This window comes from Acipenser ruthenus, chromosome 12, assembly GCF_902713425.1.
Source record: "Acipenser ruthenus chromosome 12, fAciRut3.2 maternal haplotype, whole genome shotgun sequence".
In the NCBI taxonomy this organism is placed as follows: domain Eukaryota; kingdom Metazoa; phylum Chordata; class Actinopteri; order Acipenseriformes; family Acipenseridae; genus Acipenser; species Acipenser ruthenus.
Window position 1 is genome coordinate 27233946 of NC_081200.1, and position 288358 is coordinate 27522303.

At 37.8% G+C, this 288358-nt stretch overlaps 5 protein-coding genes across 15 annotated transcripts; 1 reads left to right on the forward strand and 4 right to left on the reverse strand.

Moving 5' to 3' along the window:
* Positions 1-843: 843 nt before the first annotated feature.
* Positions 844-122326, reverse strand: LOC117417203 (carboxyl-terminal PDZ ligand of neuronal nitric oxide synthase protein-like). Of its 10 annotated transcripts, none has more exons than XM_034029186.3 (12): positions 121799-122326; positions 121382-121453; positions 73315-73407; positions 64270-64328; positions 50574-50682; positions 40907-41048; positions 40569-40726; positions 24097-24258; positions 15520-15685; positions 14479-14628; positions 3454-3778; positions 844-2857 (listed from the first exon to the last, which is right to left on the reverse strand). In XM_034029186.3, exons 1-12 carry the CDS (start codon positions 121901-121903, stop codon positions 2302-2304), a joined length of 2097 nt encoding a protein of 698 aa, XP_033885077.2. In that variant the 5' UTR covers positions 121904-122326; the 3' UTR covers positions 844-2301. The 10 variants fall into 10 exon arrangements, with proteins under 10 accessions (XP_033885077.2, XP_033885074.2, XP_033885075.2 ...); XM_034029183.3 differs by having other exon boundaries at positions 64270-64346; XM_034029184.3 differs by having other exon boundaries at positions 73300-73407.
* A 25843-nt stretch (positions 122327-148169) lies between these two features.
* On the forward strand, positions 148170-164429 carry LOC117416969 (regulator of G-protein signaling 4-like). The gene is given in 4 exon segments (XM_034028488.3): positions 148170-148303; positions 160902-160963; positions 162585-162751; positions 163102-164429. Coding segments are annotated over 4 exon segments (480 nt in total). The 5' UTR covers positions 148170-148259; the 3' UTR covers positions 163309-164429.
* A 14006-nt stretch (positions 164430-178435) lies between these two features.
* On the reverse strand, positions 178436-190612 carry LOC117417038 (regulator of G-protein signaling 5-like). The gene is made up of 5 exons (XM_034028708.3): positions 190467-190612; positions 187213-187326; positions 185807-185868; positions 182682-182848; positions 178436-182382 (listed from the first exon to the last, which is right to left on the reverse strand). The coding sequence occupies exons 1-5, from the start codon at positions 190508-190510 to the stop codon at positions 182224-182226; spliced, it is 546 nt and encodes a 181-aa protein (XP_033884599.1). The 5' UTR covers positions 190511-190612; the 3' UTR covers positions 178436-182223.
* Positions 190613-225997: 35385 nt separating this feature from the next.
* On the reverse strand, positions 225998-228478 carry LOC117417309 (regulator of G-protein signaling 5-like). The gene is made up of 5 exons (XM_034029359.3): positions 228367-228478; positions 227860-227952; positions 227470-227531; positions 226965-227131; positions 225998-226757 (listed from the first exon to the last, which is right to left on the reverse strand). Exons 1-5 carry the CDS (start codon positions 228414-228416, stop codon positions 226542-226544), a joined length of 588 nt encoding a protein of 195 aa, XP_033885250.2. The 5' UTR covers positions 228417-228478; the 3' UTR covers positions 225998-226541.
* An 18477-nt stretch (positions 228479-246955) lies between these two features.
* LOC117416864 (regulator of G-protein signaling 8-like) lies at positions 246956-265990 on the reverse strand. Of its 2 annotated transcripts, none has more exons than XM_034028307.2 (6): positions 265722-265859; positions 258249-258334; positions 250459-250569; positions 249852-249913; positions 248717-248883; positions 246956-248529 (listed from the first exon to the last, which is right to left on the reverse strand). In XM_034028307.2, the coding sequence occupies exons 3-6, from the start codon at positions 250557-250559 to the stop codon at positions 248335-248337; spliced, it is 525 nt and encodes a 174-aa protein (XP_033884198.1). In that variant the 5' UTR covers positions 250560-250569; positions 258249-258334; positions 265722-265859; the 3' UTR covers positions 246956-248334. The 2 variants fall into 2 exon arrangements, with proteins under 2 accessions (XP_033884198.1, XP_033884197.1); XM_034028306.2 differs by having other exon boundaries at positions 246957-248529; positions 265711-265990.
* Positions 265991-288358: the final 22368 nt, after the last annotated feature.

Sequence of the window (288358 nt, forward strand, 5' to 3'; positions counted from 1 at the left end):
CACCCAGGGTCATGCCTTTACTAGGTGAGCCCCTCAGGGATCCGAAATCCAATTAACTCTAATAACTTGAGCATCATACGCTGAACCATTGTTTTAGAATATCTATGTTACAACTGTTTGTTATCGCCGTGGCTGTGCACCATTGCAAACAGACGCCATCACCAATCAAGTCAATTAACTGTTGTTTTTAGTAAAAAAGTGAACTACATTTTACAGCATCGAAACATACAGACTATTTAAATAAATCATACACAATATTTCAAATTCTTCATCAACTTCAGTATAAAATACTAAACACCACAATTATAGATGTTATACTTCATTTCAAAGGAATTACACATTTAGACTTTTCTGTCTCTAATTAGCAACCTGTAAATGTATGAAATAATTCCTCAATTTATATATTTAAGAAATGTTTAAACTTGTCTTCCTTTAGCATTTTTGTTAAGCTTTTCTTTCATCCAGTATATTTTGGTCTGTAAGGAATAATAGGCTCCTGTTTCAAACATTTCAAAGTGGTTTAGACTTTGCACTTGAGCAAAAGCTTAGTAAGGCTGGACATTCACCTGTAATAGTGTTTTAAACAAAATCCACATTTCACTTGCTTGCAAAACATGCCTCTACCATTAACAGTGACCCTTAAAAAAAGTCTTGTAATGTTTGGTTTACATTCCAGTATTACATTCTCACATAAAACTATTTTTTAAACTCAGATAAAAAAAAAAAAACCAAAACAAACCAAATATATATATATATATATATATATATATATATATATATATATATATATATATATATATATATATATATATATATTCTAAACTTTATACATAAAAATGTGCTCTGAAAAATATTAATTTAAAACAGTGTTGTAGTGTTAACATATTTAAAATAGTATTTATTTCTAAAAACTAAATTTTCGTTTCTATATATATATATATAAAAACAATGTTGCCTGTATGCACTCTCCCTTCTTCATATGAAAGATGCAGTATCCATTTTTGGGGTTAACACACACATAACTGCTGCAAGATCAGTGTAATTGACAAAGTGATTGTATTGGATATACTGATACACATAGTGCAAAATCAATATAGCACACAGAGGAAACAAATATTTAGTGCTCTGTATGTAGTACAGTACATTTTGCATATACAAAATGATAGTGGTGTGTGGAATTTAAAAAGTTTTAGTTAAGCAAATATTAAAAGGATACAATAAACTGGCCCTCACTTATTTCAGTACACATTTGCTAGTGGAGACATCCTACTATATTACACCTTCAGAAGACCAGGACGTAATAGGTTTCACATGGAAAAGATCTAGTGGAAACATAGCCAAAATGAATTGTAGTAGTCTCAAAGAGAACCTTATAAAGGAATAAAACAGTGGTTAAAAACAGTGGTTAAACAGTAGTGAAAACTCTAATAGCAGCAGACTGATCTGTGGAGACCAGAGGAATCGTGGAATGATGGGGGCATCAGCCATCAGGACTTGCTACAGTCAGTCCACTGATTGCCACTAAACATGCACAAGATGACTTTCTGGTTGGCGACGTTGAAATGTAGTTGTTTGAAGAAGGATACTGCATACCACATGGCATCACTGACGTTTGCATTGTTTGATGATTGGACTGATGATTCCAGTCTCTACCCAACTATACTACACAGAAAACCTTACTCTGAGACTGCAATGAGATAATGCTCACTTTGGTTAACAGGAAAATAATTTGGTCCATCAGTTTCTTTTCTGGTGTTGTACTGGCATGATTTCCAACTTGTAAGACAAGCCTTCCCACAAAGCTGAATAGTGAGTGTTCAATGAATTAAAACACAACAACTTCGATTTTCTATCATTTACCAATTGAATGATATTTAAGGACTTTCTCAGTAATATCAAAATTCAACTACCTCAATATTTTATTCGTAAATGAATAATGGAAACTGCCATTTTGCACTTAAGTTGCCATAAAATTCAAAAGTATTCAAAATACAAACTTAAGTTTTCAAAACAGTTCTAAAGCATATTGGTTCATAAATCACCTTAATTAATCCATTTTTAAAAATTAATTGTTAGGGGGCAATTCACAAGAACTCTGGTAATTATGCCCATACTACATTACTAATATTTTTTGTAAAAAATAAAAAGACAATAGCAGTGACATTTAGTTGTAAAAGCTTGCATTATTAGGGCGTAAGACACAACTTTGTGAGAAGGCTAGATTACGTGAACAAAACTATTCAAAACACCACAATATTCATTAAAGTCAATTGATAATTGAATATTGTACCAGTGAGTGGTTTACTCAAATGACAGCAAGTCTGGATGATGCTCCTCATTGTCAACACTGGAGCACCTTTGCCTGGGCACACCAGAATCTTCTGAGTTGTTCAGAAGATCATCTTCACTGATGCTGAGCCGTAGGCCTGATTTACCATGACATGGTGTGGAGGCCATCCTTATCTCAGGGCCTCCAGGCTTCTGCTTAAGGTCCAGTGTATCTTTATGGATAAGGTCAGGAACTGAGAGGAGAAGCTGGGACTTGTCCTCCAGGTTTTCCTCTGCTTGGCCAGAGATATAGACCTTGGAGTTTTCCTCTTTCTTTTCCTCAAAGTTCAGTTTGCTTGTCAAAGATGTTGTTTCCTCCTCCTCCTCCTCCTCCTCCTCCTCTGGCTTGTCATTCTTAATTAGTGGGGTCTTGTCAGGGGATGCAGTATAGGTGTCGGATACCTCAGGGGTATTGACCACTGGGTCAGAGGAGATCATCATGTCTTGAGTGGTCCTCAATGCACGGGGCATGCGTTTCTTGCCTGGTGGTGGTGGGTCCAGCCTGGGAAATGTCTCAAGTAGTTTTTGGCTGTAAGAATGAAACGAATATTCTTACTGCAATTCGGTGACTAATTTAACCCCATGTAAGATGAATGCACTCCACTAACCTATTTAAAATTCAGCACTTGATTCTCATCAGATGCTGCAGTTTCAAAAAGTTTAATTTATGATATTACTTACACTAAAGCTTCTTGTCCTAAACCATACCGGACTATTAACAAGTGTCATAAAACATAAAGAGCAAAAGAAAAACATTTCCAAATACTAAATGGCAGGGCAATCATTTGTCTGGGTGGAACTCAGACCTGTTTCAGTTCTCTCCACATGAAAGATTCACAAAAGAAGGCAAGTGAAGGCAATTTAATCTGATATGGAAAACTGAGAAGGTATCAGATGGCTTCCGACTCAAACAAGGTGTGACAGGATAGAACTTCCTATAACATGACATTATGTAATAAACATTAAGCTATCAACAGTACTACTTGATCCTCTAACCAGAAAGAGAAGGTCACACTTTAATTCTGTATTATTCATAATATTACAAACCAGAGCAATTTGAAAGGACTGACAAAACCGTACTGAAAATGACTTTCCTTCAGAATCATCGTGATACATCTACTCTACCTGTTGCCACTGGTCCCTTGGCTGGTATTCTCTGTGCAGGACAGCATGGCTCCCGCGTTCTTGTTCACTTCAGTGACTCCGATATCTCCCAGGCTGATCTGGTCCTTCCTCCTCAGAAGGTCATTAACCTTTGCTCCCATGGCTTTCCCCAAGTTAAGAGCGTTTTTCAAGTGTTGATTGCTAGCGGACTTGGTGCCACTCGCTGTGGATTCATTAGGACTGACTGATGTAGAAGAGGTAGCCGCCATCCGCTTACTTAATGCAGAGACGTGCTGAAGCTTTGGCGTGTGGGCAGTATTGGAGTTCTCAAACATGCTTTGGTCAACTGCAAAATAAAAAAAAATGGCAGTAGGAGAAGAAGTAGTTTTATCAGTTAAAGCTAGTAATTTTTAAAATCCATTATATTATTTTTATAAATGGAATTTATGTAACAAAACAAGTAAATAATTAAAAGATGCACAGCACAAAAAAGTGGTACCAGTAATACAGTTAATAAAGCCAGTAAGAGGTAAAATAAAAATGGATTGGTTAGAAATGCTTTAAACAACAAAATGTAAATTCATGAGGGTAGATATTCATTTTACAAAATGAACACACCACTACTGAAACAGGGGATTGTACTACAATTAACTGTAGTACAAAATTAAAATTAAAAACAAAAAAGAGCATGCAGAAATAACACAGTACAACACAGCATATCACAACAAAAGGTGATGGCCAAGAGACTTTCAGAAGAATCCTTACCTCGCAAATAATATAGTTACTCGGCAAGCATTTTTATGAGAGAAAAAAAAACATATTTTTTTGAATAGGAGACAAGTTAATAACATACTGTAGTTTGTCTCGGTGTGGAAATAATTATTTAGATTAAATGAATAGAACACCACACTAAATATCAAAAACAATACTGGGTTAAATGACTATCTATTAGTTAGATAGTGAGAGACATTAGTTAGTGGAAGCTCTTCAATGGTCTCTTTGCAATCTATAAAGCCTTGAAGAAACTGCTATTGAAGAAACACAGGGGGCAGGGGACCCATGACACTGTAATTTGTCATCCAGGTGTCTGACCACAGCAAAAACATGGCACAGAAAAGACAATGAACCTGTACAAATCAATCTAATTATTCTAAACATTTATTTCCCACCCAATTACTTTTTTTTTTTTTAGGACACGAACACCTCTTTGCTGGAAAGCCATTTCTCTTGCCATCAGTGAAATTCACAAGTCATGGTTTTCTATTCATCCTTATTCACATGCTTCCATTCCTGATTTATAAGGGAAATAAATGAGGCAGCCATCCGGTTTGTTATTAGTCCACCTTGCACACTACATCATCTTCACTGAACAGTGCTGTAGCTCTCAAACAAGACACGCCGATTAATGTGAAATCAGCTGCAGGACCACAAACACATTATGCCCCCAATGAAATTTTCTGACTCACCACCCTCATTCTTGGTATGGCATATTCAAGACATATAAATAAGCAGCTAATGGGCTTATCTGACAGAAGCATTAGATTTCTTATGATAGGTGTGCTCTTGTTGCAAGTATTACAAAAATTAAAAATAAATTATGCAGCAGAAAGTCACACTTCAAAATATGGCGCTCATGACTTTCATGAGCCTTGATGATAAGGCTGCTCGGATGAAAAAAAAAAAAAAAAAACACCTACAAATAAGATGACTTGTTTGTTGAGGTTTGCATTTGGACTGAAGTAATCTTTAAACAATCTGGTTGTCAAATGGGTTCAACTAACAGCATTGGGATGAGATTGGCTCAAGGAGAACTGTCTAAAAAGGGAAGCAAGCAAAGCTTCACAACTAGTTGCTACATGATTGTACAGCACCCAGTGTTAGTTTTATTATATACCGAGCATAAAAAGAAACATCACTATTATAACACATTTATTTTCGAAAAAAAAAGGTATATAAATGATGGACATTGACGAAATGTTTTTGGTTTTTTTTTAATCATTCGATCATTCATCCTTGACCATGACACGCTTGAGTGACTATGACTGAAGCATATGCACTTAATCACCTAATTAGTGAGACAGTTGACTGGACACTGGATATGGAGTGATTTAAGTTGTTGAATTGCAAGCTTGAATAAAATCAATAAAGAAAATCACAGAAAAAAAACCAATATGCCACGTCTGTCAAGAGAGCAGCGCCTTCGTGCAATCGGCATGTTGGAAGCTGGACTAGGGCAGCGTACTGTGGCTCACCGTCTTGGGTGCTCACAGCCAGCAATTTCAAACCTGGCGAGACGGTATAACCAGACACACTCTGTCAATGACAGGCCACCAACTGGGAGACCAAGAGTCACAAGATCTGCCCAAGATCGACAGATCATTTTGCAGCATCTTTGTGATGTCAATTGTTAAATCAGCACAATAAAAATTCACTGCACCTGCTCTAAAACAGAGTTTGACATTTTTCGATCACATCTAGTGAATTGTATCCAAATATAAGTGATAAGTTTCTTTTGATGCTCAAATATAAGTGATACATTTCTTTTGAAACTAAAATATAAGTGATATGTTTCAGTATACTTATGACTCTTATGACCATAAAGAAACATACTTAAACACTTGAGCACAAAAGCACTGAACACATTGTCATTGTGATTATTTAACAAAATAAAATAAAATTGTAAAACCTTTTTTTTTTTTTTAGGTATACTTAGTTATGTCCTCTGCCTCCATTTTTTTGTAAAACTCCAGCAGTACTTTGCATATTATATTGCATTTTATATATATAGGTAGTGGACAAAAAAATGGAAAAAAGCCTGGGTAAATGAGGGGACACAAAGTATATTGAAAGCAAGGGCTTCCACACAGGTGTGGCTCATGTGTTAATTAAGCAAATAACATCCTAGCATGCTTAGGGTAATGTATAAAAATGCTGGACAGGCCTGGTTGCCTATAATTATGGCTAGCATGGCTGCAAGAGGAGACCTCAGTGACTTTGAAAGAGGGGTGATTTTTGGGGTGCGTTTAACAGGAGCTTCAGTGACAAAGACAGCTCAACTTACTGATGCTTCACAAGCAACGGTGTCTTAGGTGATGTCGGCATGGAACTCTGAGGGAAAGACATCAGCAAAGGGCAACAGTGGGCGGAGGCGCATACTCCAGGATCGTAATATCCGTGCATTAATTCGAAGTGCATGGCAAAACAGGCGAGCAACTGCAGATCAATTGACTGCAAATTTCAACCTGGGGCGTGAGCAGCCAGTTTCCTCAAAAACGGTCCGCCGAGAACTCCACAGAGCGGGATACCATAGTGGCCCAATGCCCTATTAAGTGACTTTACATTGGTGTTTCAAATTTTTTTTGTCCACTACCTATATATATATATATAGTAATACATTTATATAGTGATTGAGTGTTCAAAGTTACAGATGAACAACTCATACATGTAAAACTGTGTTGCTCTTGTGATACAATGCTTATACAGGGTGTTGAAGAGCAGGCAACGTACTGTGCTCATGGGGCAAGTGCCCAATACAAAATGATCACTCCTCTGGTAATGACCCAGTTTGAGCAGAGATAGGTTAGACACCTTTACAGTACCTCCTTCCTCCTTATACCCATTTCCACTGTCTCTCAGACATCACGACTCCCGAAAATGCAAATAACGATTGTGTTGGAGCGTGTTCGAGATGGATGAGGATGGGAGAGTATGATGACTAAAAGGCTACCAAGCTGTACAGCCCACGGGTGCAATTTCAGAGCGGTAATGATAGTTTATTTCCTCCTCTGTGGCTAGACATAACAAAGACTTGAAATGATCTATGCAATTATAAAGGAACTTCTGAAGAGGTCAGGACTATTTATAATGCAATGCTATTCAGGGTTTTATTGCATACCAATCATTTTCACTGCCAGCCTTTAAGACATACCCCTTCGTTGGGAGGAGTATACTTAAACCAAGCACTACAATGCTGAGATGCAGTTGAATACTTAATTACAAGGAGCAAGTTGGAATGGTGATGTGCTGTAAAACCAACCATTTGCACTGGCAAACTGAACAATGCAGACCAATGGAACAAACCATTCTGGTGTAATTTGAGTGAGGTGCTGGCCTTGTATGCCTAAAACCCTTTCCTCCCCATTGCTGGCACACCACCTTTCATTGAACTAACTTTATATGTATGTTGTTGCTTTGCACTTTCCCATACAATATCTTTTAATATAAAACGATCACAGAGTTACTCAGAAAATACAGTTACAGGCATGATTTATTATGTATACGTTTGGTGTGTGACACAGGAATTTCATCCACTTAGAATAAAAGACAGAAAAGGTCTGAAAAGTTTATAGGAAATCAGAAAAGAAAGTTTATTCAGCAAAAGCAAGGTTAGTGACGATACAGATTAAGTGCACTTACACTCCCAGAAGTGTTTTGGACAGAAAGTAATGAACAGAGTTAGTGACAGAAGAAATGTTGACTTATTTTTAGAATAGATGCTTCTTTTCCAGCAGCAGGATGCTTGTTATACAGGTCTCCTGTGTGGAGTGCATTGACAAAAGCTATTTATGTTCCAGAGCCCATAAGCTTTAATTAATACACAATATACAACTACTGTATGATGTTCCTTTTTTTCTTTAAAGGAATGTTTTTTTTTTCAAACTCCACCTTGTCATAGACACCAAACCTACATTTAACCTAGTTTCTGCTGTCATGCTATGCCTAAAAGTATCCTACAGATCACTAATGACTGAACTGTAATTAACCAAAAGACTAAGATACTAGCCATTACTGTAAAATAAATATGAAATAGTACTACATAAAAGTAAAGCAAGATAACCCAAGTTGTGCCCTTGCACCATGGACACAATGCAATAGTATGCATTGTAAAACAAAATGAAAATCTATTTGGAAGAAGAAATCAAGTCTAGCCAGTAGAAAAGGAAAAAAAAGTAACAATCCATTACTTTTGGGGGCTTTTTTCTTTTTGAACAATGAATAGAAACAGTTTAACAGATGGCACAGCAGCAACAACAAGCTGCTACAGCTTAATAATGCACCACAGAACTGCACCATAAGAGAAAGAGCTCTCGAAAAAGACTGAGTGCAAGGAAATGAGAGTTTTATGATTCAGAGTGGACAAAACCAAATTTGAGCTCCTCTCAGTTGCAGGCAAAGTTGCTGTCTGTTAAGGTGATAGATAAGTCAGCGACTGGATATTAACATCTGTAACTGCTTTACCACAGTCTCAGGTCATTCTTCGTATACAGTATAACTGTACAACTTTTTCAATACGAGTTTACACCAGAATGCAAATGTATACTGATAAAATGACATGGACAGCCTTCCTCAGCTATTAAATTATTTATAAAGAGCAAAGTAAAAAGGTCACTCCCAGCCCGACTCATGAGGTGAGGTGCAAGGTTAAATATAAATAAAATATAAGGGACAGAATGAATAAATGTTTAACAACCATGACTGGGGGGGTCAAATCCAATAGCCAATTAGCCATACTAAGATTGATTCTACAAATCAACAGAAGTCCATCACATATGTATCTCAGAACTGAACAATGCTGTTTAATATAATAGTAATGAAGATTTTAGATGCATTAAGTGCTCTGTGAAAGAAAAATAACTTTGCCCTGCTGTTTCAAAACTGCTTCATTTCTGTTCTCTACCTCCTAGGTCATATATTTTCTATGGATCAGCAAGCAGCTATTGATGTAATACAGTTGCAAACTCTGCAAAAAATAAATAAATAAATAAATAATAATTATAAGAGCTTCCAGCTGTACAGCAATCCTGACCTGCACATCACAGCTCTTCCTAACATTCCATGCCAAATGGCCTTGAGACCAGTAGATTTGTTGCATCTAGAGATGAGTTTAAGCAACATGGGAAGAACTCAAAATCTTTTCATGCAATAGGTCAGCAGTGTTCATCGCCTCCTCCCTCCCCACCACATAATTGCAGTCTCCTCAATCTTTTATTCAACACATATCCTCCCAATGGACTAGCTGTAATGTGTTGGCTGTGTCTTGTATTGCATGAAGTGTCTCCTTTATGTCTGTATAGAGGCAAGTTGGGTTCAATGTGTGCATTCAATATGCTGCCAGGTCTACTCTGTTCAACAAAGCAGCAAATGCTCCAGTCTCCACAATCTGGGTCAGTCAAAGGAATAGGGATGGCTGAAGACTTCAGGGGAGAATAGAGACCTTTAGAAGAAGCTTGTTCCACGCAACACCCAGTGTACTGCGGGACCACATGAAACAGCAAAGGTGTAGGACAGTATTTGAATAGAGCATTACTTTATCTTTATTTGCATACTGCAGATTATGTCCTTTGACAACAGACGCAGATCAAGATTTGGAAAGACCAAATGTATCTCAAGGGAGTTTAAAACTCAAAACAGTGTGTCCACTGTAATGTTACCATTCTAATTGCCACAATTAAAAGTAATCCATACAAAAAAAAAAAAAAAAACCCAGTTGCACTGTGATTAACACATAGCTCTACAGTATATCTATTGACAGCTAATGTCAATGAGTACTGGTCAGGTGTCGGTAAGGACAAATCATTAGAAAACCTTACACGTCAACAACTGTCTCCAGAACAGGTTCTTGACAAAGCTTTGATCAGATCAATTGCTTTGTATCTCTTTGTATTATACCAAACAAGTCTTCACAAGGTTAGCTCCTGTGTTATTCTTTAAAAGACATTAGATGATCAATAGGATTTTTTCTCCAAAGATACTTCATCCGGAACCCAGTCTGTGTCATTAAGAAAATCTTAAATTGGATTCAGTTGTGTGCAAGATTTAAAAAGGCACACAACTAAATGTGTAAAAATATTTGATTTTAACATCCTTTCATTCCTATTGATGTCAAAACTCTTCTATGAGAACAAGGCATCAACAACCTGACTTACAATATTGTTTGACGGCCTGGGCACTTGCTAATTATAGATTAATAAGGGATGTGCTCCATGAGATTTTAATGCATTTCAATAGGAGATAGACTAACAACTGGGCAAAAAGTGGTCTGATATGTGGCGGTTTTGTAATGTCCCACAAGGAGCTATATGAGACCACCAAACTCATTTCACTGAGCCAGATTCAAACCCTGACCTTCATCTGCGAACTGCATGCAAGTGTGTTACATCTACTAAAGCAATAGCATAAGCAATAGGAAATGATGACGCAATACATATGAAGAAGAATACATTGGGTGCCTAGAAGATTAGGAGTCCCTGCATTCTGCTGAACAGTCCAAGACAAAGATTCAATCTCAACAATTACACTGAAAGCCTTGTAACCACTTTGTGTTACATCAAATGGCAATACACGTTAATTCTCTACACATCACGATTCCTCAGCTTGGTAAAAACATCATGTTAGCAAACGAACATTACTTCATAAACCATTAAAAAAACAAACAAACAAAAACAACGTATTCTGGTTTTCACTTGAATGGCCAATGCATTTCTATAAAAAATTAACATCGGCAGCAGTTAGTCTATATGAATTTTTTTTTTTTTTCATGGCTTTTTTTAAAATTTTGGTTAAGAACCAGGTCATATAATCTCAGAAATAAAGGGCTGGCCTGCACATCAAACCGTCCATACTGAATATTACCATGAAACACTGGCAGCAGTGCAAGAACAGGATTTGATTTTAGATTTTAATTATGATTCAACATAAAATGCCTGAAGGGACCACATCAGTTTTAAAGTCTTGCAGAGATGGAAGCTCGCTTGCTTTTAATCAGCTGTTTCCAGCTGAAAACCCCCAGTATATCCACCCTGTTCTCATTATATGCACCATAAAACAGCAAACCACATTACAAGAATGAGAAATACTGGAGGAGGTTAACAAAGCATGACATAACTTGGGTTATCAACATAAATATAAGAAAAAGAAGAAAGAAACACAACCAAACATAATGGAATGGCACTCCCCCTTCTACATAATGCACAGTTGCATTTTCAAGTCTTATTCTTTAGCACTTGATTTACAATATTAACATTAAACCCAAGTGCAGTTCTATGTTACTGGGTTGCAAAAAGTACAGCCTGTTTTATTTGCCTCTGCTCTCTCTGGCTTGAACAATGACGACTTACTCAGAGGAATGTATTTACTACAGATAAAGAAAGTTCAGAACACGGATAGGAGCATGCTGTCACTAGCACCACAGAGGAAACACAATTCTTACTGTGATTGTGGGGAAGAAAAGGCTGCATTGCATTTTAAGTCTCCCTATTGATTAGGCTACAGTAGTGTTTACAACTTGTTACATCAGTACACTTTCACTGACAGACACATTTAAATAACATAAGCAATTGTAAAACCTTCACAGAACCACTTACATGTTGAAGTACAAGGAAATAATAAATATCAGAAGAGGTGAATTATAAATCCATGCACTTAACAACAATTTGGCACTAAAAATAGAAGTCTATGGGATTTCACCATGACAATACAATAAAAAAGTGCAGTTGGTATTTTTTACATTGTTAATATTTATAGCTTTTAATTCACATTGTTTTGTTAAGGATTTGGACACTGGGACATGGCTACAGGCATGTGGAAATCGAAAACACATTTTGCATGAGAGTTAATTTCTTTAAAGCATTTGGGAACATCAGTGGAGGTTTCACCCTACACGCCCAACATTACAAAAGCTGAATGTGTGATAGCATGTACCAGGCTGCTTTAGCTTATGCACTCTTGTTTTTTTGTTTTGTTTTGTTTAAAACAGGCAAAATAAGCACACTTCGACAGTGCTTGTTTTGAATTGTTTAACATATTAAATCTCAGAGGACTACACTGTAGAAGTCACATTGGAAAGCTGATTTGTAGGTTGTCTATGGTTGCCAAGGACTGCAGCGGCATTTGGACACTGTCGATCAGGCCCAAATGAGTAAATTTAGGAATCTTGTACATACAGTATTCAAACAATTGATTAGGATGTAAAAACCACAACAACATGAGAGCACCTTACATTGATTTACATATTTCAGAAGGAAACAACAACAACAATAATAATAATAATAATAATAATAATAATAATATCTATCTAAAAAGGTATATTTTTCGGTGATTTCATCAGTAATTTAAGGCAATGCCCAGTAGTTATGTGCAGTACCTCTGGCCCTGACCTTACACCCACATCTAGTCTAAACTATCTGAAATCAATGGCCACAATAAGAGCCTTTTAGTCTTGCAGGTTTCCCTCTATTCTAAGCCCTGTTCAGACTCTTCTAAAGACCCTCTCACTGTTACATCAACATTTTGAACCGTTTCATTTATACCAATTCATGGCCAGGAGCTATTGTTTATACTATTAATTTTAAATAATAATCCACTTGCTGAATTGCTTTACTCCAGTATTAAATGTCCTGACATTATTGCAAGAAGAGGAGCCCATTTAACAGTAAGAGTGACAACTAATTATATTACTGTTATAACTGTACCACCTCAGCAGCAGACGACTTCCTTGAAAATAATTATTGTACTTCACTATCCCCAGTGTATTCTGCAGAGTAGTCCACATTGCAATATTAGTTATACTTTAGACTGATGCATACAGACTCATTAACCTTCCAACATTCACATCGTAAATTCAATTGAAATCATTCCCTTACTTACTGAAGCATCCTGTTACAGCCTTCTTGCCTATTGTGGTGTTTTTATACCCCTAACACACATTGTTAAATAGCAATCACTCTCAGGCTAAAGTAGATTCAGAGCTAGAAAGGGACTCCTCATAAATAAACAAAGTATAGTGGTATTGACATACAACTCATTAGATCTAGCTTTCTCTGACATTTATTCCATACCCATTTCTATTTGGTTATAAGTTTAAATAGACAGTTTGTCCCTTTGTGGCTTATATTGAATGATCCAGTGCTCCACCTTGTGCTCAGCTAATCTGGATGTTATTAATGTGTGAGATGCGCAGGTCAATACCCTGCACAAGTTTAAATCTGCCAATGAGATTTAAAGTAACAAAAAAAATAAAACTTCCATTTTAACAGATTTTAACATATGAAAATTATTTCACAGGTACTGAGATTTCTCAGTATTGGCTGCTATGACTATATAAAATAAATAAATAAATAAATAAATAAATCAATTAATTAACTTCAACTTCTCTGCGTCAATACGATCAAGGCATTTTCACTTGTGTATCTGATGCATGGTATGTTACCTGTAAGCATTTGAACAGATCTTGTAGCACAACAACTTATGGCACTGTTATACAAACAACAATCTCTGATTTATCCCAAGATCATCAAGAGTCAAAGACTCTTATCACGGTGGTTCTTTGTCGACCATAGAACACCACTGAAATTGAGACAAATGTCATGTTCTTAAAAATCCCAGCGCTTGTAAACGAAACCTCAAATTAACCCCTAGAACAAACACAACTATAAATGTGGATTTTACACTGTGCTGGTGGAGTCACCATATGTTCCTGTGATTTAGTGCTTGAAACATGCATGCAAGACCACTGAAATATTTTCCACCCTAACATCTACACGCCTGGCTTACACACTGTGCAAGCGTAATGGCGTAGTCTTCTGGAAACAGGCGGTCCTAATTTTATTCCTGGAATGTGCACTGAAGCAAGAGCAGTAACATGGTGCAGGTGGTGATTGGGGTGACATTTCACGGTTTAAAACACAGAGGTTGTTTGAATGGCCAGCTGGACTATTGCTAAAGCTTAGACCAAAACATTTACACCAGGGATACAGATCTAGACTGCAATCTCATCGTCCAGGCAGTCTGGCGGGCTCTCTTTGTACAGCACATTGAAGAGCCGCAGTGAGCCGTCGTCATGACCCCAGCTGTCCAGCTCATCACTCTCGTCAGTGTTTGACGAGTACTCCGAGGCAATCCCCGACTCACGGAACTTGAGGAACTCCAGGCTGCCCAGGAACTCATCCCGGGAAGACACAGGAGGTTGCTGCTCAGGGCCCTTTCCTTGCTGTGGTGGGCCGGGGAGGAAGCGGAAGCACTCTAGTTTTACCAGGCAATTGTCCCTACCTAAGGGGCTGCCCAGCGGCATCGAGAGCTGTGTCCCGTCACTGAGCTGCGGCAGGGTGACATCCTCTGGCTTCGGGGTGGTTGGGTCGCACAGCACGGGCGGCACGTTTGCACGGAAGGTGATCTCTAATAAGCTGTCCTGAGAGCCCACTGGGGTGAAAGAATTGGAATACAAAGTTAAACAACAAAATGATCTGCAAAAACACTTATTAATTAAGGCCTTCACTATAACATTCGTTTTTACCTAGCTAGCGGTTTTCTTTTGAAACCTCTCCAATCACATGAAAATAATTTATTTTCCTCATCTTGGTTTGACAAAATGCGGGGTAGGATTTGTAGTTTTTAATGTGTGATTAACAGGGGGCAGTGGACACTAATAAAGTACATTCCCAGAGTACATTCTGATTGAGCTATGAGTGAAGATCTGTGTTTTTTTATGTTTTATACTGTCAGCTAAAAAAAAACATTTATTTTTTATAGTCAACATTTTTTTTTTTTTATAAAAATGTAGTCGTTGCCAATTATTTTTTATTATTTTTCTCCCAATTTGGAATGGACAATTATTTTTAGGCTCAGCTCACCGCTACCACCCCTGCGCTGACTCGGAAGGGCAAAGACGAACACACGCTGTCCTCCGAAGTGTGTGCCATCAGCCGACCACTTTTTTTCACACTGCGGACTCACCATGCAGCCACCCAAGAGCTACAACGTCGGAGGACAACGCAGCTCTCGGGCAGCTTACAGGCAAGCCCGCAGGCTGCAGTTATTATTATTATTGAGGTGTACTTGTCACTCGCTGTCTATTATTGTTTTCTGTAAAACATTGATATCCTGTCAGTTAAGAAAAGGCTTAAAGCAAAAGCTTGTTTTAACGTTGTCTTTATTATGCCGACTAGAGACCCGCGCTTACAACTGTATTGTCATATTTTCTACATTTTCTTTAAATTCTCAAATTAATAAATCGAAACCCGAACAGTAAAAATAGACTAATTGCATTGCAATACAGTTATGGATATCACGTCTGTTGGGGAATCCACTTACTTGAGTTATGTCCAGAGAATTTCAGCTCCAGCTCCTGCACCTGCTTCACCAGCAGTGAGATGTGCTGCAACATGTCCTTGTTTTGCAGCAGGAGCTGGTGGACCCGGGCCTGGGCCTCAATTCGGGCTGCCACCTCTGCAGACAGCTGGTCTTTCAGCAGGTGAACCTGAGCAGAGAGGGAGGGAAGTTAATATCTTCAGCACTCCAGTGAAGACAAATGCAAGATCCTCAGAGCACTGTCAATATTTCACTTTCAGTTGTAAGTTGTTATGTGAGATTCAACCACTTCTTCTGGTTATATTGCTTAATTAAGATTAGTCTGGTAAACGGACGTTTAATCAAATATTAGATAGGAAGGTAGCATGTGTTATGTATTGGAATATTGTTTTCTATAGGCCAATATTTGCATACTGGTATTGAAAATACACTGTTAGGCTCAGGTAATACTATTAAAATCCACCCGGGAACACCTTTCTTTTATTGAAATTTTAACCAGCTATGTGTTTAAGATCACATGACACTCATTGCCCAGGACTTGGGATATTGTTATTTGTGACTATCTTGTTATTACAGGGTACTGTTTAACCAGCTTATAGTTTAAATTATACTAATGGCTGACAAAACCAAACAAAAGGAAACCACAATGCCATTTGACACACATCCTTTATCTTAACAACTGGAAGTTGCATTATGGGATCATCCAAATCAGGTCTACAGGAGTGAAGAACTAGAGAAGGTCTAGGAATTGATTCTCTGCTTGCAGTTAAAACCAGAGTGGAAATCAGTTATGTTGCAAGTAAGCGAACACCCACACTAAGCATGTTTCTTGATGCTGATGTACACGTCATTAAATATCCCATGCTATTGAATTGTGATTACTGTTCTATTGCTACAGACCACCTAGAGTACAAGATGGGAGACACACTATAGATGAATGTGATCATTGCTTCAGGAAAGTAAAGAAAATGCATTTGTAAAAATGATTAGCAATCCAAAAATGCAGGCTCCAACAAATTGAAATAAAGAAGGAGTTTCCCCCTGAGGTTTAACTCCTATTGTGATTTATAATATGGAATTGGCATAACATGATAAGGTGTGATGCCAGACAAGTACATGTAACAGAACTAAATAGACAGGCTGTTAAAAAAAAAACAAAAAAAAAAAAACACTTCACCTATAGAGACAATTTAAAATAAATAAAAACAGCATTTTCCCTCCAACAGTAAATATGGTGATTTTGTTTCCTCAAACTCTTATTTAGTGACTAATTGACACTCCATTGGCACCTTACCAATTGAGATTCCAATTAGTTCTCATTAGCACCAAGCCATTTAGGATGAAGTGCCTGCTGAACTACAGTACATGTCTTGGTTAAAAGACTTCCATTGTAGGCAGGAAGCTGTGATCACTGGTAGAAAATGTTCCCCTTTTCTTTGCAACAACAGCCCTCCTGCTTGATCAATAGAGATTAACCTATGAGGTAGCTGCATTAAGGAAAATGTGGCAGGATTTTACTTAGAGATTGAATGAAACCCTAAAATAGACACTTAAGAAGGAGACAAATTGAACTCAAACCAAGCCATCTTGGTCTGAAATAAAACCTTTTTTTTAACATTCAATTATCAATGCTCAGTAAGAATTATGTTAATGCCAGACTATCCATTTTAAAGCACCTAGAAACTGATTTTGCACAGTCCATGCTGAATGCATTTGTTATTCCATTCAAAGTCTTCCTGCTTTCCAGATATGATTTCCATTACACGAGAGTAGATGTTAAAACTTCATGCTGATTTGAACTCGGCTCTCGCCAAGATAAGCACCAACTAAGACGTAGCTTTACAGTAAACTAATGTGATCCATATATGTCTCCCTCCATTTACGTTTCCTTCCATATGATGATGTAGATATCCTTCTGTCTGGTGTTAATGGCTGAAGTGTAATGCTGGCTCCAGGGATCAGCTTATTTTGCCTCCCTGGCGCATCAGCACACACAACGGCTGCGATGCTGGCTCCGGGGATCAACCAAAGTGCGGCCTCCCCAGCGCATCAGCATGACAACCGTCTGGATTGAGCTAAGTAGGGTACATCTCTGGGGTTTTCAAGTGGGCACCTTCCATCCTCAGTGTTTCGTCGACTAGCCCACGACACCTCAAGAGGGCTCGACGGTGATTCTGGCGTCCCAGCATCACCCCCCTCCGTCCCCCACTCAACTCAGCCCAGCTTACTTACCTGTCCCCAGCCAGAATCTTTCCGTCTCAACCACAGCCAGTTGCTGCTCCTCTCTGCTGCTTCAGATAAGTTCTTCACTGTGCGACGCAACTCTTGGCCACTGAATCCGACGTCTCTGAGAAACCGGGTTGTAGAGTGTGCCACAAATCCTCGACAACCCACTTCCACTGGGTAAACCCGAACTCTCCATCCTCGCTGTTCCGCTTCAGTGGCTAGTTGAGCATACCGCAGTTTCTTCCTCTCATACGCCTCATCTACAGCATCCTCCCAAGGCACTGTTAACTCTACCAGGTGAACAAGGCGTGCTGATCCAGACCACAAGACAATATCTGGTCGAAGGTTAGTGGTGGCAATCTCAGGTGGAAAAATAAGCCGTTGACCAACATCTGCCAGCATATTCCAGTCTCTAGCAGCTTCCAGTTGTCCTGGGCGAGGATTGGTTTTAACACCTTTTCTTGGTGGTTGCTCTCCTGGGCGGAGGAATGTTGTCTTTTGTGTGTAATGTTTTGGTGGAACAGGTGGCAACTTATTGGTCATGTTACGCTTGTCTTCCAATGCTAAGGCCAAACATCGCAGCACCTGGTCATGGCGCCAAGTAAACCGTCCTTGGCTAAGAGCCACCTTACATCCTGTCAAAATGTGCCTTAATGTTGCAGGTGATGAACACAAAGGACATGAGGGATCCTCTCCTACCCAGAGGTTTAGGTTCTGTGGTGATGGGAGAACATCATATGTTGACCTGATGAGGAAACTGATCCTGCTCTGTTCCATTGACCATAGGTCTTGCCAGCCAATCTTGCGTTGTTCCACACTCTCCCATCTCATCCATTCTCCCTGTTTGGCCTGGGAAATGGCCTTTATACACCTCATCCTCTCCTCCTGCTTTTGCACCTCTTTGACTACCAGCTTCCTCCTTTGAGCTGGGGCCGCCTTGTGCCATGTAGGAGGAGTTGAACTGAAACCAAGACCCCCTCTTCCATGCTGAACTTGCCCCATGATATCACCAATTCGAAGGGCAGCCTTTGCATCTTCCACAGCTTTCTTTGCCGCCCACTTTCTTCCAGTTTTCAACACAGGTGCTGCCTCCCTTACGCATTTATCGCGTGACTCTACTAATGTCATTTCCAGTCTGACCTTGGCGCACTTAAACTCCTCGGTTAGAGCAGAGACTGGTAGCTGCAGTATTCCTTTACCATAAAGTCCCACTCTGCTGAGGCAGCGTGGAACTCCCAACCATTTCCTGATGTATGAACTGATTAAAGCTTCCAGCTTCTCTACTGTTGTCAACGAAACCTCGTACACAGTCAGTGGCCACAGCAACCTCGGCAGTAGACCAAACTGAAAGCACCAGAGTTTTAGTTTACCTGGTAGAGCGCAGCTGTCTATGCTCTTCAACCCTTCCACTGCTTGTTGTCTAACTTCTCCCACACGAACTGTGTCCTTTAGATCCCCGTCGTACCATCTCCCAAGACTCTTCACTGGCTTCTCAGACACTTTTGGTATTGCCTCACCATTAATGAAGAATGTTTTATCTACTACTTTGCCTTTAATTATAGAGATGCTCCTTGATTTAGTGGGCTTGAATTGCATTCGTGCCCATTCAATGTTATTGGTTAATTTGCCCAATAATCGATTAGTGCAGGCTACTGTTGTAGTCATGGTTGTCATGTCATCCATGTATGCTCGAATTGGTGGTAGTCGCATTCCAGAAGCCAAGCGCTCTCCTCCTACTACCCATTTTGATGCCCTAATGATTACTTCCATTGCCATGGTAAAAGCCAGTGGAGAAATGGTGCATCCTGCCATTATTCCAACCTCTAGGCATTGCCATGTAGTGCTGAATTCTGAAGTTGAAAAACTGAATTGCAAATCTCCAAAATAGGCTTTCACTAAATTTGTTATTGTCATCGGTACACTGAAAAAATCAAATGCTGCCCAAAGTAGTTCATGTGGCACTGAACCATATGCATTAGCCAAATCCAGGAATGTCACATGGAGCTCCTTCCTCTCCTTTTTAGCTGATTGAATTTGTTGCCAGATCACATTGATGTGTTCTAAGCAACCTGGGAAACCTGGAATGCCCGCTTTTTGTATTGAAGTGTCAATGAAGCAGTTCTTTAATAGGTAAGCTGACAATCTCTGAGCAATAATGCTGAAGAAAATCTTGCCTTCTACGTTTAATAGGGAAATGGGACGAAACTGACTGATGCTTGTAGAATCTTTTTCTTTAGGTATAAAGACTCCACCTGCTCGGCGCCATGCTCTTGGTACAACCTGTTTTTCCCATGCCACTTTCATCAATTTCCACAGAATTCGTAGAACTCCTGAAGCACTCTTGTACACTCTGTACGGAACTCCATTAGGCCCTGGAGATGATGAAGCCCTTGCTTTTTTCACAGCTTGCTCTATTTCTTTCCACTTAGGTGCACAGTCCTCCATTTGGTATTCTGGTGGATTGATAGGTGGGATGTCTGACGGGACTGACATAGGCTCCTGCCTTTTTGAATCTGTATGTGTTTCCTCCAAATATCTCTCCAGCTCAACCTTAGATGCTTTTAGTGTGCCATTCTTCTCACTGGTGAATAACTTCTTTACAAATTTGAATGGGTCTTTATAAAAGTTCGCTCTCGCACGCTCCTTCTTTTTGTAGCGTTTCCGTAGGCGCTCAGCTCTGCGCAATGTTGCAAGCTTATCTTTTATGACCCTTTGTAAGAGATTGAGTCCCTCCTTCTGACTTTGTTCTTCTCTTCTCCATTGGTTCCTCAGCTGTCTCCTTTCTCTAACTAAGCGTTCAATCTCCTGCTGCCGTCTAGACTTTCCAGGAATAGTTTGTACTTTTTCCTTCCTTTTTTCAACTCCAAACCTCTCACTTCCATATGCGTAGATGATGTCCCCAAATTTATCCAGCTTGTTTTCAACTGTTCCACTTAATCTTTCCAATGCAACGCAGAGATCTGTGTTTACTGTGTCCCATGCAGTTTTCTCACAAGCTCTTGGCCATTTAACTCCAGGCTTGTGCCCGTTGAGGTTCTTTTCTCTCTTATGCTGGTTTGTCTGACCGGGTTCACAAGGATCATTAGGTTCATCACTAACTGTGTCCATGCAAGTCCTCCTCACATCTATGACAGGGGTGCTGATATCCTGCGAACTGTGGTTTGCTTCCTGTCGCTGGATTTCATTCGACTGACTTGACTGACTTCGTAAGAAGTACTGATCAATGCGAGGCCCTTGCCCCTTCTCCCTCAAGCATTTCATTCTCCCTTGATGAATCTTCAAACCCCTGACCGTTGTCGCCTTGCTCCAGCCGCAGACACAAACCTGGAGTTCCATGTCTTTGTTAACTGCAGATCTTGAACTAGTCTTTTGTGAAGTACTCTCCATACTCATATCCGTTTCCGTTCCTAAGTCGTTAACCGTGTTGTCCAACGTTGAGTCATCTTCCGCCCCCGCTTTCGCAGACTCTAGGGGTATTTTTCTCTTTAATTTCTTAGAAGCCTTGGGCGGGTGTCTCCAGCATCCTGTAAACACAGAGCTGGATACTGCCGACAAGGGTAGCTAACCCTTACCAGCCCTAATGGGGTCTCTTCCCTCCTGTCAGCTGTCTCTCCAGGCTGTCACAAGGTCTTTCCCTTGTTGCCAGCTGCACTATTCAAAAAGAGATCCATATCTCACTGATTGCCAATGACTGACATAACCGAAGCCTGTTTTAATGGAAACATACAGAGAAAGATAAGTAACCTTTCAGTGAAAAATGAGGGTGCCTGTTTATCTCTCAGGACTTGTAGGTGCATATAGTTATACAGTGCTGTATATACCCTTGGATGGAAACCATAATAAGCTTTGCAACCACAATTTTATTGTATTGAAATTGCAGTTTGTCTACATAGCGTGAGGGTTTAAGCAGCATATAACTGTATGTCTGATGGAGTAACCCCCGCCCCACCCTCGTATTTTTGTTTCTCTCCAATCTCTCCCGTTCTCTCAACACTGAACACCCCACCCCGAGTGAGAAATTTGTGCTGCTTTTAAGCAACTGTGCCAGGACTTGATTGCTAATCATTCAATCTGGCCCCAGCACAGTCTGCATGTGAAGTGACTGTGACTTCCCCGTGCCCACATACCAATATACATTTTAACTCACCTGTGCTACATAACCCACACTATACACAATAACCCAAAATACACCCAGGGGCAGGGCTTACCCCGTCATAAAGTCCATAGCACAATAAAGATGATCAACAACAATGACATTTAACTAAGCAAAAAAACAAAAACACTAGTTCATAACACAGCTGTTCAACACAGTGAACACAACCTAAGCCTTTACAGAGTCTATAAATTCCAGGGAACAGAAATGAAACAATACAAATACCCTCAATTTCTCTCATTCTTTTGTAATGCTTATTTAGGCCTATTGGGCACCAAGTTCAGGACCCTGAGTCCACTACTTCTCCACTTAGCAGCATAACAAATTAATGACTTTCAGCTTCTTCCTTTTTCTTTGCTAACAAATCTGGGAAATTCAAAATCAAGTTAATAGTTACAACTGAGCAGTTCTTCTGCCCTCACAAGACAATCTTTGCTTAATGTAGATAAAGAAGTTATCTAATTTATATTCCAATACAACACTGACCCAATTTCATTATAAAGTTGGTGATTAAGGAAGATTTTAATATAAGATGTTGTAAACTCTTAGAATGTAGACTTTGAAAATAGATGTCAGGCATGTGTTTTGAACCAGTGGCCATTATAACAGTCTCCTGCTCACTACTCTGTGACAAGTAAGACAGCATATACAATAATAATACACTCAGTCAATACCATGTGGCCGGGCAGTCTCCTGTGATCAGTGGGGCCATCATTTACTTCCGCTGGAACAAGCTGACACAGACTTAACTGTGCCTTACATTATCATTTTGGGCAAATAAATGAACTCTCACTGAATGAACGTGTGTTTGTCTGAAGAACGTAGTAAAGCACATAGTACTGGCACACGCAGGAAGAATTTAAATCACGGCATCAAGGTCATACAATGTTTAATGGTCATTGTACTAGCCTTCAATGTGATTTTACATCGTGTGTGGACATTTTTTAATAACCCACACCTTCAGGGTACCTAAAATCCCCAACAATTTTAAACACTAAACAAACTACAGTTACATTTATAGTTGGAATTTTTAAAATGTATTTTCTGTATGAAACCATTAGCATTTTACTGGAATTGGTCCTCAGCTACCATTTAACAGTATACCCTGAATAAATGAAATTACTCATTACAATATGCAAAGTTATTCTCAGCTGGGACCTATTGAAACATGAACACTATTCTTTCTCTACATAAATGCGTCCCCCAAATTAAATAACATTGTTAAATTATCCATTTAAAAAAACAACCCTTTAAGCATCTTGAATTTAGGAAGCTCCACTCATTAACCAAGGACTGAAATCTAAGCAGGCAGTGTGCTTGACCCCATTGTGAAGACACCTATATCTCACCTCCACAGACTGTTACTCTGCTGTCCTAAAACAGTTTGTATTAACAACACTCTAATCTTCACTAATGTGCTGTTTAAATGGTCAAAACCACCTAAGTCTGCGGCACACAAGGGTACGTTCAGTTCACCTAAAATCAGCAATGCTGAAGATACTGAAGGCAAAGCCTTTGATTTTGAGACACTAGAAAAGGGAGTGATGGAAACGACTCGAGGGTCTAAAAAAAGCAAACCTGTCACTATGAATCAAGAAACTCTGGGATGGCTTAAACATAGTTCATTTTCCAGGAAATAGGATTTCAGTTATTACATTACTGTTTCAATTTGTTTGAATTTTTTCCCCTGCAGAAAATCAGGTGCCAGTACTGATGGGGCCAAAAGTGGAATGATTTGGTAGACAGCAATATTTATTTTTCTACCCTGCATTTGCATTGAGTCCCAGGGCAAGACATGCTTGATAAGTTATGCAAATACAGCAACTTCTTAAGCCTTTCAAACTACCACCAGCTGAGGCAATGTAACAATCTACTTTGATTACCATGATATTACTGCCTCTGGAGATCTTATCATGAGCATGAACTACTAACTCATTACAACTGTAGTTAGGTTCAGAAGAATTGTAAGCCTGGAACTGACTGAACTAAATGGTAAAGTCCATACTCTTACTGGGATTCTACCATGTATTATAAGAACATAAGAAAGTTTACAAACGAGAGGCGGCCATTCAGCCCATCTTGCTCGTTTGGTTGTTAGTAGCTTATTGATCCCAGCATCTCATCAAGCAGCTTCTTGAAGGATCCCAGGGTGTCAGCTTCAACAACATTACTGGGGAGTTGGTTACTGGCTTCATGCTTACCTGCGCCACGGACACTTGTGTCTGCTGTTGCTGCTGCTGCAGTTGTTGCTGGAGGAGCTGAATTTGGTGGTGCACCGAGAGGGGAGTTCCTGCAGGAAGTTGGTTTGACGATGGGGGCAGCAACATCTTGGGAGTTGCCAGCAGAATGTTCTCTTCTGAGATCTGAACATGTAGAACAAGATACATTGTTTTCCATTAACATTCAGCACTGCTTGTCAGATACGCCTGCAGAGAAATTTTTGTTAATTAGCAATGAGACTGGACTGAGCAGCTGTGCGCGGCCCAAAGACTCTTTCAGCAAGAATGAAAGTATCAGACAGATTACTTACTTTGGCCTTGGGAAGGACAATTAACTTGGAACCCCAGGATTTATGCATTTGTGGGCTATAGTGAATTAACTACATTGTGTGAGGAAGTTCGACAATTTTTCACGAGTAAAGACAGAAGTCTACATAAAATGTTTATATGTTTATTTACATACAATATATGTGAGAAGAAAACATGCCAATTCCTTTCTACTTAACATGAGGGAAATAAGAACTAAACAAAAAAGTCAATTTAAACAGAAAAAGGACACTTATTATTTAAACTGCAAAAGCAGGGGGCTCCCGAGTGGCGCATCCGGTAAAGGCGCTCCGCGTGGAGTGCAGGATGCACTCTATAGCCTGGACGTCGCCGGTTCGAGTCCAGGCTATTCCACAGCTGACCATGGACGGGAGCTCCCAGGGAGCACAACTGGCCGAGCGTCGCCCGGGGGCAGGGAGGGTTAGGTTGGCCAGGATGTCCTCGGCTCAGTGCGCACCAGTGACCCCTGTAGTCTGGCCGGGCGCCTGCAGGCTTGCCTGTAAGCTGCCCGAGAGCTGCGTTGTCCTCCGAAGCTGTAGCTCTTGGGTGGCTGCATGGTGAGTCCGCAGTGTGAACAAAAGCGGTCGGCTGACGGCACACGCTTCGGAGGACAGTGTGTGTTCGTCTTCGCCCTCCCAAGTCAGCACAGGGGTGGTAGCGGTGAGCTGAGCCTAAAAAATAATTGGCCATTCCAAATTTGGAGAAAATGATAAAAATAATTGGGAACGACTAAATTATATATATATAAAAAAAAAAACTGCAAAAGCAGAAGCTTTAGAACGACCGAGTTCCCACATCTCGCCCAATGACACACATGTAAAGCTGGACACTTGAAGGGCAGGTGGACTCAAAAGTCTGCAGTGTTAGCAAGGTTGCACAGCCAGTGAGGGGGATCCCTCTAATGTAGACTTTGGGTATGTTTGAACGACAGCTCATAATGACACTGCTTGTGCTATCCCTGCTCTGGGAATGAATATCATCACAATAAAAAAAAAAGTCTACAGAGAAAACTGGGATATATTATTTTCACTCTCAAGTTTAGCTCTTAAATTTGTGGCCAGAGACTGCTAGACAGATTGAGCCCTAAAGTTCAGAGATCAATAATAAACCTGCAATAAAAATTCATGGGTCGCTTGACAGTGGCAAATTAGTAATAGTGCTCCCATGGTGTGGGGCATTTATTTCCCTCGTCCAAGATAAAAAATATGGTAATATACAGAGCCCTGAACTGAACATCCAATACATCTTATTAAAGTAAATATATTGGATTTGTTTATTTTTTATTTACCAGAGGTTAAGTGTGATGTGCAATAATTTACCTGTTTTTATTCAGCTCTGTATATTCATGTGTGTACAGACATCAGGACCATCTCTTCCAGGCTATTGAAGTTCAATATATAACACAAATAAGAATACTAATAATAGTAATGTCTTTAATCTTAATCTTATTAGTGTTTACTAATACAATCTCCACTTCATTTCAGTGACTTGGAACTTCTGTAATAGGAAATTGTGTAAAATAAGCATATAAGTATAGAAGCAAGAAACATGTACTCCAAAGAAGGGAAAATATCAGATCAAGAATAAATATCAAAGGATAGCACCCAATACATATTCAATTTCCTTCTGAAAATGCTTAAGAATTTTTACTTAATCATTTAAATCAAATTAATAGTTACTTACAGGCTAGTATTCAGTTTACTGCTTCAGTCAAAATGTACGCTACTGACTATTTATTAATTTAAGCTGTACCGCCTAACATTAATAATTTAATGAGAATAGTTACCAATTCTGCCATTTCTCACTACATAAGTAAAGTATTTGCAGGTTTTTAACTGGTTGTTTTTTATGGATATATATTTTGTACACAAATAACTATGTATTTAAATGCTGTATCATCCTGTTTGGGGGCACTCTGGCAATTTATAAACAGTGGGCATCACCAGATTAAAAAACAAAACAATAATGACAGCAACTGAATAATAGTTAAAACCTTAGATTTACAAAGGATTAATTAACTTTCCTACATGATTTAGTTTCAGAAATGCAGAATTAATATAATCCTTCACAGCATGCATAACTGGCCTTGTTAACATTTGTTACAGCCTATTTAGTTAATAGGTGTGCAGGTCATTGTTTACGTCTTTGAAATCGCTTGTTTCACAGGATTTTTAAATGAATCCGCTTTCCAGGAACTATAAAATCGCAGGATTCCGCAGCATGAACTGGCGATCTGCCACAACAGAAGCATCAACTGGGGCATTCTAATCTCTTTGGGATTGGTTTGTTTGAACAGCATAACGTAGGCCACACCATAGTCATCTAAATTGACAGCTACAAAGATGAAAAAACCAAGAGGTTAAGCAGGAACAGATCTAAGCCTCTACACACCACTGTGAGCCATTCCAGGTTTTAATGAGAGCTTGATCTTTCCTGCTGTACTTAATGAAGCTCATTATTATTAAAATCACAATAAAATCTGGAATGGCTTAAACTGCTATACCATTTAAGTTCTATTCCTTCTGGCTTACTTCACAACAACATGAATATTATAAAAGGAGTTACTGTACATAGTTATAATTAACTTCTTGTGTATTTCAGTGTCTCCCAGTAGTCATGGGCATATACCAGCTTTAATAGGTTTATACTAATATTTTCTCAACAAGACCGACACCCCACTGCCTACTCCTCCTATCCAGAAGAGGTTAATCTGGCTGCACTCCAGTTGGCCTTCAGCTAGCCTCATTCACTCATCTCAGACCTTTTTTCTTAACAGGAGCTAACCTTGGGTAAATTATGATATAGTACAGTGATATGAAAGTTCCCACAGAATCCCGATCTATACTTTGCTGGTAAATTTATCTAAACAAAACTTAGGAGTTGAACCTCACAATGTAGCTGTTGCCAGAAAAAAAATGATGCAGATGGAATTTAAAAATAAATAAAAAAATAGTGCTGTGAAGGATTTTTAAATTGTAGAAAAAGAACAATGATCCTATACAGTTCATGGAAAAATGACTCAATTGTATAGTAGGATACTGAATCATGTTTTGCACCATTGTTCTTGTAATGAACCAAACTTTCACTTAAAACTGTGGCTTTCCACAAACACATTTTAAACAGAGGACACCTGTGCAGTATTAAAGAGTTTCCGATTCTTGTGCTATTCTCCCAACTCTTGTAGTAACTCTTGAAGTGTCATTTAAGAAAAAACAAATAATCTTTTCACACATTGCTTCATTTGTCCATAATACTATTCTTACATAATTCCTTTAAGATACCTTTTAATTTTTATATATGGGGATAATTACTAGAATGTTACAGCTTTAAGGTTATTTTAACAACAAGGTGACTAAACAGACAATATTTTTATATTAATAAATTATGCAGAGGACAAAGAATACATGTATTCATCGTCTCACAATCTCTGTGGTTTTCAAGGACATAAAAATATACTGACTTAAATTTTATGACAGTATTAGACGCTACTGGGTGCTCATTTGATATCTAATTAAAAAATAATCATTTAGACAGTGGCGAAGCCTCATCAACAAAAAATATATGTGGCAATGTGTTTCGTCATCCTTCAGATACATTTTCCTGCCAGTTTATTTTCAGATTAAATGGAAACAAACTTGATTAAACCCTTGGTCTGATACCTTTATGTGTGTGTCTATGTGTTCCAGAAATCAAGAGATGTTGATTTACTTATAGTGCAGGAACCCTCTACTGTACATAAACACCACCTGTTTTACCCTGACCATCTTTCACAGCACAAAACAGAAACGTTTTCATGTAAAAAGGCCACCTGTTAGGGGCTCATTATAAACCTGATCTCAGAATAGGCTGCTCTTTGATGGCTCATTGTTTTTGCATTCCTCTGGTACCACCAGCTTTGAGTACAAATCATTGCTCATCCATTATACAGGATGTTCAGAAAAATAAGATGCTCTCATTGAATTTTATCTTGTAAAAATTAATATATATTTTATTTTTTTAAACCTTCCTCACTGCAAGACAAAAATAAAATGCAGCTGTTTCCCCAATAATAATAAAAAAATGATGAAATGATGAAAAAATGATGCCCGATTAATAGATGCAATTACAATGATAAAAACACCTTTCAGAATTAGCCTTCTGAATCATTGTGCAATCATGAAAATTGATAAAGAACACCTTAGATAATCTGGTTAGACATTCTGAATGCCATTAGTCTGAAGTATGCAGAGGGTAGGTATTGAGCACTGAATTATAATGTGGCCTATTAAGTGCCTAAATCACACAGCTTGTAATTTAATTTCCTCCTGGAATATTTATCACAAAATGAATTTCTTCCTGGAATACTCGTCACACAAGGACTGGACTGCAGGGTATTTATTTAATCGATCAAAATGCTAAACTCTACCAGAACCACACACAGCTGTGGTCAAGTGGAGGAGGGATGTTAATCCCATTCCAAGAACAGCCAAGTAAGTGGTTCACCAATTTGCAATGTGGGATTAGTGGGCTGTTTGATGGCTCTGCAGTACAAGCCCAGATATGCAAGATCTAAGAGCCAAAAAGCACTCTGTACTACAACACGACTTGCATTTTATTGTAATGTGTTATCCCTTTGGTTTTACACTGAACTGTATTACACACAACATATATCTTACATATATAGGCTGTGTGGTCCAGTGGTTAAAGAAAAGGGCTTGTAACCAGGAGGTCCCCGGTTCAAATCCCCCCTCATCCACTGACTCATTGTGTGACCCTGACCAAGTCACTTAACCTCCTTGTGCTCCGTCTTTCGAGGGAGACGTTGTTGTAAGTGACTGTGCAGCCGATGCCTAGTTCACACACCCTAGTCTCTGTAAGTCGCCTTGGATAAAGGCGTCTGCTAAATAAACAAATAATAATAATAATAAGATGGGAGGGTGGCTACGATGCTCAAATGTTTAAAAGAAGCTAATGGGATGTATAATTAAAAGCAAACAACCTAGCTTCTCATTATCTCATGTGCCACATGTATGACAACGTTTTAACACTGAATTCACATAGCCCACCCCAATTCATAAATAAATCATAGAGAAACCCCTTCAGTGATAATTTTGTGCATGCTATATATTTAACTACACAGTTGTGTGGAATCCCTTGAACTGTGATGTGAAAACATCCCTTTTGCTTATGCCAGGGAAAAGACCTTAACAAACGAGACTGGCAGTAGCAGCGTTATTTTGTATGTGCTCCTGATATTTTTTTTTTTACTGGTGAGTTATTACAGCAAAATGAGTTGTTAAAGCAACAGGAGGTTATCAATCCATTCCAACAGACTTCACATTTAATATTCAGAAAGCAAATCCTGTGATCTGCAGCTTAATGGTGTTTTAATTTCCCTGTGCTTGGTGGGCATTTAGTCTTTCACCTGTTATGAGTTTGGGGAAGATTAACATAGTTTAATATTATGTCTGAGGAACTGTATGAATATAAATATGAAAATGAATATTAAGTAGAGGCTGTTTAAGACCTGATGCCTCTCTATCACATATCAGATGTAACTGTCATCTCTAATGGAAATACAAAAATGTATTTTACTTTTTATTGAAGAGCCACATTGTTTTTTATTCCAACCAAAGCAGCTTCCCAGGATACTAAATTCCTGGCCTAGACATATTCGGAAGACTTTTGTATACGACATGACCTTTATTTAGCAGCAATTTCCTTTTTGGGATTGCTGTCGTTTGTAGAGTGCCTTGAGGTGTGAAAGAATGAAATCTGATCTAAAGCTCGCAATGTACCATAGTGTAATAACTGTATTAAAGCTATCCGATCTACCTGTAGGGTACCATGGTCAAATAAGCAATTTAAAGGTTTTAAAATAATTTATTTAAAGAACACAGCAAATAACCTAGGTGAAGGGGGCTGTCTGTTTCCATTTCACAACATGCTTTGTAAGTAGATGAGAGTTCCTACTTATACTCTAGAGCAGGGGTGTCAAACTCAGGTCTGGAGGGCTGCAGTGTCCTGGCATTCCACCCAAGCTCTCAACTATTTAACTGGTCTAATTATTTGATTAATGGGACAAATGTAACTTTTCTCTCCAGGCCTAAATAAGTTTCATAGGTAGTGTACCTTGAATCGAGTGTATTTTTTAAATCACCAACTGTAAAAAGACCTCAAACATATAAAATATGTCCAATTGAACAAATAATTTGATCAATTATGTTAATTGACATCTTAAGATGGAATGAAAACCAAAAGACCCTATGGCCCTTAGCATTGCAACCTAATCTCTCAGACGCTCAATTTCTGCTGGGTATTTCAATAATTTCATACCCAAAAGGCAGCAAAATTGAGTAGTCACAGTACATAACCATGCAAAAAGAATAACACCAATCATTTCTTAATCTGACCGTTGCTCTGGAGTAGAAGGAACCAAAGAAATGGAGAAATTCACCTGTCAGCAATGATCAAGGCAGTTTTAAATTGATATTAACGATATCAAATGGTGCTTGGATTATAATTCTGCTTTTAACTTTTCGGAAAACCAAAATACCGTAATAAATTACTCGCCTTCTAAAATAACTTATTTGTCTGTCTCTGCCAACTTTTTTTTTTTTCACCTCCACGGGATTCTTTCCTTCTCACTAAGCATTTCAGCTGGCATCGTTTGTAGAGAGCCGATCTATGCGTGTTTATATATTTAGTACCCTTTTAACTTCCTTGGCAGCATTAATGTGGGCAATTTATCAGTCTACAGAGGCATTCAACACACTGACAATTTATAGTAGACAATGGCTAGACTGATCACATGCTTGGTCCATCTGTCTACTGCTACTCGTATTACTAAGGCTAAAATACATATTTTTTTTTCTATTAGACACATTGCCAAGTTCACATTACAACAGGCTCTAAATCCTTAAAGTAGCTGTCCTGGGAAACCATTTATTTTGGTTATAAAGTAGAAATACACCATTATAACCTTGAGGTATGGTTACTCCAAATATATAATTCAAGCACTTAAAGATCAATTTTGATTTGGTACCACATATTTACAGCATAGTAAGCATAGAAAAGCCAACTTAAATAATTGCACATTTTTAAATTGTATTTACAGAGCAGTGCATTAATAAACCCCAGCAATTTTACCAAGGACAGTTCTTTTAAAAGACCTAATATTTAACCTTCACTGAAGTATGCATAGCTGGAAAATAAGCTTGTTTCAATTAACCATAAAATAAAATTGCTAACCCCTCTAAGTTATTACTATATTCCAGTGACACAATGTTTAAAATAGCTCCCCTTATTTTTTTATAATGTTTACTCAATATTTCATTGTCAGGACCCTGTATAGCAAGGACATGGCTTTCAATTTTGTCTTGGCATGGCAGTCATTTGTTGTACACACTGGCAAATCACTTCAGTTTTGTGTTTGGCTACAAGCTAATACTGTTCCACAGTAAATTATAAGCAATCGTATGATATCATATTTACTGTTATTTCAAAAGACACAGATTTTTCAGGCAAGCTAAAGAATATCCCTAAGCTGGCTGTAACGCGGTGATGGTCCGAGCTTACCCCCACCCACAATCACATTATCCTCACAGGAACACAGAGGTTTTTAGAACTTGGTAGTGTTCACAGGTATAAATATTTCTTTTGACATTTAATGTCGTGTCTCCCAAGGAAGACACAGCATTAAATAAGCCCAGCCTCGCCTACTCTTAACAGGATCAATTATTCAACAAATAGTTACACATGGAATGCTTTTATACAAAATAAACTCTATTATTTAACATTCATTCCATTTACAATAAACATTCATATATTTTACGTTGAAAACATGTTTCTTCTCCTTCACACTCTTTTGTTTAACCTGCATGAATATCATCTCTGTCAAATACACTTTCTCAACAGCATGTACAATACACAATAAGCCATGGCTAATACCAGTAGAATAACAAAACACAATTATAAAGACAATAACATGCATTTAAATATTACAGTGAGGGTCTCACCCTCACACTGGCATTCAGCAATGAGACCAGTTGTCGTCAAGTGTTTGAACTCCACTAAAAGAAAAAAAAACAACAAAAAAGCTAGCACTGTGGAGAACTCATATATGAGGTCACAAACAAAGCAGTCCTATTAAACTGAATTGTCCTACAAGCTTTTTGGCAACTTTGCTATGATGGAATTTCAATGTCCACTTTGTTCCCATTTTCCTTGCGTAAATACTTTGAATTCAGATTTCCATGCATGTTTAATAAAGCAAAATGATGCAAAACATTTTTCATGTGTGAACAATGTTCATAGAATGTTAAGAAGATACTGTAGTAGAACAGAAAAACAACTTGCCAAAAAGTGTTTAAAATCTCTCTCAAAAAAGTAACCTGTAAATCAATTATAGGTGCTACATTAAACCAATTCAGAAAGTACAGTCTAGTCTAGGTCAGAAATGCAGCTCCATCTGGAATTCAAAATGTGGCTTATTATTTCTAAAGTCCATTACTTGTGAGAAAAGCTCTTTCTAAGGTAATTACCTGGGTCACTGGGGTCCTCACTTGTATTAAAGGAATGACCTTTTGAATTTGGATGCTCACCTGGTGTCAGGGCGAATAATAATACCAGATAACTAATACCTGTGGGGTACAGGTAACAATAGTGAAATGCAGTTCATTTCTAAATTGCAGCCATACTTCACATATGAAGAACTTCAGAACAACAAAATGAAGACTGAGCTATCCCTTAAAAATATTAATAATAATGCATCTAGCTTCTATGGAAAGGGAGAGCAGTCAAATCAGAAGTCTGAACTTCTACAGTAATCTTGCGGCATGTTCACATGGTACAGTATTGACTTCCCATGCCTCTAACACAGATAGACAGCAATACATAGCTGCTGTAGGTAGGGGAGGATTTGGTATCTGAGAGCAGTTTGTCTGTTTATTTTTCATTTTCCAATAAATTTTGTTATTCTGGAGATACCTTATCAATTCTAAAAGTCACATAAAAAACTTGGGGCTCCCGAGTGGCGCATCCAGTAAAGGTGCTCCGTGTGGAGTGCAGGATGTGCCCTATAGTCTGGACATCGCAAGTCCAGGCTATTCCTTTGCCGACCGAGGACAGGAGCTTCCAGGGGGCGGCGCTCAATTGGCCGAGCGCCGTCCCGGGGGGAGGGAGGGTTAGGTTGGCCAGGGTGTCCTAGGCTCACCGCCCACCAGCGACCCCTGTAGTCTGGCCAGGCGCCTGCGGGCTTGCCTGTAAGCTGCCAGAGAGCTGCGTTGCCCTCCGACGCTGTAGCTCTTGGGTGGCTGCATGGTGATCCCGCAGTGTGAAAAAAAGCGGTCGGCTGACGGCACACGCTTCGGAGGACAGCGTGTGTTCATTTTCGCCCTCCCGAGTCAGCGCAGGGGTGGTAGCGGTGAGCTGAGCCTAAAAATAATTGTCCATTCCAAATTGGGAGAAAATAATAAAAATAAAATTGGCAATGACTAAATTTAAAAAAAAAAAAAAAAAACTTTGCAATTTATTGAACCACACAGCTGGGGTATCTTGGGTTGGCGCTCCTGTCATCAGTGCACATAGAGACAAGTCTGTGTTTTTTAAGGACACATTTTTGGAGGACAGCAAGAGAGACAGCTGGTTCTAAGGCATGCTGTCGCATAATGGAATAAAATACTTTGGGCCTTCTGCACAATTGAATTAAATACATTCCCAAGAAACTGTCAATGCCATGCAGGCATAAGAATGAATGTAAAGAAGACTGACATGATAACATATTTCTTGGAAATTGATTTAGAAAAGTAAAAGGTGATGCTCCGTGCAATGCACTCTGTGCCAGCTCAAATCAAAGCACGCTGCACTGATGATAGAATCCATTATTGTTTAAGTAACTCGGCACAATCGTTTGAAACAGATTTGAAACATTATACTAATAGGCAAGAGAAGAGGGAAACAACAGTGTTTTAAATGTTAGATCTTCAACAGGTCATACTTGTGGAAAAGAATAAAGGGCAGTTCTGTGATGACTCTGGCCAAAGTCTTTAATGTTTGTAATGCCATATTCTGTGCTTCGCTGAAATATCTTGGTAATAAATGCTTTTCTTTTGCAAGGTTGATATTTACACATGAAAGAAGTTTATCTTACTCAAACAAGTCTAAGATGGTGGAAGTACCTGCACATTAATGTATGTTTAATTCAACTCATGTGGCTTTCTTATTTCTTTCTTTAAGCATGTACAGTCATGGTTTGGTATAGAACTTCCCAGCTTAATGAGAAACATGTGTTACTTAGACATGCAATTTATTATAATACCTTTAGCTTATAATAGTGGGTAGCCTCAAAAGGGTATTTGGGGGAGTTTAGGAAAAAACCCAGGTTATAGATATACTGGCAAAGAATCTAACACTCTTCCAACATAATCAACTTTCAAATTCAAATGTGTTTCCATGCAATTATTTAGTTAAATACTTAATTAGTTAATTTTCTACCAGTGAAAAAGGAAAGCTTAGACATGAATTTAAAAATGGAAGAACATCACGGACATAAGAGAGTAATTGCCTTTTTGCCTTTTAATCTACAGACTGACACCAGCGTTACTTTTTAAAAATGTACATGCTCATCGTGAAAGGACAATTCTTGAATTTCCAAGCAAAAATTTGGCCTTTAGGGTTTGCTTGTAACATAATTTACATTTACCCAATATATCAAGAATACCTTTGTTCCATTGCCTGTCACCTCAAAAGTCTTATCTAAATTACAAAAGGCATGCCAGGATAACTATGTATCTGTTCTTAGAAGAACAGTTTGACAAGGAATGTAATTAAATTATGAATGGAATTTTCAGAAAATCCATGAACTAGCTTGTTGTACAAAATGTGGCAGCATGTTTCAGAAAGCCATCAAGAGACTAAATTAAAGAGATTCCAGTAAATTTGAATTAAAAGTCAGACTTTAAAAGTGAGATAGTTTGAGACATGAAGCCCTAACACTTAATTCTGCCATTCGGATACTAGCAGAAAAAAATAAATCTTAAAACCTTTGAATTTTTTTCAACAGCAATTGAGAAATATCAGTAAGTCAGAGCCAGTATCCTGAGTACCACTGCCTTAAAAAGGGTCTGTTTTGACACATATTCCATCAGAGTGGAGAAAAACGAAAACACTCATGCAATATTTTTCAACTAGGGGTGTGCTGATTCTTGTAGAGTCATTTCCTTTTTGTCAGCAGGTATCAAATAGATAAAAACCTATTTATTAATGTTGATTTGAAAACAAGAAAAGCGTCCCTTCATTTATCTTTGCAAAGGAGTACCAATCATAAGCAATTATCTTCTACAAGTCAATTTTCTCCCATCCGGGGTGCTGACATTTTTACTGCTGTACTGAGGCTGTAAAATGACAATGAAAATATGTTGCAAATTTCAAATTACTTAAAGGTAATTACAGTACTCTGACAATAAGAGTATTGCCATTTTTAACCCCTGTTTTAAATCATAATTATACTTGAGTAGTTCTGCTGGGTGAGAGTGTGAGGCATATGGTCTGTAATTTTTGTAACACTCTTGCAAGAAGATAACATGGGTAGTAGAAACTTAAATAAGGGCATTTAACAATTGTGCCCAGCAGAATCACGTTCTAAACCAGGGCTTCTCAAACTTGGTCCTGGGGACCCCCTGTGTCTGCTGGTTTTCATTCCAACTAGACCCTTAATTGAACTGAGCATTTGCTTAATTAGATCCTTTTTACTTGTTTTCAGCTCTTAAACAGTTGCATAGTTCAAGTTACTTATAAAATGTTATAGCTAACTTGAAATATGGAACTGTTTAAGAGCTGAAAACAAGTAAAAAGGTCTAATTCAAATGATCAGTTCAATTAAGGGTCTAGTTAAGTAATTGACAGCTCAGTTGGTATGAAAACGAGCAGACACAGGGGGTCCCCAGGACTGAGTTTGAGAAGCCCTGTCTAAACAAAAGCATGACAAGGCTACAAAAGCTGCGGCTACAAAATCTAAACTTTGTACTAGAATCCATTTTCTTCAGGTTTTGGAAATCTATCTGATCATTTTTCAAGGCGCTATATTTAAAAAAAACAAAAAAAAAACACATTTGGACAAACCATATATAAACAGAGACTGGAACAAAGCTGTGACCTGTTTTCACAAAGCACTTCTAGCAGCAGTCTGCTAAATCCAGTTTAAAACAAATTAAAAAAAAAACACATTGAAAAGAAAAAGAAAAACATTTATCTTTTAATTATACAAACTTGCCGAGCTGATTCTACAAAACTATCCTGTTCTGTCTTGAAATATACTTTCGTGAAACAGATAGATAACGCGGTAAATGGTTTGTGAAACTGGCCCCAGGCTTTTTAGTTTTGTTTTATTTGTTTAACCTGGAAAAACTCTGTTGAGATCGAAGACTTCATTTAAAATGGTGTCAGAATATTGATGTTGGTACAAAGATGCTAACCTAAGGGATATCAAAATGGAGATCAAAAAGAACGGGGCACAAAAATCCTAAGATGTTTCATAGACAACATCAGTGTAATCAATTAAAGGTTTTATAGTTTGTGCTACTTTTGTTCAGGTGAAAATACGGTGGTATAGCTTGATGATTCACCAAAAATATTTTCATATGAAATTTGTCTGACCCAAATTTAGTATAGCAAATAAAGTTTAAAAAAACAAAAACAAAACAAGAATAGTGTTTGCTGTCAGCAGCAATACAGTAACCACAATAGCAACTAGTCTCCAGTTTGAATGACGAAAAAAAGTAAGTCAAACTGGATGCAGTCTGATTACTTTCAGCAATGTTATTTCAGCATATCACAGTAACAACACAGTGCACAAGTTACTGAACAAATAGCATGATCAGCATTAACATGTAGACAGATATTTTTCATTATTATTTTTCTTTCTTCACTAATACATTTTAGGACCTAATGGTAGCTTAAATATTGGAACTTGCACAAATACATGAACCTGCACTCAAATCCTATTTAAAAAATAAAAAAAAGATGCCAGTACTTTTATTTATTTAAATGTTTTACAAACTGTTCACAAACCATGTTCGCTTTTGTGTATGAGATACCTAAACTGAACAGCTCCATATAAGTAGAAGGTTTTTTTTTATGTGTTGAGTTATTACTTACGCTATGGGAAATACCAAAGACGTGACACAGTCCACTGCTGGGATAATGAAGCCTGAAGGCTACCAGAGCACACATGGAATTCTAAGCAAACCGCATGGAATATTAAGGAAAACCTTTGTATTCATTAGCAACAAAAACTAGTGCGGCATAAAAACATTTAATTTTTTTTTAACGTTTCCATTTTCTAATAGCAGTATGACCCTTATAAGAGGGCTTTACCATCTGGTAAGTCCCTTCTCGTTATTGCTTAATTAATGCATAATTCTGTTAGTTTAAAATGATTAGTTCACCATTTTCTCAATATATGAGAATGCCATAGTGAGGAATGCATTGATTATTATTTTAGATTTTGATTTCTAATCACTACATAATCTACCCTAATGATGTGACTACTAAAAATATTTCGCATTTTCCCAGTACAGTTGCAGCATTTCAAATTCTCATTCCCTTTTGTGGCTTTTACAGAATTGGAATGAAATAACAAACAACAGATGTCTCATGAAATCGCTGGTCACAGAGGGCACCCTCTACAGAATATAGAATAGCAGCTCATAACAAATGCCCATGCGCTGATACATCAGCACTGGATAAGCTCCACCCCCCCTATAGTAAATCCTGTCCTCCCTCACTGCTAACTAATCTACACAACAGAATCAGAGATGGGAGCTTCTGCTTTTTGATTATCAGATGGCATTTACACACATATAGGTCGTTTGGTCAGCATGTGGATATTTTTACAGCTGTGTATTTTATGTCTATATGACAAAATTGTTGTATGGGTGTCGTGTCCAAGGCATAGTCACCATGAAGCCAATTGTCCAGGTATAAATAGTTATTTCTGGCTAATAAGCCGTTAAGGACAAATATCAGGAGAATACAGCCCGTCAGTGGTGGTTAAAACAAAGTCGCACTTCAAGCCCTGACTGACCAATGATCTATTAAGCAGGTTACAATAGCCTCTTGGGATCTTGAACAGGTTGCAGACTGCACGTCTGCAGTATTTATCCAACAGAGCTTCATTAACAGTTTAGCTGTTTGATGCTTTATAAAAAGCGAGCACAGAGCCTTTAAAACAAGAGATCTAGATTTCAGTCAGTTCTTTCGAAAAAATCTCTCTTATTGTCCAAGCCACAGTTTTACTGAAATACTTCAATAAGGAATGCATCATGCATACTGTGCCATGATAAAACACAGCTTCTATTTAAAAGACATGGCACATTACCAACTGCAGAAATAGAAACACTACTGAACTTATTTGTTTTATAGAAAAAATGTACCGTACATATAATCTTTAAATAATCTTGAACCCAACGGCCCTTAAACTCGGGTCATTCCATTTATGAATTGAGCAGGAATTATTTCCTTCAGTTTTCTGTGAACCCTCAGATATTTCCTTTTTTGTACTTGTTGATGTGAATGCAATCCTATGTTGTAGCTTCAAATAACATTTACATGTCATCTGATATAAGCACTGAATCCCTCACCCCAAATGGACTAACAACATTGCTTCACATTTACCAAAACTGACATAATGACACGTACAGAAATGCCTGTTTTCTCTTTTAGAGGATTATCAGGTGGCTTTTGTTTTGCCTCCAGCATAATCTGCTGTGCTGTAATGAAGCAAACACACTATGTAAATAAGCCTGTGAAAATCTTAACTGTAACAATCTTCAAATGCAGAACATAACATTAACAGTTGGATTCTTGATTTATTCATCAAGGACCATTTTTACTTACAAAATGCATACACTTGGAAGTTCCTTGTCTAATGATTGCAACATGTAATGTGATGTTTTTCAGTTTTAATTGTAAATGTATCCTCATGTATGTATTTATTTATGAAAAGCCCCTGAAACTCAATGAAATCAGTGGCGTGCACAAAACATGGCAACAAATTACGCTTGTGACACTACTCCTGCTAAATAAGACAAAAAAATATCAGTTAAAGTCTGATAAACATGCAAATGGTAATAGGATAAATATGCTTCTCACAAAACAAAAGTGTGATTGGGGGTATCACATGTTAAAAATCCATCAAGTGACAAAACCAGATCACCCCTTTCTTTGTTTCCTGTTATCTCTGGGTTTTGTCCCAACAGTCAGTTCCTGAACTCAAGGTGTTAGACCTCATTACCCGCATTCCCTGTGGGAACTTCCAATTACCTAACAGGAAGACAGCAGCCAAGTTCAAGTGTCAGAATCCTATATTGCTCGCAGTGCTGGAATCCCAGTGGACAGCTGACCTGTCAACTCTCATCTTACTGATATATGAAGCATGAACGGGGGCAATAATAATGAAGGCTTTGACGTTACGTTTTCAAAACTGCTTCAGATCTTCTCCTTTTAAAATATCAATAGCTGCTTTATTTTCAAGGAGAAACTCACTGTCATTATGATCTCACTCTCTCAGTGTGTGGGTCTCTAATGCTCAAAAGCAAAGTGTGACTGCTGCCAAAAAGCCTGGAGCATGGTGTCCTTATTTAAGGACGTACGCACGCACACACGCACAGGAGCACAGTGTTCCATCTTGGCCGATTCACTTCTAAAAATAGGAAAGATTTAGGACTGCTTTCATAAAAGCACCATCTCGCCTGTCCATAGAAACCTTCATCTAATTCTTTAATGTAAGTGGAAACAGTCTGTTTTGATCCAATGCTGCAAGGAGATTCTATTAAATAAGAAGCGCAGGGGAAAAGTGAATCTCAGTGTTCTGCTTAGATTAGGAAAGTTATTACTTAATTCATGGGCAGTACACTAGACAGGATACTTTCTTAATGAACTTCTACTTTTCAAGGACTGCAAGAGTAAATGCCCAATGGGTGATCATTAAAATACACATTTCATGGAGGCTAAAATAATGGATTCAATCAAACATTAATTAGGTTACAAGTCAAACAATTAGAAAACTCCTCCAAATTCTTCAAATTACCACCTGTGTCCTCCGCTAATCTTAGATTGATATCTGTCAGTACCAGATGAACCCCCATTACCTTCTTCTCGTTACAGGTATCTTGTTCAGTCTTGGCAGTGTCCAGGTCAGTTACCCCGCGGGTGAACTCATCGACGGTGCTGTCAGGTAAGGGCACTTCCTCTGCATCAATGTCGGTCTCCTCTGCAACAGGCTTCTCCGCTCCTGTCAGCTGGCGAGCTGAAGGAGACATTATGTTACAATAGAAAAAGCAAAATATTACATGAGAGTAACAGCAGCAAGATGCCCTAAGGGGAGGGCAATATTCTTAAATTAATAGAGTCCTGCCTGTACCTATAGCACAGCCTTTCCCAAGGTTTCTATCTACATGAATAAAGACATGACTGTGCCTGTCAATACCTGGAACCCCTGAGTCATCGCTGTTCTTTTCACTGTCCCCATCTTCCTGCCCGTCGGCGTTCTGCTGCGTGTGCTGCAGACTGAGTTTGTGGCAGACCTCAAATGCCTGCCCCACAGTTCTCACAATCCGCATGGCTTGACTCTATGGAGAGAACAAAAAATACATGAGCCTTAACAAGTGCTGGATCTCTACCCTCAACTAGTACCTAATTAGCAGAGGTAATATGATCTATTTTATTATTATTATTATTATTATTTATTTCTTAGCAGACGCCCTTATCCAGGGCGACTTACAATTGTTACAAGATATCACATTATACATTATTTCACATTATACAGATATCACATTATTTTTACATACAATTACCCATTTATACAGTTGGGTTTTTACTGGAGCAATCTAGGTAAAGTACCTTGCTCAAGGGTACAACAGCAGTGTCCCCCACTGGGGATTGAACCCACAACCCTCCACAACCCTCCCTAACCCGCCCTAACCACTACTCCACACTGCTGAAGCACCATGGATGTTTATGATTGAGTAAGCGTTCTCCTGTAGAAGAGGAACCTCATACACGGGCTGCCAAGTGACTTATTATACAATATACGCAAAATGAAGCTTTCTCACTTTCTAACTGTTTCTTCACATACAGTAGCACACAGAGAAACAATATATGGTTATCTTTTTATGTTCTTCTTGATTGCTTTTACCACCTTTCGAATTTTAGAATTTACAGAATTGACAGCTTACAGCTGAAATACACTGCAGTTAAAGGAAGTCTCTTCTCTAACCTCTAAGCATCAACCGACCTCTTGGCCCTCACTACGGTTAACCTTTCCTCAGTTAAATATCACACTTCTAAATTGCTAACATTTGTTCTCACAAAAACCCTTAAAGCTTCACCTTCCTGTCGCTTTACAGTGTCATTAATTTGCACTTGTGGCTATGCTTCTCATGTCATTACTAAACAATTTGACACGATTCATTAATTCATATAAAAGAGCATAATCACAAACAGTTGCTAATCAATTTCAGGTGAAGCGGCATGCCATTATTATTATTATTATTTATTTCTTAGCAGACGCCCTTATCCAGGGCGACTTACAATTGTTACAAGATATCACATTATACATTATTTCACATTATACAGATATCGCATCATTTATACAGTTGGGTTTTTACTGGAGCAATCTAGGTAAAGTACCTTGCTCAAGGGTACAACAGCAGTGTCCCCCACTGGGGATTGAACCCACAACCCTCCGGTCAAGAGTCCAGAGTCCAGAGCCCTAACCACTACTCCACACTGCTGCCCATGATTTAGTCTTTTCAAATAACAAAGACAGAATAACTAAAACAGAGGTTAGAGAATCATTGGCAAACTCACATCACAACATGATCTCATTTGAAGTGCTAGTTAAAACCTTAAAAGTAACAACAAAAGCTAAGGTTTAGAATTTTAAAAAGGTAAACTATGAAGGAATGAAACAGACTAACACAAGTAGATTGGAGTAAAATAGAGAAAATATCCATAGAAAAAGGATGGCTATTTTTAAAAAATGTAGTACTACAGGCGCAAAACAATTACATCCCAAAAGTAGACAAATCAAAATCTAAAACAAAATGGCCAAAATGGTTTAATAGATCAATTAAAAAAATATTCCGCGAAAAAAGGCACTTTACAGAGCATTTAAAAGGGACCAAGAACAAAGTACACAGAAAGAGTACTTGGAACTGCAAATGCAAGTCAAAAAGTAAGGCCAAGAGAGAGATCGAAATGAGCATTGCCAAGGGGACTAAAACCAATTCCAAAAAGTTATAACAGCAAAAGAACATTCAAGGAGGAGGTAAAATGTCTAAGAGATACAAATGGCAAAATCATAGATGAAGAGAAAAAAATAGCAAATATATTAAATAATTACTTTTCACAAGTTTTTACGAAGGAGGATACGGACAACATGCACCACGTCGACCTGTTCCTATCCAGTTTTAAATAACTTTAGCATAACACAGGCAGAAGTGTTAAAGGGACTAGGAGCTCTTAAAATAAACCAATCCCCTGGGCCAGATGACATCCTCCCAATAATACTCAAAGAAATTAAAGAATCTATTTACAAACCGCTAACCAAGATCATGCAAGTGTCTCTTTAGACAGGGGTTGTACCGACAGACTGGAAAATTGCAAACATAATACCAATCCACAATAAGGGAGACAAAACCGAACCAGGTAACTACAGACCAATAAGCCTGACTTCTGTTATATGTAAACTTATGGAAACTATAATAAGATCCAAAATGGAAAATTACCTATATGATAACAGTATCCTGGGAGACAGTCAGCATGGTTTTAGGAAAGGGAGACCGTGTCTAACTAACCTGCTTGATTTTTTTGAGGATGCAACATCGACAATGGATAATTGCAAAGCACATGACACAGGTTTATTTAGATTTCCAGGAAGCGTTTGACAAAGTCCAGCATAAAAGATTAATTCTCAAACTAAACGCAGTAGGGATTCAAGGAAATGCATGCACATGGATTAGGGAGTGTAGAAAACAGAAAGTATTGATAACAGGAGAAACCTCAAAATGGAGCGAGGTAACTAGTGAAGTACCACAGGGATCAGTATTAGGCACTCTGCTATTCCTAATCTACATTAATGACTTAGATTCTGGTATAGTAAGCAAGCTTGTTAAATTTGCAGATGACACAAAAATAGGAGGAGTGGCAAACACTGTTGCAGCAGCAAAGGTCATTCAAAATTAGACAGCATTCAGAACTGGGCAGACACATGGCAAATGACATTTAATATAGAAAAGTGTAAGGTACTGCATGCAGGCAATACAAATGTATATTATAAATACCATATGGGTGATACTAAAATTGAAGAAGGAATCTATGAAAAAGACCTAGGAGTTTATGTTGACTCAGAAATGTCTTCATCTAGACAGTGTGGAGAATCTATAATAAAGGCCAACAAGATGCTCGGATATATTGTGAAAAGTGTTGAATTCAAATCAAGGGAAGTAATGTTAAAACTGTACAATGCATTAGTAAGACCTCATCTAGAATATTGTGTTCAGTTCTGGTCACCTTGCTACAAAAAGGATATTGCTGCTCTACAAAGAGTGCAAACAAGAGCGACCAGAATTAGCTTGGGTTTAAAAGGCATGTCATATGCAAACAGACTAAAAAAAATTAAATTTATTCAGTCTTGAACAAAGACGACTTTCGGCACTCTGATTCAAGCATTCAAAATTCTAAAAGGTATTGACAGTGTCGACCCAAGGGGCTTTTTTGACCTGAAAAAAGAAACAAGGACCAGGGGTCACAAATGGAGATTAGATAAAGGGGCATTCAGAACAGAAAATAGAAGCCACTTTTTTTACACAGAGAATTTTGTGAGTCTGGAACCAACTCCCCAGTAATGTTGTTGAAGCTGACACCCTGGGATCCTTCAAGAACCTCCTTGATGAGATTCTGGGATCAACAAGCTACTAACGACCAAACGAGCAAGATGGGCTGAATGGCCTCCTCTCATTTGTAAACTTTCTTATGTTCTTTCTTATGTGCGGCCTATAACGCCTAGCAACTGATACAGGAAGACGATGACTGAAAATCGATGTGACTCCAGAAAGGCGCCAATCAATATGCATAATAACCCAACCACTAAATGCAGGTAAGTAAGCTATAGTGTGGTCACTTTATTTTCAACAAAGTGTTTCCCTTTAATCAAATAATTTTTTTACAAAACCGTATAATGCAGACCAAAAACACTCTACCCACAAACAGCGCTTGCTTTACAACATAGTGTACATACATAGTAATGGGGGTTAAATATATTTTAAAAGCAAAAAAATTATTCTCTACATTTGGCAGTCTAAAATGATTATATTCATACGTGCTGAGCATTGGTTCAAGATTTCTAAAAAAAAAAAAAAAAAAAAATCTAATCTCCTGGAGACCAGAGTTAGTCACACTCAGGAGCAGTGCTGGCAGCGATGCAAGCCCACTGCAGCAGGCAGCTACTCGAAGCACATACTTGGAAATGCTGCTGCTGATAGCTTCTCTTTTGAACAGCTGCATGAAGCTTTTCTAATGATATTTCTATTCCCCTTGGTTTTAAATTGTTAGAAAGCGCCTCTATGGAACCTTAGGTACAACTGTTGTCAATGTACCGAAACAGGTTGCACTGTCCATTGTTTTTTTTCTCCTTTACAATAATATGCTAACTAATTACAGAATATAACATGAGATGGGTTGAGAATGTGGTGTGTTGGTGAAGTGGAGGGGGGACTAGTTCTCGACCTACTTGTCACTGATAACCCATAATATGGTAGATATTGCTTCCATTGTACTGCTGACTTACTAGGTTTTTCAAAACGTATTTGGAAAGGTCATTATTTCATAACCAGGAAGGTGCATACCACTCTGCTGGCCTTCGGAAAACAGAATCCATATTCAGAGATAGAAAAAAAAATAACTATGAAGGATTCTTTTCTATATGTAATTACACCAAACAATGCTTAAAAACTGGTCAATAATAAAAAGTGATGCCTTCCATGTGGAGTGAAGTAACAAGCTATCTAATTGCAGGGAGAAATTTCCTCCTGTGAGCTGGTGAGGAAAAGCATTTGCATCTAGATTACCTTGTCCTGTTCATACGTCCAAAATGTCACAATCAATATAAACAGTGAAAGCCTCTCCTTCTTTCCTCTTTTTTATTGATGGGAACAAATCCAGAATTACATTTCAAATTGTATATTGTGCAATTACGACTTCCCTTTGGTCTTTCTCTATAATCAGCAGATTTGGAGCTTGGAATGCATGTATTTTATTTATGTATTTTTTTTGACAGGGACAACATACAATTAACATTTATGACATGTCATAAGTATCACACCAAGATTTAGCTATGAGCTAATTTTCATTGGCAGTCCTTGGGCAGGAAGAAAAGAAATAAGCAAACACAAAAACGGAAAAAGAAAATAACACAAATAAAGTTACGTTTACAGAAGGGAGCAATTTGCAATTGCCATATTACATAACTTTACATAAAATTACATAAAATTACATAACTAAGTCATCTATTCAAACATAATGCAGTTATTCCCTCTAAACAAATACATAGTTATAATAATGAAAAGAAAACAGCTAAAATTAATAGTACAATAATTACCCTCCCACCCGATTTTAATAATCACAGTACAACAACTGCCCCAATCTACTAATATACCACAGTTAATAACATACTAAAGTGCCAATCCAATATAATAGTATATTTACAGTTAGTGATCACAAACTCTGTGTGTGTGTGTGTGTATATATATATATATATATATATATATATATATATATATATATATACACACACATACATACACATACATACATGTACACACACTGCTGTGCAAAAGTCTTAGACATGTTGCATTTTTCTACTCTGATGCATTATGAGCATTAACAATTTACTCAAAACCTCCACTAGTGTTTTCTACTATTATAACAACCTTGACTTGCATAAAGAAGGAAAAACATTGAATGAAATACAGGTAGTGGACAAGGAAATGGAAACACCTGGGTAAATGAGGGACACCAAGTATATTGAAAGCAAGGGCTTCCACACAGGTGTAGCTCATGTGTTAATTAAGCAAATAACATCCCAGCATGCTTAGGGTCACGTATAAAAATGCTGGACAGGCCTGGTTGCCTATAATTATAGCTAGCATGGCTGCAAGAGGAGACCTCAGTGACTTTGAAAGAGGGGTGATTGTTGGGGCGCATTTGGCAGGAGCTTCAGTGACCAAGACAGCTCAACTTGTTGATGTTTCACGAGCAATGGTGTCTAAGGTGATTTTGGCATGGAACTCCGAGGGAAAGACATCAGCAAAGGGCAACAGTGGGCGGAAGCGCATACTCCAGGATCGTTATATCCGTGCATTAATTCGAAGTGCAAGGCAAAACAGGCAAGCAACTGCAGATCATTTGACTGCAAATTTCAACCTGGGGCGTGAGCAGCCAGTTTCCTCAAAAACGGTCTGCTGAGAACTCCACAGAGCGGGATACCATAGACCCAAAAAGGATGAGCAATACTTGAAGATAATATCCTTAAGGAATACAAAGACGACAAGTGTTGAATTGACAACAGAACTGGCAGAAGGCACAGGTGTCGTTGTCCATCAAATCAACAGTACGAAGGTCACTCTTGAAATCAGGACTTAAAGGATGTGTTGCAGTAAGAATACCTCTGTTAAGAAAGGGGAACAAGACTAAAAGGCTAACATATGCACAAGAACACAGCAATTGGACTGCACAAAGGTGCTTTGGACTGTTGATGGATGGACAACGACGCCTGTGCCTTCTGCCAGTTCTGTTGTCAATTCAACGCCTGTCTTCTTTCTATTACTTAAGGATATCATCATTCCTTAAGGATATCATCTTCAAGTATTGCTCATCAGCTTTTTGGATCTTCCAGTCCTGGGTTTGTCAATTAAAGATGATGTTTCTCTGTACTCGTTGATTATGCTACGGATACCACACCTTGAAAATCGAGTGATGTGAGCTATTTCACTCAATGTTTTTCTTTCTTTATGCAAGTCAAGGTTGTTATAATAGTAGAAAACACTAGTGGAGGTTTTGGGTGAATTGTTGATGCTCATAATACATCAGAGTAGAAAAATGCAACATGTCTAAGACTTTTTCACAGCAGTGTAAAGCAAATGAATTATAAACATTTAAAATACACAACTAACTAACTAATAAAATAACACAGAAACACCCTAGAAGTAAGTGAGAAGCACACAATTGCTTCAATTCAGAGCTTTGTTTTTAAAGTAACTGATAACACTATGTAACACAATTTTTGTTCCTGGGTAGTAAGTGTTATTTCCTAATTGCGTATGCATCAAAAGTATAGAAAATGGCTATTATTCCTCACAAACTTTGCTTTTGGTGACCAGGAGTGATATTTTGAAATGTACCTATTTCCAGTGAGAAAACGGGCGAATGTGTCTTTTCATTCACATAAAGTCAGAAAAAAACAACATATGAATCCAAATTAACATGTATTTATACTAAAGTAATACAAAAATGACTACAAAAGATTTAGAAGTGAGTAGTTTTTCGAGATTTATGATTATACTGTAAATCACTTTCACGAATCAGCCCCCAAATGTAGTCTCCCATCATGTTCTCGTTATACTGTCCTTCATTGACAGCTCATCCAGGAGCCTCAAAGCCGTGCTGCTCCATAATGGTAACAAGTACCCGTCTCTTCCCCTGGCTCACTCGGTGCACCTCAAAGAGGATTACAACAGCATCAAGACCTTGCTGGACGCCTTGAAGTATGATGAGTACGGCTGGGACCCCCGGAAGGTGCTGATGCCACCACTGCACATCAAATTGGGCCTTATGAAACAATTTGTCAGAGCTCTAGATAAGGAGTCGGCAGCCTTCAAGTACCTTCAAGACTTCTTCCCTAAGCTGTCTGAGGCAAAGGTCAAAGCCGGTGTCTTCGTCGGACCACAGATAAAGAAGATCCTGGAGTACAATGAATTCCCCAAGAAGCTCACTAGTAAGGAGAAAGCGGCTTGGAACAGCTTTGTCGCAGTGGTTCGGGGCTTCCTGGGCAATCACAAGACCGAAAACTATGTGGAGCTGGTTGAGACTCTGGTGAAGAACTACGGCACAATGGGCTGTAGGATGTCCCTCAAAGTCCATATCCTTGATGCTCATCTTGATAAATTCAAGGAGAACATGGGAGCGTACTCGGAGGAGCAAGGCGAGTGCTTCCACCAGGATATACTGGACTTTGAACGCCGCTACCAAGGACAGTATAACGAGAACATGATGGGAGACTACATTTGGGGGCTGATTCGTGAAAGTGATTTACAGTATAATCGTAAATCTCGAAAAACTACTCACTTCTAAATCTTTGGTAGTCATTTTTGTATTACTTTAGTATAAATACATGTTAATTTGGATTCATATGTTGTTTTTTTCTGACTTTATGTGAACGAAAAGACACAAATCTGCCCGTTTTCTCATTGGAAATAGGTCAATTTCAAAATATCACTGTCCTGGTCACAAAAGCAAAGTTTGTGGGGAATAATAGCCATTTTCTATACTTTTGAGGCATAAGCAATTAGGAAATAACACTTATTACCCAGGAACAAAAAAAAAAAAAAAAATTTTACACGGTGTAATTACCCAGTACAATGTATTTACAGCTGCAATATATAGTTATTGAAATTAAAACTTCGGGGAACTGTGTAAATCGCCACTGTATACAGATAAAATCAGTGAACAAGCCTAAACAAAAGTCAATATTTGGCATTATGAAAGTTACTGATCCAGGCCCCAAATAATAACCAAACACAACTGATCACAACATATCAGCATTAAGAAAAAAATTGATAATTTGACCGTTTTTTAATCAATATTTTATCTTTAATACAACAAAGTCCCTTTAACATGAAATTTAATTAAATCTTGCTGATGGAACGCTAATTGGTCTTACTTTCATTTCAGGCTGGACTGTACCGATAGAATTGAGTAATGCAGGAAATAGCAAACGGTATCTGGCAGATGGTGTCTTTTTTTCTCCGCTTCCAACCCCCTATCTGATGCTCGGATTCAAATTAGCATTCAGGAAATTCATAAAAGCTGGCTTCCACACTAACTAATTAACTCTCCTAGGTGCTGGTGCCATTCAATACATCGGGTGATAAGGAAGACACCAATTATTAATAATCATTTATTATTCTTCCCATAATCCTCATTTTTCCCCCCACAGTTCTCTATGAGAAAATGTAAAGGACACCCACTATTTAATCCTATCCTCATTACAAACCACTTTCGACATTTCCAGGGTGAACCCACAACCATGGCCTTTGAAAAGACAAATACATCAATGTAGTAAACACTTCTTGGAAAGCGGTTCTATCTGCTGTGCTTAACTTAAATGATTATGGTTACGAAAGAACCACAATTCACTAAAGAAGTGTTTCAAGGAAGATATTTTTCTGGTTTGCTCCATACTTTTCTGATGGTTGGAATCATAGGTGAGCATAATCTGGTGATTTATACAAAACATGAAGACATGGGACAAGTTGAAAAATGTTCTATCCAAATGTCCTGCTACTATCATAACGTTCTACTGCATCTTAATGTCCCGTTACTATCATAACCAAGAATGCGACAAGGATGGTGAGATTTCCTTTATCACTCTAACTGCAAAGACAGCTTTTGACTCAGGAATCAAAACGTCTCTATATGACACACAGTTAACACTAATAAAGGCAGTTAAAACTTGCTCTAGATAGCCCCTCTGAAAATGTGGGGCTTTATCTAAGGAAATCTGCACTGTCATATGTGTCCGTCAGCTTCACTGATGCTTGGGCAACAAGATATGGCTCGTTCTACCCCAGGAAAACAACTTCATGCTGAGTTGTGCTTTACAGCCTGAAGCTCATCATCTATCCATGGGACCAGATCCATTATCAGACCAGACCAGACCCACTGTGTAACTTAATAAACAGCCTGGTGGTAGAAATCAACAAAAAATATTTCAGCTGGGAAAAGTAGCACCACGGAAAAGATGCACTACCACTTACAACCACTAAAGGGTACTAAATAGCAGGCAATACATTTTTAAAAAAGTCAACAAAAAATACCTTTTTCTTGGACTTGAAGACATTACACCGGAACACGTTGCTTGCACCATCCCTGCCAATGTAGCTAAAAATCTTCAGGTCCTGGGAATCGTGGGATACATAGAATATCCTATAACAGGAAATAATTAAAGTTACTTTGTAGAAAAGGGGAAAAAACATGGATGCACGTAGCCAACATTGAACCAACTAATTCAAAACACTGACAAAATAATGGTCTGTCCCTGAAATTAAGCACTGATCTACAGCACTATATGAATTGCATCAATGACATGTATTCTCTTATGTACAAAAGATGCATCTCCCTGTTGCATGATGGTTTCAGTCACAATTATATATAGTATATACATACTTAGTACTGCATAGGCATAACTGGTCATATTAGTTGTCCCTGAATCTGCATTTACAATTGCAACTGGGTATTGAGCAATATATTTCAGAATTGAAAGAAATCCTAAATACAGATAAAATAATTCTGAACAAATGCTCGATGGGCATCTTGAGAATACATACTCCATAAGGAATCGCTGAACTGGCACACAGGTCATTTCACTGTATACTCAATCTGGTTAACAAAGACATCTGGTTAACAATATCCACATTTCTGCAGAAGCAAACAGTCTAGGATCAGAAGATTTTAATTTAAAAGCAAAAGCTGCTTATCAAACTCCAAACACTTGTAGATTTAACTGAAGGACTCAAGTCCAAGACCTCAAATGATACTTCTTTCCATAGGACTTCATTTTTCCCTTTTACCTGGCAGGAATCAGGTTTCCAATCCATGACGTGAAGCCTTGCTTTTCAACTAGACCATCTGTTCCTGAGAGTATCATCTTGCACACAAAATATTACTTGATGTATGGTACCAGATTGCTAAACTCAGGCACATTACTTTGGTTTAGAAGATAAAGCAACAGAAACTGAAATAGTAAAGCATTTTCTGCAGTCTCCAATATCACTTTGCTGACATGCTGTATACCTGCACTCTCTTCTGCTAATAGACACATCATTAATCTTATCAGTACTCCTCCCACGAAGCCTTGGTACAGCATAATTATACTTTCATAACATCTTTTAATGGAATGTTTCAAAACTCATTGCTTTTGGTGACCCTAAAATCAAATTTGCATACTGCAGTTAATGTCTAGTCTAAATGTAATAGGCCCATTTGTAACGCAATGAAAACACTGCAATCCTACTGACACCAATCTAAATTGCCTTAGGTTCAATGACATGCAATCTTTATTACAGTCACTTCATACAAACACTGAATGACATGTATTTCATAGTAATGAATAGTTAATTATAGTCAAATAAAAGGAATACTGTAGGTATGGAAATGTTACAGCATGGATGGTATTTGAGATAGACAAAAAATAACCATACCAAAAATAACATAAGTAAAAGAAGAACTTTAAAAAGCACGCCTAAATAGTGCAACTTTAGTTCTAATTTGTCAAATTGTAAACTCTTCTAGATAGACCAGAAGACCCCCAATTTGACTGCTCAATGAATGTCCTTGAAGGTCCTATTTTTCTTAATGTTGTACTATTGTGCTGCAAATGATGACACATTGCCTGCCACTGGCTTAATCATTGCAAATCAAATGCTTTTTTTTTTACTGCAAATAAATTCTGCATAAAAGGCATTACTTCCAAGTCTATTTGCAATAAAGCTTTTCCCCAACAAACATATTGCAGACACAGCAACAATAATGTATGTCATTTTACCTCATGAATTTAAAACATGCCAGCTCTGTGGTGTTAATCTGTGTATCACCTATAACAGCTGATGAAACATCTTGTAGAGAAATGTCTTTTTGAATATCTTTATAACCTGATAATAAATGTATAGTCCTTAAAAAATGACACACTTGCATTTGCTTCATATTTCTTTGCATTTTGCTTTGTTGAAAAAAGGAAATGTAAATTACAGGGAAGAAGAAAATGTGAATAATTGGCCAACATCATGAGAGGGCTGCTCTGCTGCACCTTTAAATAATTGAAGTGAAGAAAGTGTAGAAGAACTGAAAAGAAAATATTAACCGACTGCTATGAAATTACAAACCAGGAGAGTGCAGTACATTACTGAAAGACTACCCTCACACTCCCTATGAAACTGACCTTTTGAAAAGGTACCAATCTGTAATCTGTTGGCTTGTGTTTATTCATCGAAGACTAATTTATGCTGCCAGCCACCCTCATACATTCCTTTTAGACACCAGTGGCGAGAGTAGCAAGAAAAGGCATTCATTTAATGGGTATTCAACTCAGACAGGCCAAAGGGCTCAATTTAATAATGCAATCTGTGCAATCAATTTAATAATGCAATCTGTTGTAGCCTGTCATGGATGCCCTTAGTCTTTCAGTCCCGTCATTGAACACTAATCCAACATGAAGAATCCAAACCGCAAATAACCTGCGGCTATTAAAATATTGACAATCGTTCTTGTTTTCTATTTGCCAGACTGGCCTCATGCCGTTTGTGGTCTATTAATTCAATATAGGGTTTTCATTTTGGCAGCCTTGCTAGCAACCAGAAGATTTCATGTTCTTCATACACAGCGGCCATTTTAAATCATCTGTTGATTACACTAAATAACCCCTGCCTAACTTACTGGAGGAAATAGAAAGGGAGGATATTCATGGATTGGGGGAAAAAAAGCATACTCTCCATTTTCTAGAAAATGTAATATTTGTTACATTAGAGAAGTCTTCAATATCACATTACTGGCAAGCCCAAGACTTTCAATTTGTATTCCTGAGTACAGTATAGTATATTTACATTGAATCACAAGTCATGCCGATTTATGGGACAGAAATAGCTCAGTTTAACACTGAAAGCTATAAACGGCTTCCGGATTTCACTGTTATCATCAATTCTATCCTGAGCAGCATAACTTCTGGGGCTTGGGCCAATGCTTAGTGTGGAGTGCAGTGGATATATACTATGCTACTAAAACAATGGACCCACCACTGAGACAAGGCAAAAAGCCACATTGCCATGCTCTTCCCCAATGTGCTGAAAAAACTTACAGCTAGATAATTCACTTTCCACAGGACTGAAAGGGTATATGTCCTAAATTGCTGCACCCTCCTAACTGATCCCATCCATTTCCCCTGCTGACAAACATCACATATACAGTACTGCTGCATTTGTAATTAAGCTGGAGAGACAATGTAGTATTTCCACACACACACCGTTGAGGAATAAGTAGGCTAATCAATTATCGCTTTCCTCAAAGCCCCATGCAGTCCCTGGATGTTAAATGCATATTAGTGTAATGATTTGGAGGAATACCTTTTATATTGGTAAAATACAGTTATACATTTCATAGTATTCCTGAATTGGAATTAAGTAGTCACTACAACTTCTTTCAAAATGTTTGCCTCTACCGTATGCTTATAGAAGGCATTATTTAGGGCTCCTGATTTTCTATGCTAGGGAATGTCAAATTCAGTTTTTTAAAATGACCAAATCCGTTTTTTCAATTTTTACCAATTTATTAAGAATTAACAACGTAATTTGAACATAAACAATATTTTTACATTAAAAATCTATTGAATTAATTTTTTTATTTAAGTTCCTGAGATACTGTAGTTTTCAGGAAAAATCTTTTTAGTAACAATGTACTGTAGGTCAGTCAATATACAATATACAGAGTAGTCGAAAACGAGGGGCACTATTACAAAATATACAATTTTCATAAAATTACAAATTAAATACAATGTTCAGGACACTTCTCTCCTATCGTAGTTTCATCTGCAACAATGCAGACTGGTTTATGCTGTACTTGCTGTAAAACTGCTTGCATGTGTTTCTCATATACCCTGGACAGATAGAGTTGCCTTAGGGCTCTTCACCTAGTTTTTTTAATTTAAGGGGGCCAGATTGGAAAAAAGTTAGAATTAGGCAGACCATATTTTACTCTTCACATTTTTAAGCAATAATAAATATTACTTAACTTAATGTTCATATATTGAACATTAAGAACAAGACACATTTTACCATATGAATAGTACTTTAATAATAGAACAGTGTGAGAATTTAACAGAGTATCATTACAAACGTTTAAAAATGTTTGTGACATATTAAAAGAATAACTGTTAAGAAGTAATCAGCGCTTCCACTTTTGAGCTTCTAACTACTGTGACTTGTGGATACGAATTTCCAAAAGCTCCTTGTTTGGTTTCAAAATGCCTTTTCATATTGTATTCCTTGACTACTGACACACATTCATTGCACAATAAACACACTGGCTTTGCGTTCAGTACAGTTGGTAAAATAAATACGTATTTACTGGTCCACTCACAAATTGTCACAATTTTCTGTTCTTACTACAGTAACTAGAGTAGAGAGAGCCATGTTACAGCAACACGAGTAAAAAAAAACAACAACTAACAATCACGTAGTATTATTAAGGAGTTAATTATAAATTATAAATAATAAGTTATAAAACTAAAGGTTTCACCTCAACCACCGTGTCGTTTCCTTGTGTTAAGTGTGTGACGGAGTAACGGATTTGCGATAATAACTAAATAAATGAATACATAAATTCAATTATTATTTTTTTTTAAATAGTTTTTTTTTCTGGTACTTTCCACTTTTCTGTATATACAACTCCAAAATGATTCCACAGAATAGAACTCAAAAATAATTCCTATAGAAAGTAACCAGAATTAGCAGCAATATTTGTGAATCCTAAACTTATGAAACAAGTAATTCCCAAGATACAGGATAAATGAAAACTGGACAGAAAGCAGAAACTCTCACTAAGGAATTTAGTGATAAGGGTCGAGACAGAAGAAAATGTGTACTACTTTTGTTCAGCATGGTATCTTTTAAGCTATTTGACCTATTCACCTCAAAACTGGAAGACTCACCTAACACATACAGTACATACCGTAACACTTTCAGATAAATGAGCCCACTGTACTTTTACATGAATCAAGACTCTCAAATTCCCCATCTTTTTTATTATTCTACATTACAGTAGATGCATTGATTCATGGTCACAATATATCTGGGTGCTATATGAAAGTTGTGCAGTTTACTGGGGTTATAGCATTCTAGAGCGTGTCCCGTAAGTCACGAATCATAGGCATAATTAGTAATATTAGTTGTTTCTCGATTTCATTTAGATGTGAAATGTCTTTAAACAAAGAGGAACAGATGATAATGCCTATGACACTCTGTACATAGCACACTGTGGTGTTTTTGATGGGGTAGTAAACAAGATGTCTGGGTTATACAATGGATTATAAACAAGGTGTGCAGGCTTATTTTTATAGTACTTTGAGGGGACTAGACAGGCTTTCATTGCCAGGTGCTATGATGCAGACAGGCATGGAATCAAAACTAGCTTGCTTGTGTGGGGCAAGTAAGAAATAACCCACTCTAGGGTGTGCGGTAAAACAATTCTTCAACCACCCAGGAAGTGCGGAAAGAAGTGTCTTATTTCGCTTATAAAATGGCTACATTTTTTTTTTTTTTTAAATAATTACACAAACTAGTTTTTTAAGGAAAACATTAGAAATGTATTATTAATCATTCCACTGAAAAAAATACATATATTTTGTAATTTTTAATTTGCCATAAACATTACATTGAACATTCCCATGTAAAGTAATATTTTCGAGATAAAATGGCATTTGGGAATTGAAAGCCTGTCTTCCCAAATCTTAGGGAGGATTCACAGAACAGCTAAACACTGCACTGGCATTTTTAAGTTTTAATTTTTTTTGGGTAGGAAATGATCCTACTCAGGAAGCTGACAGCAATAATTTCAGAGGCTGTTTTCACATCGATGGCCGGTAACCGGCATAATTTCCCTAGATTGTAAACCAACATTAGATGATATGTGGACTAAACGACTTCTGTGTCAGTTTGCGCAGTGCCGCAGTCCTTCCCGTCCGCGGCGAGCACAACAGAATTCTATGCCGAACCCGACCTTGTTTAAAAGCCCAACGGTTGGGAGATTTTAAATTTTATTTTAAATATGTTTATGAGGGTAGTGGTGAGATGCATCTGTTGGGTCTAATTTAAACATTGCATACTCACTATTCAGTTTTATAAGGCAATATTTAGTTTAATAAGTAGATGCCACTGCTGCATATATATTACATGCCAAGTGAAACCTGCGTGGTGATTTTTCAGATGTTTTTTTAATAATGTTACTGCTACTGCTTACCTCAGAGATTTCTTTGTTCTGTTCTGACTAAATACCACAGTATATTTGCCATTTTCTCTGTAATTCTTAGTGACAAAGATGAAAAAAAAAAACATTGGGTGATTTAAATGCTGTTTCAGTTGTATGTTGACATTTTTACCTACAGAAACACTGTTTAGATAAGTGTTAATATTAAGGTGTAGTCTATGATGTCATAGCTGTGCAGTAAGACAATTCTTACCACACTGTCATGTGATCTTGTTAAGCCAATCACAGCATTTAATTTATCCAAGCCATTTTATAAACTCCTTTCATGCATCCTCTCTAAAGAAAGTTGCTGTGCAACCCATTCACTGATTTACAGTCCAACCAACGACTCCATTGTACATGGAGATGACCCCTTTTAAATTGCAGTTCCAAAAGCATATGCAATCGTTCTGGAGTAATTCCAGTAATTTAATAGAGGGGTTAATGTTTTATGCCATCAGAGTTGTCAGTAAACTCCCCACAGTCATATAGGAAAATCCTTCCCCAGAGCTACACTTTGTTTTAGCTGATCCTCAGCTGTTACGCAATCTGTACCAGCAATCAGGCAAAACCAGAATACCCCATAGTCGGAAATCATCTGCTAAACCAGCACCCACTGTAGCTCATTACTTGAAGCCAGCATAAGGCCATTTATGGGAGCCTGTGGAGCACCGTGGTCTTCACTCTGTATGTGACCAGAGTGAATTCTAGAACACCAAGTTTTATATGAAAAAAGTTACATTAACAACATTTCAGCAATAAAATGGTTACAGGTATGTGAAATATCCATAAAGAAATAACTGATATCAACGGCTAAGGATTAAGGATCTCTGTTGATTGAGATTTTAGTTCAGCTGTTGGTGTAATCTCTTATCTTGAATCCCACAGTGTTCTCTTGTTTTCGGAGAGAAAAAAGACCTGCCTATTTCTATTTGAGGAAATGATACTCAAGAGCACACAAATAGGTCACAGGTATACTGCTTAAAAATAATTACTTTCCTAGTTCCTGAAACATTGGATATGTGAGGTGGCTCTTCTCTATTTCAAGCCAGCTTCTGCATCAGCATTTTTCTTGTTTAAATGTGTGGTCCCATTCTGTTGATGAAAATGCTTGCGGAATATGATCAGCAGTGTCAATACCTCAGCAAGGTCATTCCCTAGCTTGTTTCGAGATGCAGGTTTAAAACAGTTAGATGCGGTCGGTAAGTAGAAACTATATTTGATTGTGGCTTTCTTCTGTTGAGATTTCTGAGAGGTGGCAGATTTGATGAAAGTGAACACACAACGCAAAACTGCTTGCAAAATATTTCACTAGTGAAGTGGAAGCAGTCCACTTTTTTCAACCAGCTGCAAAGGGACAATAATAACACTTGTCCACAACAGAAGATTGATTGATAGAGATTGATGTCACCATGGAGTGCACCTACTCCCTAAATCGGGACAGACTAGCACCCTCTATTGGCATGAAATGGTATATAAACCACAAGGAGAGCCAGCTAATGATAAAGCATAACTGTACCTGGAGTGCATTTAAATGGATAATACAGTACCTGTGAAGAAAGCAATATATTTGTTTGAGGTACAGCCTTAATGGGCCAAGTTTTATTAGCTTTTTATTATTTTTTGTATACATCACTGCTGTAGATGAATTCAGTGAATAATAATAATAATGTAAAAAAATATATATATATGAAATAATAATGTAAAAACAGCCAATACTTGGTAGCTCTGCTCAAAGGTACTTTCCTGGAGGTTCAATTAACCAGGCCACAGTATAGACTCTCCCAGTAAACATGCTTGATCCTTACTGGGACTTCAAAGCGATTGTAGACATAGTTACTGAAATCAAAATCAGACCATGAGGAGGAACGGCTCCCTCAAGCAACACTGTGATCAGCTTATCATTAGTTGCTAAACTACAGTCAGTACCAAAAGAGGAACATATCCAAGTTGGCAGGGAGAATTTGCACAGGTACATCCCCTACTGCTAATGTTTTTATGGCAAGCAGATAGCTAAAACCACTATTGGATTAAGCATTTTTTGGGGGGGCTGTGAAAATGTCTTGGAGTTTTGTTGTTGATATTATTGTTTTCACTTTGACTCAGGTGAAGACCATTCATGCCACAACACTCGAAGTTCACATACTCTGATAAAAGCAATAGCTCTAATACCTAAAACAGGTTGGAAAAGCTGTTACCTGCATTGGGAGCCACTGGTCTTTGGGAAAACTGATGTCCTGTCAACTTGTGGACATTGAAGATCCCTGATAGCATTTCAAATGATGGCCTACATCTGGAGACCCCACCCTTACCCCTGTACATTAGTCTACTTATAAACTATTACAAAAACACAAACAAAATATCAAATGTTGCTCCTACCCTTGAAAGATAACATTTTATCCAAGCTGTTTGTGTTATTGTGATTATAATGTGTATCTTTTACCATAATTATTTTGTTGTGTCAAAATGCATTTAAAATCCCAGCTGTGGTGGGAAAAGCACACCCACATATTTAGAGCAAAGAAGCCCTTCATTGTGAGCTTCCTCTTGAGGTCATTGTGAGGGAGTCACATTCCTACACATGTTGCCTTGTTATCATTGCATCAAAGAATGTGTGAAAATGTTCTTCATCACTTGTGTACAGCACTACGCTTTCTCTTGCAGTTGCGCTTGAAAGTTCCATTCCTAAAACCGGAATTCCTGTATAAAATCTGATTTATTGGACGTATCTTAAATATATTAGACGGGCCAAGGGAAGTGAGGTAGTTGCAAAACGACTACCAAACTTAAAATGCATTGGTGTGCAGAGGCGTTCCAAAGGAAACTAATTCACCAATGTAACTAGGTGTTACAGACCCTTGTAAATTAACTTTAACAGAGGAAGAAAACAGTATAACCTACTTGGAACAGCTTCTGATATCCCAATACACAATAATAATAACAATAACAATAATAATAATTAGATACTAATGCGATTTCTGTTTAACGAAGGAACAATATATGTTAAAACTTTTTGGTGGCCAGCAGGAGTCAGGTGCAAGCTGCAAGCTGTGCTGTGCAAAGGCAGTATTTGTAACTTTGTGTCTTCTGTATTATCCAATAATAAAATGTTTTCCCCTTTGATCTGTAGTAAAATTGTGGCATTGATTCCCTACACAATTCTAAATTCCATAAACATAACAGGATATTATGTGTCATAACAAAAACACACACAGACACAACAAACTATCATGTATAGGTAGACATTCATTATAAAATACGAACAGAACTGTGACCAAAATTGACTCATCTCCTAATTTTATAGTTATTTTAATCTCCATATTAAAGGCAGTGTATCATTCCGACACAAGTCTTTTCAACCAACACAGGCAATTCTGATAAGAAGTTACTGTAGCCGACTCTCTCCTTAAATTGGTGCAATTTGCCATTCCTGTGATGTTTTAACAGCATTAGGGAAATATTAAGAACAGTAATATCAAGCTGCAGCAATGAGACCAGGGGTTAAAATCTGAATTTCCAAAATTGGGACTGCCTTCAGAATAGCCAAAGCTAATCTGAAGAAATGTTTCACAGTGAGGAACATTGTTCTAACAGTGTAACAAAGACCATGCCACTTTGTCAGCATGGGATGATTGGTGCCACAGAGAATGAGTGTAAAAACCTGTCATGATCTCTGCCAAACCGCTTGAAAGCTTATGGTATCTAAAAGACCAGCATTATAGGCCCCTTCCCCCAAAAGACCCTCTTAAGGTCACAGTTAGGGAGGTATTTCTCCAACTCAAGCAACCTTTAATTGATAACCTACACCACTGCTCAGAGTATCTTCATCCAGGTTTCCTGGAAATGGGGAGACATACAGTACATGGCAAGTTAACAATAACCTGTTATTTATCATAATTGCTTGTTCACACTTCCAGAAAACCATTCTTGTTGTATATTAACTTGCAAAATGGTCTTTGACTCAGGTTACATGGTACATTTACCTCATGGTACTGTATAAAAGCAGAATACATTTCAATATATATATATTTTGCAGTTCAGGCACTAGAATAATCATATATTCCTCTCCTACAGGTGGCTGGCTGTTTGCCTAAACTGATAGTGAATTAAAAACTGTTGGTGTCCTTTAGCACAATTCATTTCTAAGCTCCTTTACAGTTTTACAAATGAATAAAACAATATAAGACAAACCTTCTGACAACTTTGTAAACTAACTTGTGAAGGTGACTTCTGCACTTTGCTGTCAGTAGTACATTTTTGAGTGGCAGTCTCTTATTGTTAGTGTGGGTTGTGCTGACGGAAGGGTTAGGCCCAGAATAAGTGATAAAGAGGTCATGCAAGCACTATTTTGTTGACCAGAACATTTTCCTAAAAAATGTACTGTATGTCCTTGAAGATAAAATGTATTTTGTTTTTATTTATGTTGAACACTAAAGAAATAATATAAAATATAGACGAAAGAAATAATATAACATATCAAATTTGTTAGAGCCTTGGGGAAATCTTCTATAAAAGATTAAAGAGAAACTATAAGAAGATTGATGTATTTGCCAGCTAGCTTGACTGGCAACATGACCTTCATTCACAATGCAGACAAAGAACATGGTCAGACAGCTCATACCAATGCTCCAATAAAGGTAGTCAATAATATAGAGACCGATGGCTACTGTAAGTTAATCAAATGATAATTGTACATTTAACAACAATTAGACAGTAGTGACGACCTAATAATTACATGTTTAGCAAATCAGTGTGCAGCTTCATAGAATATTTTTCTTTTGTGCTTTTTTATTTATTTTTTTAGTGGAGGAGGCCTGTTGTCATTTTTGCTGTATAAGTGCAATCTGTCATCTCGCAGCCAAATTAAATGTGATTGTGTAACCTTCCAATACATGATAAAGCCCTCTTTAGCTCCTTTCACACTGGCGCTTCTACTCGGGTCCCGACCTGGGTTCTGGCTACCCGTACAGTATAAAACCATGTACCCATTCACCTGGGTTGGCAGCGACCCACCTCAGGATGTGGGTCGACATGCTTTGACCCGGGTTGAGCGAAACAAAATGCATGACGGCCGATCGTAAGCGGACTTTCGCAAGGAACGTTTCTGTTTGTTCTGTTTAGCCGTATTTCTGTAGATGGAGACGCATCATAAACCAGATTGCAGCAGGGATGAAGAAACATTTGCTCTTATCAACATTTGGGCCGATGATTCAATCCAGAGAAGCTCGGATGGAAGCGTCCATAACAAGCTGGTCACCCCTGCTTCTTCAAAAAGCAGTGTGGAATCGCGTAGCTGAGCTGCATGACACTGGATCACAAACTGGGTAGGGTCCGAGTCGAGTAGCACATGCCAATGTGAAAGGGGCTTTTGATTCCAAACTAATTTGTTGTAGAGCTTCATTGAAATTTTACATTGATCGGCCATGCAGCGATTTGTCAGTGAAAGGGCTGATTTTGTCAATACTTGCCTGACAAACTAATTCAATCACAGCTCCAAAGGGAAATATACTGTAGAGCATGGGTGTGTTAATATACACATTGTTAAGATTGGCATTCCAGTAAATCTGTACTTGTCTTGTTTTTAGGCCCTTAACTAAGACTCTCCTATTCGTGTTCCAAATGTCAAGAGATTTACAGACTATTCTTACCGAATAAGATTTATAGCATATATCCACATATTGGTAGCAACATACATTGCTGTCATCCAAACACCACTGCACCCACTTTAGGAAAATCTCTGATTCACTTTGTAAATTGTACAACTCTGTGCCAGCTAGGAATCTGTTTAGAATCCTGACAAGTCATTAAGGACAAGGCCATAACTAGATTGCATAGAAGTTGCTGCTCCTTGCCTTTTCCCAAACCTGCTAAAACTCTCTGACAAAGACAGTTTGTTTACTAACTTTCTCAGCTATGGTGAGCTAGAAATGGGAAAGAAAGTCAGATTGCAGCTGAATTACCCGTTTCCATTCATAACTGTATTATTATTAAAGATAATTTTCCTTCGGACTTTCTGCACTTCTCCATTCAACACTGAAACCCTCTTTACTAGATCATTGTGTTCAGTATTCAGTTCACTTTGTGGGGACAGGGTTTGGAGTACTGTATTACCATTCTATTTGTCACAAGATCAAACTGAGCTGAGTAGTAATAACCTGCATGTTAACACACCATGTTATCTTTCATAGGACTTAACCAAGTCCCCATGGCAATGTGGTATTCAGTTACCGACCAGGCAACCAAGCAGACAACACACATCCACAGTACTTATTACAAGTTTTAATAAGCTGACAACTGACTTTGTGATCTCCCTTCATCTCAAGTGTCAAAACCACAGTTTTTTGTAGCTTTTTCCAATGGGATGTTTTACCTTTAGGTTTCAACCCAAGAGAAACAAATACATATGGCTGTTGTTGTCTGCGTGAAAAACAACAAAAGACAGCTCTTTATACGACCAAAAACAAAAGAAAAGGGTTATAAAAAGGGATAGTAGATAATTTATTTTTAAATTATCCATGCATACTGTGGAACAAGCAATACAATCTAATTTACCATCACACTGAAACTTCACTAAAGGTGACCAAAATAATTCCATAGCCATTTCAGCTGAGGCGTGTAATAAAGCCCTACAGTATGCAAACACATGTTTATATTTTTGGACAGCTCTGGGATGTGCTTTCCACAGGGATGCACTCCTAAATTAGAAGCCATTACTCATTAGTAAAGCTACAACCAGAGGGATCTTTTTTCTGCATCACAATCCACCAGGTTCAGTAAAATGCCTTTTTCTAAAGCTGCTGTTTCTTTTAAAGAAAATACGGCACAGAAACACAGTCATAGCAGAGTTCGTCAAATATCACCATAATCCTTGCAGCAGCATGCTGGACAAACAGTAAGACAGTTCAGATCAAGAGGTTATCTTGATTTCGAGTTTCAGCAGATGCACCTAAACGAAAAGCTTCTACAAGACCAACAGAATTGTGCCCAACCTTCAAAATGAGGGAGGTGTTCAAACAAACTCTCTGTGAGCCACAATGCCAATAAAGAAGGATTCACTCAATTTACTTTCAAGACATATTCTCAACAGTGACATGCAGTATCTTAAATAATCCATATGGAAAACGCAAACAATCTCAATACAGTGTTTTATTTCCAACAGACAGGGAATGATATTTACAGGGGTGGAACGGACTGTGGCTACTTTGTCCCAAACCTTTTAATCACTGCTGTGCTATTGACAGATATCACCGTTTTAAAACTACCTGCTTTTTCTACCTGCACGTAAACAAAACATCCATCTGGCCTTGTTTTCAATGACGTTTAAAACTGTCAAGATGGTAAGTACTATCTACATAAACACTGACCTGTGTAAACAGTGAGTATCATCCGGGAACTTATTACACATGCACTATTAAATTTGACATCCACAGCCAGCAACCAGCCTCAAGGCAGCATGTCAACCCATCAACCCATCAACACATTCATTTGTAGCCAAGCACTTACCTGTAGATGGGGTCCTGCATCACCATCATCTTGCTCTCATCCCAGGTCCATTCTTTTTTCTGTGAAAACATAGGAAGCTACAAGGCTTAGACCACTGTACCTGACCCGATAACCATAAAACAAGTTAAAAAAACACAAACTTGAAAAACACAAAAACACTAACTAAATAGTTGCCTCTACTGTAATATTTGAGCTTCTGGTAAAGGTGAATATTTTATTAAGTAGCGTATTTTGATACCTATGTAAACAGCAAATGTACCCTCAGTAACAATAAATGGATTTGGTCAAAAAACCTTTTCACATATTGTCCTATATCCTTCTATATATTCTAGAACTCTTATGGGTCTGCATAAAATCAATTCCCTGCCATAATTGAATTCCTTTATTAAATCTTACCTGTTAAGATGGAAGTGTCAGAATTCAGAACACCTTCGACTGACAGATTACAAATGTCATCTTATGGTAGATCAATAGCACATTGTTTTGAATAATTCACATTTTTATTGATTTCAGTGTATGTGTTTTGTATTAGGCTGTATGAATCACATTTATTTGGAACGGCAAAGCGATCAATGGATGTAAAAAATAAAAAATAAATAAAAATAAATAAACACCACATAACAGCTGAGCAAATATATTATAGTGCATTCTTGAATTGTGCTTAAATTGCACGCAATCCAGTTGATTAATTAATTTATAATTTTAGACCCATTATATATTATATTAATAGTATTTCCTTCATCCCCCCCTTGATACTTGCTTGCCAAAATACCACTCTGTGAGCAAGATAGACGTTTAAATCTCCAGTACACAGACCCACCCCAGTACTTGAAGCTAGTGCTGTAAATCAAACCCTGACGTTGACATCGATTATCGCGCAAATTCCAACGACGATTGTTAATAATTTTGAGTTAAAATGTCTTCCGAAACATGTGCCGTCAGCCGTCTGCTTCTTTTCATTCTGCAGGCCCGCCATGCAGTCACCTCAGAGCTACAGCGTTGGAGGACAACACAGCTCTGGGCAGCATACAGGCATGCCCACAGATGCTCTGCCAGTCTACAGGGGTTGCTGGTACAAGGTGAGCCGAGTACATCCTGGACGACCTAAGCCCTCCCCACCAGGGCGGCGCTCGGCCAATTGTGTGCCGCCCCCTGGGAACTCCTGTCCATGGGTCGGCACTGGAATAGCCTGGACTCGAACCGGCGACCTCCAGGCTATAGGGCGCATCCTGCACTCCACACGGAGTACCTTTACCGGATGCGCCACTCGGGAGCCCCACGAGTTAAAATGTTTAAAAAAAGAAAAAACTTCCTTCACAGTAACAGTTTAAAGGAACAATAAGTCCTCTTTTTTTATAGAGCATGGTATAAAAAACCAATTCAAACAAATCCCGATGTTTTAAGACACATTTGATAAATATATTAGCATTTAAATATAGCACTCTCCAATTTTCATATTCCTGCCGTCACCTTTGCCTTGTTTTGTGTAAAATCTGTCAAATTTCCAGCGTAAACATAATGGTAAATTAAGAAATAAAAAAATTTAAAAAAATCAACCCCACTGTCCAAAGAAGAAAAAAAAAAAAAAGGTTTGAAAACTACATTAACATTATGGCCTATTCACATGGAAATAATTCGATCTCTCATTTTTTTTTTTTAATTTGCTGTTGGTTACAATTTATGAATTATGTGCTGCGGCTGCAGAGATGCGTTTCACTTTTTGCGTTCATATATGACTTTGCATAACCACTTAGATCTACATTATCTTCAGTGAATACAACGATATAGGGCAGCAGTGTGGAGTAGTGGTTAGAGTTCTGGACTCTTGACCGGAGGGTTGTTGGTTCAGTCCCAGGTGGGGGACACCGCTGCTGTACCCTTGAGCAAGTTACTTTACCTAGATTGCTCCAGTAAAAACCCAACTGTATAAATGGGTAATTGTATGTAAAAATAATGTGATATCTTGTAACAATTGTAAGTCGCCCTGGATAAGGGTGTCTGCTAATAAATAAATAATAATAATAATAATAATAAATAATATCGTCATTATTCCAAATAGTACATTAGTGGTAGCCTACCCTTTCCTGCAATGGAACTTTCGACAGCGACAATGTCTGTTGATAATTTTATTTTGTGTCTCCATACCTGAATATGTATAATAATATCTCTTAAAAGATAAGCTTGCAACATTGCGCAGAGCCGAGCGCCTACGGAAACGCTACAAAAAGAAGGAGCGTGCGAGAGCTAACTTTTATAAAGACCCATTCAAATTTGTAAAGAAGTTGTTCACTAGTGAGAAGAATGGCACACTAAAAGCATCTAAAGTTGAGCTGGAGAGATATTTGGAGGAAACACATACAGATTCAAAAAGGCAAGAGCCTATGTAAATTCCGTCAGACATCCCACCTATCAATCTACCAGAATACCAAATGGAGGACTGTGCACCTAAGTGGAAAGAAGTAGAGCAAGCTGTGAAAAAAGCAAGGGCTTCATCATCTCCGGGGCCAAATGGAGTTCCGTACAGAGTGTACAAGAGTGCTCAGGAGTTCTACGAATTCTGTGGAAATTGATGAAAGTGGCATGGGAAAAACAGGTTGTACCAAGAGCATGGCGCAGAGCAGGTGGAGTCTTTATACCTAAAGAAAAAGATTCTACAAGCATCAGTCAGTTTCGTCCTATTTCGCTATTAAACGTAGAAGGCAAGATTTTCTTCAGCATTATTGCTCAGAGATTGTCAACTTACCTATTAAAGAAACGCTTCATTGACACTTCAATACAAAAAGTGGGCATTCCAGGTTTCCCAGGATGCTTAGAACACATCAATGTGATCTGGCAACAAATTCAATCAGCTAAAAAGGAGAGGAAGGAGCTCCATGTGACATTCCTGGATTTGGCTAATGCATATGGTTCAGTGCCACATGAACTACTTTGGGCAGCATTTGATTTTTTCAGTGTACCGATGACAAAAACAAATTTAGTGAAAGCCTAGATTTGCAATTTAGTTTTTTAACTTCAGAATTCAGCACTACATGGCAATGCCTAGAGGTTGGAATAATGGCAGGATGCACCATTTCTCCACTGGCTTTTACCATGGCAATGGAAGTAATCATTAGGGCATTAAAATGGGTAGTAGGAGGAGAGCGCTTGGCTTCTGGAATGCGTCTACCACCAATTCGAGTATACATGGATGACATGACAACCATGACTACAACAGTAGCCTGCACTAATCGGTTATTGGGCAAATTAACCAATAACATTGAATGGGAACGAATGCAATTCAAGCCCACTAAATCAAGGAGCATCTCTATAATTAAAGGCAAAGTAGTAGATAAAACATTCTTCATTAATGGTGAGGCAATACCAACAGTGTCTGAGAAGCCAGTGAAGAGTCTTGGGAGATGGTACGACAGGGATCTAAAGGACACAGTTCGTGTGGGAGAAGTTAGACAACAAGCAGTGGGAGGGTTGAAGAGCATAGACAGCTGCGCTCTACCAGGTAAACTAAAACTCTGGTGCTTTCAGTTTGGTCTACTGCTGAGGTTGCTGTGGCCACTGACTGTGTACGAGGTTTCATTGACAACAGTAGAGAAGCTGGAAGCTTTAAATCAGTTCACACATCAGGAAATGGTTGGGAGTTCCACGCTGCCTCAGCAGAGTGGGACTTTATGGTAAAAGAATACTGAAGCTACCAGTCTCTGCCCTCACCGAGGAGTTTAAGTGCACCAAGGTCAGACTGGAAATGACATTAGTAGAGTCACGCGACAAATGCCTAAGGGAGGCAGCACCTGTGTTGAAAACTGGAAGAAAGTGGGCGGCAAAGAAAACTGTAGAAGATGCAAAGGCTGCCCTTCGAATTGGTGATATCATGGGGCAAGTTCAGCATGGAAGAGGGGGTCTTGGTCTCAGTTCAGCTCCTCCTACATGGCACAAGGCAGCCCCAGCTCAAAGGAGGAAGCTGGTAGTCAACGAGGTGCAAAAGCAGGAGCAGAGGATGAGGTGTATAAAGGCCATTTCCCAGGCCAAGCAGGGAGAATGGATGAGATGGGAGACTGTGGAACAATGCAAGATTGGCTGGCAAGACCTATGGTCAATGGAACAAAGCAGGATCAGTTTCCTCATCAGGTCAACATATGATGTTCTCCCATCACCACAGAACCTAAACCTCTGGGTAGGAGAGGATCCCTCATGTCCTTTGTGTTCATCACCTGCAACATTAAGGCACATTTTGACAGGACGTAAGGTGGCTCTTATTATCATTATTTATTTCTTAGCAGACACCCTTATCCAGGGCGACTTACAATCGTAAGCAAAAACATTTCAAGCGTTACAATACAAGTAATACAAGGACAGTTTACTTGGCGCCATGACCAGGTGCTGCGATGTTTGGCCTTAGCATTGGAAGACAAGCGTAACATGACCAATAAGTTGCCACCTGTTCCACCAAAACATTACACACAAAAGACAACATTCCTCCGCCCAGGAGAGCAACCACCAAGAAAAGGTGTTAAAACCAATCCTCGCCCAGGACAACTGGAAGCTGCTAGAGACTGGAAAATGCTGGCAGATGTTGGTCAATGGCTTATTTTTCCACCTGAGATTGCCACCACTAACCTTCGACCAGATATTGTCTTGTGGTCTGGATCAGCACGCCTGTAGATGAGGCGTATGAGAGGAAGAAACTGCGGTATGCTCAACTAGCCACTGAAGCAGAACAGCGAGGTTGTTGTTTTTTTTACGTCGGAGGCAGAGGACGTTACTGTACATTCCACCCACTCTTTTGCTAGTTTCATTCCTCCAGTCTTTTCCGGACCAAAACCCTACCTTTTTGCATGTTGTACAGCCCAGCTTTGAATTTTGCAGGACAAGCCAGGGGTTATACGTTTGCTTTTTCTTGAACTGAGCCTCCGTCCAAACTGCACCTGCTCCGGGCACTTCGTTGGTCGATGCACTGTCCTCCCTAGTGATGTGTAGATCGCGAACGAATCGTTCTTTTTGAACGACTCACTAAGGTGAACGATGGGAATCGGAACAGAGTCCCTATTGAATCGGTTCCTTTGATTCACCCCATGAACAAGCTGCTTGGCGCACAGGAGTCGAGTTACCAGCCTATCAAAAGTCATGAAATGATTCCTTACCTCTCGAGTCTGGCTGATTTGTTCATTGTAACAAGTAAACCAGGTTGTCTCTCAACTCACTGAGTGTTATGAAACTGAAAACCGTAAGTGCCATGTTGGATCCAAATTCACGCTTACTTAGTGCATGATAAGAACTCTGTGTGAGCCAAAATGGCGTCAATTACATCCTCCAGACCATAGCTATATATCTATGATCCAGACGGTGTGTACTTTCTAGAGTGCTGCTTCACGCTGTCAGAAACTCAGATTACAAGTTTGTGCACCATAATTTTATTTTTTATTTTTCTTACAGTTCTTCTTAGTTTACCATGTACGTAACCTTGTGTAAGTCTGCCAAACAAATAAATAATAAAATGACTCACTACTAGTTGTAGCCTATGTGTCTTTGTTATTTTTTATACACATACAAAATTAGTCATATCTATAGTTAACTATTTTGCACAAATTATGATTAATACTTCTAAGTCATCTTGAGTAAAGTCAGCCAAATTACTAAATAATATTAATAATAATAATAATATGAGCTATACACCTCATTTCCAAAATAAATAAATACAAACATCTACTGGTATTGTAACGTTATTGTACCCAAGGCTTAATTATATAATTTGTGATTACATATTTGACCTTGAGAAATGAATGCATTTTATACATGACAATTTACAACTAAGGTTAAATATTTTATAATTCAATAATGACGGCGATTCACCTTAGTCCACAAGGTGACACGTAGTATCAGCTACGATACAACAACCTTTTACGAGGATATTGCACATTCTAATGGATGACGTTCTTAAACGTCTATTATATTTTACACGCACATTAAATATACATTTTCTAAATGTTATTTTACTGTGTTAAATACTAAAAAATACTAAATATATACATGTTTAAACTTCATTTATTTAAAATGTACATGTTGCGGTTATGGGTGTGCTTCAACGTGTGATTGATCACATGACTAATCCCAAAGGTTTACTGGATAGAAGAGGAATTGGGCAAACAGCGTTTTGCTATGTGCTGAATAAATACCACGGATTAGTTCCACAAATACCACTCGTTCGAGCCTCTCTTTTTTTTTTTGTAAAAAACAATGGATGACTCCAAATGTATAGAAAAAAAACACGTAAGAAATGCAATTGACTTTTTTAAAGATTAAATTAAATTAGATTGATACTGATGGCTAAACAATGCTAATGGTTCAAACTGTTATGTTATCTCCAGTATTCTAAATATATATTATTATTTTTTTATCAAACTATATTTAATTTAATGTTTATGAACCCAGTCAACCAAATATAGATTCTCCCTAGCTTTTGTGATGTGCGGTTCAAATAAACCTACGTAAACAATCTTAATGCTGTCTACATTGATTGGTTTTGTGTCATTGAATCAGTGAATCAAATGAACGAAATGAATCGATTCACCAAACTGAACTGAATCAAATGAATCGAGTCACTAAAAATAATCGAACTGCCCATCACTAGTCCTCCCCGACCCCATCCCCCTCTCCTGCCGAGTCTGACTCACTAGTGGCCTGCTAGCTAGTGGAGGATGTGCCGGTGGTGATGCTGAACTGGCGGGATTAGCAGAGCAGACAGCTAAGGCATCGCCATCAGGAGCAGTTTCCCCCTCATTTTTGATTTGGCTTTCCTTTCCCACGACACGGTTCAAATTCAGTGGCGACGACTAGGCTACGTGACGTGATTACGTAGGGACCTCTCACTAGCTGACCACCACTGTTTCAAGATCAGTTACTTACCTCGCCGGCCCGCCCCATAACCCCTATGTACAAATAAGAGAGCAGGTCTGAAATCGGTGTGGCAGGATAGCATGCGCTTTTACGGGGGGCGGGAGAAATAATGAGGAGGCAGAAGCAACTTTAACTCTGACCGCTTTTATTAGAATGTTTACAGTGCAAACAGTGGAAAAAATAATAAATCATGCCGCGAGAGGTACCGGATCCGGGCAAATTAGGTGCCGGAACGAAAAAAGTCAAATCTGAGAGGTGCCGGATCCTGTTCCGGCAAGATCCGGCTCAAATTAAGCACTGATGAAGATTGTACTCAAGAACTAAAATGCACAGGACATCTTTAAATGGTATAAAATTGGATTTTTGACAACTCTGTATCATATTGATTGAATTATATATAATTTATAAATGTTGTAGAAATAGTTCACCAAGTATTGTCATATTTTTATTACTGATCAGTGATCATGCATTTTAAATACTATATAATATGCTTTGGCTATGGTCCATTGAATAATACGAATGCAGACAATACCATAAAATGTACAAAACATTTTAAAGTGTGATCAGTAAACAATACACTGGGTTAGTTACAACTTCAATATAGTTCCTTTCTGAACAACAATATGAAATAGTTTCTCGCAAGCAGATTTAAAAAACTTTTTAAAAGACCATTTCAAACTATGACTTTTTTTTTTTAAATAATAAGTGGAAAGCTTACTTTAATTAAAAGCTGTAAAAGGCAGTGCTGGTAAAAAAAAAAAAAAAAAAGAAAAAAATATTCTAAAAGGCCATGGGTATCTGGAGTTTAATTAAACTTGTTAAAAATTCCTGCACAGGAATGTTTAATAAAACTAGAACCCCCATTGCCCTTTCAGCTACACCTGACTTGAATTCCTGGATAGTGCTTCAGGCAAAACCAAGGCACAAGCTGAAAAATTGATATATAGTTTCAGTTTCTGTTACAATATTCATCCATAACAAATATAAAATCGGAGTCGTACCTAAAACTAAAACATAAAAAAATATTTATGTCTGTGTATTTTAGCCTACCCAAGTTACCCAGTAGCAGTGGCATATTTGCCTTCTCCAGACTAAAGCATAGCAAAGCACTGACTGGTTGAATTAGAGGATATTCTGTGTTACTGTAACCCTGAAGTTATCGGCTGAGAAATTAAAATTTTAATTGAATAAAGAGAGAACATATGCGTCTCCACCATTTCAATCTCCAAGCTTGGATCAAGAAGGTACCGTAAAAACAGTATTATAATATCCTGGTTATAGAATGCAGATTCACAGAGAGACATATAAATCTGGCTCTAGGACTGCATCCATTTGCATTACCATCTTCACATTTTAAATTGAATATTGATAGGTATGAAAGTTTACTTTTGTTGTGCTTATCTTTTTTGTGCACGTTTCACATTTTCTCAGATGTAATGTTTGAACATTAAAATATACCTCCCTTGCATCCAAACACCCCAGTTTTCTTTCTTAAAATTTGCAGTAAGCAAAAAAGGTCTGAAGAAACGGTGTTTTTCTCAGAGCAGAGCGCGTTCTGTCCAGACCAGAGTGACGAGTGCCGATCTGCAAGAATGCATCCATTTTGAAAATACAAAAATACTAGGACTGATATAACAGTCTGTTATATAACAGTCATTTAGTCTGAGGTTGTTTATATGTAAGTCGCCCTGGATAAGGGCGTCTGCTAAGAAATAAATAATAATAATAATAATAATAATTAGTGCTCACACATTCACACCTACTCCTCTTACTTTTTGGATAGAGTCTCCTAAGCCTCCCACCCTGAAGACACACTTCTTTTCAATCTCCCCCAACCCAGGAACAATAATAGAGAAGAGGAACGTGTCAGCTTCAATAAAGGCAGAGGCGCAAACATGTTCCCCACCGGATATTGGAAATGAAGCCAATGAGAGTTGGAGGTCACATTCCCTGACTACCTGCGATTATCCCAGAACAAGATACCTCCCTGTCAATTGCTTTCTGCAGCGTATAACAATAGATTGGATAATATGAAATCCGAGCTTGGAGGAAGATTGAATGACCTGGCTGGCTAGCATACTACCTGCTGCAAATTCCACCTTTATAATAATAAGTAACATAGGAGAAGAAAAAATAAATCACCTTTGTGAGACTCACCTTCTTCTTTTTCCTCAGAACGACTTTGACCCCGTCCACAGATACCACTATGTTGACTTTTTTCTTCTTGATGTTCTTGGATTTAAATTCATACTAAAAAGAAAAATGAAAGAGAACTTTAACAAAGATACAAACCACTGATGACTAGCATCAACATTACAATGTTTTGTGAAAGTAGTGTTCATGAAAAGAGAGCATGACTCCCCAGAGAGCTCTTTCAATACACCTCAATATTGGATTAACCTACTGCTCCACATCGGCCAACATAAAACATAATCAAGCAAAATGATTTCCGGAACTTGTTGACCCATGGTAAGGAGTAGTGAATATTTCAGGATATTTCAAGATGATAGCGGTGAACTCTACATTAAAACAACCTGGACATATTTCATAACATACTGAATTGAAGTGATTATACAGTATACCTCTTTTCTATTTTATAAAATATTTTTTAAGGAAGTATTGGAAGTAACAAGGATTATACCCAAACCCACAGGCCCAGATTAATGGGTTCCTGTTTTTTTGGGTCAGATTATTTTGCCCCCCAAGAAATGGGCTACACAGACAATTTGTCTCAACACAAGACAATCTAAATCCACAGCCACAACAGATGCATTCATCTGGACAGCAGGGAAAAAAATAATGCAGAATTCCAGCAATGTGGTGTTTTTTTCGCATTGGAAGAGTGCCTAGGCAAACTACAAAAGGGGTGTGTTAACTGATAAGAATGCTGCTTGACTGCCTGCCTGACCAGCATGCAGAATATTCAATTCCTCTCCCTCAACAGCTTCCTGTAGCACAGCGAAGGATAACTAACGAAGCAAGACACAAAATGGTATGTTCATTTTAACATGAACATTTAACAGATTACCTGCTTAAACCTCTAGTACAAACAGTCATTTACCATGTAAACTACACTATACTAGGAGCAGACTTCACTTTAAAATTGTCTTATATATTTTTTTGGGCTGCCAGTTAAATCGCAGTTAACCTCTGCGATTAACGCGTACATTTTTTTAATGCACGTGAATCACACTCCTCCGTCTTGTCCCTCTTGGCATACCATAATTCATTTCCTGCTGCACCATTTTAATACACTTGAGTGCATGCCAGGATTGAATGAGTGAGATCATCGTTTGAATATAAAATTAGACACAGATCCGCATTATATAGCAAAGCACTCAAGCTGAAGGACTTGTGAATGGGAAGTTTATTTTTAAAAAAACTTTCTGACTGTTCATTGGATAGAAAGAAGGTTACTTCTATCTACTGTCAAAGTGAGTTCCAGTATCACAGAAGTGCATCTAGTCTGCTGTACCACCTGTGTGCTGCTAAACATGATCTCACTTCTCAAAATACACTTTCTAGTAGTTCTTCTGGTACAGATAACAACGATTACAACAAATGAAGCCCGCCAGTTTCAACAGAGTATTCTTTTAGAAATTCAAGATCGCTGCAAACCCATTAAATCAAGCTAAGAACGATACTATAACCAGTGCTGTTGCAAAGTTGATAGCTACCGACTGCAGACCCATTAACATTGTAGCTTTGTTTTATTTCAATAACTACATTTTTTAAAATTATATTTTTACAATTATGGAGGATATAACCATTACTCTGTGAATGTTTTGTTTTACTTAGGCAATTTCAAATTATTAATAAAAAAAATCATTTAAAATGTATTATTATTTAAAATGGCAATGAAAAACATCAGTTTATGAGTAAAGTAAACGGATCATTGTAAATGCTGCAAGGCGAGTAATAAACTGACTCCATTGTGATTTAGCAGTGAGTTCAAACAATTTAACAACAAATGCTGGATTGTAAATAAATATAAAACTATAAAAAGAGGGACCAATAAATAGGATCCAGAATCAAGTAATAGGAAAATAGGGGTCTATGATGGGTTGTTTTTTGGATAATAATAATAATAATAATAATAATAATAATAATAATAATAGCATATGTAATAAAACAAACAAATGGGATGAATGCAGTATGTGTATCAATTAAATATGCGACTAAAACCAAGATTAACTGAGATCATTTTTTTAAATCTCAAGATTCACCTTGATTAATCGCTTGACAGCCCTAATTTTTATTTTACATTTGTCTGTATTCCAAATTTTCCCCATACAGTATTCCATAACAGTGATTTACAGTGTATTTATGCATAAAACAGGGCAGTGTGGCTAAAATACTATGGCAATTGGATCTTTGTCTCATTTTGAACCTCTTTTGTTCAATGACATTTAGATGTGCTTAGAGGAAGTGGAAATTATAAAATAAAGAGCACAATTTGTTGATTTTGTATCTAAAGAAAACATTGAGCACTCAAAGAGGTCTGTCCTATAGCTTCAGACAGATCTCAAAATATAAAAATATTAAATCTTTGATGTTATCAAATCCTAAAATGCAAAGACTACCTACAAAACTACAGCATATTGCTCACACAATATGTTTTACAAAGCTCTCTCCTCAACCATTTCCAGATTCAGAGCCCTGGAACGACACTGCCAAAGGAAGCCATAAAAATGATAGCAGTGTCAAATAATATACACGGCACAGAGTACGTTTTTATATTCCCTGTAAATCATTCAGTTAAAAGGTTTGTTTTTCTGTGTCAATATCATTGCAGCTCATCCGAGATGAGCCACAGTGACCTTACCATGTGCTTGTAGTGCCTCATATTAAATCAAGACTCGACTACTGTACTCTCTTCTGACAGGTAATCACTTAGTGTTGGGGACAGCATCACATCCTGTGTAGGACCAGTTCACTTGCACCTATGAATCTGCTCTCTCTAGCACTGATAATTGGCACCTCAGACTTTCTTTATCGCCGTTTCAATTTACAGCATGCAACGCTCCTATGTTAAGTGTAGGGGGTCTGTGGTGGATCGTCGCCGCCACCATTATTTGTTATTGTTTTATAATCAAAAACACAAAACCTCGTGAGGATGCGTGACTGATCAGCTACTGATTAACTAGCTGACAGTCACACATCCTTATTAAACTTGTGCAGACTATGGCCGAGGGGTAATAAGATAATTAACCCCTCGGCCAGAATATAAAAGCCTGCAGCTGTCTTTGTTCAGTGGAGAGGGTGCAGAGATGGAGAACGAGAGCAGAGACAGGGGGTAATAAGATAACGATTGCTGAGCGTGCTGGTTTAAACACCAGCATGAGACTTATTTGTTATTTGTTTATTAGTTTGGCCAATGCACCTTTTGTTTTGTGTATTTTGTGTTTGTTTAAATCTTTTGTTTGTTTTATAATTTAATAAAATAACTGAACGCTGTAGCGTTTAAGTTTCACCCCGCTGTTTCTCGTCTGTTCACAGGATCTCTTACTGTATATGTCATCTCGTTGCGAACTGGACAGCAAAGCAGGATGCTCAAACTGTGAGAAAATACATGAGTTACACAATAACACATTACATAATAATGAGACATCATAAACACAACATACACTTATTATATAGCAAAATCTGAAGATCGTAATCAGGCATTGCTATTGAAACATTTTGATTTGTAGTTATTGTTATTTATTTTTAATTGCAGACAGCACTACAAGTGGCCAAATGGTTCTTTTTTTATTATTTAATGTGCTGGTAAAATAAACCTGTCCCCTAGTAAAGTACACTAGTGGAAAAAAAAAATATTGGTCCAGAAATATTGGTTGAACTATGCACTTATGTGAACAATTTTGTTGGACAAAATAATGCAACATTGTGAAAAAGTTTCACCACTTTAAAAGGCTGAATTTACAACTTTACTGCTTGTGGCACGACTGTAAGCCTGCTGAATACTACACCCAGTTGAACGATGCCATCTATTTATTTTACAAAGCAATTTAAGCTCAAGAGCATTTTTTTTTAAGCAGTTAAAAAAAACATTGAATATGTACATGTAAACACTTTTTAAACGAAAAGTAAAAAAACAAACAAAAAAAACACTATTCTGCTGTTTACAAAACTGCTTTAGTTTAAACCGGCCTTCATTTGTCCCTTATTTTAGACTGCGTCAAGCCTTTTTCAGGTTAAACAAATCGTTGGGTTACCTACCGTAACCCTGGTTCCCTGAAAGAGAAGACGACCACCAATGACATTACGTATGGGATATGCCTGCCCATTGGGTAGGCATCGCTGAGCTCTCTATACCAGAGCTGCCGATAGGCCCCTTCCTCGGTCCCGCCCACCGAGGGAATAAAACTGTCATCCTGAGGAAGCCATTTCTCTTTTTCCATCGAACCTGTGAGGACGACCGATGCGTTTTGATGGTCGTCTTCTCTTTCAGGGAACCAGCGATACGGTAGGTAACCTAACTTTCCCTTTCAATTTGAAGATGACCACCAAAGACATTACACATGGGATAATGTATACCAGAGCCGCCACGAGGAAGAAGGAACGGCAGTATATGAGGGACGAACAAGCACTGTCTAACCCAGAGGTTAGCGGTGTGAACTTACACCCTCAAGGACCCTTGTGCCTAATGAAGGCAGGGCAGGGTCTACCAGATTAAGGCGGTAGAACCTGGAGAAAGTATGCACCGTAGCCCAGCTAGCCGCAGTACAAATATCAGACATCGAGGCCCCTCTGAAGAGGGCCTAAGATGTAGCCAACCCTCTAGTGGAGTGTGCGGCTACCCTACCAGGTGGGGGCAAGCCAGCACCATTATACGCAGTCGAGACTGTATCCACAATCCAATGTGACAGACGCTGCTTAGAGAGGGGCCGTGTCCCGTGACCGATGAAGAGCTTGCCAGACTGATGCAGAGCTCTTGTCCTATGCACATATCATCTCAATGCCCGCACTGGGCAGAGGAAATTTAATCTTGCATCCTGCATTGAAGCAAAGGATGGCATCCATGCACTTTGAAAACGTGCGGGGGGTTATGTACAGGCCTAATCACAGCACGGAAAACTCAAAGACGCTCCCCTGAAAGGCGAAGCGGAGATACATCCTGTGCGCTGGACGAAAAGGAACGTGGAATCTGCATTCTTTCGGTCCAGTGTGATAAACAATTTGTCCGGCCGGACAGCCTGGCGAGTACGGTGGACGCCAGTGTCTCGTTCTTTACCTGCCGAGACGCCTTGCGTTCTCGGTGAGAGCGCAGCAGCAATTCCTCAACCGCTGGTCCAAAGGAATGGTCAGGGGAGATAGGGGCTGCTTCTGAAGGAAGGAGCCACCTTCCCATGAGGCCGCAATAGAAATCGCATCATGGTCCTCCTCAGCAATGCTGACATCCGGTTCTGTAACATCTGGGGCAACCACCGGTGCAGGCGGGGCCAGCTCCAGGGCCGACGTTAGCGGCTGAGATGGGGCCAGATGAAGGGCTTGAGCCTGCTGCCCGGCCTGGGGCTCCCAACGCCGCATATGGCTCAGCCGTGCTAGCAGGGGGCGCTGTGCAGGACATGCAAGTGTGGAATTTAGCCATGCTTGATGTCTGCACAGCCCCAAGGGCATTGTTTAACACCGGAGGGTGTAGACCTGTGTGTTGAAGCACTCAGGCACCAAAGGTGCAGAAGCACCGAGGACACAGAGTGAGGTAGAATACAGTACTGGTGCACCGAAGGATCAGGGTACCGAGTGCAGGTGTTATTGACATGCTGTGGCGCTAAGCACAGAGGGCGCCAAAGCACTGAGAGGCGCCTAGCCTTAACCGCGTGTAGTCAACACAACCCGGGGTAGCGCATAGCATATACCGGGGTGGATACACAGGCTCGATTGGCTGTGGTAGGCAATAAGGAGAGCAGTACAGGGGAGCACACGGTACAGCACGGCGATTACCTGGTTCTGGACCACGTGCAGTCACACAACGTGGCAGCGCGTAGCGTATGCCAGAGTGGAGCACAGGCTCAAAGAGCTGCGGCGTGTTAGGCAGGAATAAAAGTGTACTGCTATTTTTTTATTTTATTTTTTGCAAAGTCAGTAATAGGTAAACATAGAGGCTTACACACAGCAATTCAGCTATGGGAGAAACACATTCACCACGTCAGGCGGGTGACAAAGCACACCAAGTAGTTGGGCTAAAACAAGCCGGCTGATTCAACTCAACTGTGGGGCACAGCAGAGCTGGGTCCCGGTGGAAGAATCATTATTATTTTTTATTTATAACTGCAAGGCAGTGAAGAAACAAATACACACACACACACACACACACACACACAGCAAGCTGTGTGGGTAAAAGTAACAGTCACCAGGGCAACGCGGGTAACAGATTTTGTTTTGTTTTTACCAGCCCACCGAGTAGGTGGGCTGAAACAAGTCGGCATATGCAAGTCAATAGTGGGGCGCAGCTGAGTTGGGTCCCGGTGGAGGAATCACGCTTGTAATTTTTTTTTTTTTTTTTTTCAACTGCAAGGCTATGAAATGAAACCACACATACAAGCACACAACAGCAAAGCTGTGAGGGTAATACAACAGACACCATGGCAACGTGGGTGAACTGGAATTATTAAGCACACCAAGAGGGTGGGCTGAGATAATCCAGCGGAGTCAACTCCACAGCGGAGCGCAGCGTCTTTTTTTTTTTTTTAAACTGCAATAGCAGAGGAAAACACAAAACAGTGAGCGCTGCAAGGTTAGAAAGCAGACTGCAATCGCAAAGCGATGTAGGCTGTTGAAAAGAAAAATAGTAAACACAGCGCAGTTGTGCAGCGTTTATAGCTGAATTCACAGAAGCAGGGTTTCTGATTCCAGGGAAGTGGCAAGCCAGCTTTCAGCAATGAAATTGCAGGTGAACCCCAGAAAACTATTTCACAGTCTCGATCACAGCAACTGGACAGGGGTGTCTAGCCTGGACTATATGCAGTCACACTACTGGGGCAGCGCGTACAGCGGAATGGAGTGGGAGAAAAGACATTGGTATGAACGTTCAGTTAACAACGAATTAGGAAAGCGAGTCAAAGGTTAACTGCACAACTTTGTTGTTTTAATTGACCATGATTATTTCAGTGGCGCTACAATGAGGGAAACAACAATGCTTACATTTACGTTTGCTTGGCTTGGGAAGTTGGCAGGTGGCGATATAACGGGTACAAATAGCACTGTTGTTATATTGGTGACATTTGTTCAGAGAAAATAGCTGGCGGTATGCAAGGGTGGTGTTATAAAATGGGGTGGTATAATGCGGGACAACTGTAGTTGACAGTGAAATTCTACTGTCAGAGGTATTATTGTAGCCAATTATTTTTATTATTTTCTCCCAATTTAGAATGGCCAATTATTTTTTAAGCTCAGCTCACTGCTACCACCCCTGCGCTGACTCAGGAGGGCGAAGACAAACACACAGTGTCCTCCGAAGCGTGTGCCGTCAGCCGACCGCTTTTTTTCACACTGCGGACTCACCATGTAGCCACCCAAGAGCTACAGCGTCGGAGGACAATGCAGCTCTCGGGCAGCTTACATGCAAGTCCGCAGGCACCCGGCCAGACTATAGGGGTCGCTGGTGCACTGTGAGCTGAGGACACCCTGGCCGACCTAACCCTCCCTCCCCCCGGGCGACGCTCGGCCAATTGTGCGCCGCCCCCTGGGAGCTCCCGTCCACGGTCGGCTGTGGAATAGCCTGGACTCGAACTCGCGACGTCCAGACTATAGAGCGCATCCTGCACTCCACGTGGAGCGCCTTTACTGGATGAGACACTCGGAAGCCCCCCGCAGTGGTATCATTGATCCGCCACATATGTGCAGTGTAATGAATGACATTGCAATGCCACGTTGTTGTGTATTTTGGCTTTTTTTATTTCTTTTTTTATGAAGCTTTTTTTTCTTCTTCTTGTAGGAGTATAGCTTGTCCTTTTATGACGAGGTCAATGTGCAATACCAAACCTTTAGATTTGTTGTGTGATGAAAGTAACAACGCCAACTGTGTATGCTTTGCTGTCCTGCAAAATCAACTACAGTGGACCTGTTTACACAGTATTTGCTGCTGTCAAATCAGCCGCCTACAACTACAGTACAATAAGAACAGCAGGGGCCAAGAGAATTGGCTTGTGAAGCATGTCAGGTTTTTTTTTTTTTTGTTTGATAATGTTTCCTATTTAAAGCAATTAGAAGGAGCACTGTATCACAGTGGAATAGTTGTGTGCCTTTGTTTTATTTAGGTATTCAATTCAGGACACTAGATTTCAGTTTACAAAAGCTTCCTCATTTTGAAAACTCAATGTTGACAGATATGCTACTGTTGACTTGCTGTGAATGGATGGAGCAACGTCAACATTTGCACTGACCGTTAAAAGTACAACCAGGAACGTTACTTGTTTTGAACTATTTACAGGTTATTGAATAAACCAAGTAACTTGAACAAAGCAATCTCTTCTAGGACACTGTTTGTACACTTCGTGAACCCGTCCGGTTCCTGGTCCGGAGAGTAAACTTATACTTTAGCGGCTTACAATTTTTAAGCTGTCTGCTATAATACACATACGTATTTGCCTTTTATTCTTTATTTCGGATATTCAAATACATGAAAATGTTCGCCCCTGTGTATTCGAATAGCAAACTATTCAAAATTCCCACCCCATACTTTGAAATACGTAGTATCTTGTCTCCAGAAATGCTGACGAAAGAACAACTGTTCTTGACACTATAAACAAACAAACGCTTTTAATATGTTGTACATGGAGAAAAAGGACCTGGTTTATTACCATTGCCACCCAAGTGAAAAATGTATCTAAGATGTTTACCTTATTACACAATGTAGACTCTGCTGGACAAAAATAATATAACAAATGTCAAGAACGGGCCTCAGGACCTTTGGGATTCATTTTATAGAATATCTGTTGGGAGCAAACATGGGAGAAACATGATGAACCCTAACAGAAATTGCAAATCAGACTCTCACTTATTTTTCTTCTGTTTTTCCCCACTGTGTTTTGTTTTGACTTTTTGCCATGTACATGTTTGTATTTTCTGCACTAGGGATACCATTGCTGGGACCCTAGTGGCGGCCACTAACCACTGCAACTGCCTGCAATCCCTTGTTTATTAATGAAACCTGGATACCTGAGCAGCGTCAATCTTAAACCCTCTGTGTGTCTCAGCGGATACACACACAGTAACAGTACACCCCTGTTGCACCTTATTTTGATAAATGGTGAGCTTGTCGCTTTACAGTATTCTTCATTAATTATTAATCAGACAAGATATTTAAAAAGTGTAACATTTGGATACTGTCCAATATAAGCAAACTGTATGGAGTTTTCCATGTGTGCTAACCAGGATCTTAAAAAACAAACAAAAAAAGACCTGTGTCACACCTTTGTTAGACTGAACAAACTAAGGATTTCAAACCCCCATTCTGTACACCATATTGTACAAACACTCACGAGAAAAGAAAATAAATCAACTTTTATTTAAATGAATTTGCCAAGAGGAAAAACAAGTAGTAAGCAATTCAAAATGAGTCCCATACCAGATGCAGACACACACACACACACACACACACAATTACCACACACAGTGTGATCGTTTTTGTTATTTAAATTGTATTAGATACGAGATGCACAGACTTGGATATTTTCCGCTTACTTGATGTGAGCAGGACCAGCCCGGACTGTTCGGAGGAACAAGCAGAACAATCTCCAGGGAAACAAGGAGGAATGATTAATCAGTCTCAGAAATAAGCCATTTATGTAACCACACATTGCATAAGAAACATTTTTAAATTGAATTTGCAGGTATATTAACCATCACAACCAATCTAAAAATCTGATCATTGTATTTGCAAAAAAAATGATTTTGTTGTTATCTTTCACATCAAAACCTGAACAGCAGCCTATCTAGAGGACCAGTTTAACTACAGTATGTGTCATACCTGTAGCATTCACAATAAAACCATGGGGAACACGGTATCATCACTTTGTGAGAAACGGGAAGTAAACTGCTGGCCAAGGATAGAAGAGGATGTGTGCAACATTTGAATCTTATGCTGTGGTTGCACCTTTAAACCAATCCCAATTTGAAAAAAATATATATTATTTTGTCTTGCCATGCCTTATCTGTGAAATGTCATTATTAAAAGAGTATCCAGGAAAACATTTAATTGATTTAAAATGAGAAAAGTAAATGGAATTGTATTATTTTAGTCTATTGTATGGCTATTGGTGGCCCTTTTTTAAAATCAATCAATCAATCAATCAATCAATCAATCAATCAATCTCTCAGGCTCAACAGAAAACTTTTAAAATTTCAAAACTGTTTCAAAGAAATCTCACGAATTAACCAAAAATGTCCAGGAACCTCACTGTAGTACTATACTAAACAAACAGTCAGTTCCACATTGAAGTGCTCAGTGCACTAAACCATCTTAGGATATTATTAGTCTGTGGCCATGGCTGCTGGAGACTCCAGTGTTTCCATAGCAACACAGCCTGCCGATTACATTATGCTACCACCTCTTTATCCATCGAGGCTCCAGAACCTAAGCACAAGGATTAGAAGAAGAACGTGTTTTATGACACACAGCCCCACCTTCGGTCAAAACAGAACACATCCAATATCAACTAAATAAGATAAATTTCATAAAACTGAAGAAAGAAGCATTTCAAATTAGTTTCTATGTGTTACGAGAAAATAAATCCCTTTAATATTAAGGGTTGACTGACTAGTTGGTGTTTGACAATGACAAGCCAGGGCTAAAAATGATGCATACTCAGATTTCTTCAAAATATTTCACATACAATACTATTGATTTTGCCAAGACTTATAAATGTATACAACAGACAAACCCTTTCTGAATTAATTTTTATTTTGGTGCTTTTTGTTTTGTTTAAAGGACTGTCTAATCTGAATGTAAAATGTAATCCAATGTTGTCACAACAAAGGCACTATAGATGTTGCATCATCACTGTACATAGTCTGTGACACATATTAGTTCAACCACAAGTAACTTTCCTGTATGCACACATAATAAACCTTGATTTGAGAGTCAAGTGATTCAACTGATTGCTTGACTAAGCTGAAGCATTACACAGAACAATTTATTGCACCCTGTTTGTCAAATGATACAACCTCCCTCTGAATTTCTGCAGAACAGTTTTGTTTGGGGCTGGTAGATGAATCGGTGTGCTTTTGGTTTTTTCAAATGCTATTCATAATGCTTAATATATCCTTGAGAAACCCCCAAGGAAATGTGCTTCATCTACTCTTTCGTTCCTTTGAATAGCTTTCCCATGGTGCGTATGCAGATGAAGCACGTACTGTTTGACTTTACATCACTGCTGCTTTATGTCCAAGCACACATTAACTATGCAAATACACACACTGAAATGTGACTGTAAAAGGACACATTACTGTACACTGGCATTCTGATGAGGCAGGAGGTAGACAGAGAACCTTCACTGATACACAGGGCCACCTGAAGCAGCTCAGCAAACAGCAGAAAAGCAGATTCAATACCTCTTTCGAAATAGCTTGTCACTCACTGACCATCATTGTTTTAAACTAAAACAGTGCACTTACAATATACACAATTGTGTTTTCATCATAGTGTTGCGAACCGCGATTCCCGCAGGCAGGGGTTTCTCACAGGCGGAGGTGGGACTCGAACCCAGGTCCTCCCGCCCTGAAGCATAGCGCCGATACCGCTGTACAAGAGAGCCAGCCTATGTTCCCTCCAAGACAGTGGTTCCCTTTCAATTCGAAGACAACCACCAACGACATTATGTATGGGATATGCCTGCCCATTGGGTAGGTAATTGCTGAGCTCTCTATACCAGAGCTCACTCGGTCCCGCCCACCGAGGGATTAAAACCGTCATCCTGAGGAAGCCATTCCTCTTTTTCCTTCTCAAGACGGTACGGTAAGACCTCTGTGTTGAACTGAGCGGGTTGATAGAAAAGAGCTTCTCGAGTCGATTGTATATGCCTTGCATTCATGCTGAAAGCTGGCTCGCCGCTTTACTGGAATCAACGACTCTGAATAAGACAGAGCCTTTCGTCTTTCTGTCTTTCAGTGGCCTTGCTTGTGTGGTAGGCCACTCTTTGTTATCTGTCTGTCGTGTGTGAGCAACTGCCTGTGTAGTCACCCTCGCGAGTGGTTATCTATTTCCTTCTTGAGAGTGCACAGTTCCTCCACGGGGGTAGGCCTTGCCCCATCCCTGCTGTCGAGTGACTCCTCCAGCCATGCCCTCCTCCATGGGGCTGGGCCTTGCTGCATCCCCGCCGGCTGCATAGGCCCACCCACCTCGATGAACAGTGTGCTCTCCCTTATCTATTTCTACCGCGGTTTTCGCTGTCCACTTCCGACTCGCCCGCCGCGGCTTCGGCCCTTGTGTCTCCCTGGTGTATGCTATGCGCTGACCAGGTGTGTGACCATGCGGTTAGGGTAGGCACAGTTGCATAGCTGCCCCCCGGTGCTTCAGTACCACAGCGCACGCATAGCCCTTGGTACTTCGGTATCTCGGTGCACACAGCACACGGTGCCCAGAGCTACAGCGTCAGTGCACAGACACAGCGCCACATGGTACACGCTGCACATAGTGCTCAGTACGCACGTGCCCACTGCTACAGCGTTAGTGCACGCGCGCATGGTGCTGCACGGTACTCGGTGCGCATGGTGCTTGGTACGCATTGTGCCAACTGCTACAACTACTGCACGGGCATACAGTGCCACTCGCACTATTTAATCAGTGCTTGAGAGCTCGTTACAGCCAGTGCAAGCAGTGTTCGCTGCATTGCAGATGCAGATCACCGAAAGCCGGGGTTCCACCCCTGTACGGCCTGCAAGGCAGAGATCCCGCAGGAGGATAAGCATACCCTCTGTGTGCAGTGCTTGGGCGTCCAACATGCCACCTTGGCCCTCGAGAGAATTGAAAGGGAACGTTAGGTTACTTCATGTAACCCTGGTTCCCTGAAAGAGAAGAAGACCACTAACCGCGAGGTCACATCGGTCGCCCTCACGGGTTTGATGGAAAAAGAGAATGAAAGACGGTTTTAATCCCTCGGTGGGCGGGATCAAGTTCGTCATCCCAGGAAGAGGCCTATCGGCAGCTCTGGTATAGAGATTATCAGCAATTACCTACCTATGTGCAATCTTAAACTGCTGTTGTAAAACCGAGAACTACCCATTACAATCAGGTTTGTTATTATTTATTTATTTCTTAGCAGACACCCTTATCCAGGGTGACTTACAATTGTAACAAGATATCACATTATTTTTACATACAATTACCCATTTATACAGTTGGGGTTTTACTGGAGCAATCTAGGTAAAGTACCCTGCTCAAGGGTACAGCAGCAGTGTCCCCCACCTGGGATTGAACCCACGACCCTCCGGTCAAGAGTCCAGAGCCCTAACCACTGCTGCCCATTGTTGCATCTGTGGTTAGTCTATGAAGCTGATGACTGCAATGAACTCAGCATGTTTATATTTGTAACATTTTGCAAGTGTTGTGTATGGAATTGGTGACCGTACCTTTAATTGTGTACAGTTGTAATACGGGAAATAGCATGCTGCAGCTCCCATGCTCAGTGTTAGTGAAATCCTGATCTGACAGCACGTAACACTTATGATTATGATTTACATACTGTTTATTCTTCAGTAAAAACAAGTTTAAATTGCATTGTTCGTTCTGCTGTGGTTATGATATTAAATACACCACAGCAAACACACTTTCATATATTTTCATTAGCACAATCTGAGCTCTAAATTTAGTAAAGGGTTTTTTTTTGTTTTGTTTTTTTGTTTACTGTAATCAAGTAAGCTGCAGTACACAGTACACTTCCTAATTACAGTCCCAAGTATTTCTGTATGTTCTGCTTTCACATTTTCTAAATGGTCAGTCTGAGAAATAAACTTTGTTTTCCCTGCAACAGCTGACCCTGCTTGGTTTTCCTTGATAACGTCCCATTCAAATTGACTGATTCTAATCAGATCAGGTGCTGCTTTAGTACATACTGTTTTACATAATGGTAACGGTGCTCTTAAATTACTGTGCCTGCTTCTTTGGCTGAAGAGGTATTATCGGGTCATCATCTAACTGTGGAATATTGTGCAATTACATTGTGCTTAAACTCCTGATGGTAAACAATGTAACTAAATATATTTTATCTGGGATGCAAGATGCAACAGATGAACAAAATCCAATCGTGTTGACTAAAAACTTTCTGCTGGTGTTAATATACCTGTAGCAGGGCAATAGAAAGCCATGTACGTTTATTTATTTTTAGAATGGGTTACCCCTCCACCTCTGTGCAATTTATTCTTTCGTATTTGTTTTGTTGTATTATTATTATTATTATTATTATTATTATTATTATTATTATTATTATTATTAAAAATGTAATTGCTTATTATTCAAAACGTAATTGGCACAGTAGCCAATAACCTTTGGTGTATGATTTAGACAGAAGACAGCAATTTAAAATAAGGAATAATGCAAATATGGAGAGATTTTCTTCTGCGCTGCAAGCATTCATTTGCTGAGTGCAGCCGTCTCATTGAGGTTTGGCATTTGTTATTTTACATGGCGTGGTCCTGGCCCGGACAGGGACCTTGTTTATTATCAAGTATAACACATTTGTTAATAGTTGTTATCTCTCAGTCTCCTGCTTTACCGTCAAAAAATATTAAGAGTCATCACAAGCTATTATTATTATTATTATTATTATTATTATTATTATTATCATCATTATTATATTTTTCTATAGCGCCTGGGGCGTTTCTTTACAATATTTTCATGAAGCCCCATCGTCTACTGAGACCCATCACTATTGAGTAACATCACTAACATCTTCAAATACTTCAGATGCAATCATGGAGAAGCCACTAACATACAACCTTATATCATTAACATAACTAAATTGCAACATTCCAGCAACATCGTTAAAAGGTTGTGTCAGTGGGTATTAAGTAACAGTTTTACTTTATAACACAATGCCACTGTATTGTGCACCCCCAAAGTATAAAGCAAAAGTAAACAAGGATGTGCAAAACATTAGAAAATGAACAAGCAGAAGAACGAATCTGAATTGAAAAACTGAATTGCATCTACCACTGTTAATAATAAAAACAATAAAATCCACTAAAAAGACCACTTCCAGTGTAATGTGCATTGTATTATTCATAACTCGCCATTTAAAAAAGACCTGGCGATTATTGGAAGTTTTACAGTGACAAACAAAAAAACATAACAATACAAGAAAAGTAAAGGCAAATAAAAAAAAACACCACACTACAAACAGAAGTTAAACAATTGGAAAGGCAAGTTTAAAAAAGTATGTTTTGTGATGGCTTTTAAAAAAAGTCTCAGATTTCCTGATCCCTTTTGGAAGAGCATGGAAAATGTGAGGTGACTTTTCATTGGATCATTTAGTACACCTATTTTCTTTAAATTGATTGGCTCTTATTTAAAATTTCTAAAGAGCTGATTGGCCCAAATGTGTACGTGTAGTAAAAATAGTATGTGTAGTTAACAAAATAGAACGTGAAGTGTATCGCAGTACTACGCGTAGTAATTTATTTTAAACATGTACTAACACCACATGTTTTTGACCCAGATGACTTTCCATATGTACCAGTAAAGGTATGCGTACCACAGGTTGAAAACCACTGCTCTAAGACTTTTCATTTAGTTAGCCACTGTGGCTAAAGACTTGACATTTTTTAGCCACAATGGAAAAACTTAAGCCACTTAACAGTTCTATAAACAAGTTATAAACATACTGTTTCAGCAAGGCAAAAAGACATGCATTTTATTTGAAAACACATAGATATTTAAATGACAGACCCTACCGTTTACAATACACATCAATATTATATTTAAATTGCACTATAACTCTGATTCCCATTTAATAAATACCAAACTTAGTCCCACGTGAAAAAAACGTCATTACAGATTAAATTCTGAATAGGTTTGCAGAGATAATATTCATGTACTGCATAATCATTTACATTTTTGACTGATGCGGTTCTCTTTCCACTACAGAATGTTAAAGCAAAAATTTGCCAATAGACAGTGCTAGTTACACAAGATTGTATTAATGTGATTAATAATATTAGTAGGATTGTACAGCCACTACTGTTTTTAAAAAAACGTTTTTTTTTTTTTACCGTGTTCTTTCTCCTGGGACTACTGACAGTAATATTGCACCGATTCTGATATTAAAACTCAATAAATCATAGTGAGAAATAATATAATGATAATTTTATTATTTTATTAAATTGTTCCTCTTTCAAATCCACTCTGTTACTATTTCCAAAATATATTTCAGCATGTTTTGAAGAGATAGCAAACAATGAAAAAAAAAAATTTTAGCTGTGATCTTTTGAAGCTGCATTTTTCTGGCTTGCCGTCTGTGAAAAGGTATGTTTGAAACTATGACTGCTTCACCTCCCTGTGACTAGTATCACGGTCATATTTTAGTTTTTTTTGTACATGGGTGACTGGTATTCCTTGGGCTACATCTTTCGGAACATGACTCTGTTAATTTGTCTGTACAATTTTTTTTTATAAAATGTTTTTCCGTTTGGAAGCCATGTATTTTTTTTTACAAGCAGTGCCGTAACTGACTGTTTCTAATTACAGCCTCTGTCCTCCCGCCAAACACAACGTTTGTGGCATGCATATGTTAGGTGATCTAGCTAAAGGGCTTTCATTGGGCAAAATGAAATCAAACTAAAACACTCTGTATTGATTCATCTACCAGCACACGTTGAATGTGCTGGCAGTCTTACACAAGTACATTTTTCAAAGCCTTCACCACCGTGGCGAACTTGGGGAAAACGTTTAGCTTGTGGCGACATGGCGAGTGGCTAGTGGGAACGTAGCGACCTACAAGCCCTGACCCCTGACCCCTAACCCCGTGCACGCTACACTATCCCCTGCTAGCCTCAAGTCTGCCTTCGGACTTGCTCACCAGGTTACAGGCTTCCAAGCGCATTCCGGGGCACCTGTGTCCACTTCCGACACCAATGTAACGTTGAGCGAAAATAAGGAACCGATCACATTCGCAAAACATTTGATTTTATTCACAAGGTCAGCACACCACAACACAGCAAGCTGCCCCCTTTATACCCAAAAACCCAGCGAAAACATGTAACATTTAGACATAACCAGACATACAATGTAGACATAACAAGACACGTAATTGGACCCCACAAATCGAACGAGGGACAAACACAACACGATTGGACAACATTAACAAGCACACTGGGGCCACGACTCGATCACGCTTCCCTCCCCCACCCCACAGGTCCAGAACTTGTACTAAAAATGGTGTTTGACAGAAAAAAGGCATCCGTTCAGATAAAGCTGAACACAGTGTCTTATTGTAAAGAACCAAAGCTGTGCTGTTGTGCAATGCATTTTCTGGTACCCTTTTTTATTGTATACTTTTCTAGTGCCAAAACAGAGTTGCTACAACAGTCGGTCATGTCAAGATCCTTCAAGAAGCTGCTTGATGAGATTCTGGGATCAATAAGCTACTAACAACCAAACGAGCAAGAAGGGCTGAATGGCCTCTTCTCGTTTGTAAACTTTCTTATGTTCTTAAGGTTCTAAACCTCTCCAAAGAAGATTTTGACTTCCTGTGTCTAATAACGTGAGCATTATGCACTGCTGTGCCGATTGCACAGTCCTTTAGGTGAGGAGTAAAATGGACGTAGATTAGGAATGTGTGATTGCAATGACCTGAAAGGCAATGGTTCGTGTTCCTGTCCAATTTTTCTTTCTTTTCATCCCTGCAGGGGTATGTGGTTCCTTTGAGAACAAGCATACACACTCAAAGAGCGACTCTCCATAAATATATTCACAAAGACATCAAATAGATATATTTCCATAGTTGGTAATGGTTGCCAGGGAACTTTTTTTTTTCTCTTAAACAAGTTTTCATCTGACAGCTTTACAGAAAGTAAAAAAACCTTTTCAACAGAGGTGGGTTTGGAAATAGACGGTCTCAATTGTCAAAGTAAATTCTGTAACTGGCAGCATTAAGCATTTAGATTGTATTACTATCACCGATCTATTAAGCCAACCAGGTTCTGAAATAGATAATTATTAGCACCAGAACTGAGTATATTAAAAATGTTAATCTAAATTAAAATAATCTTCGTAGACATGAATTTCTTTCCATTTTGGACTATAGATGGTTTTCAGATGTATTACGGTTTTTATCACCTCTAGCAAGAAACGCCTTCCACGCAATTCCTTTAAAAGTGCCTTAACTTGGGATAATCGAATTAAAGATTTCCCTGACACATGGGAACCCTCCAATAAATGAGCAGTTTCATTTTTTTTACATCCAATAAAGCAAGGCAAGTGTTGCAATAAAATGTAAATCCGATAAACTTTTCAAATCAGTGTCACCATTAAATTGATGTGCTGTTCTACTTATATTTCATGCACCATAATGTATTAACCAGTCAGGTGCTGAGATCCACAACTTGAACGTGTTTTTTTAAACTCTGGACCAATAAGGCGAAGATAATAATTTAAATATAACATTCTGACACTGTCCTATGCTGTCCGTTCATATTGGCAGTGGATACTGGATCCAGGTTGTCACAGGCTTACCTTATATGCTGGGTGAATACTGTACTGTCAGTGTGACTTTCTGATTTTGGAAGATCCCCAGATTTAAGTGACAGATATCCAAACAAAAGGAATCTATAGTCAGCCTGTTCTGCCACCATGGTTCTCTGCACTGCTGCTACTGGAACACAATCTGAATCCTTCATGACCAGTAAGTCAAGTTCTTTCAATTGCAGTATGTCCCCTGGCTTTTATTGGTGATAAATATCACAGGAGAGTCTGACATGGAAGCTGCTAACCTGTCTAATAGGGCTGGATTTTACAATGTGGCTGCACGGTGTTTAATTATTTAATTAATCTTTATTTAATTATCATCCCCCCACTGGGGATAAAGTGGGGTCAAATCGAAGTACGACAAGCATATTTTTACACGTGCGTACATTGGAAGAACAAAACAAAAATAAACTTTTTCATGACACTGACAGCTCTAATATTAGATTTACAGCTCTGGTAGGGGATGCCTGTCATTGAGATACTTTTTCAATGTCTCTTGTTTGGTGCGTGGACCATTATTACATAACTAAACAAAATTGCAAAAAGTCTGCACTGAAAACATCTTTGTTTTTATTTAAATTAAATAAAACACAAACATGTTTCGGTCCTACTGCCTGTCCTCAACGTGTATAGTGTTTTAAAATGCCTTTATAGTGGTTGGCCTAGTGGAATTCAAGCAGTTTGATCACAGGTGTATTGTAAATTGTCACAATTTTTTGTATCAACGGTTTCAGTGGTGCAAATGCATGTTTATGGTAATTTTATATAACATGGATTACATTCTCCCTTATAAAAACAAAACAAAAACGTGTTTACAAGCAAATAAACTAGTATGCAAAGAATTTTACTCCGCCTTGGGTTCAGTCCATTATGTCTTTCTAGATGCTGTTGTCTTTCAGGCATCACTGCCAACAGTTCTTCCCAAGGGACAGAGGCATTCCTGTGCATCAGGCCTTGCAGAAACGTCAAGGATGACATGTTTAATATCACACAGGAGTAGCTCTGGAGGTACAGTACCTAATTAATGACTGGCTCAACCAGTCTAATGTAACCCAGGAAAATCCATTGAGATACTCTCATCTGACTGTGTGCATGTAATTCTTTTCAGACCTGTAAAAAGCATCATTCTTTTCCATAAAAAAAAGTGTTTGGTTTAGTGATTCATGAATACAAAATTCAAATAAAAACTTAAAAAAAACAGTAATTCTGAACCAAAGGAAACCATGAAAAGGAGGCTCAATGTACAGCATTCCCTGTGCACAACACAGCTCTGCCCTGACCAAGGATATGGGGCTTGTATCCAATTCTACCAATTACTCACAAGCACTTAATATATCAAAAATAATGCACACACACACACAGTATATAAAAACCCTTTTCATCTTTTCTTCTCATAATTTTCTTGAAAAAGCCATTCATCAAAAGTCAAGTTCAATCGAAGCCTGAATCTCAAGACGAATTGAGTCTCCTACTCCTAACAGTGGAACAATTGACTGAACAATATACTCTGGTGACAGCGGGAAAGAGAAATTTGAAGCAAGTATGCCAGCAAACATCTCGTAAACCAGGACAACTTATGTACATTTTTATGTAAACTGCATTACTGAATATGTTATCAGAGAACCCAGCAAAATTAACCACATTGACAATGGTGCCTTGAGGCACCACACAAGACAAGTTTTTAACATAATCCACGGAGAGGCAGTGGTAAACAAACCTAATTTAATTCATTACTCTGTATTTATTCCTCCATAGCAGTGTTCTGCTTTTAGGACTAGCAGACTCCTCAAGCTTTTACACCCATTTATTAATTTGAATGGTACTGCAGTATACTGTTTCAGACAAACACATTCTTCTGATGGACCTGTCTATAGAATAACTCACACCACCAACAACAAAACAGTTAGGCATTGAAGACTTATAATTAATAAACCCTATTCTATAAAACACTCACATTCATGTTTATACAATTCTGTTTAGGAAAATAATTTAGTATACAAAATAAGATGTGACAACAAAGTCTTTAACAATTCTACAGGTAAATTACTCCAAAACAATATTTGGAGAACATGGTTCCTCTGGGATTGCTGCTTTGATGTTAGGAAAGAGTTTTAAAAAAGCTGGGGGTTAGGTAAAAGCAGAAAGATAAAACTGTTTTTACAGAGCCTGATGTAAATATTTATTCCAGGTGGATTTCTACATTTGAAACATTTCTGTCAAAAAAAAAAAGTTTTAGAAAGAGAAAAACAAACAAACAAAAAAAAACCCACATCTCTCAATACAGCTTTGCTCTGACCTGAAAACCAGCTGCTCCTTTCAGCTCTGGGACAGCGTACTGAGCGTCAATGCATTGTTCTCAGAGAAAATCCACAGAAATCAGGTGCTGACAATCATGTGAGGGTCTCTAATGTTGATCGAGCTAAACTACCATCCAAAGTGAAGAAACAGCTGCTTGGATTTGTGATGATTGTTGCTTTTCTTAGACTCTGTGGAGAACAGCAATCCACACAAATCCATGCAGCTGCTTCTTCACTTGTTTCACTTGGAGTGTTAAATTTGTTAAAATTAGCCCAGTCAACACCAATGACCCTCACCTGTGGAGCGCTCAATCCAAATAATCAAATTACAGGTTTGTGCAGATCTGTAGGACACACGCAGCATTGAGATTCAAATCTATTTTTTGCAGATTAAAAATAGTTGCCAGATATAATTTGTGTTTCATATTCCTTACCAGCATTATGTTCCGATTACTGTCTTTGATCTTACACTCTTGTGTGTATCTGCTCTTATTTTACATATAATTCTTTATCTGTCTAGACTGAGTCTGTGAAATAGCTGCAATTCAGTTTCCATGGCAGTTAAATTCTCACTGTGTACTTGATCATTTCACTGTCATGTTTACTATTACCGAGATGCAGGGGGAGCAGTGAAACAGTTAAGTCATGCATTTCACACACTGATAATGCAAAGGGTTATATTTATATTTTATAGTGCCATATCCACCTCAACCAGTTTAAGACTTCAGCAGGTTCCATCGAGATTGCTTTGATGCCAACTGTCTTGTTGCTATCAGTTGTTTAGACAAAGAAAAAAAAAAAAAAAAACACAGCAACATTATATTGAGAAACACCAATATTAATTCCATAGACTGTCAGGTTTCCCTTTCAGTTCTGGGACTCAAGTGATATAGAGACAAATCGAATCCTCCCCTCCAGCATGACACACCTGTCAGGTTAATGGTTTAGCCTCGTAATTGACTTGATAAAATGCTCAGCTTCACTGGAAACTAACAGATACAACAGAAGGAGAATTGATACTTAAGCCAGCCACAGAACTTGCTCTGTCTAACATCTACTTTGCAAGCAGAGTTCAGAGGATTAGTGTTCTACATGTAAATCCTCTTTTATTCAATATGGTCTGCGCTTTATGAACTGAAAGTTCCTATGGAGATGTACATCATGGAAATAGAAAAGCACATTTACCACTATGTGCTTGATTTTGATTGAGTTCTACAACACATTACGAAGTATGACACGATGCAAGGGCTGCTTCTCACTACAGTAATATTATTATAGGTTTATTTTACGGTACATTTGTTAAATGTTATTCATAAGCAAGCTGTAACTGTAGACAAATGGATGTACACGTCACATGTGATTACCAGGAATATTTCCAGGTCCCTGAACTATATTTTTTACTTTGGCGTTGCCCTGTATGTAAACAGTATAATGCACATATTGCCCTATGAAGTAAAGAAATAAATAAAAAAATCCTGCCACACCAATACGCAATAAATAAAATAGAATTCGTTTTCTCAGATTATCTATCTATCTATCTATCTATCTATGCGAGCAATAAACTTAAAAAGGTTCCATTCAGGGTTTTTTTTTTGTCAATTTCTGATTTTAAAAAAAAGTGCAGATGAACAAGCATATTATTAAATAAAAATACATAATCTAACCTCTACATAAAACAGTACTAGTCACAGCTTCATGGAACAAGGAAATCGGTTTACAAACTAAACTGCCCTTATAGAGCTTTTTGGATGTCAAGAACACAGTACAGTACTAACTTTATAGGAGTTCTGAGAGAAGTATTCTGCAATAAGCACTTGTATTGAACCACAGCTTCATGAACAAACAAGATATGAGGTTTTATTTTGCAGCAGGTTCCATCGAGATTGGTCTCAAGATGACAATATAAGGTAGTGAGTTGAACATTAAAACACAATTAACATAAATTATGGTATATATTGAAATTCTTTCAGAAAAGAATCCTCTCCAATAGACAATTAAATTCAATACTGAGACGTCCCCATCCAATATTTTACATAAATTGCTCTCTAAAAGTCAGTCATGCATTTTTATATAATTTATATATATATATATATATATATATATATATATATATATATATATATATATATATATAGAGAGAGAGAGAGAGAGAGAGAGAGAGATAAATATAAATATAAATATAAATATAATGCCAAGATTGAATGCGTGTAGTCATCATTTGCATATAAAATTAATCACAGAACCGCATTATGTAGCAAAGCACTCAAACTGAAGGACTTGTGAATGGGAAGTTTATTTAAAAAAAAAAAAAACTTTCTGATGGTTCATTGGATAGAACAGGGTTACTTATACCTGTAATCAGAGTGAGTTCCAGTATTACAGAAGTGCATCTAGTCTGCTGCACCACCTGTGTTCTGCTAAACATGATCTCACTTCTCAAAATACACGTTCTAGTAGTTCTTCTGGTACAGGCAACAACAATACAACAAATGAAACCCGTCAGTTTCGACAGAGTACTCTTTTATAAATACAGGGTCACTGCAAACCCATGAAATCAAGCTAAGTATGACACTATAACCAGTCTTTGAATGGTCTTTTCTATTGAAGTTACTTGCAACTGTTTACACACAAATCTTATTTTTGGTACCCACATTTCTCCAACCATTTTTAGTCAAAACATTCTGTCCAACTATAACTTCCAAAAACCACTACAGAATTTGGCACTTAACTGGAGACAGTATGGATACAAGATTGAGGTTAAGAAGCCGACTACACCAAACAACTCCAAAACATGACTATTTCCAGGTACTGTACAGTTGTAGTGTGAATAATACAGTTACTTGAAAACTAACCTTATAAATTCCATTAAAAAAAAAAAACTTTTAATGAATCTGATGCTGACATCTCAGCATCTTGAACGACTTTTCATTAACATTATTCCATTACCGGCAGTCGCATTGTTACTACATTCGGAATTGTTGCCCCAGGGAACAATTTAAAATGTACACTTGCTTAAACTGCAGCATGTGACGGTGTAACCAAGCTATCTTATCTCTACAGTGAGTTAAAAACATTTACAAGGTAAATCACTACAGGCACCCCTGTCTTAGAGTAGGAGGCTTTGAATCAATCTGGCAACTCTATCTGATAAATTAGCAAATTATCAAGTAGCTATTGAGCTCCATGGCTATTTCCCTTCAGCAATAACCTCCATCCCTCAACATAATGCCAAGCCGGATCACAGTCGATTAAAGTGTAAAGCAGATGGCTGCATATACAGCTACCTGCATGCAAAGTCTGTCACAATTTGGTAATTCACAGAAACCGTCTGTGCATGTTTTCAGTAAAGTGACTGGCACGAATAACTAACTTATTACTGACACCTGAATACATGGGCTGTACGGTAATTGCTGGGCTCCAGGAAAGAGCTGTTTAACAAATGTCACTGAAGAGGGACTTAAAAAAAATTAAAAAGGACTGCAGCTAAAAAAAGTTAGCACTGTATATTAATATTTAAATGTCTTTGAGGAAATTGGATAGAACTTTGGAATGCCTTGAGATGCCAGACAAGCAGATTCTGAAGAACCGCAGGGCCCCAAAGTCCAAACAATATCCAGGAATGTTTTAGTAGATGTCAAGCTTTAAATATTCAATGTGGAGCCATTGGGAAGACATGGCAGGCTGTGTGGGTGGTAAAAGGACAGGATCTTCTGCAAATGTTAACTCTGATACTCCTCAACAGACAAATGCATTGAAACACACAACTTCATATCACACACACAAACACAGGGGCACACCATCACAACTGAAGACATGGGGAACAGACAAGAACACACAAAACAGCATCACAATAGTGTGGAGAATGATCCCGACCATTCTGCAGAGACTTGAAAATCCACCTGACCGATAAAAGATTTTGAATGGAGACGGCAACAATATACAGCACTAACGGGCTACTTATTCTAGGAAATTATTTTAAATACCTCAGCTGACTTGTCTTGACACAATTCTGGGAGCTTTACTGTACAGACAGCGAAGTTTATTTTTGAACCTAAATCTCAGGGAGCAAATCTCCAATAAGAAGTATGAAAATCAAAACACTCAAAACTGTTATTGTTCAAGGAGACTACAATAATTTTGCATTTAAATGTTGTCCTTTTTTTGTTATCAAACCTAGTGAATGTATAATGACTTCAGTAAAGGACAAATATTGATCAAAACTCATAGATTAATACTATAATGGTAGCATTACACTTTCATCAAAATATAAAACAATGCAATTCAATGGGATGTCCATTTAATTGGGATGATTTATTCTGCATTATTGCAGTTGTAATTAACAAGATGGTTATTTTTCAGCTTGCCCACAAGTGACTAAGAGGGCCTTTTCCTTTTCCTCCTCAACAGCATGTTGTGTTATTTCAATGTGTGTTTATGTAGGGACAGCTGACACAGTATAGTGACTTAACAAGAGGTTACCATAGCAACTCTCGCTGTCCTATTGTTAACTCCTTGAAGTGTTCTTTCAAAGTCTTTAAATCTATACAATTTCAGTTGCTTCATCAAGAAAAAGCATTTTATGAACAGCCATGTGCACATTTGAAACACTATTTAAAAGCTGGTATGTTTTTCATAGCTTCACATACAATGCTTATTTTATCAAGACAAATCTCAATATAAAACGTCTCAAAATGACTTGAATGGAATTTACTTGTTTTAACATGTCCAGGAAATGAGAAATAAAATAATAATAATAATAATAATAATAATAATAATAATAATAATAATTAAATGTACAGTTCTAATAGAAACTATTTAGATGCACAACAAGATTATTTTTTGTATAAAAGGGGCATTAGCATCCCCCAAGAAGCGGTTATTATTTTATTATTATTTGTTTATTTAGCAGACGCCTTTATCCAAGGCGACTTACAGAGACTAGGGTGTGTGAACTATGCATCAGCTGCAGAGTCACTTACAATTACATCTCACCCAAAAGACGGAGCACAAGGAGGTTAAGTGACTTGCTCAGGGTCACACAATGAGTCAGTGGCAGAGGTGGGATTTGAACTGGGGACCTCCTGCTTACAAGCCCTTTTCTTTAACCACTGGACCACACACTGGTCCTGTTAGTTGCGTGCGATATGGAGTAAGACAGAGCACGGTTTATTTAATTATTGGTATACTGTGATCAGGCAATATCATAAGACCAATGGTTAATAACAGCTTGATTAGGATTTGAATATTTCTGCTGTGTCACTAAACTTACATTTCTAATAAAGAAATTATAATCTGTTCTTATTCACCACAGATATTTGTTCTGCAAAGAACAGGCATTAACCATTGAGGCCAGAGTTTTACTTTCTGTAGCAACAACTCAATAAGCAATTTGCATGTTGAAAGCTGGCTTACGACACATCCACAGTAGTCTTTAAACATTTTTTTCCCCACTTTTCCTGCATAACTTCCTATTTGCTACCTGTTGCTTAGCAACCACAAAATCAATTCCAATTTCTAAAGTTAAAAAATGTCACATCTTGCTCACAACTGCCTAGTTGCGGTCAATTGATTGGCTATTTTGGTTTCTGGAATCGGCAGATAATGGAAAGACTATGGGGGGGAGAGAGGCCTAACAATGGCAGTAAAATAAAAAGGCATACTTTATTTGCTGAGGCACAAGGCTGTATTCTGCAAATACAGAAAAAAGAATGGATGACTACTTGAGGGTGCTTTAGAGCTCAGCATAGGAACAATTAAAGGCACCTGTGCTAGGCTCAACTAATCATCTTATTATCTAAAACACAAAGAGGACATGTTCATGAAGACTATTAATAGGGATGACAAGTAAGTGACAATTGTAATCCTAGCACCAGATTTAATAAAGAAAACAAAACAAATCTAAAAATAAGTTTGCCACACAAATGACGAACGCTAGTCCACTACAAGGAACGTCCCGCTACAGGAACCTACTACACTATACAAACCCTCAAGAAAGTAACCTCAAGGTCCCAAACAAGAAGGATGCACTTAAATCCATTGTCAGCTGGTTTATGTAATTAGCTGTACAGCTGCCCTGTTGACTAATCAACTGCACTGAAGCTTGTGAATATGTTGCCATGTCATTACCATCATTATGATAACAGAAAGACTAAAGTGATGGATGTCCATAATTCCCACAGTAAAATGTGACCTGCATTACAGCTGAAGATATCTTTATGAAATACTGGGTTGATCCAAAGGCTGTTAATTAAAAGCATTAGGAGTACTCTATGAAGAGGTGCCAGCTGGAATGAATTAACACAAGACTTCACGGTTCCAACCAGAAAGAATATCACTTTTTGGTGGTTTTGAGAAACATCTTGCATGTTTTTGTGCCTAAACCAAAGAGATACTCACGCCAGTATCCATGGCAGTGTTTTAAAAATACATGAACTTTAGCACTGCTTATTTTTGGAGGACACAAAAATCAGATTCCATTCTGTGGAAACACGCAGGCAATCTTTAAGTTCCTTAGGAAACATATAACATTTAAAGCAGTGCCTTGCACTTTATTCTATAGCCAGTGTTCAGCTATGTGCCAGTGTTCAGCTATGTGCCAGTGTTCAGCTATGTGTTTGATGCTGACACAGAGGCACCCCTGATTGGAAACAGGTAGTAAAGAAATAATTAGTTAAGCCCATGATAAGGCTTTTAAACAGGAGCTTGGTGACTGACAAGTAAGCCCTTAAAAGGATTCCAGGAAATTACCAGGGATAAGCCATCATGAAAATGCAACGAATGGTGACTGAAGCCTAACACCATCAAATCAAACCAAATGAATAAAAAGCAAATTTTATTATTTACAATTTTACACAAAAAACCCACATAATCCCTCACTCTCTTTTGTGGCGTAAACAACCGAAATCCCTTTGAGGCTCAATATTGGCTCTTTGGAAATAATGCTCAGGATCAAAATCATTATGTGCTGTGACTGCGCTGAGATAAGGTTAAAGAGTTTCCTATTTTTCAATTTCATCAGGTGTTGTTCGATAAACTTTGCTATAAAAAAATTTAGAAAAGAGTTTTCATTTCTAATAATATTGATCTTATCACTTTGATCCTAGCAAAAATAGCATTAAGGATTGCAATTTGAACGGTAGTATGTGAAGACTGTAGGCTATATTCAGGATGAACATGACATTCCCACGGTTTGTGGAACAATATTTGTACTGTATACTGTGCATAATAGTCACTTGAATATTTCTATGCAGTCTACAGACAAACTTGGTTATATTGACCACTCAAATGGGACATGTACAGTATAAGCAGTCTTTATAGACAGGTGATTTAACATGGGGGGTATTGTAGTCCCAGGACGCCACCTCTCCTGGGCAGATAAACACTGCATTCAAGGGCAATTTAGTTTTTGTATACTGAGAATATTTTTGCACTGCATATAAAACAATATTTTGGTCAGTTTATAAAAACAAAACTATCACACAATACTGCCCAGACTGACACTGCTGAACCTTAAGCTCTAAATGCACCTTCCCCGTGCCTTTATACTCTTAATATGTTTCAGACACTACACTAATTCCCCATCAAAAAGGTTAAAATGCCAGCCTTTCACTTAACCGTACAAAGAATTGTGGGTGCAGTGACATGCATTCCACTGAATCAAAAGCTTCTAAAGGGGGGTAGAATTCCATTTATTATCACACACGGAGGCATCTAGTGAGTAATGGGACAGCAGAGTATTGGGAAGGCACTATATTACTGTTGCACAGTAACCACTTAAGGGGTACAATTCTAGTGTTTTCAGACATAACCTTTTTGCCTTTTCATTTATTTTAACCATACAAAAATTGTGCAGCGTTTATACATTGTGGTGCAAGCCCACTAAAACACTACATTGGTTCCGGAAAACCATTTCACTTCTTATTTACAGTCATGGTTTGGCCATAGCTGTACATTTCTTCTGGTCACTAAACAAGTCCTTGATTCCCGATCAATAAATAGGTATTTATATCCTCCCAGACAGGGTTCAGATTATGTATCAAGCAGCTGTGAAGTTCAACCAGGACTAGTTAAACAGGCCCTTGAGTTTACGGGTTGCCTATTAATCCTTTTCCTGACTCTACTGTACTTGCAGACATAGCTAAACAAAACTTCTTGGAGCATAAGAAAAACAGATCGTAACCCAGACAAATGGCTTAGCGCTTTCAGCAGCTAAATTGGTTTCACTTCTGCAGTTCAAAGGCTTTAATCCCATTTCATTCTATGTTCTACTTGACTTTTACATGCAAGGCTTAAATGTGCCCTTTGGGACAGCTGGCTGAGAGAAGTAAATCCACATTAATTCCGCTGAATCTTCTCCTGGCAAAACTATCTGGAAAGAGATGTTTTTTTATGACAATATGATATCCCCATTGATCAGTTACAGCCAGAACTACTGTACAAGGAATAGCCAAATAGCTGTAAAACAACAATACATTGTAATGCTTGGCACCACAAGAACTTGAGCTCAAAACGGTAGTAAAGGTTTGTGTGTAAAATGTGGTTAAATAGCTGTTTAGGAATAAGAAGTGGTACTCTTACTCAGCACAAAGTGTAAGAGATAAACATGGTATTACTGCTGGATCCAGCAGACCATGCAACAGTATAACCAAGAACCACATAGAATAGTTATTAGGAACAGTCATGAACAGGTCACTCCTGCTCAAGTGGACCAAAGAGGGATTGCTCGACCCCTTTTGCCATGGAACAGTGTTAATTGATTCTTTTTATTTATTTTTTGCTGGAAAGCCCTTGAAACAAGGGACTCTTTTACCACCATCTCACAACCTGGGGAATTAAACAGCTCTTCTTTTAACTGGCCACAACACCTACAGTATGGTTATTGTATCATCAACCACAAATGGAGGAAATACCTCCACAAAGGCTCTAATATAACAAAACGGGAATTTTCAACTTTTCAATTTCCATAAATAATTAGAAATGAAGCTTAGGTATGGATTTGTGGTTCAGTAATAAATTTATGGTTTCAGTAATTTGCGTCAGTTTGACTTTTGAGGGTCAATGCTTGATATCTCTAAGCTATGTTTATGTTTTGAAAAATTAAATAGCACAGCTGCAACTGATAGTCCTAGATTGCACAGCAGCTATGTAAAGCAGCAATGCAAACTGCTATGCTACAGTATTCAGCCAAACTGACCCCTGACGTTAATCCTTTGATTTAAAAGCTTGTACATTCTGTTCATTATGGGCAGCATCTCCCTTAATCATCGTTTTGATTGCAACCCAGTAGCTCATTTGAAATGGTAATACAGAATTACTATATTTACATTGTTCCATTTATTGAAATCCATGGAAGATTTAATCTGTGTAATTGCATTCGAGTTTCAGGGTCATGGAAAACAATCGCAAGACTTTAAAGGGGCAATAGGATTACAAATAGCCCTAATGGGACTGTTGTTGATGTTGCTCTATAATTTTCTTAAGTCATTTATAACCAAGGGAAATGGAATTGCTTTGGTGCACTAAAACCAAGCATCCAAAACATGCTCAGATAAATTGAGAGTAATTAAAATGCATTATCTTTAAGAAGATGAATATTTAACAAGATACACACATTTTGAAAATGACTTTGCATACTGGCCACTGTATCCCTGTGGCAATGTGCTCCGCCCCTGTGTGCATGCGTGTGTTAATGTTGGTGTATAGAGATTGGTACATGGGATATAAACGGGTCTGTGTTTCACGTGTGATTTAAATTGTATAATTGTATTTAGGCACGAGGATGGCACAAATCACTTCACGTGCATTTAAAGTATGTAATATGTGAGCACGAGGTTGCACGTAATTAATTCACGTGCTGGGATTCAAGTGAATAATTAATTAGTAATTGAATCCCAGCACAACAGTATATATAGACACATTTTCATTCACTCGGGGTTGTGTGTTCAGGGCGAAGGAACGGGAGTGAGGAGATAAAGTAAAAAAATAAGCGAATTGCTACGTGGTATGTGTTTGTTTAGTGTTCGTCCCTGTGTGTCAGTGTCTGTTCGTTTTGTTTATCTGTTTATTTTGACGTAAGTGCCATGTCCTGTTTTGTGTTCAAACCTTTTATTTTCTGTTCTGTCAATTAATTATTAAATGCTGAGCACGATCACGCGCTCAGCTTCACCAAAACCCCAAGTCTCTGTGTATTACTTCCTGTTTCTGGTCTGATGCCACCCACTCCGGCCGTCTTTGTGACAATCCCAAAAAGAGCAGAGAGTCAAATGCACAGTTCAATAAACATGCACAATAGTCTTGGCATAAAACATATTACACAAATGAGATTACCCATAGCTCCTCAAAACCAGTCACTGAAGAGATGGCTTAAAATTATAACTAACCATGCCCATGTCAGATCACAGAGTCTGGTCTAGACACTTGTATCGTGCACAGTTTACAGCTTAGCAAATCCGGCTACTGACAGGAATTCTGTTCTTGTTTTTATCTCGTTGGTTAAAAAAAAATCCATGAAGGTTTTGTCAGGATGTAAAAGGCACCAGATAAGAAAGTTCAGATGACATTTAGACACTTTTAACAAATGCAAAAATGAAACAAATAAATAAACAAACAGCATTTGATAGAAATGTGATAGAAATCCATTATAGGACAGCTTCTCCACTCAGAACTTTATTATGCAATGAAATGCATCTAGTTCCCTTAAATGCTGGAGTGTTTTAGGGGCGGAGGAAATGAAGCATGCCCCGTGGATAATGTGTTATGCAAACACAGAAATCCCAGAGTTTAGTCTGTGAAATTCTGGTCAGCTACTCTTGGGCTGTTTTCTCTTCATCCACATTGCTGAGCAGAATGACAGAAAATAAATGTCTAACTTTGCTGTACTGTGAAAACTGTGACTGACTGATACAAAAAGGTGGCTATCAAGGTATCGTTAAAGTTTGCTGGCTTCTACACAACCTGTTTTTAACCACCTGAAATACAGCTATGGCCAAAGATCTGAGATATAATTAAAAAAAAAAAAAAACACTACAGTATATGAACTTTTATTTAACATCATGTAAATCAAAGAAACTACAAAATGATATCGTAAAAGTCTTCCGGAAGCCATAATAGTAGTACAGTATTTCATGTTAGATTTCGAAATGTCAAATTTTTCAGTTGTTGTCATTTTTTCGTTAAGTATATGGAAAACTACAATGTGGTATGTCATTCAATATGTTAACGGAACATTATTTGCATGTTTCATTCGACTTTATGAAGCAAAATGAGTTAATTCTATAGGGTAATGCAAAACCTTTGGCCATAGCTGTACCCTTTGAAAAACTTTTCCAGGAATTCCAGGTTTATAAAATACACTTATTATCTGCAGTAAATCATTTATCATGTTAATTTATAAACTCCAATTACGAGACCCACTTAAGATATTAAGTGTCAGTGTAATAAATGAGTACATGTAGCTTCCGGGCACCGGCATATTAACACTAGAAGAAAACAGATACGAGCAGACATAACAGCAAGATACAATAACTGGTTTGCATGAAACAAAGTCAGAAGCTTATCAGTAGCAGCACTAAGTACATTCAAAACAAACAAAGCACGGACGATTCATTTCACAGTTTCCAAAGGCAGTTGACAAAACATGACCTGTTCCTCCAAGGCCAAGTTTTGATTGTGATAGATTTAAAAATAGGTGTTAGAGATATAATAATGAAGATGAGTCAAGTGTAATGGATTGTTCAAAAAGCCTCTATTCAAATCACTGGATGTGGTGCTTGCAAATTTTTCCATACGTGACAGAACAAAACATAATTATCATACTTGCCTGCTAATTATCGTTTAGTGGCAGACAGTTTTATTCTTAACACACAAAGTAAACAGCTAAAGAGCATTAAAACACAAGTAGATAAATGGCTGGGATTTAAATTCAGATTTCATGGTCAAATCGGCGATGGTCCAGGTGGCCACATATCTAAAACCTCAGACAGGCTACACTTATGGCCACATATGTGCATACTTCAGTAAGCAATGTAGGAGTACTGTGCCACTGAAGGCATTACCATTAGTGTATTACAGGTTCAACAGCAGTTTTGATGAACAATTAAGCAACAGCATCCAATACAACAAGCTTAAAGCCTCATAACAAATAATACAATTATGCAAACAGGCTCGCTTCATCTCAGTTATACTAGATACAGTTCCTCTATCCATTGAGCTGCATGTCTCCTTCTCTATGGAGCAGTAGTTACATTTGCAGACAAAAAGGTGAAGTATTAGCCCAGTAAATGAAACTCCAGCCAAGCAGGAAGCACACTGCCAGAACACAGGATGAAGGCATTAATCACTGGGGGGGGTGGGGGGGGGGGGGGAGGAGGGGGGGGGTGGTGGTGGTATAAACTATAGGTATAAAGTCCCTTATGTACACATCATTTCCATTAGCAGAATATTAATGCATTACCTTTAACAAATTAATCTTTAGAAAGCTATCCACAACTGTACTAAAACTGGTAAACAATGTCTATGTAGATTAACTTTTCTTTCCATTAGTGCCCGATGAATCTTGCATCACTTTTCACCAATAAAACCAATCCAGACTGCTATTGTCCTTCATGTTGAATCGTGCAGTCTAATTATCCTCATTTCATTTTGGTATTCCTTTGCCTGCCTTTTCCTGAAGCCAATTCACAATCTTATCAAAACCTCGATCACAAACATTTACTGCCATACACTGCTTAGTGCAGTTACTCAAATGAAAAGCTATTAGTGTTTATGGGACCAGAGCACCAGACCAAAAATCAGAAAAAAAGACATGTATAGGAACAGTGTCAGAAATCCAACAGAAATTGATATAACCCATCTTCAGAGCGCCTCACGATTCCAATGTTAGACTGAAGGTTACAGGTACGTACATTCTCAGTAGTGCCTGTATTGCTTTTTGCTTTGGTCAACAGAATTGTATGTGTGTACATTCCATCACATCAGGCTATTAAATAATTTTATACACTCAGGAAAACACCCTTTGATCTGTGCACATTTGAAGCAATCAATACTGCAAGAGTTCTATCATTAGTAAATACTATCTAGGCATATATATATATTTTTTTCATACAGTTACATTTTTATTTGGCTTTTCAAACAAAACATGACAAAGGCATAGGGTCTGGAAAAGTTACTCTGAACCCCAGCAATTGAAAGAATCCTCTTTCCTCCCACTGTAAAGATCCAGGTTTAAGAGACAATCTGCTTACAAGCATTGGTAATACTATTCAATTTCTCCAGAGAGTGGTCATAAGAACTGAACTAGAAATGTGTGACTGTGTACAAAAAAAAACAAATAGCATACTGCCCTTTATATTTATTTTAAATTCGGTACAAAGGGTACAGTTCATTTAAACTATGTTCTCACAGCAAGGGGAAAGAAATATATACTAAGTAGGAAGAAACATATATAACAGTGGCGGGAGGTGAAAGGTTATTGTGTATTGTCTGTTAAAGCAGGCTTTTTCATTATGCAGTATCAATCAGCTGCCTGATTCTGTGAAATGCGGTACTCACTCTTCCTACTGCAAGTCTGCCGTCCACAGTGGCTCGAAGACACTGGGAAAATGAACCCTGTAATGCCCAAGCATTTCTGAAATGAGAAAAGCCACTTTATTTATGTAACTAGATTCCATTTCTTATGCAAAACACATTTTATTTTTCCTGTCTGGCGACACAATGTACTGCATATGAAAAATTCTAGTTTGTGAGGCTGGATTTTAAAAATAATAATAATAGAGACAATGTATCATATGTGATACAGAAATGGGTATTACAGGGTTCATTTATTTAAATTTAACATCTCAATGACGAGAACTCCAAAAGCTCCCCCCCCAATCAAACAAAAAAGTAATATTTAAATAAACAATTGAGCTAGATGAATAATGCAAGATATAGTCAAAGTGCATTGTATCCATCCCAACTTTGTTTGTTTCCTTAATTAGAAATTCTTAGAGCAAGTCTAAGGAGTTTTAATTATTATTATTTTATTTGTTTATTTAGCAGACGCCTTTATCCAAGACGACTTACAGAGACTAGGGTGTGTGAACTATGCATCAGCTGCAGAGTAACTTACAATTACGTCTCACCCGAAAGACGGAGCACAAGGAGGTTAAGTGTCTTGCTCAGGGTCACACTGAGTCAGTGGCTGAGGTGGGATTTGAACTGGGGACCTCCTGGTTACAAGCCCTTTTCTTTAACCACTGGACCACACAGCTTTGTAACTGGATTTCTTCCTTTGATCTGGTAAATCATGTATCAAGTGAATTTGGTGATCTTGGCTTTGAGAACTGTAATGAAATCACCACACTAGTTTATTTTTGTTCACATAAAGATCTGGGTTGCCACGACAACAACCTGATTTGACACAAAACTGTCAATTGGCTGCGATTCTTCACTGACACTGAAGAAAAAAAAAAAAAAAAAAAAAGTTGACAGAAAAAATGTGATTGATTGGAAGTATTGTTCTGCACAGATAGAAAAAAAGCTAATTTTAAGCAGCACTTGTTTTGAGACTGAAGAATGATAAAAATCTGAGAAGGGTTCTGGTACCGTTACATTGGTCAGGTTCCTGAGATATTAAATATACATGTGTGAGGGGCGACGACGACTCTACAATAAGATCTTGAAATTACACTGTGTTTTTGAACCTGCAAAAACAAAAGTCAATAAGAGCAGCTGTTTTTTTTATTATTATTATTGCTTTTTATTATTTGATTATCATCTATTACAGGTGGTACAAACAAAGCAGATTACAGTAACACTTAAAAGATACTGTTCAGTTATAAATAAATACTAAAAAGAAACCCAGTGATACATGTTTTGACATGATGTCTTTAGTGTTAGTTACAGTTACAAAACACTTCTTGTTGAAAGTTTCTTTTTAGTATGTCCATACAATACAGCTTGAGACTGAGTATTTAAAGTAATGGATTTTCTTTTTGTGGTAGTGTCGACAGACATGAGGAAAAGGAGATCTAGAAGCATTGCTAAGGCTTCTCAATACGAGATAGCTGTTTGCCACAGTACTCATATACGGTTGATCCTGGGTGTTGGGTGTGTTGTTTATAAGCCTCATGTGCACTTGCTGAAAGATGGGTCATGGCTGTGAAAATATTATCAGGGTTTGCTGTTTATTCTCGACAGCTGTGGTGGATTACATCGACTCCTCTGAATGTGCACAATCAAATGTCCTTTATTTATTTATTTATTTATTTTCATTTTTGTCACCAGTGAGTGAACATGAAAAAAAAGAATGTATTCCTTGAACATAGCCTTGGTTAATGCATAGTATTCCAAGCACAAACATACCCACGCTACAATGTGCTGGTCTATTTCTTCTACACTTTCTGTCTAAATCAATTTTCTTTCCAAACGTGGATGTCACTTAGCTTTACTGAGTTTAAATAAATCCAAAATAGCACAGCACTGTACATGTTGGGTGTAAAATAAAACATACATTTTTAATCGAGTATTTTGAAGCGATGAATATGTTGGTTGTAAAAACAACGTATAATTGAGGTGTGGGGGTGACAGAATGACATCAGCAATAAGAGGAGTCCAACATTCTCAAAGCCTGAGCTTCAATATGAATTTGAGAGCACTTCAAATTCTACACTCAAGTATCTTCCTACACATTCATGAGTATTAAAAAGCATCAATAGCTTCAAACAGAAAACCTATGAACTAGAAATGCTTCCAAACCTCTCAGAGCTCCAGCAGGCTTCAACCCTTTTATCTGTAAACTGAAAATGCTTTTTGACATTCAGAGAATATAATTTGCAGATTAAATCTGTGGCTCCACATCCATCTCAACCACAATGTCTAGTTATATTACAGTCACTTCTCTGTGTAGCACAGTAGGGTGGAGAAGTTCTTTATTGATATACTTTCCACACACTATGATGCCTCTCCTTTACCCCGACCATTTCAATAATATGTTGACCTGTTCAACAATTAAAACGTGTAACTTTTTTTATTTTCAAAAAACAAATATTAAATCTGACACAATCAGCCATGCCGTTATGTAGTCTTATTAAGGCCTATTGAAATATGATTATAGAAAACTGGGAGGACCCTTTGTCTGCCCCTAGTAAAAAACAAACTCTTCACAAATGAGCTTCAGTGTTATTTCTAATGTTAGATTTTCTACTGTATGAATGTCACCCTGTGTGAATACAGAACTCAGGTTTGTGGGGGATGAAGACATTCCCTGGAACACAACTTCCAAGATTCACACAGAGAAGGACATTAGAAAAACAAGCAGCGCTTTGAGTTCACTGCTGCTAACCGAGGTGATAGTTCAACAGATTTCAATTTTTTTAGAATCTTACGCAGCAATCAAGTTAATGGCTTTGTGATTAGATCCTGCCCTTGAGACTTGATATAGGGATTAAGTAGTGCTGCTATCTGACGACTGTCTTTCAGAAATTATCATTTTCTCAATATGCTTCTTGGAATTCAGGTTTCAAAAGAAAAGAGCAATAGGTATAAAATAGATCACCTATGAAGGGGTGTGCTTTTTTGTTGTTATTCAAAAAAGGCTTGTGGGTTATAGAGCCTGACACCAGTATAAAAATGCAATTGTGAACAGGGCTAAGCACAGGGTTAGAAATTAACTTTTTAAGGCAGTAGTGAGGGTTTGCTACCTGCCTGGAAAGCAGGTAGAAAAATGGCCTTATTCAGTTGCGGTTTATTCGACTAATAGTTATATATAAAAATTCAAAAAAATACTACCTACTGTTTTAAATAGATTGAATATCCCACACTATCACAAAGTAGGCCTATATTTAAATCAGAAAGTATTTATTGAAACCACCTTGTGCTCAACTAAGTAATGGAACTAATGCAATTCCTTGTTGAAATGTATTTTGTTTTATCCTTAAGTTCTACAAGAATGCAACCATAGCTGTCATTTAAGCATTTGATATGCCATCAGTACGGTTAACCAGGTTATGTTTCATCGGTGTAAATTAAGTGGTACAAAATGATCCTCTTGACTGAGATTTCAGTAACTAACAAATCACACACACTATAAAAGACAGCGATTTAAAAAAATAATTTAAAAAATAGTAACGTATGTCACATTATCGTTGAATCCTGCATTGTATGACCTTGTAAATTATAAGGTTACAATCACAACCAAGGTGTTTTGAAAATGAAAGCTAATTCCAGCATTGTACCGCTACATTTAAAAGATTCATGCAACGTGTTACACTAACTGGTTTGTTCATAAATATGTCAGCTCGCACCCTGCCTTTTCACTGCAATTTTAAATGCTGTACAATTTTGAAGAAATTCAAAATAGAATAAGGGATATCAACCAAGAAAAAAAAAAAAACATTGGGTTCATTATTAAACTGTGACATTAGTTAGCTATAAGTTATAGTTTGTATAACATTGTTTGTTAAAGCACACGTTTCACTAGTTAAAACAGGAGAAGTACGCAAGGCAGTCATAAAAGAAAACAGATAAATTAATGCACCTCAAGATTGTATTTCGTCTATTATTCGTACTGATAAAACAAGGAAGCCGTTACTTGAATGAAGGTAACGTTATAGCTAGCTATTTGCTCCTGTTTTTTTGTTTTTTTGTAGTCAGAATTTGTTAAAGTAATAATTATTTATCTACCTATTATGTGTTCATTTTTAGCGTGGGGAAAACCAGGGTTACCATTACAACAAAACCGGAGCAGCCATTCTCCATGACAGGATTACATTAGCATTTTATAGACACTGAATAAACATAATATCCTGTTAGGTCATTGCTGGTTATCTTACAAAATCGTAATGTTTTTAAGTGTTATTTAATTTTACTTTTGGTCTATAAAATAAACTTCACACCTTGAAATTGTATCCACATTGTTCTAGTACTGTATGTGTACTCCACTTTGCAAACAATACGATGTGCATTGTGGGCCTCGCACGTATCTACATGGGGCGGTAAAAACCTGAGTCATCTACAAATAGGGAAGCTCTATTAGCAATGGTTTCGTGCTTTATGAAAGACACTAATAATGTACGTATTATTAAAAAAATAAAAAAATAAAAATAATATCTGTATTATGTCTTCACTCTCAATTATATAAACTGCAGCGTAAGGTATCAGAAAAATGCTACTGCATAAAAATACTAGTACCAAGTTTGGGGTAGCAAAATGCTACCAAATATACATTAACTTCAAGCCTTGCTAAACATATAAAATTACAAAAACTACAGGAAAACAAAATAGAAAATTCAAGAGTACAAAAGATTGAGGCCTAGATTTAACTTCTGCTACAATGCAAAGTTATGGAATACAAATTCATGTTTCAAAAATAGAAAAAGTCCTTTAGCAGAGGGCTGACAAATACGGTATGACACACAGGTGATCTGTACTTTAGTCACTGTACTTATTCAAATCTGTTTTTAACAAGTCATGCAGAACGCTGTGTTTGTATGACAGCAAGGAATGCTGCTCTCCTAGGACTTAACATACATCTTGAAACATGCGAGACCGATTCAGGACTGTTTCAGTCTAGGTTGAAACATCAGCATGAAAAAAGAATCATGGATTTTACTGTCTTCAATCATGCTGTTTAAAATGATAAAATGAAATGAATACCAATCTTGGAGTTGGAAGACACATCTGCAATTACCGTTAAAAACAGGTGTGCCCAACAGGAAGGGTAATTTGAACTGCTAGCAGTAACTGGAACGTTGCTTTTTGACTGAAACACACATTGTGTCTGTCCATCCATCCGTCTCTGCCTGTCCCACTGAAAATGGCGAACAGTATAGCTGGCTTCATTTTGCACAAATCTTGACAACTTTCAGCATACACTCATAGCCTCACATGTATATTTTAAATTGATTTGGCTATAATCCAATACATGTATACAAATATTATAAACCAGTACATGTACTCTCTCACATTCTTTTTTTTGCGATTATGAGGACCCACGGGTTACAAGTAAGTGGCCACAAGTAACTTTATTTACTGTGGACAGCAACTGCACGTGTTAAATTACAAAAAGGAATGGGTGAAAGCCGGACTGAACCAAAACTTAAACAATAATGCAAAACATCTTGAAAACTATACCACACAATTACTCTGTCTCTATAACCAGTTTTTATACATTGTAATGCTTCCGGACCAAGTCAAAACTGCCCAGACAGGACAGAAATAATGTGAATCTGAGTTTCTTCAGGGGACCTTTTTTGTGCATCATATAAAGAAAGTGGGGTTTTGGATGCAGGGGAGATTGAAAATGATTTTAATGTTCAAATGGCAAGTAAGAGACTAAACATTACATCTGAGAAAAGGAGAAAAGTGCACAAAACAAAGATAAGCAAAGCAAAAGTAAGTTTTCATATCAATCAATATTTCCTTTATCAATTAGTAATTATTACTAATCAAAAATCAACCTTGATATATCCCCAAATGTGACATATGTAATATACCATCAATTCAGATCTGTATACTACAGAAACATTATAGTATGTGTTTTCTCCTGCTCAAATATTGTGCCTCCTAGAATCACCGATAATTAAACAGACTGTTGATGTTTGTTCCTGAATAGCGAACCAGGTACTGAGATGTCTGAGCAGCACCTCATCAGGTTAGGGAACTGCAGCTCTCCATAGAGTGGCAATAATGATTCATGGGAGCTTTTCATATGAAAGCCATCTGGAGGATTAGTCATTAATCAATCACTGCAGAGCAGGCAAACAGCAGGGCCTTATAATTAAACATGAAAACAAAATAAATTAAATGCCCAGAACACCCTCTTACTCAATACATTTTAAATTAAGTCATGAGCATTATTTCATTAGGATTACCACAAAACAAAATGCATTTAAAAATTAAGAAGAAGAAACAAAATTGTGTCAGTTGCAAGATTCATTCATTGGCTTATGTCAATGTGGTCCAGAAAGCCATTAAAGTTACCAGGGGAGGGAAAACACAAGTAGGGATGCAAGTCGGTTATAATTGGTTCGGTTTTTTATCTTTCAGCTGACATCCAATCTTTTTTCGTTAAAACAGAAACTTTACAACTGAAAAACCAAACTTTTGCTTCAGCCCATATTCCAGTTTCACAATGGTTTGAGACCTCAACTAACAATTTATATTCTTTCAATATTGTTTTGGCCAGATTAGCATAATTATATTTAAAAAAAAAAAAAAAGTATTAGGTCTACACAATAATTTAACAGATGTGGCAGACTTAATATCGATGTTTATTTTAGAAAGAATGTACCATTTTTTTTTTTAGATCTTTATTTTTCAATGCAAGCACAGAATGGGTGAAATCAACCTTTAAGCTTTATAAAAAAAAAAAAAAAACTTTTTATGCCATTGAGAAATAAGCTATACCTTGTAAAGATAAAGATCCTACACAAGTTTTAAAATGGTCTCAAATAAACCGTAGAAAACACAGCATATTAAAGTATATTACACAAACAGCTTACGATTTACGAGTAAAAAGCTTACATTTACGAGTAAAAATAATATGCACAGAACAAAACATTAGATAGTTGAACAGAACTAACTTATTATTTAGTCTAAATTCAAGAGGTTATCATATAATTGACTTGGTATGTATGTATGTATGTATGTATGTATGTATGTATGTGTGTGTATGTGTGCGTGTATATTGGAAGTTGGCTCTTTCGTCAGTATTGTTCGGTTTGGAATTTTATGAAAATGCCGGTTTTGGTTTAGTAAAGTCATAACCGTTGCATCTCTACTCCCAAGCTACAGGTTTGGACATGGATTTGCTTTGAGAGATAGCTAATCAATTATCACCCAATAATGAATATACAGAGTAAGAAAAGGGTGTTTGCTAATCTGTTTCCAGCAATGTCACTGCCTTTTCCCCCCGTGTGACACACAAATTAACAGTACAAAAAAAACCATATGATCCTTCAACAAACCAAACAGAAATGTTTACCTGTCAGGAATGCTTACTTACCTTTAAAAGTATTACATGAAAAGGCCACCGATTTTAATACAAACCCACCCCAAAATCCAAACACAGGTTGACTAGCGTATGCTATTTTAGTGTCACTTTCATGTACATTAGCTCTATCAATTTCTTGAACATGAGCAGTTAGTCAAATTACACATAGCCCTTTACTTGGCTTCCTATTCTTCACAGTAAATATAAGGAAGGCGTAATGCTTTCATTTAAATTCTGTTTTAACTAACGTTTCTTACGATCAAGAATGAAATGTTAAATCACATGTTGTTTTACAATATGTATGCACTTGCTTTTGTGGTTTATTATTTGAGAGGGTTTGCAGTAAACATCAAGATCTGTTGCAGCTTCTTCTAAAACGATACATGTACCACAGAACAGCAACCTAGTACAGAAAAATGTATTTTCTAACTCTTCAGACTACAGGTTAATACTTGTCACTGCGTTCATCAGTATTTAAAGGTTATACCATTATTATTATTTATTTCTTAGCAGACGCCCTTATCCAGGGCGACTTACAATTGTTACAAGATATCACATTATTTTACATACAATTACCCATTTATACAGTTGGGTTTTTACTGGAGCAATCTAGGTAAAGTACCTTGCTCAAGGGTACAGCAGCAGTGTCCCCTAGCTGGGGATTGAACCCACAACCCTCCGGTCAAGAGTCCAGAACCCTAACCACTACTCCACACTGCTGCCCATGAAACTAAGCACAATAAAAAATACTGTAATTTTTTTTTTTTTTTTTTTTTAAATATATTATATATATATATATACACAACATGATATGTACAACATATCGAAACGTTGGGCAGCTGGCTCTTTGAGCTAAAATATATATATATATATATATATATATATCATTCTTTAAAGCATTTTTTTGTTTTTCCATTTGAAGGAAACAGCCCGTGGGAGATAATATTTGAATTTGTATAAGTGTTCAGATGGATTCAGATTACTTTGATCATTGTTTTTTGAGAAATAATGAGCCATTTAAGGTGAATTTAACCGCATGCAAGACATTCTGGAAATACAAAGTAACTCAGACTTCCACAACATCAATACCCTTTTATGTCCTTGCTTCTTGGTATTTGCAACAATTGAATGTTGATGTATTTAAATTCCACATCAAAGAGCTGCCTGCAAAAAAATCATGCACTGCTTAACAGAGCTTTCCCAAGTGAATTATTCGGAATTCGGACATTCTGACCTCCACAGTATTAAGGGGGCCCCAGCATAAAGCAACAGCAGTCTAGAGAAGCTTTTCTCGCTTTTATCACAAAGTTAAAACCGACAGGCTGCACACCATAACAGCAAACAGAAAACTTCCACATCAACCTGAAATGAAGATTTCAGAAGCAGCCTGCCAAGAATATTACTGACGACTGTTACTTCAAGGGAAGCTGGTGAAATTATATATATATATATATATATATATATATATATATATATATATATATATATATAGCGAACCTCAGTTTCCGAAAGCTTATGTCTTCATGTTTTAGACTGCATCAAACCAGCTCTGACCCCTACCCCCGTGCACGCTACATATATTAGGGCTGTCACGCGAAAAATGTATCGCAATTAATCTTTTAATTGATACAATTATTGCATCCATCTTATTTAAGTTTGTTTTATTTATTATATTTTTTTTTATCGCTTTATATGTATTTACAATCCAGCATTGTTGTTAAATTGTTTTAACTAACTGCTAAATCACAATGGAGTCAGTTATTACTCACCTTCATGCATTTACAATTATCAGTTTCCTTTACTCAAACTGATGTTTTTCATTGCCATTGAAATAATAATAATAATAATAATAATAATAATAATACATTTTATTAATAACTTGAAATTGGACAACCAAAAGTTACGTACATTCTTCAGACTAAGTAGCCTTTTTAAGTACTAGAAACATTGAAATATTATTATTATTATTATTATTATTATTATTATTATTATTATTATTATTATTATTATTATTAATTAATAATAAACATCTCTGTTTGAATACAGTTATTAATGTTAAATGCGCTTCATGCTGCGGGATTCTTTGCAATGTCTATTGACCACATTCCGCTGCTGTTGTTTTAAAACATGGCATCCAAGCAAAGCAGCATTGTGTGGAACGTCTTCATCAAAGCAGGAGAAAACGGAAATTGAAAACTCTGCCAAGGAAATATTTCATTCAAAGGAGGAAGCACTAGCACACTTATTTAATACAAAACAAAATAGGTAAACGTTTCGTAAATGTGTGAGTAATGTTTTTCTCATACTGATTTCATTTTGTACTTTGCATCTTATGCATTTTGGAGTGTGTATGCTTTTTCTTTGTATTTTAAATAAAGGCTGCTTATTTTATCTTTTTGGTAAGAAACTATATCTGCACAATAAAGATAACGCATTCCATATTGGAAGCCCCACGGTTATTATTATTAATGGATCACAGAGTTATCACTGACATAAACCAACAGGATGTTACGTTGTTTTCTTTCTGATTTAGTTCCTGAGAATAGTCACCGCAGTTATTATTATTGAGGTGTACTTGCCGCTGTGTGTTATTGTTTTCTGTAAAACATTGCTATCCTATCAGTTAAGAAAAGGCTTAATGCAAAGCTTGTTTAACGTTGTCGTTATTATGCTGGTGGGAGACCCACTTACAACTGCATTGTCACATTTTCCACATTTTCTTTAAAGTCTCAAATTAATAAATCGATATACAGTAGTAAAAAGAGACCCTGGTCGGGTTGGGTAATTTAAAATCCGACGGTTACCCAGGTTTTCGGGTACCCGTGCCAACCTCATATTATATATTTTCTTTATGGTACTCAGTTCAATAGCATTCAACATTCAATAATTTTAAGACAAATGGAAGTATTTTTGGAGAAAGTTTACTGTACATATACTTGAACACTTGTTACAGTAGTGCTTTAGATTACAGAGGACAATAGCCACGTAATTACACTGTAATTGGTACTTTGGTTCTTGCTCTGACACAGTAACTACTATGTAATTACATGGAAACATCTTGTTGTCTAATGTTCCATGGTAGCACCATGGCATAGGCCAATTCAATGTAATCACGCCAGTAGTTACCATGTAAGAGTAGGAAACATTGGTATTTATCCATTTATTGCCATGTTATTACATGGTTAGGTATTTCCCATAATCTAAAATACTACATAAAACATGGAATAAAAAGAACATATCCCATAGATTTACCTCCACTTAGCTTACAATGGAGCAGAGCCAAATAAATGACTGCTGATAAAACACAGCAAATCTAAAATGCATGCTACAGGCTGATAATTTAGAATAATAATAATAAAAAAACTATTAATTTACTTACTGTGAATAAGAGCCTCTATTATATGATTTAAAATCAATTCCTCTTGTAATACAGTCACAAAGTAATGTGCATAAGTCCGTAGAACAACAATTTCATCCATTCCAGGTTTTACAGTGAATAGGTAACAAGCTCAGGCACGTCTAATAAAGCTCACATTAAAGTCTGTAATGGATCAAATCGCTACACAGTACGTTTTGTTTGGTTACAAGGAGGTCAGGTCAAGTAAGTATGTTTTGTGAATCAGATTGATGGATATCCCAACAGGACATTCCACAATATGGATATTATTATTATTATTATTATTATTATTATTATTATTATTATTATTATTATTATTATTATTATTATAGGGTTTTTACTGGAGCAATCTAGGTAAAGTACCTTGCTCAAGGGTACAGCAGCAGTGTCCCCCCCACCAGGGATTGAACCCACGACCCTCCGGTCAAGAGTCCAGAGGCCTAACCACTACTCCACACTGCTGTATATACATTTACTAGATGTTCTTCCACCCAGAGATCCGAGACAAACTAGAAAGCAGTGTCCTGTGATATCAATGAGGTCTACCTAGAGCAAATCGGAAACGTGTCTTTGAAAAAATGAATATTTGTTGAAGCAGGAATCATTTTCTCCACCTTGATTATTCTATTTCCCACCCCCAAGGAAGCACATGCTGAAAACATGATATATATATATATGGATACAACGATCTCAGTGCTGACTGACACTGAACTTTCTCCAGTGTCAAGTATGTTAATCTCTCAGTGAAAACAAAGACCATGGTTGACTAATTCAAAGATAACGCTAATTAAAAAGTTACCTATTGTAATACGAATCATGCATGACGAATGCAATCATTGCCTGTCAGTCACCTTCACACAAACTGCAACCAGGCAACGGGCGTGAAGAACAATCTACGCTGGATAGTTTTTTCACGAGAAAGGACATGTAATTACTGTATTCAGCATGTAAGTGTACATTCTTTCTTTCTTCATTTCTTTACTGTTTTCTTTTAAACATACCTGTAGCAGGGAATTGCCCTGCACAGGGGGAAATTAGTGTTGGTGTAATTTATATGTGGAAACCGGTTTGTTTTAAGTGCTTTTTGGAGTTGTTGTGTTTGATTAAATGATTGTTTACAGACGGGCACTCGATTGAGACTTGCTGCCTGCCTGTCTTGTATGTGCCCTCTGTGTGTTACCATCGTTGGTATTGTCACATTCACTTTCTGTTTTGTGTTTAATAAATCCTGCGGGCCAGGGGGGTTCGTTATAGTGGTTAGCCTGTAAAATTAATATATATATATATATATATATATATATATATTATATATATATATATATATATATATATATATATATATATATATATATATATATATATATATATATATATATTTTACTGCATTTAATCCTGTACTTTAGAGTACTGTAATCTGTCAAGTGTTATTTAATATTTTGTCATACTTGTACATGCTAGAACCAAAGTCATTGTATTTTATCTTGCTCTTAATTGTATTAATAGTTGTACTGTGATTCTTGAAATGTATTTAAGATAGTAAGTCGCCCTGGATAAGGGTGTCTGCTAAGAAATAAATAAATTTATATATATATATATATATATATATATATATATATATATATATATATATATATATACTAATTTAAACCATTTCAGCCTATCAGAGGGTTGTGTATGATATGTTTAAAATACTACTAATGATGATGATGATGATGATGATGATGATAATAATAATAATAATAATAATAATAATAATAATAATAATAATAATAATAATAATAATAATAATAACTTGTAAGCTACTTGTAAAGTAGCTTTCTACTTTCACCTGGAGAAGAGATATTTAAAGTCTTGAAAGCTTCTGATTAATTATTGTTTAGTTAGTCCAATAAAAGGTATCACATCTTCTCTTTGTCTATTGGAATAATTTAAAATACATTACAGAGCCGTTTTAGGCATCCACGGTTTGTTTGGGAGTCGTAATTGCAAGTTACCTGTACAAAGGGTCTGTGGTTAGTCAAATCACACTGATATGCAATGTGAATCTTAAATTATACATTGGAATTGTCACATTTCATTTATACAAATATTAACTTTTACAAAACCAGTGTTACAGTGACTAACATGTATAGGCTATATGTGTTAGAACGGAAACAATTATTTAAATATTGTACTGAATAGTACAGTGTTAATTCCAGCTAAAACACTAGTACTGATCTGACCAATATCTGGTGACAGCAGGGTCAGAGTACAGTTCTGACCCCCCATACCCATGTAGTCCAACACTTTGTTTAGAATAAGACAACTGCATTTACTTTATGTTCCACGCATGATTTCTCAAACAACTCCTACTAACTTGTCAAAGAATACACAATAAAGTGGCTATTTCAGCTTCCTCAGGTATGCTACATTTTACTGAATTACGGTATTTAAGGAGAAAAAACAGTGCGTATTATTCTGACGATTGGATAAACAATTCAAGTATTTACGCAAGGCCAATAAATAAACATTAAGTATTATGGAGGCCTCAAATTAAACGCAAGCACATGCTATATCTCTAAATAATAATAAATAAATAAATAAACCAGAAACGGTTTCTGTTGTGCCGTCACGCGAAGAATGTACAGTAGCGTTTATTGAACTGTCCACCACGGAGTTAGAAAGGTGACTGTGTAAATCAAGTAGTAACCGCAGCCAGCCCATGTCCCTTCCAATCCAGAATTCCAGTCAAACACAGAAATACTACTTCCTTGCGCCGCCACCTTATGTTCTATTTCCCTCAGAATACAAATACAGAAAGCACTCAGTCATGACCTGTTTCTGCGATTAAAGTCTTAGAATCGACTGTGCTGTACAGCTATTAATATTGTAATTACCCGTATTCTTCTCATAGCAGCAACTATTTCCACCCTGCTGTTTGGTCGGGGCACATCCAGACTGCCAATGTACTATAAAAAAAAAGAAAGAAAAAAAGAAAAGATTAAACTCAGATAAGTTCCTCGTAGTAGTGAAATGCAGAATAATATTTCTAAGCATCAGCTACTGTGGTACTGAACAAATCTGAGATATATGCACACAGTACTGGCGCAACCTGATGTTACCCCCGTTTTCAGGACACAAGTTTATGCTACGTTTAACTAAAACTATTGAAACTCCAAACAAAAGTTACCGAAACTGTACCATAAAAAGCGGAAGGCAATGTTATAAAACAGCAGGGGAACGAAAGGTCTCTGCAAGAACGGTGAACATTTAGAGTTTTATTACTAGGTTTTTGTAATTTAAACGAAATATACCTTGGCTTCGAAATTGACCCCATGTTGGAATGCCTCTTCGTTGTGTAAAGGAATCCTTAAATCGTGACCATCGTCCACTAAATTGTATTTGGTTTTAGCTGGCATGGTTTCTGTAAGGTGCTCCAGAGTCTTTAAATATCAAAACCCCGAAGCGTGTCCAGATTAAAGCAACAGGATAAAATGATCCTGACAGAACTTTTTAACTCCAGCGGTCCATTGCAGTGTCTCCCGTTGAAAGGTCACAGTAGTAGTATCCTGTCCAATAGGTACCTTTGTAACTTTGTAGCAATTGTAAAACACACAAGATGACTTGCGTTCACAGTTGAATAAAACAGTTATCTTGTTTCAGTAAACAATGTTCCTTCAGTATATTGCTAAGCAAGGTCCTGGTGATTATAATTCCTTTGAAACAGAATATGTGAGATGATTTTCCAGCGTACAAATCGCTTGCCTGTGTTTCTCCACTTTACAGCAGCGCCATGTCTGGTTTACACACACTCGCCGACGGATAATTCGGGAAGAGATGCCGATTGGTCGGATGTGGGAATTCCACCTGTTTCCATTGGCCATAAGTTACATCATGGATTTGTGGGCGGGGAAACTGACTCCTTTTCCTCATTCATTTTAACCTGACCATCAACAGACACGGTGTATGGCACCTAGTGCTACCAGAGCCACTGGAAATGTGGAAAGCAATGTTAGCTCTTCCCAAGTTCATCAAGAGGAAAGATATAGCTATTGTCAGTGGTTTAATTGAGTTATTAACCTAAGAAGAGCTGCACTTGTGTTGAGCCATCGTCAGTCATTTTTTATCCCATTGGAAATAATAAAAAGGGGTATTATTTAACAAAATGGTTGCCTGCATTAACTTATTATCTTTCCGCTCACTAACTTTTCACATTTAAATGGTTTATAATCTACCAATAAGAGACTGATAATAGAGCAGGTATTTGTTGGTATTATTTTGTGAGCCTGTTTCCAACAACTTTTGGCAACCAGAATTCTTCTAGATTTTTGATGTCATCATACAACTTCAAAACAAATATAGCCAGGGAAAGGGCACATAGCTACTGTGCATCAGTGCTTGCCCACAATTGTCAAAAGTACATTCCCAGGAATTTCACACCACTGCTTCCCTGAGCAATCTCAGAATAATGTAATCTGTTTATACATTTATTTATGTATACAAATTATAAATACATTATATGGTCAAGATATACACCCCTCCTGACTTTCGCTAATATTAACCACTGAAATCTCAGCTGTAAGTAAACTCTCTGAGTAGCTCAATCAATATACAGCCTTTGTTTGTATTTTCTAAGATCGTAGCATTGAATCCTGATGATAGAAAGTATGTTTTTGCATGAAGTGCATATACAGTGAAGTGAGGGGTAACCATAAAAAATATAAGAATCTGCCTTTAATATGGCCCAGTTTTTCCTTCTCAAATGGCATTTTACACACACATACACCCATATTTAGAGTTTAAGAATTGTGCAAGCAGCTTGAATTGTACACCTCGGGTTGCTTGAGCACAGCATCATCCATATTTATTCGGATGATTAATAAAAAAACAACAACTTGGCAAACAAGTGAGACAGTCTCTTCAGGGGCTCTTTGTTCCTGCTCAGGTCATGGTTGAGCAGCACTCACTACATCAACTAAGTGGTCTGAGGTAGACAAACATTTTAACAATGAATAACAGTTGCTTATTCCCAGGCTCCCAATTTTCTGTAATAATAATATGCAGTGAAACTTCAATACAAATCAATAAGAACAGTTTGAGTAAAATACCTTGGTTAGATTCTAACCAGGATTTAAATCATTTTAAATAGATCATCAATCAATTGCTTATGGACTAATGTTGGTTATAATACCACAAAAGCATGGAGGAGTGAAATCAGTAATGATTTGGAATGTAATTGTCACTAGCAGCATATTTAATTGGTTTGGTTTTCAAATGATTGTTTTTATGATTATCCCATCATTGTAATATATATATATATATATATATATATATATATATATATATATATATATATATATATATTGGTTAAACTTCTCAATTGGTGCTGTATTTGTATATGAAAATTAGCCATAGATTGTTCAGTGTGAAAATATGTCATTTTACTCCTTTCCATAAAAGCAGATATGGGAATTAGACATGAAAAACAATTATTATTATTTATTTCTTAGCTGACGCCCTTATCCAGGGCGACTTACAATTGTTACAAGATATCACATTATTTTTATATACAATTACACATTTATACAGTTGGGTTTTTACTGGAGCAATCTAGGTAAAGTACCTTGCTCAAGGGTACAGCAGCAGTGTCTCCCACCGGGGATTGAACCCACGACCCTCCGGGCCACAGTCCAGAGCCCTAATCACTACTCCACACTGCTGCCCCAATCATATTAATTATAAGATAAACATGATTTTGTTTAGTTTGTAAGCCTATTCTGTAAACATTTTTGGTGATGTGGCCTTTTCTCAGAAACTAGAGATTTCCAAGAGGGAGAATCCCTGTTTCCTTTTTGAACTGGACAGTATTTCTTCTGAAGACAACACTGCCCTCTCGTGGTCATAGGTATAATGCTTAGCTTCTGTGGTATACTGTAGACCCCTAATACTTATTAATATCCATGGACTGATGAATATCTAACCTTGTACTTCTCAGCAATCTAACCTTGTACTTCCCTGTGAGTGATCAGTCAAAGTTACTTGGGCAGAACTGTGCTAAAATGGACATGCTTGTTTGACTACCGCTGAGAAACACGGTCGTTCTTACACTAAGACAAAGTTTTTTTTATCACTTGTAACATTTGTAACTTACAAGAACGGAGCTCTCAGTGCTGAAAACAATATAGTAAACATAGACAGCAGTACTGTAAGCAGTGATCTATATACAACAATATATATTCCACCTTTTAAACCAATTAATATGAGAATGTAGTACAGTATGAGTATGAGTGACAGATCTTGACAGCTACAGTAACAGGACATATGCGGATTAACTCCCAGCAAACTCTTACACATTTAGTTTGCCTTAAGGGTTTGTACATTGATGAGGTGTCAGTCAAATCAGAAATTATGGTCATATTACAGGAGGAATATGAAGATCTGTGAACGTGTGCACGAGTACAGTCATTTGTTTCCGATATCTCAGGTATCACTAGGATGGCAGTTTCACTGGTGAAATGTTTTAAGAAATCAAAGGCTACACTACCGGTATACACTGTTCTACAGGTACCAGCTACAAGTCTATGAGAATGATCCGTTATTCTGCGAGTACAAACTGTTGCTTTTATTGCATAAAGCAGGGGTGCACAAGTGCGAAGGTTCGGTCTTCCGGGTGTTATAGGTATCATTAAATAATTACCTGACAAAGGGGTATTTATTAATACCACACTTCCATTCTGTCGTTCCATGGATTGCTTATTCCAATACATTGCAATTTGTTTTGTATTACCGGCATGGTACTTCCTTGATGTGAGCTGACCAGCTCACCTTCCCTTTGAATGATATTCTTGTGCTTCCTTATCTCAGAAAACTAATGCTGTGAACTTTCAACTCTGATGGCTCCATCTGCTTACATACTAAGGGTCAAAGGTCATTCTTCCTACCCTTGTTACATCTTCCATAAATAGCCAACAGTTTGGTCTTGTAATGCATTATTTTTATAGCAGTTTCTGTAACCCAATTAAGCACATTTGAAAGGCTCATGTGCAATACAGTATTTGACACGTATTCCTTCCCAGCCAGTTCATTGAGCACTGGTCATACTGCATTTGCCTTGAAATACTCTTAACACATACCCCTGGGACTTGTTCTACAGATCTTGGAGATTGAAGTCAGCATAGCTATTCAGTGTGCTAAAGAAGCTGACTCCATTAATTAACAGGTAACACCTGCTTACCAACCCCAAACTTACTGTAATAACAAGGGATTTACATGGTAAAGCTATCCTTATGAAAAACAACTGCATTTTTATTTCACAAGCAGAGAAAAATACTTTGTAGAATGCAACGTATTCTACTGTAGTGCAGATCGTGTGGTTTAATAGGACTCTGCAATGATGCAGAACCCCTTTCCAACTGGCGTAGACTGTCTGAGTCTGATCTATGCTTGTTACAGTAATTTCCTTTGGTTTCCAGCCCTCTTGCTGTGTTTTTATTTCCATGGGCATCGGAGCAAAGAGGTTTCAATCAAAAACCCAACATGACTTCCATGTTGCTTTTTATTCTATTTAATTATTTCATTTTAGGCTACACTAGGTTTAGTTTTTTTTGTTTTTTTAAACTAGTTTTGCTTCTAATGGGAATGTTTCACACTAACTCTGTGGTGCTGTGCTTTTGATGCTGTAATTGAATTCAAGAACAGATCTCTGAGTTATCGCTTCCCCCTTTCAGATTAGTATGCTAGCGACTCTATATTTACATATTCAGAAAAGGATACTGGGGATATGTAATTATTGTAGACACGGAACAAAGACTAGATTTGTACTTTGTCTACATTGTTGTTTTTCTGTTACCAGTGATAATATTCTCTGCTAAGCAAAGAAAAAACAAAACAAACAAAAAAAACTATGTAGTTAGGTGTATAATACTGTATTATTAGCCAGACCATGCCCCTAACTTCTTTGCACAGGTCAAAGCCAAAATAGCCCTACAAAACATTTATTGAAGCAGCCTATCATATCATTGTTATCGTTTTTCTTTTTTTTTCCATTTTAATTAGCAATAACCTTTTCTTTTCTCGTTTTCCAACCATCCCCTAGGTGTCACTTGTGCATCACACTGGTGATTGTATGTACCCTATTCACAAATGTATTGGTCATTTAAAGATTTTTATGCAAGTTACATTACCAGCATGTTTTACAGACCTTTGTATGTGTTTCACCACCAGGTGGCAGGCAAGTGCCACCAAATGTGATTTTTGTTTCTCTGAGCTGAAGATTTGGGTTTGTAATTATTATAAAAATGCAGCATAAATGTTCCAGGACTTAATTAAACTAAAGTGAATCCAAATGAGCTATTAATGGAATATCTGCAGGCAGCACTAAAATGTTATATTCCCTTTTGCTGAAGAGACCAAAATTGCTTCTTTCTCTTTGCACGCCACGTTTAGAATGGAACGGAGCTGTTTCCATTGTGTACTTTTACAATTCTAAGACAATTCAAAGACAGTGTATCAAACACAACATGTACATGTGTACTACAGGAGTCCTAGGCCCCTATATTGAAGCAACGCGCAATCCCAGCGCACAATTTGTGCTTCACACAAAAATTGAAATTTTCAAACACGGCACAAAGCAGTTGGGCGAAATTGGAATATAGCTGTTTTTGTTCAATTCGCAAATGTGTTTGTGCCTCGCAAAACCACCTGCACATTCATTATCAATATAGCACAAATGCACAATAGAGCTTATAGAGAATGCGCAGAATTGGAATACAATACGGCAACCGTTAACATTACCCCACCAAGCTGCTATTATAGGTGTACAGTGCATCATTATTTCTCATACTCTCCACATGAATGTAACCTGCACATGAATGCAGAATCAAACCTCAACACACATCGTTAGCAATGGCACCCCGAACAGCATCATGTACATACAGAAAGAAGCTACTAAATGGAGAAATTAAACAATAACTTACTGCATGCATTCAAAATATAACTTAAATAAACTGAAATATTCATATATTGTAACAACTTGCTAGGATAAGTGTCAACAAGGAGTCTCCCCCTCCCCTCCCCTCCCCTCCCCTCCCCTCCCCTGCCAGTGACGACCTGCAAGTGTTGTCCATCCATAATTAAATACTCTACTGCAGTGGTTCTCAACCCTGGTCCTGGGGACCCACTGTCCTGCTGGTTTTTGTTCCAGCCAAGCTCTCAATTACTTAATTGAACTATAATTTGCCAAACCAGTTTTTTTAATTATTTTAAACAGTTGGAGGTTCCAAGTTAAATATAAAGTTATATAAGGAACTTGAATTCTCCAACTTTTTGTAAGCTAAACAAAAGTAAAATTAAGCTAATTATTAGTTCAATTAAGGTTTCAATTAAGTAATTGAGAGCTCGGTTGGAACAAAAACCAGCAGGATAGTGGGTCCCCAGAACCAGGGTTGAGAACCACTTCTCTCCTGCACCTACTACTTGCTCGTATCCAACGTTGCTCTTACAACCAGGGCTGGGGTCAATTCCGAATGTGTTGGTAAACTCCAATTCAAGAATTGGAATTGGAATTGGAATTGAAAAAATCTTCAGGATACAGAATTAGAATTTGAATTGGAATGAAAGGAAATTGAATTTAAATCCATGAAATTCCATGAGATTCCACTCATTTTAAAAAGGTCGAATGGCACATTTATTTTATACATCACTATAAACAATACTGATTGCAACAGCATTAATATATACTTTCAAATACTGTATCTCAAGCATGGCTCAAAGCTTTCAAAACTTTTTTGCATTTTTGTAATGAGATGTTTAAGAGCTACAGTAGTCCTTAATTATTTGTTTTTCTTTACTCATCCATTATTTAATCCTTTAGTTCTTCACTCCTATGTTGTTATATGCCACTCATTTTTAAAATGGGTGGCATGTAACAACATCAGAAATTGATGTGGTAAACTTACTTTCTAATCACCCTATATATTGATGTAGAATGATTTATCAAGTTTTCTTAATCTGCAAGGTCAAAGAAAAGATAATCACCCTCACTTGCCAATGGTCTATAGATCGGTGGATATTGTTAGAAAAAGACTTAAGGCTGCAGAACAATGATAAGCAATATCTACATAATCTAATGGAGGAAGTAATGTGTGTTTGTGCTGGCTGCCAGGTTGAACAAATCAATTGAGATTGACCTTTTTTAATGGTCATATCTAAACCAGCACTTTAACTTAATCTGACGGGTTGAGTATATACAACAGAAGCAGTTTCTTTCGTTTTCATTGACACTACTGCAATCTTATTTAAAAAAATGGTTTTAAGAAGTGGCATAGTATGCTTTTAGTTTTAATGTATTATTTTCAGATAAAAAAAATAAAAATCCAACAAGAATTCTTTCTTAAGGCTTTGCCCATAAGATGTGAGCAGTTCTGGTAAGCATAATGACTCTCTTTATTGCAGAAAGGGGTACATTTTATATTCACGTTTGATAAAAAAGGAAAGGGGATTGGTCTCTGCACTAGTAGTCCAATAGATTATTTTGTAACATTGCATTGATTCTGAATTGTGCACCTCATCCAGCATCGTACCTTCGATATGATTGGTGTCAGGTTCACACAGTAGTATTATAAAAAGTGGTTCACATGGTAGGATTTATCTCAATGCTTCTTGCCGAACAGATTTATAGCAAATAAATCAAACTTGGTTTTGGGCCAATAAAGGGATGAAAGAGTCAAGAATCAACTAACATTTTGGGTGCTAATTATAGCTTGCAATAAAACTTGCAATAAAGATCATGTTAGTTATACAATTCAAATATTGCAGTTACATTTTTATTTCGGTAAGGAATTTTTCATCAGTGTACCAAATGTGTTCCCTTTATATTCTTAGGCAATGACAGCCAGAATAATAGCTAAAAAGTTGCCGCAATACTGTGCTGTTTTTTCACTTACTAAATAAAAAGGGTGTGTAAAAGTAAAATATAGAGAACCATACGATAATGGAATTGTGTCCTTTTACTTGCAAATAATTCAGTATTAACTTGTTTTGTCGCGACTGTCACATACAAAGCTTATGTGCTATTTGTCAGATTTATTTTTACTTAGTTTCCCCCACAGAGCAATCCTATTGATCTGGAAAAGCTTCTGCAGTTTGCTAACACTATTATTTGCAATAGCTGCACATAGCAGGTTGAAGGCTTAATTCAGGTCCTACCTCATTCTGCCAAACCAAACCAAGCTATGCCTTATAAACACATATTCCAGGCCTGGGGCTCTTTCCATATCATTTCACTACCCAAAAATGACCTACTGTACAATATAAACCTCATGGGTCTTCTCAACCAATCAGGTTTCTAAAAGGAATTGAGAATCTTGAAACATGCTATAAATTGTGACAGAAATTTCCAGCATCCTAAGCAGCCTTAAAAATAATATCTTCGTACCCCAAAATGCGTTCTAATGGCATTAATATCCTCTGGCACTTACCTGTAGATAACTGACCTTGTCACCGCAGTCAACAATCTAGCAGGTAATGGCCTTTGTCCGTTTTTCACTTGACAAATGCACTCTATGAGTGCTCATAATTCACTTTTGCTAAGCAAGACTTAATGTTTTATTCTAGCAAACTGTGGCTCTGGGGCTGTTCTTTTGAACCATAAGCCTTGTTAGCCTGGTTGCACTCTCGCCCTGAGAGCCTGTTTCCTTAGATAAAAGCATGGAATCCAGTAACTTGACGACATCTGGTCTGATAACTATCTGTACCAGTGTGCTGTAGTGCACGTAGCAACTGGCATTTGTTTTACCTTTAATTCAGTTTGTATCATGACCTAGGAGAGTAATCTACTTTTACATCCTTATTTCCTTCCTTGTTTTTTTCACATTACTGTTGCTTTGCCATGACCACCCAGATGAACAAGGTTCAGTCTCAACTATAGGAGGCTGTGTGGTCCAGTGGTTAAAGAAAGGGGCTTGTAACCAGGAGGTCCCCGGTTCAAATCCCACCTCAACCACTGACTCATTGTGTGACCCTGAGCAAGTCACTTAACCTCCTTGTGCTCTGTCTTTCAGGTGAGACGTAATTGTAAGTGACTCTGCAGCTGATGTATAGTTCACACACCCTAGTCTCTGTAAGTCACCTTGGAGAAAGGCATCTGCTAAATAAACAAATAATAATAATAACTGGTTAGGGAACACAATGTGTGTATACAGTGCCTATAAAAAGTCTACACCCCCTTTCAAAATGTTCACCTTTTGTTGCCTTATAGCCTGGAATTAAAATGCATTAAAATAGTTTTTTTTCATTTATCTACACATCCTACCCCACAACTTCCAAGTGAAAAAAATATTCTAGAAATTTGTAGAAAATTAATTAAAAATAAAAACTGAAATAGCTTGGTTGGATAAGTGTCCACCCCCCTTGTAATAGCAATCCTAAATTAGCTCAGGTGTAACCAATCGCCTTCAAAATCACACACCAAGTTAAGTGGCCTCCACCTGTGTTGAATTGTAGTGATTCACACGATTTCAGGATAAATTCAACAGTTCCGGTAGGTTCCCTCTGCTGGGTAGTGCATTTCAAAGCAAAGACTCAACCATGAGCACTAAGGTGCTTTCAGAAGAACTCCGGGACAAAGTTGTTGAAAGGCACAGATCAAGGGATGGGTATAAAAAAATATCAAAGGCCTTGAATATACCTTCAAGACAATTATTAAGAAGTGGAAGGTGTATGGCACCACCAAGACCCTGCCTAGATCAGGCCGTCCCTCCAAACTGGATGACCGAGCAAGAAGGAGACTGATCAGAGAGGCTACCAAGAGGCCAATGGCAAATTTGCAAGAGCTACAGGCTTTTATGGCCAAGACTGGTCAAAGTGTGCATGTAACAATATCCAATATCCTCGAGCTATAAATCATAAATGTGTCTGTCCTTTAAAATCACTCAGTGCTTAGGGTTTTCTTTATAACACTTTATTATATGTAGATTCTCAAAAGGGATTTTTAATTGTTTTAAGATGTGTCGATTAGGAGCACAAGTTAGCTTTAATCGATTGCTGCTTTTGTTAATTTAATAATCTGCTTGAGAGAAGGTGAGTGGTCTCTGAGGTCTTGAAACCACACAATCTGAAAGGCCTAGCAACTCTAGTGGTTGTTCCTGTAATGGGAAGTATTCTTGTGGTGGAGTTGTGTGTGTACACATGTGCTGTTTATTTTTTTATAATGATGCAGTCGGCTCCAAGCTGACACCACATGTCTTGTTCAACCGGAAGTCAAACAGAATAGGAAATCACACAGAATAGGAAATCACACTCCTCAGTTGAGTCATTTAACTGAGGGAAATGAAGGGTAATGAAATGCATGTGCTGTGCACGTCTTAACAACAGATTGCCTAAAGATAGTCACAGAATTAGGCTGACATTAAAAAAATTAATGCACAAAAATGGATGCACACACCAACGCATGACATATATAATGTATACAAAACTAATCTTTTAAAATGTATTGCACTTTAGAATCATGTAGTTAATGCAATTTTCCCCTCTGTGCTCAAATTAAAAAGAGAATTGTTACTGAATCTCTAGTAATATGATCTAGTAATAGGAAAACTGAATTTAACTAAGCTTAGTCATTTGTTCCAACAATTTATTCCACTTACTGTGTATATGAGTCACAGTTTTTCTTTGTACTGCTAATGCATAATTTATATCTTAGGCAGTGGAAGTTATTATATGTTATGCTCATGTCCTATATAGTTCAGCAGTTGAGAGAAATCATATGGAGTTTTAAATCGCTGCATTGCCATTTTGTCTAATTAAGAGAAAATACCATTAGATAATGAGATACTTTGTGACAGGGTTAACACATTATCTTGAACAAATGAGATACATACATTTATAATATTATTAGAAGATAAAATGTATTCATATAAGGTAAATAACCTTACACGCATTTTGATGTTTTTCTGTACCTTACATCTTTCAAACAGACGAAGAGGCTTGTGCATGGAATCTCCTTCTGTTTTAATGAGCCCTGTATCCCGTTCCTGCAAGATCATCCTGACGATTATTTCCATCTGGCTCTGTGTGTTTTGGGAAATACATTTTTATTTGACGAGTTTCAGTTAAAATCAATTTGTGAAACTGTATTAATCTGTTTGATTCATGAATCTGACTACTTACTGTCCATGCCTCATTGTAGGAACATTACAAATGGTATGCTACCTTTAAGTGTCATGGCACCCAGGATGATAGTATTTACTGACCAGACTTGGAGAAAAAAAAGGATATGAATATGCTTCTAAGGATGGGCTGTATTTGACTTTTGATTTCCATGATTAATTCATACCAATGTTTAATACATGCATAGACTGTGCAATCTTGCCCTTTAAGTATCTTATAGTCTGTTTATAATGAAAAAGATCTCCATTCTGCTAACAGCTGATGTGGCTATTTCTCTGCAGACAGAATAAATGATTTTTGCAGGAAGAGAAACCGGAGTTAGTTCAACAGTTCAAATGCAAGATACATTTACAGTTGTTAACGTTATAAAAAATTATTCATCTGAGTTGTACTATTTCTAAATGATATACATTTTTATATTTTGCATTTCTATATTTTTATAGCCCTCCGCTATCATACCCAGGATATATGCTTTAATAAATATTTTGCTTCGGGACCATGATGTACTGATATTGCTTTTTAATATTAGTGAAAACTGAAGTTATTGTGAACAAACTGAAGATTTTGAAAACCAAAAGCAAGCTGTGCGTAATTGGAACCCACAAAGGTACAGCACAAGTCTGTTTGGGTAAACAGCTAGACAGTTGAATGTACTGTCCATTTTCTATATCCCTAACCTAAGAATTGGTAATTCAGCTAATCCCTCCATCTTCTTTCAAGTGACTGCATTTGTTTAGACTGCCTGAGATCAGAAACCTTGAAAAAGGTTTAACTCTAAAAATAAGATATGAGCTGAATGGATCTGAATCAAATCGTTTGTGTATTTCCCCAGGTATCTGGGTTCACGTCCTGAACTCACCTGATTCCAGACCATCCATCTACAATCTCACTCTCTAGTACTATTAGAAAGCCCATCTATATCACAGAGTGACTTAGGGGGTGATTTGATCCAAGTCCTTTATTTTCCAGAGAGCTTCAGAGTATTACAGGTGCTGTGTGCTTTCAGTTATTTTGTATGAATGATGTTGCAAATACCTGGGTACAGGTGGCAAGGAGCTGATTTCAAAGCGTTGGATGTTTGCAATCATCTATCACGCTCAATTGCATTGTCTATAAAGTCTATTTCATCTCAAAATGGTTATGTTCATATTGAAATCTCTTAATACTTTCACTGCTTCATTTGTGCTAAGGTAATATTTGTATGATTATTATCCTTGCAGCTTCAATTGGCGATCTTTCATTTTTGGATTCAACAAATGCCATGTGTGATTGCTTGACCAGTCACTAGCCTTATGAAGAGGGTTTGTTTTGAAAGAAGATTCTGTGAGTTGAGATATAAATGTGCAATGTGTTCAGAAACACCAGCTCTCTCTGGCAACACCAGCGTTCTGCCTGCCAGCCTTTCAGGTCCCTGGCAGATTCCTCAATGCTTTAAAATATGCCCATATTTTATCTGAGACTTATTCTGGACGGGTATACAGTAGGTTTATCAAATCAGCCATTTATTTGCAGGTAGATTTGAACAGGCAACAAATAAACTTACCTACTTTTGGGATTTAAACAAATTGAACTGCTTTCTGGTAAAAAAAAAAAAAACCTAAATAAATGTATATCAAAATTGGTATTTTAAATTGATTGTCATTGAGGAACATTGCAACATTAATGCATTAAATGCTTTTTGGAATAGAAGTACACAAATACCCTAATGTGGTTTGTGTTTAAAGTGCTATAAGCTGATGTTTGTGTGATTTACTGAAGGGATTAGCCATTTCTGACCCAACGGGACTTGTTCCTTCACAAACACTGACCCATGTGGTTTATTGAGCTTCTCCTGCTATTGCGTTTATAATCTAATTCCTAGAAGTCCCCGGATCTGGACATCTCCTCGTTAGATGGCTTGCTGGCTGGGACTCTGTGGAATACATTACTAACATAATGCAATTAGCCAGAAGCCAGGTTTTAAGTACATGATATAGCTCTCTGCTGGACACGCATTTTAAGCTATAACAGACAACAACCATGACTTTACGAGTTTACAAGCAGCCGCTGCAAGCTATTCATTTTTCAGTGCATTGAGGCATATGTTAGTTCATGAGGGACATGGTGGTAGCTGGCGGCTCTAGCAATTACCATATATATATATATATATATATATATATATATATATATATATATATATATATATATAAGCTTGCGAAGGGAAAGGAATAGGGAAAATAAAGTTTCTGAGGTAACATGTTTACCACTATTACACTATACTTGATGTTCTTAGGATTCTTAGAACACAGACAGACAAGCAAATCAATCAATACAATGTTACATAACAACTGTATGGAGAATGGAATACGCATTCCCATATTAAAACTAATGGATATTAGTTTTATAAAGCAATGACAATAACAAGAGTAACTAAGCAACTTTATGTTAAAAGCGCTTACAAATCAACCAGTGGTCATCAATAACAGGAATTAATACAACATTTATTTACCAATGTACTTTTAAAATGCTAATACTGTGGCTTTATCGTGTTTTTCCATGGTTAACCATGTTTTTTTCGCCCATGCTTTACCAATCATTTTCCATGCTTATCTGTGCTGTACAATGCTTTCAGTAGGAATTTAGTATGATTTCCTACACTTTGCTATGCTTTTACCGCTGTTCACTGGGAATATAAGGGAATACACATATGGTATATAGAAATAGTTAAAATAGTTACTGTTTGTAACTTTTGATACTTGTTATTCTTCCAAAAACTGCCATCTCCTTTGTGATAAAATTGAAAGGGAGATGGCGTTCATGACGTGATTTCTGTAACGTGTCACCTGTAATGGAACAGGGTCCAGACAGTCTGTCTGCTGTTGGGAATTCACTAATGCTAACATTACTTTGTGAAAGCAGGGACAATAATTTCCTGCATTTAAAAAGAAATGTATGTGGTGGTAGGAGACTTTCCTAACAAAGTATATTGAGACATGAACGCTATTTACAGTACACTTGTTTGTCACTTGTAAGCACTGTAACCTACTGCTTTTCAATGTGTAAGTATATCAAATAAATTATCAAGAATATTATACAATACAATAACCCTACAATTTCTAATTTACAAAAATGTTTTTGACACTTATTTGAACTGGTTTCTAGTATTATGGTAACTCCTTATGGCAGCCTGGCCTGACCTTCAGTAATGCATGATTATTAAGTAACCGACTGCAGTAATTGCAAAGGATTTTAACATTTTTTGAGAATTAAGGGAAGTAAATTCCTGAGAATTTCCTTTTGACAGTCGTGGGGAAACGCTGATGTAGCTCTTTGCCCTTTCCCTGGTTGGCATATGTGGCAGGGCAGTAGCCCTGCCCCTGTAAGTGATGTTTGTGGGGGAATGTGAGGTTGGCAGATATGGGATTAAATCTATCCCTGCCAGCAATCACAGGTGTGGCCATTCCCCAATTAGGTAATTTGTGGTAATTGGGGAGTGGCCACATTTTATATAGAAATCCTTTGCCTGGGGGAGGGAATTTGGACTTGTGATTAGGAGTCTGTTAAGTGAAGGCGAATGCCCAGCCTGGCAACAGTTTTTGTGTGCATTTCTGGGTTTTGTTTAATCTTTTATATTGGCCCTTGTGTCTGTTTTTGTTCTGTGTTTTGTTTTTGTTTTGTTTGTTTTTTGTTTAATAAAGTGTGCAACAGCGCTTCACTGCAGCTTCTGTCTCTGAGTCTAATTCCTGCCGGTAACATCTTGGGCCGGGACCGCTATCCTGTCACAGCATGCTTTTTTTTTTTATATACAGACTTTCAGTGGCCTTTGCATTATTTTTTTTGGAACTTGTGCGATAAGCATTTCTTAACACGAGATTTGCAGCTGGATTACAGTAGATAATAAAGTGTCTTTCTGTCTAAGATGGCTATTCTTTCATTTGTCCTTAGAATTTGACCCATTTTGACCCATGGAACAATGTTAATCATACCAAACTGACATGATCATTAGTTCATCAGTTTGTTAGAAATATGGTTGCTAGTGTTCATATTTGCATTTTGTACTATGTTGTGTGTTGCAGATTTACTTAACATCCCATACCTCAAAAAAGTAAAGAACAAAATTAAGCAGGATATTTCTTAATTCTGATTGAACTCATATGCTGTAGCTTTTACAAAATATAATGATCATTCAGACAATGCTGCAAAAAATGTGTAATTAATGACAAAAAATGTGGTAATGTCATTCGGAAAAAAATAACATGCAGCACAAACTTGGGCATCTTTCAATTATTAGGTATGCAAGCATCATGCAGAAACATGTAGGGGCAAGCTTCTTTAAATTATTAGCGTTTCATTTGTACCTTTTGTTTTATAGAATACCTCTGGCAAAATGGCTGAGTTGTTATCATTGCCTGTTATCACAGGCAAATCTCACTGCTAACAGACATGCCAGTTTTACAAATATTATGTTTGAAGAAAGCTACACATAAGAAGCTTATTCTCTGTAACATACTGTATCATATATCTTTGCATCTGGTACTTATACTGTCAATCTAAAATAGATACAATATTTAATGTATAAATAATAAGGCCCACTGTATTACTTCAGACATTGGTTTATCACTGTTAAGCTACAACTATGGTTTCTTACACTTTCAAAAAGTTTTCACAAAACATTGGCTAGTTTGAATGATCAACAGCTGCAACATGTAGTGTTTTGACTAACATTTAAGTTTCTTATATTATTTCTGAATTCAGCGCTACTGAGCATGTAATATGCATTATGGATGATACAATATGTAATATTAATGTTTCACTATTACACTACAATCCATTAGGTAATGGCTGTATCACAATTCAGAGATTTACCATTAATTGTTAAAACCCTATTAGCAGGTTTTACCTCTGAACTAACAACTTGAATCAAGTAACACTGTTCTGGAAAGTTGGCTAAACAATGTGGCTTCAGCGTTTCCCATTTGACATGCAGTAGCATTTAAAGAGTGCAAGATTGTTTATTTATCTAGCACTGTGTAAAAATCAAGGCAGTTCCCATTTTAACAGTTATTTCCTAGAATTGTACAGTTAGGAGGGTTATGCTTAACGCAAAAATGTAATCACTGAAATAACAGTGCTGTTTTAAATGAGACTGTAATGTCTAATCAAAATCCCTTTTGGTGATAGCTACTAGAATTCTGATTAAAAGCCAGACACATAATTACGAACAATGGCTACATTTACAACGGAAATAGAGGTAGCACGCTATGACTGTAGTGCTATTTTTCTTGAAAAAAAACCCCACTTGACCCTGTCCTGTTTTATTATGACATGGGTAGACAGAGCGCAGATAGACAGATAACTGAGGCTACAGCAATTACAGACACCCCCCCCCCCCGCTTCTTATGCCCCATTGATGGAGGCAGTATAATTGTTTTTGAGCTTTTGTTTCGGCCCAAAATATTTTGAGTAGTTAACTTAAAGCATTGTATACACTGTTAAGCAGTCTGGGGTTGTAACCAACCCGTACATGTTGTGTGAAGAGCTTGAGAATGTGGTATCTAACACTCCCTATGGGCGTTTGTAAACAAACTAAACTTTAGTTGGGAGACCGTGGGTGGAGTTAAGCTTATAAACTTTTTATCTTGAGTCAGGTGCGTGTGTCTGGATTTCCGAAGCTTTGCACGCTGCTCTTAGGGAGAAAACGTGCATGTTTGGTTTAGATTACTAGAAGGGGATTGGTTATGTTAAAGTGAACCTGAGTTCACTTGAATGATAATACTGGTGACAAGTTTATTGAAGAGTGGTTTGCTTTGCTGTGTTTTTCTTTCCTTTTTTTGTGAAACACTTGTATCTGGGTTGAATTTACTTTTTATTATTATTACATGTGTGTGTTTGTAGTATGACATGTACTTGGCTTAGAGCATACTAATTGGGTTGTAGTTTAATATGTAATGGTTTTGTAGTGTAATACTTGTTTCACCACTATTCTGATTCCATGAGTTGTGGCCAATTAGAACTTATCAGTGCTGAACTCTGTATTTAACTACCTTGTTGCTGCTAATTGTAACTCCCCATCCTGAATTATCATGAATTACTATTTTTGCCCATTCTTTGCAAAATTGCTCAAGCTCCGTCAAGTTGGATGGGGACCTTTGGTGAACAGCAATTTTCAACTCTTTCCACATATTCTCAATTGGATTGAGGTCCGGGCTTTGACTGGGCCACTCCAGGACATTGACCTTTTTGTTTTTAAGCCACTCCAGTGTGGCTTTGGCTCTATGTTTGGGGTCATTGTCCTGCTGGAAGATGAATCTTCTCCCAAGTCCCAGGTCTCTTGCAGACTTCAGAAGGTTTTTCTCCAGGATTTCTCTGTACTTTGCTGCATCCATTTTGCCCTCTATCTTCATGAGCTTTCCAGGCCCTGAAGCAGAGAAGCATCACCATAGCATGATGCTGCCACCACCATGCTTCACGGTAGGGATGGTGTTCTCAGGATGATGTGCGGTGTTAAACTTGCGCCAAACATAGTGCTTAGCGTTGAGGCCAAAAAGCTAAATTTTGGCATCATCAGACCATAGAATCTTCTTCCACTTGGTCTCAGAGTCCCTGTGGCAATGTGCCCCGCCCCTGTGAGCATATTATGTGTTGTATGTTGCGTGTGTGTGTAAATGTTGGTGTATAGTCATTGGTACACGGGATATAAACCGGTCTGTGTTTCACATGTATTTAAAAAGTGTAGATTTGTATTTAGGCACGAGGAGGGCACAAATCACTTCACGTGCTGGTTAAATGTAATATGTGAGCACGGGGTTGCACAGAATTAATTCACGTGCTGGGATTCAAGTGAATAATTAATTAGTAATTGAATCCCAGCACAACAGTATATATAGATGCACATTTCTGTCACTCGAGGTTGGGTGTTCGTGGTGTCATCGTGGGATGAACAGCGCCTCCAAGCGTCAGACCAGGAGAGGGGGTTTTGTGTTTAAAAAAAACAAAAAAAAACCCACAGGACTGTTTTCAAAAGAAAAAACAAACAAAAAAAAAAGTGAAAATGGAAGGCTGGAGAGACGGCTGCCGGGACCTGGAGGACCTCCTCGGGGGCCTCGAGGACCAAGGCTGGTGCATGGCCTGTGGAGTCTACGGACACACGGTGGCGATCTGCCCCTTCCAAGATGAGGAGGAGGAGGAACCGGCCCAGGAGAGGAAGGTGGGGAGGAGGAGTAAGAAGAGAAGGGGGAAAGGAAAGCTGCAGCAGCAACAGCAACCACAACACCAGCCGGAGGAACAGCAGCCCGGGTGTTACTGCTGCGCTGAGCCTGGGCATTCCAGCACCAACTGCCCCTGGTACCCCCTCGGACAGCTACCCCAACTATGCCCCATCTGCAGAGGTGAGCACTTCGTGGCCCACTGCCCTGTCCATCAGGAGAGGGAGGAGCAGGGGTCGCCTCAGTCTCCACCAGCAGGGGGGGGGTAGACTGCTGCTCCCACCACCCCAACCACAACTGCAACAGCGGCCAGAGGAGCCAGAGAACCTGTTCCCCTGGTGCACCTGGTGCGGAGAGGTGGATCACCGCTGGAGGGACTGCTCCGAGGTGCCACCGAGCTGGTGCGGGCGGTGTGAGGAAGGGGGACACGACTGGTTGGGATGCCCCTATGCCAGCTCGCCAGTACCCGAGCGGGAGGAGCCTGAGCGTCCACAGCCCGAGCGGGAGGAGCCTGAGCGTCCACAGCCCGAGCGGGAGGAGCCTGAGCGTCCACAGCCCGAGCGGGAGGAGCCTGAGCGTCCACAGCCCGAGTGGGAGGAGCCAGAACGTCCTACGCCTGAGTGGGAGGAGCCCGAACGTCCTACGCCTGAGTGGGGGGAGCCCGAACGTCCACAGCCCAAAAGGGAGGAGTCGGTGCGTCCACAGCCCAAAAGGGAGGAGTCGGTGCGTCCACAGCCCGAAGAGAGGGAAGTCGGGGCTTCCACAGCCCCAGGACCCAAGCTGCCAGCAGAGGGAGAATGCCTGCTGGTTCCACCTCCACCAGCAGAGGGAGAATGCCTGCTGGTTTCCCCGTCAAAGGCGGAGCCGCACCAGTTCCCTGCAAGAGAGGCAGAGCAGCACCAGTCCCCTGGAAAAGGGGGAGACTACACGCTGCTCCCACCTCCATCGGCAGGAGACTACACGCTGCTCCCACCTTCACCGGCAGGAGCAGAGCAGCCGGAGCTGCCTCTGCCTCCGCCACCTACACCGGCAGGAGCAGAGCAGTCGGAGCTGCCTCTGCCTCCGCCACCTCCACCGGCAGGAACAGAGCAGCAGGAGCTGCCTCTGCCTCCGCCACCTCCACCGGAAGGAGCAGAGGAGCAGGAGCTGCCTCTGCCTCCGCCACTGCCAGAAGCAGAGCAGCAGGAGCTGTCTCTGCTTTCCGTACCTCCACCACGGGGAGTACGGTGGCCGGAGCCCCAGAAAGGGGAGCTGTCGGCCACGAAGAAGGGGGAGGAGGTCTGGAGACCACCAACCCCAGCAGCAGTTTCGCTGCCGGAGATCGTGGGGGAGGTCCGGAGACCTGCTCCCACTGCAGCAGTTTCGCTGCCGGAGATCGTGGGGGAGGTCCGGAGACCTACTCCCACTGCAGCAGTTTCACAGCCGGAGATCGTGGGGGAGGTCCGGAGACCTGCTCCCACTGCAGCTTCTTCGCTGCCGGCAGTGCTGTGGCCGGAGCCCCGGAAGAGGGAGCTGCCGGCTACGAAGAAGAGGGGAGGTCAAGAGACCATTCCTCAAGCAGCCTTTCCGCTGCCAGGACTGCCCCGGCTGAAGGAGTCAGTCTGGGAGCTGTAATATGTGAGCACGGGGTGAGCACGGGGTTGCACAGAATTAATTCACGTGCTGGGATTTAAGTGAATAATTAATTAGCAATTGAATCCCAGCACAACAGTATATATAGATGCACATTTCTGTCACTCGAGGTTGGGTGTTCGAGAGTGGAGAACGGGTGTGGAGAAGGAGAAACTAGAAAGTGAAAGAAAGTGAAAGAAAGCGTAAATATAAGTGTTTGTTCTCACCGTGTTTGTTTGTCTCCGTGCACCGTTTGTTAAGTGTTAGTTCGTTTTGTCTGTCTATTTATTTTGGCTTAAAGTGCCGTGTCCTGTTTTGTTTCAAACCTTTTATTTTCTGTTCTGGTATTAAATGCTGAGCGCGATCACGCGCCCAGCTTCACCAAACCCCAAATCTCTGTCTGTTTATTTCCTGCTGCTGGTCTGACGCCACCCACTCCGGCCGTCTTTGTGACAGTCCCCCACATCCTTCTGGCAAACTCTAGCCGAGATTTGATGTGAGTTTTTTTCAACAATGGCTTTCTTTTTGCCACTCTCCCATAAAGGCCAGTTTTGTGAAGCACCCGGGCTATTGTTGCTGTATGCACAGTGTCTCCCAGATCAGCCGTGGAAGACTGTAACTCCTTTAGAGTTGCCATAGGCCACTTGGTGGCCTCCCTGACCAATGCCCCTGGATACTCTGTTTTTGAGGATGGCCTGTTCTAGACAGATTCACAGTTGTGCCATATTCTCTCCATTTCTTAATAATGGATTTTACTGTGCTCCGGGGGATATTCAATGCCTTGGAAATGTTCTTATATCCTACCCCTGATTGGTGCTTTTGAAGAACCTTATTCCGGATTTGCTTTGAATGTTCCTTCGTCTTCATGATTTAGTTTTAGTTAGGAAATGTACTAACCAACTGTGGGACCTCCCAGAGACAGGTATATTTAACCTGAAATCATGTGAAACACCTTAATTGCACACAGGTGGACTCCATTCAACTAATTATGCGACTTCTAAAGACAATTGGTTGCACCAGAGCTTATTTAGGTGTGTCATAGCAAAGGGGGTGAATACTTATGCAATCAGTTATTTTCTATTTTATATTTGTAATTAATTTAGAACAATTTGTAGATTTTATTTTTCACTTTGACATTATGGACTTTTTTTGTGTTGATCAGTGGCAAAAACTCCTAATTAAATCCATTTTGATTCCATGTTGTAACACAATAAAATGTGGAAAAGTCCAAGGGGGTGAATACTTTTGAGAGCCACTGTATATGAGTTTTAATACTTACTATTTAGCCAGGGGATATTAAGTTGTTATTGATAACAGTTTTGTATGTGGCTGAAAAACTCCTGTACTACGTGTAACAGGTTTTGCAATAGTGGAAAGTAATATAATTTTTTTAAGTTCAATGAACTTCAATCTTGACTTCTTGTCAGGTAAAGTTTGATACTTCAGTGTTTTAGTAAATCAAGTATGTCTGACTGGCAGGTATTATTTTGAATGAGGTGATAAGAGTGTTGGATTAAAATACATACAGATTCCACATATGAAGGCCAAGTAAAACATCAAATAATTAATCAAAATGGTCAACCACATGTGAAATACAAAGTGTACCTCTTTCATGAGGACCTCAATAGAACTTTTAACACAATGGAGAATGAAATAATCAATGATGACATATACAAGACACTGCTTTAATACACATGTTAAATTCCATCTTAGTTTTGTAGCTTAACAGCATTGTGACATCTTTTTAATTATTTGGAAACACCTTTGGAAACACTATGCTTACGCATTTGTACCATAATTTGTTATAATATTGCCATGAGTGACTAATTAGTTGGGGTTGTGCACATTATGTCTTGCTTTTGTATTTATTACATTCATTTGGTTTCATTTGCATTTGTTATGTTTCACACTTTATTTTTGATCATTACCCAAATGGAGGCACTTTTGTTACTTATTTTGTATTTTTGTGTTATGTATTTATTTGTTATGTGTGTATTAGTATTTGTACAACAGCACTGGTGAATAAAAGGAGAAATGAGTCCCATTCCCCAATTCCAAATGCAGCCAGTTTGCACCAATTAACAATCATTGACAGTCCATTTTAAGAATGGAACGCCAAGTACAAGAAGGGGAGCGCGTGATTCCAGGGGGAACTGAACAGACAGACCTGGATGGTAAACAACAAGAATCGTTTGGAACTGTAAAGGGAATACAGAAAATTAAAGACACGGCAGCCCGATGGAAGGAAGGACCGGTCAGAAACTGACAGCAAAGCTAAATATTTATCCTAGAATTCTACTGTTGAAGAGGTGCTTTTTGGATTATAAAAGGACTTAATATTACACCGAGGACCAATTGACAAATGCTTCAGAAGTAAAGACGGTTGGCAAAAACATTTAGATTACCATTATTAATGGTGGTTTATGACAAGGTGTTGTATTGCTTCCTTGCAAGGTACCCCATCCAGGACCGACACCCTGGAAGAGCAAACAGGCACCAGCCAAGGGACACACTGCCAGCTCCCGATACACACCCGAAACGCAAGGTCCTACCCTACCTAAGTTAAGTACCAGTGGCTGGATCGGAAGACCAAGCCAGAGTAGGGAGGGCCAAGATCGGTGTGTACCTGAATGACCAGGGACATAGAGGGAGTTTGTTCTTCCATTGCAGGATCCTGTGTTGTGGTGCTGGAGAGGTGGGGACCGAGCCTGAAGGGAGCTAAATACAGCCTTGCACCGGGACAATCCGACTTGGATTAAGTACAGGACCTACAAACTGAGTTTTCTAGGCCTTTTAAGGCCCAGATGAATATACTAGAACTGTTTCACCAAACTGCTGCTTATATTGTTTGGGACTGTGTTGTGATAATATATCGTGTGGAGTGGAATAATTGTAGTCTAATAGCCCCCTGAAGTCACAAGTAGCCTGTTAAAATATTTTATGGAAGGTTTTAGTGGTTTTACTTGGTGCACAGTTTTAGGTGTTTTTAGAATAGGTTTTGTATGGAGATAATGTGCAAGGTGATTGAAAGGGGGGAGTTCGCAAATTGTCTGATTAAATAAGTTGTATTTGATTGTCTAAATTTCCTGTAATAAAGACATCATTATTTTACTTACCTGTTTGTGTGGTTCCTGTACACTCATTGGGAAATCCAGAACAACCTGTGGGCAAAGGATTATAAAGATAATTATAAAAACTTATACTTTCCTGGAATGAACAGTATATAATAGAGGAAACCCTGACTATTAAAATAAAGTGCACCAATAAAAAGAACAAGAGGGGATATCAACCTGGCATAACACATATGTTAAACACATACTATTCATCTACATCTCATACAGTCAGAGAAAACAGTCACCAAAGTAAGGTAAACATGTCCTTCTTTTTTTTCTCCCGTTTTTTTGCAGATTTTCTGAAGACCCCAGGGAGTTTTATCCACACATATGTATATATTACAGGACATTGTTTAATGCCAATTAACTTGTTTTGTCAACATGGAAATATACTAGGGAACACACTTATTGTGACATCTATATCATTTATATTAAATGATTTATTTCTGTTTTAAAATGGAACATTTGTGTGCATCTAGGCTAGGCTACTATTTACATTTACCCTATCCAAACGGCAATACATAGCCTCAATATAGGTTGAACAATTTTGCTAATCCCATAATGTGTGTGCGTTATTATCCATTAACTGAAAAAAGAACATGACCCAATTGTTTATAATAACTTGGCTTGTGTTTTTCAGGCACCATAAAAGTGGATTGAACTTGCATCAAAAACACAAGCCAAGTTAGTAGAAACAATTGGGGCAAGCTTGACCCCCATCAGTTTTACAGTTGTGCCTATTTGCTTTGTGCTGGGCAAGGTTGCCCCAATGGTTTCTTGAAACTTGGCTCGTGCTTTTGATATCTCCACTTTAAATGGCTGGGCACTTTTGATAACTTGGTGTTTTTTCACATTTCCAATGTGTTTCAGATGTCTTTAGAAACACGTCTGTGCAAATGTTTTTTTCATCATGTTTTTTTTCCCGTTGACTTGCATCAGTGGAACTGTCAGCCTGGTTGTAGGAAAAATTTTTTTTTTCTCATTTTCTCCCCAATTTGGAAATCCCAATTATTTCATTTCAACCCGGCTCACCGCTGCCACCCCCACGCTGACTTGGGAGAGACGAAGATGGACACACGCGTCTTCTGAAATGTGTGCCATCAGCCGCCTGTTTCTTTTCACTCTGCAGGCCTGCCATGCAGCCACCTCAGAACTACAGCGTCAGAGGACCACGCAGCTCCGGGCAACGTATAGGCAGGCCTGCAGGCACCTGGCCAGTCTACAGGGCTCGCTGGTGCGTGGTTGAGCTGAGGACACCCTGGCCGACCTAAGCCCTCCACACCTGGGCGGCGCTAGGCCAATTGTGTGCTACCCTCTAGGAACTCCCATCCACGGTCGACAGTGGAATAGCCTGGATTCAAACCGGCAACCTCCAGGCTATATGGAGCATCCTGCACTCCAGGCGGAGTGCCTTTACCAGATGCGCCACTCGGGAGCCCCCTAGCTGATGAGTTTAAAAGACAATTGGGATAAGCTTTACTTAACCCTTGATGAACAACCACATTTGACTAGTCTACTATACATAAACAGGGAGGGAGGTTGAATAAAGGTCCAAGCTATGGTTGATCTGGGATATTCTCCTTATTCTATCTGGAGTAGTGGTAGTGAATGTCTGCATACCTTATTCCAGCCCAACTACTGGGCATAGGATTTAGGTCAGGTGACACCTGCACACTCCAATGACTTTACTGAAGTTTTGTTCACTTCCACAGATCCTTTCTTGGATCAGAAAATAGGGGACGTCGCTGCACTGTTAATAAGATAAAGCCAGCTTTAGAGGGTTTTCTAAGAATTATAACCAAGTACCTTGCTTTCATGGGCGTATATGAATTAAATGTATATGAATATATTTAATATAATAGATTTAAAACTGCCACACATTTAAATATATCAGTTTTTTATTAATTGTGTCTTTCATGTGAGTTTATTATGCCTTCTTTAAAAAAAATAAAAAATAAATATAACAGCTTTACTTAGAAAATAATGACGACAAACTTCTTTTAATATTTGTTGTCATTCATTAACCATTAAGTCATTCATTAACCACAATTATTGAAGCATGTAAAAAGAAATCAGTTAACCTTTATGCAAACACAAGGAACCATCTGTCTATGGACACATATGCACATTACATTGTAAAAAAATCAGCTGGCCTAATGTATCTTTCATTTTGAAGACATGTGCCCACATCATGTTTTGATCATAAATTATACTGATAGATGTTAATTGAGGATATTACAAAATAATAGGTTATTTGTATCATATGTCTTAGAAGTGTAGCACTGTACACTGTTAAAAGTTGTTGTTTTGTAATATTAACATTTACAAGCAGAAAAGTATGTGGCTCCCAAATAAGATTACTTCTAATCAATATATTTATTTACTGGATAACAAGCCAAAATATTTTTATTCACTTTTGGTGACCAAGGGTAAAGTAGTAATGTATGCCAATTTGCCACAAATAAAAAGGTCCCCAGGGGTTACTTTTAAATGATGGAAATTAAATATGGGGGCTACAGATTTCATATGGTGTTGCATATGAATTATATATGATTCTTGCCAACCTGAATCCATGTCTTCTGAGGTGGAAACGTGGTCAAGGTAGCGAAATTAAAAAGGAGCCTTTTACAATTACAAGCTCTGCATCATGTATTTTAGGATTGAGACTTTTTTTTAAACTATATGAACATAGTTTAGATATTTTATTTAATCTCATGTAAAACTACAAAATTATATCGCCTTAATAGTAGTACAGTATTTCATGTTAGATTTTGAAATGTCACATTTTTCGTTAAGTATATGGATAATTACAAAGCGGTCAATGTGTTAACATAACATTATTCAGCAGGTTTCACTCAACTTTATGAAACAAAATGTGCTAATTCTATAGGGTGGTGCAAAACTGCTGGCCACAGCTGTACTGCAGGTTGTTTCTCCCAAGTTAATTTATAATATAGACATGTTTTATTTCCTTTAAGAAAATATGCCGATTCTTCCATTGACCAAAGCTTAGACAAATACCTACCACATTGTACTCCAGCTGGTGTACATACAGTACAGTACACGTGTCTGACATGACTCGTTGAGTACGTACCTAAACTGCGCCAGTTAAACTGTATGTGACTGCAAGTACGCAGGGTGCCAAATGGAATATCAATTCAAACCTGCACTCATGGCTTGTGCGTACGGAACAGTTTTATGTGTGTTCAAGTCTAAATAATGCAGAAGTACAGTTATGTGCTATGCAATGACAGCTTTGGAAGCTTTTGTTTGATTTTAAATACAACCCCCCAAAAGTAATAATATGTTGGATAGATAATTCAAAATATGATTCTATTTAAACAAGAGAAAAATAGTAAAATGTAGTTTTCTGTAGTGATAGAAACATTTTTGTAATCAAAGTACTATAAACAGCCCTTCTTGGGCAGTGACAGGTTATAATTTCAGTGACATGTTTTCTCATACAGTATCTGCATTACTCTCCATTCCTCTACTCTCTGCTGTCAGCAGAGCTGTTTTTTAACTGCATACCGATACACATGATTGGCTAGCCAGCTGGCCCCAGCTCAGAGACTACGGGCTATAAGAACAAAGCTGACTGAGTGGGGAAAGACAGACACAGCAACAAAACAGTGATAGACTGGGCTCACCAACTATCATTTTACATTTACTTTTGAGAATTATAATAACCTAACAACAAAATGTGCAAGGGACTTGCTGCATTGCCTGCAACATGCTTGAGAAGGTATGGTTTTTGTTTTTCTCTATTTTTAAAGTTAATGACACTGATGGTTTGTACTTTGCATATTTCAGTAACCAGTACTTAATTATTAGATTAGTTGTGTATTTATGCTAATCGGTATACAGCATGCATGATTGACTATACATCCCTAAAACCTCTTTGTCCATTTGTATGTTTTATTAGATAAATGTGCAATACTTCTATTTTGTAAATTGAAAATGAACAACTTAAATGGGACCTGCCTAGACCAAATATAAATATATATTTTACAAATGCACATAGCAAACATTTAACATATTATGTGCAGTCTATTTAAGTGCTGAAAAGAAACCCAAAACAAAACTATACCCCACAGTGCTGTTCTGTCTGTATGTTTTTAATATTAATGAGAACATGTGTTGAATTGTTCTATTTTAAAAAGCAGCTACATCATGTTTTGTGGAAAGTGTGAAGCAAACTTATGAATTATTAAACAGTAATCTCATATGTATTTGCAACATTTTTTTAAATGTTTTATTTATTTAATACAATGATAGAAACAATTTCACATCTTCGGGAGTTGATATGCAAAAGATAATTCTTTCATACATATTCAAACCCTTGGCTTAAACTACAGCCGATGCTAGTCCTTTCTACCAGAACACTCATATAGAGAGGTACCAAGCCTTTAAAACCCTTAAACACAAAACAATTCCAATGGAAGAGCCAACAGTTCATAAGTGAGTCAGCCTAGTTTTATGCACATATGACAATGATGTGTCAAAGGGGAACACTATAGAACATATCTGCAGCATGAATTATACAGTACATCTAATTTATGTAGGAACTGCTTACAAGCAAAATACAATTGCCATAATCTAAAACAAGGAAATACAATTGCCATAATCTAAAACAAGGAAATATTAGCAGTCACATTAACCTACTAGAAAGGGAAAAAGCCATCCTGTTCCTAAAAAGAAAACCTAATTTAGGTCCTATCTTTCCAACCAATGATGCTCATCAATCCATATACCTGGATACTTTCTCTAGTAACTCACCATGTAATGTAACAATAACCCAAGACAGATTTCCAATCTCTCCTGTTAGAACAGAACAACATTGTTTTTGACTTCAATACATTCAGTAATAATCTGTCCTGAAACAGTCTGTGCTGTAAAATATAAAATCCATCCTGCAAATCTCTCTGTACAGTGTCCTACCATATACACAATGGTGGTATCAGCATATAAGTGTATACTAGTATAATCCAAATCAAGTCCCAGGTCATTTATATAGAGGGTAAAAAGGATCAGTCAAAGGACAGAACCCTGAGGTACCCCCTTACATAGAGGTTCAAAAGTGGTAATACTCCTAACAGCTCTTATTGCACGTGTTCAGTCTTTTAGGTAGTACTTGAACCGATCCACAGCCCTTCTAAGCAACATATTTTGTTACACAGAATTGTATGATCTATAGCATGTCTTTTGATAGATGAAGTAATAAAGCACCAACACATTTACCAGAATCCAAAGCAAGTGTTACACCATTAATCATCTTCAGAATTGCAGGGAAATCCAGATTGATGATCTGCTCAGGTGTTATTCTGTTCTAAGAAACTCTTTAGTTGTTTATTTACTAAACTCAAAAATACTTTTTGCAATAACTGGAAATACGTCAGATATGAGATCTAGTGTCATTTTAATAAATAGTATATATAGAGAGTAATAGATGGGTGAGTTACAGGAAAATAATTTCATCTAGGGTTTCTGTGACGTCATAAATTATGAGACTGAAGGTCAAGTCATTTACAAACTGTCACAGAAACCCGAGATGGAACTGTTTTCCTGTAACTCACTGAACAGGCCCATCTATTATTTTTTATAATACATGGATACCCTTGTGATGCTAATATTAAAGAAGATGAGGTTCAGCAGTACAGTTGTTTTTTTTTAAAACGTAGTGTTTCAGTGCTCTACAGAAGTTCTATGTCGTTATCTGTTTCTCCAGTTTCTCTGAGATACGAATGTACCAGCTTTACATCTTTTTTTTAACGTATTCTCATTTTGTTGCTCATTAATGAGCACTTCTGTACTGTGGGTGTTGTCAAGTGATTGAACACGAGACATTTTGTGTTTGAATTGAAAGTGATGGTCTCGAGGAGTCGAATGGGTCAAAGTTCAAGTATATTTTCCTCTGGAGGAATTATCACTTTTTGATGTCACTACTGTGGTATTATGCCTTTTTTTTAGAATGGCTCAGGATGCAAATATAGCCTTCATCTACATATATATATATATATATATATATATATATATATATATATATATATATATATATATACAGTGCCTTGCGAAAGTATTCGGCCCCCTTGAACTTTGCGACCTTTTGCCACATTTCAGGCTTCAAACATAAAGATATGAAACTGTAATTTTTTGTGAAGAATCAACAACAAGTGGGACACAATCATGAAGTGGAACGAAATTTATTGGATATTTCAAACTTTTTTAACAAATAAAAAACTGAAAAATTGGGCGTGCAAAATTATTCAGCCCCTTTACTTTCAGTGCAGCAAACTCTCTCCAGAAGTTCAGTGAGGATCTCTGAATGATCCAATGTTGACCTAAATGACTAATGATGATAAATAGAATCCACCTGTGTGTAATCAAGTCTCCGTATAAATGCACCTGCACTGTGATAGTCTCAGAGGTCCGTTTAAAGCACAGAGAGCATCATGAAGAACAAGGAACACACCAGGCAGGTCCGAGATACTGTTGTGGAGAAGTTTAAAGCCGGATTTGGATACAAAAAGATTTCCCAAGCTTTAAACATCCCAAGGAGCACTGTGCAAGCGATAATATTGAAATGGAAGGAGTATCAGACCACTGCAAATCTACCAAGACCTGGCCGTCCCTCTAAACTTTCAGCTCATACAAGGAGAAGACTGATCAGAGATGCAGCCAAGAGGCCCATGATCACTCTGGATGAACTGCAGAGATCTACAGCTGATGTGGGAGACTCTGTCCATAGGACAACAATCAGTCGTATACTGCACAAATCTGGCCTTTATGGAAGAGTGGCAAGAAGAAAGCCATTTCTTAAAGATATCCATAAAAAGTGTCGTTTACAGTTTGCCACAAGCCACCTGGGAGACACACCAAACATGTGGAAGAAGGTGCTCTGGTCAGATGAAACCAAAATCGAACTTTTTGGCAACAATGCAAAACGTTATGTTTGGCGTAAAAGCAACACAGCTCATCACCCTGAACACACCATCCCCACTGTCAAACATGGTGGTGGCAGCATCATGGTTTGGGCCTGCTTTTCTTCAGCAGGGATAGGGAAGATGGTTAAAATTGATGGGAAGATGGATGGAGCCAAATACAGGACCATTCTGGAAGAAAACCTGATGGAGTCTGCAAAAGACCTGAGACTGGGACGGAGATTTGTCTTCCAACAAGACAATGATTCAAAACATAAAGCAAAATCTACAATGGAATGGTTCACAAATAAACATATCCAGGTGTTAGAATGGCCAAGTCAAAGTCCAGACCTGAATCCAATCGAGAATCTGTGGAAAGAACTGAAAACTGCTGTTCACAAATGCTCTCCATCCAACCTCACTGAGCTTGAGCTGTTTTGCAAGGAGGAATGGGCAAAAATTTCAGTCTCTCGATGTGCAAAACTGATAGAGACATACCCCAAGCGACTTACAGCTGTAATCGCAGCAAAAGGTGGCGCTACAAAGTATTAACTTAAGGGGGCTGAATAATTTTGCACGCCCAATTTTTCAGTTTTTTATTTGTTAAAAAAGTTTGAAATATCCAATAAATTTCGTTCCACTTCATGATTGTGTCCCACTTGTTGTTGATTCTTCACAAAAAATTACAGTTTCATATCTTTATGTTTGAAGCCTGAAATGTGGCAAAAGGTCGCAAAGTTCAAGGGGGCCGAATACTTTCGCAAGGCACTGTATACAGTACTGTGCAAAAGTTTTAGGCAGGTGTGAAAAAATGCTGTAAAGTAAGAATGCTTTCAACAATAGACATGTTAATAGTTTATATTTATCAATTAACAAAATGCAAAGTGAGTGAACAGAAGAAAAATCTACATCAAATCAATATTTGGTGTGACCACCCTTTGCCTTCAAAACAGCATTAATTCTTCTAGGTACACTTGCACACAGTTTTTGAAGGAACTCGGCAGGTAGGTTGGCCCAAACATCTTGGAGAACTAACCACAGTTCTTCTGTGGATTTAGGCAGCCTCAGTTGCTTCTCTCTCTTCATGTAATCCCAGACAGACTCGATGATGTTGAGATCAGGGCTCTGTGGGAGCCATACTATCACTTCCAGGACTCCTTGTTCTTCTTTACGCTGAAGATAGTTCTTAATGACTTTCGCTGTATGTTTGGGGTCGTTGTCATGCTGCAGAATAAATTTGGGGCCAATCAGATGCCTCCCTGATGGTATTGCATGATGGATAAGTATCTGCCTGTACTTCTCAGCATTGAGGAGACCATTAATTCTGACCAAATCCCCAACTCCATTTGCAGAAATGCAGCCCCAAACTTGCATGGAACCTCCACCATGCTTCACTGTTGCCTGCAGACACTCATTTGTGTACCGCTCTCCAGCCCTTCGGCGAACAAACTGCCTTCTGCTACAGCCAAATATTTCACATTTTGACTCATCAGTCCAGAGCACCTGCTGCCATTTTTCTGCACCACAGTTCCTGTGTTTTCGTGCATAGTTGAGTCGCTTGGCCTTGTTTCCATGTCGGAGGTATGGCTTTTTGGCCGCAAGTCTTCCATGAAGGCCACTTCTGACCAGACTTCTCCGGACAGTAGATGGGTGTACCAGGGTCCCACTGTTTTCTGCCAATTCTGAGCTGATGGCACTGCTGGACATCTTCCGATTGCGAAGGGAAGTAAGCATGATGTGTCTTTCATCTGCTACAGTAAATTTCCTTGGCCGACCACTGCGTCTATGGTCCTCAACATTGCCCGTTTCTTTGTGCTTCTTCAAAACAGCTTGGACAGCACATCTGGAAACCCCTGTCTGCCTTGAAATTTCTGCCTGGGAGAGACCTTGCTGATGCAGTATAACTACCTTGTGTCTTGTTGCTGTGCTCAGTCTTGCCATGGTGTATGACTTTTGACAGTAAACTGTCTTCAGCAACCTCACCTTGTTAGCTGAGTTTGGCTGTTCCTCACCCAGTTTTATTCCTCCTACACAGCTGTTTCTGTTTCAGTTAATGATTGTGTTTCAACCTACATATTGAATTGATGATCATTAGCACCTGTTTGGTATAATTGATTAGTCATACACCTGACTATATGCCTACAAAATCCCTGACTTTGTGCAAGTGTACCTAGAAGAATTGATGCTGTTTTGAAGGCAAAGGGTGGTCACACCAAATATGGATTTGATTTAGATTTTTCTTCTGTTCACTCACTTTGCATTTAGTTAATTGATAAATATAATTTATTAACATGTCTATTTTTGAAAGCATTCTTACTTTACAGCATTTTTTCACAGTACTCTATATATATATATATATATATATATATATATATATATATATATATACTCGATCACGCTTCCCCTAGTGCAAAAGATATGAAACACTGTCTTGGCATCTTTTTACAAAAGCCAGAATCGGTATGTGATCCAAATGGAAACAGCAAGAAGGAAAAAGCAGCTGGTGCAAAGAAGTGAGTGCTTAAATAAAGACTGGAAGCTACAGTATATCTATTACAATGTTGTTGCCCGTTCATAATAGATAGAGGTAACAGATTCACATTTTGTAACAGTAATACGCCTGATGTGATGCTGTATATTTAACCCAGTGTGTTTTTATAGGATTGGTTTATACAACACCTGTAACAATTTAATGTTTGCCCCTTCTTGTAAGAATATATGCCCTTTAAGTTGTGGTTAATGGGCAAACCATAGAGAGAAAATAACTAACTTCAGACTCCCCATACAGTAGCCTATAGATGATTTAAGAACCATTTAAGGCACATAGAGCCTCATTCACTAAACAGCAGTAATGTGTTTTGCATGCAGTAAGCCCCTTTACTGTGTGCTTTGTACACCTGCTGTATTCACTAACCAGTGGCAGGCAAACTAGCCTGTGGAAAAAAAAAGTGTGTTAAAAGTACTGTGATCGAGTCATTTAAATATAATGAATAATGTTAATGAATGGAAATGGATTGTAGCAATCCGGGGTAAACAAAAGGGAAGCAGATGACCGCTGCAAGAGCTCATTCAGGTTTTATTGAGCACTACATATAAGCACACCACAACACAGCCCACAGCAGCGTGCAAGCTGCCCCTTTATAACCCCAAACCCTGCGCAAACATGTTACATTTAGACATAACCAGACACATTATTGGACAACATTCACAAGCACACTGGGACCATGACTCGATCACGCTCCCCCCCGCCCCACTGGTGCACTCGTTCACATGCACAGGCACTCAGGACATTGACAAAACACACACCAGCGACACAAAACCATATAACACATAACACAAATAGTCCAGATCGCTACAGTATTCAAATTACATCGACAAAATACCGCAAGGGAGGTATTTGATATGCAAACCATATTCACTTAAGGGCGCAAATTTTACTAGGTGCCTCAGCGTGTGTTAAAAGTACCGTTTATTGAAACCAGGCGGTGTCACAGAACCAGCAGAAGACGAGAGCGAGAAGAATAGTCATGGAGACAGTATTTCGGACCAGGCAGTTACTAGGACTGTGTGAGGAGGAGGTAATAACTAGATACAGATTGAGCACAAATCATACAAGCCTTATATATAGGGCACTGGAAAATTCATGATATTACAAATTTCACAGAAATCGCGTATTTGACTGCCTTCTTTGAAAAAATATGCATTTTATTTTTCTTACAGTATTTTACATTACTGTACTCTTCACCTCCCCTGTTCATTTCATACTTTTATCAGGTAGAAGCATCGCTACCCGTACACGGTCTGGCGTCAATGTCGAGCATTTGGTTACCAAGGCAATGGGGTGAAACAAATACGGGCTTCATGATTGGTGAATTCCTCATACTGTGTATCATCGAGTCAGAAGCAGGAAGTTTAAAATGGTTGTTTAGCTAGTGTTGATTTATTAGCTTGCAGTGTATGATTAACATTAAAAATACAGACATCTGACAAATCAAGAAAAGCAAAATTAATTTCAACAGAAGGTCACATTCAGAGCTACGAAAAGGACTTTGCATGCAGATGGTGGGATTCTGTTTTGCTCAACTTGTAAGTGTCTTTGAATCATCTAAGAAAAGGTACAACTGACAAGCATCTTGACAGCGCAGCACACAAAAACAAGAAATTCAAACTTGAAGTTCAGGCTAAACAATTATCGAACAAGCAGGTCACAATCACAGGATTGTTTAAAAAGAGCACAGAAAGTGGAGAAACTTGTAACGTCAACACTTTTGAATTAGTGGAAGGCTTTGTGCAGCGAACATACTGATACAACAGCTGGTTAATGAAATATTAAAAAACTTTGTATTAAGAAAAATCCCAAATTGTGGAGCTGTGCCTAACAATGACACACACAGACCACAGTATATCTCCCTACAGCTCTCGAAGAATATTTAAATTGAAAAACTAGCCACTGATGATGATCAAGACAACTGTGTTTTGTACATTATTTTCATCCCACAGAGCTTTACAACTGCTAATTCAAAGAAACTTACTGCTTACTTAGTAGATACACTGCATCTTGACTCACACAATAGAAGTAGGTTAGACTATCATTAATAATGGCATTGTGAAGAATGGCATTGATTTCAATTGTGTGTCTGCCTTTGTAATAATAGACAATGTACAGAGGGAGAAACACTAGCTGTTTACGTCTGTGCTTAGTCGTATACAACCTTTCTTTTAATTAATATTTTTTTATCGCTCCAGTGGCATATATGATGTTATATTATTTACTAATAATTAACAGCATCTGTGTGGGACAGGCTGGCTGGGCAGTGACGTCAGACAGAAGCAGTAACTGAAAATACTGACACCACGCACTGCAGTTTGAAAATAATATTAAGACGCGGCGGTGCCGTTTATTTAAATACAAAAATAAATCAAATATTTTTAACACAAAAACACTTGCTCACAGAGCAAAATAAAAATGTTAAAAAAAAAAATCACGAACACAAAATAAACTGCTCAGACTGGGTAATCGCCTTCACTGAACCTACGGTAAGTTTTAGCACTTTGATTCTCCACTCGCTCTCTCTAGGATGGGTAAAGTACTAGGCACCTGGCGATTTTTCCTGTATGGCGAACACTGCTCAGAGCGCTCTGTGATTCATGAACTTGGCAGTTTTCAACAATTAAATACAAAACAGTGAAGCACCATCTTTCTGTATTTTGTAGAAATATAAATACTCCGGTAAACATAAATAACATTCATAATACTCATAGTTTGAAGGTTTGTGTTTTATTTCCCTTTAAAAACTGCCATTTCTGAAAAAAAAAACACTGTCTCAAGCATATTCAAACTGGTAGAAAATGAATAAAAATATTAAATTAAAATCTAAAACACACATTTAAGTATAGTATAGTAACTGAAGAAGACATAACATGTGCAATGTAATTTATTTTTGCTTGTAGTACTTTCTCGTAGTGATCTCAAAACAACGCATCATGGCCAAACCTGTTTTTCTGACAGTGCAAAATAGGCGTTTCGAATGGGTCCGCGGCACCGAGTTTTATTTTTCAACACTTTTTTATCGGTTGATGAGTTCTTGTCGATTTTGATTCATGTTTGTGTAATAAATTAAAAATAGACAGCCTAAGCTTTCTGCCAGTGTAGACCCTAAAACGTACGTCATACAGAAGGGCGTTTTTTCCGTTTTATTTCCTTTACGCGATGATTTCGTAACCTAAACCAATCAGGGCTGAGCTGAGACTTAAACTATTGATTTTTGAATGTGTCTATAATAAAAAAGTCATTTAAATCAAGAGCCAATCATGGTCGACATTTTAGATATTAGGGCGTTAACATTGTACGCACTTGGTGACAAACTTGTAATTTTTGAACAGTTGGATGTGATGCAGCAGTGATGCGCCGCAGAGAGAGTTTTGAGTCAGACACCAGCATTCTAACAGCGAATAGTATGCGGGAGCAGTAGATCAGTAGTTATTGTACAGAATTAGGAATAGAGTTTATTAAATTTATTAAAGTTATTACATTCTAAAAATGTAAATGATAAATTAGATGTACAGCGGCTCCAGCAATGCTGAACATGAACTAGGTAATTTAAAATACGCTAGTACAGTAGTTGGTATAATAGGTAAACAGTTAAAAACTATAGATTAATGGGGGTATGACACAGATCTGACATATGCTTGTGTGTGCCTGTCATTAGACTGCCATTTGAGCTCATATCTCCTGTGTATGTTGAATATTTTTAGGCTTGGTAGTTTTATTATAGTAGTTTTAACAAAACTTCAGCAAATGGTCAATTGCATATTAATTAAATACTTATTTAATTTATTTAACCATTGTTTTAAACTACTCAACTGCAACAAATAGCATGATACCAAATTATATATTATGCTTTAAATATATCAACTTTATATAAATTACAAAATTGCAATTGTGTAACAATTTACAAAAGTTTAAATTAGATTAATATATTAATAAATTAAAAAAGCTAAACAATTTATTTATATACAAATAATCACATTACCTGCCTTTTCAGTGGCAAATGCACTCTTTACAAATTCTTAACATGCAAAACATTGTTATGGTGACTTTTGACAAAAGTCTATACTATAACACATATTGCAAAACTGGAATAATTTCTTAACAGACAAATAAAAACGCTTTTAAACATGCTATAATATTTTATGTTTCGATACATTATAAACAAAACCCTTGCATTTAAAAATGACCCCTATACATTTTTTGCAGTAAAGATTTACTGCACGCCTTCTGGGCAGTCCTGACAGATGGGAGAGATGCGTTTTTAGGGGCAGGCTGTTGCATTAAAAGAAAAACTAACTTTCAATTTAAAAACACAACCAAGCTTTGAGTAAACTTTTTTCTTTAAAGTTTTTTTTTTTTTTAAATTTAGTGGAAAGCTAAAGTCAGTAGAGTGCAACACTTAAATCCAAGATGGCCGCCGAGGAAAAAAGCGTAGCAGGATTTGGTCCTTAAAAAAGCATTTCTACACGTTTTAAATCATTTTTTATATATTTTAATTTTAGATATGTTTAAGTTAAGTAAAAACTGTTAATAATAACCTATTTTTTGTTGTTGAAATCTTATATATAATTTAAAAAAAAAAAAAAAAAAAAAAAAAAACGTACCCATCCTACTCTCTCTCGTTCCTCCTCTGTATTCCCACACCGAGTGCAGCGAGCTGCAGGCTTTTATGCAGGTGACCACCTCCCGATTTAGCAACAAATTAATCACTTAATTAATTCGGGAGATGGCCACCTTCTGCACGAGGTTATTAATTATTCCTGGCAGAGGACGAGTAGTAATCTCCCCTCTGCCAGAACACGTTTTAAATAAACAAAACAAAACCGCACACCGCCTCCCCGTCATAAATAATAAATACATAATAAATAAATACAAAAACAATACCGACGGCGCTTCGCTGTCATATAAACACAATAATAAATAAATCATAATAAACAAATGCAAAATAACACAGGGGCGGAGGGGGGAACCCTGTTCTAAAAGTAAAATAAACAATTTTTTTTGTCATTTTTTGTCATTTCAGGTTCGCAGTTAATGTTTCTCCCATGTTTAATATTTTGGGATTAAAGGCAGCAAAATAGGCTATATAAATTACACGACCATTGTAATTAATTTGTCAACATAAGTTTTAAGGTTTTACAAAACTCGAAAATGTTTCTGAATATGTCATTCAAGATTTTTTTTTTAAAAATCTATTTTGTCTGCTTGTTACTTTTTTTGCAGCCAACACAGACCATTTTAAACGACTCTTGTTTCCAACAAAAGCTTATTACATTTTTTAAAAATTGTTTCAACAAACGAATGTACATAGAGAGAGGTGCAGTCATAAATACAAGCAATCAAATGACATCTAATGTTAAAAAGTTATGTTTTGCCAAACACATTTTCAAATGTAAATAGTTAACTTTTAATTGACTGAGCGAGTGCTTTGCTGACTCTTGATTAACATTACAAAATAAATCAGAGGGAGATCAAGTTGAACAAACAAATATGTATTTGATTTGCAGAGTTAAACATAAACTTTCCATTAACAAACACTTTCTCTGCTTTGACTGTCTCGCAGGACGCTGTGGTTTGGAACAAGACCCCCGCCCTCCTCCTACGGAGCGCATTTATTTTGTCCTTAATGTTTCATTGAAGTTAATGTTCTCACTGATTCAGCACCAAAAAGCCTTTCATAATTCCCCACCACTTATTCTGCTAATGCATTTAGCTTTTGGTCATGCGTTAATTAAGAAAATAACATCCCAGCATGCTTAGGGTCATGTATAAAAATGCTGGACAGGCCTGGTTGCCTACAATTATGACTAGCATGGCTGCAAGAGGAGACCTCAGTGACTTTGAAAGAGGGGTCATTGTTGGGGCGCGTTTGGATGTGTTTAAGCTACTGACTGTCTCTGTCGAACCGAATACTGTTTTGTTGTTACCCGTATTTTTATTCATTTAACTGATTTGTTTTTAAGCTACTGACTGTCTCTGTTGAACCGAATACTGTTTTGTTTTTACCCATATTTTTATTTTCATCAGCAGACGCGCTCTGGATGCAAGTACAGTGCTGACACTCCTGCAATTATATTAAGCGAGGTTTCATGTAAATGTATAAAGAAAAAAGGCAGTGAATATTTTAGCACTTCTGTAAAAAGACCTTGTACGGAATTAAAATGAATGGACATAAAATAGTCATTTTTTTGTAACAATTTAATTGGTTTAAAAACAAACAAATTGGTCGTTCTAAATCAAATAAATATTCAGTATAACTGCAACAATTAGAATATATGTTTTGAAAACATCAAGGTATAAATGCAACAATTGGAATATACGTTTTGAAAACATCACAATTTCACCTGCAAAGCATTGTCATTGATGCAGCAAAAATGCTGAAATATGTTATGTAGGTAATGTTTTTGTTTCAGAGCCTAGTCAAAACGTTGCCATGATAACATTTCTGCTGCGAGATCAGGTTGATATATATATATATATATATATATATATATATATATATATATATATATATATATATACACACACACACATACACACACACTTCCGTGCAATGTGACAACTTACAAATGAATAATTTACCTCGCTTTATTTGTGCATATAATTGCGGTAATTCTGGTCATTTACCGCTGGTTAGTGAATGAGGCCCATAGTGTATAATGTCCAGAAATGTTTGTCCAGTTGAAGTTATGGTTCAATGTAAGATCATTGGAAACTACACCTAATTAAGGATAATTCTGCAGTCATATATCATTTTGGAAATCATTCATTCCACACAAAACTATCAAACTAATTGTTGTGATTATACGCATCTATGTTTGTTGCATAACATTTAGAAAACCTATAATGTTTTTTAATATATATCTCTATAGGATCAGTGCTGAAGAAGTCCAGAGATGGGGTGAATCCTTAGAAAACCTGATAAAAAATGAGGGTAAGTATTTTGAATTGGACTGAATAGATGTAATAGGTTACCCTGCATTAAAAAAACAACTAAGCAGTGGCCCCTATCCGCTAGTTTTAGAACACATTTCATGTAGCCTAAATAATGTACAGTAGGTGTATGCCACATATGTAGAATTCGGTTTTATTTTAAGAATTAAGAACAATTAAGATTTATTTATATGCTTTGTGATGGGAATTTTCCAATATAAAAGCCATGTATGTAGAATCTCATACAGTAGTCCTCACATTCATTGTATAAATATGTGGTATGACTTTGGTAGAGAAATGTTTGTCACTATTTACATAGTCATTGATAGGTGAAATAGTAGCCGTATCAGTCCAGAGATGATAAGACAAAGGAGAGGTGATACTTTTTATTGTACTAACTAAACAAGAATAGGTATCACCTCTCTTTTTCGTTCACTATTTACACAAACTCAAATAATACATCTCATCCATTAGAAAACCTGTGTTGTGTTATACACTGTTATTCATACATGACACTTTCTGTCACTTAATCAGCTGCTTTTCCCAGAATGACCATTGTGCAAATATTATAAAGTGTCAATAAGGAGGCTGTGTGGTCCAGTGGTTAAAGAAAAGGGCTCGTAACCAGGAGGTAAACGGTTCAAATCCCACCTCAGCCACTGACTCATTGTGTGACCCTGAGCAAGTCACTTAACCTCCTTGTGCTTCATCTTTCGGTTAATCAGTCTCTGTAAGCCGCCTTGGATAAAGGTGTCTGCTAAATAAACAAATAATAATAATCAATATACATAGGTGTAATTGTACTATTCAAATGACTATGGTCCTGTGTAAAGAGATAAGCACCAACTTTGCAGTAGGATGACTTATAACCTTGTAGTAAATGAGTTTACAATTTGAATATACTGTGAAATGGGAGTAATACATAGATGCTGGCAAATAGAATCTTGCTTTATAGAGTCCTTGTCCTCCCAAAGTTTGCACTGGGAAATTACTGTCTTACTATCATTTTTTTGATAGTAAGACAGTAATTGCCCCCCCTCATACAAATGGTGCACAATATAACTACATCCCAAGACCAGTTTGGCAAATGACACACATAACCTTTTCGATTTCAGAGTGATCTGGATTATTTGCAATCCATTGCTATAGAGGATCTCTAGAACTTGTGACCTGAGTTCCGGTGGACCTGTTGGCTAATTCTCAATACAGAGAGAGGTTCTCATGATCTTAATGTGTAGTACGTGTCCACAGTCTGTCCTGGGTGGCCCTAGAACTAGCTATTTGCTTATACTGGCAGCTTTTCAAATAGAAGCATGTGGGGTTATGTTATGAAGGATCACTGACCTCCTGAGAATCATTCACATGGTAGCCTTTCCATTGCAGTGCTCCCTTGATCTATTGACTTTGAATCCCTTAGATACATGGAGAGGTCTTCATGCATTCCTTTTACATTCAAAGGCTTTCGTGGTTTTTGGATTGAAGATAATGCAATTTTACATTACTTATGCTATCATTCAAAATGAGACTTTGCAAACATACATAACCTTTGCAGTTTTTCTTCTGCAATGTTAATTTGGTTTGATATGATAACTTAACATTGATCTTTTTTTTTTTTTTTTTAGATGGCCTGACAGCTTTTATCACTTTCCTGATGTCTGAATTCAGTGAGGAGAATATAGAGTTCTGGGTGGCCTGTGAGGACTATAAGAAAATTAATTTGCCAGCCAAACTGACCCCCATGGCAAAGAATATTTATGAACAATATGTTGCAGTTCAGTCTTGAAAAGAAGTAAGTGTGTGTGTGTGTGTGTGTGTGTGTGTGTGTGTGTGTGTGTGTGTGTGTGTGTGTGTGTGTGTGTGTGTGTGTGTGTGCTCTAATAGCAATAGTGGAACTTAGAGTTAAACAAATTAACAACCTAGTTCCACTTGTTTTTAAGAGATTGGACCAAAAAAGATCTAAGACAAAATGAACTAAGAAAACAATTATATTGCTTTCTATTGCTATTTAAGTTTTTTTTCCCCATTAGATTAATAAAAACCTTTTTTACTTAAGTAACATACTTAAAATAATACATGTTGTAGGACTTCTACTTTTATTTTTTATTTCCACTAAAATGTTTAATGTTTTTGCATATAAAGGTCAACCTTGATTCTTCAACGAGAGAGGAGACCAGCAGAAACCTTTTCGAACCCACAACTGCGTGCTTTGATGAGACTCAAAGGAGGATCTTTCTGTTGATGGAAAAGGATTCATACCGAAGGTTCTTAAAATCTAAGATCTACCAGGACATTGGTACAGCAGACTACCAGCAGCAGTTTTGGGATCCAGAAGAGAGGAAAGAATAAGGTCACTGAATTCGACCAGCAATTTCCCCAGTGTGCATAAATCCTTTCTCTAAAAGAGCTTCAGTGTACATTGCGTTGCTACACAGCCAAACACAGTCATCACCCAGCCACTTCACAAATGTAAAATGTTGTGCATATACCAGCCGGTGTACTGATAAAACTCATTTGTCAAAGCTTACTTTTTTTATTTTATTTATTATTTTAGATAATGTCTTGTATTGCTGTCGAGAGGCTTATTACCTGCTGTGATGTACTGTGTATGTCATCTATGTATAACTCTGAAGACAAGTACTTTAATGCAACCTGTTTCTGTCATGTACAGTATATATGTTATACGGAACTTGTGTATCAAATTACCTGTTTGTGCTGCACTCATATTTGTCTGAGCATGTATACAATATTAAATGATCTAGTATTTATCCTGTTTGCTGTACAGTGGTTAACATGTGCTATAAGAATTTGTATGTGTTATTTATCACTAACTTTTATCTTATCATATTGGATTCTGTTTTTATTGCTTATGTATTTTTATATTTTGATAAAGTTTTATGTTGAAGTAAATTAGTGTTATTTATGCCTTTTTAAAAGTGCTTTTAAAAATAAGCATTTGCCATTACAAATTATGGACCTTTCAAAAATCCCCTAGGGTATAGTTTTAACATGCACATATAAGTTAAAGCTATATTAGGTTGAACAATATTACTTGTAAAATCTGAATCTGAGAATTTCATAAATGGGTTAACTCCAACCTGGTTGAGACATTCAATTGAATTAGCTTAAGCTGAGCCCTTGAGAGGTGACAGAGTCTACAGCTGAAAACTGCCATTGTACGATTTTGTGCAAAATGGGAAGCATAACTGCAGTCATTACCTGAATTACCATTACCTGTTTGTTATCCTGATAGAGATTTGATGCTACTTTACTCTACTGTGTTTAATAAGCCCTCTATGATGAATTGTAAGTGCTATTGTGCTTAAATGTTAGTCCATGAATGAACCTTTCCAAATGTTCAAATTGCTAGAGCTTGACTTATTCTGACTGTACATAGGGCTTAACTGAATTGCAATCTGGCATGAAATAAAACTATGTGTTTCTAACAGTCTCAGCTAATACCTTTCTTTATTGTGACAATGTCCGCTGTTGATAATACGACTACTTCTACTAGTGTATATCATATGCAGTACAAATACAATCTGTATACTTTCTTTCCAGTGTGTATTGAATACGTTTTGACAGGAGTATATTGTGTTAGATACATATGAAATGGTGCAGCTCTGGTTAATGCTACACTAGTTTTGCAATCACTCCTGGAGCGTCACCTTATTTCTCTGCTAGTGCATCTTTGCCCTGAACTGAACACCTGCTGTAGTTGTCCTGGTCCTCTAAAGCAACACTTTGAGCCCAGGCATCATGAGCCCAGATAATTTCCCTAGATACAGTAAGTAACCATGTGGCAATGTGCCCCGCCCCTGTGTGCAATTGTGTGTTATGTGTTGTATGTTGCGTGCGTGTGTTAATGTTGGTGTATAGTCATTGGTACATGGGATATAAACGGGTCTGTGTTTCACGTGTATTTAAAAATGTAGATTTGTATTAGGCACGAGGAGGGCACAAATCACTTCACGTGCTGGTAAAATGTAATGTGTGGTCACGGGAGTACACTTAACTAATTCACGTGCTGGGATTCAAGTGCGTAATTAATTAGTAATTGAATCCCAGCACAACAGTATATATAGATGCACATTTCTGTCACTCGGGGTTGGGTGTTCGAGAGTGGAGAACGGGTGAGGAGATGGAGGAAAGTTTAAGAAGGAAAGGAAATTAAACTAAAATAACCCTTTATTTTACTCACCGTGTTTGTTTGTCTCCGTGCACCGTTTGTCTGTGTAGTCCGTTTTGTTTGTCTATTTATTTTGGCGTGAAGTGCCGTGTCCTGTTTTGTGCTTGTGTTTTTGTGTTTAAAACCTTTTATTTTCTGTTCTGTTTATTAAATGCTGAGCGCGATCACGCGCTCAGCTTAACCAAAACTCCAAGTCTCTGTGTCTCTGGTCTGACGCCACCCACTCCGGCCGTCTTTGTGACAAACCATTATAACCAATTCTGAGAGCTGAAGCATCCATATTTAATATCCCTTCAGAATCATTCACTGGAAATGGTTCAGATCGCAACAGGACCAAACCGTACTTACTTGAAACTTTTAACATACAAAAAAGCAATTAATAAACTGATATACTCTCTAGCTGAATTTAAGTTAGATCCCTCAGCAATAAATACCTTAGACATACCTAACTTTGTTTTCAAAAGTAAGTCACTTTACAATTAGTTTAACTTCTAAAAAGTACTACTTTTCATTTTCATTTCTGACTTTGACAACTGAAATATTTATGAAATTTGAATAATAAACCATGTATAGCAGATTCCTTCAGTGGTAGCCATAGCCAGCTCGTCACCAGTTGCGATACTGTTGCAGTCCGATAATGTAAAAATGTTGCAAGCTTTGCAATCCCGTTTTTTCTGACTACAAATTGAATCAGCTGCACTTTGTTAGTTCTGTCACCAGGTGGCAAAAGAGAGAAGGAAATGCATTAAACAAAACAGCAGGGGGCGATGAGGACAATCTTGCATTTTGTCAGAGTGTAGCTAAACTGCACATGGTCTGGATATCAATTGATTGTTTACACTCATTCAGACGGGAGGAGTTACAGTTATTAAGTAAGATCAATATTGCAGGCTGTATAAAAAAATGTGTACAAATACCGCACAAAACACTCACCCTTTTTTTAAGCGTACAGGAGATGACCAGTCCAGCAAGAATCTGAAATGATCTGCAGCATCATTATTATAATATTAATGTAAATATCTATTTATACTGCCGGTACAGTACTTGTAAGCTTCCAACTATAATGACTCAGTACTCTGTATCAAACTAATATATAGTCCTGTTGAAAAATTAAAATCTGACTGTGCAACTGGATAAATATTTGTTTTACCTACTGCTGTTAAAACAGTAGGTTTCTAAGTATGGAATGTTTTGAATTGCAAAATGTTATTTGGACAACTGTTTTGATAAGACAATTCTTGATTTTAATCACGTATGGTTTTGTTTTGTTTTCTATTCCTTAGTGAGTGTCAAAAAGAGGCCACAGAACATATTGTTTCATATACAGTATAAATACATGTGACCTATGGAGGGAGTGGGTGCAGGAACTTCATGTTATTTTTATTTTGAAAACAGTGGCGGTGTTTACAAGCAAGTTTTAATCGCACTACTATAGTGCATTCATGACGTGTCACGCGCAAATGACTCATGATTGTGCTCGTTCCAAAAGTGCACGGCAAAAAAAGTGTGTGACTTAAGTGTCATTACACTTTGGTAAAGCACGGTAAAGTGCGCGCTACTTGGCCTAATTAGTCCCATAGCAACAAACTCCACAGTCGTGCAAAATACTTAACGATAGACTTTCATGAAATAACACGATGCCTCCTCCACTTCCCCTATGTAAAAGAACGCTCTTCTCTGGGATACGGTCTTTCTGTCCTCCTCTGTAGCGTAAGATTTTCCTTATCCCAGTCTTACTAATACAAATCAGTTAAATATCCATCCATCCATTATTATCAATCCGCTTCTCCTGATGAGGGTCGCGGCTAAATTATATATAAATGACATATAGAGATGTTGATTTATACCATTATTTATTCATTTCAGCGTATTATGAACGATGCATGAAAACTACTAGATCGTTATGACCAGCATTATTATCATAATAATAATACTATGAATAATGTAGCTTTTTTCCCGCAGGATGTTTCAAGCTTCCACCCCTTCTGACAGCACGCAACACCAGATTGACCAATTGTGATTTGTTTCACAGTCTCTGTTTTACATGTGAATCCTAAGAATAATTTCTGGAAAATAATAACATACCGCACATACCCACACTTAGCCTCAGCCATGCGCAAAAGGGCTTTATCTCCCCAACCACAGTAGCTAGAGCGTCCAAACCAACTTTAATGTGAAGAAGACCCATTGTGAATTGTTTCACAAGCTATCCTTTACATGTGAATCAAACAAATAAATTGTGAAAAACAATAACATACCGCATATACGCACACAGCCTACCTGACACGCGTAAAATGACTTTACCTCCTCAAACACAGCAGCTACAGCCCTCAAACCAGCTTTCATTTAAAGGATGCCAAATGTGAATTGTTTCGCAGTCTGTGTTTTACCTGTGAAGCCTAAGAATAATTTATGAATGCAATAACATATCGCATATACACACCACTGTCCCAGCGTCAATTAAAAGTGCTTGATATCCCCAACCACAACAGCTAGCATTTTCAAAACAACTTTAATTTAAAGAAGACCCGTTTTGAATTGCTTCACAGCTTCTGTTTTATATGTGAATCCTAATAATAATTTGTTCACCAGTGAGAAGAATGGCACACTAAAAGCATCTAAGTTTGAGCTGGAGAGATATTTGGAGGAAACACATACAGATTCAAAAAGGCAGGAGCCTATGTGAATTCCGTCAGACATCCCACCTATCAATCCACCAGAATACCAAATGGAGCACTGTGCACCTAAGTGGAAAGAAGTAGAGCAAGCTGTGAAAAAAGCAAGAGCTTCATCATCTCCAGGGCCAAATGGAGTTCCGTACAGAGTGTACAAGAGTGCTTCAGGAGTTCTACGAATTCTGTGGAAATTGAAGTGGCATGGGAAAAACAGGTGGTACCAAGAGCATGGCGCCGAGCAGGTGGAGTCTTTATACCTAAAGAAAAAGATTCTACAAGCATCAGTCAGTTTCGTCCTATTTCCCTATTAAACGTAGAAGGCAAGATTTTCTTCAGCATTATTGCTCAGAGATTGTCAACTTACCTATTAAAGAACTGCTTCATTGACACTTCAATACAAAAAGTGGGCATTCCAGGTTTCCCAGGATGCTTAGAACACATCAATGTGATCTGGCAACAAATTCAATCAGCTAAAAAGGAGAGGAAGGAGCTCCATGTGACATTCCTGGATTTGGCTAATGCATATGGTTCAGTGCCACATGAACTACTTTGTGCAGCATTTGATTTTTTCAGTGTACCGATGACAATAACAAATTTAGTGAAAGCCTACTTTGGAGATTTGCAGTTTAGTTTTTCAACTTCAGAATTCAGCACTACATGACAATGCCTAGAGGTTGGAATAATGGCAGGATGCACCATTTCTCCACTGGCTTTTACCATGGCAATGGAAGTAATCATTAGGGCATCAAAATGGGTAGTAGGAGGAGAGCACTTGGCTTCTGGAATGCGACTACCACCAATTCGAGCATACATGGATGACATGACAACCATGACTACAACAGTAGCCTGCACTAATCGGTTATTGGACAAATTAACCAATAACATCGAATGGGCACGAATGCAATTCAAGCCCACTAAATCAAGGAGCATCTCTATAATTAAAGGTAAAGTAACAGATAAAACATTCTTCATTAATGGTGAGGCAATACCAACAGTGTCTGAGAAGCCAGTGAAGAGTCTTGGGAGATGGTACGACGGGGATCTAAAGGACACAGTTCGTGTGGGAGAAGTTAGACAACAAGCAGTGGAAGGGTTGAAGAGCATAGACAGCAGCGCTCTACCAGGCAAACTAAAACTCTGGTGCTTTCAGTTTGGTCTACTGCCGAGGTTGCTGTGGCCACTGACTGTGTATGAGGTTTCTTTGACAACAGTAGAGAAGCTGGAAGCTTTAATCAGTTCATACATCAGGAAATGGTTGGGAGTTCCATGCTGCCTCAGCAGAGTGGAACTTTATGGTAAAGGAATTCTGCAGCTTCCAGTCTCCGCTCTAACCGAGGAGTTTAAGTGCACCAAGGTCAGACTGGAAATGACATTAGTAGAGTCACGCGACAAATGCATAAGGGAGGCAGCACCTGTGTTGAAAATTGGAAGAAAGTGGGCGGCAAAGAAAGCTGTGGAAGATGCAAAGGCTGCCCTTCGAATTGGTGATATCATGGGGCAAGTTCAGCATGGAAGAGGGGGTCTTGGTCTCAGTTCAGTTCCTCCTACATGGCACAAGGCAGCCCCAGCTCAAAGGAGGAAGCTGGTAGTCAACGAGGTGCAAAAGCAGGAGGAGAGGATGAGGTGTATAAAGGCCATTTCCCAGGCCAAGCAGGGAGAATGGATGAGATGGGAGAGTGTGGAACAACGCAAGATTGGCTGGCAAGACCTATGGTCAATGGAACAAAGCAGGATCAGTTTCCTCATCAGGTCAACATATGATGTTCTCCCATCACCACAGAACCTAAACCTCTGGGTACGAGAGGATCCCTCATGTCCTTTGTGTTCATCACCTGCAACATTAAGGCACATTTTGACAGGATGTAAGGTGGCTCTTAGCCAAGGACGGTTTACTTGGCGCCATGACCAGGTGCTGCGATGTTTGGCCTTAGCATTGGAAGACAAGCGTAACATGACCAATAAGTTGCCACCTGTTCCACCAAAACATTACACACAAAAGACAACATTCCTCCGCCCAGGAGAGCAACCACCAAGAAAAGGTGTTAAAACCAGTCCTTGCCCAGGACAACTGGAAGCTGCTAGAGACTGGAAAATGCTGGCAGATGTTGGTCAACGGCTTATTTTTCCACCTGAGATTGCCACCACTAACCTTCGACCAGATATTGTCTTGTGGTCTGGATCAGCACGCCTTGTTCACCTGGTAGAGTTAACAGTGCCATGGGAGGATGCTGTAGATGAGGCGTATGAGAGGAAGAAACTGCGGTATGCTCAACTAGCCACTGAAGCGGAACAGCGAGGATGGAGAGTCCGGGTTTACCCAGTTGAAGTGGGTTGTCGAGGATTTGTGGCACACTCTACAACCCGGTTTCTCAGAGACGTCGGATTCAGTGGCCAAGAGTTGCGTCGCACGGTGAAGAACTTATCTGAAGCAGCAGAGAGGAGCAGCAACTGGCTGTGGTTGAGAAGGAAAGATTCTGGCTGGGGATCTCAAGCACAATAGAAAGAAAGAAACGCTGATGTACAGGTAAGTAAGCTGGGCTGAGTTGAGTGGGGGATGGAGGGGGGTGATGCTGGGACGCCAGAATCACCGTCGAGCCCTCTTGAGGTGTCGTGGGCTAGTCGACGAAACACTGAGGATGGAAGGTGCCCACTTGAAGACCCCAGAGATGTACCCTACTTAGCTCAATCCAGACGGTTGTCATGCTGATGCGCTGGGGAGGCCACACTGTGGTTGATCCCCGGAGCCAGCATTGCAGCCGTTGTGTGTGCTGATGCGCCAGGGAGGCAAAATAAGCTGATCCCTGGAGCCAGCATTACACTTCAGCCATTAACACCAGAGAGAGAGATATCTACATCATTATATGGAAGGAAGCGCAAATGGATGGAGACACATATGGATCACATTAGTTCACTGTAAAGCTACGTCTTAGTTGGTGCTTATCTTGGTGAGAGCCGAGTTCAAATCAGCATGAAGTTTTAACATCTACTCTCGTGTAATGGAAATCATGTGAAAAAACAAATGGTTGGGGATATCAAGCCATTTTACGCATGTTGGGCTAAGTGTGTGCGCATATGCGATATGTTTTGTTTTTCACATATTATTCTTAGGATTCACATGTAAAACAAAAGCTGTGAAGCAATTCACAACTGTTCTTTAAATTAAAGTTGGTTTGAACGTTGTAGCTGCTGATCCATGAACATCGTCTGATGCGCCTGGAGTACAGAAGGATGTACCGTCTGATTGCACGCACCGCTGCCAGGCAGGATCGGTAATACAGCCACCTTTTGGAAAGTCTGGACCACGCTGATCAACAGCACCAAGATGTGGTTGCGTTGCACTCCGAATTTCTGCGCACAATACGATTCCTTTCCTGCAAACCCATTGCATGGGACTGAAGGAGTTCTTCCCATACAAGACTTAATCTAGCCAGTGTTTGTCTGCGTCTTCTCCATCCATCAATTTTTGTCGCAAGTACGTTGTAAGTAGGCCTATGATTTTATATACCCTTATAACTAATTAGCAAATACACACACATTATGTATTTATTATATTTACAGTGTTTGTGTAAGTTTCCACATTTTCTGCATAAATGTTTTTGTACACATGCTACTTCTACCATTTCTAGAACAACTAATTCTCAACAATAATAGTAATAACTATTATTATTTTCTTCTTCTTGGCAGCATGGACCGTTTTAAATGCAAGACTTTTGCATTCTAGACAGATGGGGGGTAACCTTCTCTTCATCTCTGCCTAGCGTGTAAAGCCTCATGTAAACCCCTGTGCATTATTTGAACGATATCCTTTATAGCGCAGCATCTCTTTTCAGCGCGTTTGTTGATATTTCAAGAAACCCTCCCATTATTTTATTATTAATGAGGTCGTTTGCATTTGGACGACTAAATTCTCTCTCTAAAATAAACTCTCATGTAAACGTGGAAGCAGAACTGTCATGACCAAAAAAGCGCGAGAGATCTGTTGTCACATGTTTCAGTTTTTGCTTGTAAACTGCCCCACTGATGTTGAATGTGCATTTCCTTTTCAGAATGTTAAATCAGCAATGTACGATAGCAAATCATATGTAATAAAGGACACAGAACCTGGAAGGTTTTCCATTGAGCACAGCTGCAAATATGTTGTGCAACAAGGGAAGCGTAACTGCTGTCATTACCTGAATTACCGTTACCTCCTCATGAGGTCTGTTTGTGTGACTGACTTCACAGGAATACTGCAAGCAAAGTTAGCTGTGCTTGTTTACGTAACCTTTCCACATAGGAGGGGAAACATGACCAAAACCTGGTTTTACTTTCTTGAATTTTTCATATTGTTTTTTCTTGTGGCTTGGTTGGTGTGGCAGACTGGACAAGTGATGCCAATGAGGGGGGAAGTGGTCTTTGGGCAACTAAAACTGTTGAAAGAGATAAGGTCAGTACAGTCAGCAATATGAATCTATTAAATATTAACATGTGAAACACTTCTTAGCACTCTCAGAGTGAAACAAGAGCAGTACATATATACCACTGTTATGCGACTGTATGCAGTTCAAAGCATATTGTTTATTTTATTTTTTTAAACACGTCATTCCAACCCTGACTCCTTATCCCTTTTACGTTGCATGCTATTTCATTGTTTAATGTACTTGAATGTTGTATATAAACAAAGGGGTACTGCCCCTCCAAAGAATCCCTCCAGTACTGCATTTTAGGATACATGACCCTTCATGACATAAAAAAAAAACAAAACAACAACAGATATTAATTAGTGCTGATCAGGGCTTCATGTTAGCCTGTCAACCACAACTAGTGTATACTAATGATGTAACCTCCTCTAATATGCAATGCTAAACCCTTGCATGGGAATACATCAGTGTTGGTGCCCATTCCTTGGAATGCTTATTATTCCCGCTGGTCTCAGCACATGCTGAATGGTGTTTGCAGGCTGTTCTAGAAATCTGCTTTCAAATCTGGAGTGTGTCCTTGGCAGTGTCCACCACTTAAAAACGCTATTTATTTTTTCATACAAACAAACTGTCATCATTGCATAGTTTTTCCCGAGGATGAGAGTCACAATCACCTCAGATATATTAAGAAGAACTAGTTTATTTAATTCTTCACATCAACCACTAGTATTCTACTACAGTATTCAGGTGATGTGTAGAGCAGATTTTATATTTGTTATAATGACTTCACGTTTGTCTTGAGTTTCACACTATCAACATTTCCAATAGTTACCTTCTAGTATAATAATTCAATAGGCCTAACTCAACGAGGAATAAATCCATATATGTCCGTCAGTTAATTAAACTTGTTGTGGAAACTATAATCCTGCATATATTTAAGTTGAACACTTTTGTCTACAACATCCATATGAAAAAAACACTTTATGTCTTTTGATATATATTTGAAAGCAGAAAGACCTATTACATTATGTGTTAAGCTTTTACATTAAGACAAGCAGGCGTGCAGTTACACAACACAATCAGTATTTCTTATCCATTCTGCAGAAAACCAAACACCGGGAGAATGGTCAAGAATTAAATTGCATTTTCCAAAGGTCTTTCTCATTCATGTTTGTCAGGTGTTACTTGTCAATTGAGTGATTTAAAGAATATGTGGGGAAGTTGGAAAGTATGTGCATTTGTAAAGGGTAGTGTTGTATGATTGTGGCAAAGTGGTTAACAGTGTGCAGGTGCAGGAGTGATGCGGTGATCAATAACAGACAGACAACGATAATCCAGGTGCAATGGTCTTTTATTTATAATCCAAAGTCTGATGATAAACGGTAAATAATAATGAATGGTAGTACCCAAGGCTGTGTACTACGCAGTTTAACCCAGGGGTTCAGTCCCGAAACAATAAACACAGTCTTTAATACACCCACGATATACAAACACAGTCACCAGTCCAAAGTGAGTGCTGTAGTGCTCATGGTGCAAATACAATTTATCGTGAAACAAGTGCAGTGTTGTCTGGGGTTTGTTGTGGCCTGTGGCGACAGCTCCGGATTGTGTTAGCCGTCTAAATAACAAACAAGTATAATTAGACACGACAAAACACACAAAACACTCACAATAGACAATACGGTTCTCCTTCCAGTTAGCGTTAACCATAACAAAGGAACAGATCACCTCGCTACGTCACGTTATATACCGTCAATCATGTCCCCTTGGTTAACGATTGCAATTGGTCCTCCAATCCGCGGCTGCCACATTGTTTCCCTTCCGGGTCAATGATTTAGTGTACTGTAGCTCCGCCCCCTTTCTAGATGGCCAACTTCCGCCTAACCCTGGGAATTAATTGTCTGACCATTCAGTCCATGGCACTCTGTTACCTTTACACAGTGTTCTCACAGGTCGGAAGGGAGATTTATCACCAAAAATCATTCTCCCTCTGTCACATCGATGACATTACAGTTTATGTCCCCTTTCATGAGTTTAGATGAGGTTAAAAAGCTCTATAGCCACGAATGCAGACACGCCCAGCTCTTTTGTATAGTGGTTAAGATGCTCGCTTGCGGTGTGAGGGGTTGCTGGTTCGCGTCCTGCCCTGATATAATTATTTTGTTATTCAGTAAAGCTATACTTTTACTTACTGACAGGGAAGTAAGGAAGCAGGTGCTAACCAAAGCTGCTTGGGACCTGATACAAACCCCTGGGACTACTGCACACGCAAATTAAGGATAATTCAAATACAGAAAATACAGAATGGCCACATGCTCATGAATGGGATCTCTTTCAGGGTTTAGTATCCATGGCTCTCAGAAGGCCAGCAGGGATTTAAATTGCACAGATGAATTTGAGCATTTTTAACAGTTCACATTATCATGATTTTTTTGCATTATACATTTAAACAAAATAACATGTATGTGGGTGTGACAGGGCAAAGGCCCTGCACACTGAGGAAATATGTTTTGTGGCTGGCAGCCATCTTGGCTCCGGTGCAGAGGAACAGCCTGGGGCTAAGATAGCCGCCTTTGCATAGCAAACATGGTTTAAATGGTTTGGTAATGATTAATTGTTTAATTGTTTAATGTTTAATTAGTTTATTGAAAGGTGTACTTGTTTCATGGAAAAGTGTGGAATGTGGCCAGGGATCCATAGGTAGTGTACCCGGCAGGATCCAGGATGGTCTGCACCCTTGAAATAGTAAAGTCAGACTCAAGAAACTGCAGTTCAGCGTTTTGGCACACTTTTATTATTTACAAATAAAACAAAACAAACACGGTATCGAACAAAAGATTTAAGCAAAATATATCATTGAACAAAACGCTTTGAAACACTAGAAATGACACCCAATCTTCAGCTATCTCTATGTTATCTTACTCTCACTCTCTCTGTTCAAGATTAGCAATCGCCTTCACTGAACCACACCACCCAAAACAAACATTTCCTTTGGCTTTTTATTGCGTGTGGCCAGGGGTTGATTGACAATCAATCACCCCCTGGCCACATTCCGCACAGAGCTGCAGGCTGTGCCTAAATATACAATTGTCATTATTATTATTATTATTATTATTATTATTATTATTATTATTATTATTATATAGTACAGTATTGAAAAACTATTATTTTATTATTTCTTCCGTCTGCAGTGAGTTGCAAAAAGACACTATAGGCTATCACTATAGAGCAGCTCTTGTTGACTTGCAGAATATACTGCTGGAGGTGCAGGAGAGCTCGGAGAGATGTAGAATAAAATTTATTGCTGGAACAGATGAGCATCAGTTCATAGAAGAAGTTCCTCATTAAAAGCTAAAGTAATGATGCTGCAAAACGTTTTTATTCATTTTGCTAAAACGTGTTTATTGCAAGCAATCATTTTTGGAAACCACTGGCATCTGAATGGAATTGAATATGGTCCTAGTGAAGTGGAACAGAAGGAGCCTGGCTAGTATCTGAACCATTTATTCAGATTTAGGTTTTCTGTATGAGTTGGTGTAAATGCTCATTTGCAACATGGCCATGGCACATTAATATAATATTAACTGCAAAAAGAACATGTTTTCATACATTGAACTCCCTCTATAGCTTTCATGCATTTTGACTGCCCACTTGATGTAATGTCCCAGTGGTATCTGCTTGATCTACCAATATACGTAATACAGGGGCACTGGAGCCAGGGGGTTGCTAGTGACACACAGCGTAAGTTTTTCTTTCGAAAGATTTGAAAATGTACAATCTAGTGTTAACGTTAAATTGTGCATATTGGGAAAATACTTATTTTGGTTGCTGGCTCTTCTCTGGGGGAAACATTCACCTCCTCAATGTTGTTTAGAACTACAGTATCAATACGTGTAAGTTCTTTGTTTTGTTTTGTTTTTATCAATAAGTGTAATATTATACTATGGCTTCATTTTGTAATCTGGTTATTTATTTAACAGTTTTACTTTGTGAGATGTTTGTTCGAAATAAAAGTGCATTCTCAAAATAATATTTTCATTTATTCCTGAAAACCAGTGCTAACCCCCTGCTACTCCCGCACCCCCGGACCATGCCCCCCCTCCCTTTTTTAGATAGGCTCCGGTTTTGAAAACATTTACAGTGTTAAGCACTAAATACCATATTTCAGGAAAAGCATTTATTTAAAAAAAAAGTAAGCTGAAGCCAGCTGGTCATAAATCATTTTCAGGGCCAAATGCCAATTGGCAAACAATTGCTGCCTTTTAATTATGGTTTTGTCAGTTTACTTGCCAACTCCAGAAATACCTATACTGAGAAGAATGATTGCTACCTAAACCCTATATAGAGGGCGATTGACTCCAAGAAAGCTGTGATATGGGTACAATTTTTTTTTTCTTCATATATTAGTTATATATCAAGGTATTAGTGGTGGAATTGGATTCTGTTGCAACAGACAATTAATGATCTTAAATATTTATAAGTGATTTTATTTCCTTAGTGTATATCAATCTTTTTTTTCGATATATTCACGGTTTAGCACTTTCAACTGTGAGCAACAGAACAAAAGGCTTTCTGAATGGCACAATTACCCTGGAATGGACTGCCTCACAAGAGGAACACTGTTATGAACAACAATACACAGTAGTAATGCAGTGTGAATCAGAGGTTACAATCAACCCTGTATTTAAGAACACTTGAAGGGAAAGACTGTCTTTCTATACTTTCTATATATTTTTTCTTGAACAACAGCAAATTGTAAATTATTGAAAAGACACCCTGTAGCCTAAATCAATGACATATGGATTACTTTTAAAAGCATCTGCTCTACAGTTGACATTTTTAGCATATTAACTTTATCTAATACTGGTTTTATTTAAATGTCAGTCAATATTTCCTGTGAGTAATTATACAGTAATGGCAATGTATTAGAGACCATTGTTTAAAACCATCATATATATATATATGTTACATGTTCACAGGTCTTGAGTGGTCACAACCAGTTGGGATCAACTGGATAACTTGGATCCAAGGAATGTTTTATTTTTTTATGCTATGGTAATTGCCAGATGCTACAAAGTCACACTGACCTGTTCTATTATTCTGTTGTACGGTGTATAGACCTTTAATGCATGACTGTGGTCTGCTTTGCCTGTAAGGAATAGGTCTAACATCTGAAATATTCAAAGGATGAGGGATTAACAGGGAATCATTTGTTGATGGGCAGCAGGATGTGTCCTGAGTTAAATATTGTGACCTATTTTGCATTCCTTGTTTAATTTTGTTAAAATGCTTGCTTGATGACAAAAGAAAATGCAAAGATATTGAAGCGTAATACTACATTTCAACACGATAGTGGCTAAAACATTGCGTCTATATTACTCAGTGGTGCTGTATAAATGTCTCATCTAAAAAGGATTCATCTAAAAGTGAATAATTAGGTAATTAAAGGCTATTGCGGACGTGAGGTCTAGAAATTACACGTTTTAGTGCTCAGACTTTTTTTTCTCAGGCAATTCTATGTCATCATGTTTTCCTAGTCTACCTGTCAGTAAACCCAATTGCGCACCTATTTGGGCATATTCTGTTACATCACAGATTGCATACCTGGAGAGCCTGCCACCCATTACCACCAATTAGAACACGAATTATAATACACATTTTAACATGTAATGTTAACACATGTTAAAAGGCTGTTTATTCCTTTTCAAAGAGATACATGTATTTTGTGTGATGAAATTGGTTAGCACATCATGTGTCTCTTTAAATGGCACAGTGTGAACATAAACATAAGCCTTGAACATGAAAGACATTCTGCATAATGTTTACTTTAATGTTATGCTAAGCTAGGACACTTTCAAGGGGGACATGTAAATATAATAAAGTAACCCATAATTCATTTTCTAGCAATATGGTTTTCTCTATATCAATATTTCAAACAACTTGGATGTTTTTGGTTTAATGTCGAATAGCTTCCATATCTTCTTTGGCATAAATGATATGAAAGTCTAAGAAAAAGGGAACAGACCACTCTGTGTCCAGCAGTGGGGATCGTGCTTGCTTCCCCGAAATTAGTATAAAAGAAAATGAGTCATCGAATGAGGAAATGAGTTCATTATTTTCAGTTTTGTTAACTGGGATACATCCAACTTGCCAGCTGAATCTTGTTAGTCAGAAGGGAAATTACATCAAAGTATGTGTTGTATAACCTGTAGTATGGTAACATAGACTTGATTTATTTCTTTTTGCATCTTTTAAATTAAACAGTTTATATTACGACTTCACAGGAGTGTTACTTTAAGGATGCACTTTTACATATCATAAATAAATAAATACATCTTGCAGAAATGATGGTATTAATACAACTTTATATTGTTGACTACAATAGAAATTACATGCATATGGTGTCATACAACAGTTTCAGCATTGACCCAATAAGTCCTTATTTGCATTTATTGTCTTGGGGGATGGTTTTGATTCCAAAAGGGTAGCAATTGGATCAGGGCACTATTATTTTTGTATTTTAATAATTGTCTTTAATTGTCTTTGTGTTCTGAAATACTATTGTCTTTTAATGGGATTACATAATTAGGCATTTACATTTTTGTATTTCTTTTGGGTGCATTCCAGTTATAATGCAGTCTTTTGAATGTATTGTTTCTATTAATTCGCCAAATCTTTCTTATATAGATAGGGCGGGCTGTCAAATAACTGCATCTTCTACAATTAATTTCTGGCTATTTGTTTATTTTTACTTTTTTATTTATTTATTTTTTTTAATTTAGTAGTCACCAATTATTTTGTATTGTTTTCTGCACAATTTATTAGTGTCCAATTATTTTTGGGCTCAGCTCACTGCTACCACCCCTGTGCTGACACGGGAGGGGCGAAGACAAACACACGCTGTCTTCTGAAGTGTGTGCCATTAGCCGCCCGCTTCTTTGCACACTGCAGACTCACTGTGCAGCCACCCAGAGCTACACCGTTGGAGGACAACGCAGCCCTGGGCAGCTTACAGGGAAGTCCGCAGGCGCCTGGCCAGACCACAGGGGTCGCTGGTCACGGTGAGCCGAGGACACCCTGGCTGATCTAGCACTCCCTCCCCCTGGGTGGTGCTCGGCCAATTGTGCGCTGCCCCCTGGGAGTTCCTGTCCTCGGTCGGCAAAGGAATAACCAGGACTCGAACCAGCGATGTCCAGGCTATAGGGTGCATCCTGCACTCCACGCGGAGTGCCTTTACTGGATGCGCTACTCGGGAGCCCCCAGTGTTTCCTTTTTAATGAGATGGCAATAAGCACTTAATTGAAGTCAATGCTATGTTTTAAGTTTGATTTATACCTTGTGCAATAATAAATAAAAACACACATGCATAACATAATATATTTAATACATAGGTTAACATACAGGTCTATTATATATTGGTAAAACAGTGAAAGAAAGAAATAAAGAAATGGAATGTTTATTTTCTTGACATAAAGATATGTGTTGGATATATATATATGTAGTAGACATTAAGTACTGTAAGCAGATTTTTTTAAAATTTACATTTGTCATAGTATATTTTTTAAGTGGGCAATACATTAAACAAAAAGGCATATATAAGTGTGTTTTTTAAAATAGCAGTCAATAGCATAAAAATTTATTCCATAGACAGATCATCACCCTATTCACAAAGGCCCTGTTCACGACAATTATTATACATTTTTAATTTAGTGTGCCCAATTATGTTACCCCTATTTTCTACCCATTTTGAAGGTTCAGTGGACATCCTCTGATCCCACCACCGAGACAGCTTCCTCTTTTACACCCAGGAACTTGAGAGCGGATATCAGCAAGCTACTAACCTCTGGAGGACAAAGACCAGCCCTGCAAGTGTCTGCTTTTGAGCTCATTGGGTGCCTGGCCAGCAGGGTTTGCTGTAGCGCGATGAGGAGAAACAGTCCTTGCTAGTTTTGCCTCCCTAACCCACAGGAGCACCAGAGCCAATGTGACGCTCCCTTGGGAATCCCCAGCGAGCATGCGCAGTATGACTCACCCTGTACACCACACGTCTGTGCTTTTACAAGGTGAGCCACTTGGGAACCCTTCACAAAGATTGAACTCATAAATGTTTGATATTCATTTAACAACAGCAGCAAGGCCCAGAGGTGAAAGCGCTCAGTAGACTGCAATAACATGGGTGATAGCAACAGCATTTGAATTATTGAGGTTTTGCTTAAGATACGAATAGTTGTTTATGGACCGAAATGAAGCCAACACGTGTGAACTGGACTGTAGCCTAATGTGGTCATATCTATTATTAGAAACATGTTTGATTAATCCTAAACTATGGAGGTAACGTTACATCCCTACTTAATTATTATTGTAATTTGTAAGGAAATGCATTTAATTACCTGTAAATAAAGGATTTGGAAGGATTTGGACCTGAGCCCGGATAGCACACTCTGCCATTCATTACTTTAAAGGATAAACTTCAACGGACTAGTACAATTTTGATTTAGTTCCACTCCTACTCAAACTTCCCAACATATCCACTTGCGCTTTAGTGGTGATTGTGAAACCACTTAGCAAATCTGCAAAGAAAATCTGAAACTTTCCCAGGCATAGTACCGGTATGGCTTGAGGCTTGGTTTGCTGCTGCTTGAGATTGTTTTCATGAAAAGGTCATTCTAATTTGTCTGTTTACTGTGAGGTTTCCTGAACTTTAAAAAGTTCAGTTTTTCTTGGTATACAGCTGATTGCTTTAGTTTTGCATTAGAATATTTTAAGTGAGTTTCCCCAAATATGAAATAGGAATTGCATTTACCATTCATCCTCCCCAACACAACCTTTCAAATGTTAAGTGTATCTATTAAGAATGAGGGGCATTGTTTAGCACTGGTTTCATTTGAATAAAGGGCAACCAATTCTGTAAACATGTAAGATATTTTGTGATTAAAACACTGTGTCTGGAATACGTAATGGAATACCTGACAGCTGTTAAATTAACTGAAGAGATGAATAGTGCATTAGAATAGGTTTATAGAATGCTGACTTTTTAAAGTGGTTACCATACCGTTCCTGAACTAGATCTTTGGAAGCATTAAGCTTGTTTACTAAGGGATTTTGACAATATTGTTTTATTGTATAATTCAAACAGAATTTTTGAAAAACAGGAAAATCTATATTTTTGATGATGTACACATATTATGCTTTATACACATTACTTAGTATAACTACTACAGTACTTAAGGGAAACTGACAAACACGTATTATAGGGAAGGCCAAGGTTAACAGCAGTGCACTGTTGCGATATTTTGTGGGCTGTGTAAAGCCATCTTGAAGCAAGTTGGAAGAGGTTGTAAAGAACCAACACGGGTTGTAGACAGGAAACTTTAATATTAAGGTGATTAAGGTTATGTATCCATATTTTTGGACCACATTCCTTATCATGTCCCAATTGAATTATGTTTTTTTTTTTTATATACCAGTATATAAACACATACAGATTTCTACTGGGACTGAAAGTGTAATACATTATACTATGGTGTAGCAAAAGGCATTATAACAAAATGATCAGTTTTGTCATGCTAGAAAGCATCTACAGCTGTGGCCAAAATGTTTGCATCACCCTATAAAATGAACTAACATTGCTTCATAAAGTTGAATGAAACCTGCTGAATAATGTAAACATATTGAATTACATACCGCTTTGTAGTTTTCTATATACAGGGTGATTAGAAAGTAAGTGTACTTTACAAAACCACTGTTTAGTTATTCCTGTTTTAAGATTAGGCTTGTTGTGTGCATTGTTTCATTTTGTGAATTAGTATTAAGAAAACTATTTGCGTGTAAAGCAAACCTGGAACAAAACTCAAATGATAGGAAACAGTGGCTTTTAAACTGTTGGATAAACAACCTAGAAACCAAAATATTACACTTCATTATAATGGAAGTCAGAGATGTTAAGAAAAGTTTACTGAGATTTGGAAGATGAGATGCTTTACACAGCCCAACCACATTGCTATATCAGTTCCTGATATTGCTCTGACCGCAAAAACCTGCCAAATGAGTCCTTCTCCATAAGGGCATGGATTCTCTTCTGGGCCAGTTCAAAACTGGTCTGTGAAGGCTCCACAAGGTTCCTGATGGTCACATCTTTGGTGAAATGGTCAATGTTCACCTGTTGGTCAAAGATAGCTGGTTAACATTTAGAATAATTGTCAGTTGGTAAGCAATGGCAGTTGTCACACACAGGTATTTTTTGATGCTCTAGGTTATTTTTTCTTTAATAATACGTGAGCTGTAGCTCCTGCAGTAAGATGGATTTGTAAGACATGCTTTATTCATCATACAATTTCTAAAATAAATGTAACAAGAGAAAGTATTTTAAGAATTCTCTACAAACCTCTAACGATCAAACCAAATAGCTGAAACCAGTACCCCAGTATGAAATATGCACTCTGTATTTCTGCAACCAACCTCTTTAGGAGCGTCTTTCTGAATAAACTCCTCATAGATCTTTTTAGCCTTGGAGGACAGTTTCACTGGGGACTTGGTCTTTTTGTAGTCCTCACAGGCCATCCAGAACTCAATGTTCTCCTCACTGAACTCAGACCTCAGGAAGCTCCTGAAAGTGGCCAGCCCATCTGTAAAATAGAACAGATGGAAACATCTATTTCGAAGTTTATTACTGTACTGTATGTAGCAGCGAAGAATCAGATGCAACATATGAAACCTTTAAGCCACCTCAGCTATTGTGGGGTAACTGAAGGACAAATCTAGCCCAAATTACTTTGATGTTTGGCTGTGTTTGGGTTTTATGCTATACAAGACAAAGTCTTGATCAAATCTTTACTGCAAAAGTGGTTGTGCGTCAGTAACAGGCTGAAGGCATTTGGCTTGAAAGACCACAAGTCAAATAAAGTCATAAATGATTAATAACTTACAATGTTTAAAAAAACCTCACTGGGGTCTAAAGCGTTGAAAAAATGGAAAACATAAAAACAATATGAAAACACTTAACGTTCCTTCAGCTTGCTGACATGCTTTGAAAAACTTTTTTATTCTCTATTCCGATAAACTGCCAAACATTGACACATACTATATTTCAAGGAAGAATATTAATATACATATACTCCTACAAACAGCTGGAAGAAAGCCATGCTATGAATTCCCAATACCTATTTCACACTGCTACAGAGTTTTAAGGACATATTACTGTAAGTCCTGGATTGTATTATTTTCAGGTTATATTAGACAAGGTATAACTACTTATTCTATATCAGCTTTACAATAATCTTCACACCTTACATTTTTAATTGTAAATACTTTTTTATTCCATAGTATTTTGTAATTTCTCTCATTTGTTTTTTAATTGACGTGACTTTTTCAGCTTAAGAAAAAAACATCTATGGATAAATAAAGTGCATGTGAAAAAAAAACTCATATGGAATATCAATGGTAATTAGTAAATTTGGTAAAGGGACCTCACTCTACGGATGCCTTCCTATTAAAAATAGCAGGTTATCCTGAAGTGGCCCTGTGACAGAGAGCGAATGTATCCTATTCAACAATCTCCCTCATGACCCGTGAGGACACTGTATAACAGGAACAGTGTGCCCCGGACTGGATGGTTTGGCAGTTCATTCCTGGGTCAGTCGGAAGTCAGCCATCCAGAAAGGGGGCGGTGTCACAATACCAGAAGTCATCGCCTTAATGTGGTAGGCGATGTGTCAGTCATGGATTGGAGGATACACGATTGCAGTTGCTACCGAAGAGGGCATGACTGAAGGTATATCAGGGGATGTGGCTAAGCAATCTGTTCCTTTGTTATGGTTACGGAAAGAACTTTAAAGGACGTACGAGTGTGATTTAATTGTGTCTGTTTTTCATGTTGTTTTTGTCTGTCTATTAATAATTGTATTTGTCATTGTTAGACAGTTAAACTATCTGGGAGCTGTTGCTAAAAGCCATCACCAACCCACGACTACACCACTGTACTACTGTTTCACTAACTACTGGACAATTCACCACTTGCACTAGAAGCACTCACTTTTGGACTTGTGAGTGTATAAACTCTGTGTCTTTATTAGTGTTATTATTATTTCAGGACTGAACCCTATGGGTTTTAACTGTGCCATTGTGGCAAAGTGGTGAGTGAATACAGGTGTGTGCCGTGCAGAATGGATACAAAACAGACAGACAATGGGTTCCAGGTGCAAGGGTGTTTATTGAATAATTAACAATGTCCCGAGCCTTATGGCAAACACCTGTAAATAATAAATGATGGAAGTGATACAGCGGGGTGTCACTCCATTTGTAATCCGCAGGTTTGACACGAAACCAAAAATCCAGTTTCTTTCCTCACCCACACGTAACACAGAACACAAACACAGTTTTATTTAGTGCGTGAAACTAGTGCTCGTGGTGAAAAGAGGGAAGTGCTGGTGTCCGGGTTTGTTGCTGACCTGTGGCTACAGCTCCTGATAGTGTTAGTATTCTTGATAAGACAACACAAAGTCAGTGTTACAAGACAGACTAACAAACACAACATTCACGCTTTTCACAGATGCAGGGTCTCCTTTTTGGTTGTATGCTAACCATTTACAAAAGGAACAGATCACTTACACCACGACCCCTTATATACCCTCCCCCATGACCCCTAGGTTAATGAGCGCATCCGCTCCGCCAATCCGCGGATGCCACACCGTTTCCCGCCCGGATCATTGAGTTTGGGTACCGTAGCTCCACCCCTTTTCTAAATGACCGACTTCCACCTATCCCAAGGAATAAATTGTCATGCCATTTAGTTAAGGGTATGGGACAACATAAAAGTTCAGCAGACACAGAACGGTGCCCGGGTCACTACAATATATATATCTTTCCACTGTGGATATTACCATTGTTGGTAAAATTGTGCAGCCATTGCTTTGCTATTGTCCTGCTAGAGCATTGCCATTTAGAGGAGAAACTAATTACAAAGTAAACCTGTAAACATCAACTGCTGTCTATTTAACAAATGGAAAATAACTTGTGAAATATTCTATATATATAAATATACTGCCCCGAAGCAAGCTGAAAGTCAGTGCTCATTAGGTACTTCAAAGCTTAATTGCTTTTACTGAAAATCTGTTTTTAAACATCTTCGCAAGTTTAAATAGACTAAACAGTTTATGCATACCGTAGAGGAACAATGTATATACTCAACTTCATGTTCCTGGGATTTGCCATACTATAAACAAAATGATAAAGGAATTAGGACCAACTAAATATTCATTTCCAATGTAATTTCAATAAGATCCACTTAATAGGTTTCTGTTATCTTAATAGGTTTCTATTCTTTTGTTATTTGGGGATGCTAGAGGTTCATAATGCTTATATTATTATTCCTTATATTTTAATAGAAGGCATTGAGTAGGTGTGTGATGTAATCTGTAGCTGTTTGACATTTAAGGACAGTATATTCTGCACAAAAAAGAAATATGATTCTGCAAGGAAGCTCATCACTTTAAAGTAAAGGTGTATGCTTAATCAGATTGTATCAGCAGGTATTTTGAAGAGACCACACGTGTTAAGATAATGGGATGCAGATGCAAATGACTTACAGTTGTTGAGTAACACTTTATCCAGGGATTCACGCCACTGCAGTGCTTCTTCTGGTGATGGTCTGTAAAATAAAACACATGGGAGGATGACAATGACCAGTTTTCTATGAAATTGCATTTGTGTTGTATATAGAACGCTGATTAGATTTATCAAGTAATCTGTGGGAATGTATAGGAGACATTGCAGGTTCAGTACAAACCTCCCAGTCGCTACTGTACACATTGAAGGATAGGAGTTCCAAGCACACATATTAGTTCTACTTTGTTTATTCACAACACTTTAAAGCCTGTTTTAAGACATGCTTTGCAAAGGACTGTTTTATAAAGATGTTTAGAAACTTAGATCAAATCATGCCTTTTAAAATAACAATACAACCTAAGCCTCTGTAAAACCTCTAAGCCTCTGTGAAAAGGTTTCATTAACTGTAACTAGATTTTTTTTTAAAAATCAAATGGTCTTTAATGAACCGCTCTTTACAAAAGAATACTTAAACCATTCCTTAAAGTTATCTAAATAAAGCACAGTTTAAGCACAATAAGTAGCTTTTTAATAAGTGCTAAGGTCATATACAAATTAATCTATTTTACCTTAATTAGCGTTCGTGACAATTCCAGAGTTCCCAGTTCTGTAATTAAACTTGATCTGGTACATGACAGTATAACAGACCATACAGTGCCAAGTTCAAAGGTCATATACAAATCTATTTGACCTTAAATTATCAGGCTTGAAACTTCCAAAGTGCCCAGTTCTACAATTAATCCTAAACATGATCTGTTACATGGCAGTATAACAAAGCACACAGACCTTTGTTGAATAGGGACTGATTCAACAGCAATCATTTATGTGGCCAGGGTAACAGCCAATCATAACAGTAAGACATGATCTTATTAAGTACAACAGGGCATCTGCTGTACCTTAATTTGAGCATTTTGCTCAAGGGCTTTATTCCAAATGGAATTAGTCTCCAAATTATGAAACCTTTCATAAGAGAACAGATGGGCGATGGAACGATACTGAAAAAGGCAGCAGAGTCTGTATTGTACCATTTACTTTAATTTATGTCAGTTTGTATCCATATGTGGAAGCTGTTGTCACGCAATTGAAATTACAACTTGAAAAACTGAATTCTATGGTTCATCTAAAAAGGGTATTTAACATTCCAGTTTATTGTGCACAATTTGCATTACTATTGAAAACAGACCCTCTTGTCTGCTAACCAACTACTTCATAATAGAGCCTAAACCTAGTAATCAATTACCACTACAAGTGCTGGTCAGAAAATCTATTTAAATGTTTTCAGGGAATGTTTTGAGTGTCCCTGCCACAATAAAATAGAGAAATAACACAACAAATCTCACATTTATGTAGCCACCAATCAAGATGTGAATGTTGTAAAGTTACTTACTTCTGAAACTTCTCTGGCTTCTTCTCAGGCTTTTCTGGGTAAGGGATAATAAGGTCAATGGCATTTTCAGGTTTTTGGAGGAGTGTCCCCAATTTAATCTTGATCTCCTTAGCCCTATAAAAAGAGATACACACAAATATGATGTGGTAATAGCTAATAACCATTGTATGCATTCTCAACAACATAAAAAAGACTCAGAAACTCATTAAAAACATTACGTAAACTATGTGGCTGTGTATGGGATATTTCAAAGCTCAGTGACATGTTTAGATCATCTCAATAAAACAATGAAAACTGAATGACTAATCCACTGGCATGTACAGTAGTTTACCCAGACAATAACGCTACAGTAGGATCTATTTATTTTCCTAAATGGAACTCAGGTTTGGCATAATATACAGTAATGAGGGATGTGACTGGAATAAAAAGTAAATTACAGTAAATTAAATACATGAAAAGGACGTGGGAGATGTGTTTATATACCCACCAGTGAAACAAATACTGTTTCCTATTAAAGTTCATAAGGACATATTTGTGATGAATGAAAAGACAACAAAACAAATCATGGGGATCTTAAATCATGTTATTGTCTTAAAGGAAAAGAAAAAAAACAGGACCATTTGGGACATTTGAATGACTAAGAGATAATCATAGTAGGTGGTTGATGCAATTCAGAATGATTCCCTAACACTGTAAAATCATCTAAAAAAATCCAGCTCTGGTTTATCCCAGTGGGGTAGATTGACCCTAAGGGTATCAATTTATGTGAACAAGTACAATAATTAGAAAACAAACCATACAAGAAAAAGTTCATTTATCATCATAATAAGTTACTTGTAGTTCCATCTACAGTACAACACCAACAACACTATTGATTTGCTAGGTTGTGCAGCTGTCTCTGTTGAAAGCACATTTTCAGTCAACTGTTACTGATTCTTTAGTTGCATATTTATCTAACCCCATGCTGTAGAGTTAACCACAACCCTCTGATTCTCATCACTCTCTAGGCAGGGGTTCTCAGATGCACACAGAATTTAGACACCACATGAAGACATATGGTTTTCAAATCTTCTGGCTTTTATTGTAGGCAATCCATATCAACAAGTTTTTCTTGGAAGCTTTCAGTTATCTTATTTCTCAACAGCTAAATAAATGGTTGTTGAAACAAAACAATGTTGAATTATTTTTGGCTCCTGACAGAAGTACAAGACAGTGACCATATTTAAAAAAAAATGGTAGAGTAGTACTTCATACTTACAAACCCTACACTTATGAAATACCCAGTCAACCAATCACACCACTTAGAGCTGAAAGAGGGCTCCAAGTCTCAACTATGAATTTTACACTGCTTTCTGTCTTAGTTTAGATTTCTTCTTCTTCTTCTTCTTCTTCTTCTTCTTCTTCATAGACATGTTTGGTTTTCAGTATTTGTAATGTTGGGGTTCTACTGTACTTTGAACATACTATGTAAAATAAACAAATATTTCAAAGTGCTTCATTGGAAGGGTGAGAAATATTATTATTTATTTCTTTTCCAGGGCGACTTACAATTGTTACAAGATATCACATTATACATTATTTTTTACATACAATTACCCATTTATACAGTTGGGTTTTTACTGGAGCAATCTAGGTAAAGTACCTTGCTCAAGGCTACAACAGCAGCGTCCCCCACTGGGGATTGAACCCACAACCCTCCGGTCAAGAGTCCAGAGCCCTAACCACTACTCCACACTACTCCACACTGCTGCTCATAGCTTTCCCTACATCATATTTTCCAATTCCCGCAAAGCATGAGAAGATGATGTATGCCACCTAACATTCTTGATGAGAATAAACAGACCATCAGTAATGAAAAAAACAACAACATAATTTACTCTGATTACTGCATTGTATTTTCTGAAAATCCTTTCCCTTTAATTGCATTGGACCCTAAGTACAGAACTCAGAAGATAGATGTTATTAACTATATTAAAAATAAAGCACAGGCAAGACAGTTTGGGTCAGATTAATTATTATTATATATTTTTTAGTGCAATACTACTCATTGCAGGAAAATGAATATTATTTACATACCTTGTTATCTTATTTACAGGACTATGTGCTCATTTGATTTCTTTAAAATGCTAACAGTATATACATTGGAGCTCTGTTTAAGTAGGTAAAATTAATCTTACCAAAAAAAGTCAGAAATACTGTACCAAGCATTGCCTATATATTTTATTGAATCCCATTACAAATATCAGAATACCAACACACAGAATGAAGTTGTAAAACTATAATACTGCTTAGTTTAATGATTTTCTACATGATTGCAAATGTGATATACTGTTTCTCATATCATGAATAGACCAAATCACAAAACAAGCCAATGCTTCTTTGAAAGAGCCAATTTTTAAACTGTTCTCTAATAATCATGACGGAAATAAAACATTCTGCTCTCTGACAAGGACCAGCGTATTTCTGATATAGTCACATAGGCCTTATAAATGAGGTTCTTCAGATCAAAGTCTGCCTGTTACCTGTATTGAAATAAATCAGGTATCAATTCTAACCGTTTTCACTGATATGAAACAGAATTATAAACACACTGCAAAGATGCTGTTTGTTTAAAGGCTGGTAGATGTTATATTCTACCAGCTGAAAGAGACTGTACATCATCACTTTAATACATACTAGTTAAATAAAAAAGATGTTTGGTTTGTGGTCCCCATGGGTTACAAATAAGTATACTTTTCTACAACATTGCTAGTATTATTTGTGTATTTATTTCTTTATTCTGGCCAACATATTTACTGCATGATGTTTACTTCAACATGTTTCTTATTTTTGTATTGCATTTGGATAGGTGTTTAAGAAAATGTCCAAGTTGATTGAAAGTTAATTATGGTTACATTCTCCAGTAAAACACATATCCCATTCTAGTAAGACCACTATAGACCACTATAGTAAGACCACAATAGGTAACACATTTTGTCAGTAACCTAATAATTAATATGCAATTTCATAGCCATCTAAATAGTTCATTCACCTCTTCTGTGGATGATATTCATTTATCTGATGCTTTACTTTGTTTAGTCAAAGCAAAACTAAGATGTTCTTGATTTAAATGTTCATTATCTTTTAGGAAATAAATTCATCACACTCAACAAGTTCAACAATATAGCTGTGCATACAGTCCATCAAAAGCTCCAGTGCTACTGTGTAATAGAACCATGTTCATTCAAAGAATATATTCAAAAAATATTTCTCACCTTTCCAGACATGTCTGGGGTAGGGCTGCTAATCCTTTGCACATTTTAACAAGTTGTTACAGTCCTGCTCTCTCACAAAGTCAATTTACAACCAGTGCACAGTGAAGCTTTCTTTTTTGCCTCTGTCTTACAGCTGTTGTGGTTTTATAGAGCCCGTCTGCTGGACCAAAGCCAGTTGCTTAGCCAATCAGGGTCTGCAAGAAACAGACCTATGACATTACAACATTACATTTATACAGCATGTTTCATAACCATGGGACAAAACAGGAAATACAGTTCCGTGCTTAAAACATTTCACTTATGTATTTTAAATGTAAGGCTTTGAATATAATTGCTTTGTAGTTAATGCTGGGTGCAAACAGATAACCTTACATTTCCCACCTAAGTTTCCTATCCATTTTACAAAAGGGCTGAACAACTTGAATGTTTAGAGTTTATCTTATTGTCTTGTCTCCCTAAATATATACAATTTAAGTGGCATAAATAGCCTACTGTATATGTTAGAATGTGCCTACTTAAAATGGTTTATTTCCACAATTAAATTCACATGTGATTCTTCACTTTTCCACACTGCAAACATGTTGTAATAGTTTCCAGGCTCAATTGTCCACCAGGCTCCTTCTATTTTTAGGGCAGACACAAAACAATGCATTTGATGAAAAACTTTTTAGATGTTACCCTTTTCTTCTAAGTGAGCATACTGAAATGACATACATGAGGTTTCCATGCAAGTTTTTTTTTTTAACTCGAGACACTTACACGAGAAAAATGTCTCGTGTAAAATGCTTTTCTGGGTTTCCATTCGCTCTGTTTATTTTACTCGAGTAAACCGGACTTTTCACCCGACGTCACGCAAATGAATGGGAAAGGTGGGGGTTGATATGTAAATTAGCTATGCGTAAAGTACTCGTGCTGTTTTTGAAGATTACTCGTGACATTTTGTGAAAATGTGGTTTCCATGAGCAGAGAACTGGTACACGCTGCTGTAATAAAGCAAAATACCCTGTGCCTGCTTGGTTAATAATGTGTTTTACTGCTCTTGACCAAATTGTTTTTCAAATGTCAGGTGGGTTGGCTTGTCGTTAGTATTGAATCAGGTTTCAACTTATCTGACGACTCATTAATTAAAAATTAACTCAGAGGTATAATATGAATCTGACCAACACAGGTATTACAGATATACCATGGCTGAAAACCGGTGGAGAAATATATATATATCCCTTTCATTCAGGCAATACAGTATATAGGGGATCAGGTGATGCTGTGTATACTGCCCTGGCTTAGAAATCCTACCCGTCCGGACGGCTGACAGTTGCTGAGGAAGCTTTCAACATCACGCTTGGGCAAACACGGGTAGTGGGCACTTGAAAGGGAGGTGGCAGATACTTATGAAACAGATTGAAGTGCATTAATTTGTTCCCAAAATTGCCACTGCCTGCTGCTTGCACAAACTCTTGTCAACAACAAAATTATGTGTTCAGGAATCAGTGGCTACCTGTGAGACAGATGGGGAAGGTTACAGTCTCACGAGAAAAAAAAGCGCCACTGCCTTTCACAAGCCCAACACAACCCATGTTAGAGTATGGGTGTTTATGCAAATTACAACCCGAGACTGTAAACATTTATTATAAGCAGACTTGGCAACTGTGAAGGTTACCTCAGCCGCCAGTTTCAATTTGAAACAAATAAAACACAACCAATACGTTCATTTACAATTTTATTTGGTCAGTTCTGAGAGGTCATCAACAACTTGGATGTTGTTACGCTGTTTTGGGCAATTGAGCTGGCTTATGACATCCAGTTCACAAACTATATTTATTAACGTGAAGGGCAGATGCGTGTTGTCTTTGGACATAGCTGGGATCAAAAAAAGGACAGGAATTAATTCAGTTAAGCAGCTCACTTGCTCTTCGTGTTTAACTTTAGCGTAGTTTTTACAGCAAGGGTATTCTCAATCAGGTGCTTTAATACTATAACAAATGCATAATGCAGTTCGTGATAAGTGGTTTTATACAGAACTGTAAACCCACAAGATATATACAACATGACAGACCAGACACAGCAAAAAACAATAATAAAAAAGACTGCCCGCATTAGCATTAAGGTCAACTACTCCACTGCTAACCATAAAATCGCCCATCAGCCACTACTTTCAGAGCAACGTTCCTACCTTACAGAAACTACAAAGTCTGTGAAAACCCAACGAGACCAGACGAACTGAAACGACGGCCTAATGAATCCAGTAAGTCTCGTTTAACTGTGTGGGGTCACGAACATGACAGACCTGATCTCTTGCAATATTTATTGTTAAGGATAAACACGCTCATTAACATTTACACGTGAAATGCGGGATTCCATGCGAAACTGGGCTTGGTTTTCCCGTGTGTTTCGTCATTTACACGAGTAAATGAGATTTACCCTATCCCTCTCTTTAGCTGTTTTTTTCGGCCACAAACCTGATTTACCCGAGTAATTCTACCAAACGTGCACGTGCATCGCCATTTCACGTGTAGATTGACCCGCATGGAACCCCATGCTAGACTGATAATGAAAATAATAAAATAATAAGGTTGGGGGGAGGTCGCCAGGTTTGACTGTTCACTATAATTCTTCTATTTTTAGGGTACATGCAAAACAATGCATTCCAAGGGGCATTTCATGGCAAAATTCAAATAGGAATAACTTGATATTGATAATTATACAGTGAGTTTTTTTTAACAATAAAAATCATCTATAAAAAACATACAATAGTTTTTAGCGAATAGTTTTTTTTTTCCTCAACCACGCAATATGTAAGAAATAACCCACGGCACGGTGTGTGGTAAGACAATTCTTACCGCACGCCCTGGGTGGGTTATTTTCTCTTATAAAATGGCAACATTTTTTTGGGAAAATAATTCCAAACTAGCTTTTTTAGGGAAAAAAATTTGAAATGTATTATGCATCCTTCCACTGAAAAAGAAAAAAAAAGTCCTTGAATACATATATTTTGTACTTTTTTATTTGCCATAAACATTACATTGAATAGTCTAATTTATAGTAACATTTTCGAGATAAAATGGCATCTGGGAATTGAAAGCAGACTGATTTCCCACATCTGAGGGAGGATTCACGATACAGCTAAACACTGCACTGGCAGTTGACAAGGGAGGAGCTTCCGAGTGTTTTTTTTTTTTTTTTTTTTTTTTGGTGTGTATAGGAAATTATCCTAGTCAGGTTTTGCGGTGTCAGGAGAAGCTGACTAATAATTTCAGAAGCTGTTTTCACACTGATGCCGGTAACCGGCATAATTTCCCTAGATTGTAAACCAGCATTAGATGATATCAGGACCAAACAACTTCGGTGTCAGTTTGTGCAGTCCTTCCCGTCCGTGGCGAGCACAATATAATTCTATGCCGAACCCGACCTTGTTCAGAAGCCAAACGGTTAGGAGAGATTTTAATTTTGTTTTAAATGTGTTTCTGAAATCGGAGGGTAGTGGTGAGATGTATCTGTTGTGTCTAATTTAAAACATCACATCCTCACTAGTCAGTTTTATAAGGCGATATTTAGTTTAATAAGTAGATGCCGCTGCTGCATATTTTTATTACATACTGAGTGCGACTTGCGTGGTGATTTCTCAGATGGCTTTTGAATAGTGTTACTGCTACTGTTTGCCTCGGAGTTTTCTTTGTTCTGTTCTGTGACTAAATACCACAGTATATTTGCAATTTTGTGTGTAATTCTTAGTGACAGAGATGAAAAAAAAACATTGTTTGTTTGGTGATTTAAATGGTGTTTCAGTTGTATGTTGACATTTTTACCTACAGAAACAATATTTAGATAATTGTTACTAATAAGATGTAGTAATAACAATAGATCAGGTAAGAAAGTTGGTCTATGATGTCATAGCTGTGCGGTAAGACAATACGCTAGGAAAGTGATTGCGTAACTTCCTAAGCAACAGACCTCACAACCATGAGCCTGTTTCTAAACAAACCTCGCCAACATTGCAGTTCTCTTTAGCGATTAATTAAATGAATAAAAATGTGATGAATAGTCAATAAATTCCTGTCAGATCATCAGTTTTTCTTTCGATGTCACCAACGGTATTTTTGTTTGGTAGTTTGCAGGCTAGCATGAGTGTATAAAGTAAATGTAAAGTAGACAGTGTAGGATTGTGAATCGTAGTGTTCCGCATTTTCGTTGTTTAGCTACTAGTAACATTTTCTGTACATTTTTCAGGGCTTATTTTTCAAACATTAACCGGTATGAAATAGAAGAAAACTAAAATGTATAAATAGATGTACATATGCTGTATGAAAATACACAATTATACCATCGTAAAATCATAATAATCCTTTGGGAAACGAAGAAAAAGTTTACAAGTTTCTCTTTCTCTCTGCTGATTGTCTGGGGCAAAACACTACGATCGTGAATTTTCAATTTAATCAATAAATAACATTTCAATTAAATTTTATGTGCAGGTCAGTGGATATGGCGGGTTAGATCAGGCTTTGTTTAGAAACCTTAAACTATTTTTAATACATATTACAAGTTAATACATGTAAATAAATGTACCATATTGCACTTTTCCTATTCTAGATATATATATATATATATATATATATATATATATATATATATATATATATATATATAAATGAAGATTGTACCTTCATAAAGCCATTACAATAAACATATATATATATATTGTGAAGGGGTTCGCAGACATTGCTCGGCCACTTCATCAGACCACCGCTTGGTTTTAAAAGGTCTATAATTAAGCAAATTGTTAGTTAAAGTAGGCCTACTTGAGAGAACTTTGTTAGAACAAAAAAACAGGACGAGGATCGAGAAACACTGATCTAATAGATTAAAAACATTATAATTAGGGGTCTACTTAAATTGCGGTAAATTTACGTATTTTTCACGAGTATGTTGCGTAATAAAATTAGGATTTCGCAGACATTTCGCGGACCTGTTTAAACATTAAATAAACCTAAGTAGACAATATTTCAGAGCACTATAAAAGCCTAAAAATAGTGGTACTTGCTTCCTTACTAAAACAGAGTGCTGTCATTTGTAAAGGCGAGTATGCAGCATCCCCCAGCATTTGGCATTTAGCATACTTTAATAAAGTCAATGTATGCAGCACGTTCGTTGTCATGTTATTTGCCCCATCCAATAATTTATTTTATTAGAGTCAAAACAAAGAAGACGTGGCTATTCAGGTCTAAAATTCCAACTGTAAGCAGCAGGTTGAAGCGAGGTGGCGGTGTGGATCGTTTAGTACTGATTTAACTTGCAGACAGGAATACTTCTTGTCTGCGCTGACTTTTCAGTTTGGTTTCTGAAAGCTGTTTTTTTTACGTTCTGTTCAGCAGCCTCTGTGGTAGCCTTTTGTTTGTATAGCGATCGATCGTATTTTCTCCAAATACACATTAAGGTATGGAAAACAATTACCTCAGTCTGCATGTACAGTTTCTTTGGGAAATATCTTGAAACGATCATCAGCCGAAATATACTTTTTTTGTCATCCATTTCTACTATTTTACCTGAAAACTATATTTTAGCAACCTAAATCAAAACAATGCAGCACCAACTTTGTCCCACCCCCTACTGCACAGTACAGACCACATAAAAGCAGTAAAGACACACTGATAGGCTGATTAAAACTTTGTCATTTGAATAGTAAACAAGAACGTTAACTGCTTTGGAGAATTTCTTTTGTAAATATTACTTGTGGATGTTTTTTGTTTGTTTGTTTTTTGTTTAAGTGTAATGCACACGGGACGGTGAAGGAATCAAAAAGGGCTATCTACAGAAGGAAGATACGTAGTTTGCGTCGCTTGCGTTGTGCAGTAGTTCATTTAAACGAGGTTTCTTTTTTTTCTGTCCATACTTGTTTGTATGCATTGGCCCCTAAGAGGTGAATTTCGCAGTGACCCATCAATTTCACGATTTCCAATTTAGGTAGGTCCCTAATTATAATGAGTTTCAGAACATCAGTAAAACTTTTTATCACCTATATCTTCACCTTTGTCCACGTATTTTGATGCCATACAATGGATTTTTGGCATAAAAACAATATTGTCCTATTACAAATAAAAAGCTACTCAACTGGAAATGCTATAAAAAAAATTCAAACACTTCCCGACAGTGTAAATGGTCAATAGCTAAGCGGTGCTGTCTCCGCTGTCTAATCAGCATACGATGCCATGCATAATGTGAGGGTCACTATGTTGGGCTAAGTTAATAAAATAATGTGTACAGGGCAGTATTAATTAAATTTGCATACATAATAATCACCAGGATCTAGTTGTGGTCAGTCTAATTCAGTCTTAGCAGCTTGTGACACCCAGTCAGGAAAAACTCAATTGTGACGTCAAACCAAAACTGAGCACAACTGATCGTGGAATCTGTGCAAACTCAGATGAGATGAGTCGGGACGGCTTGAGTCGGGCTGTGTGTAGCAGGCTTTCCAGTTACATTTAAATCTTCTGTTTTTAACTACAGGAGTGTCATCATTTGTATATGATCACTTTAAAAGACCTGGCTATTCAGTGATTCTTTTTTGTTTTATCTTTGGGAACGAATGTGCCACATGTCCCATCATACAGGTAGATGTCCCTTTACTTACCAAACTATGTCTACTAGCAGATCAAGGCTTTTTATGATCTCATTACCAGGCACATTTTTTTCATGCCTTCTTGTTGATATTGTAGGATACTTATAGTTAATGTGATGCCAAAAACAAATAAAGAATTCACTGCAACTTTTGTGAATTGCCTGACTGTATTCTCATACTGGCATACACCTGTATGGCGAATGTCCAATTCAGAGTTTAAATTTTTCCAACTAAAAACAAATCCAAAATGAATAGGACTGCAATACGCTGGTTTGAGTTTGAACCGCAGTGCATAATTCATTAGTTCTGAGTTTTTAGTTTGAGATGTACATTGTTTTTATAAAACATGGGTCATTTCTCATTGCTCATTTACCGGAGGCTTTTTTAAGCTGCATCCACACTGGACAGAACGACGCGAGCAAAGTTCTCCAAGAGTATACAGCTGCAGTACGAAGGCTCCCAGTGTAGCTCCCACAGGGTATCTCACACAGCGCAGCTCACACAGGATAGCTCACACAGGGTAGCTCACACAGGGTAGCTCACACAGGGAGCTCACACAGGGTAGCTCACACAGGGTAGCTCACACAGCGCAGCTCACACAGGATAGCTCACACAGCGTAGCTCACACAGGGTAGCTCACACAGCGTAGCTCACACAGGGTAGCTCACACAGGGTAGCTCACACGGGGCTCACACAGCGTAACTCACACAGGGTAGTGCTGCGTGCGCAACTCATAATTTACGTAGTGCTTCATTCACCCTCAACACCCCTACCACGTGATTATAATACGCCACGAACCTTGGGGTTAGGGTTAGGTTATTGTTGTGTGCATTTAAAGTTACGGTCAACACTCCACAAACCTGAGGTTTAGGGTTAGGTTATTGTTATGAAATATACTAGAGATGGGCTGTCTCATTACAAAATAGGTCTTGTTTGGTTACCACCCTGACGCCTATAGATCAGAGTTATTGAACATCCCTATATATCCAACAGTTTTATTGTTATCATTGTTATTATTATTACTAATTGTACAGTTGTAGTTGTAGGTTTTTTTTTTTGTGGTACCAGTCGTAGTAGCCTGATTTGACAGCTGATCAGAAGATTATTATTATTATTATTATTATTATTATTATTATTATTATTATTATTATTATTATTATTATTAAAATCTGTGTTAGTGCAGGTCACCACTTACCTTCCAATGTATAGTGTAGTAAGACCTCGATAATATTTTTGTTTGTTTGGTGAATCTCCACAAAACTTCGCTTTATGCGTATGTAAATAACTTGTCACGGATTTGTGCCACAGAACAATTTAGTGAACAAAACGTTATTTATGATAAATAAAAACAAACAAACAAACAAACAAACAAACTAACCAAAAAAAAAGCCATAGCTTAAAATTAGGTCACATGTTCAAGTTGTGTGAATGCGGGACCTTTTTTGTGTCATTTTTAAAAGCCAGCAAAAGTGTACATTTTTCATTTAAATGCTGGATATGTAGACTGCATGTATGGTCCAGTTTATTTTGCTTATTAATAAACCTATTTTTATGCAACTTGCATAATCGGAAAGAAAATGCCTCGGTGCTGCTAAATGCATCACCTGCAAGACACCCAGGCATTGTCTTTCTTCTGAGTTCTTTGTAGTCGTTCAATTTACAATCATATAATAATAATAGATACTGCTCCACCTTCATAAATTAACTTTTTGTCATGATTTTATTTTGAGACGTGACGTGTTTTGAGGCGTGTGTTTGACATTTGTCAAGGTTGTTAATCTTGCTTCTGATTGGTCAGTTTCATTCCAGTCGTGCGACGAAAAAAAAAGAAACAGGTTCTATTTTAGCGACAGGAAATTTTCGCAAAGCGACATAGCTTGCATCGCTCGCTGCTGGTGTGTATACTCCCATTTGACTGCAGTGACTTCTAAATTATTCGCTCGCGTCCAGTGTGGATGCATCTTAATTTACATTTAATTTGTGGGTTGTTTATACTTTTAAGCACTTTTTACTGCCTGCTATTTAGTACAATAACAGTAATTCCCATTTCAGCGAGCACAAGGAATCGATTGACGTCACAGCAGAACTCTAAACCATGCCGCCAATAAATAGCGTGATTGTATTTAAATAGTGATGGATATGATTCTAAATTAAATAAAACACTTTATATTTCATTACAATATTTCTTCACTAACCACCTTTTACAGATTTTTCACATTATATGACTTATGAGATGCAACAGGGTGACTCAATTCTGAACCCCATGGATTCAGAACATAACATGTGACATGATTATCTCTCTATTATGGAGACTTCAGTCTACTGCCAAGAAAACATTTAACTATCAAATTATAAATAGTGCGCTCAGTGTCATGCAAATGCTTGAGAATGGGTTGCCCAAGTGCTATGAGGGGAAAATAGCTAGTTAATATAATTTTCTCATGTGCTCCTAAATTAGGATGTACAGCATGTCATGACATAAGGGTCAGGGTTTTGTTCATCTTCAAATGTTTCCCTCGTACTGTAAACAAATGTTTTCAGAAATGAGGCCAGTGACTCATGCAAAGCAGTAACAACTTAAAAGAAAAGGAGACAAGATTACCCAAATGGGTGACTGACCAACTAGAAAACTCCATTTAATAAACATCAAAACTTACTGTGCTCTTCATCCGTTGATCCAAGGACAGACAAGTCATTTCCAGGCTATAAGGCTATGGTCACTCAGTGGTTTCTTGGTATAATAGGATTAAACTTATTATAATACTGTATGTGAATAAGCTCTTTGTGTTGTAGCCAATATCAATAAAATAAAAACTGAGAGAACATAGTATCAGTTAGGTTAAAAATGTCTGCCAGGCTGTTTTTTCTTTTCCAGTTGCAGAAGGTCTCTGATCCACTGAATGTGTGATGGTGAGGTAGCCTGATTCCAATCAAGCAGTATCCGACTTCTAGCCAAAATGTCTCAAAGGCCAGGGCATTAGATTGCATCATTGACTATTGCACCAAAAAGAACAACCAGTGGGGTGGGATCAATGGAAGTTAGTTACTGCAAGTGATCACCACAAACTATCATTTGCGAATACCGCAGTCACCTGAATGGAATGGAATTTGGTTCTAGTGTTATACGCAGTAAAAAGAGGAAGGGCAGTTCTTCTTGTTGACAGTTTTTGATTGAACCACTGAAATGCAACGAGTCATGTATGTCTGAAGTAAAAATTACAATCTCAAAGAAGTTAAAATACTTAGAGTACATTTTAAGTGCTGTTAATTAACACTCATGAGAAACAAAAGGGCATTTTACATTCAGGAAATCTCTTCTTTTGTTCTTAAAAAATATCTTCAAAGAACAACTTTGCTAAATAAATACACTGATATTAATTTATGCAATTTAAAAGTAATCTCTATTCACTGCACTCAGAGAAGGTTTTAGGTTATAGTTGCGTTTATAGATTTTATGGGGAAATACAACCTGAAATATTTAAATTGACCAATACAACATGTTCATCCAAATAACAAGCCATTTTAATTAGTGTATTTTGGAATGCATGTTTCAAATAATAGGCATTTGTAATGATTGCTGTTTTCTCATGGGTGAAATTCAATTTGGCAGCCAGACAGGGTGTATTTGCGAAACAGGAAGAGGAAGTCATTGTAGTCTAGCTAAGTGTTATAAAACTATTATTGATCTTTAACGCCAAGCTAATCAAAACTACTTGGTCTGACGCCACAACGGTGCAATCTCCTCTCCATCATTTCTTCTGCTACAATATCTAAAATGGCAGGGAAAAAGCATGACATCACTGAGTTCCATATTTTGTAAAGGTTTTAAGAAAAGCCAACAACACTCTAGTGGTGTCTTATTCCCACTCTAACTCCCCTTGTTTCTAAGAATCAAATCTACTTATTTACCCCTAGGGTGCAATTTGTAAATTTTACCAACATTGGGTAGATGTACTTTGTTTATACACTACAATTAATAACATATTTATAGATGATTTGGGACTTCCATACGCGAACAGAAACTGAAAACATAAAATCTACATCTTTCTCTTCAATAGCAACTTGCAGCAATGCTTGCATTTTGTTAGTTTCTTGTAACCCTGTATCACTCTGATGTTGTGACTTAATTTAATTTTTTTTTTTTTTATAAAATAGCGTTCAAGTTCCCCCATTATTTCACTCCCCTCTTCTTAAAACTGAGATTGAATCATATTAAGGATTAATATTTTTGGTTGGCATTATGATTTTTTTGTTAAAATAAAATGTAACCTAAATGACAGCGATTTAGCAATATTGTTATAAAGTTTTAAGTAAATCCACCATCTGGTATCTCACCACACTGCCCATCTCTTAAATAAGAACTAAAACATTCATGAGCATTTTCTGTTTTTCTGGAAACTTCTAACAGCTTTCATGTATATGTTTCTAAGCGGTCCTTGTTTAACTGCAACTTGCTGTCAGGATGCATCAGTACACTTGTAAAATATGCCAACATAAATAAAAATGGTTCATTTCAATGGAAAACTCCCCCACTATCCCTTTGTCTAACATCGTTTTTTCCCAAACTAATCCCAGAACCTTCACAGCCATGTAAAACAACTTTAAAAAAGTAAAAAAAATAAAGTTTTATTTAAGAATATAATTCCCAATGGCAGGAATGTTGTGCATTGCACAGTACCCCCTCCCCACACTTCCTCCACTCCCCTGTCCATCATAATAAACAACATGTTTAAGTTTAGGTTCAGTCTGAATAGCCCTTAAACTTTGTATGGTCCCATTGCTTTGTATTATCTCCTATAAAGGTTTTTTTTTTTAACCTAGATCATGTTGATCTACTTTTCTTACTGCATCTTAAATTGTTTGGACTAATAACAGCTATATCTTCATTATAACTTGACATGAAAACCTTAAATGCAATTCTTACAAACATTCAATGCTCTTGATTGTTCAACATGTTGTATTTTTTATGGAGGGTTGATATGTGTATGTTATAGTTTATTTATATTGAATTACTTTTATTTTTTTTATGTCACATTGATGGTAAATGCCATGTGTGCCCCTTTCTACTTTTTAAAGTCTTCAGATCAGAAATCATCCCTCATATGAAGTATGTAACCCTTGTGAGTGACAATGCAGCGGTATATTTACACCGTGTAACAATTTTTAATTTTTTTTGGTTCCTGGGTAGTAAGTGTTATTTCCTAATTGCTTATGCCTCAAAAGTATAGAAAATGGCTATTATTATTATTATTATTATTATTTATTTCTTATCCAGGGCGACTTACAGTTGTTACAAGATATCACATTATACATTATTTCACATTATACAGATATCACATTATTTTTACATACAATTACCCATTCATACAGTTGGGTTTTTACTGGAACAATCTAGGTAAAGTACTGTGGCAATGTGGTTTGTAGTGCTCCGGTGTACAGGTGATTCCAGGTGCTCCAACAAAGGACAAACACAAAGTTCACAGGTCAGGTTTCTTTAATGTTCCTTGACGAGGATTCAAAATAATAAAGCTGGCTCTACCCAGCAATGGGTATTGCCAGCGAAAACTGGACTCAAATAATAAAGCTGGCTCTACCCAGCAATGGGTATTGCCAGCGACAAAACAAAAGGGGGTTGCAGTCCCGAAATAATAATTCCAACACAAAACAAGAAATACAGTCACAACCACACGTCTCCAGACTGTGTGCTCTGGTGCAGGTGTGGTGCTCGTGTGCGTTCAGGTCCGGGCTGGCTTCTCCCTGCAGCTCCGTCTTCGAATCAGCCGTCTGGCAAAACAAACACAACAGTTTATCAATGGAACCACACTTCATTCAAGGTTCCGTCCTTGTCTCCTCCCATTAACCACAACAAAGGAGGCGATTACGGCGTCACGTCCCCCTAAAGTACCCTAAGCCCCGCCCCCTCCGATAGCTAGTTCAATCACGTCTCCTCCAATTCATGACTGAAACTTCGCTCACCGTACTAGGGCGATGACTCCAGGTACCGTAACGCCGCCTTCTTCCTGAATGGCCGGCTTCCGACTGTCCCCGGAATGAACTGCCCAACCATTCAGTATGAAGCCCGCAGTTCCTGTTGTACAGTGCCCTCACCGGTCGAGAGGGAGATTGTTGATTCAGATTCATTCGCTCTCCGTCACAAGTACCTTGCTCAAGGGTACAACAGAAGTGTCCCCCACTGGGGATTGAACCCACAACCCTCCGGTCAAGAGTCCAGAGCCCTAACCACTACTCCACACTGCTGCCCACAAACTTTGCTTTTGTGACCAGGACAGTGATATTTTGAAATTGACCTATTTTCTAGAACATTCCAGATAGATTCAGTGCTGAGTAAACGGGGTAACTTCTAGAACTTTCTAGAACTTTCCAGTAATATAAATAGTAGTATAAATACAGGGGCCTTAAGCCCACCAGTTCAGTTTAGTTCCAGCTGCCTAAGTGGATACCTATCTGCATTTTTCTGAGATGGCATCAAGGTCATAGGAGACTTCAAAATGGTGGCATTCCTGATGGGTCTCCAAGGCGGTTTTACCAAGTTTCCCTGCTATCTTTGCCTTTGGGACAGCAGGGACACCAAGGCGCACTACCACAGGCGGGACTGGCCACAGCGGACCGAGTTCTCTGTGGGGAGGAACAACGTCAAGTGGGAGCCACTGGTGGACCCCCGGAAGGTGCTGATGCCACCACTGCACATCAAATTGGGCCTTATGAAACAATTCGTCAGAGCTCTAGATAAGGAGTCGGCAGCCTTCAAGTACCTTCAAGACTTCTTCCCTAAGCTGTCTGAGGCAAAGGTCAAAGCCGGTGTCTTTGTCGGACCACAGATAAAGATCCTGGAGTGCAATGAATTCCCCAAGATGCTCACTAGTAAGGAGAAAGCGGCTTGGAACAGCTTTGTCGCAGTGGTTCGGGGCTTCCTGGGCAATCACAAGGCCGAAAACTATGTGGAGCTGGTTAAGACTCTGGTGAAGAACTACGGCACAATGGGCTGTAGGATGTCCCTCAAAGTCCATATCCTTGATGCTCATCTTGATAAATTCAAGGAGAACATGGGAGCGTACTCGGAGGAGCAAGGCGAGCGCTTCCACCAGGATATACTGGACTTTGAACGCCGCTACCAAGGACAGTATAACAAGAACATGATGGGAGACTACATTTGGGGGCTGATTCGTGAAAGTGATTTACAGTATAATCGTAAATCTCGAAAAACTACTCACTTCTAAATCTTTTGTAGTCATTTTTGTATTACTTTAGTATAAATACATGTTAATTTGGATTCATATGTTTTTTTCTGACTTTATGTGAACGAAAAGACACAAATTTGCCCGTTTTCTCATTGGAAATAGGTAAATTTCAAAATATCACTGTCCTGGTCACAAAAGCAAAGTTTGTGGGGAATAATAGCCATTTTCTATACTTTTGAGGCATAAGCAATTAGGAAATAACACTTACTACCCAGGAACAAAAATTGTGTTACATAGTGTTATTGATTTGTTGTGCTTACTGTTGGTGTGCATACACATTTAAACAACACATTTCTTGTACAATTAGGCAACGTTTGTTGCAGAATCAATTGTTGCTCGGCTTAATTTATAGAGCATGTATACAGAGAATGTATACAGTCCATGTCTTTGATTATAATGCATATTAGTATGTTTTGTCTGTCACAATCTATGTGGTGGACACGATAACTGCCTTGATTATACATTCAATCTTCCTTATTTTTTTTTAATTTTATTACACACAGTCACCTATAGAAGTTCCTATTGCATTTGACGATAATCTTTTACACAATTATGAGGACCCTCTGTAGGGTATGTGCCTGCACTGGTTAGACATGCATTGAACTTGCAGAAAAACAAAAATGTACTCTAAACATTGGCCCCAAAACAATTATGTGACTTGCACACAACACTTTAATTGTGAACAGGCAACAAATGTTTATTTCAAGAAGAAGAAAAAACAATGCAAGCGCAATGGAATCCTGCAATGTGTTTATACTTAGTGCTGGTAATTGCCCATTTAAACTGTTATAGCCACTTGGGAACCATATGTTCCAGATAAGCTCTTTTCCACTTCACTTCAACTAGCATATTGAAACATTTTACCTCCCCTCCACTTGATTATGTTTCTTTTATTTATACGCCAGATCAAACTCACCTTTTTTTTAACCTTTGATATAATTTAACTTTTGTTGCCAACAGGGAGGCTGCTTTTGCATCCTTCCACAGACCAGAATTTTTTTTGACTAGCCTTACTTGAGTGATAACTGAGAAATCAAACATATATCACGCTTCTCAATCAGTACATTGCTGCAGCATGTTTATTTTCAGAGGACACACCATTTATGGAAATTATACCACATGTGTTGTTTTATGTTACTGTGACAGGGCTGAATGCCCTGCACCTGTAAACAGTGTGTTTTTGTTTGGGTTAATATAAAGGAACTATGGGTTAGATATGGCAGGGCTGGGGTTAGAACCCCCAGCCAAATTGGAACACGCGTAGAATGTGGCCAGGTGTTAATTGACTAATTGATTCTCAATGAACCCTGGCCACATGCTTCAAAAATGAGCTGGAAAGCCAGTTCCTTTGTTCTTTGCAAGCTTGGAGATGAATCTGTGGAGAACCCTCACGGCTGTGTGTGTGAACCAGGGTGAGCAAGGCGTTATGCAGTAGCTATTCATGAACCATACTGAAAAATAATTAAGAAATAACTGGGTTAAATAATTTTTACAATATATTACAATTTTATGAATACAAAATACCCCCTGTGTATAACATACATAATACAACACAAATAATATTGTAATTGAGTATACTCTGCACCTTGCATATGACACACAGCCTATTAAATAACACACAGAAATGTTCCTAAACTGGGTAATAAAATGTATGTTTTGCTTCAGAAATGATGGCAAAACATCACGAAACATTCCCTCTTGTTGAGCAGCGAGTCCCTCAAATACTATGCTATAAAGCAGCAGTGTGGAGTAGTGGTTAGGGCTCTGGACTCTTGACCGGAGGGTCGTGGGTTCAATCCCCAGTGGGGGATACTGCTGTTGTACCCTTGAGCAAGGTACTTTACTTAGATTGCTCCAGTAAAAACCCAACTGTATAAATGGGTAATTGTATGTAAAATAATGTGATATCTGTATAATGTGAAATAATGTATAATGTGATATCTTGTAACAATTGTAAGTCGCCCTGGATAAGGGCGTCTGCTAAGAAATAAATAATAATAAAAAGTTGGACTCCTTTTTATTTAGTGATCTGTACTCATGACGTCACATAGAAAACAATGATACACATATTGAAATTGAGGAACAATGTGAACGTTCTTTTACCTCTTAATCAGTTTATCTTTGTCCATGGCTTGTGAACTTAATAAACAAGCTATTCAGAAAGTAAACTAAAAAGACCAGAATGGAATTTGTCAAGCAAGGCCAAAAATTAGACACATTAATGTGGTGTATTAGATACCCCTAAATAATAAAAATGATTGTATTAAATTAGACACATTAATGTGGTATATTAGACACCTCTAAATAATAAAAAATATTGTATTAAATTAGACACACTAATGTGGTGTATTAGACACACCTAAATAATAAAAATGATTGTATTTTGAAGTATTGATGACTGTATAATTTGTATTTGAATTGTCCAATAATAAGGTTGAGAGCACGCATTAATAGGGATTGGCTACTGAAGCTGAAACAAATAAGGTATGTGCGCTTTTCAGGAGTTTCAGGTCAGCCTATGTTAAGGTAAAGTTGATTGCCTTTGCTAATAATAAAGGAAAGTTAAAAAATATACAAGGGTTTTGTGGACTTTTGTTTAACCCATTACTTTAATTATCTAAGAAACAACAATAGCCCCATTTAAGTTGATTATTTAAAAACCTGTTTAAGAGTATTACATCAGTTTTTAGCATTAGTTTTGGAAGATGAAGCCTGGGTACACTGTACTGTGCTAATCCTATAAGGCTAACCCTTTGTGGTCTAGAAATTGGCAGTATGGTGATGGCTCCAATTGTATATCTCATAAGAAGCTCAATATTTCACATGTAAACAGAGAGATTTAGGTTTAGGAAAAACACAAATAAAGCACTAAAATAATCCATATAACCAATAGCAATGTTTAAATAAGTAAGCAAAGCTTTTTACTAAACATTTTTGGGGGACCTTTTTTTTTTGGGGGGGGGGGGGGGTTGGGGTAGAATGTTTCATAGATCTCTGTGGATAAAGTTATTTCTTCTGTTTCCTATATTGTAGGTGAAAATCAGAAAGTGCAAAAAAAATAATCTTTTTTTATTTGTTCAATTTTAGCTTTGTAGAATAAATCACTGCTGTGTCAAGAGTTTACAGCACTGAAAAATTGCCTGTTGACGAGCTGCTGCTGTTTATTCAGGTCTCCCAAATGAGATAAATAGCCTATGAAAAAGAGAGGGCTGGCCAGGGCTAAGGTTAAAATGTATGAGCTTTATACAACAAAGCCACCTGGCACGCTGATACAAAAATACCTTCTTTCCCAGAACAACATGTTCATGTTTTGGCATTATTATTATTTAGGGCTGCAACGAAGTGTATATTTTGACCTTCGAAGGTTCGGAACACATTACCGAAGGAAGGTTTGAACCGTCGATGGTACTCATTTGCATAATTTACTGGTGACGTCACCATAGCTACTTGTTTATATTTGAAATGAAAATCCTATTATTTTACAGGTAATAATTATTATTATTTAATTCTTAGCAGACACCCTTATCCAAGGCGACTTACAATTGTTACAAGATATCACATTATTTTTACATACAATTACATTATTTTTTTACATACAATTAGCCATTTATACAGTTGGGTTTTTACTGGAGCAATCTAGGTAAAGTACCTTGCTCAAGGGTACAGCAGCAGTGTCCCCCACCTGGGATTGAACCCACAACCCTCCGGTCAAGAGTCCAGAGCCCTAACCACTACTCCACACTGCTGCCCTTATAAATGGAATAAAACAGTCACATGCAGTTTAAAAATATGTTATATAGAACAGTAATGTTTTTATAATTTAAATAAAAATAAAAAATATACCTCCATGATACGAGTCACTTGTACAGCTTGCATTCAACTTTTTTTTTGGTCGTCTGGGCATTTAACAAAAAAAACTTCCAAACAGCAGAGGGGTTTCGAGACATTTCTTTCAATACAGCTTACGCTATACAACGCTTTGCTGTCGAGATGGAGAATGAAGAAATTAAAGGTTTGATTCTGGATAACACGAGCTGGAGGGGGGTAGGGACGGACGGTGCTCAGTTTTCGAAATTAAAATGATTAGTGTTAGCGTATATTTTGTATGTTTCAAACATATTCTACCATAGCACTTCTATTACATTATCTTGTACACTAGATATTCAGTTCATATTTTACCGAAGCACTACAACCGTACCCCCCCAGTGCTTTGGATACTATACCCTGCTCCATACACGGCAGCGGCGCCATATAGAGTTGCTACGTATAATGGTTTGGTATAATAATAATAATAAAAATATATATATTATTATTATTATTATTATTATTAGTAGTCGTAGTAGTAGTAGTAATAATAATAATTAGTCATTTAGCAGACGCTTTAATCAAAAGCGACTTACAAAGAATAGGGTTGAACTAAGCATCAACAACTGCTGCTGCAGAATTGCTTACAATAGGACCTTGGTTTTATTCTCTAAATTGAGGACAAACACTTGCGAAGGAGATAGTTTACGCCAGCTGTTAACAGTTAATAAACAAAATAAAAGTGCTCCTAAGTATGAACATTTGTCTTTAACCCGAATTTACAAAGATGTTTATGATACATGCAAAACATTAAACTTTGATACCTCAAATAGAAAGGAATCCGTGGGAAACAGGAATCCTTTAGCCCCTATGGAACTGTCATCCTGCACTATCGTGAGCCAACAGTGGAATCTGGAATTCACAATGTATTTATTTTTTCAGCTAAATTGCCAAGTTATATCTAGCATGTCCTTAAGAGATTTGATTGTGTAATCTCATTTGAAAGCTTCTGTAATCTCATTAAAAAATTTGGAGTATAATCACATTATTCAAGGGACAAAAGCAAGGAAGAGCCTGAGGAATTACAATAGGAGAGGAGTGCTTTGTGACTTAAAAAAAAGGACATGGTTTCCCCTTGGCTCGTGGAGAACAGATCAGCCTCCAAGACTGGGAAGCAAGCGTTACTTCCCCAAAGGGGAACCTACAGTGGGCAGAGAACGGGAAAACAAAAGTGAGTTTAGATAGATTTGGCTGGTGCTGGGGTGTGGGGGTGCGGGGTGGGGGGGGGGGGGGCACTGGCTGACGGTAAACCTTCTCAGAGGCAGACCATTGCAGAGGTGGAGCAGCATGTGGAGGAGGAAGGGAGGATAGAGGAAATAAAAAAGCAAGACAAAAAATAAGGGAGATTGACAGATATTTCATCAGGACAGAACAGGGGAGGAGCTCTATCTTATCAGTTTCAGTAAACTAACAAGACCCCCCCCCCCGAAAAAAAAAACACGAAAAAAGACCTGCTTTAAAAGAGTTATATTTGTCTAATGCTAAAGGTTATTTTGGTTTAACTAAAACAAGAAAAGGATTATTACATTTAAAGGCACAGCATCACAAGAAAAAAAAAATCAACACAATGCATAATGAAACAGCAGGCTAAAGTGTTTACAAGATCTCACAACAAAACAATTACAAACACAGAGACACATTCTTCCCAACGAGATGCACACAAGTACATTAGCTTCTGTTTATTTGATACCCCTTGCATATACAGAGACAGATAAATAGTAACACTATAGCCCACACAGACCACCCCTCCAAAAAAATACCCCACAAAAACAACTGAAATACCAACATAAAAACACCTTTAAAAAGTATATGCTATTGATTTTTTTTCTTCACAAAACAACATTTGTTTCACAGATGTGTGCACACTGACATACTGAATAATCTTTATAAAGGTTTGTACTCAGGCATACCCCTAGTATTTATATTCAGGTTCATTAGAAGCCCTGCAATGTTGGGCTAATGGCCATTATCACTTGTGAAAAACAGACTAGAAACATTTATTTCCTTGATACTTTTTAAAGATAACGCAAGTTTCTTGGATAAAATAACTCATGCACATGTTTTCTTCAGATGGGGTAGCCTTATTTCAAATGATGGCAAATAGTGGTATTGTAAATATAAAATATTCCAGTGTAGTTGTTTTGTAACTTTTATAACTGAGAGTTAAACAAAAATATGAAGTGTATCTGTTGTGCATCAAGCCTTTGATTAAAAGGAGGCCCATGTAACCTTTATGTACCCTTTGCATTAATCAGATAAGAGGTAATCACTGGAAATGTAAGCAGGCCTCCTTGATTAAAGAAATATAAAGCTAAAATAGACATAGAATTTGAAGTAATTTTAGTCATATTATAAATGCAAACAGGTTATGTTTATGCAGTATACGTAAATAGAATTTGATTGTGAAATCACACTTGATTATGCACAGTTTATTTATTCATTACATTTAGCATCCATTGCTGTCATGAATTACAGTAAAACCACAGTTTAGATGTTTAAGAATGTATTGGTCAATCACATACTGTATGTTGTGGAGATATCTATCTCATATCAGCTCTAATTTACTTTCATATTATCTTGCCCTCTACAAAGAACAGGTCAAGGCTAAAGTTTGTAAAGCAATGCCATATATATATATATATATATATATATATATATATATATATATATATATATATATATATATATACACAGTATATCCTGTCATTAAATGCCATCGGTAGAATGAACAATGTCAGCAAAGCTAACCTAGCTGAAGAGATGAAATAGTACTTCTACCAAGGATGCAGTGGTGAAGAAAAATGCAGTGTATGATCTTGTTCATTAAGTGTGTGCTTTGCATTACTGCTTTAAATAAATACGAATCCAGTCATTTACTTCACAGTTCCTTCTGATCTATGAAAGAAATCCACTGTTTAAATACTGATTTACAACATCCTACCCCAGTTATCAAACTCAACAAATATATGTCTTGAATGCAGACATATAAAGAGTCATTATTGCTCAGTCAAGGGTGGCATTAATTTGAGTATATACGGTATTTACAAGGCTGTGACCCGCTCAAAGACATTTGTCACTTTGATTTTGCAGTTATTTACAGTATGTAGTGTGGGCATTTATATCAACATTATTGGAAACCAAAGAACCTCATTTAAAAAAAAAAACTCCCAAGTTGTTGTTAAAAAAAAAATTGAAACAATTCAAATAAAGTTAGAAGAACCATGTCTAAACAACTTTAAATGGTTTTTTAATGTTGTATTTTTAAACTCAATGGGCCATATTCATAAAAGATGGCGGTAATTTCCAGCCATTAAAAAAAGTTACTAGGCAGTATTTATCACGCGATTTTATAAAACTACTGCCTGGTTCTTTTACTAGCCAGTAATGGGATTAGATGTGATTTACCGTCACGGATTGTTTCCGAGAGATTTTACCTAACCAGTTGTCAGAAGTATACAAATGAGCCGTGTCCCCTACTTAAGATGTCAGTGGCATACACCGTCTGTTTAACACCGTCACGTTATGGCTACGGAACATGTCTGGAGACAGCCAGGTCCGAAATATTAAGATGTCAGTTTTAAAAATAATATTAATTGCACACACAGGTGCTGGACGCGAGTGAGAGGTTAGGTTAGGTGCAGTATACACTTTTTTATTTAAAAAAATTATACATTTTTTATATAGCTTATATGCACATGCCTTCCTGAAAATGAACAGTAACCACCAGAAATGTAATGTGTTGTCACAGCTCATGATGTTTTACTTTTGATTGAGAAAAAAAGGATCCTCTAATAAACATGTTTCCTTTGCAGCAAACAAGAAAGTACATAAGCGCGTCAACAAGCTCTGATTATTTTTGCCATTATATTACTTTTTTAAAAATTACAAATGGCACAGAAAGACAGCATCACACAGTTACATTAAAATATAATTAATTGTTAAATGGAAGAAAAATTGACTATGCTTTTATTTGTTACTGTATTTCCCTCAGTTTGCAATTACCTGCACATTCCATTCAAATACAATACACACAATAATATCTCAAATGTGTTTCTCATACAATACACCTTACCATACAAAATGGCTTCTTCTAAACTAAAAGAGATAAATACAGCTAGATTGAAAACTACTGCCTTTCAAAATACTACTTAATTGGATTTGAAAACACTATATATTTCTTACAATTTATTGTAGTTACTAAATACAGCTTCTTGAATTAACTAACAATCCCGTTTGACACAAATATGTATTTTTCAATATACAGCTATGGCCAAAAGTTTTGCATCACCTAGAATTTTAGCATTGAGACAATTAAAAACAAATCTCTATGAACATAATTTACACCTTTAATTTAACATCATGTAATCAAATAAACTACAAAATGATATCGCAAAAGTCTACCAGAAGTCATAATAGTAGTACAATATTTCATGTTAGATTTCAGAATGTAATTTTTCAATTTTTGTCAGTTTTTTTGTTTAGTAAAAACTACAACGTGGTATGAAATTCAATATGTTAACATAACATTATTCAGCAGGTTTTATTCAACTTTATGAAGCAAAATTATTTCATTCTATAGATGCAAAACATTTGGGCATAGCTGTAAATAGTAAACACACTTACGTGTTGGGGGGCTTAACAAAATATAAATTATATAATTTACTTTAAAATTACTTGAGCTGCCTCTATCAAATGGAATGCTATGAAAAATATGTAAAATAGCCTAGCTTTCTGTGTACGGCAGTGAGAGAATATACAGGAATGAAAAATATATATTTTTAAATGTTTTATCTGCAAAACTCAACAATATCAAAATCCTAATCATGTTATACCCACCTATTGAAGACCTCATATAAACCACTGGTGCTTGATAATATCTGAAATAGAGACATATCTCCTGCAAACAAAGAAATATATTGGGATACTGTTTAAGTTGTGCCTCCAAGAATCCTAACCATCAACAAATCAATTTTCATTTCATTCATAGAATATATTTAACCCCTCGTAGACACTACCAAATGAAGCTCACCCCTACTTCTGTATGTGCACTTTGTTGTCCCCAGGGAGCCGTGGGCACTTTTTTCGCTATGTTTTGGGAGTGTCCGGACGTGGTGGCATTCTGGGAATGGGTATCTGCAGCTCTGTCTAATATTCTTGAAAAAGATATTCCTTGCTCTCTTACGGTTCTATTATTGAATGACGACTCTAATTTTGACCTGTCTTTGCAGCAGAAACGGATTTGGTTAGCCGGGCTCACAGCAGCTAAAAAGATGCTGGCTCTTTGCTGGCAGCCTCCGCACTCCCTTTCATGGCAACACTGGACCCTCGCTTTTCTTGACATAATTTATTTGGAACTTTCTATCGCCCGGGTCCATGGAGCCAGGGAGGGGACTGTGCAGGCCTGGAAAGCGGCTGCAGATTCCATCAGATCTGTAATAAATCCATACCCAGCTACTATTGACTGAACTAGGTCTCTGAGGTCCTTTATGGGGTGGTTTGGGAGGGAAGTTGCCACCCACGGGGAGGGATAAAAATGTATAAATGTGGGGAATTTCTTTTTATATTGTTCTATTGTTGTTTGTTCCCCAAATAAATATTTGATAATAAAAAAAAGAATCCAAATCATTGATTGAGTTAATACGCATTAATACAGGGACAGCCTTGTTTCTAGCAGTTCGACAAAATGTTACTGTAGTTTCCCAAAATGGTGAATAATTGTGCCCCTGTTAAATTGATACTTTGAATCACATCAACAGAGTAATACAGAGCAAGTCACAGATCAAATCTGGGGGGTCTTCTCACTGGGAGGATCATGTTCCAGAATATCTCACTCCTGTTGATGTCCAGTCCACACAAGCACACCAAGCCTGGCATTTTCTTAGAGCAATGAATAGGCTACAAACGTGATTTATGTTTTCCAACCAGTAAGTAGCCTATCCTGTTCAGACGAGTTAACAATGCAATTTAGTGTATGCTTAAAACATCCTTAAACGCAGAAATGATGCTAGGAAATTATACCATTAAGACGCAGCTCATTCTCTGGCCTGGTCTCAGGCACGTGTTAATTATGATGCCGGTAAGGGTCATTTAACAGCACAATACAGATTTATGAATCAGACAAATAATATGCTAATGGGAAAATTGGTCTCTAAGAGCATGTTATTCTAATGTTGCGATGAGTAATCTTTTTTGACTATAAATGGCATTTATGCATCCCCCGATGAAATACTGTCATGTTAAACACTATTACTGGCATGATAAATGAGACGGTAAGTTTTATGCCTATATGGGCCAAAGCTGAGTGGCTGATAGTCGTTTCAAAACTAGAGGCTTACTGGAGTGAAAGAAGTACGATCTATATCATTCATTATAATTGATCTCTAAAAAAATTGACGGCTTTATTTAGTTGAACAGCACACAATACCAATTTTCATATGAATTCTCAAAGAAGACATGTCCTCCCACAATAGAAGTGTAATGGTGTAAGATAATGGAAGAACTACTGTCAATAATATTCTTTAAAAAAATAAAGGAAATACTTATCATACAAAAAGCAAATGAGACCTTGGTTTAACATCTTTCAATTCCTCGGTTGCTAAGGGAAAGTTAATTTACACTGCCTAGGCCAGGTTTTGTTTTTATCTTTGTTTTAATATTCGAGAACTTCATGAACATGTGTGGCAGTTTATGTTGTCTGTTATATGTATTATTGTAGTGGTGCACAGAGTGTGGGTTATGTAGCACAAGTGATGTAAAATGTATATTTGTATTCAGGCATGGGGAAATGCACCACAACTTCACGTGCAGATTAAAATGGGTATTTGTATGGGGGCATGGGAAGTGCACAATTAGTTCACGTGCTTGGATTGAAGTGAATGATTAATTAGTAATTAAATCCCGGCACAGAAAATAATAATTGCTACTCATGCTGGAGGTTGTTTGGGTTCGTCCACAGTCTGTTTGTCTGTTTATTTGTTCTGGCCACCGCGCCTCTGTGTTTTGTGAAAGTCTTTTGTTCTGTTTAAAAACCTTTTATTTAATTAATAAATATGCACATCAGCGCGTTTCACACCCCAGTCTGCTGTTGTGTGGTTTCATTTCCTGGTCTGACATCACCCCTACAGCCATCATTGTCTATGTTTATGTGCTACCAGCTCATTTACATGTATTATGAAATATGCATTCATCTTGTTTGTTGATAGGACCAGAAGCCTGATGCTATAGGAGGCTGTGTAGTCCAGTGGTTAAAGAAAATGGCTTGTAACCAGGAGGTCCCCGGTTCAAATCCTGGCTCAGCCACTGACTCATTGTGTGACCCTGAGCAAGTCACTTAACCTCCTTGTGCTCTGTCTTTCGAGTGAGACGTAGTTGTAAGTGACTCTGCAGCTGATGCATAGTTCACACACCCTAGTCTCTGTAAGGTGCCTTGGATAAAGGTGTCTGCTAAATAAACAAATAATAATAATATAGGCATATTTTACCATTATGTAAGACAGACCAGTTCAAGCTTTCTCAGTTCTAGACAGAACAGAAGCAGCATGTTTTAGCTGAGAAATTCTAAATTTCCCTTCATAAGTGGAGCTTCTTCTCCAGAGAACTTGATTCCAACATCCATGCTTCCCAGTTATAACAATCATTACAATGTTACCCAAAACTGACTGGAAGTTAAAACTTCTTAAGTTATACACACTGCTTATTATTTTAGCACATATTGCAGTTAATTATAAACAAATACTAGGATTACGACACTGGGGATCTACATCCATTTTTGAATTTGCCCATTAGGGAATATTTGCTGTTGCAGATGTGCTTTTCCAACCTTAAAGTTTATTGACCCTGCTTAATGGATGTGAAAAACCTACTATGAAACTTGACAGCTCCAGATGTTTCCCTGTGCTTTCTTTGATTGAAGTTGGGACACTGGCTTATTTTACAGGAAAACGTAGGATCAGGGCATCCGTTTGGATGGAAAATTAAACATGAACTCATGCCAGATCAGGTAACAAAGGCACACCTGAACCACACCATGGTCCTGTCTTTCCCTAGTAATACAATCCATAAAAGCTAATGAGCTATATGATTACTTCCACCTAGATTCTGACAATATTATTATTATTATTACTGTTGTTATTATTATTATAAAACAAAAAAGAATGTTTTAACTTACTTTACTATGCAGCTGGATTTTTACTTTTCAAATATCTTTCACAAATTACAAGTAAAAGGGTTGCTGTGCATTTCACTTGTAACAAACAATTTTAACATTTGAAGGAAAGAAAACTGTTTCAAGGTCAGTATTCGATAATTACTGAATTAAACCATTTTTTCATACACTACCTTTTGGAACATATTGTATATGATGGATGAAACCAAGTTAAAACCAATGTAGCCATCCCTTCATTAAATAGATACATGAAGTCATAGAACTGCAGTAGAAGACCATGTCACTGATAGCTGTGTACAGAGTACATTGTCTGGGGAGTCTTTTTTCTAGGCACATGATGGACTGTGGACTTCAGTTTCAGTGTTAGGTCATTGAATAATGAATTACTTCTCCATCCCAAGAGAGGAAAACATCAGAACCACAGAGATAAGTTTCCCACGGTTGGGAGTCAAGCCTTAACGTTGCTTTCTTGGGTTTGTGGGACCAGAATCATGCATGAAACCAACCAAATTGTTTTAAAAGTAAAGCAGGATTAAACCTCAATACCAAGTCTGAGCATTCCAATGTCTTCTGAGAAAGGGCAAAACAATTTCATGTGGAAATAAGAACTGTCAAGGGACATTTCTACCTCATTCTATATACCCAAATCACAGGAGATTAAACATTTTTTTTCTTGAGGTTGTGGTACAGTATTTTTACACAAATCGTTCAAGTGATGTCCATTAGTTTCATTAATCATTTTTTTAGGAACCAATAATATCAAGGGTTACCCACCATCCTATATGAGCCCAATCAATGTACAAGGAACTACTGTAAATACAGTTATACAGGAGTAATGCACAATATCAGTATATGGGCATTGGAGATAAACTATAAAATACATGAATATCCTGCCCTCTAGTGTTCAGTACAAATAAATATTATCTTTACTGTTTTTACAATAATGACGACCCTCACAAAGTACGTTTTTTAGAAATGTGAAATTTAGTTATTCCTACAATCAAACCTTTCTAAAGTATTTGGAAATGAAGATTGCAAATGTATGAATGAGCTGATGGCCAGGTAGTCAGGGTTACATTGGGAGTAACAGCTTGGCTGAGTTATAACTCCTCTGAAACCATCTTGCATCACCCAAAAGGTGTGTTTCCTCTTACAACTCGTACCTGAGCTGGCTTACTGTCAATCAGATTAAAAGATTCTTATCATTTGAGCCACCCCGTTTACACTTAAGCACAGACCTAAGGTGGCTTTAGACCTATGTGCACGCATAGCCCCTAAACTGCAGTGTGTGCCCAATGGAGACATATCGACCAGCCCTTGTTTTTTTGCCCAAACCACAGATGCAGAAGCGTTTAAATCAACATTTGTGTCACTTGTGTGTTTCTACTTCAAGTTGGTAGTTCCGTGCTAATTAAGATTTCATTTTGCCATCATAAATGGAGCAAATCATCGAAAACTTGCATATCAGTACCATCTACATTCCAGACTCCTCTGATATGTAAATAACACTTGTTTCTTTAAATTTTCACTTCCAAAGCCCTTTTTGTATTTTTGTATTGTTATTTATTAGACACGTGATATGTTATCTTTTTTTTGTGTGTGTGTGGATATATGCATCATTTGTTGTCTGTATTAACACATACAAATAATACAGTAGGCCCAATAACAATGTTACCTTTAATGTTGAAAACAAGCTTCTTCCTATTATAAGGCAAAAGAGCACCACTACCGTGACCTGACATGGCATAAACATATATACATATAGTAAGCCAGTTCAGTGTTATAAAGAGCACTTTGCTTTCTATTTTCTAGCACCACCTGCATACTAAATACAAACTAAAATAGTCCATCTTTTCAGTTTTATGAAGCATCAATTCACCCATACAAAATGTTGGCATCTGGCAAAATTTTGTAGTAAAAGCCAAGCAACAAGAATACCACCAGATGGCACTATTTCCTTTCATGAAGTCCTTTGATTCAATTGTCTGCTCTTTGTGTCCACACTATACCAGTAGTCTGCCATTGCATACATAAATTGGGACTGATTTTCAAAGCTATTAACTCAAAAATGTAAATTACTCAGTTGCTATGGATGTAACAAGTAAATATAACAGGAACTGCAATAAAGGGTGGTGGGTGGGTGTGTGCGTGTGTGGGGTGGGGGGGGAGTATACATACAGTATACACAGCAGTGACGTGTGGCGGGTGAATCGTCAGGGAAGGCACTTCGGTCAGGCCACGCTAATTGAAACACTTTATCTTAAAATAGCATACCTTTCTTTGACTATATTAAACAATTACTAATTTTGGATGGTTTTAAAACATCTCAAGGTAAATAATATAACACAATTGTTACACGCTTAAGAAAGACACTGTTTCTATTAGAACTTAGTAATTAAAAATAAACAGAGTTGATCTGTCCGCTATCCTTTCTGTTTACCTTTTCACTTTGTTATTTCCGTTAACAACAAAACTGCGCCGCTCAACTGCAAAACCTCTAGCCTAAACTGCTTTTTAGTTGTCTTGCGGCGAGAGACCAATAGACATATGTAACAGGTCCTCTCAATTTGCACAGTGGCCCCTGTGTACACTTGCTTAGCTGACCACTGGCGCATGAATCCCAATGTGACTCGATTGGAAGGAAAATCAGTATGCCAATACACAAGTCAATTTTGCAAGCCTTTATTTCACACAAACCAACAAGAACACTGTGACAGAGACAGAATGAGTCTCCCAACCTGTGAGGGCGTTGTATAAAGGGAACAGAGTGCCCTGGACTGGATGGCCTGACAATTCATTCCCAGGGTTAAGTGGTAGTCGGCCATCTAGAAAGGGGCACAGCTGTGGTACATTAAGTCATCACCCTAGAGGGAAAGCGATGTGGCAACTGTGGATTGGAGGAGAATCGGCTGCACTCGCTAATCAAGGGGGTGTGACTGAAGGTACAAATAGGGGACGTGACTAGGCTGTTCCTTTGTTTATGGTTAAGAGAACCGCTGAAGGACGAGTATAAAATAACCGTGAGTGTTTTGTTTGTTTGTATCGTCTAATTGTATTGCCTGTTATTTATTAGATGCCTAACATGATCCGGAGCGGTCGCTTAAGGCCAGCACAAACCCGGTCAACACTGCACCATTGTTCATGGATTAAAATTGTATTTCACCACGAGAACTACAGCATTCACTTTGGACTTGTGACCGTGTCTGTGTTCTGTGTGTGTATTTAACTGTGTCTATTATTTCGGTACTGCAACCCGTTGTTTATTGAACTGTGAAATACACATCACTGTGTATTGCCGGCCCTCTATTTCTTTACTGTTGTCATCAGACTTTGGATTATAAATAAATCACCATTTCACCAGTACTTTGCTGTTTGTCTTTGTCTTGAGCACTGCATCACCTCCACACATGCACACTGCAAACCACTTTGCCACAAACACCCATAAACAATCCCCTCATTCCTGGGCTGTACAACAGTGTTCCTTACCCCCAACTGGTTTGACACGGTGCAACACACTGAAAATCCCTCCTGGTAATAAATATCTAAAACCCTAATCAATACCCCCCTCACACCATGCAATAAATACTGTGTCAATTCACTTTTAAACAGCTAAAAATATGCATGCTCTGCTTACAGGAATAAATACATGCTAGAATAAATAAACTACAGAATAAATAGGCAGTGATAAACAGGGATATCAAACAGCACAAACCCCAACCAGACCATTTGCAATAAGGCCACCAATATAGTTTCCCAATAGTTCACTCCAAAATGTCCCCCCACCTCCCCAAACCTAACCTAACAGTATGCAAAATTCAACTCAGCTGATACGTGGCCACTCCTAATTATTCTTGGCTCCAGGCTCCACTCTTCCCGCCACGCTACAGTCCCGCGCAAGTCTGTCTTTCCTTTCCTCTTCACAGCCTAACATGGCTGGCTTGGTTGTGTCCCCTGTAGTCTGTGATGGCTCCTTCTCCTTGCATTGCAGCCCGTCCTGGCTGATCCAGCTCCTCCTCGCAGTGCCGCCCCTCTGCAAAGGAATGGGAAGCAAACACAGCCCTTACTGCAGGTAGACCCAGCACGGTATAATACTGGTGTAGGTGTTATTTACTAGCTGCACCTCTATTTGGCCAAAGCCTCTGTTAAAGTGCCTTTCCAGCAGCCTACTAATACTTACCTTTGAGGTGTTTAGCCCAGCGTTGAGGTGCAGCGTAGCGGTCCTCCCCTGTGCCGTCCTCCCTCGTAGGGCTGGTTTACTCCCATGTCTTCTTAGCAGCGCAAGCAAGGAGGAGCTGAAAACAAACAAAAACAAAACCCAGTGCAAATGCGTGGTGTAAAATAGTGTTCTGATTCTGTATCAGCCAGTATATTATAATACTGGCCAAATTGGTTGCCCATCGGTTGTCCACCCCTGATATTTTGAAAATAAGTCCCAAATACTTTCCTTCTTAATCAGTGCAATCCGCTCCACCACACCGGCTGCTCTCCCTCTGGCTCTCTTTCTTGCAGCGGCGTCGGTTCCCATGCTGCTCGCTCCAGTCTGCCGGCCAGCTTCGCTCCCACCTTGCCCTTCGCAACTATGCTGGTTCAGATTAGTTTCGTCCCAACCCGTCCTGGTCTCCAATCTTTTCGCTTGCTTCTTTGCTTCTTTGCTTGTTTGCTTGCTGCTGGCTGCTGGATTCTCGCTCTGGTTCTGGCTGTCTCAACTGCATCCCTCCGCTCCAGTCCTTTCACTCACTCTTATAGGGCTCTTAATTAACACTAATAGTATATTGCTTAATTTAATGCACCTGGGGGAGGTGAATACTGGGAAACTGCATTAGTAAGAATATCACTTCTTACACACACATTGAATTATTCAAGGGTCCCACAATAGCAGCTAATATTCAAATACAAATACAGTCCTGATAAAGCGCATGTGGTCTGAATTCCCCATAAAAGCATACTTTAGCACCATATTCAATTATTTCAAATCAACATCACACTTCTGCATTACACAAAATAAACTGCATCCATACTATAACTGCATTCAACAGCAGCTACTATCTGAAAGCATAACAGCAAGAATACTTTTAATAGAATATCTTGTTTTACTTACATATTTATTTGAAGATGAAGTCCACCCGTCAAAGTTTCTATTTCCATTCGTATCTTTGTTTTATTGTAATATTTGCAAAACAAGTTTTTGTTGAAAAAGCACGCTGAAGTTGAGATCATATAACGTACAATGGTTGAAAAAATATGATTGACATATACCGAGGTGAAGAAACAGCCCTGCCCCCTAGATTCAACCAAAAGCAGCGAGGGCCTCTGCTTATTTCAGTTGTTTCATGGAGTAAATATGCATGCGCAAACAGGTTATGAAAAGCACCCTTGGGTGTTGCCATAACATATGATTGACATTGAACAAACTTCAACGAAGACAAAAAGCAGCCACACCCCCTGCTTATTTCACCCGTTTACTGGACAGGGGAGTAAATGCGTGTCCTGGCTCTATTTAATTTAATAGGAAAGAAAAGCACAACATACCGCTGCTTTTTTCCGTCTTTCACAGTGTAAAATCTCGTCCGAAAATAATCTCTTGCAATTACTAAAGAAAGGGCACTTATTTGCTTAAAAGATTAATTATAAAAAGAAAAATATATATATTTAATAAGCATGTCAGTTTTAAATGATTTATTTTGGTTGGGTAGTTTTAGTCAGGTAGGAAGTGCCTACCCTGACTGCATGTCTGATATACAGTATATATGTGTAATAGGGGTGAGATGATTCATCGTGTATCGATGCATCGATACTTTACAACACGATACGATACACCTTCATGTATCGTGTATCACGATACAAACTTGAAATTAGTAGCTAATATGCCACATTTATTAAACTGTAAATTATGAAAGAAAATGTCTTGGTTGTCTGAATGTAAACTCCACTTGATCCTAGACATATTCCGTTGTGCAATGAGCCGGCCAGACGCTTCCGGAATTTAAGCGGAGGAAAGAATTTCTCTTCCTGTATTCCATTGCTAGCAAGCAGGGAATACTGACACTGTAATAAAGGCTTCAGAAAAGGCTGCTGTAACGCTGCCTAGCCAATGGGAGTAGAGACAGCTGTGATTCTGGCCAACGGGAGTGTAGAGCAGGCAGAGACAGCCTGCCTTGTTTGTTATTATTATTTGTTTATTTAGCAGACTTGTTGTGGACAGAGAGGAATGAGGAAGCGAGCAGTGTCTAAAAACTCACTGCTATGACTGTAATTTTACTAAAGTTACTAGTTTTTTGTATTCAAATGCTATATATTTGTCTCCTTTTGTGAGAGAGCATTTTATTTCATATTGTAGCGTTTTCGGTTAACGCAGGCAAGCGCATCACAATCCACACAATCGGAGGGTGGCCGCGAACCCGGGACCTCTCGCACTAAAGCATAGCGCTGATACCAGAGCATATATCGGGCTTGTCTTCGTGTGTGATTACGTCACCTACCAGCCCTGCTGCTGCCTTCCCCCATGCATGCTACACTCTTCCCTGCCAGCCTCAAGTCCGCCCCGGACTTGCTCACAGGCTACATCACACAGGGCGAGGCAATCCACACACAGGTGGAGGGCAGGCGCCAACCCCTGTCCTCTCGCCAGCTCTCTTGTACAGCGGTATCAGCGGTATCGTGCCCGCCCTCCACCTGTGTGTGGATCGCCTCGCCCTGTGTGATGCGCCTGCCTGTGTTAACCGAGATCGCTACAATATAAATAGATAGTTTTATGTTTTTTCTTTATATCAGTTTTAATATATTGCTCTCCTTTTAATGTTTCCTTATCATAATTCGGTGTAAATTATTCTTTTTTTATATATATACGAGGAAAGTCTGTCATTTGTGAGGGAGGATAGGCTATAAGAATTTTGAAGTGTATCTGACTCAGGAATCCCACTATTAACTTCCTATCAAATTTCTAACTAATATCAGACACTCTTTGATTTATCAGTTTTCTAATATCCATTGATGTAGCTTTCACAATATATGTGTTTTTTATTTATTCATTAATTTTATTAAGAAAAAGTTGTGCCGCGCTGCACAAGCCCCGTCCCTATTTACTATTTACTGAATATACGGCAGGTATCTACGTAGAGCAGACATTCTGGGCATTGCAAAGAAAGAGGGTATTATATTCACCATCAAAAGGCCCTCAATAAAATAAATTCCTACCTCGATAATTATATTCAAATTGTTACGCAAACACATATTTCTTTACAGGCACCATATAATTAAATAATTATCAAACACATTCCTCAGTTTCAAAGTAATTTTCACAATATTACCCTGTTTTGGTTTTGGATGTGTTCTTTTGTAAACAGTGTGAGTGAATATTTTTATGTCCTTAAAAAGATGTGAAAGTGCATGTGTTTTTTTCATTTTTCTCACCAGAAGCTAAAGGAGTAAAAACAGAGACACAGTTTCCAAACCCTTCTGTAGTTTCATTTGTGTAATGTTCTTCACAGCCAAGAACATCAGGTTCCCTAATTACAGTTAAGTCACAGAAGCTCAGAAAGCCAGATGCCCCTGTATTTTCTTCTTCTATTCATTTATCCTTTGTTGGAAGTGCTAGCACTTATGTACTATTGATTTTTGGGACAGACCAACAGCTAGGGAATAAAACCACAGATACAGCTTTACAAGTGGATGTAAATGATCTATTACTTGAAGAAATCACCTTTTTTTTATCATGTTAGGCTTTAGGGGACAAATGAACAGACAAACACTCAGAATTAACACAGGGCATCTGTCAAGTCATTTAACACTCTCTGCTGAATAGCTATGTATTCACTAAATAATGTTACCTTGTGTGTTATCTATTGCATTTTTCTAACATTGAGAAACACTCAATACTTTGATTGTGAACAAACAGTCCTTAACAGATAACAATCTCTGGCTGAACAAACAATTACATGCAGTCATAATTATGGATTAATTAATGTTATTATGTTTGCTTAAAGTTAAAAAAGCATTTTTAAGCCAATTGACAACTGTAAATGAGGCTGTATGTGGAGATTTGGCAAGAGAGTCTCACTGTAGTTTGGGGGTGGCATCTGGTTGTGATGCAGGTGTGTGAGTCACTGTTCATGTCACCCACCCAACCTAGAGGACGAAGTCAAATATTTCTTCAGGATTTGCTTTGGTCTAAAAAATTAGAAAAACTTTTAATCTGGTTGGATAATTGATTAAAGTCTTCTGGCAAATAGAATTGATGTTTGTGATTATTTATTATTATTTATTTCTTAGCCATTTATACAATTGGGTTTTTACTGGAGCAATCTAGGTAAAGTACCTTGCTCAAAGGTACAGCAGCAGTGTCCCCCCACCAGGGATTGAACCCACAACCCTCCCGTCAAGAGTCCAGAGCCCTAACCACAACACCATTGATTCAATTAAGCAGTTTTCATCCAAAGTTACTAGAATTCTCTGGATTCAGGGTTTGGATTTAAGAAGATTGAGCGGTTATTTAGGTAACTTCAAATAGAATTACCTTAATAAACTGTAAATAATTAAATGAATAATAATAATAATAATAATAATAATAATAATAATAATAATAATAATAATAATAATAAATAGACTATTGAGACCAGTTGCATACTGTATGTTTTTGCAAATGCTGTACATTTGTTTACTTTAACACCCAATACAAATAATAACCTCCAAGCCTCCTCCAAGCCCACAAAGATAATGACAATGTTGATTCAGAGTAGGCTGATGAGTAGTGGTGAGTGGGCTCAGCAGCAATCCAAGCTCAGGGCTGAGCTGCATGCTGTGACTCCACTGGTTTATGCTGCTGGCAATGACCGTCTGCTGTTTAACAGTGAGAGACAAGCAATGGATGGAATTTAATACAATTGTCATCTGTTAACCTTTGTTTTATTGTTTTTTTTTGTTATAGGCATATCTGTTTTTGGCCTAAATAAGATATAGTAATGTCTCCTGTGAACAATTAAAAGGGGGGGGGGGGTAGTTTGTTTCTGTACATAGTGACATATTCCACCACAATGAAAGGTCTGCCCTTAAATTGATTTTATGCTTCCACAGATCATTTAATAATTTTATCAGCTTCAGAGTAGATGATTTCCCAAGAACTCTTGACCATGTGTTACTGGGAAACATTATTTTAAAAGTGCTGTGGTGGTTCATTGAATGCTACAGACAGATACCTGGTTTATTATTGCTCTGGAAAGTGGCTGAAAAACGCAGAGGGTCCTTGACTGGAATGCATTTATAGCTAAAGTAGTATTGAAGCGTAATAGCATAAGAATTGTAAAGCCAATTAGATTTTCAATACATAGTCTTCCAGCAGAAACCAGCTCTGAAGACATAGAATAGGAACTGGTTCTGTATCTTTGAAATTTAATAACCAAAAGGATATACTGTATATGCAACATTTTGGATTGGTGCTGTTACTGGCTAATGTTTTCACATGACCAGCAAACATAATTAAATAAGAAATGCTTTTATATTTTAGTAATTCAAATTAAGTTATATATATATATATATATATATATATATATATATATATATATATATATATATATATATAGGAACAGTATATGGTATGTTTGTATTTTGCATAAAAAATAGAATCCATAGGTACAGTATGTAAATATTAAATATATATTTTTATTTAAATGCCTTTCTTTCCATTTTAACAAATCAGAATTGCATTTTAGTTTTACAGGACACTTTAGACAACATTTTAAATATTATAAATAATAAGTTAGAGCTTGAAATTAAATAAATGCTTAACATATATTCTTACATCAGCAACAGGGTGTGGTTGAAACACTTTTAGTTAGCATCACAGTGCTTATGAATACATATTCATAAATGTCCTATGACATTTGCATTGCATAGTCAAAGCAGCTCAATATAGTACAATAAAATGCCTAGAGCAAAAAATGACTACTTCAGAAAGTTACTTTCTCTGCGTCATCTTCCACAGTTCCTCTCATAAACTTTATTCTATAAAACAAGTTTATCTGGCCTGAAGGCTGGACGGGCGTCTGATAGATATGGTTGTATCTAACCTAGCTCTTTTGGAGCTCTTGTCCATATGACTTCTTCCTGCTTGCCTCCACACTGTATCGACGTGGCTCTTTTCCTGTAAACCCGTTATTTCCCAGTTGTTATATCATTGGATGTGTTCATGTGTGGGGTTTCTTGCTGGAGTTCTGTTGCTGGATGCAGCTACACATGGGCTTCTTTGTCAGCTCCTGGTAGGTAGATGATTTTAGAAATCTTGAGTAAGAGTCTTTCTCCATGAGAGTATAGATCTGATTCTGTGCTAGGTCGAAGCATGAAAGTGAGGGGTGTAGAAGGTTATTCTTCGTAATCTTTCTTGTTTCATGATCAATATTGACCTATAAAACAGACAGAAGAGATAGATATTTAATACTAGAACATATGTAACCATGCCTACTCTCAACATAATTGAGCTAATATATACCGTATATACATACACATATTTATATGTTAACAAACAGATCTAAGTTGGTACTTTTTCAAAACAAAAATCTTTGGCATTATTTGTCTGGATATTATTAATAAGGTATTATTGTTTAACTCACCTCTTTTGGTGCATCATTTTCAAAATATTCTTCATAAATTGTCTTTGCCTTGGATGACAGCTTTGCAGATGACTTGGTATTCTTGTAATCCTCACAGGCAAGCCAGAACTCAATGTTTTCCTCGCTAAACTCAGACTTCAAGAAAGCTCTGAAGGCAGCCAAACCATCTACCAAAAAGAAAATAAATCACATTTTATATATATATATATATATATATATATATATACACTTTGCTGTTCTGAAAAGAGAAATTACCATGCAGGCTTCTTGCCCAAAAACCCTAGCAACAGACTCATAGAATTAACTACCTGCATTGGAAAATTAATTATTATTTTTTTTTAATCTTGAACCCATGTACTAGTCTTATTGCTTAGATACCACAAAACAGAAGATATTTGGAGATTCTGGAATGAAGCAAACTCTGACCTCTGGTTACATTTGACTGGTCAAGCATTAAGCAATTTCCCTAGGCATTTAAGCTGAAATAAAATGTCATTACACTTACGTTTATTTGTCAGGAGTTTGTCAAAAGTCTCTCTCCACTGCAGTGCTTCCTGTAGGGAGGGCCTAAGGAAAAAATGATAGCCCGGTAAATTACAGTGTTTCACAATAAGTGCATTTCCTGTTGCCTTATGGGTTACTGAAGACTGTAATATAGTGATCTAAATTGCACTGAATTAAGTTCTAAGTTGTAGATAGTGAAATTAGCAATAGACTTATACCCTATGGTTGTTATTACTGTTAACACTTTTTTTTTTTTTTTTTACTGCTGAATTTGTGGCTGAATTTAACCGTCAATAACTTCATATTTAATTTCATATTTAAGAATTTTTACAAACAACAAATAAAAAAAAATAAAAACTTGTATTTGTATAAAATGAAAAAAGTCTCTTACCTGAGTTTATCTGCTTTGTTTGAATGTCCAAGTTTGCTGAAAGCATCAGGCTTTTGAAGAAAAATGCTCAAACGAGCCTTCAACCCCTTGGCCCTGAAATAAAAAAATTATGCATTTATTAGATCAGTAGATCAGTCAAGAAGAACATATTTGGGGGTTATATCACTATTTTGTTCATTTTTGTATATACATTGATTACACTATTTTTTTAGTTTTGCTATTCATGAACTGTTCATTTGGTAAGCATTATTAAAGAAAATATAATCTAAGTTCATATAAAATCCTCTCATGATGATATGTAGTAGTATTAAAATGATGTATATGGACGTTAAATCACCTGTTTAAAAGACTTAGTAATAACATCAACCAGTTCACTATGTGATACATGCTAGTTATCCATTACTGAACTAAGACCAATATAATCAAAGCGCTTGTTAGTACTATAAGTTAACTTTCTCATAAAATAAAATCACATTAGCACAATTTCAGAAATAAAAAAGAACATACCTCTCAAGGCAATTGTTTGGTAGTGATTCTAATCCTCTGCACATTTTCATAGAAATATGACAGAGCTTTAGGTTCCTTTGTGCTGTTCAGCAGTAAGAGTGCTAACTCAAATGAGGTTTCTGAAGGCTGAGCTTGGGAATATTGTCATATATGGGGAAGGAGGCTTGACGTCACCAATGCAGACAACCAATCAGTGAGCACCTCTGGGGGAGTAGGCAAGGTTAGGGCAAGCAAGCAGCTAAGGTAATTGCTGAGTGAATGAATGAATCAGGTTGTTATCGTCTATGGTTTTCCCTATCAAACCATTTTGATTATTTTTTACAAAGATAACTTGCTGTCCCCATTTTTTTTTATCAGTGAACATTTTATTCAGAAGCAGTACAGACTTGATGTTGCTGTTTTATAATAACATTACATGTGTGTTTAAATAAACTTGTCCTTACGATAAACAAACAGTGTTTATTACTAAAAAGGTAATAGAACTAAAACATGTTTGTACCTATAGTCAGCAGAACAGTCTGACAAATCCTTTTCCATTTTTAAAGACTGTACTTTCACCCAGCATTACCTTTAACACAGACAGAGTCTGTAAAAAGATAGTCAAAGTAAAATAAAGTCTAAGAAACAAAAATAACTGCAGTGAAACAATAATCATAATTTTGTTATGGTAATGCGAGAAAAGTGATTTTTTTTAAAGCATAATATTTGAAAACTACAGTCAATGGTCAATGGTTTGTTCGTCATTTAATTAATTGTTGCAAGTTTTACAGCCAAAGTAATCAATTATCAAGTGTTGTGGAATCTTACCACTAAGACTTCACTGATTAAACTGAGTTTAAAGTAAGATGGAGTAATGTATTTTATGATTGTGCAAATATATCCATCTAATATTTGTGGGAAATATGTAACTGTTTAGTACTGTATGGAAATACTGACAGACTCACTTATCAAAAAATAACATAACTTATAACATACTGTAGAAACCTTTTGATTTTTACAGGTGATTTAACATGGGTATTCAGATTATTATTCTATCTATATTGACCAGAAGTCCTTTTTTTATGTCTTTCCTTACATTCTTTACTGCTGAATATTTGATTAACGATATTTCTTTTTTAAAGGGATTCTTGTAAATTTCACCCACAGCAGCTAGAAACCTAACAATGATGTCAAAAGTCATACACCTGCAGGCAGTTCTTGTTTTAGGTCCAGTAAAAACTGAAAAAATACTGTGCAATACAAAATAAAGAAATCAAGTTGTCCTTGAGCACCTAGATCTAACCAGTGATGCCAGCTGCTTGTCATTGGCAATTCAATTAAAGGGCACATAAGGACCTTTTTATTTTATTGTGTTACATGTTCCCATGTGTTGCTACAACTGTTTTTGTAAGGTGTGTGTATTTAAAAAAAAAAAAAAATAATAAAACAATACACATACCTTATGTAAACAGCAACACATGGGAACATGTAACATAAAAGGTCCTTATGTGCCCTTTAAGGGACACTCCCTATTATATTCTCTCTCTCTCTCTCTCTCTCTCTCTCTCTCTCTCTCTCTCTCTCTCTCTCTCTCTCTGTTTATGTCACTTTCCAAGTGACAACAGTTGGGTAAAAGGGAAATGTTTCTGAGACTCCCTTAATCAGCAATCTGTTATCGTCCTTGGACCATTTTGTACCCTTATTCTTGGAAAACAAAAACATCCCAAAACAAATCATAAACCTCTAGTAGAGCACAAGTTGTCAATGCATTCTATTTTTTTACTGCTGTTGTTTTTGCTTTTATTGAAACCTTATGATAAAAATGACACAAATGTACCCCATCAATCAATTCCCTTGTTTGTGTACTGTATATTCAGCCTGGTAATATGCCAATTTGTCCATTTGTTCATGAACCACCTAGTCAAAAATATCTACTGGATTTATGTACTTCTGTGCTCTCTGATAGTGTTCCAATGGTCCAAATCTGTTCATATCCTTATGTTAGTTTATCTTTGAACTTAAAGAGATTTTAAACAGACTTTATACTTATGTTTCAGGTTGTACACACAAAGTAACTAGATTGACTAGATTATCAAGTGCTGTTGAACATTACTCCAAACTAATAACATTGAGTTTTCTGAACAATCCTTTCCCCTTTTTTTAAATGAAGGAAAAATAAGTACCAATGCTATAAAGAATGATCTATCTAGTAAGAGCCAGCAGCATCAAGTGAACAGCTTCTGTGTTTCAAGTTTCCTTATTTATTGCTGGCCATACATAATAAAAGTGCATTATATATATTTTCTTTTCTGTTACTGTAATGATCTCATCATGGGTTCTATTTTAAGACCTAAAACAATGGCAGACCTTAAACCACTACCTTAACATAAATAAACATGTGGTAATGTTTATATTACTGGGTCCCTAAATAGTCTGTCTGGAAACTCCTATCTGAATTAAACAGGTTTGTAGATCATTACCCCTATGTGTGTTTTGCATATTTCTGTATTGCTGTTTCTGCTTAGATCATTACTGGAACTACAAATGTATAAGAAGTGACTTTATTTTAAATAGGCAATAATTACCAGTTATCATAGAGTAATGAATTCAGTATTTTGCAGGCTTCTGGACTTTTTTTTTATTTCTTGCTCTTATTGTATTACTTGTATTGTAACACTTGAAATGTATTTGCTTACGATTGTAAGTCGCCCTGGATAAGGGCGTCTGCTAAGAAATAAATAATAATAATAATAATAATAATTAATGACTTTGATTTAAAAAAAAATATATTCTTAATATGTAACACCAATTTAACATTACACTTAAATGATTTAATACCTGCCATCAATAGATTAGTTTTATGAACAGGAAATTCCTACTTCGGATAGTTAAGATACAAACAAACAAATATGATATATATGTTTAGACACAGGTATGATAAAGCAGCTATCCACTGACATTAGAAGTGTAGTTGTAATCTATCTATCTATCTATCTATCTATCTATCTGTAAAATTATGTTCAGGACATAAACATATGCTTTGTCTTACTTGTATATCATTTTACATTTACCCTGTTTTTATACAGACAAGGATTTTAACTGTATTTTATGAACAGAAAATAAATCTTAAGACAATGTAAATGGACACAAATGTGGTTCCCTGGGTAGTTCAGACTATTTTTAAATATAAGAAACAGTTATATAATGACATGCTACTGTTAACATTGCTTTAAACTAGTTTCCTGGGAAATCGGCCAGGTCCAAATGAAAGATAAAGGATTGAAGATACAGCTACAGGGAGAACTACTCTAGATGGCAGCTTGTCACATAAAGCCTCGAGGCGACAGAGACTTTGGCATCATTCAATCTATGACTGCTGCTTTGTAAACCTGATGGTATTTATCCTTTGGAAGTAGTTATTTAAATGGTGCAGAAATCATAAGATGTTTCAGAAATGTCTATTCCCCCTTTGGCCATGTTACAATTAGCTCATATTTTTTCTTTTAAATGAAGTTTATTTAGAAATGACGGTTCAGGATTTTCAAAAGGTCATAAATAATAACTCCAGTGTTAATCAACAAATCGATATGTAGAATTAATTTTGGCATTTACAAGCGGTCGTTATACCTATTTCGTTATTAAATAATCGTGCTAATGTAATTTCCGAAATTATGTTGATTTATGAAATAATGTTAATATCTTAACGAGCAGTGCTTCTTGCGACTATTTCTTTTGTTTCTGTGGGAATTTAAAAGGAAATCCATGTTAATTATCATAATTTATCAGGAGTTAATTTGTACTTGGAAAAGGAGGGTTTTAATTAACAAAAGACTATAACTCAACTTGACACAGAAATTTAACAGACAGCAGCTGTGGTGCCGACAATACAGAGACTACCTAGATAATTCAATATTATATGACAACTGACCTCTACTGTAGATTTTATATGAATTATACAAATAAAAACCTAAGAGTAATTAATGAAATCTTGGTATAGAAAATGGCAATGTGACCAAGTTGTTGAGTGGCGTGTGGGTGGTGATGTCACGGATCAGGAACAGAAACCAAAACAGTGACTGGCGGGTGTAACTGAAGCGCAACGGCGCTCAGCGTTTTATTAAATAATAAATAAAACAAAATATTTAAACAGAACAAAAGACATAAACAAAAGGGCACGTTGGCCAAAGAAATAAACAAATAAGTATCGTGCTGGTGTAAAAATAGCACGCTTAGCAGTTGTTTCTATTTTAATTTGTCTCCTTGCTCGCTCTCCCGTACTCTCCTCTGTACACTCTCTTCCTTGAGCGCAGACAGCTGCCGGCTTTTATATTCTGGTCGAGGGGTTAACTAGCTATTAATTAATTATCCTATTACCCCTCGGCCATAGTCTGCACGAGTTTAATAAGGATGCGTGACTGTCAGCTAGTTCAATAAATCACTAGCTGATCAGTCACGCATCCTCACAAGGTTTTTAAAATCAAGAAACACAAAACAATAACAAAAAAGCGGTGCTTCGCCGTAATATAAACATACAAATCATAATATAAAATAAAAAATAAACAAAGGGGTGGGACACTCCGCCACAGGCATACTAGATATACAATAAAATTTCCTTACAGGCAACACATCATTGGCATGGACTTTGCCTAAATGTATTTGTAATATTGTCAGACTCCCCCCACACTTTATGTACAATGTACACTTTCACCTTCACATGTTTATATGCATATAAAATGTTCTTATAATACTGTAAGTGTTCGGTGGCTACTTCTAATCATGTTGAGTTTATTTATCGCGGAGGCGAGCAAAGAGTATCAGATAAAATGCATGATTAGAGGAATTCACTAAATAATTAATTATAAACAAACTGTGTATTGGGTTAGGGAGTTCTATCATAGTTTTGAACGATTAATAAATATATAATGAATTAGAAAACGATTGAGTGCAAACAGCCAATCAGCTTCCAGATCTAGCAGGCTTCTATTTTGCATAGATGCCAACTTGAACATTGAAGTGCTTAACTGTGAATTAAATTTTAAATCAATCCGCGCATAAATATTGGCTTTTTCCCTTAACATTCTATTCTAAAACTAATCTGATAACATAAAAAGTTACTTAAACATTGATACCACTAGGGAAAAACACGACTGGCAATTTAATGGCTACCTTGAGCGAAAAAGCAATGCTTAGCAAAGGATACACCAACCACTGTATAAGAGCAACTACTGTTCAGATACTTTCTGACACTGGTCTAGAGACAAGGGAAATCATGACTGTGACAGGACATTGTAACGGACATTGTAAGCTCAATTCGCAGCTACTGGACAGCAAATCAACAGGAAAGACACGATTGGTCCACAATTCTGTCATCAGCTGGATCCAAACAACACCCTGCCCCAAAACCAGCCAGTCAAACTGCCAACCCTGTTTCAGTTCTTTCCGCACCAGCCAATCCACTACCTGTCAGCTTGAATGACGCTCCGACTCCAATTACAAGTTTCGAGTCCGACTCTATACTACACAGACTATTCAACAATTGTACATTTAATTTATCTGGCAATGTCCAGATAAATTATTATAAGAAAGAGTAAGACCCAATAAATAAATATATTAACCAAATAATTATTATAAAAACCGTTTTCTCCACATGTATGTTGTTTTTCTATTCTAATTATGTTAAGGACTATTTTCCTCAGCGGAGGGTTACCCGGCAAAATATTAGTAGTTAAAGGTAAATATAGGTTTTAAAGTTTTTTTTAAAGAGAAAATACAGAAATAAATAGTTTTCTAATAGCAATAGAGCCCTCTCGATGTGTACTCTATAGTGTGGTAGATGACCTTGACTTTCGTTAGTGCCCTCGCTTACGGCTCGGGACGCATAACTCCAGTCATGGTCATCTACCACACGGTAGAGTCTGCATCGGTATAATGACTAAAAACTACAAACACAAATGGCACTTCAGATGTATTTATTTATAGCCTACATTTGTACAAACTAAAATACATACAAAAGTAGATAAGAAAGTCAACATAAGAAAATAATTTCCAACCAAGCTTACATAGATGGCTTACCCCCCCGTCCCATCCAAAAACCTGTTTTTTTTTCTTTTTAACCAAAAAAGATTGCAAAATACATATTAAAAAAGTTGTATACAGTAAGCTGTGTCAAAATATCCCCCCGAATGAGGGCAAGTGACGAGTGGGGTTTAATTTATTTTTTTATTATTTTATTCCATTCTGTCTGATTTTTACTCACACGCCAGATAATTGTAACACAGCATTTTATTAATGAAGTGTTTTAAATAAATGTACATTCTGGATGACACATTTTAAATTAAGTTCACAAATTATACACAAAATAGATATTTCCAATATTTTTTATTTCCATTTGGCTGCTGCTCGCTGTTGGGAGCACCATCTCCCAGTACGCTAGTAGTTTCCATAACAGCGAATTATGCTTCCATTCATTTTTCTTGATCTCGTTAACATGCATTTTGATTAACGAGTTCCACTTAACTAGTCGTTAAGACGGGAAATGATGTACGTGACCTGCGACAATGAAGCTTTTTAATGAGAAATGTGTTCATTAACGACCACATCAACTCAATTTCAAAGCATTAACGGATTGATTGCATTAACACATTTCGTTTGAAAATCACTTGCTACTAAAGCTGTCGTTACTGTACCACGAGCTAGATACAATAACACTGTTTTTTTAAAAGCCCCTCCCCCATATATAATAAGGCAATATCCAGCAAAATAAGAACTGTTTTTTTTAGATTGAGGTGTTTAATAATAATAATAATAATAATAATAATAATAATAATAATAATAATAATAATAATAAATTTTAACTAACTTGTGTGATTACTTGATTATTCAAAAACAGGCTTAGTTTTTTTGTAGTTGCCAACAGCTCAGATTTCTTCAAATAGATTTTTTGTAAATATTATTCAACATTATGAATTTTTTTGTGTTTAAAATGTATGAATTTAACCTGCAGTAGGTTAAAAAATAATAACACACAATATATGTTGTATTATGTCCATATTGTAGAAATACCATTCAGAATTACTATAAAGTAACATTAGGTTATGTAACATTTTACTAATTATAAGGTTTTAGCTGATCCTTTTGTTTTACCTCTTGAAAAGGTGTTAAGCCTAACATCATTGTTAGTTGTGAAATATAAAGAAAATGCATTCAATATTATGCCATTGGCCGGGGTCACTCTAAGGAGTAAGACTTGGCAGGCATATAGAAGGTATTTGAAAAACAATTAATGCTATTGTTTGTGTGGGAGAGGAATTCTTATTTAATGTATCATATTTGAATGTTCTGTACACGTATAGTGAGTTTATTGAAGTTCTGTTTGTACTATACAGAGTTTGAATGCCTTGACAGTAGGCATGCCATTTAGACATTGGTACACTGATTCACACATCTCTGAAGTGCAAGTATGTGTTTTTTTGTTTGTTTTTTACACGTTTCAAGGACTAGGCGTTTCGTTATGTCATCAACCTTTTATATGAAGAAACATCAAAATGCTATCTTCCAGGGTATATGAAGGTTGAAACCACCACCCCAAATGTATAGTAGCCAAGGATGCAAAAATAAAGGTAACATTTTTTGGTGAATATTTATTAAAGGTAATATCATGTAATGTATATCTGTATACAGAAATACAGTCATATTTCCATTGCCCATTGTTTCATTATGAACAGTACACCCCTGCAGTGAACATTTAGAGATTTTAAGGTGGTCAATGGAAGCAAGTGAACTGAGATTGCATGGCCTGCTGCATTTGTGTAATCTTATCTTGATTTGGTTACTGTGTTAATGGAGATGAATATATTATTTTTTATGAATTTACTATTTTTAGCTGGTATATTATATTGCAAATGTGTTGCTTTTTCAGTCTTTAAGCTACTGTCCTAACCATTCTGAAAAAGTCTCTGGGTTTCCAGGCAACCAAAGTGGAGAGCCTGGAAGGCAGCAAAATTTGTATTCAAGGTCAACGTTTGATATGTTGCTATTTAAACATTGTTATTTATTGCAGTGTGTTGGGGTGGAAATGTACAAAACACATACAATAGAGGAGCCAGGCAGATTCACTGCAGCATCTGCTGAATGGTGAAGCTAGTATTCCTGTAATTCAAAATATAATTTAGTTTGCTTGTTTATTGTGAACAATAGCCTATTGAAATAGATCTATATATGTGAAATGAAATGTTTTTGTACTATTACATTCCCAGTACAATATGAACACACATTGTCAAATTGACAGCAGATGTTTGTTTTTTTTGTTTGTTTTTTTTACAGTATTTTGTCAGTGACTGAAAAACTAAATTCTAGTAACTATCTTGTTTACTGCTGGCCGACAAAGTTGTATTGCTCTCTAACTGTGGTTCACATTTACTTTAATCAAATATATTGTTAATTCCTTCATTAAAAAAGGGCTTGGAAAAAAAACACAGATCTTGTTTAAAATGGAATATTCCAAGTGATTTTCTTTTTCCTGATATGCAGATTTCATGGCTGGTGGAAGTCTTTGTCTCAGTTATTATTATTATTTGTTTATTTAGCAGACGCCTTTATCCAAGGCAACTTACAGAGACTAGGGTGTGTGAACTATGCTTCAGCTGCAGAGTCACTTACAATTACGTCTCACCCGAAAGACGGAGCACAAGGAGGTTAAGTGACTTGCTCAGGGTCACACAATGAGTCAGTGGCTGAGATGGGATTTAAACCGGAGACCTCCAGGTTCCAAGCCCTTTTTTTAAACCACTGGACCACACAGCCTCTTTAGTTGTTGTAATGGGACTTGTCTTCTTTTTTGTGTGTGTGTGAGAGAGAGTGATAGTATAATAACTGCACCTCTGTATGGTGGTGTTTTATTCAGTGGTCCTACAGTTCAATTGTTGATATTTTGTGTCATTGTTTTAGTTTTTAGTTGGCTAGTTGCAATGCACCAAATATTCAAAATATTCAATAATTGAACGGAAAATTCACTAAAAATATATATTTTTTCACCACTGGACGCCTGGGCCCACCTCTGGGGGGGGATGAGTTCAGATCGGGTAAAAATTGAAAGGACTTTCAACTTAGACTCCCAGTGGAGTTAGTCCACATCACAAACCTGCCACACACACCACTGTGTCTGTTTGGAAGAGGCCAGGGACTGAATGTCACAACAGAGATGTCACAACTGAGCTGTGTTCAAATATGAGTGAAAACTTACTGTAAGTGGTGCCTGGTAGTGCTGCCACACTTTTACCAGTGTCATGGTCCCTCGGATTTCATGATAACTAACTTCAATAGCACCAAATTAATTTACATATTATTATTTTTTTACATTCTGTTTATTTTTAAGCACTCCTTTTTCCAAAAATATTATAAAGCAACATTGTGGAAGAAGAGGCTCAATTTGTGTAGGTTGAACACATTATGTTATCCAGATGAACCTGACTTTATAATCTCCTTTAGAATGAATCATTCTGAATGCATTTGGCCAGTAGAGAAGCTTGTCTAAAAGCTGATCTATATTCCACATTTGGTAAAAAATAAAAAAATATCTATTTATAGAGCAGATAAAGACTGATCCTAAGCTGTTCTACTTATGTTAGGATTCACTTTTTAAATGTAACCCAAAGTAAGATGACAAGTTTTTAAGAACAAATGTTTTCACCAATTATCTGCAGTAATAATGATAATAATAATTCAGATTATCTATGGACAGACATATTTCCTATTGAGTTAATTTAGTACTGTGAGCATTCATTTTGGTTAGATTCAATACTTACTTATTCACATTGCTGGCATTTTAAAATGTGTTCTTATTCATTATTTATGTTAGTGTAAGGGAGAATTATGTTTAATTCATTTTAATTTATTATTAAATCACACGCTTGCTCATTACATTTTAATTGCAGACATTTCATATAAAGTGTTACCCACAATTCAATCTTGCTTGGTAGAAAGCTAAAAAAAAAATTATGAAAGTTAAACACCCCCTACCCCCACCCCCTATCCACCACAAACAAAAACAGTTTCCATTGCAAACCTCTAGCACCTGTTGCTTCAATTCTAGTAAAGGGGGTCCATTTTTCAGATGGCAGGTTCTCCACAGTAGGCTAATCATGATTACCCACAAAATACATCCAAAAAAAACCCCAATTGTTTACATGATTCCCTCCCCACTCCCATAGTGCATAGTGACCCACAAGTGTCAATCATGTTCCTCCAGCTGTTAACAGTGAGAAACTTGAAATCACTGCCTAAAGATTGTACTAAATTATATACAATGTAAGTGGGATGATGAGGTTACAATGGGCAAAGGATATTCGTTGTGATTTAAATGAGGACTATTGTAAAGCCTGAAAGTCATTAAATCTGAAGGGGTTTTTTTATGTAGCAGGTAGTATATGCAATCTAGAAATGAAGTAATAAACCAAAACTCAGCTATTAAAAGTAATTTGAAAGGTTTAGTCAACAAAACAAAGTCCTTAACACTTAGAAGCGATAAAATCCCATTCCTGACAACATAAAAAAGGTCTGGTATCTAGTATGATTGAGATGCATTATGCGTTACTCAAAGTCAATCATGTTAGCTGGAATAGGAGCTAAACAACATTACCCCCCTATTTGATATTTCCACCTCATTTGACAATCATGGTATCAGGTATATATATCTCTGTGGTGTAAACAGGTTCAAAGTTCATGCCTTACCAAAGTGTAATTCAGCTTGATGTACCCTATTCACAATGCTTCAACGCATGAGTTATTGGAGGAATGTTTTACCTGTAATGTAATAACTCAGTGCACTGTCTTACTGCACACACATATTTATACCACAGGCCTGGGTATATTTAGCGTGGGATACATTTACATTCCAATCCAGTGGTGTGCTGCTGAAATTGACAGGCTGAACTCAAGATTCTATCTAAAAAGACAGTTGGCAAACAGGGTTTAAAATATATCCGCGTTGAAGCATAGTCTGTTGAAAATGAAAGTAAAGAGCCGCCAGGTAAAACAATCCCTGAATAAATTGATTTAATATTAACACAAATTACAAATTGTATTGCTATTTATTTAAAATATATACTTTTATACTGGTATAAAAAAGAATATTGAATGATTGTTCATCATGGTATACAGTTTGTATTTGCCTTAGGAGGATCTCTCTCTCTCTCTCTCTTTCTCTCTCTCCCCCCCCCCCCCCCCCCCTTCTTGAAAAAATACCTAGGGGCTTAACTTTTGGGTACCCAACTTTCTGAGTTGTTTTTATTATTAGTTTTGTGACAATTGACTTTATACAAAAAATGTTGCAAACTGCAGTGAAGTATAACCCTAAATCTGGCCAATCAGTTATGTGTTTATTGTAGCATGGCAATGTGGACCTGGAATCTCTTTAAATACTAGGGTCTCTTACTGAAAGCAAGTAAAAAGATTTGAACAGTTCAAACCAAGAAACTACTCCAGACAATAATTCAATAGGTCCTTACTCTAGCCAAGTAGTTTTGTGTTACAGTAGTTACAATTATTTATTTATCTCAGATATAATTCTTGCTGTCTCAAGAGTTCATGGTGCATTAACCCAGAAATAAGAACTCAAAAACATTGTCGTGTGTTGTTTTCCACTAAAGAGGCCATGCATTTCATTACAATATTTTTTTTAATGAATTTTTATTTTACCAGAGCTTGAGTATTGGATGACATTGGTAATTGCCAAAACAATGATGTATGCAAGTACTGTAGGAAGTATTAAGAGTAAATAAATGTACAATACCCAATCAAGAGTAACCTGCTGATATGAAACACAGTCGAACAATAACAACACAACACGGTTATATAGTCTAGACATTTTATCAAAGAGTGTTAAGTAATACGGTACAAAAGTAAGAAAGTCAATTAGTGTTAAAATAATCAGTACATTAAGTTTAGCAATGGATAATTCAGGTAATACTTCAGCTTCAATGTGACATGCCAATTAGAAGTAAAAAAAAAAACCATTCATCAACATTTATATTTGTCTTTCTATAATAATAGCAATGTTCTTAAATCAATAAGCGAATAGCATGACTATAACATGTAAATAGGATAACTATTTGAATATATGTGAGTCAGGAAAATACAAAATCAGTAAATTCTAATTAATAGGATATAATGAAATCATAATGAATTCTTTAGCAATCTGTTGTTTAATTATATATCTCTAATTAGAATCCATGGCATTTAAATGTAACACCCATTATATGTGTTCTTATTCGTTCTATATGTATTCAAACACCAATTTCAATTAAGTAGATCTCTTCAATTACTTTCACTCTGTCTGACTATCAAATTGTTTCCAGCAGCTATTTCCCTGCCCCTGGTTTATATAAGTACATTGACTTATGGCCACACCCTGCTATACTTTATAACTCTCTCTCTCTCTCTCTCTCTCTCTCTCTCTCTCTCTCTCTCTCTCTCTTCTCTCTCTCTCCCTCTCTCTCTCTCTCTCTCTCTCTCTCTCTCTCTCTCTCCTCTCTCTCTCCCTCTGCGTATACATGTATTACATTCCGACATATAGATTCTGTCACATCTCTTTTAGTCGAACTGGGAATACTCAATGTTTCTCTTGCAGAGTCGATGCAGGGTATGATTGTGTTCTGTGGTTTCACTTGCGTCAGAGGGCCGACCTGCAGTAGAGTTTGTCTGTATTCCTGGTTAGACAAACCCAGTCTCACTCAGTGTCTGGTGGGAGTCTCTTGCTGTAAATTTCCAGTTGGTTGAGTTCTCTTTATGTCCTTGTTGTACTCTTTAGGTTCCTCACAGTTTTAACCACATTCTGGGGTGTTGCAGTTGAATATTCTTGGGAGCTCTCCGCTCTTCTCACTCTGTTTGTTAGATGTTGACAGCATGCTCCCTTTTCTCTGACTGACTGTACAACTCACTGGAACAAAGAGCAGCTTCTCCCTTAATTTTGTTTTTGCAAAATTCGACCTTGACAACCAGGTGCAACCATGCTCGGTTATATCTTGCTTATTTAGTGGACTTCAAGGCTTAGGAATTCACGAGAGATGTCTCCCCCAAAACTTATCAGGTGTTACCATGGTGACCAGGCCATTTTATTATTTATAACCTCAAATTGTCATGGCGACCAGGGGCCTATTTCTATCTAAACTGTAATGTTACGAATTTCTCAACTCCCTTTTTCATTTCCAGGTTCTCAACCATTATAGCAAAGTTTAACCTTTTAAATACTCTTATGGTCCTACAGTACCATATCAGCCCAGAATGCAAATTACCCAAAACAAAATTGAAAAAAAAAAATACAATAAAAAGTAGGTTATACATGTTCCTTTTCATGACCAGTATGATAGAGATGATTATAAATAGACTCATGGTTTCTCTATCTGGTTTGTTCAAGGCATGATCATTAGAGTTAAGCGTCATATAGATGATAAATAGAACTAGGTCACATAGGTAGATTTACTAGGTGAATGAGGAAGCAGTCATTTATGTGCAGGAAATTGCCCCTCTACTTCCTTTTCATTTTGAAGATATTTGTTCATCTATAACAACTGCGTTTTTGTTATATAATATTTAATCTATTTTCTATCCATCTCTAATGGAGAAAATGATGAATTATCAAATTGTAAAAAAAAAAATAGTAATATTTGCCAATGGCAATACCACAGTAGAATTTTATATCTAATATCAGATCATCTTAATATATAATATTGTTACCAAGTTGATGTGCACAATATCATTAAAATAAGTAAAATGTTGTTAAATCAGTGTTCTCTGTACATGTCGCCTTGGATAAAGGTGTCTGCCAAATAAATGTCTGTACTATTCTCTCCCGTGGTAGCTCTTTATTATAATGCAGATGTAGGCCAATACATTTTAGATGAACTCCCCAGTGGAACCTCTCAATGTTGTTACATCAACAAACAGTTTCCAAAAATAGATTATTATTCCCTACAAACAAATGAAGTAATGCTGTGACTACAAACATCTTCTTTTCCAGTGCAGGAAGACAAAAATAATCATTACAATTCTTCCCTGGGAGGGGCCACAAAACATACCGTCACACCTGACAAAGCAATGCTGCTGTTAGGTGGTTTATTTACAATGTCAACATTACATTGAGAGTAGGGGTTCTCTGTCATGATGCCTTCTGTTAAGATCTAAATCTAAAGTTTCGAAACCCCTGTTATAACGCAAGAGCTAAATCTTCATCTCTTGAACGTAGAGTATTCATGTACACACCATGTGTTGGTCTTCAGGCCTATACTGTAAGTGCAAGGATATAACTTGACAAAATTAATATTGTAAATTATTAACCAAATAATTCAGAATGATATACCCTCATTGTCCTTTCCATGTCTTACTTTTTGCTCACACACACATTCCAACAGGACATCTTTGAACCCTCTGCTTTATCCTCTGTGTTTAAATATCAAATAAATAAACTAAGAAATAAATAAACACGCGGCAGCCTTAAGCTGCAGTAAACATCAACCTCAATCCTCACACTTATGCAACCAACTCATACGGTATCAGTAAACTGTGTTTACTCCCAATCCCAAGATAGATTTTCTAACTAACACTAAATATAATATACTGTAGAGATCAACTGGTATTGCGCTACAGATGTTGAGATAAATCATATTCCAGGCAAAACTTTACAAAAAGCATTTCATAAAAACATTCATAATTCTGCCTTTCATTTTCATTCTGGATTCAAGGTGCTGGAGACAGGATGTTTTCACAGCTTCAACATAGGCTCTGCAACCTTCAGCAATACAGAAGTTATAACTTTGAATTTTCAACAAAGACACCATGTACGTTTCACTATATAGTAAATGATGTCCAGCATCACTGTGGCAGGGTGAAATCCCTGCCAGTGCACTGGTATGTGGGTGTGTATGGGGAATATTGGGTTGGCAGGGAGGGGGTTACAGTCTTCCCTGTAGAAACACGTGGGAATGTGGCTGGAGCCATAAATTGAATAATGGATGATTAATTAGGCTCCAGTCACAGGGTATAAAAAGGGTGTTAATGGTGTTGGGTTAGTTAATGTTGGAGAAGGTGAGACAAGGAGAGTTAGTGTTAGGGTATGTTGGTGTTAATGATGTCGTTGGTGTTAATGGTGTAGTTGGTGTTTGGGGGAGTTTGGTGCTGTGTTTTATTGGAAGCGGCGGCTTGGCCTGAAACCATGGTGTATTTTGAAAGTGTTTGTATTATTTTGTTTAAATGTTTATTTTGGCCATCATGTCTTTGTTTGTTTGTTCCTGCATTTTGTTAGTTGTTTTATTATTTATTATTCCTGTGTCTCCTGTGTCTCCCTTCCTGTTAGTAACAGCCTTGCCAGTAACACTGTCCTGGTCATAATCACATACTATGATTTAGGTTGTCAGTCCCGCCTTCATATGATATACATTCATCGATATCAGCCTGAGTCCCACAACTAATTACCCCCAGCAACTGTTGATAATTCAAACTCATTGGCAACCTGTACAGGAAAACTATTGTTCTCCCAATTTGCAACTTAACTCGTTCCTTGTACCTTTTTAGGATGGCAGTGATTGGAGGATTGTTCTGTTTTTTTATCAGCATGCGTTTACATTTTTAAATTTAAAAGTTTAAAGTTTTTGTTATCATTATTGAAGCGAGCACTGGAGGAAAGCACAGGAGCTGGAGGGAGAGCATTCTCTCTGTCTGACCAAATTTCTAAGTGTCTCTGTTTCTTTCACTGTCCATATTGTTCCCCTTGCCAATTTAACACTAGAACAGCCGCAGTTATACTCATAGTTATACTCATATAGCCACTCATGGGCTGCTCTCAGCTCCTGCGCATTTATGTGCAGGGATGTCCAGCGACCCGACCAGGGTCCACGGACTCCTCTGCCTGCCCAGACCGCCCCCCAACCAGAGTTGGATGCATCTGTCGTCACCAATTGATGGTTGTGTATCACTCCCATCCTTAGGCTTTCGCTTAGGTGAGAGGCTTGCCTCCACCAGCGTAGGGCTTCCTAGCATAGGCGAGACATGGTCAGCCGACGGAGTCTGTCGCGCTTGGGATGTAGCCAAAAGGCACTGACCACACTTGGATCAGGCTCATGGGTGGCTGATGAAGCTGCTGCCATCAGACCCAATAGTTTTTAACACAACACCAATTGTACTGTGAACCAGTGTTGAACAGGACCAGACAGTTACGAATGGCAGCTACTCATCCGACAGGTAGGCTTGCATCGTAAGGGAATCCAGTCGGAGACCCAAGTAGACCGTACTTTGCACCAGTATTAATTGGATCTGGCATTGTTGAGGGTGAGACCCAGCCTCAACAGATGCTTCGTCACAATCGCTGTGTGGGCCACTACTCCTTCCTGCGACTGGGACAGATCAACCAGTCATCCAGTTTGTTAATCTCTCTGATCCCTTGCAACCGCAAGGGAACTAGGATGTCATCCATACACTTTGAAAACATGCAGGGGGCTAAGGAGAGGCCGAATGGCAGCATGGAAAACTCAAAAACGTTCCCCTGAAAGGCGAAGTGGAGATACTTCCTGTGCGCTGGACGAATAGGGACGTGGAATACGCATCCTTTAGGTCCACTGTGATAAACCATTTGCACGGCCGGACAGTCTGGCGAGTATGGCGGATGCCAGTGCCTCGTTCTGTCCCATACCAGAGTACAGGAAGGGAGCATTGAGACTACCTGCCGAGACGCCTTGCATTCATGGTCCTCCTCAGCAAATGCTGACATCCGATTCTGTACCATCCGGGGCAACCACCGGTGCAGGCAGTGTCAGCTCCGGGGCTGGCGTTATCAGCTGAGCTGAGGCCAGGGCAAGGGCTTGAGCCTGCTTCCTGCCCAGGGGCTCCCAATACCGCATAAGGCTCAGCCGTGTTAGCGGAGGATGTTGTGCAGGCCATGCAAGTGAGGCCTAGCTCCGGTGGAGGAACTGTGTTCTCCTAAGAGTGTAGACTAAAAAGACGAGACATACACACGCACTCCTTTAAATCAATACTGCACAACAGTAGCTCACACACGACAGACAGTAAGGAAAGGCAGCTGCTGAAAAAAGGAGGAAAGAAAAAGAGGCTTCAGTTTTGGAGCCACTGATTCCATGAAAGCAACAAGCCAGCTTTCAGCACGAATGCAGGAGAACTGCAGTCGACTCAGAAACGCTCTTTTACACAAAACGCTCAGTTCAACACAAAAGTCTTACTTTACCATCTTGAGAGGCAAAAAGAGAAATGGCTTCCGTGGAATGACGGTTTTACCCCTTGGTAGGCGGGACCGAGGATGTCATCCAGGAAGGGGCCTATCGGCAGCTCTGGTATACAGAACTCAGTGAATACCTACCAATAGGCAGGCATTTCCCATAAGTCATGTTTTGGTGGTCATCTTCAAATTGAAAGGGAACATCAGGTTTAGAAAATAGAATATTGTAGGTTATATTCCAAATAAAAACATGTATTTTAAAAGGTAGTCAAAATGACTGCTTTGGCGGTTCTAGGTGGGCGGGATTATAACCTTATTTTCGCGATCCTGCCTTAGGGTTATACAATATTTATAGTGACCACTACAATAACTGTTTGTTCTTGTAGCTCTGTATAAAGAGACACGAAACACTAACTATATAAATTCCCTTGGCATACTTACTGTAGATTAACCTATAAATCGATTTTTTTGTAAAGTTAATGACTGCTACTATTCAGGAGAGCCTTCATGCGCCTGTATTGTTGAAGACACGGATCAGCTGGATGAGGCAGCGCATGTCCGTTAAGTATTCAATGAGTAGTGTTTTAATCCTCTTATGAACTCGAGAATAAGCAGACCTTAAAGTAAAATTAATGTTTTGTTTTAAGTGGACTGTAAGAAAAGTATTATTGCTTTCAATTCATGCTTTGAGTTAATGAACACTATAGTATTTGTTTGTATGTGATTTATACAAATTGATGTGGGTTTCATAAGGCAATTATCATTCTGCGTTTAAGGCTAGAATCCAAATGTAGCTGTCTTAATAATAGATAATTCTCGACAGGTTGTCTGGACGCAAAGATCGTCTTTATCTCGCAAGAGTGAGAATTGCCTTCTGAACCAAAATTATACATATGAGACTGAATTAACGATGCTTTGATTATCAAATATTAATGAAAGTAAATATTTGTGTTACTAATGATACCCCTGTTAAGACTAACCTTCACCTTAAATAGATGTCAGGAATGCAGCTGTAACCTTAAAGGAATCTCCCACAGATTGCGTTGGATCGCTAATCAACCAGCGGGAGTGGGGTGTTGTTGTTTAATCTTTCTTTTCTGTACTGTTTAGTTTAGTTAATTCATCCTTTCTGTATTATTTTGGTTTCGTTGTTGCACCTTTAATTTTTCCTTTATTTAGTTTTATTTCTAGTAAAACTGTTACGTTGTATTCACTAGAAATGTTGTCTAGTCTGATTATTCCGATAGAGGTTGAGTTCTACATGACTTGAATTCAAAACAAGTTATTTTATTATTACAATTTCAACTAGCTCAAATACAAATATACCTTGCACACTACATATAGATGTGTCTTATTTATGTTGTTCTTTTGTGTAGGTTGCTGACTAAGTTTGAACCACGCCTGTATTTATTGTGTTGCTAGTATTCTATATAAATACATAAAAAAATAAAAAAATAAAAAAACTCACATCTTTTCAGTGTACATTTCATTATTACACGATTACTTTTAGGTCACCTATATATCTAACTGAGTTACACCATTAACCTAGATTTTCATTGTTGTTAAAAAGTCAGTTCATGATAATCTTAATGTATATTTATAATTATAATGTACTGTATATTTGGGGTTTGAACGGACTGTCTTTTTCAAATACCTAATGCATGAATACAGTGTATTTCTCACACACAGAGATTGCATATGATGTTTTATAACATATTACAGAGTAGCACAAACAAATAACCAGGTTGTAATGTAACATGTCAATGCAATACTTGTTTAAACAAATATTTGTATTACTATTTGAATTTTTTTTTATGATATCACCTGGTGTATATGAATAAACATAGGATTTTAAATTATAAAATAAATACAAAACCAGCAGATAAACGTATAAATAGTACCCTAATTTTTGAATCACTACTTTCATTGTGCAGTACAACCTACATCTAATTCTGTACTGTTAAAATGTATGCATATGAAATCCCAAGTATTATTGCGCTTATTGCATTAAATATAAGATGTGGATGTTTGCACTGCCCAATTGTACTTTAATTGGTTACCTGATGATTTTGATTATTGTTCTGAAACGTGTATTGTTCTGCAGCCATCTGCTCAAACAGTATCACTGTGACTGTAACTTCCCATATCTGTGTTGCCCATCAGCTTTCCGTTTGCAGGGATACCTTCCAACAATGGTCATGTATAGTACACAAAACGGAACATGAATAAGGCCACATGTGTATTTTTAACCATTAAAGCTGCTGAAAACCGTAATGCAGTGTCATACACTGTAGAACCATTGCTGCTCTGTGTTTTCTCACATACATCAGCTTACAGATGCCTCTAGTACTATATTACTTTATTATGTTGTGTGTACAATATATCTCTATGATTTAATCTACTTTCTCAATGTTCAGATATGTTCATTTGGTGGAGCAATGTCTTGATGAATGTGGAAGTCAGAATGATATGGAGGTGCAAAAGAAACTCAGTCAAATGTGTGAGGCATACCACAGGGTTTATACATTAACTTCACATTTTTTAAACTTTAAACCAATTTGTCTGAAGTAGGGTCACAATATGTCAGGGTACATATTAATTACAAGGCCATGTGAAGATGTACATTTCAATACATTGTGTAAAACCAACACAGGAAAGCATCTGATAGTCTTATCCCATTTTCAACCTTAAAAACCCCTTGGGTTATTTATACTATTTACAAATATTACATTAAGAGGTGCATGGATGCAGTAGAGATAATGCTGGTCTCTCTAACTAAACCTCCTTTGGGAGTGAGTTTGAGTCTGGTTCAATAAGTCCATGTAGATTTTAGATCTCAGGAACCTGGGGTATGAGTCTTTTTCCATAAGGCTGTGCACTTTTCCTTGGGCATCATCAAAGCATGAGGGGGTGGGTTCCTGAAGGTTTCTCCTTGTGATCTCTCGTGTCTGAAAGTCAATGTTCACCTGCAGGAGGGGAAAAACTCAATGAATCACCAATCTATCATGTTTATCTACAAATAAATCTGTGTTAAAATGAAAAATTACATACATAAAGTCAAATGGTTTCTTAAATCTGAATTCTTACCGTAACAAAATATTTTCTTCTATAAGAAATATAGGAGGCAGTGTCATCATCATTTACAGTACCAACCTCTCTAGCAGCTTGAACATCAATAAACTCCTCATAGATCTTCTTAGCCTTCAAGCCCAGTTTCGCTGTGGACTTGGTCTTCTTATAGTCCTCACAGGCCATCCAGAACTCAATATTTTCCTCACTGAATTCTGTTTGGAGGAATGCTCTAAATGCAGCCAAACCATCTGGGAAAGTAATGAAAACATGGGAGTTACTATTACATGAAAAAAGGTGGTTGCAAAATATTTAGCCTACTATTCTTCTATTTAAAAAAAATATAGCGGTATCATAGAGGTTATTAGCAAGAATAGAGCAAAACAACTTAGATAATGTGGGATATGTTAGAGTATGTAATTATATAATTGTGTATCACACTTTTACAGTACTTCTTGTGAGAACATGGACTTTATTTTATTATGAGTATCACAGACAGTGGTATGGTTCAAAGTGGTAACAGTGCAATTGCGACAAAAGGTTTATGTTTCACAATGTGTGGATTGCCGGAACAATTTTTATTCCTATCACTGACTGCTAAAGAAAATAATTTTTCATGACTCCAAAATACTCCAGGGGGACTGCCTGTGAGAGGCTTTCCTTAGTTCCACAAAGAATTCCCTTAACTGTGATTTCCTTTATGTTTATGTTAGACAGCTGCTTGCATTTGGGAATTAACTGGAAGGGGAAATACTCTGAGACTGGAACACCAAACACCAGCATCTTTCCTTTTATTTTAGACCATGACTTGTTTGGTCTGTTCTATGCCTGTTGGTGAACTGTGGTGTTAATTCTGTAGACATAGCCTGTGTCTGAGTTACTCTTCATTTACAATGTTTCATTTCTAGACAAAACTCTTTTCCTTTGGGATGTATTATTATTATTATTATTATTATTATTATTATTATTATTATTATTATTATTATTATTATTATTATTATTATAGTCATGTATTCATTCTATTTTTAGTTTTCAGTATCTGAAGAATACCACTCGTCTCTATAACAGCTAATTATCTGACTTCTCTGTTTGTTTAAAAAAAATAAAAATGCCTAGAATAATTCCATATCCTTTCTTACATGTATTTGTCAGTGTTTTGTTCATTGTAACAAAGACTATGGTAGCTCATTAGGACACAAAAAGATACTCTGACACTTACATTTATGGGAAAGAAGGATGTCAAATGATTCTGTCCATTGTTTGACTTTTTCTGTTGATAACCTAACAAGTTGAGAGTGAGAATAATGTTAGATACCTCAATAAAAATGTGTTCTGAACTTTAATGTGTTTTGCAGTCTTACATATTGTTCAAGTTTTGTCATTTTATATACAGAACAAAAGATAAATAAAGTAATAATGAGATTGCTTTACATTACTATATGGAAAAGGTGTCTTTATACAGTATTTCCTTCCCTCCTACCCCCAAAAACGAAATCCTGGGACCTCCTTATAATATGACTCATCTGGCTAAATAAGCAAACATAGTATTTGTACTTATTCTTCATACTTTGTAAATCATTGAGAGAGAATTAACTGAGTGTCACCAGAGCTTTAAATCATTTTAAATGAGAAAATAGAACAAATGTGTACTTAGGTAAAGAGCTAGGTTGAGAAAGCTGAGAAAGTAAAAGGCAAATATTGGGGAGAGGATGGGACAGTGAAAATGGCACATTATTAGATATCATTGACTCTAAAATCCAACTGCAATCAGAGGTAGAAAAACTTTGCAAACTTTGCACATCTCTACATAGGTTTATTATTCTTACTTTGTGCATCTGGTTGTCTTTTCTGTTACAGGAGTAAGAAAGGCAGTGAAATCACTGTATGAATCTGATTTATTTGATAAACAGCCCAGTCGGGTCTTCATGGCTCTGGTTCTGAAAGAGGAATACATAGTTCATCTACATTCTTGTTATAAACTTTTTCATGCAAGATAAATTGGTAGTTCTTCGCCATTGCACTGATCAGCAGATGTAGACAAACAACCTTACAAGGTGTAATGTCCCTGTGGAAATTCAACGTTCAAGACAAATGGGCCTTAGAGTATATTGTGCACATACTGCTATCAAAGTCCTTGACATTTACAGTATAGCGTCCCCTATGATGCTCAGAAATGAGCCAATAATTGTGTTGCCCATTGTCTGGTGCCTCTACATGCTAGTATCAATACCCTGCTTTTTTAAAGCAGCAGCTAAAAGCAGGTGGATACAAAGGTATGTCTGACACCTACATGTGACAAGGTATGATGTAAAACCAAATCATTATCTGACTAAGCCCTTTACATTTTTTTAATTCACTCCTGTGACTTCCTACGTGTATCTAATTTACTATTCCGCCTACGAATACTGTATTATTTGAAGAAAATGATTTAACACTGCTATCAATGCAGAGAATATAATCATTTTGCCACTATCTGAATGTAAACTGTTTCTAAAACATGGTGCCCTTTTAGATCATGAAACACTGTAGTTTTATAAATGAGGTTACTCCTCTGACATGCATTATCGTGTTTACAGTAGTATCTCAGCATTAGCAGTATACTATATAAAATGGGATGCGAAAAAACAACAAACACACAATTGTGAGCTCTTCTCTATGTAAATCACATCGAAAGGAAAAGCACTAATGAAGCTGGTCATGTTGGTTTCTTACAAAAAGGAGAATTTCTAGTATGATGCACAGGCATATACAAGTTCTGGTATTAGACCTCTATATTCACAATGGACAAAGTGAGCTTTTGATACTGGCAGACTTTATATTTTCTTCAGTATAACAACTTGGAACTATTCAAACTGTTAAATGTACATATTCCCCTAAAATGAAAGTCAACTGCACTTTGCCCTATTGCTGTGAGTTTTGGTCAGGTAGGTTAGAGCATACCAAGATACAGTGACATCAGTAGGACTGTAATGTGTAATAATAAGCAGGAAGTAAAGCTGAACTGAAATGGAAATACAGCTCTGGTTTTTTTTGTTTGTTTTTGGTTATGACTAAACACATTTTGATCCAGAATTCCCAGAGATTTCTGAGAGATCCATCTATCCAATAAATACAGAGTTTGTTTTTGAACACTGCAATTTATATAACGTTTATAGCCAACGGAATTCAAAATGCCCAGATTAGTCAACATCACAATATGGAAGTTGACCCTCAAGGCATAAATTGGAGTTTGCTTATTAGAGCGTGTATTAAGCATATCTAAATGCAGCACTTCAGCTAGATGTCATGACTGCAAAATAACTGTATTCTTAAATTTAGAATCACCAGGGTCTTTTTTTTAAATTAAGCTCTTTTAAAAAACGTTTTCAGAAGAAACAACATTTTTTTTACCATTTCATCTTCATTCTGTCTTAAAAATATAATTGAAAATTATTGTGAGCTATCGAAAAAAATGCCTTTTTTTTAAATCTAAAGAGTTTCAGAAATCCTAAAGGAGCCTAGTGCTATCAAAACACACCCTTGGTCAAAGGGATCAATCTGAACAATAAAGTTGAATGTTGCTGTCCAAAGGCAAAAGGCAATAATTATAATATTCCTTCAAAATAACTTTTTTTTTTTCTGGTCAAGTCTCACATATCGTAAGGTATTGCACATGCTTTATTGTCAGGCGCTTATTCTTGCTGTACACAAGATCACAGTATACTGTTGCTTTCGTTTTTACAAATTAGGTCTACAAAATGTATTTATGCTTAAGAGTCAATAAATAAACATTAAAGAAATTCAACACTGCTCCCTGTCATGCTACTTATCAGTTAGCATTCCTTTGTCATCTGTGAGTTCTTACATTGGTTGTCAGCACCCCTTTAATCCAGGTTATCAAGTGACACATGAAATATAATCTATGCAGGGATGTGACAGAAATACAATGATTCTTGGTAGTAAATCTCCCTCCCGACCTGTGAGGGCGCCAAGCAGCGAGAACTGAGTTCCTTGGAAGGGCTGGCTCGACAGTTCTTTCCTAGGGTTTAAGGGAAGTGGGGCGGAACTCCGTTGCATTAACTCATTGACTCGGAAGGGAAACGACATGGCAGTCGCAGATTGGAGGGGCGGTTGCACTTGTTTACCAAGGGGTCATGTGTGACGGGATAAAAGGGGACGGAGAGACGTAATCTGTTCCTTCGCTTTGGTTTGTGTTGTTGAACCTGAAAGGACCCGTGAGAGACCCTGTGAATATACATATTGTGAGTGTTTTATTTGTTTGTCTATAATTGTCTTGTTTGTTATTATTAGACAGTTAATATGTTCTGGAGCTGTCGCCAAGGGCCAGCAAAAAACCCGGAACAGCACTGCACTACTGTCACTGATAAACTTATATCACCCACCACAAGCACTACTGCACTCACCCAGGACTGGTGACCGTGTTAGTATATTGTGGGACGGATATTTGTGTTATTATTTGGGACTGCAACCCTGTTGTTATTTACTCTGTGCACTACACATTGTTGTGAATTGTTGGGGATTATTATTTGGTCACCAGACCTGGATATAAACTGGATTATAAACCTCTCTGTCTGCTTAATTACGCACTACATCACTCCTTCACCTGTACCCACTCAACCACTTTGCCACACGTGGTGTCAGACACAGGATTATGGATCGTCATGCACTGGCGGATCTGCTGGAGGCACTGGATAGCAGACGGGAGACAGAGGAGAGAAGGAGGTAGGAGCGTTACACCACGCTCATTGAAAGGGTAGGGCTGGCACTATCAGGGGCAATTAATGCATAGTGTAAACCTAGCGATGGGCACAGGACAGCCTGTAACACAGGCTGGTGCATAATATCCCTTTTGCTGGGCATCTTGGAGCTGACAAGACAAGGGAAAAGATATTGGCTCGATTCTGTTGGGTAGGACTTCATACTGATGTGTCAAAATATGTAGCCACATGCCCAGACTGCCAGCGAGTAGCGCTGGGTCGAGTGCGCCCCGCCCCTTTGGTTCCACTGCCGATTATTTCCACCCCCTTTGAACCCCTTGCAATGGGCATAGTGGGCCCTTTGCTACCTTCTGATTCCGGGTATACACATATATTAATGGTGGTAGATATGCAAAGCGATACATGGAGGCATTTCCATTGAGGTCCACTAGTGCCACTGCAATAGCCACAGAGTTAGTGCAAATTATAGCTGGAGTAGGATCATGGAACCAACTTTTTGTCTAAAACATTACAGCAAGTATATAAAATATTAAAAATACGTCCCATCAGGACATCTGTTTATCATCCACAGACAGATGGTTTGGTGGAGCGATTTAATCAGACCTTTATAGCCCCAGGCAATGTAGAGGATGATTTAGGCCCCTGTCCAGAGACCCCTAGCACTAAAATCATTTTGATGGGGGAACAATTGGTTCCAGATCAGCAACGGAAGCTGCGTAAGCTTATTGAGGAGTTCAGCGATTTTTTTCTGACTTGCCCAGCAGGACTAACTTGGTTGAATATGACATTATCTCTCCCTCAGGTGTCACAGTACAAGAGAGACCTTACCGGATCCCGGAAAGTTGACCAAGTGGCATTTGCAGAGGTATGGGACATGCTCAAACTTGGGGCAGCAGTGTGGAGTGTGGGGCAGCAGTGTGGAGTAGTGGTTAGGGCTCTGGACTCTTGACCGGAGGGTTGTGGGTTCAATCCCCAGTGGGGGACACTGCTGTTGTACCCTTGAGCAAGGTACTTTACCTAGATTGCTCCAGTAAAAACCCAACTGTATAAATGGGTAATTGTATGTAAAAATAATGTGATATCTGTGTAATGTGAAATAATGTATAATGTGATATCTTGTAACAATTGTAAGTCGCCCTGGATAAGGGCGTCTGCTAAGAAATAAATAATAATAATAATAATAATAATAATAAATAATAAAATTGAGCCTCCCAGGAGCGAGTGGTGCAGGCCAATTGTCATAGTGGCCAAGAAAGATGGCACCAACCGCTTCTGTGTGAACTTCTGGAAGGTAAACGCTATTGCCAAGTTCGATGCGTACCCTATGCCTCAGGTCGACAAACTTCTAGATAGACTGGGAAAGGCAAAGTTCATCTCTACTCTGGACCTGACAAAGGGATACTGGCAGATTCCCTTGACCCGCAGTTCTAGAGAGAAAAACGCATTTTCAACACCAGAAGGGCTGTTCCACTTTAAAACCATGTTGTTTGGGCTACATGATGCGTCTGCTGCCTTTCAGAGACTGATGGACCAAGTTTTAGGCCCACATCATGAATATGCAGCAGCGTATTGATGATGTGGTTATTTACAGCTCCACCTGGTGAGAGCATTAGGCTAGGGTTACAGCCGTCCTTCAGTCTCTAAGGGCAGCCCTGGCTGACAGCTAACTTGAGAAAATGTGTGTTTGCCAAAACAAAGACTCAACATTTGGGATTTGTAATGGGAAATGGAAGGGTGAGGCTCATTGTCACCAAAATCCAGGCTTTGGTTGATGCAGCAATCCCCAAAAACAAGACTCAGGTGAGGTCACTACTGGGATTAGCCTGTTATTGCCACTGCTTTATCCCCGAGTATGCCACAGTGGTTAACCCTTTAGTACACTTCACCAAAAAGAGTGCACTGAATTTAATTAAGTGGTCAGTTGAGTGTCAGGGGGCGTTTTATACTATTAAGCGTAAACTTTGCCAGGCCCCCACTCTTATCACACCTGATTTCACCAAGAGATTTATCCTCCACACTGATGCGTTGGATGTGGGTTTGGGTGCAGTCTTGTCCCAAAAGGTGGACGCAGTAGAACACCGGATTCTGTATCTTAGTAAAAGATGCTTCCTTGGGAGCGCAACTACTCCATAGTCGAAAAGGAGTGTTTGGCCATTAAATGGGCTACTCACTCTTTACGATATTACCTGCTGGGATACTCATTTGATCTTGTCACAGACCACTTCTCACTCAAGTGGTTAAGCACAATAACTCAGTGGTATCTGGCATTGCAGCCCTTCATGTACCACATGGTACACCGTGCGGGGAAAGACCACCAAAATGGACCACCATTCTGAAGATTATTAAAACATGGCTAGGCAATGCTTGGCACACAGCTAACAGCAAGCAGATGAGAAGTAAAAGCATATATTGTAAATGAAAGTCAGTACATTAGGTCTAGAAACAAAGATCTATAAAATGCTATCCCTTTTCCTTAATTATAAGATCTGGTACCTTTTTGTTTACAAATTAACCCCTGAATCTATGTGACTTTTGTGACAGAGAAAGAATGAATCTTGCTTATAAATCTCACTCCTGACCTGTGAGGGTGCTGTGTAAAGGGAACAGTGTGCCCCGGACTGGATGGTTTGACAGTTAATTCCAGGGTCAATCGGAAGTCAGCCATCCAGGAAGGAGGCGGAGCCACAGTACACCAAGTCATCACCCCAGATGGGAAGCAATGTGGCAATCGCGGATTGAATGAAAAATGATTGCACTCGCTAACCAAAGGGGCATGGCTGAAGGTACAAAAGGGGATGTGGCCTAGCGAACTGCTCCTTTTTCTATGGTTACGGACGAACCGCTGAAGGAATGTGATATACAGTGGTATTTGTTTGTTTTGTCGTACTAATTGTAAACGGTTGTTCTTGTTAGATGGCTAACACGTACCAGGGGCTGTCGCTAAAGGCCAGCACCAACCTGGACAACACTGCACTACTGTTCACAAATAAAGTTATTGCACCACTCGCACTGAAAAAGCACTCACTTTGGACTTGTGACCGTGTCTGCGTTCTGTGTGTGTATTTACTGTAATTATTATTTCAAGACTGAACCCTGTGGGATTTACTAAGCAGTACACATAGCTGTGTATTGCCAGTTATTATTATTTATAGGGATGCACCGAATCCAGGATTCAGTCCGAATACCTACTTTTTGAATAGGGTTCGGATTCGGCTGAATCCTTAGGATTCGGTGAACCGAATCTGAATCCTATATATCCACCCAGACACACATCCATTTTAATACATCCCTCCAATGTGTGCAGTTCTTCTTTAAATAAAAGACACGAATCTGGTATTAAACATAACTGTTGTATTTAATAACAAGAACATGTTTAATGAACTCTGTTGCAGCTCTCAACTCCCTAAATTACTTGTGGCACACGCACTAAACACACGCAGCTGCTGAATGCAAACATACCCCCGTGTGCAACAGCACATTCACATCACACTTTTCATGGAGTAAAGTTATGCAGTAAACCTGTAATATATAGTAATATCAAACTGTTGTAGACTTTTGTGCTTTGTTGCTTTATCTGTCAAATGTGTTCTTGAGCTCATACTGAGGGAAAAAAAAAAATCAGTGCACAGAAATATATATTTTTTGTAACTTTACAACTGTCAGATATGCAAGACGTTGTTGAACAATATGCTTTAGTAAATTAAAGTTTACGTTATTGCAATGTGCCAATACAAATTGAACCATTTGGGAACTGCTGTGTTTTATTTAAATCATTTTAAAACTATTTAATAGCCTTTTTGATATGTGTTACACACACGGTGCATTTAAATCAATGTGGGTTTTATTTCGCAGGGAGATCATTCAGGTCACTCATCACTGTAAATTTTTCCTCATAGCTCTCAGATAGGGGTTTGAATTTTTTTATACAGTAAACAATATCTATCAAAATAGTGCAACACCATTATTATAGATAACTTAGCACTCACCTGCACCCTTTCATTTAACCTTGTGGCAGCAGGTAAAGTTATTTCTATTTGTTTAATATTTCTTGCTACACACAGTCCCACCCAGTCACAGACTCAGAAAGCCAATCAGCTGCTGTATAGGTCTGATTGATGGAAACGATCCTCGCAGGCAGTTGTGTGCTTTTGGTAGCAATTAAGTAAAACAATTCAATTAATTTAGCGACAGTTTGCACAATTTATACTTACTTTACTGAATACACTGCAGTTTAGAGAGGTGAGTTACAAATCCTGCTCTGCCTTAAAGTGTCCCGAGATTCTGGAGCCTGTTGGCAACTCTACTCTCAGATCAGGTGACACAGTTTGAAATGTCATTAAAGAAAATAGAGGGTTATGGCAAAGATGCAGCTCTCCTTTCTTGTAAAGGTAAAGTAAACGGTTCTGTATTTTGACGTTTCTGTTGTGGGGGGAGAGGGCTGGCAGTAAATCGTGTACGTTTCAAACTGAAATCTTATTCAGGGATATATTTCCATTAGGTAATAAAAATACTATTAACTAAAAGGCTCAAAACTATAGATTGTGCGCGTCCCTTGTTAGTAGCTGCCAGTCTGTTTTTCATTCATCAGTTTTCTTGACAGTTTTTGTAAATTCGGTATTCGGTTCGGTATTTGGCCTAATATTTACAGTTGTCAAGTGACTTTGGATTATAAATAAAACACCATTGCACCGTGAACGTTGTTTTTTGTCATTACTTGAGCACCGCATCACCTCTACACCTACGCACTGCAAATCACTCTGCCACACTTTCTATAAAGAATATTGGGACATACTTCATGCAGTACTCTTCAACAACTAATTGGACAGGCAATTGTTATACATATGTGTGACAATTGATGCAATAATAAAAACATTCCTATTAGAAACAAAATGACTTACTGTCTTCTGTTTGTTGTCTTCTCACCCTGTTTGTCCTCCTCCCTACAGACAGAAGAGCTGTTTGCAGATAGGTGAGACAGCTTGATCTATAACAACAGAAACACAATACTCAGCTCTGGTGCCTCACTGGATATTTGTATTCACCCAGCCTTGTAAAGCACAATATTACATGTCAATTGACCTCTTAATGAAAACAGCTTGCCTAATCAGTATACAATTTGTCTTCCTATTATTGTATAGTGTTTGTTTACAGAGCTAAGTTGAACTTTATGAAGAGTGATTTGTTGTTTTACCCCATTGACTTTGTACAACAGTTCTGTACAAATGACTGTCAAAACACCCAGATTTCTCTGATGTTGGGAACATATTTAATAACAGAACACGTGTATCTTATTATTTATAGATTTTTCCTTGAATGAGAGAACATAAGATAAGATTATACTTAAATATATATTTACGTTAAATTCAGATTTTTTTTGTTGTTTTAAAATGATGATGCCCAGTACTTGATACAAAATGTTATAAATGTTTCCATAAGAACAGATAAACAGAACACAAATGTATGAGTCTGCTCATGTTTTTCTTTAAACACAAACTTTTAGTTTTGTATTGTATTTATGGGGCTTATAAAAAGATTTAATTCATGAGTAAACAACAGGGCTGATTTTCAAAGCTTTTTACTCCACTATGTAACAGCCTTAAATACCTGCTGTGCTTATTTCTAGTTTTGTATACAAATACAGATTGATATTCATGAAACTGTCTCCTTGTTCGTGTCTTTAATGAGAGTCTAGAGACGTTTTATGAATATAAAACAAATGTTATTAAAATAACACATTTAAAAAAAAAGAAAACATGTGGTTCTATGTTGTTATTTCTGGGCATCCCATGCATGTAATTGGTCTTTCACATTCATTAATGATTCCAATAACTAAATCCCTAACTTGTCTTAAAGGTGCAGAAACAGATTTTTCTAAATGATCTGTGGCGCTTCATAGGGTGATTTAATTAATTGTTATTTCAAATACTCTTGCAGTTTTAATCAAGTCTATTTAAATAATCACTGTTCCTTGGCCTTACAAAGAACCATCTTTAGCCTGATTCGCATGGGACTAAAAATCACCATATAAACAAGTGGCTTCTGAATTTTACCGACATCGGTGAAATTTAGTCCTGTGCGAACCGTCCATTTCTTTTAATACCAGATCATTTTCTCAGATTTTTTTTACAGAACATCAGGACCTTCTGTAAAATTTCAAACTCAGATGTCCTGTGTCTTTTTACTTAGAATTGATACAATATTTCCGGGGTATTCACCTCAGAGCAATACCAGCCTTTACAATAAACCATAATATGATATTACAATTGGTATGATCTGTCCTGAGATTCTACTGTTCAGTAAAATGCAACGATTGGACATAACCAAATTACGGGCGAAAATACAAAACATAAAGGACGATTCTTAAAAAAATGGATGCTTTGAATGGTGCTTTTGATGTATGCAAATACATATCACTCAAGGAACTAAATGGTTATTCTAGCCTTTCGAAAAGAAGGTACAACAAAATTAGTTATTTATACCAGGTTTACTGTTTACAAATCATGTACAAAAGCGCCTTCTCTGGCCCGAACATCACATTTCATTTTGAATTTACCAACTTTTTTTGATGAAAACAAATCCATGTCTGGGAGGTTACTAGACGTCCTCTACTTTTGACCAACTCTGAGGACCCCTGATTTTTAGTCCTGTGTGAATCATGTTTATGTCTACATTAAACACTTAGGGGTAGATGTACTAAGATGGGCCAGTTGCGCAAACATACCGTAGTTTGCATTTTCGTTACGACAATTGCACATTTTGTCGTATGTACTAAAAAAAAATATGTTAATGAAGACAGCCACAATATACTAATTTCAATATTATTTGTGTCATCTTAGCAAGCATTTTTTTCAAATAAAATAGTGACAGTTGAGTTGTGGTTTACTGCAGCAGAGAGTGCCCGAAGGATAACGTCTATACATGCAAGGGAGCAAGAATCAAAATTACATTGTTTTTGTTTAATGTAAATGTTATCTGTACAATGCATTATGTTCCGTCTTCATTTTACTTATTTTAATACTGTTTATATATATATATATATATATATATATATATATATATATATATATATATATATATATATATATAAAAAATGAAAGGCAGTTTAATCCCATCAGATTCTATAGTGGGGCCACAACCTTCACCCCCACAAAGCTTTTCATAATCATGCAGTAGCCCCTTGCTAAACCAGACATGTTTGTCTGACATAAGGAGGTGTCGGGTTTAAAAACAATACAATAAAATTGCACACACATACATTTACAGTTCTTGATGTATTTTAAATATAAATCATTGTGTTGAAATAACACTAATGTGTTTTGGGTATGCTACACATTAGATTATTAAAAATATAAATCTGTACAGTATGCCTATACAGTATACATTACAGTAGTAAAATCAAATGAATACCTAGTTCACTTTTTTTGTACTTTAGCCTACTGTTGGTAACACAAAATAAATCATGCTGATTTATTTTAAATTGAAACTAAATGATTGTAGTTTATCTATTTCTTGAAAGCCCACGCAGACTAATTATTATTATTATTATTATTATTATTATTATTATTATTATTATTATTTATTTCTTAGCAGACGCCCTTATCCAGGGCGACTTACAATCGAAATTGTGACTAATGGTCACATGCAATCTTCCTCCAAAGCAGACCAGTATGATGCCCTTTTGTAATAGGTAGGGTTTTGTGCATTCTTAAAAGACAACAGGTGGTACAGTGGTAAAATACCTGCGTTTTAAACCTGTTACCTGTTAAAAACAAAAGATATCAAAGAAGTAAGTAGAAGATCTGCCTTGGAGACTGAATTGATTTACGGGATGTGCTAAATATACAGTAGGGCCTACATACACACACCACTCCATTGAACAGAATCGTTATAATAGGCTACCTATATATATATATATATATAAATTTATTGTACTGTGCTATTTTGCTTTGCTATATGTTTACAGTAACATTATTTTATATTTATTTTACTATAATGTATGTCAAATTTATTTTTAATTTTAACTTTCATTAAACCATTTTAGCATACCCACACCTCAATTAAAATACAATGACGCCCACCTCAGGGCACAGACACGTTTGTTGGAAACCCACCAAAAAAAAGCAGGTCAATCGAAAATGTTATCATTTTATAAAGGAATGACAAGATTGCACCATTTTTTGTCCTGTTGTGAACAAAGTCATTATTAACCTAGGCAAATAAAATGTGCTTAATGATCTACCAACCCACAGATCGATCCAGCTGAGACATGCTGGACGAAGTAGTTTCTTACAGTACAGCTATGTTGGGCCCCCTGATCTTGGGCACTGTTCCTCTTCCAATGTCTTGAACAGGATTTATTTTTGAAATACGTTTTTCAAAGACCCATTTGATGGATGGTTTGCATCATATGGCATTCAGATTGAAGAAATGGCTATTTTCTGCTTTTTATTTCCCATTTCTGATATATTTTAAATGGTTTCGCAGAAAGATTGATTACCTGACAACAAGAAAACTGCCATTTAAAGGTTATGGCTGCAATTACTCCATCTGGCTAATGGCATTTAAGCCTGATTTAATTTTTTTTTGATGGGTTCCATAAATTGTAAGTGTATTTCATTATTATTATTATTACAGTAATCCATTTCGTTATTTTTGCAAGACGATACATTTTTAATCATCAGTGAATTTTAGGAATTCACAATAATCATGCATGACAGAACTAAAATAAGAAGTGTCATTACCTAACCCATACCATTATTTAGTGTGGAACAAACCGTTATTTGTATCTGAAAGCAGCAACCTCGTTAAAAAATGTATGACATTTTAAATCATGTTATTCTTAGGCTCCTTGGAGCCATATGTCTTGTTATTTGCACACCTCTTTTCTGAGAAATCGTCGAAAGAGGATGTCAGCTCTTATTTTAAATTCGACTCAGTCATCCAGCAACAGAGATTGAAGGCCTGGAGACTAAATATTATGCATTAGTGTCCTCTGTTAAGAGCAGTCGGTTGTAAACGTTAGGAATTGCTGAAAAACATGGGTTGGCACTTCTAGATGGTAATATCATAAATAGGACTTCACCCCGTCATTGCTGGGGCCACGTTACTCTGTGTGCTTTAAGAATTTGGTAACATTGGGATTCAGCTGTTTAAAACCTAACTAATCATTCTTTTAGGTACCCCATGGCAAACCATATCTAAAACATCTATTTACAAGTCCCTACAAATGTTGTTAATTTCTGGTTTGGTAGCTAATGGCATTTTGGGTTAAAGAATCCAGACAGACCAAAGCCAAGTCACAAGGCAGTGCCACATGTAGTTGCGAAGTTTATTGCAAACTAATATTTTTTGACAAAAACCAGATGTTGGTATTCGCTAGAAATGACAAAAATACCTTGCACTTATTTACCACCTCACCAGAAGTTGCGTGACAGTTTCAAAAATTGCAGATGAAAAAGAGCTCTGTGTGATATGTGAGATTAAAATATATGTATATATAAAAAAATAAAAAAAACGAGATCAACAAAGCAGCTCTCGAGCCTCTAAACGTTTTAGAACGCAAAAAGTAAACAAACGAGATTATGCTCACGCACGCATTGTGATCTCTATGGGAGGCCATCTGGGTCAAAAAGGCATTGTGCTGCTTTAGAGCGAGTCAGAATCTCATGGGAGAGAAAAAAGGCCAGCATGCCATTCTGAAATGCCTTGCTTAAACAGTGCCCAACTTGCTTGTTCAGCTACAAAAAGGTACAAGTAAACGTCATGTTATTATTTTATGAAAATGTGTATATGGCCACTGTTTACTGCAAAGAAATGGCAATGGCAAGAATGAAAAAAAAATGTTATGCGGTGTCATCTTTATGTACTATTTATAAACAAAACAAAACAACTTTTAACTTGAACTGCTATTTAGCATCCTTTGTTTCATAATTCACTGGGGTAAAGTAAGGCCAACACAATGTATTCTTTACTCCTGGGATATTTTTCTACTTTAATATGCTACATATTGTAATGTCTTGCAGTAAACTAAAGGCACACACACAGGGGCCACGCCCCCTGCCCCTGTTGCTATGCTGTCTCTGCCTGCGTTCTGAGCAATATGATGGCTTGTATTACTTTTTGAAAACTAACGAATAACCGAACAAGTATTTAAATTGAGCGAATATCTGAACATGAAAATCCCATGTTAGTCCAAGCACTAATATATATATCATAGGGATTATGAATCACCCTGTATACAATCAATTACTGGCTTTAAAGATCAACCCTGCCTCTCTGTTACACAGAGAGTAGTGATTTATTTTTCATGGACAGGATGATTAACAGACAAATGGACCAATGGATTGACTAGTTGCAGTATTGTGGTTGTTTTTCTAGGATATTTCAAAAAACATCATGCAGTATGATCAAGAGCCAGCTGTGTGGTGTCTGAAATTATCATTTATTAAGTACAAAACCAAAGCTTACAGGCAGTTTGTTCTCATACAAAGGGTGAATTATTAGCATGTGGATATGTTGGTCTTGCAGCTTTGTTTATCTAAAAATAATTAAGACCAAACATAAAGCATTTTTGTCCCCATAGTGGCATTAGCTCTCAGCAGCATTATTTTAAAAAAAGTGTGGAGTGGGGGGTGGGTAGCAGGTTGCAAAGATTCCAATCATTGGGGCCCTGAAGACTGGCCTTTTTTGGTTTTAACGTTGGAAGGTATGATGGGATTAAAAAACAAACAGCAAACACTTCATGAGTCATGCATTCCTGATATGCTAATGTGGTGTACCTGTCCTTTTCCCATGGCTAATGGATAAGAGCCGGGCTAACAGCTCCAACAACTCTCTTCAGCTGACTGGTTAGAGCAGGGGTGTCAAAATCAGTTCCTGGAGGTCTCAGGCCTCAAAATGTTTAATAGGTAATGTACCTTGAATCAAGTGCATTTTTTAAATCATCAACTGTTAAAAAAAGACCTTGAAAAATAGAACAGTAGAACAAATAAGTTGGAATGAAAACCAGAAGACCCTGCAGCCCTCGAGGACTGGGGTTCGACACCCCTGGGTTAGAGCATCTGTCTGCTGTATGTATCACAATTTCAAGTCTGCATTCACCAACCACCACTATTTAATATGACATTTAAACTGAAGTTGAAATGTTTTTTTACAGCATAATCCTTAGACAACAAAGACATTCTTATAAAAAATAATATACAATCTATTATCAGTTATTTTGGTATTACAATACATAAATAATAAGGTTCTTCAATCAATTGCAAGATGTTTGTCAAATCCCAACAATATTCCAGAAAAACAATACAACAATATTATTGATGGGGGCTCCCGAGTGGCGCATCCAGTAAAGGCACTCCACCCGGAGTGCAGGATGCGCCCTATAGCTTGGAAATCGCTTGTTCCAATCCAAGCTATGCCACTGCCGACCGTGGATGGGAGTTCCCAGGGGGTGGCGCACAATTGGCCAGTTGCTGCCCAGGCTGGGAGGGGTTAGGTCGGCTGGGGAGTCCTTGGCTGACCCCACACCAGCGACCCCTGTGGCTGGCCGGGTGCCTGCAGGCCTGCCTGTATGCAGTTCAGAACTGCATGGTCCTCCGACACTATAAGTTCTGGGATGGCTGCACGGCGGGCTTGCAGAGCGAAAGAAAGCGGATGGCTGACAGCACTCGTTTCGGAGGACGCAAGTGCTTGTCTTCGTCTCTCCCGAGTCAGTTCGGGGGTTGCAGCGGTGAGACAGGTTGAATAATAATTGGACATTTCAAAATTGGGAGAAAATCGGGAATTAATAAAGATAATTGTAAGAAACCAAACAAAAGAATATTATCGATCATGTAAAATGTAGGCTACAAAATACACCTTGCAAATTATGAAACACCAACGCGTTAAGACAATTTGACTGGGAATGGTCTTATCTCTTTTGAGTTCTTAATCTTTTCAATATATCCCCAGATTGGCCTCAAATAATTAATTTAATTGCAATTAAGGAATACAAATACATTGTTGTGTTTTGAAATGATTACTAATGATTTCTAATTATTTACAACAACCCTTGTGTTACCCCTTGTTGTTCTTATTAATATATGTATATTTTTAAATCATTCTTTGCTCATTTTTTGGTCTCCATTGTTGATTCAGATACTTAAGAATAAAATTGTTACAAAACAGTACGTTCATGTTGTTACAGTCTTACCAATAACAGCCTCTTGTCATTGACTTGTCTTATTAAAATATATCTAGGGATGTATTGCAGATGGATACCCCATAAATATGGAACTAATGCTGTGGTATTGCCAAAATCCCACCTGTTCACATATTCTGTTATGCTCTCTGATGATTCCTAATTAAATAACAGTATCCTACCTTGTGTGTACCTGCAAACAAGGAGAATAAAGCCTTCCAAAAATCTCTCACGTTGCTGGTGACCTGGTGGGGCACTGCGACTTTTTCAGGGCGTCCCTCTGCTATCTGTTGGTACATCTGAGGCAGTGATGGCAGCCCGTCTCGTCTTGATAGTCTCTATTCTCCAAGAATAGCAACAGGAATGTGTGTTTGCCAGTGCTACATGTTCAGAGAGAGAGAGAGAGAGAGAGAGAGAGAGAGAGAGAGAAGGAGAGTCTACTGGAGCACTGCAGTCTCTCAGGCATGCATACTGTACCAGGCTTCGTTAGTGAGAGCTTAGAGTAAAATGATGCATTCACTGCTTGTTTTTTTTATTAGAAGATATTAATTTTAAATGCATTTTCTAGGTTGGGGGTGTGTGCTTGAGTGCACAAAGCAGGGTCTGTAGAACAGAGATAAGCGGCAGGCTGAAAGCCGTTTTATCATTTCAATTCAACAGATAAAAGGACAGGCTCACGCTGACAAGTGCATTAAAAGTCCTTTCATCTGAATGTGTGTTCACGTTCTTAAAAACCTATCAGACACCTACTGTTATTTTAATAAGGAAAAAAAGGAAGACTAACAAGATACAACATGCATTCATTTTAAATGATACCAGATGTTTAAAAAGGTCATAAATATGAATTGATTTGCACTCGGCAGAAGCAAATTAATGTTGACTGATAAATATGTACATGAACAGTACATACCGCTTTTATAGGTAAATGTTTATCCATACATCCTTTGACTGGTTTATTTGTCTGGCTTCTGATTTTTTTGGAGGATCTAGTAAACGTAACTGATATGTTCTTATGTTTTGATCATGGTAGAGGGGGGTAAAGAGTAAGTTTACTTGGTTTAGACTCACTACATAAAATTACATCTTTCATAGAATTTCTCCAAATATTGCGAGGATACATTAGGTTAGGTGTGACTATAATGGTACTGGGGAAAATGCTACCACGGAGATACCTTAAATGTCATTACCATAAGTCATTCCAAATGAGAATTATATTATAAGTCTCATTATAATAGTAAACTAGTTAAGAGATTGCCCCGGTGAAGTGCCCAAGGACACTTCATGGGCAAATCACAGGTTTCTATTTGGAAATGCTAGTCACTTAGTTCTAGTACTCATGACGTTAAGATTATTCTTTCCAGTAAGGTGCAGTTGCTTCCGATCCATCTTGACGTGTGTTTCCCAAACCCCCTCAATATTCTCAGGAGCATTATGACTTTATGACTTAAGGGTATAATTTGGAAAAAAACAAAAAACAAATGTAGTGGTCTTGGCTGTCTAAAGGGTTACAATATCTATTTTAATAAAGTATGGCTTTGCTGCAGATTACAAAATAAATGTAAAACAGCTATTCCAGGTATGCACAAATGCATGTGTTCAGTTTATGTTATCCTAATAGTTTTGCAATGTATTAAAAACATCCACAGACATCTGAGAATTACTCCAGACTACTCAAGTAGAAGTTGCTGCTCTTATGATGTTCTCAAAATGTCAGTTAGGAAGTAACTTTTGGGAAATGACCCACAGGTTAGAGGGAGGAAAATCCCTCAGGTGTTTCATCATCTGAGTAAAATTCAGTGTTGGGGACTCTATATTAGGATACAGTTCTGTAATATGTGCTGGAGGTACAACCTGAATCTTAGACGCAGATACTACTGATTAAATTAAATGTTAAATTAACTGCACTTTCTGGTGTGAGATCACTGACAAAAAATATTTGTAGTAGCTTGCTGTGTCATCTTCTGACACAAACTTTTTTTAAAAGGCTAATGAAAAACAAAATATTTGTAAATCTGAAACAAACTTCTTCTTTTAGGCTTTCCCATAATACATTGTGAACAAATGAGAACTCCTTTATTGGCAAGGCTTATACAATCAAGGTCTTTCTGTCTTGTCAAACTATTGTGAAATCCCTCTACATGAAATGCCAAGGATACCTTTATTGTCCTTCATTCTAAATCAAATATACGGCTGCAGTGACTAATACAAGCTTACTGTATGAAGGAAAACTCCCAGCATCAATCCAATTTATATATATACACACACAGACACATATATATACAGACACATACATACACACATACACATATACATTTTAATAAACTGACATAGACAATACAAGCCTTTCAAAAAACAAGACTGAAAAATCTACCATTCCATCCTCAGCTCCCCCTCCACCACAGATCACACCACCCCCTCTATTCTCCACACCTCCTGGAACACTTCAATCTGATGAATAAGTTTATAATAAGGAAGCTCCATCTTAAGTCTAGATGCCACGATCACTTTAAATACAGCAATCACATCCCCTTTCAGAACATCAGTTATTTTTTCTGCTTTTCATGATTGCTAGTTTGGCTTGCCCCACTAAAAAGTTTGCCAATTGGCACTTATTATTTGCCCTTTTGAAGTACCTCACCCCAAAAATAAACAGAGTTTCACAAAATTGTATCTCAAGACCCCTAAACATATCTACCAAAAGCCCAAACACTGGCTGCAGTCTGGGGCAGTACATAAAATAATGAAACATAGTCTCTCACTGCAAACAGTAGGGGCACTTGTCTTCAACTCCTAGCTTAATAATCGCCATAAAGGAGTTTGTGGCTATGATAGTATGTAGCACTCTCCATTGTAAATCCCCGACTTTTTCCCAAAGTGGTGCCCTCCAAACTGGAACTATAGCTTCCTCTACACCCATCCTCTCCCTGCAGTGCATGTCTGGCATTTCTCTAAGGGCTTTGTAGTGGGTGACTTTCACACAAAGCCTATATAAATCCCTTTTCTCTGAAGAACAGAAACAAAAACTCCAGAGAGTCCCAAAGCACAGGAGATGCCCTGGTTCATCACAGCTTTGATCTACAGCTGGCCCAGCAAGCAACTCGAACACTGGAGGCTCTATTTCTAGAGTAGCAATCCCAGAAAGAAACTCACTCAGGATCCCCAAACCTGCTCCTGCTAACACTGCTTGCAGCTGCATTAAAAACAAGCTGATAAACCGCACTGATCTGACCCCCAACTCAGAGATTCTGCACTCTTCCACTCGCTATTTTCTAAATCTATTAAATGCCTAATCTTAGTAACCCCCCAACAAAGACAACAACTATTAGACTCTAAAATGGGACATATCAGAGTAGGATTGTGAATTAAAGGCTCCTCTAGGAGCCAATACAGCCCTACCGACTCAAAGTTCTTCCTCACTGCCATCGTGTGCCAGGTAAGCAGCATCCCACGATAAAACACAGGTAAACAGGACAAGGCCAGCTTGCTTGTGTTCATTAACAGCAGCTGTCTGTCAAAATTCAGCCCTCCCACCCTGTGAAGGATAGCAAAAGCAACACCCCTCCATGGCAGAGGGCCAGGAGCATACAGTAACCGCTGTAGAGTCTGCAGTCTAAAAGCAGCCATCCTCCTAGTAAGATCAATCAGGCCCTGTCCCCCTTCCTCTAATGGTAAGTAGAGCACACCTTGCTTCACCCAGTGCAGCCCATCCCCCCCAAAAATCTAGCAGCATTCTCTGGATTTTTTCCTTTAAAAAAGATGGTGGGGGGTCCACGCACCTTAACCTATGCCAAAGCATTGAAGCAACCAGATTATTAATTATTAAAACTCTACCTCTATAGGAGAGCTTTAACAAAAGCCACCTCCAACTCTGCAATCTCCCCTTCACCTGATCTAACACTCCCTTCCAGTTCTCTAGTGCTGTGCCCTCTCCTCCCAGGAACACTCCGAGATGCCGAAACGTCCTCTTGTTCCACTGCAGCTCCCCCGGTAAATTGGGCAGTCTGGTACCCTCTCAATCACCCATCAAAAAAGTGTTGCTTTTAGCCCAATTAACACGAGCAGATGACACTCTCTCAAAGATATCCTGGCAGTAACTCAAAGCCTTAATATCCTGACTATTTGTCACAATCGCTGCTATGTCATCTGCATAGGCCACTACTTTAAACGACTAATTTGGGATGTTTGGAATAGAAAGGCCATGTAAGAGCTGCCTGAGTTTCTCAATAAGGGGCTCAATGGAGAGGGAATATAACATACCAGACAGAGAGCACCCCTGACGGATGCCTCTCTGTACTGGGAAAGCTCAACACACCATTATTTCAGCACACTGAACACGTTATTATAGAGCAACTGAATTTTCTCCACAAAATTAGGGCTAAAACCAAATTCTCTAAAAACATTAAATAAATATTTATGGTCTACCCGATCAAACGCTATTCCTTGATCCAGGGAAATTAGACCAGCTTTAAAACCATTAAGCTTGGAGACTGCTATTAGATCCCGAATTAAAAACATATTATCAAAAATCTGTTGGGTACACAATATGTTTGATTGGGGTGCACAATACGGTCCATAACAGTTCTCAGGCGGTTTGCCAATGCCCTAGACAGGATTTTATAATCGGAGCAAAGGAGGCATACAGGACGCCAATTCTTCAAATTACATAGATCTCCTTTTTTTTGGTAACAAAGTCAACACTGTGCGCCTGCAGCTTAAAGGCAGCTCTTTTTGCCGTATACTTTCCTTGAAGACTTCAAAAAGGTCTCTCCCCACATAAGACCAAAGCACCTTAAATAACTCAACTGGCAGTCCATCAATACCTGGTGCTTTACCATTATTGAGTCCCATTAAAGCCTCACTGAGTTCTTGAAAAGTGAATCCTTCCTCGAGCCTCTCCTTATCCTCTTCAGGAACCTGGGCCAGACCCTCGAGGAACTGACGGGCCTCTTGGGACACCTCTACAGCCTCTGCCATGTACAAATCCGTGTAGAAAGCTACAGCATTCCTCCGGATCGCCTCAGGCTCCCTCAGGTCCTGCCCAGTCGAGGTCTTTAACCCTTAGCGGTCCATTTATTCAGCGTGTCTCAGGCGCGTCAGGTCCAATTTATTTTCACACGCACAGTCTATTTTAGACACGCTGTTTAAAAGTATTTTTTTCACAGTAAAACAGGTTTAAAAGGCACTGCATATCAACAGGACACTCAGTACTGCATCACCAGCCCCGCCCCGCCCCTTGTTTGCTGTATTTTTCACATACCTCTTCATAGTAGTGCATACCGATAAATCATCTCCTGATCACTCGTTTTATCACCAAACTCCTCAATAACGGGATCCAAGTCATTATTTTATTACTATAACATCTAAAAAAAAAGCTCTACAAATGTCTGTGATATTCTTTGAGTGCTGGATGCGGAAGCAGCTATCTTGTTTGTTTATGTCCGTGTTATCTATGTGGTGTCGGGGCTATCTGTATTCATGAGATACGCTCCCTTTTTTTTACGGCTTCTCTCGGCTCCTATCAGTCTCACTCGGCCATTGAATGGTTTTCTTGGCTTTTTCCGACTAGAGACCTGTTTTTTTACATCTTTTGATGATGTCGGACAGGGTCCGACATTGGACAGGAAAGGGAAAATTGCAATGTCGTTCCAGGTCCGACATAGGACCGCAAAGGGTTAAACAATGAATCAGCTTGCGCTGAGCTGCCTTTTTCACCAACCTAAAAAAGTACTGAGTTGAGGCATCCACCTGTGAAAGATTTTGAAACCTAGAGCGCACCAGCGTCCCCTGTACACGTGTATCCAACAGATCATTCAGGGTTTTTTTTTTAGTTTTCAAGCTTTCAAACAGCTTGTTTTCATAGCCAGACTGCAGAGCTCTGTGTAGCTCAGTGATGCCCTCTTCCAGCTCTCTCATGACTATAGCAGTGCTCTGTGTAGCGTGTTCAGTGTCCTGTTGACAAAGCAACTTCACCTGCACTTTTGCCACATCCCACCACTGCCTTAATGAAGAGAAGGCATGTTTTTGCCCCCTCTATCTTTCCCCCAAAAAATGAAAACATTTTAAAAAGTGTGCATCTTGTAACAGTTTTATGTTAAAATGCCAATATGATTTATACACTCTTGGTGAGGGAATAATAATTTTAAAATTGACCATACTATGGTCTGAAAAACCAACTGGAAGAATAGAAGAATGTGCAACTAAATTTAACTGGTGTTTAAAACTATGAAATCTGTCCAATCTGGCCAAATGTACCAGCCCAGGAGACCCTTTTGCCCTTGTGTACTGTCTGTCATTAGGGTGCAGATTCCTCCAAGTATCCACCAGTTCATGTAGTGTTAACTCAACAAGCAGCTCCCTGACTGAGCTGGGGTGAGGCTCTGAGCTGTTCCTTAATTGCTCATTTTAGGTGCAGTTGAAATCCCCAGTCAACAGAACAATCTCCTCAGACTGACATTGAGCCAGCACTCCATTCAGGGTTTAAAATAAATAAATAAATAAATACCCTCTCTCTTCCATCATTTGGAGCATAAATGTTAATAAAAACTAAAGTTGTATTTCCCACCCATACCTGAACCGTTAATAATCGTCCTTTAATTACTTCTATTACTTTAAAGGAATCTGGAGTAAAACATTTTGCAAATAAAATGGCTACTCCTGCACTAAAATTAGAGCCATGGCTGAGAAAGGCTGACCCCTCCCACTCACTGACCCAGTCTGTCTTACTTTTATCATCAGTGTGTCTTCTGGAGAAAACTGACACTCACTCTTTTTGAACTAAATATTCAAAAAGAGACACTCTTTTTACTGTGTGGCAGACAGACAGCAATAGTAGATAGATAGAGAGATCAGCAATGTGTCAGATAGGGCAGCAGTGTGGAGTAGTGGTTAGAGCTCTGGACTCTTGACCGGAGAGTCGGGGGTTCAATCCCCGATGGGGGACACTGCTGCTGTACCCTTGAGCAAGGTACTTTACCTAGATTGCTCCAACAAAAACTCAACTGTATAAATGGATAATTGTATGTAAAAAATAATGTGATATCTGTATAATGTGATCTCTTGTAACAATTGTAAGTCGCCCTAGATAAGGGCGTCTGCTAAGAAATAAATAATGATAGATAGTGTATATTGTGATAAGTGTACATTCCTAACTGGAATTTGGAGGCTTTAGGGCCCTTTGGGTAAGGAGTGTACACTCCATTTTAGTAAAGATGGGAAGCTTAGGAGTCCATCTAAGTGAAGGTCTCCTAACAATCTCGTAATTGTATAATTGTTTACATTAATTGTTTGATTAGGGCTGTTTAAAAAAAACGACAATGTTGAGAGAGATAGAGAGAGAGAGGGAGAGAGAGGGGGGGAGAACGAAAATGAGATATACTGCGTTTCAGCAACATAAACAAAAGAGCGTTGCAACAAGGTTTTATTTAAACCAATTTTCACAGGGCAAACAGGGTTAGCCTGTCCCTGTTCAGATTAGAATAATCAACAGGTGTTTAAGTTAGGACCCAAAAAACGGGTTAGGTTTTCTTTGTTCAATTTTGTATTTGTTTTGAAATTAAAATTACGCTAAGCGTTTGAACTAATCCTGCTGTATGGACATTGTATCTTCCGACAGGACGCTGGTTATCGCCTTAGGGACCTCATTCATCACAATATACTGTAAACTGAGAGTAGTACCTATTCAGAAAAAAAATTATTGCACCCAATCTTGAACACTTGAAAGTAGTGATGGGAAAATTGAAGCCTCCTGAACCACTGAACCCTCTGAATCATTTGGTTGGCAAAAAGATTCACTGAGCCGAAGCACATGAAGCGCTTCATGCTCTTTAGTGCCATCTCTTGGTAGATCTGCACAACTCAATACATTGAGAGTAAAGACAGCCCCCTATCACCAGAGAGAAGGCATTTAGTAAAGTGGACAATTGCACTGACGTTTTATACACTTTTGACATTCAATATCAAGTAATTTTTAATTCTCGGTTAATTGGGCATCTATAATCTAAACAATCGTTTCTGTGTAAAGGAACATTTCTATGCTTTTTCTAAAGACAGTTCAGCCGTTGCTTTTTTCAAAATTGCTGTGCAATAGTAGCATTTTTGTTTAATATTAGCATTTTTTCTGAAAAGTAACTGAACAAGCTAACTGAAAGACTTGCAAGTGTTCCTGCTAGTTTTGCATTACCAGCAACCTTTTTATAAAAACAAATTGTAAAAAAAAAAAAAAAAAGTTATTCAGTGCTTTTTGGCAGGTGGAGGAGCCTGCTGTATAATATAGCTAGACTTGTTACTTTTCGATTTTAATCGGTAAAGCTTGTTAAACATCAAATTCCCCAAAAATATGAGTTTGACTGAAATAAATTTACATAGAATAAACGTCGGTAAAACCACTCGCTATTTTTTATTTTCTTACCAAAATTACAAATTTTGAAATCATCTCTAGTTTATGTAGTTTTTATACTTGCTGTCTCCGTTCTGCTCTGAATGGTTAGGGATCGCTGTCAGTCATCTCCGTGGTCCCTTAGTAGGCTACTGTAGTTTCACTGTCAGTCATTTCATCCTGTTCTGACAGATCACGTTGACTAAAGCAGCGCTAGAATGCTCTCATTCGTTTAAATGACTGTCAATCATCAAGACATGCACCGACTGTGCACTTTCATTTGCCAGCTATAGCACCTGTCATTCAAAGCACCTACTTTGAAATTAGCGGGTTAAGGTGTAGGTAAGCTTTTGCTATAGGTCAGTTATTATTTTGATCTGAAAATGGGGCGCAAGAGGAAAACACTTAATGAATATTGTGCAGAATACCCTGACCGACGGCTGAAGACTCAGCGGCAGGACGAAGCGGGCCTGTCTGCCTTGCGTTCCAGCAGTTTTCTAAGTTTTTTTAAATTTGTGTAGGATCTTTATCTTTACAAGGTAAAGCTCCGCTGTGAACAAATATTATTTCAATAAGAATGTTGGTAACCATGATTTTGTTGCATGTTTCTCAATGGCATAAAAAGTCTGTTATTTTGTGTTGGGTATTGTTGCTTTTATATAGAATAAACAATGCACATTTTGTTTCTAAACTGGACCAGATACTGTGTGATTGACTACCCACCACATGTAATGAATTATAATGTGCCTAGTTCACATTCATTTTTATACAGTAGGCAGACTCTTAAACAGCTTAATCAGAAAGCACACTTTGTACAAAGATGAAAGACAAATAGTCAGGTCATATGATATTCTGTTGTTTTTGGATTTTTTTTTCCAATATGAAAATTCATGATCTAGCTATTTTACATCATTTTTGTACAAGTTGTTCTTTTTCGTCTTACTGTTTTTTGAAGCTACACCCATTGCTTTAGCTGAATTGTGCCTGCAACCTGTCATGACCCAAACAGTGCTAACTAAATTGATCTAAACATTTTTTAGATGTACTTGTCACTATATTGTGACAAAAAGTGAATTGTTTAAAAGGACCATGACCAATATATTGGCACTTTCTTATAATGCATTGTCACAAAGACGGCTGGAGTGGGTGGCGTCAGACCAGAAAGGAATACACAGACAGACGGTGGTGATGAGAAGCTGAGTGCAAAGGTAGCACTCAGCGTTTATTAAACGAAATAAAAGGTTTAAACAGACAGAACAGAAAACAGGACACAGCACTTTACGCCAAAATAAATAGACAAACAAAACGGACTACACAGACAAACGGTGCACGAAGACAAACAAACACGGTGAGTAAAATAAATGGTTAGTTTAGTTTAGTTTAGTTTCCTTTCCTTTCCTTTCCTTTCCTTTCCTTTCCTTTCCTTCTTTCCTCCTTCTCCTCACCCATTCTCCTCTCTCGAACACCCAACCCCAAGTGAGTCAAACGTGCATCTATATATACTGTTGTGCTGGGATTCAATTACTAATTAATTATTCACTTGAATCCCAGCACGTGAATTAATTCTGTGCAACCCTGTGCTCACATACTATACTTTAAATGCACGTGAAGTGATAGTGCAATCCCGTGCCTAAATATAATTATACAATTTAAATACTCGTGCTGCACACACCCATTTATATCCCGTGTACCAACTACAATACACCAACATTTAACACACCACACGCAACATACAACACATAACACACACATGCACACAGGGGTGGGGCACATTGCCACATGCATATATTATAGACTTTAAATACCGTATTACTTTGAATTAAGACCGCCCTCGAATTAACGCCTCGCTCAGATATCAGCTTTTTACTAGACGCCGCCCTAGAATAAACGCAGCTCTCAATAAAGAAACGTAAAGGTATTTTTTTTCTACCCCTGCTCAAAAAATAAAGAAAGAAAGAAACACGCAACTCTAGTTATGTACATGACACCCCTGAAGAGACTGCAACCTCAATCCAGAATGTGATACAAACTAATGTACACCCACCTTAGTAAGCAAGTGTTTACTAACTATTTACAGCACAACAGTCCTTCACAGTCCCTTTTTTTCCCAGCAGAGTTCAGTGCCAACACAGCAGGGGATAAAACAAGGGCAGTCTGTTTACCTCGTCGTCAGAGGAACTTAGAGCTTTGCCGGTGACTTTAAGCCAGGGGTGAGCAATTCTGGTTCTGGAGGGCCGGTGTCCCTCCTGGCTTTTGTTCCAACTTTGCCCTAAATTACTTAATTGGACCAATTATTACCAATTATTGGTCTAATTAAGTAATTTAGAGCACAGTTGGAACAAAAGCCAGGAGGCACACCGGCCCTCCAGGACCGGAATTGACACCCCTGCTCTAAGCGCTATCAAAAAGCTGGCTGAAGATATCTTTTTGTAGGGGGTTTAGTTGTTTTGTTTTTTATTCAATTTGAATTTTACTCAGTCCTGTACAATTATATATAAAAAACATGCTTATTATCTATGAGAAGATTTTGTTTCGGTTTCTCTTATAAAGAAATTACAAACAAGCAGATAAATTACAGTGAGAAAAAAAAAAATAACCAAGTAGGATATATTTTAGTTTTAACAGAAATTAAACCAATATTCAGAGGTAATATTGTTCCTTAAGAAAAACAACTGCATCACACTCAAATACCGTTCTCTCTCCTCTTCTTGTCCCGCCTCATAGCAACCAATACACACTCCTGATTCACTGGTACAGTACTCCCCTGACCCCCCAACTCCCACCTAATAGGCTCTTGTTAACTGTCAGTAAATGTACTGTATTCAAGCCCCAAAAACACACAAGAGTATAGTGCTGCAGATCGGAGCCTCTCATGGCGCCGTTTCTAAAATGCCTTAAATCAGGGGTGGGCAATTCCGGTCCTGGAGGGCCGGTGTCCCTCCTGGCTTTTGTTCTTACTGTGCCCTAAATTACTTAATTGGACCAATTATTACCAATTATTGGTCTAATTAAGTAATTTAGAGCACAGTTGGAACAAAAGCCAGGAGGGACACTGGCCCTCCAGGACTGGAATTGCCCACCCCTGCCTTAAATCATCTAATAAAATATTGCAGCGTTTGTAAAACATAGTATTATTAATGAAGGCCACCCTTGTATAATCGCCGCCCTTGTTTAAGGGCCGCAGTCATGTTGATCAATTTAAAATAAATGCCGCGGTGCCAAATTTAAGTAATACGGTAGCTCTTTATATTTTTTAAACAGTACTGCTATGGTCACATGCAACTGTATATTACATTTTTACTTTTGTAAATATAAGGGAGATGGAATAACACTGAAAAGAGTTAAGAATACCTTTGATGCTTACAGCAGTCGGTGTGCATTGGCTTGTGATTAATCAATCTGGGATGAGCCTTGTTAAAGTCAGACCCTACATTTCTAAACAAAGCAGAGTGTAAGGACAGCACAATTCAAGGGAAAGTTCAGTAATTGCTCAATTTTTTCAAATGTATAAATGACCTAAAATGCACGTGTAGCAGGATAGCTTTCAGAGGCTGCAGTTGCAGTTAAAGTGCTGTTGCACACATTTATTAAATGGACAAAACAACGGAACAAACAAACAGAGGCACAGTGGCCAAAATAAAAGGTTTACCCAAAAGATTAACCGGCTGTAGGCTGGTCAACCAAGCACATCAAACTACACAGTTTAACACAGGTTACACTCACACACACACACACACACACACACACACACACACACACACTATTTACAGCAGCAGGGCTTCTGCCCAGCCACAACATGACATTTCATGAATCTGAAACTGACATTTTTCAGACACCCAAGTGTTTTTTTCTCTCTCCACATCCACATCTCAAGAACCCACATCTTAGTCACAATCATTCATGTTAGTATTTCAACAACTAATGGGTGTATGGAATGTTTTCATTACTGATAGTAAATCCACTCAATAGCTGGAGGTTGTGTTTATGTGATTTTTTCAGGACTGTATGAAGCTGATATTTTGAAGGAAACACTTCTCAGAAAGATTGCTGTTGGTAGTTAGCAGAGGATGACACAAGTACCCCCTTGCCACTCAACATTCTTTTCAAATTACTACATGCACTTCCCGTTATCAGTATATGGAAAATATTCTGAAATTATCAAATTGAAGTGGCTAAGATGTATAGTTTTTTTTCATGACAAACTAGAGGAAAACATTTGTCTTGGTAATATGTTTGTTAGGGTAACACTTTATATTGCGTGGCATAAATTAATATTAAATAGATATGCAATTGCATATTACATTAATGTTAAATTAATATTTGATAGATATGCAATTGATATTAAATTTATGTTCAATTATTCCTTGTTACTTTCCATTAACATTTAAGTCAGATTAACTGTATTTTCAATAAGGACATGTTAACAATGGGAAATGATTACATATTTTCAAGGGTAACAAAACGTAATATAAATGGACGTGATATGCAATTACATTTTCAATCAACATTTGGTTAACATTTAGCAAGAAACCAGCTATTGCATATTTATTAAATATTAATTTAACATGAATATAATATGCAATTGCATATCTATTTAATATTCATTTATGCCACGCAATATAAAGCATTACCGTTTGTTAGACAGCCATATACAGTGTTTCACTTATTCATCTTCATGAGGCTTTTCTTTTTTTTACAATCTACATTAAGCGAATGAATTCGCTATAAAGACAATTATCATTATTCTTTGCTTGATACTGTATACTCATGTTTGTTTATTTTATTTTTTGGACAATTGTCCATTGCAATAATATGCATAGACAGTCACACAAACTGCAATACTGTGATGACTAAACTGATTCATAGTGACCAGTGCTTCTCAGCTCCACTGGTGGCAGTGAACATCCCAGGCCCCATATAATCATTTTAAATCATGTTCTCTGTTTTCTATTTTCATGGCAGCATTGTGGCTTACCTTTTCCACTCCACTACAAACAACAATGAAAAATAAGTGTGAATTATAGGGTATCTTTTTGCAAAAACCCCAAACAACTGTACAATAAATTCACAAACAATGTCCCTATATCTATGATTTGGGTGTGCATATGATTTTGTAAGCCGTAAAGAGCAATTTATTTTAAAAGAAAATAGTCACACAATAAACCACTTGAAGAAATAGAATACTAATTTTTCTAGTATAAGGTGTAGGCAACATATTATCACAAATTACTATATCAAAGTGCTGTTTAAAATAAAACTTGAAACTAATTATTCTACAACAGTGATATATCAGTGCTTGTATTTCTTATCAAACTGGGTGCATTCTTGCAGAGTTCTGCATGCCACTCACTTGTGTTTGGATGCAAAGATATATAATGATGTAAATGTTCACCAATATAATAGACTGTCTGAACAATGTTTAAATAATTATGTTTGGCTATTAGTATTAGTCACTCCCAGCTCCTGTTACATTGGGGGAGTTTCCATGTGTGTTCTACTTTTTCTCGAGACATTGCGCTTGAACCGAATGAAAAATGACCCTATACATTTCGGGTTTCCATTGTCTTTTCACCAGACGTCATGCAAATGAAGGGGAAAGGAGGAGGTTGATATGCAAATTAGCCATGCGTAGCGTTCTCGTGCTGTTTTCGCAGACAGCTCGGGAAAATGTGGTTTCCATGCACAGAGAACAGATACACGAGAGAATCTCACCTGGAAATCCATGGTTGTCAGGTGACATCTTGTTTGAGTGAAACTGTTTAAAGGAGAGTGCTAAGCTCAGGGGCAGCAGTGTGGAGTAGTGGTTAGGGCTCTGGACTCTTGGCCGGAAGGTCATGGGTACCAATTTATTTAATGCGTGACCTTATAATAAGTGTTTTTGTACTGTTTCCTAAAACAGGCACATTTGTTCAGAGCACAGATGCACAGCAACACACAGATGCAGAGCTGGTGATTATCAGCAAAGAGCTGTGCACATCATTAAAATACAAGCAGCACACAACTGATGTCATCCTTTCTTATGAAGCCTAGTTGATTGGTGGCAATCAGAGGAAAGGAAATGTTTAAATGCCAAATCACTCTGAAGTATTAACACCTGCTGTGCATTAAGAAATACCTCCTCTTGTCCGACAGTATTACAGTACGTTCTGAACATACCCAATGAGGATTCAAGCTGTTACAAAAATAAGACACAGAATGCTAGCTCTGATTCACTTTTGTGCAAATATTCCCAGATATCCACTAGATTACATTCTGTAACCAAAAGCAAAAGGAGAAAGGACACTTTGTTCAGAATTTACTGCAAATGAAGAAGAAACATATTTACCCAGCATATTTTCCCAATACAGATTGGTATTCAGGATCCTTTCTAGAACAGGTATTTAATCCAATCAGGTCCTAAATGAGCTAATTGATCGAAGTGAATCAATTGAACCTGCAATGTTTGTCTCATTTTTAAACAGTCTCATTTATATAAGGCAGGATTTCACAATGCACTTCAATGGAGTATTTATTTTTGCTCTGACCTTGTCAATCTTTGGTACACACTGCATAATTATATATGGTGTCTACTGTATAAAAAGTCCATTGCTGCATATCTTTCCCTTTTTTTATTTTACAGTGTGCTTTGGATAGCTGTATTATTGTGCTCTACCTTTTAGCTCAACAGAATATACAGCTATGCAGAGTAAATAACATTGTAGCTTGAAAATTATTCAGGTAAATAATGTATTCTGATAGGCAACCTGGTGGTGTGAACTGAAGTACTGTTTAATTGGCAGTACTATTGATCCACCACCAGATGGTACCGTCATTAACAAAACCATTTACTGTATTTGACTAGTCATTGCAATATTTTTAGTATATCTTAGTTGTTTATTTAGTATATACAAATACAAAACTTATTGTATATACAAGACTTACTGTATGTATTTAATTGTATTTATATTTCTACTATATACAGTCAGCATAGATATCCGTTACCCAGATACACGTCAGTCACGTTTTACTGCCCTTATAAAATAAAATCAATCCCCATTATATATATAAAACAACAATATATATATATATATATATATATATATATATATATATATATATATATATATTGTGAGACAGCAGGGAGGGGGTTAAAACCTCTCTGCAGTAAAAACATGTGCGGAATGTTTTCTGTTAATTGTTTTATTGTTAATTATCACCTGCACCTGGCTATGATTGTAAATTAGAGCCAGGTGCAGGGTTTATAAGGAGAGCAGTCAGTCTGCTCTAGGCTGCTGAGTAGAAGGAGGCAGGAGAGGTGCTCTGTCTCCGAGTAGCCAGAGAAGAAGTAAGTGCGGTGTGACACCAGTGTGGTTTTGTAAGGACGGGAAAACAGCTTAGCTGTCCCGTGTTAGGAAGGGTGTTCCTGGAAGTTGAGTTAGTGCTCCAAGAGGAGCTAGGTGTTTATTTTGCTTTTGTATTTTGTGTGTTTTGTTTACTTTTGTGTTTATTAAAAATAGCGCACCAGCGCTTAAAACTCCATTTCATTGTTCTGGGTCGTATTTTTAAAGGGGCACGAACCCGAGTGAGTTGTGCTTTGTCACATATGCAAGAAGAATGCGGGCAGAGAGTGTGGGCACCCCTACGACCCAGAAAATGGATTTTAAAGAATTGATCGCAATGATCAATCGTAACACCGCTGCTCAGAAAGAGCAGACAAAGAAGTGGAGACAGGAGTGGGGGCTACCGGATCCGGAGCTGACAGAGCTAGACCTGCTACTCCAAAAGTGGGAGCAAGCAAGAGGTACCCTGCTGACTCCAGCTCCAGAGCCCAGAGGGGAGGAGCCGCCGCTTCCAGAGCCCAGAGGGGAGGAGCCGCCGCTTCCGGAGCCCAGAGGGGAGGAGCCGCCGCTTGCGGAGCCCAGAGGGGAGGAGCCGCCGCTTGCGGAGCCCAGAGGGGAGGAGCCGCCGCTTGCGGAGCCCAGAGGGGAGGAGCCGCCGCTTGCGGAGCCCAGAGGGGAGGAGCCGCCGCTTGCGGAGCCCAGAGGGGAGGAGCCGCCGCTTCCGGAGCCCAGAGGGGAGCAGCCGCCGCTTCCGGAGCCCAGAGGGGAGGAGGTGAAAAGCATACCTCCACCACAGCCCCGACCACCACCCCTACAGTCCAGTTCGGCGCCGCTGCGTCCAGTCCCTCACCCCTTGCTCCTGGACACCCTGCCGGTCTTCCTGGACCTCCCTGTGCTGGACCTGGAGCCCAGGAGTCTGCAGCACTGGCCACAGCTCTGCCCCTGGTTACCTGCTCCGCTCTCCCCGAGCACCCAGACGTCGCTGGGCTGCTGCCAGACGTCGCTGTTGCTCCCCCTGTTAGCTGCTTCGCTCCCCCTGGGTGATCGGACATCACTGCGCCAGTTCCCAGGGGAAGACCTGTGTCCACTGCGGCATCCTCCAGTGCCCCGGCCTACGCTTCGGTCGGCCCTGTTAGCCCGGTGGGGTCCCGTGTCGCCGGTTTGCGGTCCCTTCCTGGCAGCGCCGGAAGGACCGACCCATCCTCAAGCCCGCCCGTGGAAGAGGGCGGCAATGGACATTGCTGGACTTGAGGCTGGGTGGTCTTTTAAGGGTGGAGGGAGGTGGCCGTGGTATGGCCGGTGTCTTGAAAAGACATGGGGGGGGGTGTGTGAGACAGCAGGGAGGGGGTTAAAACCTCTCTGCAGTAAAAACATGTGCGGAATGTTTTCTGTTAATTGTTTTATTGTTAATTATCACCTGCACCTGGCTATGATTGTAAATTAGAGCCAGGTGCAGGGTTTATAAGGAGAGCAGTCAGTCTGCTCTAGGCTGCTGAGTAGAAGGAGGCAGGAGAGGTGCTCTGTCTCCGAGTAGCCAGAGAAGAAGTAAGTGCGGTGTGACACCAGTGTGGTTTTGTAAGGACGGGAAAACAGCTTAGCTGTCCCGTGTTAGGAAGGGTGTTCCTGGAAGTTGAGTTAGTGCTCCAAGAGGAGCTAGGTGTTTATTTTGCTTTTGTATTTTGTGTGTTTTGTTTACTTTTGTGTTTATTAAAAATAGCGCACTAGCGCTTAAAACTCCATTTCATTGTTCTGGGTCGTATTTTTAAAGGGGCACGAACCCGAGTGAGTTGTGCTTTGTCACAATATATATATATATATATATATATATATAATAGATGGGCTTCAGTGAGTTACAGGAACATAATTCCATCTAGGGTTTCTGTGACGTCATAAATTACGAGACCGAAGGGCGCCGACCTGAGGGGGTTGCCGATTGATTGGCTGATGAATAATAAGTAAAACAAATGTGTGCAATAACGATTCGAAACAAAAATTATGAAATAAAAGCGCTTTATTATTTGTCAGGCAATGGGCGCCGCCTCAAGTCAGCATCCAACCTGAGGGGGGCGCCGATTGGCTGACGAATAATGTGTGTAAATATTTTTTGCTGGTAACGGGCTACTATTTTCGCTATGAATCTGAAAAACTGACCATTGTGCACGGCTACGTTTTCGCTCATGCGATTTTCCGGAAGCCTCGTAGCAAACAAGATCTTCAGTTCATATAAAATGTTGGGGTCTGAGCAGGGCTGCAGCGTATCGCCAAGTAGTTGTTTTGCACTATTGTTTGAAAAATGCGACCACATACCAGAAAAAAAAGAATTATAACCAGTGTTAGACTTCGGGATGAAACGCCATTTTTCACACACCATCTTCATTGTTATTTATAAGAACATAAGAACATAAGAACATTTACAAACGAGAGGAGGCCATTCGGCCCATCTTGCTCGTTTGGTTGTTGGGAGCTTATTGATCCCAGAATCTCATCAAGCAGCTTCTTGAAGGATCCCAGGGTGTCAGCTTCAACAGCATTACTGGGGAGTTGGTTCCAGACCCTCACAATTCTCTGTGTAAAAAAGTGCCTCCTATTTTCTGTTCTGAATGCCCCTTTATCTAATCTCCATTTGTGACCCCTGGTCCTTGTTTCTTTTTTCAGGTCGAAAAAGTCCCCTGGGTCGACACTGTCAATACCTTTTAGAATTTTGAATGCTTGAATCAGATCACCGTGTAGTCTTCTTTGTTCAAGACTGAATAGATTCAATTCTTTTAGCCTGTCTGCATACGATGCCTTTTAAACCTGGGATAATTCTGGTTGCTCTTCTTTGCACTCTTTCTAGAGCAGCAATATCCTTTTTGTAATGAGGTGACCAGAACTGAACACAATATTCTAGATGAGGTCTTACTAATGCATTGTAAAGTTTAAACATTTCTTCCCTTGATTTAAATTCAGCACTTTTCACAATATATCCGAGCATCTTGTTGGCCTTTTTTATAGCTTCCCCACATTGTCTAGATGAAGACATTTCCGAGTCAACATAAACTCCTAGGTCTTTTTCATAGATTCCTTCTTCAATATGGTATTTATAATGCACATTTGTATTACCTGCGTGCAATACCTTACACTTTTCTGTATTAAATGTCAGTTGCCATGTGTCTGACCAGTTCTGAATGCTGTCTAGATCATTTTGAATGACCTTTGCTGCTGCAGCAGTGTTTGCCACTCCTCCTATTTTTGTGTCGTCTGCAAATTTAACAAGTTTGCTTACTATACCAGAATCTAAATCATTAATGTAGATTAGGAATAGCAGAGGACCTAATACTGATCCCTGTGGAACACCACTGGTTACCTCGCTCTATTTTGAGGTTTCTCCTCTAATCAGTACTTTCTGTTTTCTACATGTTAACCACTCCCTAATCCATGTGCATGCATTTCCTTGAATCCCTACTGCGTTCAGTTTGAGAATTAATCTTTTATGTAGGATTTAATTAATCTTTTATGCCTTTAAATACTCTATACATAAGTATATATTTTTAGTTGTAATAAAATGATCCCCTTCCTGTATCAAACATATGGCGGTGTCTTTGTATAACTCTGGGTTACATATAATGTATGTATGTTGCAGTTTTTCATGTCACACTGTTTTGATCTTTGCGGTTAATAACATTGAGCAGATGTACTTTGACGCTTTCATCAACACATGAATGTGCTCGGTAACATCATAGGGATTTATTTTCTCCTTCAAGAACTGGAGAATCCGCGTGACATTGTTGTCAAACAGCTCTCCTTTTCTTCCTGTAAGCTCATGATGAGATGTCTCCATGTGATCCATTACCTTTGCGTTTGTCAGCTCACGGAAGACATTACTGATTGCGAGGACTTCATGGTAGACCAGCTCCCATTCGGCTTCATAGTCACTCCTCCTTGTTTGGCCAACGATGCATTTTGAGCTTTTCTGGGGACCTTTGGATTGTCTGCTCCAGCTTCATGTCTGGAGCAACAGCATTGAACTTGCCATCCTTCTCTCGTACCACAAAGTGGCCCTGGATGAAATTCCAGTAGAGGAATGGGTTGTCCTCTTCAAGCTTTTTGATTCTTTCCAGGTACCAGGAGCCATACCGCAGGTAGTTGATGCAGTCAAACTCCCGGGAACACTCTGATCAGTGACTCAACTGTTTGCATGTGCAGCTCCCAGTTCACGGTCCTATGAGACCAGATTTTTCACGAAACCCATGAGACACAAGAAAACACTCCAGTACTAGCACAATTCAGATTTTTCACAACATTCTTCATAGAACCACAAACTTTTATTTGAGCCTTTCTGTTTTCTCCAGCAACGTGTGAAAAAGCAGGTCACATTTATTTTCGTTGTTTGATTGCAGTGCTTCCCTCAGCTCAGTGATTCCTGTAATCAATTAATGGAATTTATCAGATTTGTTCTTGTTACAGAAAGCTTCCCACATCATTGTTTCGATTTTTTCCGAGATAATCAGCATGCCTTGCAGCAAACAGACACAATGCTTCCCATTCAGGACAGTCTGGACAGTTTTCACTCCAAAAATGACAGACTCTATCAGGGCATCATCCATTCCACTCCCACCTACAGACGTGCTCAAATTTGTTGGTACCCTTACAGCTCATTGAAATAATGCTTCATTCCTCCTGAAAAGTGATGAAATTAAAAGCTATTTTATCATGTATACTTGCATGCCTTTGGTATGTCATAGAATAAAGCAAAGAAGCTGTGAAAAGAGATGAATTATTGCTTATTCTACAAAGATATTCTAAAATGGCCTGGACACATTTGTTGGTACCCCTTAGAAAAGATAATAAATAATTGGATAACAGAGGAAAAAATGAAGCTTTCAAAGAAAAGAACACCATACCTACAGTGAAACATGGAGGAGGCTCGGTTATGTTTTGGGGCTGCTTTGCTGCGCCTGGCACAGGGTGCCTTGAATCTGTGCAGGGCACAATGAAATCTCAAGACTATCAAGGCATTCTGGAGCGAAACGTACTGCCCAGTGTCAGAAAGCTCTGTCTCAGTCGCAGGTCATGGGTCCTCCAACAGGATAATGACCCAAAACACACAGCTAAAAGCACCCAAGAATGGATAAGAACAAAACATTGGACTATTCTGAAGTGGCCTTCTATGAGTCCTGATCTGAATCCTATCGAACATCTATGGAAAGAGCTGAAACTTGCAGTCTGGAGAAGGCACCCATCAAACCTGAGACAGCTGGAGCAGTTTGCTCAGGAAGAGTGGGCCAAACTATCTGTTAACAGGTGCAGAAGTCTCATTGAGAGCTACAGAAAACGTTTGATTGCAGTGATTGCCTCTAAAGGTTGTGCAACAAAATATTAGGTTAGCGGTCCCATCATCTTTGTCCATGCCATTTTCATTTGTTTTCTTATTTACAATATTATGTTGAATAAAAAATCAAAAGCAAAGTCTGATTTCTATTAAATATGGAATAAACAATGGTGGATGCTAATTACTTTAGTCAGTTTCAAGTTATTTCAGAGAAAATTGTGCATTCTTCGTTTTTTGTGGAGGAGTACCAACAAATTTGAGCACGTCTGTATGTACTTCCTAACAGGGAAGTGCCACTTTTGCCATATTAAACTTCCCCATCATTGGGTACAGATCTTCAGATTCTTCAGGGTTATTAAGACTATGTCAGCAAAAACATGGAAAACACCTTCATCACAGGCATGACAGGCTGATGTACCTGAGTGCACACATTTTGAAAGTTTTTCATGGCTGGTATTTTTTACATATTCTTTTGGCAGCATGGTTGTTTGCTTTTCAGATAAGAGGAAATCAATTGGTATGTTTGGTATTAGTTTTGTTTTTACAACTCAAGTGTCATTTATACTTTATTTTTCACTTTATTCTATCTCTGTTGTGCTTCACTAATCACTGGGTAGGTACTTCATGCTACAGGATCTGTGCAGTTTAAAATATTATAACTTGTTTACATTTTTTTTTTTAATCCAAGTGATTGTAAGGAAATGTTAGGCTGTTACAGTATCCATTCTGCACTGTGACCAAATTGTAAATAAAGGTTATTTATTTATTTTGTTCCCACTCAGGCCAACCTTTCACACATGATATCTCTTCCTCATCCCATTGCTTCAGCAGTGCCCCTCTTTTATGAGTCACACATCAAAGCTGACACATTTGTCTTTGAACTACGTTTCATGGGGTAGTATCCTGGCAACAAGGTAAATCATACACATTACACTCCCTGTATAAATATAAGTGGCTTACCATTCTTAAAATAGACTTACTGTAGTGTTATTTTAGACAAATCAACATTTTAACTAGCATAGGGAAATTTTAGAAGCAATCCCACAAAGAGACTTCAAAATATTACCCATGCACAGAACTGTGTAACATGTAAAAGGCAATGCAATTTAGCAAAGGATTAAAAAAAAACAATTTCCATAATTAAAAGAGTATCCAAAATCAGTATTCAAAATTGCAGAATATAGTGCTCGATAAGGTCCTAATGTCACAGTTCACTTGCAAATGAAAATGCACAAAAGCAACTAAAGATCACAGATTTAAAAAAAATGCATCACAGTATCTAAAACTGTTTAATGGTTAACTTTTACATTACCGTAGCTTGTCTCGTTCACTTTGTTTTTGCTGCATTTTCGTCATGGGAAATTGGAGGAAGCGCTGTGTAACTGCAGAATCAAGACAGAGTGATTTGGCATGCGATTAAAAAAAAAACATATATGTAATGGGGATTGATTTTATTCTTAATACAAGGGCGGTAAAACGTGACTGATATTTAACTGGGTAACGGATATCCGAGTGCTGGTTGTATTATAGTTTATTAACATACACATGCCTATTGCTTTTCTTTTACTGTATTCAGTTTGTTTCATATGCTGATGCACATGCGTCTTGACAAGTAATACATATGTATTATTTATTGATTCATATTGTGTCTGGTGGCTAACTCCCATCTTAGAGAACAGTTCGGCTATGAGAACACTTCGCTTGCTTCTCGATGGGTGTTCTCTTAGCTGGAGACTACTATACTACGGAGCCCAGGAGGGGACATGAGAGAAAACATTATATATCTTGTGTGCACGTCTTATCTCTGCTAAGAAATAAATAATAAT

Coding starts and splice junctions, on each gene's coding strand:
- LOC117417203 (XM_034029183.3), bottom strand. CDS start 121,903: ATGCCAGCTAAAACCAAATACAATTTAGTGGACGATGGTCACGATTTA. Junction 40,727..40,906: donor CGATGACTCAGGGGTTCCAG/GTATTGACAGGC, acceptor TGTCTCCTTCAG/CTCGCCAGCTGACAGGAGCG. Junction 24,259..40,568: donor ATACCTGTAACGAGAAGAAG/GTAATGGGGGTT, acceptor CTACATGTTCAG/ATCTCAGAAGAGAACATTCT.
- LOC117417038 (XM_034028708.3), bottom strand. CDS start 190,510: ATGTGCAAAGGATTAGCAGCCCTACCCCAGACATGTCTGGAAAG. Junction 185,869..187,212: donor AAGCCAGAGAAGTTTCAGAA/GTAAGTAACTTT, acceptor TTTATTTTACAG/ACCATCACCAGAAGAAGCAC. Junction 182,383..182,681: donor AGAAAGACGCTCCTAAAGAG/GTTGGTTGCAGA, acceptor TTTGACCAACAG/GTGAACATTGACCATTTCAC.
- LOC117417309 (XM_034029359.3), bottom strand. CDS start 228,416: ATGAAAATGTGCAGAGGATTAGAATCACTACCAAACAATTGCCTTGAG. Junction 227,532..227,859: donor AACAAAGCAGATAAACTCAG/GTAAGAGACTTT, acceptor TTTTTTCCTTAG/GCCCTCCCTACAGGAAGCAC. Junction 227,132..227,469: donor CAAACTCCTGACAAATAAAC/GTAAGTGTAATG, acceptor TCTTTTTGGTAG/ATGGTTTGGCTGCCTTCAGA.
- LOC117416864 (XM_034028306.2), bottom strand. CDS start 265,827: ATGTACCAACAGATAGCAGAGGGACGCCCTGAAAAAGTCGCAGTGCCC. Junction 258,335..265,710: donor TGTTTGCAGGTACACACAAG/GTAGGATACTGT, acceptor CTGTTGTTATAG/ATCAAGCTGTCTCACCTATC. Junction 249,914..250,458: donor AAGACAACCAGATGCACAAA/GTAAGAATAATA, acceptor TCAACTTGTTAG/GTTATCAACAGAAAAAGTCA.